The 233,627-nt window shown below is 38.3% G+C and overlaps 5 protein-coding genes across 13 annotated transcripts; 2 read left to right on the forward strand and 3 right to left on the reverse strand.

The window, feature by feature from the left end:
• Window positions 1-1,843: 1,843 nt before the first annotated feature.
• thbd (thrombomodulin) lies at window positions 1,844-4,741 on the reverse strand. Its single transcript, XM_063001191.1, has one exon. It carries the CDS (start codon window positions 4,562-4,564, stop codon window positions 2,945-2,947), a length of 1,620 nt encoding a protein of 539 aa, XP_062857261.1. The 5' UTR covers window positions 4,565-4,741; the 3' UTR covers window positions 1,844-2,944.
• Window positions 4,742-14,313: 9,572 nt separating this feature from the next.
• Window positions 14,314-61,855, forward strand: pum2 (pumilio RNA-binding family member 2). 4 transcript variants are annotated; one of them, XM_063001966.1, is made up of 22 exons: window positions 14,314-14,404; window positions 16,238-16,604; window positions 20,194-20,262; window positions 23,411-23,516; window positions 25,426-25,613; window positions 28,815-28,984; window positions 29,756-30,050; window positions 36,665-36,758; window positions 38,749-38,853; window positions 38,927-39,057; window positions 40,809-40,911; window positions 42,998-43,138; window positions 43,273-43,563; window positions 43,666-43,896; window positions 44,311-44,581; window positions 49,469-49,598; window positions 52,244-52,378; window positions 52,481-52,618; window positions 58,321-58,446; window positions 59,384-59,505; window positions 59,620-59,812; window positions 60,071-61,855. In XM_063001966.1, the coding sequence occupies exons 2-22, from the start codon at window positions 16,251-16,253 to the stop codon at window positions 60,200-60,202; spliced, it is 3,525 nt and encodes a 1,174-aa protein (XP_062858036.1). In that variant the 5' UTR covers window positions 14,314-14,404; window positions 16,238-16,250; the 3' UTR covers window positions 60,203-61,855. The 4 variants fall into 4 exon arrangements, with proteins under 4 accessions (XP_062858036.1, XP_062858039.1, XP_062858038.1 ...); XM_063001969.1 differs by having other exon boundaries at window positions 52,244-52,372; XM_063001968.1 differs by having other exon boundaries at window positions 43,276-43,563.
• Window positions 61,856-71,464: 9,609 nt separating this feature from the next.
• Window positions 71,465-137,769, reverse strand: cad (carbamoyl-phosphate synthetase 2, aspartate transcarbamylase, and dihydroorotase). 2 transcript variants are annotated; one of them, XM_063001970.1, is made up of 43 exons: window positions 137,511-137,769; window positions 132,149-132,288; window positions 131,925-132,054; window positions 131,607-131,749; window positions 131,378-131,519; window positions 130,214-130,385; window positions 125,913-126,098; window positions 125,716-125,825; window positions 125,482-125,624; window positions 125,067-125,198; window positions 124,315-124,548; window positions 123,938-124,159; window positions 123,665-123,853; window positions 123,291-123,415; window positions 122,947-123,080; window positions 121,579-121,691; window positions 121,154-121,404; window positions 120,803-121,049; window positions 120,587-120,685; window positions 115,382-115,606; window positions 109,951-110,133; window positions 109,568-109,786; window positions 109,278-109,445; window positions 103,819-104,001; window positions 103,608-103,712; window positions 103,289-103,531; window positions 103,070-103,151; window positions 102,746-102,912; window positions 102,416-102,580; window positions 102,142-102,273; window positions 101,797-101,998; window positions 99,060-99,250; window positions 97,698-97,838; window positions 97,521-97,607; window positions 97,279-97,414; window positions 94,509-94,675; window positions 93,834-93,908; window positions 92,356-92,568; window positions 90,546-90,671; window positions 90,145-90,300; window positions 88,381-88,482; window positions 88,205-88,299; window positions 71,465-71,904 (listed from the first exon to the last, which is right to left on the reverse strand). In XM_063001970.1, exons 1-43 carry the CDS (start codon window positions 137,602-137,604, stop codon window positions 71,805-71,807), a joined length of 6,669 nt encoding a protein of 2,222 aa, XP_062858040.1. In that variant the 5' UTR covers window positions 137,605-137,769; the 3' UTR covers window positions 71,465-71,804. The 2 variants fall into 2 exon arrangements, with proteins under 2 accessions (XP_062858040.1, XP_062858041.1); XM_063001971.1 differs by lacking the exons at window positions 71,465-71,904; window positions 88,205-88,299; window positions 88,381-88,482; window positions 90,145-90,300 and having other exon boundaries at window positions 90,552-90,671; window positions 92,442-92,568.
• Window positions 137,770-148,703: 10,934 nt separating this feature from the next.
• On the forward strand, window positions 148,704-184,638 carry snw1 (SNW domain containing 1). Of its 2 annotated transcripts, none has more exons than XM_063001973.1 (14): window positions 148,704-148,776; window positions 165,274-165,427; window positions 165,531-165,692; window positions 165,771-165,866; window positions 168,395-168,501; window positions 168,595-168,699; window positions 169,653-169,722; window positions 169,808-169,873; window positions 175,548-175,664; window positions 177,987-178,128; window positions 180,026-180,131; window positions 180,271-180,388; window positions 183,081-183,244; window positions 184,317-184,638. In XM_063001973.1, exons 1-14 carry the CDS (start codon window positions 148,763-148,765, stop codon window positions 184,507-184,509), a joined length of 1,614 nt encoding a protein of 537 aa, XP_062858043.1. In that variant the 5' UTR covers window positions 148,704-148,762; the 3' UTR covers window positions 184,510-184,638. The 2 variants fall into 2 exon arrangements, with proteins under 2 accessions (XP_062858043.1, XP_062858044.1); XM_063001974.1 differs by having other exon boundaries at window positions 180,029-180,131.
• A 15,100-nt stretch (window positions 184,639-199,738) lies between these two features.
• On the reverse strand, window positions 199,739-228,756 carry ccnk (cyclin K). 4 transcript variants are annotated; one of them, XM_063001976.1, is made up of 13 exons: window positions 228,742-228,756; window positions 228,446-228,520; window positions 224,413-224,653; window positions 224,200-224,281; window positions 223,031-223,138; window positions 220,766-220,897; window positions 215,875-215,980; window positions 215,736-215,793; window positions 208,788-208,957; window positions 206,993-207,195; window positions 206,820-206,853; window positions 202,794-202,862; window positions 199,739-200,916 (listed from the first exon to the last, which is right to left on the reverse strand). In XM_063001976.1, the coding sequence occupies exons 3-13, from the start codon at window positions 224,607-224,609 to the stop codon at window positions 200,333-200,335; spliced, it is 1,743 nt and encodes a 580-aa protein (XP_062858046.1). In that variant the 5' UTR covers window positions 224,610-224,653; window positions 228,446-228,520; window positions 228,742-228,756; the 3' UTR covers window positions 199,739-200,332. The 4 variants fall into 4 exon arrangements, with proteins under 4 accessions (XP_062858046.1, XP_062858045.1, XP_062858048.1 ...); XM_063001975.1 differs by lacking the exon at window positions 228,742-228,756 and having other exon boundaries at window positions 228,446-228,685; XM_063001978.1 differs by lacking the exons at window positions 223,031-223,138; window positions 228,742-228,756 and having other exon boundaries at window positions 228,446-228,683.
• Window positions 228,757-233,627: the final 4,871 nt, after the last annotated feature.

Here is a 233,627-nt window from a genome sequence, read left to right on the forward strand (position 1 = left end):
TCTGTTGCAAAATCTTTTTGTTTTACCTTCGGTAACGCCAAATCTCATTAATTTATAAGAACTTACAAAGTATCTGTTTAGAAAGACTTATCTAAATGCATCTTATGTGATTGCAAGTTGATTTCCGTGTCCTTCAGCTGTCACTGATGAAAACCATTCATGGGATGGTTTTAATGACCTGCTGTTTGTTTTAAATTCACCAGCAGCATAACACAAAAATGGAACTTGCCAAAATCCACAAAATAAATTAATTAATTACTTTCCAAAACCCAAATAGTACCCTAATTAGATTACACTTCAAAATCACATATAAATTTCATACAGATAATAATTCTGTATGCACGTTGTAGGCCTACTGAACATGTGTGCCAATGTAACCATAAGGTCCTGAAGGTTCCCAGTGCTCCAGTTGTGCAGCAATCTAACCTGCTAGCCCACTAATGCTGTGATCTTGAGCTTTCGAGTATGAATCCCAGCTGTGCTATCGGTAGTTGCAAGTAGGAGGGTGTGCGTGACACCCTTGACTTTCTTATTCAAGGTGAGAGTGGCCGCAGTGACAAGAAAAAGATTCTCCAATTAGACACAACCGGATTGTGTGGAAAAAATAATAAATGAATAAGCGGAAGATGGGAGGTGTTTTAGTCAATGTGTTTAATAAAGACATGAAAGAGCACATGTTGAAGAATCTATGTCAATTATTTTGACTAAAAACTAAGACCACATTATACTTAAAATAAATGAACTCTTTTAAGTTTTAAATAACCTAAAAATGTACAATTGTCTAGTTGGTCAGGGGTTCATTCTCCAACAAGGCAGTAACTTGAAATATATTTCCAGGTGATGTTATACCTTAAAAGACAAGAACACGATGGTAGGCTTTAAATCATGGGATGGCTAAAACAGACTTAAACCCCATCGGGCTGGTTTGTAAACAGAACTGAACCAGGTGAAAACAAAGCAACCTACAAGTGCAACACATCCGTGGATACTTCTGCAATATTGCTGTATAAGTGCAATAAGTGTTGCTTAACAAAATGATTGTTCTATGTTCTATAACTGGGGAAATGTCCTAAAACTTGTATTGTAGTGTATATCATACTTAATAAGTATAATTTGTCAACATAGTGAATATACAAAATTGTAATTAATGACTAATATTACTATTACATATCACCAACTAAGATATATTTAAAGATTAAACAAACATTTTACACAACATGCTAAAACTATTTAAATTAATGTATAAAATATAAAATAAAGTTCCTTCGTTAAGTTGTTTGAAGTAACTATGTCAGTAATAAATAAAAATTATCTGTCCTGTCAGGAAAAAAATTAACAGCTTTTTCATTATTAAAACTAAACTAAAATAAGTCATCCAGTATTTTTTGTCTTATAAAGGCTAATATGTTTTGCTGTGAAATGTGTCAGTGCATGATTAAACATGAAAGAAATATAAGCATTACCAGCCAAATAGTATAAATTCCAGTATGTTGCCAGAAATCATGTTTCTGCAACTTTCAACATCAATAGTAATCTTTAATATTTGCATTTCTGTGTGTTGGTTTTATTACAGCTGTCTATTTTCCAATAATTTTGCCCATAAAGCATCAAAAGTGTGCTTATATTTTCTTATAAGATGCTATTAGCCAAGCAGCATATTTAGCACACAATCCATTGTAGGATAGTGGTGGCTTAACAATTACTGGACTAGTAATAGAAGGATCACTGGTTTGGCTGGCACCAGGATGCACTGTAGGATCCACCTTGCGATGTACGTAACTCAAAGGACCTATTGGAAACGTCAAGTACCAGATACCACAGGAATCCTTCAGATGTCTTATAGAATTTGTGTATTAATGAGCCAGAGCTGTTTAACAGCAAATTAGATGGGTAATTTTAATGTATGGATGGATGGATGGATGGATGGATGGATGGATGGATGGATGGATGGATGGATGGATGGATGGATGGATGGATGGATGGATGGATAGATAGATAGATAGATAGATAGATAGATAGATAGATAGATAGATAGATAGATCACTTTATTACAACAGCTCAAGGTACAATAGAAAAAGTATTAAGTAAATAAAAGACTCAGTTAAAAATTATTAATTAAATAGGCTAAAGGTGTATAGGTAATATTAAGTAAGTATTGCAGTACAATGTTGATAGGAATAAATATATGCAATATGTAATATAATAGAAAAATTACAAAAGTGTCTTGGCATTAAATGTCCAGAGATGTGCAATGACATAAACAGAGTGACAGATCATGCTTCATGAGTCTGTCCTAATAGTCCTGGTATTAACTCAGTGAGCAATGATGTCCCGGCACAGTGGGGATGAGTTATACAGTGAGATCGCAGTGAGATAGCAACTTCCAACCACCCACCAGGGAGACATTTCTTAAAACTTTTACTTCTTCCAATAAAGACATAAAATAGTAACAATAATTAACAATAACCTCTAAAATGTTTCAATATTGTTAAACAAGAAACACTGATTATAATATGTTTTACTTTTCAGTATACATAATATCATAAGCCACTTAATACAAATAACAACATTAGTAAATTTGAGCTTGATTGTGTGGGTCTGGTAGTTGTGTGGTGGCTAACTTATGGAACTTTTTTTTGTTAGTTCATGCAATTCTATTCTTGCATTCTGCTAGGTGGCAGTCATGGATAGCGTTTTTTAGTGAGCTATTTTAGTGAGTTTTAAGTCCCTTTAAAAATTCCGCTAAGAGTATACGTATTGTCTCTAGTTGCACCTCTCAATGATTGTAGCAAAGTCATATTTGTTCCTAAATAACTAACACCTAATACTAACACTAATTACTAAACACAAATTGGAAAAAAGGTAACTTAAATCTAACCAATGTAGCAATATAATGTTATTATCCTAATGTGTTGTTGTTGAGCATGCAAAAAATTAAGTTTTATTATCTAAGATCTTTTTCTTTGTAATAAATGTTTGGAATTGACAGTTTTTTTGTGTATATTTCAGTGGTGACTTGCTGCAAAGCATGCATATCTTCGTTAATACTTTTGTGTGCACATCGCTTTATGTTGTGATGAACAAAACAGACAATCAGCAGAATTCCAATGACACTGCACACAGTTATTCCAAGAAGGCCTCCATCTGAGAGGAATGAAGCAGACTTTGTTGGGCGGGACCTGCTTGTAGGTGTAAACATGTTTGCATGTGTTGTGGTACTTGATTCCTTTACACATGTAGTGTCTGCAATAAAAGTAAATCCTTCATCACAAGAACAAATATAACTACCAGGAGTATTATTGCAGTGCTGGTCACAGTATGACATACTACACTCATCTATATCAATACAGACAGAATCTGGTAAATTTTCTTCCAAAATAAACCCAGGTGGGCATTCACATTGATATGGATTGTTAAAGTCACACTCAGCTTGGCATTTCCAGTATGGACAGTGAAGCACACATTTGTGTCTGTTTTCTAGGGACAATCTGTATCCTTCCGGACATTCACAATTATAACTGCCACTGGTGTTATTGCAGAAGTATTCACAGGGTGCAGACACACATTCATCAATATCTTTACAAGTGTTCTCTTCCTTTGTAAAGCCATTCTTACACTGGCACTCAAACCCACCAGCAGTGTTCACACAGTGGGAATTTTCATCTGGACATAATCTGTCATTTTTACAGTCATTAATATCCTGACAGGTCTTTCCATCCTCTCCAAGTTCAAATCCTTGGTGACAATGACAGTTATAATGTTTTCCTTCTGATAAACAGATATGTGAGCAACCTGCATGTATACATGGGTCATTGTGTACCTTGCTACAACTCACCGCATTGCTGTCAAGTTTGTAGCCAGATGGGCAGGTGCAAATAAATGTGTTATTAAGCTTGTAACAATTATGTTCACAACCACCTTTAAAAACTTCACAACTCCAAGGGGCTTGAACCCACTCTCCATCCAAACAAATAAATCTGGTTCCTAGGTTTTGGCTGGTGGCATTGCTGCTATAAGGCACTGCACCAAGGTCCTCTCTGGCAAAGCCTAAAGGAGTTTCATACAGAACTGCTGAAACAGATGTTAGCCGTTTGCACTTACCAGGGATTTTGTACTCGCACAAATATCCCTCAATAGCATCATTACAAAGTCGCTCTGTCCATTTTGAATCCTGTTTGGACAGTGATACACATTTTTGAGAGCAGACGTGTTTATGGCTTTTCCAGTTAGTAAAGTAAGTTGTATTGTCTCCATTAATCCATGTGTATCCTTTCAGATCAACCAAAGAGTCAGCGCAGAAATTGTTACTGTACCTTAAACCGATCCAGAACTCTCCAGTACATCCAGTTAACAGATCTGAAATGATATCCATTGCTTCCGTTGTTCGTACAGACATTAAGTAACCTCCTCTTTTCTGACAAGACTTTTGTGCTGAGTTAAAATCAGTGTTATGAGTATGGACAGTAAAGCAGAGATCACCAGCGCACTGCCCGTTGTACGGCTTTTCCCCCTCTAATCCTTTTACAAACGCAAGCGCCATGAGCACTCCTACCAAACGCTTCATCTCTGTGCGAAGAAAATGGTCTTGTTAATATCGACAGAGGATTAAACTCTCACGAGTCCACGTTTTACCTACTGTCTTCTCACGAACGGTTCCAGTGTTCTCGTTATAGCGATTGGCGTCTCGTGTCAAAAAGTGGAAGGAAGTTAAGTTGGTTTCACGGCTGGCGCGGCACCCGAATTGTCCTGCAGCTTCCTCCATGCTAGAGCGGTTTAGTCCCACAAGATTAATGTCGTCCAAAATTTAACACTGACGTTTACTTGAGAACATCATGACGCTATTATGTAACAGCTGTACTTTGTTTTTCTCTTTTCTTTTTTTTTCTTTTCCAACGAGAGCACAAAAAGACTTACAAATAAATAGGCTGATAGTCACTGCTTAAATTTTAGTATCGTGACGTGTATCGACACCGTACATTGGTGTATTAACTATACTTTATGAATTAGTGTTTTTATCTAGGACATTGCGTCGTGTGCACATTAACCATATCATTTAACGCACACTTGAAGCAACACAGTCAATCATACGTGTTTTTGTTGTTACTTGCTTGTTAAAGTTCCTTTACAGTGCTTCTTTATGATTGCTGTTGTTGCATTACCATACTGGGTAACTGCAGTTCGTTTTACATAAAACATAAAATTATACATTACAAACCTTGAAACAAAACCCATTTTCTAAAAACACCGAACATCCACATTACCCATAAAAAATGAAAGTTAATATATCTTTAAAGATACCATTACGGCTAACATCATGTATATGTTTAATTTAAAAAAATGGGCTCACACAATAAATTTGGCAAACTGGTATTACTGGAATTAACTACTCTAGTTAATGTGAAAAAAAGTTAGTCATTTTTGACCTGAGATAAACTGCTACCAAGTTCAGGTTATATACTGGTTAGGAGAGCCGGAGGGGTGGTAGGAATATAGTTGGAATCACTTGTAACTGTGACAGAGAAAAGGACTCTGTGCAAGGTGTTTTCCATCATGGACAATCATAACCATCCACTGCACACTACTTTTCTGAGACAGAGAAGTGTATTTAGTGGCAGACTACTGTCACAGAGCTGTTCTACAGACAGACTCAGAAAATCCTTCGTTCCCATAGCCATTAGGCTCTTTAACTATGTATGTGGGTGAGCACATGTGTGTGTGCACATTTGTGTGCACTCATGTGTGCACATGCACAGACAGGCACAGCGGCACCTTTTGTACATCAAGCTGCACATTTTCTTATATTTGCATTGTAGTTCACTTTATAATTTACTTTATAATTTATATTTTACAGCTGTTTCTTACAATCTATACCAGCCTTACGATGTAAACCAAAATAACACCTCCATATGTACCCTCAGGTCCTGTTGTTCTGGTGTGTTGTCTAAGTGTTGTTGTGATTATACAGATACTTCTTTGTATAATGTGAATCTCTGTAGTGTGTACTATTACTTATGCCTTTTGATTTATGTATCTTTCTGCCTTCTGAACCCTGAACAGGATAAAATGGTTAATGAATGAGCAAATAAAATAATAGTTATTTATACCCGACCATTTTATCCTAAGTATGATTGTGGTGTAGGTTTCAAGCATACCCCAGACACTGAATGCAAGGCATGAATATTCACAGGGGGTTAACAACGACTGCTACTAGTACTGTTGACCAGCAGCGTACTGGTGGAAACTATGCTACTGTTTGACCAAGGAGTAGGAGAGGGAAAGTGGAAAGGAATGTTTGCAAGACGAGGAGAGAGGCAAAGGGCTAGAAAAACACTATATGGACAAAAGTATTGGGACACCCCTTACAATTATTGAATTAATGCGTTTTCTTGTTCCAGCCTGCACAGTGCCCTGATTACATACCCATTGAACAGCTTTGGAATGGAAGGTGCACGGAGATGGACAATATCCTATGTGGAAGATGTTATTTGAAAGAAACTGGAGAGTGTAAGGTGGTGGCAGGAAAGAGTGTAATTAGACAGCATTGAAAGGTGGTTTCTAGGATGTGTTTGGAGGTGAAGAGAGGGACAATAGCAAGGGCAGAATCAAGGATCAGATGATGGAGGTTAAAGAAAGAAGACTGTGGTGTGAAATTCTAAAAAGAGGTAGACAGTCGCTGGGTGGTGGTGAAGGTGTGCTAGACAACAGGGCAGTGACCACAAAAGTGGTGAGGGAATCAGCTAGGAAGGTACTTGGTGTGACATCTGGCCAGAGATAAGATAGACTTTATTGTCATTGTAGTTATACAACAAAACTATGTTTGGTAGCTCTCAGTGAGACCAACAGCAATAATAAAATTAAAATAAGATTAAAATTTTTTTTAATATATTTTAATATATTTACATGGTGAAACAATATGGATATATACACATGGTTGAATAGTGCAAACAGAACAGTGTAAGCGGTATCTTATCACAATAGAGACAGATAATAATAATTATTATTATTATTATTATTGCACAAATAGTATATAATCTAACCCCGCTCTGTACCACGCAACCTCCGAGCCACTAGTCTATAGCATAGACATTCATCTATAGCATGTCTCCAAACCCAACACCCGAATGCCTTCATAGCCATTTCAGGTGACTTCAACCACGTCACTATGACGAAGGCACTACCACACTTTACTCAGTATGTGGACTGTTCCACCAGAGAGGAGCGAACACTGGATCTTCTGTACTGCAATGTTAAAGATGCATACAGCTGCTCCCCCCTCCCCCCTCTGGGTAGATCTGACCACAACCTGGTACATCTCAGCCCCTGTTATGTGCCCATTGTTAAGAGCCGACCTGTGACCACACGGACAGTGAGGAGATGGTCAGAGGGGACTCATGAGGTACTGCAGGACTGTTTTGAGACCACAGACTGGCAGGCACTCTGTGAGCCGCACGGAGAGGACATCGACGGGCTCAATGAGTGCATAACAGACTACATAAATTTCTGTGTGGACTCCATTGTCCCAACCAGGACTGTAAAGTGTTACCCAAACAACAAACCATGGGTAACGAAGGACATTAAATCCCTGCTTAACGACAAGAAGAGGGCATTTAGAACTGGAGACAAAGAGGAGGTGAGAACGATCCAGGGGAAGCTAAAGACCACAATCAGAGAGGGTAAAGACAATTACAAGAGAAAGCTGGAGTGTAAACTCCAGCAGAACAACATGAGAGAGGTTTGGAGTGGAATGAGGACCATCACTGGTTTCAGGTCCAACGACAGCAGAGAAGTAGAGGGCAATGAAGACAGGGCCAACGAACTAAATCTGTTCTTTAACAGGTTTGACACTGCAGGCCCTGCCCTCCCCCGTCCCGACTCCACTGCTATCTGTCCCCTGCAGCCCACCCCACTCACCCTCCCTCCAATCCTTGATTGTCTGCCCCCATCACAAATCTCCCCTACTGTGTACATCACTGCTGACCAGGTGAGGAGCCAGCTGAATAGACTCCACACAAACAAGGCTGCTGGCCCCGATGGGGTCCCCCCCAGGGTCCTTAAAGCCTGCGCCACCCAGCTGTGTGGAGTCCTGCAGTATGTCTTCAACATGAGCCTGAGTCTCCAGCGTGTCCCCGTGTTGTGGAAAACGTCCTGCATCGTTCCTATTCCGAAGACGCCGCGCCCTAGTGACGTCAAGGACTACAGACCAGTAGCACTGACGTCCCACATCATGAAGACCATGGAGAGGCTAGTCCTGGACCAGCTCCGACCAGTCCAGCCACTTCTAGACCCACTCCAGTTCGCCTACCTGCCACGTCTGGGAGTTGAGGACGCCATCATCTACCTGCTTGACCGAGTCTATACTCACCTGGACAAGCCAGCCAGCACGGTGAGGATCATGTTTTTTTACTTCTCCAGTGCATTCAACACAATTCATCCGGCTCTTCTGGGTGAGAAGCTGACAGCGATGCAGGTGGACACCCCCCTCGTGTCCTGGATTACAGACTACCTGACCGGCAGACCTCAGTACGTGCGCCTGCAGCACGGTGTGTCGGACAGAGTGATCAGCAACACCGGAGCACCACAGGGAACTGTTCTCTCTCCCTTCCTCTTCACCCTCTACACCACGGACTTCAGCTATCGGACTGAGACCTGCCACCTTCAGAAATTTTCTGATGACTCAGCGATAGTTGGATGTATCAGCAAGGGTGATGAGGACGAGTACAGGGCTACGGTGAAGGACTTTGTCACATGGTGTGAGCTGAACCATCTACAGCTTAATGTGACAAAGACAAAAGAGCTGGTTGTGGACATGAGAAGAAAAAAGGCACCGGTGACCCCTCTGTCCATCAATGGGGTCAGTGTGGACACTGTTGAGGACTACAAATACCTGGGAGTGTACATAGACAATAAACTGGACTGGAGTAAAAACACGGAAACCCTCTACAGGAAGGGCCAAAGTCGTCTCTACTTTTTGAGACGGCTAAGGTCTTTCAACATCTGCAGGACTATGCTAAAGATCTTTTATGAGTCTGTGGTGGCGAGTGCTATCCTTTATGCAGTTGCATGCTGGGGCAGCAGGCTGAAGGTGGCAGATGCCAACAGACTGAACAAACTGATCCGTAAGGCCAGTGATGTGGTGGGTGTGGAGCTGGACTCGCTGACAACAGTGTCAGAGAGGAGGATGCTGTCTAAGCTGAAGTCCATTATGGACAATACCTCTCACCCGCTGTACAACACACTGGAAAGACACAGAAGCACGTTCAGTCAAAGACTCATTCCACCCAAAAGCACCACGGAGCGCCACAGGAGGTCATTTCTACCTGTGGCCATCAAACTTTACAACTCCTCACTTAAGTAATAGACCTTACAATACGTGCAATATGATAGTTGTATCATAAATAGTGCAATATATGTCACCACTGCATCTGCCACTTTATTTTAAGAGCGTTTTAAGTGTATTTTAAGAGCGTTTTGCCACTTTATTTTAAGAGCGTTTTTACTTTACTTTACTTTTTAATATATTCTTACCTTTTAATATATTCTTAATACATATATACAATCTGAGCAACTGTAACATCTGAAATTTCCCCTCGGGGATCAATAAAGTATTCTGATTCTGATTCTGATTCTAGTCTCGCTCGACTTGAGCCTCCACCCAGGACTAAAGGAAGACAAGCATCAAGGCTCTTCTTTGTTCTAGCACCCAAGTGGTGGAATGAACTTCCTTTGTCTGTCCAAACATCTGAGTCTCTTGCTGTCTTTAAAAAAAGATTACATACCCACCTTTTTACTAAGCACTTAAGCTGACTTGTACTTATTTACTAACATTTTTTTTTCATTTCCAAAAAAATAAAAAAAATAAAAAAAACCACTTTGGTTCTAACAGGTTTCAGCAGATTTGTGTTCTTTGACTGTTGTTTACTAAAACTTGAGAAATGAAATGTTTACTATGGAAGCACTTCTGTAAGTCGCTCTTGATAAGAGCGTCTGCTAAATGCAGAAAATCTAAATGTAAAATGTATATATTTATGTACAGAATGTGAAGTGATCTGTGCATTAAATAGCAGCTTGGGGAGGGCAGGGTTCAAGTTTGGTTGGGTGTGTGCGTGTGTGTGTGAGGGGGACAAACAGTCTGTGACCTGGGTGGGCTGAGTCTTTGTTTCTAGCCCTCTTATGCAGGCGGCTAGTATAAACTGTGTCCAGATTTGGGAGCTTGGTACCTACAATCGTCTGTGCAGTCCAAGTCTCTCCTGTTCTCTGCCGTACAGCTGAAGGAAGGAAGAAAATTAGACTTATTAATAAGGAAGTGTAGGAAAGTTTAGAAAAAGTTTAAGAAGGAAGAGTTTGCCAAAAAAGAACTGGGATTAGAAAAGTAGACAGAAGTACAATGAGATACAGTGTAAGGTAAAGAGAGAAGTGGCAAAGAATAAGGACAAAGCATATAGCAAATTGTATTCAAGCTGGATTGTACCAAATGGCCAGACAGAGAAACATATTTACTTTTTTACTCAGCTAGGAGCAATTTTAGATCCAGTGTTTAATGTCCAGTCCCTATACTGGAATATAAAAAGTGGGTGGGAAAAGCACCTACTGTAGGTCTTTCCTAGAGCACCTTTCTTCCTTCTGCTGTCAGACTATATAACCAGCACTGCCCCAAACACAGACAATCACCATCACAATAATTATATGGTTTTTATATTTGCACTCATCGATGCAAATTTCCCCCTGTGGGATAGTAAAAACAGTACAGCCAAACCTCCACACATAATTAATTCTGGTAAAATTCAGAAAACATATATAAGATAAATATACAATATTATTAGTATATTATATTATTTGTAAGAAAAAAGCTGTTGCTATATTTTAGCTTAAACATTAATTTATTTATTTTTTTTAAAGGGAAAGGATGTTTTCGCTACTCAGTTTGTCAACTATGTTACGGACAAACTGCATGTCATTACAGATATTTGATTAAATCCTGCACTTTAAGTAAAATACAATTTTAAGGGCTCTTGAGTCTATTCTACCATATATAAAATAATGTTTTAAAAATAATTTTAAGAATTCATTAGAAGTCATTAAGGACAGGAATATTTTTCATTAAACTACCATATATTTTAATAAAACTACCATACAGGTCATTTTGATAGTTTTAAGAGATGTTGTGCAAAACTCCAAACAGTATAGATGTGCAGTATACTTTAAAAGGTATCAGAAGCACCATTTTAGTTATTTTAAATTTGAAAAAATGAGGTGTAACATAGTTGACAATGAAAGTCACCTCAGTTGTCGCAATTAACATAGTTGACTGGACACATTATTAACTAGAGATGCATGAGTACCGATACTGGTATCGGGTATTTGCCCGATACCGCGCTCATTAACTTGTACTCGTACTCGCAAACGAGGCTCCGATACTAAACATCCGATACCGTGTGCCTAGTGCACGTTGCTGCACGTTGCTGCATTATGCCTGGTTCACACTACACGTCTTTTGCCCTGATTTTCGCTCGGCGACTGGTCGGCGCTAGATTTGCCGGCTCGGGAGCAACTCGGCGTTCGCTCGGCGATCAAAACTCGGCTCTCGATCGCTAAGTGTGAACTACGCAACAACTCGATCCGACCGGCTTGCCGACCACTCAAGTTTTCTAGCACGTCAGATATCTGATCTCAGATGTGCGACTGGGAATGAGTGACATGTTGAACAGCCAATGAGAACGCAGGATACGGTGTGAGGGGAAACGCAGGAGAGGAGTGTAAACAGGTGGGACAGGGGGATAATATAGTTTATATCAGAATACACCGGCACACACACGTTTTACAGTATTTCTGACCTTTCTCTACAAAACATAACAACAAAACACCAACATTGCAAAAATATTTATTAACCTCCAACTCACTACAGAACAATCCATGCTATTCATGTTGCCAAATCCACTCAGATTCATTTATTTTTCCTCCTTGATTTCATCACATCAGCGCACAAACACTGTGATCACTCGCTACTTGTTGACGTGCATTTTTGGACGTGGTATCATTAAACTTCTCGTCACTTCTCACGTGTGTTTTTGTTTAAAAAAACGGTATTCTAAATAGGTATTGGTATCGGTATCGGCAAGTACAAAAATACATGTACTTGTACTCGTACTCGGTTGGGAAAAATTTTTATCGATGCATCCCTATTATTAACCATAAGCACTATGTTTATTTCAGGGCAGGAGTACAAAATTAAATAAATTAAATTAAAAAAAAATTTTAATCCAGAAACAGGGACATTTTTTAGCAATCGCCTTGTTTTTGATGCCGGGGATTCTGAGATCATGCAGCATCTTTTGAGTCTTTTGCATAGTTTGTCTGTTCTTCTTTTTTGTTTGTTGAGTAAATTTTTCAGTTTTTGAATTTCTCTGTATAATTTTGAGTTTTCTCTCCTGACCTTTTTTCTTTCAGCTTTTTTCTGTCTGAAATATTAAACTATAATTATATATTTAATTATACTGTATATTAAAATATAATTTACAGATAATGTAACTGTGTTTATAAGAATGGAGACCTTTTACTTTGTTACACAAATTTTCTGTTGAATACATAAACCTCTTTCTATCTTGCTATCATAAATCTCTACCTTGTTTCCTGTGGCTGATGGTCAGCTTGGCTTGGTGTAGCTAAGTTGTCAAGTCTGCACTTTCTTTCACTGCTTCTCCGCTGTGCTTTCCTCCAATAGGCCCTCTTGCTTCTTTTTTCTCTCTCACTCATCTCTGCCACTGTTTTCACCTTTTCTTGTGATCTGAGCTTGTGCCATGCCTCTCTTTGCTTCTCTAAATATGCTGCCCTGCTTGCAGGATCAGCATCCCGACAAGCCCTGTATCTCCGCTGTTTCTCAGCTGCTGACATCTGTTTAAAACTATTGGATTTTTAAAAAAATGTGTTGCCAAGGGAGAAAGTGAAAGTGTGCCAATAGGAAGAAGAAGATATACTTTATTTGTCATGTATACATATACAGGTGTACAGTACAATGAAATTCTTTCTTTGCATATCCCAGCTTGTTTTTGGAAGCTGGGGTCAGAGCGCAGGGTCAGCCATTGTACGGGGTCCCTGGAGCAGACAGGGTTAAGGGCCTTGCTCAAGGACCCAACAGTGGCTGCATAGCAGAGCCTGGATTTGAACCGCCACTCTTCCGGTTGATAGCCCAAAGCTCTACCCACTAGGCTACCACTGTCCTAGGCTATATGAATAACATGTTGTGACATATGTGGACTGATAATGGTAATGATGTGATAATAATAACTTTTGATGTAGACTACTAGGTAACTTAGTTGACAGGTGACATAGTTGACAATTTCCCTATTTTGACCCATTTTGACTTCAGTGGTAGACCTTGCCTGGCTGACCCCATGTCATTTCTTGAACAGATTAATGTCTAATTTGAACATACAATTGAATTAAAATAATTAAAAAATTTTAACCATAACAACGTATGTAACATAGTTGACGGTCAATTAATATACTCATTGACAATGTTCTATTATAGATAAAATATTGAAAAAAATAAAAGGACACTCACCACAGTGTGTTCAGTATGCCCGCCACAGAGAAAAATGATATCATGTAATGCTGGTCACATGGTTTTGGGACAAACAATTTTTGAGTTGCTGGGGGGAGTTCTGTTAGTAACACAGTTGACAGAACTTTTGCGGACATTAATAAATTAAGATATTTAAATTATTTAAAAGAGGAACTCAATTTAAAAATATTATTTTTCTTTAGTATTTAAACTTTTGAAATAAATGAAAAATAGATGTTGTTGCCCTTAATGATTTTATTCATTATTTTAAAAACCAAGGCACCCTCAACTGAAAAACGGACACAGCAAAAACTGTTCATTTAGGAACATCATGACAAATTTCAAGCTAAATAAAGCATAGGATGCACATAATGTTTTTGTGATATTACAACATGTTTTCCATTAATAGGTAAAATATGACATTTTTGAAGAAAATAGTTAAAATAAATATAATTATTATCATTGGACATGGAATGTACCCCAAATTATAGAATGACTCAATTACTATTAGTAATTATTTTAAATTATATTTTTTCATTTTCCTATATATGTATGTATATACTTACACTCAAAACATAGTTAATAAATAAATATGGCGAATCATAATATGCATAAATAGGGATAATCATAATATATTTAATTTCAAAATATTAAATAGCATAGCCTAGTTGCATGCACGTAAATTCAAGTATGCGCAAGAATCCATGATGCACTCTACTGGGAGAAAAGCGGTAGTTCAAACTCTTATGTTCAACCCCAAGAAGTAAAAACACCCACGGAAAACACTGTAACGTGCATGTGATAATATAATATTTAATCACTGGCATTAAACTTTACATGCAGCTCGTAAGTACATCAGCTGTCTTTTTATTGCTGAATAATAAAACATAACAGTAAAATGGAAATATTACGGTCGTTTAGTATTTCTTTTGTTTAACGGTAATGCCCACTCGATTGAGAACTTGGAATGAGTCCATGTTGTTAGCTAGTGAGTATCGAGTTACCATAAGCAATGGTGTTTTATTTGTTGTTACTCGTAACGTATTAAGCAATAGATCTCGTATGTCGTGAGGAGGATTTTTATTAAACAGAGCTTACGTTATTTCAAATTGACGACAATCCCCAATGTTTATTTAATCGTGAAGTTTGAAAGGTAAGGGGCCTATTTACCAATACAAAAAATATAAGCTACGCTAGTTACATGGCAGGCCTTTATAACCGAATGGTTACAAAGGCAACTCGCTGTGTAAGTATTTTGTTTTAATATTTTGCATTGTTATTTATGTTAAGGTTATTAAATGCTTACACTGTATTTGTTTCGGCTAAATGAGTTTGCTTGTGTCTAGCCATTTTAGCCAGCTAACTCATGGGCTATGCTAAATAGTTTGGATGGCTTAGCTAATCTTTCTTGCTACATGGTTTTAGAAATCACCAATGTTATTTGCTCTAAAACATATCTTAAATGTACGTTTACCCAATTATTTTTAGACATCTAATGAAAATTGCTGAATGTATATTTAGCTGTTTATGTTACGGTAGGAATTATCACAGGTTAGCTTGTTAGCTGAAGTTGAGTACTAGATGCTAATCGCATATTGCTACTAATGTTTGTAATAATTATATCTGTCTGTACTTTGAACTAGTGTTGTCAATTAATAGGGTGGCAACAACAGCCGAGCTTTTCCTTAAAAGCAAGATGTAGTCATCACTTAGGCAGTTAATTTAGCATCTGCTTGTATAGCAACAACAAACTAAGCACAGTGTGTAATTTACCTTTATAGCATTTAGCAGAGGGTATTTTTTTCAAGCGACCTGCAATTGTGAAAGAATACAATGCTGTTTATATTCAGTTTCATTCATAAATAAATATTACAATCAGGTATTATTAATTGTTTGGCTTATGTTTAACAGTCCATCCTTTTATCTCATGCAGTGTTTAACTGTTGGATAAAATAATGTAGATTTTCTGTATTGAACAGTTAAGCAAAACAGCTGGCTGATATTGCCTGCCAACCGACATATTGGGTGAACCCTTGTAAACACTGTGGTCTAAATTCATGAATTAAGCTGCCTACAATTACACAGAGCATTTTCTTAAACATAAGTAACCTATTAAAGTATCCTTATTGTATTCAGTTTTCTTGTTTGCATATACTAGGGATTCTAATTTGGGCCTTTTTCCATCCATTAAGGTATTGTTACTAGTGGTTAATCATTAATTGACAAGCACTTAGCCTCTTATTTAAAAAAAAATGCATCAGAAGTTCCATAAACAAGTGTACATGCTTTATTTAGAAAAACAGCCTAAAGAGTAAAGACAGCTTAACATGGTGAATAGGGCCGTATTAAAAGCAATAACATGAACATGAACACCATGAGCAGTACTAGTTCAGCATTCTGAATGGGAATTTCTTCACTGGCTGAATGGAGCACTCTCAGACCAGTATCGACCTACCTTAGAGAACTAAATCAATCTAGACAGAGTTTAGCACTTTCACTCTCAGCAGCTTGGCTCTCAAATCGAATAGGCTGTTAAATAAATTTATATGACATTTTTAATCAACAGCATTAATGGAACAATAACTTTTTTATTTAAAATTCTGGACTTTGTAAGCAGTGTTTTACTTTATACACTTATTACAAATAAAGTGTTTAAATTTTTGTATTCCTTTCTTCTAGGATTTTTCGTGGAATGAGCATCCCATGCAGCATCCTAGGTATGAATGAAGTGGCTTGGCAGGAAACACGAGGTGGGATGCTGCATTCAAATGGTGCACCAGAGACTGGAGGTGTTAGAGTTCATGCTGGAAGCTCCCTTGCCACAGTTGGGGAAATAGTACAAGGCCCTGGCAGAGCACCCCCTCTGTCAGTTATGGACAGAACTACAAACACAAATCACGGGACGCCACAGCCTCCTGTCAGTGGTCGCTCCCAAGATGATGCTACTGTGGCCTATTTTTTTCAGAGGCAACATGGGGAACAGTTAGGAGGCTGCATGCCAAGCAAACAGCGCTGGCCCACTGCTGAAGGAAGCCATGTTGACCAGGTAATATTTGCTATTAACTTCTGCAAATGTTTAGCTATCTGCCGTATTTCAACAGAAGTATTGTACATCACTTGCACGAGACACTTTGGAGCTGGTATTATGTGTCTTAAAACAGATTAATACCACAGAGTAGTGCAGCTGTTTTTTTGTGTCTATATGATGTAGTTATATTTATAAATGTAGTTATTATATATATATATATATATATATATATATATATATATATATATATATATATATATATATATATATATATATATATATATAAATAATATCACGATATTTCAGGTTATTTTTGCGATAATGATATTTTTGGCGATATAACAAAACACTGAAAAATATTTTATTTATTTTGAGAAAAAACTATTGCAAACAATTTTTTATTTAGAATTAATATAAGTTAACACATTGTAAACAAATTTTAGGAAGTATGTAAGAATTACACACACTTTTCTTTTTTTTGTCTTTCCAGTAAAAACAATGTAGTGGCGAAGTCAGACAATTTCCATAAAGGTGGCCAGACTGAGACCATTGCTCACACAGGGGTCGCACAGAAACTGATACCTTTTTTTTTTTATGTGGTCACTCACTCATTTACCTATACAGGCAGTGAGTGCCATGTAGAATTACATCACGAAGACCCGCATAATAATAATAAGCTTTTTTCTCTTTCTATTTTCCCAGACAAGTAAAAAAAAACCCCCAAATATAGCAACCTTAACATTATGAGAAAGAATTTCAAAGATATTCCTTTGCAATACTGTATCATTTGGCTGCCAACTTGTGTGTAATGATGACACTCAATTGAACCCCAGAACATGCTAGTGTGAATGCATGGAAAAATAATTTTCTTTCAACAATATGATACAGACTGACCAACACTATTAAGCCAAATCAGCATTGAAAATTGACTTTACTTTTAATATCCTTCTATGATGCTGGAGCTTTTTAAAACGGAATGTTTTCTTTTAAATAGAAGTGTTATTTAACTGCTATTAAATTGTTTGGCGGATAACCGCCCAACCTGGCAACACTGGAACGCACAGAGCCCGGTGGGCCTTTACTCGTAGCGCGCCACAATTACTACTAAGTACAGTAGTAGTATTAGTACTAAGTAATAGTAGTACTACATCTGTGTTGGTAGTGGACATTAATGTTGAGAGTATTCCTGCACTGTTTGGTGGAGGTGCGCTGTTGAATTGTGTCCCTGTGTAAACCTGCGTGCAGAAATACTTCCGCAAAAAAGTTGTTGGCAAAGCGGTGGTTGGGATTTGGGTTGCCAAAGATTAATTTATGGTGGACTTGGAGTTTTTGGAACGAGCTCCTCCATTCCGCCATACTCGTTACTGTACCCAAATGACCCACGTAACGAACGTACGCCATTTGCGTAGCTGTGTGACGTCATTACGTAAAGTACGCAGAATATCGCTTTTATTACGATATGGTACTTTTTGTATCGTTTGAAAAATTATACCGGTATTATCGTGAACGATACCCCCTAATATATATATACTGTATATATATATATATATATGTGTGTATGTATTTTTTTTGTATTACTGGGACTTTTTATATGTCTCTGGCTTATTCTACTGTCATAGGTACATGGAACATAAAAAGTTTTAAAATTACCATGTATATAATAAAGGTCTTGAGTACTATAAGGTTTGCTTGGCCCCACAAAATGGCATAATATTTCATGAAATCAGTACACGTGAAACTGTTGCAATAAATACAATTTTTATTGTTTATTTAGTATTTAAGTATTGTACAATTACCCTTTAAAATGACATTTGCAAACTCCACTGTACAACTTGACCACTGGTCTGTTGTAGAAAAGTGGACTTTATATATCTCTGCTTCCAGTTTGCTTATAACATGGGTTTAGCAACTGACCAGAAGTATTTTCAGTCCTTGGCGGTATTTGAAAAATCCATTCGGTATGAGGAATCAAAGATGTATACTCAATACGTCATACCGCCCAGCCCTAACTGGACCTATACCTATTTCTATGTTTAAGTGAAACACACTTCTTGTTTGTACATGTTAAGGATGTTAAACAAAAATAGTTCATTAAATTCACAGAATGTGAACAAATAATGGCCAAGGTGATTTGAGTTAGGTTTTTGGGCTTGGCTCTGCTTTTTCAATTGATCTTATATTAGAGGACCTTGTGGATTTTTACCTATTCATAGCAAACCAAAATCTGTTTAATTTTCTGTCATTTCAGTTTGTTTAGCAAGATACTTTCTTCAGTGTTGTGGTAATGCTGGAAAACAGGAAACTGCATAGGATCAAAACCAGATTATATTTCCAAAAAGTCAAACGTTTTCCTCTTTAACAGCAGATGGCAATATACAATTACAGCAATTGATGTCTCTTCAAGATTTGCAACTTTGTATTTGGGCAGTCTATCCTGTTTGTCCAATGTTTAATGGCGTTTAAGCATAGGGTTTTTGCTATGCCTCTTAATGTTATTCAGCTAAAGCCACTCCAGTGTTGTTTTGGCTGTATGCTGTGGGCCATTGTCATGCTGAAATGGGAACTCTCACCCCAATTTAAGTTTGTGTGTGCTCTGGAGAAATTTTTCTTTAAGGATGAATCCTGTATTAGGCTGCATTGATCCATCCCTCAATTCTTACCAGTCTCCCTGCCCCTGCTGCCGAGAAGCACCCCCTTAGCATGTAGTTAGCACTGTAGTGAAATTAACGAGGCGATGTGCAGTGCCTGTTTTTCACCAGAAATAGTGCTAACTGCTCAAAGAGTTGCAGTTTCATCTTCTCAGACAAGAGAATCTTTTCCCTCATTCCATTTTGGGCTGTCTGGCCACTCTATAAAGGCTTGATTTATGAACTGCTGCAGAGAAGGTTTTCTGTCCATGGGTTTTCCTGTCTCAGCACAGGAATTTTGGAGTTTTATTTAGGGTGACCTCCGGGTCAATTTTTACCTCCCTCATCGAGGCCCTTTTCCCCCTAACTGTAGAAAAGTTCAGTGCTTTGCCAAGCTTTTTCCTTTCTAGGATTTTTAGGGCCATTGTGGTCCTGGGAACACTTAAAAAAAAGGTTTTTAATTTCTGCCACAAACTGTTTGTGAAGATCCCTAGACAGTTTCCTGGTCTTCTCAGTCTCTGTCTATACATGTGTAAGAGCTGCACTCCAATTGTGTTTCAGGCACACCTCAAGGATAATTAAAGTAAACAGGCTTGACCACAGTTTGGGGAGCCACAGGGTCTAAATACATTTGTGGATAAGAGACTTTACTGTTTGATTAAAATGAACAGTAATAAAATGTTATATGCACATCTTTGTCTTAAATTCAAAATGGCTAAAGTTTATGTTTGTCTAGCAGCAAATTGTCTGATATATTTTGTTGTTTGCCATGTTGTTTAAATTGAATGTTAAAGAACATTAAGTGTATGAGTTAATTCATCTTTCTTTGTAAATGCTTAACTTCACATTTAAAAGTTGTATGTTGTGCGTTAGTGAAATATTCTTTGTTGCCTGGAATACATTTGATTAAATTGATTTTTTTTATTTAAATTTTTTACAATGTTATTGTAATACATACATCAAAAAACTTTTATGTGCAGGTACGCACCATGGATGAAATGAATTATGATTTTCAAGCACTTGCATTGGAGTCTCGTGGAATGGGTGAGGTATGACCCTGTCTTCTAATTAGATGTATATTTATTTTTTATTTCTAACAGGTTTAGTCAGTTTTTGGTGGCAATGTTTCTATGTAGAAAGTGGATATAAAAAGTGTACACACCCCTGTTAAAATGCCAGGTTTAGTAATGTAAAAAAATTATACCAAGATAAATCATTTCAGAACTTTTTCCACCTTTAATGTGACCTATACCCTGTACCTCTCAATTGAAAAACAAACTGAAATCTTTAGGGAGAAGAAGTAAAAAATAAAAAAATAAAATAATGTGGTTGCATAAGTGTGCACTAGGGTTGGGCGATATAACTCAAAAGTTAACTGCTTAGTTTATAGTTACAGATATTTCTTAAGTGTATGAACGTGTACGATTAGTTATGCCTGTAATCCAGAATTAAGTTCTATACCGTAACAAAAAATATGAATGTAAATGTTCATGTTGCGATGACGGTGATGTAAAATAATGTTAAAATAATTCAAAGTCCAAACATTTGAGTGGTTAACGAGAACGCTACTTTACATGTCACACAAGCTCAGTGCAAAACACGAGCACGGAAACGGTACAAATCCGATCTCTTCCCTACACGCCAGACAATATATTTTATAATTCACATTACACGACAGGTGAGACGTTCTTTTTTTCTTAATATAGCGCTTTTATTTAGGAAAAAATAGTTCTTACATAGGCAGGAAAATCTATGGCAGAACAGCGGATTGGGCGTAACGTTATTATTACTGTTTGCTCCTTTTTCTCAACACTTGTGCTCGATTTACACTGAAGATATATTTAGTAAATAAGTACATGTCCGCGCATGCATGCGCTTGTGTTCATTTCCGGTTGAACTGATAAAAAATGTTGATTTTGAAAAATTAAAAGACGAGCCGTTATTCAGTTTCTGCTTGTTAGCTCACAGCTAACGCTAGCCAGTGCGTCTCTCTGTGTTATCACCAGTGAGCACCCCACAGCCAATCAGCGAGCTCCAACCGCCTACCCCTCCCACCCCTCCCTTACTGTGGATGCGCGCATGTCCTAAGTCTCAGTTTTCAAGGTAAACCTGAAGCAGAAATTTGGCACTTCACATTTAAAAAATACCGTCACCATTTTTGAATACCGTCACCATTTTTGAATACCGCGGTATACGGTAATATCGTCATACCGCCCAACCCTAGTGTGCACACCCTCTTATGACTGGGGGTGTGGCTGTGTTCAGAATGAACCTATTACATTCAAACTCATGTTAAATAGGAATCAGTAGACACCTGCCATCATTTAAAGTGCCTCTGATTAACCCCAAATAAGTTCAGTTGTTCTAGTAGGCTTTTCCTGACATTTTCTTAGTCGCATCTTACAGCAAAAGCCATGGTCCGCAGAGAGCTCCCAAAGCATCAGAGGGATCTCATTGTCAAAAGGCATCAGTCTGGAGAAGGGTACAAAAGAATTTCCAAGGCATTAGATATACCATGGAACACAGTGAAGACAGTCATTACCAAGTGGAGAAAATATAGGACAACGGTGACATTGCCAAAAACAGGACGTCCCTCCAAAATTGATGAAAAGACAAGAAGAAAACTGGTCAGGGAGGCTACCAAGAGGCCTACAGCAACATTAAAGGAGTTGCAGGAATTTCTGACACGTACTGGCTGTGTACAACATATGACAACAATATCCCGTATTCTTCATATGTCTGGGCTATAGGGTAGGGTGGCAAGATGGAAGCCTCTTCTTATGAAGAAAAACATCCAAGCCCGGCAAAATTTTGCAAAAACGCATTTGAACTCTCCTAAAAGCACGTGGGAAAATGTGTTATGGTCTGAGGAAACCAAGGTTGAACTTTTCGGCCATAATTCCAAAAGGTATGTTTGGTGCAAAAACACTGCACATCACCAGAAGAACACCATACCCTCAGTGAAGCATGGTGGTGGCAGCATCATGCTGTGGGACTGTTTTTCTTCAGCTGGTACTGGAGCCTTAGTCAAGGTGGAGGGAATTATGAACAGTTCCAAATACCAGTCGATGTTGGCACAAAACCTTCAGGTTTCTGCTAGAAAGCTGAAGATGAAGATGAAGAGGAACTTCATCTTTCAGCATGACAACGACCCAAAGCATACATCCAAATCAACCAAAGAATGGCTTCACCAGAAGAAGATTAAAGTTTTGGAATGGCCCAGCCAGAGCCCAGATCTGAATCCGATTGAAAATCTGTGGGGTGATCTGAAGAGGGCTGTACACAGGAGATGCCCCCGCAATCTGACAGATTTGGAGCGTTTTTGCAAAGAAGAGTGGGCAAATATTGCTAAGTCAAGATGTGCCATGCTGATAGGCTCCTACCCAAAAAGACTGAGTGCTGTAATAACATCAAAGGGTGCTTCAACAAAGTATTAGTTTAAGGGTGTGCACACTTTATGCAACCACATTAGTTTATTTTTTTATTTTTTACTTCTTCTCCCTAAAGATTTCAGTTTGTTTTTCAATTGAGATGTACAGGGTATAGGTCACATTAAAGGTGGAAAAAGTTCTGAAATTATTTATCTTGGTCTCATTTTTTTACATTACTAAACCTGGCATTTTAACAGGGGTGTGTACACTTTTTATATCCACTGTATATATACAGTCAAATGTCAACATCTACATTTCAGTATTCCCCTGACAGCGGCAGGATGTGGTGAATAGTATGTATAGTAATAGTCAGATATCATCAGCATAGCTTACATACAAACTAGATACAAATGTATGTAAAAAATTGAATACCAAACACGTACAGTTTGCTTAAAGAATAAACTAAACTGAAAAATTCTGCTTATTATTATTTAAATTATGACATTTAATTTGTTGTTTGTTGTGATTTTTCCCTTTTTTATAAACCCAATTTATAGAAAAAGTTGGGACATAGTGTAAATTGCTACATAGACTATTCACTATATTATCCATGATAGATTGTAAAAGACATAAATTATGTAGTCTTGCTTTGAGAAATGTTATTTTAAAACTGAAAAGAAAGTTGCGATGTGGTCAAATGTGATGCGATTTTTATGGTCCGTGACGTGATTTTCATGGTCCATGAATTAGGTAAAGCCTTAGTCATATGTTATCAACTGTAAAACCTTTGATATTTGAAATGCATGCTTGTTTTTGTTTGTTGCAGCTTTTGCCAGCAAAAAAACTGTGGGAGTCAGATGAATTGGCAAGAGACGGACGCAAAGGGATTTTATTGGGAGAGGAGTGGAGAGAAAATGCTTGGGGGACTTCTCGTAAGTAGCTAGCAGACTTATCACGCCATGTTCTAAAATTAAATTAAATGTAAATTAAAGTGACAACAGGTCCACTGGAGAGGCAAAAACAAGACAGCCCCCCAAAAAAGAAATGCTTTTGTAGGCCAAACACAAGAAGGTTTGCTGTGTCTCCCAGCATAGTCTCAGGAGCATGGAGGAGATACCAGGACCGATGTCATAACAAAAGGAGAGCTGGACTGGGCTGTGCCTAATGTGCCCAGAGGTTTTCACTGACTGTTGTTTTGTCAATTAACAACAGTAACATTTGATTAGCTGTCAGTGAAATACGTATTCAAAGAACAAACACCCTAGGTGGTGTAAATAACAAAAAAATTATCGTGGTGTGAACCAAAGATGAACCCAAGATATTTAATGTTTTGTCTGATCAGTTACATTTTATTTGTTGATATACACCGATCAGCCATAACATTAAAACCACCTCCTTGTTTCTATACTCACTGTCCATTTTATCAGCTCCACTTACCATATAGAAGTAGTTCTGCAATTACTGACTGTAGTCCATCTGTTTCTCTGCTTCTCTGCATGCTTTGTTAGCCCCCTTTCATGCTGTTCTTTAATGGTCAGGACTCTCCCAGGACCACCACAGAGTAGGTATTATTTGGGTGGTGGATGATTCTCAGCACTGCAGTGACACTGACATGGTGGTGTGTGTTAGTGTGTGTTGTGCTGGTATGAGTAGATAAGACACAGCAATGCTGATGGAGTTTTTAAATACCTCACTGTCACTGCTGGACTGAGAATAGTCCACTAACCAAAAATATCCAGTCAACAGTGCCCTGTTGGCAAGTCCTGTGACCACTGATGAAGGTCTAGAAGATGACCAACTCAAACAGCAGCAATAGATGAGCGATCGTCTCTGACTTTACATCTACAAGGTGGACCAACTAGATAGGAGTGTCTAATAGAGTGGACAGTGAGTGGACACTGTATTTAAAAACTTCATCAGCACTACTGTGTCTGATCCACTCATACCAGCACAACACACATTAACACACCACCACCATGTCATTGTCACTGCAGTGTCATCCACCACCTCAATAATACCTGCTCTGTGGTGGTCCTGACCATTGAAGAACAGGGTGAAAGCAGGCTAAAAAAGTATGTAGAGAAATACAGTAGATGGACTACAGTCAATAATTGTAGAACTGTGAATTGTAGAAGTGCTTTTATATGGTAAGTGGAGCTGATAAAATGGACAGTGAGTGTAGAAACAAGGAGGTGGTTTTAATGTTATGGCTATCAGTGTACACCCATTCCTGCATTTTAGGCCTTGCTCTTTACACAGTGAAATTTCTCCAGATTTCTTAAATTGTTTAATAACATTATGCATTGTAGAAGGAAAAATATGCAAATCCCTTCCAATCTTCCATTGAGAAACATTGTTTTTAAACATTTTGATCATTTTTAATTATTATTATAATCAACTTGGTTTAAAAGAGCGCATCTACAGAACAACAGAAAAACAACACTAGACAAGGTTTGTAGACAAAGACTAAAATAAGAATTATCTACCCTTCCTGCAGTGAATATAACCACTGTGTAAGGACAGTGTAAAACATCTAAATAAATAAATATTGCAAACACCTGTTTGAAATCATAGCATTATTTATTATTTTATTATAGTCTGTTATTGCCTTGTCCTTTGATTTGTACCTGGTAGAAAGTTAGGCTGTCAGAAAGTCAAATTTCCTTCTATATTTTTGAAAAGCAACTTACGTTTAAAAACCAATTCATCTTTGGCAGCCTAACTGAAAAGACTGGATCTGTAGGCCAAGAGTCAAAATTAAATTTGCTTAATAGACACATATAGTTTTAAGTAAACAGCAGAAGGCATTACTTAAAAAGTAAAATTCTATGCTTTCTTTAGATCACTCAGTGTCACAGCCCATCATGGTGCAGAGGCGACCTGGCCAGAGTTATAATGGGAATGTAGATGCTAGCTCAGTGCTTTCTCCACGATCAGAAGGCGGGGGCCTGGGTGTAAGTATGGTGGAATATGTTCTCAGTTCCTCTCCTGGAGACAAGATGGATGGCCGCTACAAAAATGGAGGATTTGTGAGTAATTTTCTTTTGGTTTGGTTAATTATGTAACAAGAAATTAGTCACAACCAGCCAACACTATATAGTGAAAGATGGTATGTTTCTTCATATGTTTATACATAGCCATTAAGTATTTTTCACCTCCTGATAAACTTTATATAATAATCCGAAACAATTTAGTGTGACAGATGTGGAAAGATAAGATTAAAAGACAAACATTTGCAGTTATTTTATTAAAAGGTACAATACCACTTATACAATTAAGTAATTGCCCTCCAAACTTAATAACTGGTTGTTTCACCTTTAGCTGCATCAAATGCAAGCAAATTATTCTGATAACTACGGGAGCAATTCTTAACCTTAATGTGAAGTGGTTATGGTTTACTATTCTTTGTATAACTGCTTAAATTTGCCAACATCAATTGGCTTTTGAGCAGGGTTCAAGTCAGGAATTTAATTGGGCCAGTCCAAATCCCTCATTCTGTTTTATTTAAACCATTTGAAAGCAAACTTGAATTTGTGCTTCAAGATGTTGTCTTGCTGCTTAACCTATCTGTGGGGCGGCATGGTGGCTCAGTGGGTAGCACTGTCGCCTCACAACAAGAAGGTCCTGGGTTCGATCCCCAGGTGGGGCGGTCCGGGTCCTTTCTGTGTGGAGTTTGCATGTTCTCCCTGTGTCCGCGTGGGTTTTCTCTGGGTGCTCCGGTTTCCTCCCACAGTCCAATGACGTGCAAGTGAGGTGAATTGGAGACACTAAATTGTCCATGACTGTGTTTGATATAACCTTGTGTGACCTGATTAATCTTGTGTAATGAGTAACTACCGTTCCTGTCATGAATGTAACCGAAAGTGTAAAACATGACGTTAAAATCATAATAAACAAACAAACCTAACTGTGCTTGAGCTTTAGGTAGTGCTTTTAGAAGGGATATGTTTGCGATTTTTCTATTTCTTTGCCAATCTACTTGTTTTCAATTGCTTACTGCAGTGTCTCTGTTGAAAGCATTTTGGTAGCCAAGACACACTGTTCCAGAATGGGAAACACATACCAACAACAAACTATACAAGATCCACCCTACCATAAACGCTGGTAAAGCTCAATACCCCCAAGAAACGTTGGGAACAATGTTTATACACAATTTGCCGCACAGGACACACCAAACTAACCCATACACACCTGCTTAAAGGAGACCAGGCCCCCACTTGCCCCCTCTGTAAATCAAGAACTTCTATCAAACATATCCTCTACTCATGCCAACAAAAGAACATCATCAGAACACAATTCTACAGTTCAAATAACTACAAGGAAATACTCACATCAGTACCCCCCAAAAAACTGCGTAAATTCTTGGAATAACTTGCAATTACAAACCATTTAAGTTAGATCCTTACAGTCACACAAACACTCTTAACCCACCACCTTGACGTTTACATAGTCTATTAGTTAGCCATGATAATAGCCATTGCAGTAGGGTTGGGCGGTATGACGGTATTACGGTATTACGGTATACCGCGGTATTCAAAAATGGTGACGGTATTCAAAAATGGTGACGGTATTTTTTAAATGTGAAGCGCCAAATTTCTGCTTCAGGTTTACCTTGAAAACTGAGACTTTAGGACATGCGTGCATCCACAGTAAGGGAGGGGTGGGAGGGGTAGGCTGTTGGAGCTCGCTGATTGGCTGTGGGGTGCTCACTGTGTGATAACACAGAGAGACGAGTGAAAAGCCACACTGGCTAGCGTTAGCTGTGAGCTAACAAGCAGAAACTGAAAAACGGCTCGTCTTTTAATTTTTCAAAATCAAAATTTTTTATCAGTTCAACTGGAAATGAACACTAGCGCACGCATGCGCGGACATGTACTTATTTACTAAATATATCTTCAGTGTAAATCGAGCACAAGTGTTGAGAAAAAGGAGCAAACGGTAATAATAACGTTACGCCCAATCCGCTGTTCTGACTCTTGTCTGCCATAGATTTTCCTGCCTATGTAAGAACTATTTTTTCCTAAATAAAAGCGCTATATTAAGAAAAAAAGAATGTCTCACCTGTCGTGTAATGTGAATTATAAAATATATTGTCTGGCCCTTTAAGAATGTTAAGTGCACTATAGAGCGTAGGGAGCGAGTGTGTAGGGAAGAGAGCAGATTTGTACCGTTTCCGCTCTCGTGTTTTGCACGAAGCTTGTGTGACATTTAAAGTAGCGTTCTCGTTAACCACTCAAATGTTTGGACTTTGAATTATTTTACCATTACTTTACATCACCGTCATCGCAACATGAACATTTACAGTCATATTTTTTTGTTACGGTATAGAACTTAATTCTGTATTACAGGCATAACTAATCGTACACGTTCATACACTTTTAAGAAATATCTGTAACTATAAACTAAGCAGTTAACTTTTGAAATATATTGAAGTGTTTAGCCTGCTATTATTCAGTTTTGTGTGGGCAGAGAGAGATTACAATGCCAAAATGTTGTGTTAATGTTTGTGTTAAAGTGTAATTGATACACATGCATTTATACTTATGCGTATTTATTATAGATCAGATAAGATAAGCAATGTTTGACGTTCAGTTTGTTAAATCTTTTTAGAATAAAACATTGAAATATTGTAATTACACTCAAGTGTGTACACTGTAAAGTTTGTCCGCGACCCCCCCGCGGTAATACCATATACCGCGGTATTTCGTGAAGACGGTATGACGGTATGAAAATCGGCAATACCGCCCAACCCTACATTGCAGCTGATATGGCGTTTAGAATTAAACAAACAAACACACTGTTCCAAGGTATCTCTATTTGAAGGTAATGATTCTCCAATAGTTTTCTGGAATCCCAAAGCCCTAGAAATGGCTCATAACCTTCTTTAGACTTATATATTTTAATAACTTTTCTCATCTCTGTTTAAATTCTGTTGAGCATGGAATTGAGTGCTGTGTCAAGACCCTAGTCTTAGTATTGCTAGATTGCTAGGTTCTATTTAAAAGATGCTTACATTTAGCAGAACTCAATAAATAAAATGATTATTTAAAAACTGTATTTTGTGTTAACCCAGTTGTTTTTCTTATTACCTATGTTTGGATATCTGAATTAAATAATTGTTACAAGTATGCAAAAATAAAAATTCTGTCTTTACAGCACTGTACAGAACATTTTGCAAAAGAAGACATTCTAAAAGCAATTTGAGTTAATTACAGTACGTTTTGTTATAGGGTGGAGAAGCTGCAGAAAAAGATGCCAGGGAAAAGGTTGACTTAAAGGAAAAGGTTTCGCCCTTTGAAGAGGACAAAAGCACTGAAATGAACATTGGAGATGATGATGCTGCCAAAGCCAGTGCTCGGGGTCTACTTAATGGAATGGAACATGACTGCAAAGACTTTAAGTATGAAAATATTTAGAGTAGGGATGCAAATTGTTAATTTCTTTTAACTGATTGTTATTACTTGACAGTTAATCGATAACCTATAAGCTTAGAGCCTTCCATTAAAATATAAAACACATTAAACAATTTTATACCACTAAGACTTTGATTAAATGAAAGAGTAACATACTGAACATAGCAGTAATGTAGAAAAGTAGGATAAATGTAAACACCATGAACAGAATCAGTTTTGCATAGTCAGTAGGGAACCATTTACTACAAGTGCTAAATAAACATGATAAATAATACAGAGGCAGTCGATAAGTTAAAGCTTTTTATGACAACATTAGTGCTTTAATATTCATTCAGCTTTACCATATGTGATTTTAATGAGCAGTAGTTTATGATTTATGTAATAGCAATATATGGAAACGTTTCTTTTGTGTGATAGAGCTGCACATACACACTGAGGGAGGGTCTCAAATAAGCAGTCTGAACTCTTACATTAATCAAACAATTACTTTTTTGTTGGTTACGGGTTAACCAGTTAATAATTAAAATCTTAAGTCAGTGGAAAATAAACAGTAGTTTATTGTTGATTGGTAAAGTTATAGAATTTTATTACCAAAATTAAATTTTTAATAGTTAATTTAGAATCTGTGGGCTGTCAGCCTTTTCTCAAGATTGTGCTGTATAGAAAGTAGCACTTTGAAAAACACCTTTTTTATTGAGCTGTGCTGCTTTTTACCAGAATTTAATTCCTAATACTTGTTGTAATTGATTCAACCACAGCCCTACCCCAGGCAGTCGCCAGGAGTCCCCTACAGAGGCTGTCGAGCGCTTGGGCCCCAGTCAATCTGGACTGGAGATGATGGGACAGCACCACTTGCATGCTTTGCAGGTGGCCACCACCACTCCCAGTAAGCCCTCTACTGAGGTTTTTCAGATCCAGGAGGCACAGAGCATGGGTGGCATAGAGCAGCAGGCTGGCGTTGAGTCACTTCAGTTCGAATATGCTGGAAACCAAATTCAGATGGACTCTGCTGGAGCACCATTGGGCTTGTTTGACTACAATTCCCAGCAACAGGTGAAATTTTTAAAATCGAGTATTGCCAGTTAAAGTTTGTTAACTTACAAAAAGTTTCAAGAATTAGAATATTAATTACAGCATGAGGTAAGATTAACTTTGTTTAATTATCTTTAAAATATTGAAATTTGTTTTTGACTTGTACAAAAACAAGTATTTGTCAGTGGTAAATGTTTTGCAAAAGTGCTGAATGCTTGTTGCACCTCACTGCTTCACTGTTATATAAAAATATATTATTTTTGGGCAAGCAAGTAAGTTGCAGTTATGTACCTTATTCATAGTTTTTTGTTTTATTGAAATAAATATAATAACTTTATTGGTTATACAACCAATAATTTGGAGATATGAGGTAGATTGTGCTTAGAATAAGCACCTAATTTTGTAAAACTTTTATATGTTGTTTTAAGCAACTGTGTTGATTCAGCAAGATCTAAACTCTTAAGGTTAAATAAATTGAGACTTGCATTATGAAATGTACATTTATTTTATAAAATGTCATGAACATATTCAGATAAATTTGTAATGATTTAAACAGTGCTTTCAAACATATTTACATGTACTGACTTGCAACCCACAACATGATACTGACTCGATCATAGTGACTCCTCAGTACCCAGCTTGGCTGTATACTAAATGATTTTAAGTTACCTTGCAGTTATTTGACCTTTTAAAACTCAATCCATGAAGCTTTTAATTAACAGTTTCTTTTTGCTGATGTCTGTCTATTTTAATTGCTGCATGTTTAAGCAATTGGTCTCGGGTCACAGCATCCCATTTTTGTTTTGAGTCAGCACTTTCAGGAGTGGACTTTGATTTTTCATATTATTGTCTGTCTGCATAACCCAACTACACCTCAGACTGAGCTTACAGAGATACTTGATAATTTAGTGTGAAATTCTTCACACTACCGATAACAAAAAGTCTTCCAGGTCTTGGTGCAGTAAAGGTTGCCTAAACCATCATCATTGCCATGTTTGACTGCTGCATATTTTCTTTTGATTCTTTTGTTGTTGACACCCTTGAAACAGTTCAGAATTACTGAAAAACACCAGTTCCCACACAGCCTCATTTTATATATATCAGTTTTCATTCCATATATTTCAGTTTGATTTTATATATATATCGAGTTTCATTTTATATATATCAGTTTTCATTCCATATACAGTGTATCACAAAGGTGAGTACACCCCTCACATTTCTGCAGATATTTAAGTATATCTTTTCATGGGACAACACTGACAAAATGACACTTTGACACAATGAAAAGTAGTCTGTGTGCAGCTTATATAACAGTGTAAATTTATTCTTCCCTCAAAATAACTCAATATACAGCCATTAATGTCTAAACCACCGGCAACAAAAGTGAGTACACCCCTAAGAGACTACACCCCTAAATGTCCAAATTGAGCACTGCTTGTCATTTTCCCTCCAAAATGTCATGTGATTTGTTAGTGTTACTAGGTCTCAGGTGTGCATAGGGAGCAGGTGTGTTCAATTTAGTAGTACAGCTCTCACACTCTCTCATACTGGTCACTGAAAGTTCCAACATGGCACCTCATGGCAAAGAACTCTCTGAGGATCTTAAAAGACGAATTGTTGCGCTACATGAAGATGGCCAAGGCTACAAGAAGATTGCCAACACCCTGAAACTGAGCTGCAGCACAGTGGCCAAGATCATCCAGCGTTTTAAAAGATCAGGGTCCACTCAGAACAGACCTCGCGTTGGTCGTCCAAAGAAGCTGAGTGCACGTGCTCAGCGTCACATCCAACTGCTGTCTTTGAAAGATAGGCGCAGGAGTGCTGTCAGCATTGCTGCAGAGATTGAAAAGGTGGGGGGTCAGCCTGTCAGTGCTCAGACCATACGCCGCACACTACATCAAATTGGTCTGCATGGCTGTCACCCCAGAAGGAAGCCTCTTCTGAAGTCTCTACACAAGAAAGCCCGCAAACAGTTTGCTGAAGACATGTCAACAAAGGACATGGATTACTGGAACCATGTCCTATGGTCTGATGAGACCAAGATTAATTTGTTTGGTTCAGATGGTCTCAAGCATGTGTGGCGGCAATCAGGTGAGGAGTACAAAGATAAGTGTGTCATGCCTACAGTCAAGCATGGTGGTGGGAATGCCATGGTCTGGGGCTGCATGAGTGCAGCAGGTGTTGGGGAGTTACATTTCATTGAGGGACACATGAACTCCAATATGTACTGTGAAATACTGAGCAGAGCATGATCCCCTCCCTCCGGAAACTGGGTCGCAGGGCAGTGTTCCAGCATGATAATGACCCCTACACACCTCTAAGACGACCACTGCTTTATTGAGGAGGCTGAGGGTAAAGGTGATGGACTGGCCAAGCATGTCTCCAGACCTAAACCCAATAGAACATCTTTGGGGCATCCTCAAGCGGAAGGTGGAGGAGCGCAAAGTCTCGAATATCCGCCAGCTCCGTGATGTCGTCATGGAGGAGTGGAAAAGCATTCCAGTGGCAACCTGTGAAGCTCTGGTAAACTCCATGCCCAGAAGAGTTAAGGCAGTTCTGGGAAATAATGGTGGCCACACAAAATATTGACACTTCAGGAACTTTCACTAAGGGGTGTACTCACTTTTGTTGCCGGTGGTTTAGACATTAATGGCTGTATATTGAGTTATTTTGAGGGAAGAATAAATTTACACTGTTATATAAGCTGCACACAGACTACTTTTCATTGTGTCAAAGTGTCATTTTGTCAGTGTTGTCCCATGAAAAGATATACTTAAATATCTGCAGAAATGTGAGGGGTGTACTCACTTTTGTGACACACTGTATATCAAGTTTCAATTTTTATATATCAGTTTTCATTTTATATATATCGAGTTTCATTTAATATATATCAAGTTTTATTTTATATATATCAGTTTTCATTCCATATATATTGAGTTTCATTTTATATATGTTTTCATTCCATATATATCGAGTTTCATTTCATATATATCAAGTTTCATTTCATATATATTGAGTTTCATTTTATATATATCAGTTTTCATTCCATATATATCGAGTTTCATTTTATATATATCAAGTTTCATTTTATATATATCAGTTTTCATTCCATATATATCGAGTTTCATTTTATATACATCAGTTTTCATTTCATATATATCGAGTTTCATTTTATATATATATCAAGCTTCATTTTATATTTTCATTCCATATATATTGAGTTTCATTTTATATATATTGAGTTTCATTTTATATATATCAGTTTTCATTCCATATAAATCGAGTTTTATTACATATATAATTGTTCATTCCATATATATCAGTTTCATTTCATATATCTCGTTTTTCATTCCATATATACAGCTCTGGAAAAAAATAAGAGACCACTCCAGTTTTTTCTTAAATCAGCATCTCCACGTGTACAGCAGCCGTTATGAAGAGAATTCCTTCACAGACACACCTCATTCTACTTAATGAGATGCTGATTAGGTGAGAGATTGTGCGTTACTGCGATTTTATCATGGGGAAGGTTGTTTTGCCTAAAACCTCTTTCCCCGTGATAAAATCATAGCAGTAACGCACGGTCTCGAGTGGCTTATTGCTTTTATAAATGTGAGAGCAGTGTGCCCGTGTCCATGATGCCTCAATCATCCACGCTTCTTCTGTTGGAGCATGCTGGCAGTGAACTGCATGGCTTGATGATGCTGCTGCTCCAGCATGTCCATGTGCAAATCATCTAGGAAATAATTTCTGTCATCGAGCTGTATCTCTGGCCGGGCCACCAGCAGACATACGTTCTGGTACTTCTCACTCGTAAGCAGGGCCACCGCCTCCTCCCGGTTCTGTACATTTATACCATTAATCTGGATTATTCTGTCCCCCTCCCTAATTCGACCTCCTCTTGCTGCAATGCTGTTTGGATCAATCTCGCTTACGTAGATCCCGGTTTTATCTTCATCATCAGTCCTGTAGCACACAGTCAAACCCAACTTGTCCTGGATATTTGTCCTGTACAAATCCACCTCCTCATACTCAAGCTCCTCTCTTTCCATGTCCTGCTGCATGCCTTCTAGGAAATCATTAGTGTCGAAGTATTCATGCCCAGAAGAACATCCATCAGGTAGCAGATACTGATCCAGCGCTGGTGGTGTAGAGGCAGGCAGCTTGCTAAGAGCCATGATATGCTGAAAGGTGATGTCTGTCTGAGTGCTGATGTCCGTAAGCTGTGTGTCCCCATCAGGCCCTGCTGGTTTGGGCCCCGGCATCCTGCGCAATACCTGCACTTTGATTGGTTCCTTGGCTGTGCGGAAGGCCTCCACTGCCTGGTCATGGGTCGCCTTGGACAAGTCTTTGCCATTTACCTCCATTATTCTATCATGAAGCTGTAGACATCCTTCTTTATCAGCAGCTCCATTCTCCACAATCTTTGATACAAAAATGCCTTCATTTGAAGTCCCATCTTCATTTTCCGCACATGGTCTTCCTCCGACAACATTAAATCCCAAAGATCCAGATTCTCTGTAGAGTACAACCGTGACACTTTTGCTCTCACCACCCTTGACGGGTGGAGCGAGGCTCTTGTTGAGCGAGTCGATGCGCGCACTGTACTCGGTGAACTTTTTCTGATAGCGGAGAGCAGTTATTTGCAGCTCGTTGTGGACGGCAGAAAGTTGCGCCAGTAGGGATTTCTCCCTTTTGCTTGCGCGCATTGTTTGCTTTTTGCACTCCTTCTCCAGGTTCAGCACTTTGGCTTGCAGTGCACCGTTGTGCGCCTTGAGGGAGCGCACGCAGCAGTGCCCGTCCGTGTAGTGTTCCTGGTGGGTGAGAGGCAGCCCGCAGCCCTGCTCGCACATCCCGGCTGCCCGGTACTCGCAGGAGTTGCGCATTTGCGCCTGCACGTCTTTCAGATTGAGCACCTGGCTGCAGCCTGTGTTTCGGCAGCGCGCCAGGGCGAAGTCGCACTGCTCCGAATGCTCGGAGAGTTGTTGCAGTTTAACGATTTGGCGACAGCCCCATTCCTGGTGTTCACCGAATGTCCAGCTTGAACATGAGGCTCTTGAGCGGTGGCGCGTGGTGCAACTCCTGGGCAGACACGCGCCGGCGGTACACGCAAGCGGCACAAAAGACATGCCCGCACGGCGTAGTGAGCGGCTCTTCCAGCACTTTCTGGCACAGGTTGCACTTCAGGTCCAGGTCCACCGCACCGCTGAAACGATCCAACTCAAAGCCCATGCGGAGGTTTTAAAAGTTTAAGTCCAGGAAAGTTGAGAAAAGCACCATAAAATCAGCGCAGAGTTGTGGAATTCGGCATCGGGAGAGAGAGACCAGGTGCTTCTCACTGAACAAACTAATTGCAGCTCCAAAAGCGCTCCAGATCTTTTAAATTGAGGACATTGCCTGTGCACAGCCCTATTCAGGTCACCCCATAGATTTTTAATTGGATATAGATCTGGGCTCTTGCTTGGCCATTCAGAAACTTTGGTCTTTAAATAAACCCATTCTTTTGTTATGTGGAGGTGTTTTAGGTTTTTGTCATGCTGAAAGGAGAAATTTTTCTTCATTTTCAGCTTTTTGCCTGAAGTTTGAAGGTTTTGTGCCAAAAATGAGTAATATTTGGAACTGTTCATTATTGCCTCTATCTTGCCTAATGTCCCAGTTCTAACTAAAGCAAAACAGTCTCAATGCATAATGCTGTCACCGCCATGTTTCAGTGTGGGTATAGTGTTTTCCGGAATTATGGCAGACTTGGTTTGTCAGGCTTAATGTAGGTTTTTGCAAAATATAGCCAGTCTTGGATGTTTCTCTTTAAAAGAAAGGGATTCTGTCTTGCTACCATACCCCACAGCCCAGGTATATGAAGAATATGGTAGATGGATGTCACATGTTGTACACAAGCAGTACCTCATGGATCAGTTTTCTTCTTGCCTTTTCATCAGTTTTGGAGGGCCATCCAGCTCTTGGTGTTGTCTTTGTTGTGCCATATTTTATTGACTTCTTTTATGACATCTTCATCGTGTTTCGTGATATATGTGATGCCTTGGTATTTTTTGTTCTTTCTTTCCTGTCTGAAACCTTTCAAAAATAAGCTTTGTAAGCTCCTTGTAGATCCTGGCTTTTGTAAAACTCAACAAAGTAGATGAAGAAAATCCTACTAGCAAAGCTGTATATTGAGGTTAATCAGTCACTTTAATTGCTTTTTAACTTGAGTTTGAATGTGACTAGTTAATTTCAAACACAGCTGCATCTCCAATTGTAAGGGGGTGTGCACAGTTATGCAACCACATTATTTCAGTGTTTAATTTTTCTTTTCCCCCTAAATGAGTTTCTTTTGTTTTTCAGTTTAATTGTACAAATTGAAACAGGTGAAAAGGAGCATTTGGTGATTATGCATATTTCGGAAGGGAACATATGATAGTCTGTGGCTCTCCTTGTTCTGGGTGGAAGTCTGCAGCAGAGAAATGGGGAATGGGATATGACTAGATCGGGAGGAAAAGTGGAAAAATGCATAAATAAAATAAAGAAAATACGTACAATCTGCGAGTGTATTTTGATTATAATTTTGTACTATGGACAATACAGTGTTTCTTTTAGTACAGTATGTTTTCTAAAGTTGTGCTTGTCTTGTGCTTGTTTAGTTGTTCCAGAGGACAAGCCATCTGACTGTTCAGCAACTGACAGCTGCACAGCAACAACAATATGCTCTTGCTGCTGCCCAACAACAGCATCTTGGTAAGATCAGTTTTTACTTTCTTACTTAAAAATATTTAATTAATCTTAACAAACACCTTTAATATGAATCAGAACATAGGGAAGCTGAAGCTTATGCCTAGTTCACACTACACGATTTTTGCTCTGATTTTCGCTCGCCGACTGGTCGCAGCTAGATGTGCCGGCTCGGAGGCAACTCGGTGTTCGGTCCAGTATCGAAACTTGGCTCTCGATCGCTGTGTGTGAACTGTTCAATGACTCTATTCGAGCAGACTTAAGAAAAATATCTAACATGTTAAATATCTAGATAAGTCGGCAAGTCAAAATCCTGTGAAAGTAGTGGTGTGAAAGACGTTGCGAGCAAGTTGCGAGTGGCAACGAGTGCTATGTTGAACTACAGCCAATGAGAACGCAAGATATGGTGTGAGGGGAAACCCGGGGGAGGAGTTTTAAAAATGTGGGACTGGGGCATAATATAGTTTCTATCAGAATACATCAATACACGCACAAGCTTTACAGTATTTGTAATCTTATCGTTCACACCAAACCATAATACCAACGCTACATTGCAAAAAAAAAATTATTTACCTCCAACTCACTACAGAACAGACAATCCCTGCTGGTCGCGTAGCCCAATCCACTCAGATTCATTTGTTTTTCCTATTGCTTTTACGCTGCACGTTAGCACACAAACAAGTTTTTGGTGGGATTTGAAGAGCACATCCACAAAAAGCACATTTTTATGTAATGATCTGCAAGTTACTTGGAGAAAAACCAGATTGGAAGAAAATGCTTTTGGGCCACAGGGGTTATTTCATTAGTTGGGGGCTAATTTTTATTTCCTGAGGGAACCGTAGCTTTTTGAGGAATTAGATGCTCATTCCTTTTTTAGGCATGACCAGGTCATGGTCATTGTTTGAGAAATAACTATTAAGGATGTTTGCAATGTGGCGAGCTGATCTGTTTGCCACACCTTCTATGGTTTTATAAAGTTAGTGTGATTAAAGCTAGTTTTAGGAGTTTTGCATCCTCTGACATCCTCTTATTAGTGTATTTTAGACAAGACAGAATTTTCTGTCATTGCAATCATGTTTTTATTTTTTTCACATTAGCACTATAACACAACTATGTGTGAGCATGTCATGTGTGAGAAGTTTGGTTTACAGTAGTGGAATAAAATGTACATGGCCATCGAACAGTTTGTGTGGGTTTGGATAAATGTCTGAAAATTTGTCCTAAGGAGGCAGCCAATTTTTTATTTTCCATTTTTTGGTGCTTCTTGTAGTATATGATTCCACTTGTAACTGTATGATCTCATCAGATCATTAAAAATGTTTTATCAGTGTTGATATAGGAATATTTTTTTCAAATACACTTCCCTTTTTTCCTAACTTTTTTTGTTTTATTAATTTTGTTTGATTTATTGTACCCGATGGTTAGAAGAAGATGCTTTCTAATAAAACTCTTTCCAAATAGTTGATATTGAAATACAGGTGGCATTTAAATGTAGATGCTTTTCCAACCATGTTCCTTCTTTGTGTTTTTTTGTGTGCAAGTATTCTGCATTGGGGTTAAGGGTTGGGTTTGGCAATAATGTGTGTTTGTGTATCAGGTGCAGCAATGCTTTCTGTATCTTAACTACTAATTTGGTATTTTTTTTAAAATCCCATCAATATTGCTGTGCCTAATACACTTATCAGCACATTACCATTTTATAATCCAGCTAATGTAATTGTATTGTTGAGAATCATTAGCCACCCAAACAAAATCTGGTCAGTGGTAGTCCTTTGGTGTCCCTTTCAATTAGTGCATAAAGTAGAATGGGGTGGCAAGGTGTAAGGAGCAACAGATTAAGTCAACAATTGTATACCCAAACAGTACATCTGTATGGTAGGTGTAACTCTCACAGTGGCCAGTGAAAGTACATTCCAAATCAAGTGCTTGGTAAGTGTATGTATGTATTTGTGTTTAAGCTTGTCTTTGAACTTAATGTTTGCTTTGGCTTTATTAGGTCTTGCCCCTGCGTTTGTTCCAAACCCTTACATAATCAACGCTGCCCCTCCTGGAACAGACCCCTATACTGCTGCAGGCCTAGCAGCAGCAGCAACACTTGCAGGTACATGTTCACATTTTGAAACCTTTTAAAATGCTTAAAGAATATCAAGTCTTAAACAGTAATTTACTTTCAGGCCCGGTGGTGCCCCCTCAGTACTATGGAGTTCCATGGGGTGTATACCCTGCTAACTTTTTTCAGCAGCAGACTGCAACTGTTGCAAACCAGCAGGCTTCAAATCAGGGCCCAGGTCCTGGACAGCCACAGGTAGGCAGTCTGAAGTGTTCTATGTGAATATTTATGATTACACCTCCCGCTGCTAGGCTAGCTGCTCGAGAGACTTGTGACCATTTCGATATTTTATGGGTTGTCAGCAATATTTAAGTTACTTCACCTATGGTTGCCCAGTTCATAACAAAAAAAACTTGATATTACCCAGGCAAAGATGCACTGGTCTTACAAAAGAAAAAACAGTAAAAGAAAATAAGGCCAGTGTAAAAACAACATTGAATGACTTTAAAAATCATATTATTTAATCTGTTTTTTGGAAATATTGATGACCTTAGAACTAACTTACAGTGGATTCAGAAATTATGTAGACCCCTAAAACCTTTTGTGTATGTTATTCTTTTGTGGAATTGATTTTGAATTGATATTATTGACATTTTACTCATCAAGCAACATCTATAACGACAAAGTGAAGTCTTTCAAACATTAATTAAAAAAGAAAAATAAATCCTAACAGTTCTAATCTCTTATTTTGCTTGTTCATGATTCGCAGTGTTTGTTTTTCACAAGACATGGTGCCTGCTGTTCTGTTCAAAGAGTCACATTATTGTCAGACCATATTATTTTTCTCTATGTTGCCAGTGTTTACATGCAGTTTAGTGAACTTTAAGCTCAACAGTGGTCTTGCTGTACAAACCTTCAAAAACTCCTTAAATTTGGTATTAAGGTTTAAGATATTATAGTATTTATTTTTATTATACAGGGCTGGCTGAAATCAAATCTGGCTGTTTTCAGTTATCTAAATTGGCTAAACCAGTAAATCTGGTAAGATGCTTAATTTAACCAATAGGAAAAACATTTCTTAAATGAATCATTTTTTTGGTATTAGAAATTCATTGTAACAGTCGTGACACAATTGTGAATTGTGTGAAGTAAAGTTAAAATTTTTACACCACTCTATGTATGTGTAAAAAAGTCAGTTGCTTCACAGTTCATATTCAACTCCTATTAGAAGATCTACTGTTATCTAGTGAAAACATAAAAAATCTTTTGTTTGTTAATTTATAAGTTAAATAAACAATCAAGAGAATAACAATCACATTGCATTTTACAAATTTTTCCCTACAAAACTTTTTGAAAAATGGGTTAAAGACCTAAATAAGTTTTGAATAGCACTGTTAATATTGCATTTTTTAATGATCATTTTGGAAATAGTACTTGTCTTCAAAAAGTTTCTGTACTTTTATATTTTGGTTAAAAACCGTGAGGGCAGGAGGACGAGTAAGTGGTTGTATCTGAGACTGAGAGAGCTTATAGTCCGGATTTAGCGCCATCTGATTTACACCTTTTTGAACCACTCAGAGAAGCTTTAAGGGGAAGAAGATTTTCATGTGATGATGATGTGAAAGCAGCGGTGCATCAGTGGCAATTTGCTAGTGACTATGTAGAAAAGTGATGTCATTTGTTTTTAAAATTCTTAATAAATAGAGTTTAAAAGTGTGGAAATGTTTTAAACCCTCGTATTAACCAGAAGCCAGTATAGTTAGCTCTTATCATAGAAATTGTTTTCTTTTTCTGATCTACCACATTTTTCAGATTAATCAAGGCTAGACAGTAGTAGAATTCACTGTATGGCTATTGTTATGACTCCCTTAACCCTAATTACATTACATTTACATTAATGACATAAAATGACATTAAATACATTGATTCTAAAAGTGTCTAAGAATCTTTTAGATCTCAAAGATTTAATGTTAACATTTATGTCACTATGCTGTTTCTCTTTACAGGTGATGCGTTCAGGGACTAGCCAGCGACCATTAACTCCAGGGCAGAGTCAGCAGTCACAGCAGGAATCTCTTGCTGCAGCAAATTCCGGACTGGCTTTTACAGGTATGCCAAATATTTTTTTCACTCTGTCATATAGTCTGATTTGCAATTTTGCTGATTATATGCCACGCTTCTCTTACAGCGGAGGGAAACAAATGTTTAACAGCTTAGGATGATGATAAGAGTATTAAAAAAAGAGATGCTTGGGTGGTTCAGCAGTACAACATGCTAACCCACCAGTGCTGAGATCTTTTTTTTTTTCCCTATAGTTTTTAATGCATTTTTTTTCCATTTTCTTCCAATTTAGCATAGTCAATTTGTCTTCCGCTGCTGGGGATTTCCAATTTTTTGCAGTTGAGGAGGGTACATTGCTGCTCACGCCTCCTCCGACCTGCACGCAGCCCTTAACAGAGCCGTTTTACACCCATGCATTCTGCACAGCTGCCTCTATCTGCCAATCAGGGTCATCCCTCCCTGCAGGCACTGCCAATTATGCCCGCTAGATGGTGTCCAGCCGACCGGCGGCAGCATCGAGTTTCAAACCGAGGAGTTCAGAATCTCAGCACTGGTGTGGTAGCGCAATATCCCGCGCTAGTGCTGAGATCTTGAGCTGTAAGGGGTGGGACAATAACTGAACAGGGTTTCCTCATAACTTCTGCAATTACTTCTTCTGCCGGCTGATCAATGCTACCTGCACAATGAGAGGGGGATAATGAAGATCTGTGCGTGACTCTTCGTATGCAATACAGATCTTTATATAAACTGGGTCTTGTGCTGGTATAAATGAAGCAGTTGGTACTGCATACGTGTTGGAGAGGTTGTGCAATGGTTGGTCAGAAGTGGAGGTCCGCAGCAGTAGACGCAAATTATGACTGGGTAATTGTCCATGACTAGATTAGGAGGAAAATTGGGGGGAACTTGGGAACTTTAAGCCAGTTTTCCAAGAGAAGTAGTTTTGCACAGTTTTGTAGAAAAAGCCAGTTTTCTACAAATAGCTGAAGATACCATTTCAAAGACATTCCAGGAACTTGGAAAAAATGGTTAAATGATGAATGCAGATAGGCAATAAAGATGTGAAAAAGGGCAGTAAGAAATTTTACCCCAACACCTTAAAACAAAAACATAAGCTCAGACACACCAACGGACAAAGTATGGAACCTCACTGGGAAAATGAAAAACACAACCACAGATCCTTCAATGAGTAACCAGTACTGAACAATAAATATCAGAATCAAAGAGTGTTGTGGGAATTCAAAATAACCCTTAAAGTTTGACACAGACAACCGGGCTAATGATAAAAGCAAATAATCAATTTATTACTCAGCTGAGGGCCAATCTCAATGCAAACGCACACATGCCTTTACAGGAGAGAAAGGGCGACTCCGTCTGCCCTATCACAGTATTTATACCCCCCTTTACTGCCCCTTCAGGCTAACTCTTCTCAGCAACCCAGCTCAAGGTCAACCTTCCACACTAAACTTGTTTATCATCCTACAAGAATAGTCAGTTTGTTAGAAACATGGCGTACTTCCACAAGAATGCACCTCTATCAAAACCCCGCATGCACCCCCGCACACACAATCCTGACACCCATGCATTCCCACGGAAGCAAGATGCCCATGCCAAGGTCAACATATCTCTAGACCTAAGAAACCTTCCAAAAGTCTCTTCTACCTCTGCTAATTGAACTAAGAAAGCAGAAACTTATGAGTTTAATGCAAATAACTAACAAAATATAAAATTTCCATTCACAATAGAAATAAAAATAAACTGGCTAAAGCTTTTTTTTTAAATATCACCTAAAAAAGAACTATTCCAAAGCGTCCGAGTACTAAGGGAAAGAAATATAAGAGACTTCAGGTTGGACAATAAAGAGCTACTACCCCCAACAGCACTAACTCTGCTTTTAAGGATATACAATCACATATGGAAAACAGGACACATCCTAACGGCATGGAAAGACGCCATAATAATACCTTTCCCCAAACCTGCAAAACGCAAGAGAAAATGAACAATCACCTTGTCTGGTAAATAAAAGCCTCAGAGAGACCCAAAGCGCCTTCCAAAAAAGGTGCATCGTAGATAACTTAATCAGACTTGATTACACAAATTTATTTTAAAAATCCACAATCCTTATTTTTCTTTTCAGGGTATCAAGTCCTTACACCAGCTGCTTATTATGACCAGACTGGAGCATTGGTGATGGGCCCTGGAACTCGTACAGGACTGAGCGGGCCAGTTCGTCTTGTCCAGACATCACTTCTAATCAACCCTGCTGCAGCACAGACTGGTAAACAGAGTTGAATTTGATAGTTACACAGTTGGCTAATCATTTACTTGTGTAATTCATCTAACTATTGTAATTACAAATTAATGTATTGCTTTAAACGTGAGTGACATTGTTTTTTTTTTTTTATCTACCAGCAGCCGCATCAGGTACGGGCTCTGGTAGCAATATATCTGGTCCTGCCAATGGTCTGTACAGAACTATAGGCTGCCAGCAACCCCAGGCCCAGCAGCAACAACCACCCTCCAGTGGCTTGCTCTCCAGTTCCTTTTACGGTTCAGGCTCGATGGCTTCCAGCTCCCAGAGCTCCTCTTTGTTCTCTCAATCAAGTGCTGTGCAACCACCTAACTCCTCACTGGGCTTTAGCAGCACGGGGGCCTCTCTTGGTATAGGGATTGGATCAGCTCTTGGAGGTTTTGGCTCTTCAGGTGAGTATTTATATTAGGAAATAATTAAGCTAAGGTAAATAAAAAGAGTAAAGAAGGTGGTAGAAGTTTTTGGTGTTTTTTCACCCTGGATCTTTACTGTAGTTCCCAGCAACAGCAATAACAGTGCTTCTCGTCGGGACTCGCTGTTGGCCAGCTCGGACCTATATAAGCGTGGTGGTAGCGGCAATTTGACCCCAATTGGTCAGCCTTTTTTCAACAGCATAGGCTATGCCTCTTCCCCCAGCCCAATTGGCCTAACACCTGGGCACTCACCTCTTACTCCCCCACCATCACTGACGTCCTCTCATGGTTCCTCATCCAGTCTCCATCTGGGTAAGATTTTTTCCGTGCAGTTTCCGAGTTTAAAAATTGAAAATTACAATAACAAACAAATTAAAGTTTTTTTGAATGCATTACAATATCTTTCATTACATTCATTTACAAATAAATGTAGTGATATGAAATTATAGGCAGCATCCTGAAATGTAGCCGTTATGGAATATATTCCACATTCCTTTAAAAATACACAAATACAGCCATTGAATACATATATATTTACACATGTGTAAGGAATAGAAAGCTTTATCATTTGTTTTTTTAATATTCAATTTATTTAACTCTTTTCTTTATATTTAAATTACCTGCAAGTTATGTCTGAACTATCCAAAAGCAGTCGCTATTGTTTTGGCCGTTTGTGTGAAGTTAGGTAATACTGGCATTGGAAATTATTATTGTCACTCTCCACAGGGGGTCTACCAAATGGTGGTGGCCGTTATATTTCAGCTGCCCCAGGTGCTGAGGCAAAGTACAGAAGCACAGGTGGAACATCAAGCCTGTTCAGCTCCACAAGTCAGCTTTTCCCTCCACCACCACGTACACGCTATAGCCGCTCGGATGTCATGCCTTCAGGTCGCAGCCGCCTACTGGAGGACTTCCGCAACAATCGTTTCCCAAACCTACAGCTTCGTGACCTGCCTGGACACATGGTGGAGTTCTCTCAGGACCAGCATGGCTCTAGGTATATAACAGAACACATACACTAGACTTGTGTTTTAGTTATTGGCTTGTTAACAAACTCTGGTTTTACACTTGAAATTTCCTCTTTACATCTCTGTGTGCTTGGTGCTTTGTTTTTATGAAAACTATGCAGGCTGTTTGTTGTCTTAATAATACAGTTGCAAAAAACAAGTACACTTTTTGAAGTTACTTGGATTCCTGCAACAGTTACTTATATAAGAAAGAGACCTTGAGAGGAACCAGACTCAAGAGAGACCTATTTCTTATGCATGTCCTGGAGGATTTTTGGATAATTTAAGAGATTACAACACCAAATTATAAAGATGTTGGGACAGCATGAAAAATGCGAATGGAAAACAGTGTTTCTTACATGTGCTATGCCTTTTATTTCATTTCATTATGGCCTCAATAATATTTAATAATAACAAATTCCAAAAAAAAGTTGGGACGGTAAAACGGTAACGGTTAGCTCTTCGTAATGCCGCCATTTATTCTTACAACACTTGAAAGTTGTTTTGGCAATGAGGATATACAGTAGATGTTTGTTATTTTGTTTTGCATTCATTTTGCAAGCATGTCTTAAGGTGTGCAACAGTACAGGGTTGTCATTGTTGGATTTCTATTTTAATAGTCTCCACTAGAGATGTGTGAGTACCAATACTGGTATCGGGTATTTGCCGATACCGCGCTCATTAACTTGTACTCGTACTCGCAAACAAGGCTCCGATACTAAACATCCGATACCGTGTGCCTAGTGCATGTTGCTGCGTTATGCCTAGTTCACACTACATGACTTTTGCCCTAATTTGCGCTCGGTGACTGGTCGGCGCTAGATTTGCCGGCTCGTGAGCAACTCGGCGTTCACTCGGCGATCAAAACTTGGCTCTCGATCGCTAAGTGTGAACTATCCAACAACTCGATCCGACCGCTCGGCGACCGGTTCGAGTTTTCTAGCACGTCAGATATCTGATCTGAGATGTGCGACTGGGAATGAGTGACATGTCGAACAGCCAATGAGAACGCAGGATACGGTGTGAGGGGAAACACAGGAGAGGAGTGTAAACAGGTGGGACAGGGGGATAATATAGTTTATATCAGAATACACCGGCACACACACGTTTTACAGTATTTCTGACCTGATCGTTCTCTACAAAACATAACAACAAAACACAAACATTGCAAAAATATTTATTAACCTCCAACTCACTACAGAACAATCCATGCTATTCATGTTGCCAAATCCACTCAGATTCATTTATTTTTCCTCCTTGATTTCATCACATCAGCGCACAAACACTTTGATCACTCGCTACTTGTTGACGTGCGTTTTTGGACGTGGTATCATTAAACTTCTCGTCACTTCTCACGTGTGTTTTTGTGATTTTGTGTTTTTACCTATTCTAAATAGGTATCGGTATCTGCAAGTACAAAAATACATGTACTTGTACTCGTACTCGGTTGGGAAAAAATGGTATTGATGCATCCCTAGTCTCCACACATTCAGGACTGCAGGCAGGCCACTTTAGTACCCGCACCTGCAGGCAGGCCACTTTAGTCCATCCCAGATGCCGCTGAGCCCAGATATATTTATGCCACTTTTGGACATAGTTAACATAAGGTTTCTTTCTTGCACAGAAACGTTTTATTGGCATTTGTAATTGTAGCTCCATATTTTAATACTTGACAAAGGTTTGCTAAAGTAATCCCTTGCCCACAGTTATATCAGCTATTAATGAAGGACATTTCTTGGATGCACTGCCGACTGATCATGGGTGGAGATCATGGGTGTTCTGCTTAGGCTTGCACTCTCTACCTTTGCCAAAGTAAATGTAATAAACACTCCATTATGTCCCAACCTTTTTCTGATTTAGGATTGTATAACAAAAAGCATAATGAAAGTAATTTTACTGCAGATTCTTTTCACATACAGTAGTCCAGCAGTCCTTAACACCTACAGGCTTTAGCCTCAGTTAAAAATGTAATAATAAATTGTGCAGTATATTTTGGGACTTATGCACCCCTAATTATTACAGCATAACAAAAAGGGAGAACCAGAGGTTACCATGAGAGCTGTTTTGGAACATGTGCTCACCTTCCCACTGTCAAGAATTTTATGTGAGAGGCAGATACAGCAACCGAAACTTCCTGATCACTGCAAAACTTTATGACTATGAACGCTCAAACTTTATTGTCTAAGGCAGGGGTGAAAAGTCCTGGTTCTAAACCCAAGCACAGCCAGATGACCCAACATAACAGATAAAATTGGATCAGCAGGTGGGACAGATCATGAGAGCACCATCAGACAGGACAGAGCCCAGGACTGGAGCCACACACCCTTGTTTTACAAAGACTATTAAATAACTTGAGTATTTTGTAATTTTGTGGAATTTAATTGGCAGCCAGTTCAGAGACGATAATAAGTGAACGGGATATCACTGTGTGCCTCAAAGGACAGGTCTGAATCAGTTGTAATGCCCAATCTTTTCACATCTGATACACATACTGTATTTTCTAGCTTGCCCAGAAAAAATCTATAATATCATATGCTGTGTAAGATCTAATAGAACATGAAAAGAGACATATCCATTTCAGCAAGACATATCAGAGGACATTAATTGTTGATCTAAATCCTGAGTGAAATATTTTATAATATAAATATACACTGTATATAGTGTGTTCAGAATTATTATTGAAATTGAATTTAGCAAAAATGTCTAAGATATACACATGATCCCTGATTTAACAAAAAAATTAGCAAAGAAAGGGCTTAAAATACATGAAGACTAACCTCTCAAAGGTAATATTTTTGTGTCATGCAGTATTAAATCGACCAGTTGAAGGGGGTAGTGGCTGGGTTGTAAATGGCTGCACATGGATGGTGGGATCACTCCAGTGCAATTCCAACATCAACAAGGCGGTGGTGGTTTCGTTCTGGGCTGGTATAAGTGGTAATGAATTAATTGGCCCTTTTCGTGTGATGTCTCCTCCTCATGCAAGACGATGACCTGTCTCATGCTTCCGATATTGCTTGTGAATTTAAAAAAAAAAAAAAAAAAAAAAAAAAAAAGGGTTTGCTGATTACCAGATTATGGAGTGGCCTGCAATTCTGAAGCACCATGTTTATTCAGATAAATGTCAGTATCAGTTTACAGAGGCTCTCTCTGAATGGCAATTAGTGATGCTGCTAACAGTATTAGCAAAGTTCTGTAGATGAGAAACTTCTGACTTATTTAAATGAAATGAATTTACATAGTCAAATAGGCTGATCTATTTAAATATTATAAATTGGATTTCTGTAGTTGACGTTGTTTGTTATGCATAATTGTGAACATTTTCTTTTGGACTTAAGTTCTGTAAATTAAAATAGGACAACACTTAATGGTGACTGAACATAACAAAGGGATTGCTGTGACCAACAAAATGAACTTTCTGTATTCCACAGTATAAAACTGGCACTTGCCTACCCGAAAGTATTTGGACACCTGACCATAAACTTGTTGTATATCCTATTTAAAATGGTATTAAAATAAAGTGACCTCTATGTGATCTTTTTAGCTCTAACAGCCACTTTTTTGAGAATGCTTCTTACAAGGCTTTGGAATATGTTTGTGGGATATTGTGCCTATTCAGTCAAAAGAGCCTTTGTATAACTGTGTGCTGAAATTGGTCAGAAAAGCCTCAACCAGTTCATTCCAATTGATTCCAGTTAATTCTGCAGCTGTTCAATAGGGCTTGGAACAGGGCTCTGTGCCGGCATTGGAGTTTCTCTGAAACTTTTCTTCATGTCTTTGTTTTCCAGTGCACAAAGCAATGTCTATAGTCATAAACTGTTGATGCAAAGTTTGAAGCGTATAATTTTTTTATGTACTTCATTTATTACACCTGTTAGCAATTGTTGTGGCTTAATTAATTCAAAATTCACAAGGGGTATTTTTGTTCATATAGTGTACATTCTGCTTCGACTAGAACACAACAAACCTTAATTATTTATTATGTCTCAATTAACCAAATCAATTATTGATGGTACAGTCCTGAAAAAGGTATTTGTTTAAGTTTGTTTGTGAATTTTAGGTGGGTTGATGTGTTCTTGAAGGAATTTTGAAAGGCCTATGTATTTTAAAAAATATGTGCTACTGTTCCAGAGATAAAAAAAAAAGGTGCTAGTATGTTGGAGTATGCTTGTTTAGTTATTTAAGGGCATGTACACTACCGGTAATCATTTGTCAACGGTTAACAAACCAACAAGCATAAGGGTGTTCCATCAAAATATTAAACACATCAAGTCTTTATTAGCTAATTTTACCAATTTCTTTGAACCGATAACTGACCCTTATTAGCTGAGGATTAACTGATTAGCAATACGCTTTCACTGTTTGATTAAAATATAAAACACATCATTAAATTCAATATGACCAAGTCTTTAATTAAGAACAGTTAGATGAACATTATAAGCAGAGCCAGGTCAGCCTGAAACTGAAACTGTCCTTTTTGTGTATTTATAATTTTATAATTTTACAGAATTCAGTATGTATTATATCAGCTTGTTCTTAGTTATATTTAAAGTATTGGTAGGTAAGTGGAATAGGACTGTAAAATTACTTACATGCTTTAATTTTATTGATTCTAATGGTTACGTTTCTAGTCAAAATGTCATAAATAATTGTATTCTTATCACATTTCTATTTTGTGTGTTTCTGATGTAAACATTGGTCTCTGGCTCTTTTTTTAGTATTTTAGGGTTAACTGTCAAGGCCCTGTACAGCTCTTTTTTCTTTCTATCTTTTAGTTGATACATTAAACTGCCCATTTTTTTGTTTGTCAGTACAAGTCAGGAGTTTCTTAATTTTTTTTTGTAACTGATAAAAGTTTTGGTTTATAAAATGCATAGGTTTATTCAGCAAAAGTTGGAAAGAGCCACACCAGCAGAAAGACAAATGGTGTTTGGAGAGATCCTGCAGGCTGCTTACCAACTCATGACTGATGTTTTCGGCAACTATGTCATACAGAAGTTCTTCGAGGTGAGATGCAAACACAGTGTTCACATGTTTTGTAACTGTTTCTGCTATTGCATTTCTTGTAAAATGACAATTTTCAATCAAGCTTTTCAAACAGGAACTAATCTGAAAATGTGTACCTATCCTCTTTTGGGTGACAGTGGGTAAAGGATTTTGCTGTTGATGGGGTTTTGATTTGAATATACAGACCCTATTTTTGGAGAGGTTGGGACATTTTGTAATATTCAATAAAAGCAAGAATTTGTAATTTGTTAATTGTTCTGAACCTTAATTGAATTGACAAAAGTACAAAGTAAAGATGTTAAATGTTTTTGCTAATGAACAATTTTGTAATATAAACAATAACTTACAGTGCTACCATTTTGCACCTAAACATATAGCCTAATAAATGTGTTTTTGTTTTGCATACATGTGCCTAACTAGCCTAAATAGCCTATGATATAATTTTGATAGTTTAATGGAATTTTTGCAAATGCATTTTATACAGTAACTCTTTTCATGGTGATAAAAGTTGATGCATTGGCAGGGCTGTTATGATCATTGTATTCACATTATCATTTTTGACTGCAGTCTTCCACAGTACCCCTGAGTGAGTGTGGCTGCATTTATCACAGTAGCATGATGGTTTCTCATGTGATGCCATTAAACGTCATGCATACTGAACAGTGGTTTTCAGCCTGGCCCTACACAGACTTCTCAGGATTACCTGAGTCTTTTCAAAAATTTCTGTATAGTATATGGTAAAACACCTAAATTATCTTGCGTTGAGAAATGTTCTTTTTAAAAAATAATTGACAGTTCTTTCACAAAGCTTAGGAAAAGTGGTGTAAGACAACTTTTTTGGATATTAGAAGAGGATCACCGTACTTGCATGACTTTAGTTCAAATGTAATATCTCCATTTTTTATATAAGGATTACACCCTGGAGGACAAAAAAATTATTTTGGTCATTTTTAGTGAAAAGAATAAAACCTCAAACTGCAACTTTATTTTTCCTCTGCAGATATAGGATAGAACTTCTATTTGCTTAAAGAAATCATAAAAATAGTTTATTCAAAAGTTTGGACACCTACTTCTTAAGAGCAGGTTTAATGGACTTGTTTGGGAGGTCAAGAATTGTCAGCAGATGGCAATTACAAAGGTTATGCAAATCCTTTGACTCTTCAGATCTTAACACTCAAAATATGAATATAATATAAAACTAATAAAAAGCTTATTTAAACAGTACATTTTCTGTAAGCCTGTACACACTAGCCTTTCCTTACTGCTTTTAGCTGACAGGAGTAAACCTAATGTGATCATTTGTTGTTAGTCTGTTTTGAGATGGGTCTTGATTTGTAACTTTATGATACTGTGCAATTCACTGCCACATAATTTTATGAAATCTGAATTAATGTTACATAAACCTAGTCCTACCTAGTATTGGTTGGTAAGTGATGTTTGTGATGGAAACACTTAATGAAATATTTGGATTGGATTATGAGTAGAAAAGAGTTTTATTCTTGTCTGAAGAGAAGAATTACATAGAAACTCGGAGAGTGCGATAAGAAGGGGGAAAAAATAATCACCCTTTATACCCAATCAGTGATCTTGTAGGACAGTGGAAGATTCCATTGTTAACAGAGATTTCTTGGCCAGAACATAGGAACTGGTGTAAACCAGCTAGAACTGGCTTGTGGAGGTCATACAATATAACGCACTTCTTGTCACGTACACCACTTTCCAGTAACATTTTATTGTAACAGTATTCTTGGAATATGATTACTGGTAATCATGCCCTAAGCATATCTACACGTTCTAAGTAGTATTTGATTATGTATTAATAATTCGAGTGTAAATTATCAGTTTCTCCCACAGAGTAAAATGAGCTGAAGAAGAAAGTAATAAAACACAGACTGTTAGCATAGGTGCTGTATGAACACTCCTTGTAATTATTGAAAGCATGTGTTTCAGCCACAATTATTAGTTAGTACACAATTAGTATCAGTTATGTACTGTACAGTATATATATTAATTAAAAGTATTAATATATATTATACCCCAATTAACAGGTTTGGAATGAACTGCAACATCAATTGAGGCTTTCTTGACCACATACAAATGTGTCCGTCCATACCAATGCTCTTTTGACTATAAAAGATCACATAGAGATGAGGGAGAGAAGTGAGGGAGCTACGATTTTACAGTCATAGCTGAGATGGAACACCTCCTACTCATTAAATTTAAGCCAAAACAACTAATGAATTTATATATGACAATTTTTACCCTGTTAATCAATTGTTGTTTATTATAATTATTATCTTTTATATGCAAGCAGTATACCTTAAAACTTTAAATTAGTTCCAAACCTGCCAGTGAACTAGTTTTGAGGAAGCATTAGGCACACTTATTAAATATTCGTCTGAGATATTTGCAGGTCAGTGTTTACAGCATTGGCAGCCAGGTGGGTAGAGCTGTTGCCTCCCTGCAAGAAGATCCTGGTTTGATTCCCAGGTGTAGTGGTCTGGGTTTCTTTCTGTGTGGACCCCCGTGTCTGTGGGTTTCCTCCCACAGTCCAAAAACATGCAGTCTGGACCTGCTAAAAATTGCCCTTATTTTGTGATGAATTTGGCAATCACTTTTTGGGTTTGGTGTGTTGTTTTCTGTAGTTTGGTAGTGCTGATCAGAAGCTAGCCCTGGCATCTCGTGTCCGTGGCCATGTGCTGCCCCTAGCGTTGCAGATGTATGGTTGCAGAGTCATTCAGAAAGCACTGGAATCCATCTCTTCTGACCACCAGGTAATTGTAAGTCACCTTTTTTCACTGCCTGCTTCCAGTTTATTTTGGAAATATATTACTGTCAGAGACTAATTAAATGATTTACTGTCTGTTTCCTGCTTTTTACAGAGTGATATTGTGCGGGAGCTGGATGGCCATGTTCTGAAGTGTGTGAAGGATCAAAATGGGAACCATGTGGTACAGAAGTGCATTGAATGTGTCCAGCCCCAGGGCCTGCAATTCATCATTGATGCTTTTCAAGGCCAGGTAATTGCATAGTACTTTCCTTAACATAAAACTTCTGTTGTTTTCAAAGTATATTTTACTCATTTAATAGGCCAAGATTTGATTAACATCGCTATGGTTCTGTCCTTAGGCATTTTCTTTTACCTGTAATAAGGCAATGCTGTAACATGGATTAGTGTGCTAAAATGTGACCTAAAACACAAGGTTGCTCACATACTTTATTCATAGCCGTCTCCTATAAATAAATATCATTTCTTATTATAAAACATAAAATAGACAACAACTTAATGCAAAAGAATTAGTAACGTTTGAATGAACTGGGTGTTGGGTGCAACATTCATTCATTCATTGTCTGTTTTACCACTGCTTCATCCTATTAAGAGTCACAGTGGGCAAACATAAATACACATATTCACACACACTCATACCTAGGGTGAATTTAGTATCTCCAATTAACCTGACTGCATGTCTTTGGACTGTGGGGGAAAAAACGGAGCTCCTGGAAGAAACCCACACAGACATGAGAACATGCAAACTCCACACAGAAAGGACCTGGGCCGCTCCACCTGGGAATCAAATCCAGAACCTTCTTGCTACCCATTGTGCAAAACACAGTGCTCATTATTTTTTATATTGTCGCTGTCCAATGAAAAACACGTATCTCCAAAAACCCAACTTTTCAGGAAAAGGAAAAAACTTTTCCCCTGACAGTAACGGTGCAAACAAACCACAGAATTTAGATACAATTCAGCACAGAAATAAAAATCTATCTTTATCAGGTTGTCAGTTCGTCGGTTTCATATGTAAAATCGGTTCGATCCCCAGGTGGGGTGGTCCGGGTCCTTTCTGAGTGGATTTTGCATGTTCTCCCCATGTCTGCGTAGGTTTACTCCGGGTGCTCCGGTTTCCACCCACAGTCCAAAGACATGCAAGTGAGGTGAATTGAAGATACAAAATTGTATACGACTGTGTTCGATATATAACTTTGAGAAGTGATGAACCTTGTGTAATGAGTAACTACCGTTCCTGTCATGAATGTAACCAAAGTGTAAAACATGCATGGCTACCTTTGGAGTATTTCCTGGCAGGATCTCTCAATTTGGCTACATAACCATAAGACAAAAGAGAAAAAAAGACATTCATATTGAACAATCCTTAACATTTTGTTTAAGTTATCTGGCTAACTTTCCAAAATATTTTGATCTAATATTATGCATCAATAAAGCATTAAAACATAGATATGATTTTTTTTATAGATCTATTAAGAAAATCTTTTAATACTGTTGTGCAGAAACAAGGCTGGGAAATACTGTTTTAAATTACCATTTAAAAACCTATAAATACCTGAAACAATCAAGTTAGCAGACACTATATTTACTTTGTAAATCCAAATACAAACATCACAAATATTAATTACAGCCACGCAATTGAATAACCTGAATAAACTGTATAGATCAAACATTACGCAGCAAACAAGTTTTGCCTCTTTCTCAAACAGTACCGGAGGGAAAGGAGGAGAAGATACGTGGTTTTGATGGACAGGTTTAGCAGCCAATGGAGATACTTGTTAAAAAGATTGTGATTTTTCATCTTTTCATTGGTCATTTTGATATGGACAAACGGACATTTATAACCACAATTAACACGTAAAAAACCACTAAAAGTGGAAACACAACACAAACATATCTAATGTAAACACTAATATATACAATTAACAATTCAATTACAGTTAACAATTCTAGTTTTAATTTTGTACAGCATTGTATAAAGTATTTTCCCCTTACATGATTTCTATTTTTGCATATTTGTCATGCTAAATTGTTTTGTAAGTCTAATAATGTGAGCAAACACATTAAATTTTTTCCAGTGGCCATTAACAAAATGTATACTTTTTTATTTAGACTAGACACATGTACAGTAGTGTTCAAAAAAATAGCAGTGATTTTAAAAAAGTTAATAAAGCACAAAATCATTATAATAACTTTTATTTCCATAAATGCAAATGCACTGAAAATACTACACTTTTAATTCTAAATCAAAACATTAACAACATTTAGCCAGTTTGTGTTAATCCTTTACAGAAAGTTAAGAAAAATGAATATTAGGCTGTTCAAAAAAATAGCAGTGCCAGCATTTTTCTTTAAAAACTCAAAAAATGTATCTATAAACTGAAAATGTTTGAGGTTTTACTTTACTTTAAATTACTGAACTAAATGGCCGCTCAGGTGGCGCAGCGGTAAACAGAAACGCGCTGCAACCAGGGCTGGATTCTGAGAGCGTGGTATCGAATCCAGCCTTGCTTTACCGGTTCGAAGCTGAGTGGCTATATGAGCAACGATTGGCCGTTTGCTCATGTGGGGGGTGGGACAAAGAACCGGATGTGTGTCTCTCTCTGTCAGAATGCGATTGCGTTCTCTGCCGGCTGATTGGAGGCGCTTACACAGAGATGGGAGAGGGTGCCCTTAGGGTGTGTCTCTCCGCATGCAACGCTAGGTGGCGCCAAACTCGTCAATGTGTGGGTGGCAAAGATGCATCTGGCTGCTGCTCGTGTTTCGGAGGGGATACGGGTTAGCTTCAATCACCTCCGTCAGGGCAGGGTTCGGCATAGACAGAGAGGAAGCACGATGCTAATTGAACAATTGGATGCGCTAAAAGGGGAGAAAAAGGGGTAAAAATTTAAAAAAATAAAAAATTACTGAACTAATATTTAGTGGCATAACAATTGTTTCCGAGATCTGTGTTGCATGCAGTCGACCAACTTCTGGCACCTCTGAACAGGTATTCCAGTCCAGGATGATTAGACTACATTCCACAGTTCTTCTGCAATTTTGGGTTTTGCCTAAAAAAAAACACGTTTCAGATATCAGCCCACAAGTTCTCTATGGGATTGAAGTCAGGGGATTGGGCTGGTCACTCTATTACCTCAATCTTGTTTGTCTGTAACCAAGATGTTTTGGGTCATTGTCATGTTAAAACACCCATTTTAAGGGCATTTCTTCTTCGACATAGGGCAACATGATCTCCTCAAGTATTCTGATATATTTAAACTGATCCATGATCCCTCGTATGTGATAAATAGACATAACACCATGGTATGAAAAACATCATCATATCATAGTTTTGTACCACCATGCTTTACTGTCTTCACAGTGTACTGTGGCTCGAATTCAGTGCTTGAGGGTCCTCTGACATACTGTCTATGGCCACTTGACCCAAAAAGAACAATTTTGCTTTCACCAGTCCACAAAATGTTGAGCCATTTCTCTTTGGACCAGTCAATGTGTTCTTTGGGAAATTGGAACCCATTCAGGACATGTCTTTTTCTTAACAACGGGACTTTGCAAGGAGTTCTTGCTGGTAAATTGGCTTCACTTAATCATCTTCTGTACTCACTGGTAACTTCAGATGTTCCTTGATCTTTCTGGAGGTGATCACTGGCTGAACCTTTGCTATTCTGGCTATTCTTTGATCCATTCAAACAGTAGTTCCACGCTTCCTTCTGCATCTTTCAGGTTTTGGTTGTCACTTTAAGGCATTTGAGATCATTTTAGCTGAGCAGCCTATCATTTGCTGCACTTCTCTGTATGTTTTTTCCCTCTAAAATCAACTTTTTAATCAAAGTACGCTGTTCATCAGAACAATGTCTGGAACAACCCATTTTACCCAGTATTTCAGAAGGAAATGCGCTATGACCAACCTGTGCAACATTTGCCCCCCTCCTACCTTAAATAAGGGCCAAAATTGACACCCGTTCTTCTGCAGAATGAATGACTTCACCAATTGAACTCCTCACTGCTATTATTTTGAACAACCCCCTTTCAATCAATGCTTCGATTACTCAGAATGAACGGCATGCATGTCCTAATTGTTGGGTTTGTTTTGTTTTCAATACTCTACTACACTTTCAAAGAAATTTTTTTGCTATGTAGAAATAGCATTTCTACTAAAAACTTTGATTTATCAAGTTAATGGTGTTGGACTGCTATTTTTTTGAACACCACTGTATGCTTTATTGAACGACACTCAAAACCTTTCTAGGTATGTGAAGTGACTTTAAGGTCTATACTAGTGTCTTATTGTGCCGCGATCAAAAGAAAATGAAACAGATCAGTCTTGATAAACTAATACAAACTCATGTCTTAGGCCTGGGGACTTCAGCAAACCAACATGAGTATTATCTTAAAATAAAAAAGAACAGCAATCATCTTCTCAGAAGTGGCTGGCATACCAAAATATATAACCTTCATAACATGAAGGATTTGGCTTTTATTTTATAGTATGAAGAGTGCAAATAAAAAAAGAAATAAAAAAGTGTTTTTATATTAACTTTAACTTTTATTTTATTGCAGACAGTATGAACCCAAAACATTTCATGTTTTGTCTGGCCCACTTTGTTATTTGTTTATATATGTCCATTCTTGCATTTCAGACCTGCAACACATTCTAAAAATAGTTGGAATAGGGGCTAGTATTTAGTATTTAATTTAGGGCTAGTAATGAGGTAAATGTGATTTCAAACAGGTGATTGTAATCATTAGGAACAAAATCAGTATCCATGAACGTCATCTTTGAGGAGCAAAGATGAGCAGAGGATCTCGAGTTTGTCAACAAATGCATGGGGAAATTTTTTAAATGTTTAAAAATAATGTTCTTTAGGGAAATGTTGGAAATGATTTGCATATTTCTTCTTCTGAAAGGCATATCATTTAACAATTTAAAAAATCTGGGGACGTTTCATGGCGTGAAAAGAACAATGGTACAATCCTAAGCTGAACACCTGTAATCTCTGATCTCTCAGACGCCACTGCAGCAAGAACTGTAATTCATCAATAGCTTGATATAACCACATTGGCACATGGATTACTTTGGCAAACTCTTGTCAAGCACTACAACAGAGTTACATTCAAAAATTCCACCTAAAACTTTACTGTGCAAAAATAAAGCCTTGTGTTAACCATGTCCAAAAGTGGTGTGAAGTTCTCTGTGCTGTGAGGCATCTTGGACCATCCCACAGTGAAAACATGTATTGTGGTCAGTTAAATCAATATTCAAGCTATTTTTTTTAATAAATAGATGCGGTTTGCTTTGGACCAAAGACAAAAAGATCATCCAAACTGTTAACAGCAACAAGTTTAAAAGCCAGGGTCTGTCATGGTATGGGGCTGTGCCAGTGCCCTTGGCAAAGGTAATTTACACTTCTGTGATGGCATCATCAATGCTGAAATGTACATTGAGATTTTAGAACAACATATGCTGCCTTTAAGATGTCATCTTTTCCAGGGATGTCTATGTATTGTTCAACAAGACAATGCAAACCACTTGCTGCACATATTACAAAGGCATGGTTGTGGAAGAAGAGGGTACAGGTACAGGACTGGCCTGTCTGCAGTCCTGACCTGTCCCCAATAGAGAATGTGTGAAAGGAATGTGTTAAAAGAAATGGCAAGTGGTAAATGCTTTACCGTCCCAACTTTTTTGGAATTTGTTGTAGACCTGAAATGCAGGAATGGATGTAAATTATAAAGTTTACCAGACAAAACATGAAATATCTTGGATTCATACTGTCTGCAATGAAATAAGTCAGTGTAAGAAACATTGTGGGTTTTGTTGTGTTTAAATTTTTCATACTGCCCCAGCTTTTACTTACTTGGGGTTGTACTTCTAACTTGCTCTAAAAGACTTAAGCCTAAGGTGTTTGTTCTATCCTTTACCTTTATCTGTAGGTGTTTGTTCTATCCACTCACCCATATGGCTGCCGAGTTATACAGCGTATTCTAGAACACTGCACTCAGGAACAGACACTACCAATCCTGGATGAGCTTCATCAGCATTCGGAGCAGTTAGGCCAGGTAAAATATACTCAAATGCACTATTTACACTTGATAATCTTGCTAGTTGCTAGTGTTTTTGAACTAGATTCTAGATTCTGTTTGAAAACGAACACATCACCGTATGATGTCATCTGCATGTTTTATTTTTTATTAAATACATAGTTTAAAAACTAGGCCTTCTAATTAGTCAAACTAATGGATTATGGATGCCAAACTATCACCTCAACACCATTAAACCAAGTTTATTTTGTCTAGAAATGTCACTTGAAGGTTGCGTCAAGAAGGGCATCTGGCGTAAAAACTATAAAACAAATTATACAGACAAGATTGGCTGTGGCAACCCTGAAATAGGGGAGCGGTCGGAGGGGGCAGGGGAATTCTCTTTACTAGAAGTGTATACTACACAGGACCATGATAAAGCAATCTGAATATCTCTGGAGTAATGTAACCTTTCACATGTTTTATTGTCTTACTAAACGTGAATTCATATATTGATGCATAGTGAGGTAAAAGGGTGCAAATTCAAAACAGAGGGTGGCCCAGATCAGATATTTTTTGTAAGCATTTAATGAGCATAACCTTTCTGTCAGCTCAAAACTGCATTGTTTGCCATTCTGCCTCACCAACAAGGTATTTTTGCCTACAGATTGCAGCTAGCTGAATTTTACACCATTCTGTATAAACATTAAATACTTTTGTGCATAGTTTATTATCATAAGCTCCTCCACCCCCTGCTCCTGATTCATTTTTATATTATGTAGTAATTAGTCACTTTGACAATGTGCAACATTTTATTAGGCAGTTACCTTGGTTGCCCGAACACTCACTTTGGTCTCCTTTATTTAAAAACAAAAAGTAAAACTAGTTTGCTATAATTTTGCAATTTAATAACATTTGTTGGTTTGTGGACACTTAATAGCTATTAATACTTGGTTCCTGTTATTACTATTTACAGGATCAGTATGGTAATTATGTCATCCAGCATGTTCTGGAACATGGGCGGCCTGAAGACAAAAGCAAAATTGTGGGAGAGGTCAGGGGAAAGGTTCTGGCTTTAAGTCAGCATAAATTTGCAAGGTTGGTTCATACTGTTTTATTTAATTAAGTTAACGACACAATTATTTGGGTCTTCATTAGTATTTTATGGTATTGCAACATTGAATTATTTCTAATTCACTTCCTCTCCTTTAGTAATGTTGTAGAGAAATGTGTGATCCACTCATCCCGTGCGGAGAGAGCTCTTTTGATTGATGAGGTCTGCTGTCAAAAGGATGGCCCTCATGGTGCCCTTTACACTATGATGAAGGACCAGTATGCTAATTATGTGGTACAAAGGATGATTGACATGGCTGAGCCTTCTCAACGCAAAATCATAATGCACAAGGTAAAAGAAAAGACAAACAGTTATTCAGTTATAATTTTTGGTGTGCTTTTAGGAAGTGGCAACATGTCTATTCTAATTTAAATAGAGGAACATGGTTGGTTTCTATTCAAAACAAATAAATAATACAAAGTGCAAAAGTTGGATGGAAATATATCATTTTAAATTTATGATTATTGACGTTTTCAAAGAAAAAAAAACTACTTTTAATGTGTTGAAAGCACTTGAAAGCTAATTTATCTTTTTTGTTTTTGATTTCAGATCCGGCCACACATTGCCACGCTGCGAAAATATACTTATGGTAAACACATTTTGGCCAAGCTGGAAAAGTATTATATGAAAAGCGGATCAGAGCTGGGCCCAATTGGATGCCCCACCAATGGCCTCATTTAGTGAAAAAAGAGCCCTTAAACCGAGAATTTTAAAGCTGTAAGGGCAAGTCTGCTCCACCAAAAGTCTTTTTGTCATTTTTTACAAAATATTTGACGACTAGTCTAGTTGGTTATGTTAATGTTGGCCATGGTGTAATTACTTCATATTTCTAAACCGACTATACACCAACTTTTAAAAAAGGGCATGGAGATATGTAGACTTTAGATAATGCATGATCATTTGTAGATTCTTTCTGGGTAAAGCAATGTTTTATATGTATATTTTTTTTGTTTTCACCATTTATTTATTTCTGTAAAAAATTATGCGGATGCTAAAAATGTACTGTTTTGAAAATTCAAAAGCAATTGACTTTATAAGGCCAAAAGTGTTTGTGTCAATTTTTTTTGACCTGATAGGTATAAAACAATACAGGATAGGCAAAATAATCATGTGGCTCTTACAATCTCTTATTTCAAAAATTGTAAAAAGAAGCAATATAACTTAGGGATTTTATTCAAACATCTGTGACTAGTATGGATACAATCTCTTAAAGATTATAAATTGTAGTTGTAACCCCCATCAGATTGTCTTTTTTTGTTGCACTGTCCTTTTTTAATTTTTTTAACAGCTACACCATGGCTCAATCATAGCTTTAATATGTACTGTAATGATCCATAATGACTAATTTCGGTCAAGTAGTACAGGACACAACAGCTTCTGTTTTAATTTGAAAACTGAAAGTGTTGTTGATATGCATCTTTGCATTATACTAAAACGTTTATAAGCGTCATGGGGTTAAAAAAAGTAATTAGGGATGTGTAGAATAGCATCACCATGTTAAGTTTTTTCTTATCACTGCCCTGAAAACAATGTATTTTAATTATTTTGCATGTGCTTATGTTTTTAAGAACCACTTATGAATGTAACCCCAGTTAATTTTTTGTTGTAAGAGTTCCGAGTAGTTGATGCTGTTAATATTCAACTATTTAGTATTGCAAGTATATTACATTTTGTTTTTTATATAAATAAATGTAGAATACATGTAGTATATGTGCAGTAGGTTTATTAGTTAAGTAGAAAGAAGTAGAAATGCATTTAGTTGTGATAAAATATTAATGAATGCCTTTATATTGTCTGTACAGTTGTACATTTGTAAACATTCATGCTGTAAATTGGTTGGTTGTATTTCATAGGGTTAAAAAGCAACTTTTGCAATTGTATGTGCGGGTATCCATCACTCTCTCCCTTTACTGTATAAAGTTTTTTAATGTTATTTTAAAGAGAGAATTTATGGATTTACATTTTTGACATGGCTTTGTTTCTAAAATGTTTTTGAAAAGGGTCAACCTTTTTTCATGAATGGAGCAGTGTGTTGGTATGGTCTTTTTGACGTGACATTATAATTTTAATGTGATACCACAGTTACAGGGCCTACTAGCCCTATTTACAACCATGGAAATGTCATAGGATGCAACAAAAGATTGTACAGAAGACTTGTCGTTTTGCAACTGTAATCTTGTAAGTGAAATGTAAGATACTGTCAATTATATAAATATGAACATGTGTTGTTAGTCATGTACATTTTGAGGTGGCCTTATGTACATTTCCAAACAATAGATGATTTTTTTTAAATAAAAATTGTGTCTATGATTAAACAGTTCTTCTAACCTTTGATTATGGGTTCTTTTTTGTTTTCATTACTAACACACTGTTTACTCTGGGGAAGATTCTTTGGAAGTTAAAGTCAAAATAATTCCACTAAAGTGTCTAAAAGCATCTTTCTATATGTTGTTACAGTATGCATTGCATTTATGTAATAACTAGTGTTTTTTTTATTTTGTCACTCCAAGTTGCAGAACTTGGTGCCATGACTGAAGGTGGTGTAAGAAGTAAAAAAAAATCTGCTCTAACAAAAGTGATGACATCAGTTAGATGCCACCATTTTTATAAAAAGGATGGTTTAGCAATGTGAGATTGCAATGCTTTTAAACTAAATCTGAATGGCTGTCTGGTCAGGATTGATGTAAATATGAATGGCCCACTGTACAAAGCTACCAGATAAAAACCTGCTCCATCAGACAAAAAGCATACATTTGGTGGGAATTTTAAACATACTGCTAAACCAATCTCTTGATGCATGCTCAATAATCCAGGTACACAAATCCACAAAGTTGAATCAGTTCATCTGGACACAAGTTCATCCAAGTGACTTCTTCAGTCTGAGCTGGTGTTGAATACTCCAACCTTATATGCGGACGATTTGCATAACGACTGATCACCGCCCATTGTATAATGAACAGATGGTGAGAGATGGTACAACGCCGTGATAGGAGCTATACCCCAATCATATATGAAAGGCACATAATGGTTATTGTGATTTGCATATGGACCTGATCACCGGTTCCATTGTTATACAATGTGGGTGATTGGTCGTTATGCAAATCGTCTGCATATAAGGTTGGGGCAATCAACACTAGCTCAGACTGAAGCAGTCACTTGGATGAGTGACGAAACGTATCTCTACAACAAACTTGTGTCCAGATGAACTGATTCAACTTTGTGGGACTGTTAAACCAAGTTATTTAAAAATAAACATCAATGAAGTTTACAATTCATGAGTACAGATCCAGCATTGTTAACAAGATATACCTCAAACTGCTTTGGATCACAACTTCTCAATCAACTTGCAAAACGGAAGGAGTTTTGTAATAAGAAAGAAGTCTCAGTCTCTCTTTAATCATGACATGTTCGGTGAATTGGAAATAAAAAATTGCCTATAACAGTGGATACATTCTTGACATGATGTGTGATTCATTCAGTGTTTAACAGCTGTATTTTTACTTCTAGACAATTACATTATTGTGTGTATGTGTATATACAGGGGTTGGACAAAATAACTGAAACACCTGTCATTTTAATGTGGGAGGTTTCATGGCTAAATTGGACCAGTCTGGTGGCCAATCTTCATTAATTGCACATTGCACCAGTAAGAGCAGAGTGTGAAGGTTCAATTAGCAGCGTAAGAGCACAGTTTTGCTCAAAATATTGCAACGCACACAACATTATGGGTGACATACCAGAGTTCAAAAGAGGACAAATTGTTGGTGCACGTCTTGCTGGCGCATCTGTGACCAAGACAGCAAGTCTTTGTGATGTATCAAGAGCCACGGTATCCAGGGTAATGTCAGCATACCACCAAGAAGGACAAACCACATCCAACAGGATTAACTGTGGACGCAAGAGGAAGCTGTCTGAAAGGGATGTTCGGGTGCTAACCCGGATTGTATCCAAAAAACATAAAACCACGGCTGCCCAAATCACGGCAGAATTAAATGTGCACCTCGACTCTCCTGTTTCCACCAGAACTGTCCGTCGGGAGCTCCACAGGGTCAATATACACGGCCGGGCTGCTATAGCCAAACCTTTGGTCACTCGTGCCAATGCCAAACGTCGGTTTCAATGGTGCAAGGAGCGCAAATCTTGGGCTGTGGACAATGTGAAACATGTATTGTTCTCTGATGAGTCCACCTTTACTGTTTTCCCCACATCCGGGAGAGTTACGGTGTGGAGAAGCCCCAAAGAAGCGTACCACCCAGACTGTTGCATGCCCAGAGTGAAGCATGGGGGTGGATCAGTGATGGTTTGGGCTGCCATATCATGGCATTCCCTTGGCCCAATACTTGTGCTAGATGGGCGCGTCACTGCCAAGGACTACCGAACCATTCTGGAGGACCATGTGCATCCAATGGCGGTGCCGTGTATCAGGATGACAATGCACCAATACACACAGCAAGACTGGTGAAAGATTGGTTTGATGAACATGAAAGTGAAGTTGAACATCTCCCATGGCCTGCACAGTCACCAGATCTAAATATTATTGAGCCACTTTGGGGTGTTTTGGAGAAGCGAGTCAGGAAACGTTTTCCTCCACCAGCATCATGTAGTGACCTGGCCACTATCCTGCAAGAAGAATGGCTTAAAATCCCTCTGACCACTGTGCAGGACTTGTATATGTCATTTCCAAGACGAATTGACGCTGTATTGGCCGCAAAAGGAGGCCCTACACCATACTAATAAATTATTGTGGTCTAAAACCAGGTGTTTCAGTTATTTTGTCCATCCCCTGTATATATATATATATATATATATATATATACAGTGGTGTTCATAAAAATTGCAGTCCAACACCATTAACCTGATAAATCACTGTTTTTAGTTGCAAATAATTCACTTGAAAGTGTAGTAGAGTAATGAAAACAAAACAAACCCAACAATTAGGACATGCATGCTGCTCATTCTGAGTAATCGAAGCATTGATTGAAAGGGGTTTGTTCAAAATAATAGCAGTGAGGAGTTCAATTGGTGAAGTCACTCATTCTGCAGAAGAACAGGTGTCAATTTTGGCCCTTATTTAAGGTAGGAGGGTGGCAAATGTTGCACAGGTTGGTCATAGCGCATTTCCATTTGAAATACTGGGTAAAATGGGTTGTTCCAGATATTGTTCTGATGAACAGTGCACTTTGATTAAAAAGTTGATTGTAGAGGGATAAAACATACAGAGAATTGCAGCAAATTATTGGCTGCTCAGCTAAAATGATCTCAAATGCCTTAAAGTGACAACAAAAACCTGAAAGACGCAGAAGGAAGCGTGGAACTACTGTTCGTATGGATTGAAGAATAGCCAAAACAGCAAAGGCTCAGCCAGTGATCACCTCCAGAAAGATCAAGGAACATCTGAAGCTACCAGTGAGTACAGAAGATGATTAAATGAAGCCAATTTACCAGCAAGAACTCCTTGCAAAGTCCCGTTGTTAAGAAAAAGACATGTCCTGAATGGGTTAAAATTTGCCAAGGAACACATAGACTGGTCCAAAGAAAAATGGCTCAACATTTTGTGGACTGGTGAAAGCAAAATAGTTCTTTTTGGGTCTAGTGGCCATAGACAGTATGTCAGACGACCCCTGAGCACTGAATTCAAGCCAAAGTTCACTGTGAAGGTAGTAAAGCACGGTGGTACAAAATGATGATATGGGGATGTTTCTCACACCATGGTGTTATGTCTATTTATCAAATACAAGGGATCATGGATCAATTTAAATATATCAGAATACTTGAGCAGATCATGTTGCCCTATTTCGAAGAAGAAATGTTCTTAAAATGGGTGTTTCAACATGACAATGACCCTTGGTTACAGACAAACAAGATTGAGGTAATAGAGTGGCCAGCCCAATTCCCTGACTTCAATCCCATAGAGAACTTGTGGGCTGAAATCTGAAATGTTTTTTTTTAGGCAAAACCCAAAAATGCATTAGAACTGTGGAATGTAGTCTAATCATCCTGGACTGGAATACCTGTTCAAAGGTGCCAGAAGTTGGTCGACTCCATGCAACACAGATCTCGGAAACAATTGTTAAGCCACTAAATATTAGTTCAGTAATTTAAAGTAAAGTGAAACCTCAAACATTTTTTCAATTTATAGATACATTTTTTGAGTTTTTAAAGAAAAATGCTGGCACTGCTATTTTTTGGAACAGCCTAATATTCATTTTTCTTAACTTTCTGTAAAGGATAAACACAAACTGGCTACATTTTGTTAATGTTTTGATTTAGAATTGAAGGTGTAGTATTTTCAGTGCATTTGCATTTATGGAAATAAAAGTTATTATAATGATTTTGCGCTTTATTCACTTTTTTTAAATCACTGCTATTTTTTTGAACACCACTGTGTATATATACAGGGGTTGGACAAAATAACTGAAACACCTGGTTTTAGACCACAATAATTTATTAGTATGGTGTAGGGCCTCCTTTTGTGGCCAATACAGCGTCAATTCGTCTTGGAAATGACATATACAAGTCCTGCACAGTGGTCAGAGGGATTTTAAGCCATTCTTCTTGCAGGATAGTGGCCAGGTCACTACGTGATGCTGGTGGAGGAAAACGTTTCCTGACTCGCTTCTCCAAAACACCCCAAAGTGGCTCAATAATATTTAGATCTGGTGACTGTGCAGGCCATAGGAGATGTTCAACTTCACTTTCATGTTCATCAAACCAATCTTTCACCAGTCTTGCTGTGTGTATTGGTGCATTGTCATCCTGATACACGGCACCGCCTTCAGGATACAATGTTTGAACCATTGGATGCACATGGTCCTCCAGAATGGTTCGGTAGTCCTTGGCAGTGACGCGCCCATCTAGCACAAGTATTGGGCCAAGGGAATGCCATGATATGGCAGCCCAAACCATCACTGATCCACCCCCATGCTTCACTCTGGGCATGCAACAGTCTGGGTGGTACGCTTCTTTGGGGCTTCTCCACACCGTAACTCTCCCGGATGTGGGGAAAACAGTAAAGGTGGACTCATCAGTGAACAATACATGTTTCACATTGTCCACAGCCCAAGATTTGCGCTCCTTGCACCATTGAAACCGACGTTTGGCATTGGCACGAGTGACCAAAGGTTTGGCTATAGCAGCCCGGCCGTGTATATTGACCCTGTGGAGCTCCCGACGGACAGTTCTGGTGGAAACAGGAGAGTTGAGGTGCACATTTAATTCTGCCGTGATTTGGGCAGCCGTGGTTTTATGTTTTTTGGATACAATCCGGGTTAGCACCCGAACATCCCTTTCAGACAGCTTCCTCTTGCGTCCACAGTTAATCCTGTTGGATGTGGTTTGTCCTTCTTGGTGGTACGCTGACATTACCCTGGATACCGTGGCTCTTGATACATCACAAAGACTTGCTGTCTTGGTCACAGATGCGCCAGCAAGACGTGCACCAACAATTTGTCCTCTTATGAACTCTGGTATGTCACCCATAATGTTGTGTGCATTGCAATATTTTGAGCAAAACTGTGCTCTTACCCCGGGATATATATATATATATATATATATATATATACAGTGTATCACAAAAGTGAGTACACCCCTCACATTTCTGCAGATATTTAAGTATATTTTTTCATGGGACAACACTGACAGAATGACACTTTGGCACAATGAAAAGTAGTCTGTGTGCAGCTTATATAACAGTGTAAATTTATTCTTCCCTCAAAATAACTCAATATACAGCCATTAATGTCTAAACCACCGGCAACAAAAGTGAGTACACCCCTAAGAGACTACACCCCTAAATGTCCAAATTGAGCACTGCTTGTCATTTTCCCTCCAAAATGTCATGTGACTCGTTAGTGTTACTAGGTCTCAGGTGTGCATAGGGAGCAGGTGTGTTCAATTTAGTAGTACAGCTCTCACACTCTCTCATACTGGTCACTGAAAGTTCCAACATGGCACCTCATGGCAAAGAACTCTCTGAGGATCTTAAAAGACGAATTGTTGCGCTACATGAAGATGGCCAAGGCTACAAGAAGATTGCCAACACCCTGAAACTGAACTGCAGCACAGTGGCCAAGATCATCCAGCGTTTTAAAAGAGCAGGGTCCACTCAGAACAGACCTCGCGTTGGTCGTCCAAAGAAGCCGAGTGCACGTGCTCAGCGTCACATCCAACTGCTGTCTTTGAAAGATAGGCGCAGGAGTGCTGTTAGCATTGCTGCAGAGATTGAAAAGGTGGGGGGTCAGCCTGTCAGTGCTCAGACCATACGCCGCACACTACATCAAATTGGTCTGCATGGCTGTCACCCCAGAAGGAAGCCTCTTCTGAAGTCTCTACACAAGAAAGCCTGCAAACAGTTTGCTGAAGACATGTCAACAAAGGACATGGATTACTGGAACCATGTCCTATGGTCTGATGAGACCAAGATTAATTTGTTTGGTTCAGATGGTCTCAAGCATGTGTGGCGGCAATCAGGTGAGGAGTACAAAGATAAGTGTGTCATGCCTACAGTCAAGCATGGTGGTGGGAATGCCATGGTCTGGGGCTGCATGAGTGCAGCAGGTGTTGGGGAGTTACATTTCATTGAGGGACACATGAACTCCAATATGTACTGTGAAATACTGAAGCAGAGCATGATCCCCTCCCTCCGGAAACTGGGTCGCAGGGCAGTGTTCCAGCATGATAATGACCCCTACACACCTCTAAGACGACCACTGCTTTATTGAAGAGGCTGAGGGTAAAGGTGATGGACTGGCCAAGCATGTCTCCAGACCTAAACCCAATAGAACATCTTTGGGGCATCCTCAAGCGGAAGGTGGAGGAGCGCAAAGTCTCGAATATCCGCCAGCTCCGTGATGTCGTCATGCAGGAGTGGAAAAGCATTCCAGTGGCAACCTGTGAAGCTCTGGTAAACTCCATGCCCAGGAGAGTTAAGGCAGTTCTGGGAAATAATGGTGGCCACACAAAATATTGACACTTCAGGAACTTTCACTAAGGGGTGTACTCACTTTTGTTGCCGGTGGTTTAGACATTAATGGCTGTATATTGAGTTATTTTGAGGGAAGAATAAATTTACACTGTTATATAAGCTGCACACAGACTACTTTTCATTGTGTCAAAGTGTCATTCTGTCAGTGTTGTCCCATGAAAAGATATACTTAAATATCTGCAGAAATGTGAGGGGTGTACTCACTTTTGTGATACACTGTATATATATATATATATATATATATATATATATATATATATATATATATATATATATATATATACATATATATATACATATATATATATATATATATATATATATATACATATATATATATATATATATATATATATATATATACATATACATACATACATACATACATACATACATACATAGACATATACTGCTGCTGGTCATAAAATTAGAATATCATGAAAAAGTTTTATTTCAGTAATTCCATTCAAAAAGTGAAACTTGTATATTATATTCATTCATTACACACAGACTGATATATTTCAAATGTTTATTTCTTTTAATGTTGATTATAACTGACAACTAATGAAAACCCCAAATTCAGTATCTCCGAAAATTAGAATATTACTTAAGACCAATACAAAAAAAGGATTTTTAGAAATGTTGGCCAACTGAAAAGTACAGTAGTTCAAAATAATAGCAGTCAACACCATTAACCTGATAAATCACTGTTTTTAGTAGAAATGCTATTTCTACATAGCAAAAAATTGACTTGAAAGTGTAGTAGAGTATTGAAAACAAAACAAACCCAACAATTAGGACATGCATGCCGCTCATTCTGAGTAATCGAAGCATTGATTGAAAGGGGGTTGTTCAAAATAATAGCAGTGACGAGTTCAATTGGTGAAGTCATTCATTCTGCAGAAGAACAGGTGTCAGTTTTGGCCCTTATTTAAGGTAGGAGGGTGGCAAATGTTGCACAGGTTGGTCATAGCACATTTCCTTTTGAAATACTAGGGAAAATGAGTTGTTCCAGACATTGTTCTGATGAACAGCGTACTTTGATTAAAAAGTTGATTGTAGAGAGAAAAAACATACAGAGAAGTGCAGCAAATTATAGCCTGCTCAGCTAAAATGATCTCAAATGCCTTGAAGTGACAACCAAAACCTGAAAGATACAGAAGGAAGCGTGGAACTACTGTTCAATTGGATCGAAGATTAGCCAAAATAGCAAATACTCAGTCAATGATCACCTCCAGAAAGATCAAGGAACATCTAAATCTGCCAGTGAGTACAGAAGATGATTAAATGGAGCCAATTTACCAGCAAGAACTCCTTGCAAAGTCCCGTTGTTAAGAAAAAGACGCATCCTGAATGGGTTCAAATTTGCCAAGGAACACATTGACTGGTCCAATGAGAAATGGCTGAACATTTTGTGGACTGGTGAAGACAAAATTGTTCTATTTGGGTCTAGTGGCCGTAGACAGTATGTCAGACGACCCCCAAGCACTGAATTCAAGCCAAAGTTCACTGTGAAGACAGTAAAGCACGGTGGTACAAAATGATGATATGGGGATGTTTATCATACCATGGTGTTACGCCTATTTATCGCATACGAGGGATCATGGATCAGTTTAAATATATCAGAATACTTGAGCAGATCATGTTGCCCTATGTTGAAGAAGAAATGTCCTTAAAATGGGTGTTTCAACATGACAGTGACCCAAAACATCTTGGTTACAGACAAACAAGATTGAGGTAATAGAGTGGCCAGCCCAATCCACTGACTTCAATCTCATAGAGAACTTGTGGGCTGAAATCTGAAACGTGTTTTTTTTAGGCAAAACCCAAAATTGCAGAAGAACTGTGGAATGTAGTCTAATCATCCTGGACTGGAATACCTGTTCAGAGGTGCCAGAAGTTGGTTGACTCCATGCAACACAGATCTCGGAAACAATTGTTCTGCCACTAAATATTAGTTTAGTAATTTAAAGTAAAGTGAAACCTCAAACATTTTTTCATGTTATAGATACATTTTTTGAGTTTTTAAAGAAAAATGCTGGCACTGCTATTATTTTGAACAGCCTAATATTCATTTTTCTTAATTTTCTGTAAAGGATGAACACAAACTGACTAAATTTTGTTAATGTTTTGATTTAGAATTGAAAGTGTAGTATTTTCAGTGCATTTGCATTTATGGAAATAAAAGTTATTATAATGATTTTGTGCTTTATTCGCTTTTTTAAAATCACTGCTATTTTTTTTTAACACTACTGTATATACAGTATATACTGTATATGTATGGTGTAAATGCTTCTGGTGGATTTTGTTTGCACTTTTTTTTTTTACCTAAACCTTGTGTGAATCCTTCCAAAAAGACCACTCCTGGACTGTAGAAGAGTCCAGCATAAAGAAACCTTATCAAGTTTTCTGTATTTTTTCAGTCCTTTCCTTGGCCTCTGATGATTTTTAATGTCTTCTTAACAGTCTGAATACCACATTTTAAGTATCTAGTTTGTTCGCTGATTTTCCTTTGAATGTGGCCTTGCTGATGTGAATTTCTGTGATCCTTGGTATTTTGAATGGAATGATGTAATTAAAAGTTATAAACATAAGCTTAAATTAATTAAACTCTTACAACGTGTAATGTCAAGCATGTGTTGCACAAACCTGTGATAGTAAAGCTTTTTCTTGACAAATACAAGTGTTAGCAATGACACTTATTAGCGTTCCATTTCATTCAGGTTTAAGAGAGCCAGGTCCCTGCTAGTGCTAAAGTGTAAGTAAGGTCACACTAAACACATGACACTTTAACCTATACAGAACATTTTATATTTATTTAACCTATTGTGAATGCAAGAATCTTGTTAATTACACCTTTATCCTTTATTTGGAATAATAAAATTACCCAAGCTTAATTTCTCATAATAGTTATTTTTGCCATTATGCTTGGATATAAACAATGACAAAAAAAGCAATGATATTAATGAACAATTTATTAGTCAAATATATAAACCAGCTGTTGTTAATCAATCACATTGTCAAAGCAATAGACAAAATTCTTGTAAAAATGGTCATCATTGTACTTGTGTGCACAATGCACTAATTGCTAATTTAGATATTACTGGTTCACTACTGGACAAAAACTGGTTTATTTCTGGGCACGCTTATTTAATATTTGAAAAACAAGTATAAACGATTATTAATAAATGTTTTAACAGTCAGTCACATATGCAGTGTGACATGAAAGTTTTACCCATCAGAACGTAATAAATGTGTTGTATTAGCATTCTCTTTATCCACCTGGACCCAATAATTGCTTTATCGACATAGCACAGTGGCTAGCAGAGCCATCCGGACATACATGCCATTCTCAGCCTGTCGGAAGTAGGCAGCACGGGGGTCTGTGTCCACCTCCACACTATACATAAGACATACAAATATTTTGTAAACATTACAAATAAAATAATTTACTTGCACTGTACACTTTGTGAATACAATTTCTGCTATACAACACATTAAAAAAATTTATTTTGCAACTTTTTGTACACTTAACCTGGTATATCAGGTTCAGTACAGTTACTGTTCATGCACATATCAGTATTTACTATTAATGCACCTACAGTTTGATTGCTACTTTGATCAATATCCTTCTGGCCTTATTTGGAAGTGATGGCCTGTTCAATTCAAAAAGTGTTGATCACATTCAAGGTGCAATAACATACAAAAATATTTTAGAGGCTTCCCTCAGAAATATCTCTGAGTATGTCTGGGGAACGTGTGTGCTTTCCCACAACTTTTAGCTAGAGCCTAAAAAGGACTTTTTCAACCATGAAGTTAAGATTTTTGTCAAAGTATGATGACATATAAGGACTGTACGTAAAAATTATTACACACATGTACTCTCTCTTTCTAAACAGATAAGAGAGACATAAGATCAAATGACTCAGTAAATGTTTCATACATTCTAAAACACAATATAATGTGGCACAACGTGAAGAGGGTGCTGCACAGCTGCTGGTCCTATTCAACCACTTTGATGCATAAATCAGTGTTTAATTTATTCCAAAGGTTTATCTTATTAGAAACTTGATGTATGCAAAATGTAATAATAGTTTTGTTAATCAACAATTTCAACTGACATTGTGTACAACCTGATCTGGTCTCTGTAAATACAAGTAAAATACTATAAAAGCACTAACAAATGCTTAAATTACAATAGTATAATTGTTATTTCCAACATATTCATTTATTTATTATTAGTAACCACCCTCAATCTTATCAGGGTTGCATCTGGTCTGGCACCACCTGAAAATGCAACAAATGACTAAACACTGGACAGGGTACAACGTACCACATGGTATCAAACTCACCTACTTCCTTCCCATCACTTTTTTATGTAATAATTATTTTCCCACCCTGGAACTTACAGTAGCCAATCTATCCTTTGCATGTTTTGGGATGTAGGATGAATCTAGAGTACCTGGGCAAAATTTATGCAGACATGAGGAGAGCTTACAAAAACTCTCAACAGATCATGATGCTATGTGGCACTTAGAACACCAGATGCATCATGACCACATATATATGCATCAATTAATATGAATAATAATAATTAAAAACACCAATAAGTCATAATAACCAGGGCCAAGGTGGACACTGAGACTGGGAAAACACCCTGGATAGACAAGCAACACACATTCATGCATGGAGAAATATACAGGGTGGGCCATTTATATGGATACACCTAAATAAAATGGGAATGGTTGGTGATATTAACTTCCTGTTTGTGGCACATTAGTATATGGGAGGGGGGAAACTTTTCAAGATGGGTGGTGACCATGGCGGCCATTTTGAAGTCGGCCATTTTGGATCCAACTTTAGTTTTTTCAATGGGAAGAGGGTCATGTGACACATCAAACTTATTGAGAATTTCACAAGAAAAACAATGGTGTGCTTGGTTTTAACGTAACTTTATTCTTTCATGAGTTATTTACAAGCTTCTCTTTGTTTACAGCCATTGACATGTCGCAGAGGTTAACACGTGAGGAGCGGATAGAAATTGTGTTGATGTCTGGTGAACGCAGTACCCGGGTCATTGCAGCAGATTTCAATGCAAGACACCCTACGAGACCACCCATCTCCCATGCTACAGTTAGCAAACTGCTTGCCAAGTTTCGTGAAACTGGTTCAGTGTTGGATTTGCCAAAATGTGGACGCATGAAAACTGTCACTAATGAAGAAACATCAGTGGCTGTCCTAGCTTTATTCAGCAAGAGCCCACAGCGTAGCACTCGCCGCATGTCACTGGAGAGTGGCATCAGTCGAACATCCCTTCGGCGGATATTAGCTACTCACAAATGGCACCCTTACAAACTCCAGCTGCTGCAGCATCTCAGCGAGGATGACCCAGATCGGCGCACTGAATTTGCAGAATGGGCAAAACAAAAATTGGAACAGGACCCTCAGTTTACACAGAACATTTTGTTCAGTGATGAGGCAAACTTTTATGTGAATGATGAAGTTAACAAACAAAACCACCGCTATTGGTCTGACACTAACCCACATTGGATAGATCCCTCCAAGACTGTTGGAACACAAAAATTGATGGTATGGTGTGGTATATGGGGTACAAAGATAGTGGGGCCATTCTTCATCAATGGAAACCTCAAGGCCACTGGATATTTGAAATTGCTACATGATGATGTGTTTCCCTCTTTATGCACTGAAGCTGGCACGTTCCCTGAGTTTTTCCAGCAAGATGGTGCACCACCACATTATGGGTGTCAGGTCCGAGCATTCCTAGATGAACAGTTTCCTGGAAAGTGGATTGGTCGTCGTGGGCCAGTTGAATGGCCCCCAAGGTCTCCCGATGTGACCCCCTTAGACTTTCATCTTTGGGGTCATCTGAAGGCAATTGTCTATGCTGTGAAGATACGAGATGTGCAGCACCTGAAACTACGGATACTGGAAGCCTGTGCTAGCATTTCTTCTGCGGTGTTGCTATCAGTGTGTGAAGAGTGGGAGAAGAGGGTTGCATTGACAATCCAACACAATGGGCAGCACTTTGAACACATTTTATAAGTGGTCAGAAACTTGTAAATAACTCATGAAAGAATAAAGTTACGTTAAAACCAAGCACACCATTGTTTTTCTTGTGAAATTCTCAATAAGTTTGATGTGTCACATGACCCTCTTCCCATTGAAAAAACTAAAGTTGGATCCAAAATGGCCGACTTCAAAATGGCCGCCATGGTCACCACCCATCTTGAAAAGTTTCCCCCCTCCCATATACTAATGTGCCACAAACAGGAAGTTAATATCACCAACCATTCCCATTTTATTTAGGTGTATCCATATAAATGGCCCACCCTGTAGAATTAAAATTTAACAAAAAAAACAAAAACAACAACATATAAACAGATGAATGCAAGGGACAAGGCATGTAATAATGGAAGATTTAATAATGGGAAGTATTTTCTTAATGCTTTGCTTAAATTTGCTGACATTTTGGACATTGGTAATTCTTGGGATATTTTGTGTAGTTTATACAGATCTGTATGAATAAGGCCACATGTGATTGTAAATAAGAAATGAACTGGGCATGTTAAAGGCATATTTTACATTTACTTCGACTTACTGCATTTCAGGTCTGCAACACATTACAAAAGGTCGGCAGAGGGGCAATATAGGTCCACTAATGGATTTAAAAAAAAAAAAAGGTATAATAATAATGATGTCAACAAGGTAATGTCAACAGGCGATTGTAATCATGACTTGGAAATTTTGCAGTATCCACTGACTGCATCTTCAAGGAGCAAAGATGGACAAAGGATATTTAGTTAGATGACAAATGTGTAAAAAAAATTATTAAAATGTTTAAATGCAATGTACATCAAAGAAAGACTGAATATATTTGCATATTTCCCCCACTACAGTGCATAATATCATTAAATGGCTTTAGAAATTTAGAGGAATTTCAATGCATAATGGACAAGGGTATAAGCCTAATCTGAACACCTATGATCTCTGATCCCTCAAACAGCACTGAATCAAATCTGGAAAATAATTTACAAGTGTAGAACATTTAAAACAACTGCCAGCATGGCCAGGTCAGGCCGTCCTAGCAAGTTCAGCACAAGAGCAGACCGCAAGATGTGTAAAGAAGTCTCCAGTAATCCTACAATAATCCATCAATGTAGCTCTCGACTCAGCTGATAGCAAGGTATATGCATCTACCATCAGAAAGAGACTGCACAAGTTTGATTTTCATGGAAAGTGTGCAAGGAGGAAACTCTTGCTGTCAAAAAAAATCATCAGGGCAAGACTAAAATTTACCAGAGAACACCTAGACAAGGACCAGGACTTCTGGAACAATGTGCTTTGGACAGATGAATCCAAAGTTTAATTATTTGGGCACAGTAACAGAAGACATGTTTGGCACAAACCAAACACAGCATTTGAGCACAAGAACCTCATACCAACTGTAAAGCATGGAGGTGAAAATGTCATGGTTTGGGGCTGCTTTGCAGTAGCAGGGCCTGGCAAGCTCTCCATTATAGAATCCACAATGAATTCTTCACTTCATCAGCGGGTGCTTGAGGAAGATGTAAGACCATCTGTCCAAAAACTGAAGCTGAAGCAAAGGTGGACCATGCAACATGACAACAACCCAAAACATTCCAGTAAATCCACCAAAGAATGGCTCAAAAGAAAGAAATGGAGAGTTCTGGAATGGCCAAGTCAAAGCCCGGATCTTAACCCTACTGAGATGCTGTGAGGTGATTTGAAATGGGCTGTGCATGCAAGAAACCCCTCAAACCTCACACAGCTGAAGAAATTCTGCATGGAGGAGTGGGGAAAAACTTTCTCTCAGTCGATGACAGAGACTGGTAGATGGTTATAGGAAATGTCTAATTGAGGTTATTTCAGCCAAAGGGGGAAATACCAGCTATTAGGGCATAGGGTGTCCTAATTTTTTCCTCACAACAAATTTCCATTTTTTTTCATTACATTTTACAACTTTTTTTTTTTTTTTTAGTTTTATTTGTTTAATGATTTAAGCTCCATCTCTCAATACTGTCCAAATGAAGCTCAAATGTCCATATGTTTAAATATGTTCAAAAGACAAAGGTTCTCATGGGGTGTCCTAACTTGTTCACATGACTATGTCCCCAACAGAGAATAGAGAATGTGTGGAGGTTTGTCAACCCTGTACTGCTGCACACATTGCAGAAAGAATGGAACAAAATAACACCCAAAACACTTCAATATTGTCAGAAATATTGGTAACGTTACAAAGTGGTGAATGCTTATTGTCTTAACTTTTTTTTGTAATGTGTTGCAGGCATGAAATGCAGGAATGTACATTAAGATATAAAATGAAGTTGACCAGACAAAACATGAAATATCTTGGGTTTATATTGTCTGCAATGTATTAAAAGTCAAATTTTTTAAACCAAATTTGGGTTGCAATTATGCATGTAGCTAAACTGATTTAAGTCACTGCATCTGATTGTTTATAAAACATCAAAATGAGCAGAGTAGCTACAAAGAAGTTGCTCTTATTAGTGCTTGACTGAACACAATTTTGATGAATAAAGACCACTGAGTGCTCTCTAGCCCGTCATTCTCTAGTCCTCCACTAGTAATTTGCTTCTTACCATAGTATGCAGTTGGACATTTTGGGTTCCTAACTATTATAAAGCCAGCAGTGATGTTTAGGACTCTTCCTTACACCACACCACTACATGAAGAGTGTTCTCTGCTGTGCTGACCAAGATCCACCAGTCAAATGGTAAAAAATATTTGCTAAAATTAAATTAAGTACAAGGTATTGTACTTAATTCATTACAAAATAATGTGTACATACAGCTCGGGAGAAACTAAAACCACTGTGTAAATAAAATTTACATTTAGATTCATTATACGAACTACTGACATTTTTCCAAAATTCCAATTAAAATTATTTTCATTTAGAGTAATTATTTGCAGAAAATACTGGTCAAAATACAACCCCAAATCAGAAAGTTGGGAGAGTATGTAAAAAGGCAAAAAAAAAAAAAATGCAGTGTTCTTTACATTTACTTTTATTTGATTGCCGACCATTTGAACCCAAGATATTTCTTGCTTTGTCAGCTCAACTTCATTTCATTTGTTAATACACCACATTCCTGAATTTCAAACCTGCAACAAATTCCAAAAAAAATTGGAACAGGGGCAATTTAGGGCTAGCAAATGAGGTGAAAAAACTAAATAATGATGTGATTCCAAACAGGTGATTGTAATCATGGTTTGGTACAAAAGCAGCATCCAGGAAAGGATGAGTCTTTAATGAGCAAAGATGGACAGAGATCTCTACTTTGCAAATGCGTGAGAAATTTACTGAAATGTTTTAAAACAATGTTCCTCAAAGAAAGATGGGAAGGGATTTGCATATTTCTCTCTCTACAGTGCATAATATTATTAAACGATTTATGGAATCGGGAGGAATCTCAGTGTGTAAGGGCCAAGGGCACAAGCTTAAGCTGAATGCCCGTTATCTTTGATCCCTCAAATGGCACTGCATCGAGAACCGCCTCTCAGCAATCGCTGATATAACCACAAGGGCAAGGGATTACTTTGTATTGTAGTGCATGACAAAGGTTTGCCAGAGTTAATTGCACAAATGCCCCTTAAACTTTACTGTGCAAAAAAGAAGCCTTATGGTAACCATGTCTAAAAGCGACATCGACTTCTCTGGGCTCAGAGGCACCTAGGATGGACCATCACACCGTGGAAATGTGTATTGTGATCAGATGAGTTAGCATTCCAGGTCTTTTTTGGAAGAAATAGATGCCGTGTGCTCCGGACCAAAGACGAAAAGGACCATCCAAGACTGTTATCAGCAACAAGTCCAAAAGCCAGAGTCTGTCATGGTATGGGGCTGTGTCAGTGCCCTTGGAAAAGATAATTTACACTTCTGTGCTGGAAGCATTAATACAGAAAAGTACATTGAGATCTTAGAGCAACATATGCTACCTTCAAGACGTCATCATTTCCAGGGACGTCCATGCATTTTTCAACAAGACAATGCAAAACCACATGCTGCACACCTTACAATGACAATGCTGTGGAAGAAGAGGGTACAGGTACTGGACTGGCCTGCCTGCAGTCCTGGCCTGTTCCCAATAGAGAATGTGTGGAGAATTTTGAAACGAAAGATGCGACAACGACGACCCTGTACTTCTGCACATCTTAAGACGTGTTTGCAGGAAGAATGGGACAAAATAAAACCTGAAACACTAAATCGCTTGGTATCCTCGGTGCTAAAACATCTTTTAAGTGTGGTGAAAAGGAATGGCAACAGGAGTGGTAAATGCTTTACTGTCCCAACTTTTTGGAATGTGTTGCAGGCCTGAAATGCAAAAATGGATGTTTATTAATAAATGAAATGAAGTTGACCAAACAAAACAAGAAATATCTCAGGTTCAAATTGTCTGCAATTAAATAAAAGTCAAGGTAAATGTAATGTTTTTTTTTTTTTTTATTTGCATTTTCCATGCGATCCCAACTTTTTTTGATTTGGGGTTGTATAAAAAAGATGAAGTCTTTTCAGACCTTAAATAATGCAAAGAAAACAAGTTAATTTTCATTTAAAGAACATAATACTAATGTAATATTTGGAGGGTCTTTTGCCAACCTTAGCCTGGTTCTTCCTTGCTTATCACTAATGAAGGACTTTTATAGATATGCACGGCTTTAGCCTTTTTTGTCCTTGCCATGCACTTTATTCCAGCTGCCATTTTTAAGGATGAAAGCAACCTGAAACTAACTGTACCAGTAACGCCAAAATTAAACCCTTCTTTTCCTAAGTAAAATTTTTTCTTTTCCACTCTTTTGCCATGGTCAATATTTTTTTGATTACAGGTACTTTGGAGGTACTATATCTCATTAAGTAGTATGAAGTGTACAAGTGTTGGAATTCAACAGACACTGGAACAGAATGACAAGCTTTAAAATTTAAAATTAGTAGTGGGAGTGGTCTGCCTATGTCAGATCTGGTCATTGCTCTGGCTTTTGTATTACCATTCAAATGAAAAAGCTACCTCCTACAAATAAAAGAGCAATATGCGTTCTTCTTTCTTTCCAACACCATTATATATATATACACTGATCAGCCATGACATTAAAACCACCTCCTTGTTTCTACACTCACTGTCTATTTTATCACCTCCACTTACCATATAGAAGCACTTTTTATTACCATATAGAAGTAGTTCTACAATTACTGACTGTAGTCCATCTGTTTCTCTGCATGCTTTGTTAGCCCCCTTTCATTTTGTTCTTCAAATGGTCAGGACTCTCCCAGGACCACTACAGAGCATGTATTATTTGGGTGGTGGGTCATTCTCAGCACTGCAGTGACACTGACATGGTGGTGGTGTGTTAGTGTGTGTTGTGCTGGTATGAGTTATTAAACACCCCAGTCACTGCTGGACTGAGAATAGTCCACCAACCAAAAATATTCAGCCAACAACGCCCCGTGGTCAGCGTCCTGTGACCACTGATGAAGATCTAGAAGATGACCAACTCAAACAGCAGAGATAGATGAGCGATCTAATAGAGTGTCTAATAGAGTGGACAGTGAGTGGACACGGTATTTAAAAACTCCATCAGCATTGCTGTATTTTATCCACTCATACAGCACAACACATACTAACACACCACCACCATGTCATTGTCACTGCAGTGCTAAAAATGATCCACCATCTAAATAATAACTGCTCTGTAGTGTTCCTGTAGGGGTTCTGCCCATTGAAGAACAGAGTGAAAGAAGGCAAAAAAAAAAAAAGCATGCAGAGAAACAGATGGACTACAGTCAGTAAGTGTAGAACTTCAAAGTGCTGCTATATGGTAGGTGAAGCTGATAAAATGGACAGTGAGTGTAGAAACAAGGAGGTGGTTTTAATTTTATGGCTGAGCAGTGTATTTATTTTATATATTTATATATATATATATATATATATATATATATATATATATATATATATATATATATATATATATATATATATATATGTGTGTGTGTGTGTGTGTGTGTGTGTGTGTGTGTGTGTGTGTGTGTGTGTGTGTGTGTGTGTGTGTATGTGTGTATATGTGTGTGTATATATATATATATATATATACAGTGTATCACAAAAGTGAGTACACCCCTCACATTTTTGCAGATATTTAAGTATATCTTTTCATGGGACAACACTGACAAAATGACACTTTGACACAATGAAAAGTAGTCTGTGTGCAGCTTATATAACAGTGTAAATTTATTCTTCCCTCAAAATAACTCAATACACAGCCATTAATGTCTAAACCACCGGCAACAAAAGTGAGTACACCCCTTAGTGAAAGTTCCTGAAGTGTCAATATTTTGTGTGGCCACCATTATTTCCCAGAACTGCCTTAACTCTCCTGGGCATGGAGTTTACCAGAGCTTCACAGGTTGCCACTGGAATGCTTTTCCACTCCTCCATGACGACATCACGGAGCCGGCGGATATTCGAGACTTTGCGCTCCTCCAGCTTCCGCTTGAGGATGCCCCAAAGATGTTCTATTTGGTTTAGGTCTGGAAACATGCTTGGCCAGTCCATCACCTTTACCCTCAGCCTCTTCAATAAAGCAGTGGTCGTCTTAGAGGTGTGTTTGGGGTCATTATCATGCTGCGACCCAGTTTCCGGAGGGAGGGGATCATGCTCTGCTTCAGTATTTCACAGTACATATTGGAGTTCATGTGTCCCTCAATGAAATGTAACTCCCCAACACCTGCTGCATTCATGCAGCCCCAGACCATGGCATTCCCACCACCATGCTTGACTGTAGGCATGACACACTTATCTTTGTACTCCTCACCTGATTGCCGCCACACATGCTTGAGACCATCTGAACCAAACAAATTAATCTTGGTCTCATCAGACCATAGGACATGGTTCCAGTAATCCATGTCCTTTGTTGACATGTCTTCAGCAAACTGTTTGCGAGCTTTCTTGTGTAGAGACTTCAGAAGAGGCTTCCTTCTGGGGTGACAGCCATGCAGACCAATTTGATGTAGTGTGCGGCGTATGGTCTGAGCACTGACAGGCTGACCCCCCACCTTTTCAATCTCTGCAGCAATGCTGACAGCACTCCTGCGCCTATCTTTCAAAGGCAGCAGTTGGATGTGACGCTGAGCACGTGCACTCAGCTTCTTTGGACGACCAACACGAGGTCTGTTCTGAGTGGACCCTGCTCTTTTAAAACGCTGGATGATCTTGGCCACTGTGCTGCAGCTCAGTTTCAGGGTGTTGGCAATCTTCTTGTAGCCTTGGCCATCTTCATGTAGCGCAACAATTCGTCTTTTAAGATCCTCAGAGAGTTCTTTGCCATGAGGTGCCATGTTGGAACTTTCAGTGACCAGTATGAGAGAGTGTGAGAGCTGTACTACTAAATTGAACACACCTGCTCCCTATGCACACCTAAGACCTAGTAACACTAACAAGTCACATGACATTTTGGAGGGAAAATGACAAGCAGTGCTCAATTTGGACATTTAGGGGTGTAGTCTCTTAGGGGTGTACTCACTTTTGTTGCCGATGGTTTAGACATTAATGGCTGTATTTTGAGTTATTTTGAGGGAAGAATAAATTTACACTGTTATATAAGCTGCACACAGACTACTTTTCATTGTGTCAAAGTGTCATTTTGTCAGTGTTGTCCCATGAAAAGATATACTTAAATATCTGCAGAAATGTGAGGGGTGTACTCACTTTTGTGATACACTGTATATATATATATATACACACAGTGTATTACAAAAGTGAGTACACCCCTCACATTTCTGCAAATATTTCATTATATCTTTTAATGGGACAACACTATAGACATGAAACTTGGATATAACTTAGAGTAGTCAGTGTACAGCTTGTATAGCAGTGTAGATTTACTGTCTTCTGAAAATAACTCAACACACAGCCATTCATGTCTAAATAGCTGGCAACATAAGTGAGTACACCCCACAGTAAACATGTCCAAATTGTGCCCAAATGTGTCGTTGTCCCTCCCTGGTGTCATGTGTCAAGGTCCCAGGTGTAAATGGGGAGCAGGGCTGTTAAATTTGGTGTTTTGGGTACAATTCTCTCATACTGGCCACCTGGATATTCAACATGGCACCTCATGGCAAAGAACTCTCTGAGGATGTGAGAAATAGAATTGTTGCTCTCCACAAAGATGGCCTGGGCTATAAGAAGATTGCTAACACCCTGAAACTGAGCTACAGTACGGTGGCCAAGGTCATACAGCGGTTTTCCAGGACAAGTTCCACTCGGAACAGGCTTCGCCAGGGTCGACCAAAGAAGTTGAGTCCACGTGTTCGGCGTCATATCCAGAGGTTGGCTTTAAAAAATAGACACATGAGTGCTGCCAGCATTGCTGCAGAGGTTGAAGACGTGGGAGGTCAGCCTGTCAGTGCTCAGACCATACGCCGCACACTGCATCAACTCGGTCTGCATGGGCATCATCCCAGAAGGAAGCTGACGCACAAGAAAGCCTGCAAACAGTTTGCTGAAGACAAGCAGTCCAAGAACATGGATTACTGGAATGCCCTGTGGTCTGACGAGACCAAGATAAACTTGTTTGGCTCAGATGGTGTCCAGCATGTGTGGCGGCGCCCTGGTGAGAAGTACCAAGACAACTGTATCTTGCCTACAGTCAAGCATGGTGGTGGTAGCATCATGGTCTTGGGCTGCATGAGTGTTGCTGGCACTGGGGAGCTGCAGTTCATTGAGGGAAACATGAATTCCAACATGTACTGTGACATTCTGAAACAGAGCATGATCCCCTCCCTTCGAAAACTGGGCCTCATGGCAGTTTTCCAACAGGATAACGACCCCAAACACAACCTCCAAGATGACAACTGCCTTGCTGAGGAAGCTGAAGGTAAAGGCGATGGACTAAACCCAATTGAGCACCTGTGGCGCATCCTCAAGTGGAAGGTGGAGGAGTTCAAGGTGTCTAACATCCACCAGCTCTGTGATGTCATCATGGAGGAGTGGAAGAGGGTTCCAGTAGTAACCTGTGCAGCTCTGGTGAATTCCATGCCCAGGAGGGTTAAGGCAGTGCTGGATAATAATGGTGGTCACACAAAATATTGACACTTTGGGCACAATTTGGACATGTTCACTGTGGGGTGTACTCACTTATGTTGCCAGCCATTTAGACATTAATGGCTGTGTGTTGAGCTATTTTCAGAAGACAGTAAATCTACACTGCTATACAAGTTGTACACTGACTACTCTAAGTTATATCCAAGTTTCATGTCTATAGTGTTGTCCCATGAAAAGATATAATAAAATATTTGCAGAAATGTGAGGGGTGTACTCACTTTTGTGATACACTGTATATATATATATACATATACATATACATATATATACATATACATATACACACACACATACATATATATATATATATATATATATATATATATATATATATATATATATATATATATATATATATATATATATATATATATATATATATACAGTACAGGCCAAAAGTTTGGACACACCTTCTCATTCCTGTGGTTTTTCTTAATTTTTTTTAAATTTTCTACATTGTAGATTAATACTAAAGACATCCAAACTATGAAGGAACACATATGGAATTATGTAGTAAACAAAAAAGTGTTAAACAAACCAGAATATGTTTTATATTTTAGATTCTTCAAAGTAGCCATCTTTTGCTTTAATGACAGATTTGCACACTCTTTGAAATTTTCTCAACCAGCTTTATTAGGTTTCCACCTGGAATGGTTTTCTTTTTTTTTCTTCTTTTTTTTTTTTTTATAAATTTAGCACGTCCAATTTCGTCCCATCTATCATCCTCTCATTAGTGCGGATTCCTGCTCCTGATTGTCGGGCTGACGAGGCCGTTCCATGCCTCCTCCGAAACGTGCACAGCCAATCGACCATCTTATCACCCACACTTGACGAGTGCAGCAAGGCAGAGTACTGTGTACGGAGGATCACACACTCCGCCACACCCCCTCCCGTCTCCATACAGGCGCCAGCAGAGGGCGCAACCGCCCCGTTCCTGAGAGAGCATCCCCTACGGTCTCAAGTCCCGCCCCCCACCCGGACAACAGGCCAATCGTTGTCCATAGCCGCCCAGCCTCGACCGTGAAGGCAGAGCTGGATTCGAAACGACGCTCCTTCGAAATCCAGCCCTGGTTGCAGCGCGTGTCTTTTACCGCTGCGCCACCTGAGCGGCCTGGAATGGTTTTCAATGAATGTTTGTGCCTTGTCTAGAGTGAATTTTTGGAATTTGTTGCTTTTTTAATGTGTTTGAGACCATCAGTTGGGTTGTGCAGAGGTAGAGTTGGTAAAATATAAAACATATTCTGGTTTGTTTAACACTTTTTGGTTCACTACATAATTCTTCATAGTTTGGATGTCTTCAGTATTAATCTACAATGTAGAAAATAAAAATAATCAAGAAAAAACACTGAAGAGAAGGTGTGTCCAAACTTTTGGCCTGTACTGTATATACACATACATACACACACACACACACACACACTGGTGCTGGTCATAAAATAAGAATATCATGAAAAAGTTGATTTATTTCAGTAATTCCATTCAAAAAGTGAAACTTGTATATTATATTCATTCATTACACACAGACTGATATATTTCAAATGTTTATTTCTTTTAATGTTGATGATTATAACTGACAACTAATGAAAACCCCAAATTCAGTATCTCAGAAAATTTTAATATTACTTAAGACCAATACAAAAAAAGGATTTTTAGAAATGTTGGCCAACTGAAAAGTATGAACATGAAAAGTATGAGCATGTACAGCACTCAATACTTAGTTGGGGCTCCTTTTGCTTGGATTACTGCAGCAATGCGGCGTGGCATGAAGTTCATCAGTCTGTGGCACTGCTCAGGTGTTATGAGAGCCCAGGTTGCTCTGATAGTGGCCTTCAGCTCTTCTGAATTGTTGGGTCTGGCGTATCGCATCTTCCTCTTCACAATACCCCATAGATTTTCTATGGGGTTAAGGTCAGGCAAGTTTGCTGGCCAATTAAGAACATGGTCCTTAAACCTTAAACTGGTAGCTTTGGCAGTGTGTGCAGGTGCCAAGTCCTGTTGGAAAATGAAATCTGCATCTCCATAAAGTTGGTCAGCAGCAGGAAGCATGAAGTGCTCTAAAACTTCCTGGTAGACGGCTGCGTTGACCTTGGACCTCAGAAAACACAGTGGACCAACACCAGCAGATGACATGGCACTCCAAACCATCACTGACTGTGGAAACTTTACACTGGACCTCAAGCAACGTGGATTCTGTGCCTCTCCTCTCTTCCTCCAGACTCTGGGACCTTGATTTCCAAAGGTAATGCAAAATTTACTTTTATCAGAGAACATAACTTTGGACCACTCAGCAGTCCTTTTTGTCTTTAGCCCAGGCGAGACGCTTCTGACGCTGTCTCTTGTTCAAGAGTGGCTTGACACAAGGAATGCGACAGCTGAAACCCATGTCTTGCATACGTCTGTGCGTGGTGGTTCTTGAAGCACTGACTCCAGCTGCAGTCCACTCTTTGTGAATCTCCCCCACATTTTTGAAAAGGTTTTGTTTCACAATCCTCTCCAGGGTGCGGTTATCCCTATTGCTTGTACACTTTTTTCTACCACATCTTTTCCTTCCCTTCGCCTCTCTATTAATGTGCTTGGACACAGCTCTGTGAACAGCCAGCCTCTTTAGCAATGATCTTTTGTGTCTTGCCCTCCTTGTGCAAGGTGTCAATGGTCGTCTTTTGGACAACTGTCAAGTCAGCAGTCTTCCCCATGATTGTGTAGCCTACAGAACTAGACTGAGAGACCATTTAAAGGCCTTTGCAGGTGTTTTGAGTTAATTAGCTGATTAGAGTGTGGCACCAGGTGTCTTCAATATTGTACCTTGTCACAATATTCTAATTTTCTGAGATACTGAATTTGGGGTTTTAATTAGTTGTCAGTTATAATCATCAACATTAAAAGAAATAAACATTTGAAATATATCAGTCTGTGTGTAATGAATGAATATAATATACAAGTTTCACTCTTTGAATGAAATTACTGAAATAAATCAACTTTTTCATGATATTCTAATTTTATGACCAGCACCAATATATATATATATATATTTAAACATATGGACATTTGAGCTTCATTTGAACAGTATTAAGAGATGGAGCTTATATAACTAAACAAATAAAACTGAAAAAAAAATACTTTTAAACACAAGTTGTAAAATGTAATGAACAAAAATGGAAATTTATTGTGAGGAAAAAGTTAGGACACCCTATGTACTAATAGCTGGTATTTCTCCCTTTGGCTGAAATAACCTCAATTAGACGTTTCCTATAACCATCTACCAGTCTCTGACATCGACTGAGAGAAAGTTTTTACCACTCCTCCATGCAGAATTTCTTCAGATGTGTGAGGTTTGAGGGGTTTCTTGCATGCACAGCCTGTTTCAAATCACCCCACAGCATCTCAATAGGATTAAGATCCGGGCCATTCCAGAACTCTCCATTTCTTTCTTTTGAGCCATTCTTTGGTAGATTTACCGGAATGTTTTGGGTCGTTGTCATGTTGCATGGTCCATGTGAATTCTATATTGGAGAGCTTGCCAGGCCCTGCTACTGCAAAGCAGTCCCAAACCATGACATTTCCACCTCCATGCTTCACAGTTGGTATGATGCTCAAATGCTGTGTTTGGTTTGCGCCAAACATGTCTTCTGTTACTGTGCCCAAATAATTCAACTTTAGATTCTGTCCAAAGCACATTGTTTGGAAGTCCTGGTCTTTGTGTAGATGTTCACTGGGAAACTTTAGTCTTGCCCTGATGTTTTGACAGCAAGGGTTCTCCTTGCACACTTTCCATGAAAATCAAACTTGTGAAGTCTCTCTCTGATGGTATATGCATGTACCTTGACATAAACTGTGGCAAGAGCTACCTGTAGGTCCCATGATGACATTGTAGGATTATTGGAGACTTCTTTACACGTCTTACAGTCTGCTCTTGGGCTGAACTTGCTAGAATGGCCTGACCTGGTCATGTTGGCAGTTGTTTTAAATGTTCTTCACTTGTAAATTATTTTCCAGACAGTGGAATGGCTGATTTCTAATTGTTTTGAGATCTTTTGAAATCCCTTTCCAGACTCATGTGCATCTACACCCTTCTTTCTGAAGGCCTCAGAGAGCTCTCTATGTCACCATGGCGATAACACTCACTTCAACAATCAAGAGCAAATCAACTTAATGTCTAAGGTTTAAATAAAACTCCAATGTCCTCTAACGATTGTATAATCATTGCAGCTAATGTGGCGCACCTGATTCTAATTTTAGACATTTTAAGCAGTAATAAATGTGGTGGTATCCCAACTTTTTCCTCACAAAAACTTTTAATTTTTGTTCATTACATTTTGCAACTTGTGTTTAAATGTAATTTTTTTTTACATTTTTTTGTTTAGTTATATAAGCTCCATCTCTCAGTACTGTTCAAATGAAGCTCAAATGTTTATATGTTTAAACATGTTCAAAAAGGCAAAGGTTTTCATGGGGTGTCCTAACATACATACATACTACATACAGTATAAATGTGTGTGTGTGTGTATATAAATATTATTTTATTGTATATATTAATATATACTTTACCTAATTTCGTTAACTCTTGGAAGGGGATGCATGACGACCATTTTCCTCTTGGCTCCTGTCATTATGTGAGGGGTCAGGACAAACTGGCCAAAGCACTACAAGGAAAAGAAAGACACTTTTAACCAAACAATAAAAACATCATCCACTGCATAGAACTACTGATACAAAATACATACAGTTTTGTACTCCTCCTCAGAGGCAAAACGTTCCTTCTGAATACGTGTCATGTAAAGTACATCAGTTTCAGAAAGGGCCTCCTCAATACTGCTGAACTCCTCCTGTGGAAGCAACCCATATAATAAAGTTTACAGAATGAATTACAACCCCAAATCAGAAGATGCTGGGACAGTATGGAAAATGCAAATAATAAATAAATGCAGTGTTTCTTACATTTAGTTTGACTTTTATTTCATTGCAGACAGTATGAACCTGAGATATTTTATGTTTTGTCTGCTCAACTTTATTTCATTTATTAATAAACATCCATTCCTGCATTTCAGGCCTGCAACACATTCCAAAAAGTTGGGACAGTAAAGCATTTACCACTTTATAATGTTGCCATTCCTTTTCACCACACTTAAAAAGACGTTTTGGCACCGAGGATACCAAGGGATTTAGTGTTTCAGGTTTTATTTTGTCCCATTCTTCCTGCAAACACGTCTTAATATGTGCAACAGTACGGGGTCGTCGTTGTCACATTTTACGTTTCAAAATTCTCCACACATTCTATGTTGGGAACAGATCAGGACTGCAGACAGGGCAGTCCAGTACCCGTACCCTCTTCTTCCACAGCATTGTCGTTATAATGTGTGCAGCATGTGTGCAGACAATGCAAAACATGTACAATGTGTTTTGCATTGTCTTGTTGAAAAATGCATCAATGTCCCTGGGAAAGACAACGTCTTGAAAGCAGCATATGTTGCCCTAAGATCTCAATGTACTTTTTCTGCATTAATGCTGCCATCACAGAAGTGTAAATTACCTTTGACACAGCCCTATACCATGACAGACCCTGGCTATTAGACTTGCTGATAACTGTCTGGATGGTCCTTTTGGTCTTTGGTCCGGAACACACGTCGTCCATTTTTTCTAAAAAAAGACCTAGAATGCTGATTTATTTGACACCGCTTCTGAACATAGTTAACATAAGGCTTCTTTTTTGCACAGTAAAGTTTTAAGTGGTATTTGTGCACGTAACTCCATATTGTAGTGCTTGACAAAAGTTTGCCAAAGTAATCCCTTGCCCATGTGGTTATATCAGCTTTTGTTAAGTGGCGGTTCTTGGTGCAGTGCCATCTGAGGGATTAAAGATCACGAGCGTTCAGTTTAAGCTTGTGCCCTTAGCCTTTACACACTGAAATTTCTTCTGATTCCTTGAGTCATTTCATGATATTATGCATTTTAGAGGGAGAAATATGCAAATCCCTTCCCATATTTCTTTGAGGTACATAAACATTTTAAGAATTTTTTTCACACATTTGTTGACAAACTGGAGATGCTTTGGTCATCTTTGCTCATCAAAGACTCAGCTATTCCTGGATGCTGTTTTTGTACCAAACCACTATTACAATTACCTGTTGACATCTGCTGTTTGAAATAACATCATTATTTAGTTTTTTCATCTCATTACTAGCCTTAAATTGCCCCCATCCCAACTATTTTTGGAATGTGTTGCAGGTCAGAAATGCAGGAATGGAGGTATATTAACAAATGAAATGAAGTTGAGCAGATAAAACATGAACTATCTCAGGTTCATATTGTGTGCAATCAAATAAAAGTCAAAGTAAATGTAAGGAACACTGCATTTTTATTTTATTTGCATTTTCCTTACTGTTCCAACTTTTTCTGATTTGGGGTTGTAAATGTAACAGATAGTGTCATGACAATGCACAACTTGTTCTAATTATAGCTTTGTAGATCATGAGTTTGATCATAAGCACCTGCTTTATGCCTTTCGAAGCAACAAAATTAACAATCTCAGCAGGCATGCTGAGGTTTTTTGGGGAAACATAGCGTAGGTTAATACGGTACTGGGTCAGCAATCTGGCTAAAGAATGAACAGTTCTGCCATGCTTTAGATCGCCCACCATTGTGATCTGTGCAAAAGATACAAAATAGACTTAATTCAAACCACAAACTTACAAGACTTGATGATGTGTAGCTATACAAATAAATGTTAAAGATTTTATATTTACAGTCCAGTCACATACATTAACAACTAGACATTTGGAAAAATAAATATAGATGAACAGATGATATCTAGTATTTCATTTATACTCAGTAAAATTTTACCTAGTGTTTACTTTTTGTGAAAAAAATGTAATTCTTCATGTGAACTTACAGTCATGCCGTTGACAGTACCTAGTTCCTCACGAATGGTATAGATATCAAGCAGGGCCTGGGTGGGGTGCTCTCCAACACCATCACCAGCATTAATTACTGGTCTCCGACAATGCTTTGCTGCTTTCTAACATTGTGGAAAAGAAAAAAAAAAATCACCTATCTATCCATGTTCTCTGTTTTTTTATCTCAAGCAGACAGAGATCTTTTCCAAAAGTGTACAGCTGCAATCTGAAATATTTAACCCTCCTCATCATAAAAGGTATTATGGTGAAGTGTATACTGTAGAACTAAATGATAATGATAATTTTGATAAGTTGACAATTTAGAGTTTAAAAATATCTGGTGGCGCAGTGGTAAAACACGCTAGCACACCAGAGGTGACATTTGGAACTCATCGGTTTGAAACTCAGCTCTGCCATCCAGCTGGGCGGCTACATGAACAAGGTCGTTCATACAGGTGGGAAGCCGGATAGGGACCTTATAACTGATGCAATTACGACATCTGCTGGGTGAATAATGGCACCAGCACAGAGTCGAGAAATAATGGGTTGATCAGGGTGTGGCTCTCTGTACACAAAGCTAATTCGCGTATGAACTCGCCTCGTGCAGGTAAAAAGATGCAGTCAGCTACTGCACACGTGTCGGAGGGTGTGTGTGTGTCAGTCTCGCTCTCCTCAATCAGCAGTGGAGATCAGCATCAGTAAAGAGGAGGCATAATGCAATTGGGTAATTGGATACAACTAGATTGGGAAAAAATGCACACCAAAAAAAAAAAAAAAACCCACACAAAAAAAAAAACAATTAAAAATAATTATTAAACATAAATTCTTATAATTAGCAAAAACCCAAGCCAAAAGAATATTTATTAGGAAAGGGACAAGGAGGCTAATGAAGTCTGTATGGCTTATATTGGTTGATCTGTGCACAATTCTAATGCCTACCATGAAGCACAGTGATCAAACATTACATTATAGGGTGGTTTCTCTTCAGCAGAAATTGTGCAACTGGACGGAATTGCAATAAAAATAAAGGCTGCAAAATACATCTAAATTCTTGAGGAAAACATAAATCACTTTGCTAGAAGGCTGAAGATGGGCACAAGATTAACCTTACAGCACAACAATGAACCTAAACACTGTTAGAAAACAAAACAATGACTTAAGCATATAAAAGTGAATGTCATTAAGTGGCCAAGCCAGAGCGCTGACCTAAATTCTTTAAGAGAGCAGTGCATTGCTGCTCACCACAAAATTTGACAACTTTATCAATTCTGCCAGGAAGAATGGGCACATTTAAATGTGCAAAGCAGTTAGAGACACAGACTGACTGCAGCAATTAAAGCAGAGGTGGCACTAACATAGTACTAAATCAGGGGACAAGACACTATATAGCAAACCTGTCTAGTTTTTCATTTTTTAAAATAAATTTCAAAATAAAAATTTTTTTTGTTTGTGCGTTTTGATTTTAGGCTTTAAAATACCAAAAAAGTCACCAAAAACTGACTATTGCTAAAGGGTATGAAAATTTTCCATAGGCACTGTATATGGCTAAACAGCTCTCGCTTTTAACGAATGATTTGTTATTCTATAGAACTGTGTCTCAGAACTCTTTAGGCCTATAGAAAGTTGACCCTTCCTATGCTTCTCTGTCAAAAGTGGTTTGCATTGTGGAGCTAGATTTTCCTAGTTAAAAATAATTTATCAGGGGTTGAATATTTTCCAATTGCAACTGTATAATACATTTTTGAAAGAAAAACTGAAATAAAAGACAAGTAAAAAAAAAAAAAAAAAAACAGAAGTTGGACCCACTTCTACAGCTCCAGGAACTGGATGGCGAAGCACAATCACATCAGCATAGCAGCTCATAGTCTGCACAGAGTCAGACAGAGACTCGCCTTTTTGAGTGGAGGAGGTGCATTCACTGAAGTGCACCACAGAACCACCCAACCGCTGCATTGCCGCTGCAAAGGAGCTGCTGGTACGAGTGCTCACCTCATAGAACATGGAGGCCATTACCTTACCCTGGAAATAAGAAAAAAAAGATCTAAACAAAGATCAAGGATTGTTGATGTCTGTAAAATGTGGTAAAAACCTCCTTGTTTTTACACTCACTGTCCATGTTATCACCTCCACTTACCATATAGAAGCAATGTGTAGTTCTACAATTACTGACTGTAGTCCATCTGTTTCTCTGCATGCTTTGTTAGCCCCCTTTCATGCAGTTTTTTAATGGTCAGGACTCTCCCAGGACCACTACAGAGCAGGTATTATTTGGGTGGTGGGTCATTCTCAGCACTGCAGTGACACTGACATGGTGGTGGTGCGTTATTGTGTGCTGTACTGGTCTGAGTGGATAAGACACAGCAGTGCTGATGGAGTTTTCAAACACCTTACTGTTACTGCTGGACTGAGAATAGTCCACTAACCAAAAACATCCATCCAACAGTGCCCGTGGGCAGCGTCCTGTGACCACTGATGAAGGTCTAGAAGATGACCAACTCAAACAGCAGCAATAGATGAGCGATCGTCTCTGACTTTACATCTACAAGGTGGACCAACTAGGTAGGAGTGTCTAATACCAGCACAACACACACTAACACACCACCAACATGTCATTGTCACTGCAGTGCCAAGAATCATCCACTACTTAAATAATACCTGCTCTGTGGTGGTCCTGTGGGGGTCCTGACCATCGAGGAACAGGGTGAAAGCAGGCTGAAAAAATTATGTAGAGAAATAGATGGACTACAGTCAATAATAGAACTTGTAGTAGTTGTAGAACTTCAAAGTGCCTCTATTTGGTAAGTGGAGCTGATAAGATGGACATGAGTGTATAAACAAGGAGGTGGTTTTAATGTTATGGCTTATTGGTGTATGTTGAAATATTAGGTGTGCTGCAAGTACATTTGTGACAAAGCAAATTTTCAGAAAACCCACAAACTAAAAGTATGTTAGCACTGTAGCAATCCCAGCTTATTAATTAAAATATGGATAATAACTGGGTTATTATTCCACTATACTGAGTTTTGTTTTATGGCTAAGCCTTTTGAAATTACTTTCCTTTTAGAAAAACTGCTATAAATAGGATACATTTTAAATTAGGAATATAGATACATATCTATATATAGCTATATAGATAATAGCTATATAACTATACTGGTTGTAAACATTTGCATAATTACTAAAGTAAATTTAGTAAAGTTTCTCATCTAAAGGATTTGCAGAATATATATACAGTTCAGCTACTACAAAGAATGGGTGCATGGCTTTTTTTAAAGATTCCTTACCTTCAAGATGTCCAGGCTCCTCTCCTTCTGAACCATCAGGCGTAGTGTGTGAGCCACGTTGAATAAGTGGGACATCTTTTTTTTTTTTAAATTAAATAAAAAATAAAAAAGTCAGAATTACTACCACCAAGGTATCCTGTTCACCAGCCTATCCATCTACTAGCATGTTTTTGGGATAAAGGGATATACCTATCAAAAACTTTCACAGAAAGTGACCAGGGGTGAGAATCAAATCAACAATCAAATAACCCTGAGACTGTAAAGCATTGCACAGTAAACCTGGTAAACCACAGTAATCATGGTCATAAGCAGCATCCTAGTAACCAGGTGAAATACCGTAACCATAACCTGCGAACAACCTAGTTACAACCGTTCAAAATACCAACCACACAGCAACACCTTACCAAACTGTGACAGAATACGATGTAACCAATTTTCATTTGCATTTTTTATACTGTGCCGTTTTCAGATTTGGTGTTTTAGTTAAATTGCACTAACAATGATATTTTACAGGCAAAAAATGGTGCCATTCAAGAAGGTTTATGTAATAACAGTAATGCACAACTTAATGATTGTTACATGCCTTCCACTGTACCATAAGCCAAAAGCATTCCAAAATTTTGGCACCAATGTTCGCATGGATATGACATAATAAACATTAAACATTACATATACCTGCTCCTTGTTAAACTGACGCACAGACAGGATATGTTGTCCCACTAATGGGTGTAACAGAGGTGAAGTCTGGAGATGAGACACCACCTGAGGCTGGCCCGTTTGAGGAGATAACATTCTAGCAAATGGAGGTGGATGTGTGTACGCCTCTGTGGCAGGGACCACTTCTGTGAACAGCAAAAACAAAAACATATTTTGGAAAAAGAGAAGCCAACAGACATGCTCCTGTAATAAATAAAACCATACAAACTGTTTACTGACAAGTGGTTTCTAAAATATTTTTTTGAGCTCAAGACTACACTACACAATACAACTAGGACTATTCCAAATGCAATCAATGCAAAGTTCAATAGTCACACCATATATGTATGCACCATTAATTCTGAGAGATTTTTGGAGCAAATATTAAAATGGAGTATGCTTATCCAACTTTTCCACTATTAGCAAATAAGATTGTTATGTACAATTATGGAGTCATCATCAAAAATAGTAAGCACTCCCTTTTAACTGCAGACAGATGTGCATTTTTCAGGCTTGTTTTTGACTTTCAGCTATTTCCGTTAGGGGTCGCCAAAGCAAATCATTCGTCTCCGTCTTACCCTGTCCTGTCCTCTGTCACCCAAACCACTGCTGTAAAACAATTGACACCAAACTGGCAAAGTATTGCTTTTGTAATGTGTCACCTTTGTGGCAGGTTTTGCAACCAACAGATTGCTGTCCCATGCAGATGCTGGTATCGGCAATGACAAATGGGACACATCAGCCTGGATTCAGCTGCTCAACTCTGCAACCAACCAGGATGTCGGATCCGTGTGAGGAGACAGGAGCTAACCACTAAAATGTCGCAAACCAGCACTCATGCACAAAGAGCACAGTGGCCACCATCATTCATAAATGGAAGAAATTTGGAACCACCAAAAATCTTCCTAGACCTGGCCCCTGGCCAATCTGAGCGATCAGGGAAGACGAGCCCTGTCCAGGGAGGTGAGCAGGAACCTGAGGGTCACTCTGACAGAGCTCCAGCGTATCCTTGTGGAGATGGGAGAACCTATAAGAATATCAACCATCCAGGCAGCACTCCACAAATCACGCCTTTATGATAGAGTGGCCAGACGGAAGCCACTCCTTAGTAAAAGGCACATGACAGCACGCTTGGAGTTTGCCTAAAAGGCACCTAGAGGACTCTCAAACCAAATAAAGCGTCACGTCTGAAGGAAACCAGGCACCGCTTATCACCTGGCTAATGCCATCCCTACAGTGAAGCATGGCTATGGAAGCATCATGATGAGGGGATGTTTTTCAGCAGCGGGACCGGGGCGACTAGTCCTGATAGAGGGAAAGATAAATGCAGCTAAGTACACCAAGATCCTTGAAGAAAACCTGCCCCAGAGCACTCTAGACCTCAGACTGGGGCAAAGGTTTACCTTTCAACATGACAACGACCCAAAGCACACAGCCAAGAAAAAAAAAGGAGTGGCTTCGTAGAAGGTCTATGAATATCCTTGAGTGGCCCAGCCTGAATCCAATCGAACATCTGTGGAAGGAGGTGAAAATGGCTGTGTACCAACTCTCCGCATCCAACCTAACGGAGCTTGCAAGGATATGCCAAGAGGAATGGGCAAAAATGTCCAGAAACAAGTGTGCCAAGCTCATAGCTTCTTTCCCCAAGACGCCTTGAAGCTGTAATTGCTGCCAAAGGTGCATCAACCAAGTATTAGGCTAAGGGTGTGTACAGATATTTCACCCCTAAATAAAAGATTTTTGTCAGTAAAATAAAATTTCATATTTTCTAAACCATAACCGAAACGTGGAGAAGGTGAAAACTGACTTTCCGGCTTGACTGTATGCAGTTCCACGGGACCAAGGAACGCATTAACAGGTTTCCCCATACATCCTTATGGGAAAAAATACCTTTAAGGGAAAAATGTCTTTAAAACTCAACGCCAGTCCCAGAACCAATTGACATCGAGTTTCAAGGTACCAATGTATATGAATGCTGGCACATGATCTTATTCGATTTCCCATTTCAGAACCAAAGCAAGCAGCATGGAACTGGCCCTGTCTAACAGCTTACACTTTACAATATGATGGTACACAAAATAAACTCCTTATGATAACATTTTTATGTTGCTTATATTTCTGACACTGGCAGTGGTGATAGGAAAACAGAATAAAAAAAAACACACGTAACTGTTGTTCAACAAACAAAAGGGAACAAAATAGATTTACTTGATCATATGGTTAGTAAGGAAGGATTACATTATTGACTGTCAAGCAAGCTTACCAGAATTAAAAAATAAATATTTTTATTTAATTCATTTTTTTTAAGCAGGGCACTAAAGGCCGCCAAAGTATTTCACTAGTGCTACAGTGTCACAGGAAGGTCCTCCATTTGGTTGCAATGCCATGGTTATCTTTAGTTAAATAGTAAAGGCAGAGTAACCACTGTAGTGATTTGAACATAGCATAAAAATAAAAAAAATATGATTTATTTTATCATTTAAAAAGCCTGTTAATGTTTAGCCGTTTAATTCAATCACTTCAGAATCTGGTTAATGTTTTTAATGTTTTTAATATTTTTAAAAAATGCATTTATACTAATTATAGGCATTCTGATAACTTTACCAACAGCTTGCATGAGTTGAAATATTGATTTTAGTAAACTTGTAAAAAATTAATTTACACACAATGACACTAACAAGTTTGTTGAAAGCCTGTTTAATACATACCTGATGCAAGAGAATAAAGCAATTAAAGATCAAATTACTACCTGGTGGCAGACCAGGGTCGGAAGTGTGATGAACTCGAGGAGGAAGCATGAAACGGTCTCCTGCTGACCTGCGTGGGCTTAGAATTCGGGATCGAAGGGAGTCACAAGGTGTACCCTGTCTGGGTCTCTCAGGAGTCTTTACAGCACAAACAAAAATGTATCAGTGTGAGAGTAGTCTGTGTCAATTAGCACTTTACTTTTTGCATTAAAGCAATATTTAGGATGCATTATTAGATGGTCACCTTTTGAACATCGTTCGTTATTTCAGGAACATTTGGAGCTGATGACCATGTCTTCACATCCTGACCATAGCCAGGAGGAACAAGTACCTGAATGTATTAAAGAGGGAAATAGACATTTTTAAGGGACATGCAAAGGGTTGAAAAGGGTTGAAAGCCTAAATGTTAAAATAAGTTTACCTGTCCGTCAATGTAGGCAACCTCCCCTCTCAGTACCACTCGCATAACTTTACCCTTTACTTTCATGCCCTCAAATGGAGTCCACTTCGACTTTGTGAACTGCATGTGCTTTGGGATTGTCCACTCTTGCTCCAAGTCCACCTATGTAATGTATTTCATGATTACCAAAAAATAGTAAGACATTGGCCAAGAAGATTTTCAGTCCAACAATTAAAGTATAAATGCAGAATTACATATTCAGAATCACTAGATATTTCCCCTCCACGCAATTTACACAATTCAGTCTCAGTTCGCTTACTATCCCTCTCTTCAAATAACTTTCTCCACAATATCATCTGGCCTGTTATCATCTGTTTAAGGGTGGGAGGTGTGGGGTGAATAGCGGACAAGTCTCCCCCGAATTAATTCATTGGTTAAATCCATTCTCAAAATGTGACATTTAATTAGAATTGAGAGCAGAGCTTCATCTCTCTTAAACAAACAAAGTTAAATGCAGGGTGTTGAATTCTGGCTAACCCTCACCGACCCTCAGTATACACGTGCCTTTTCATTTACAGATGGAGAGAACTAGGTGCAGTTCTAAAACAAAAAGGCTAACTTTTGTAATTTTTATTACTGAAATTTACATTTACATTTACATTTTCAGCATTTAGCAGACGCTTTTATCCAAAGCGACTTACAGTTATGACTGAACGCAATTTTGAGCAATTGAGGGTTAAGGGCCTTGCTCAGGGTCCCAACAGTGGCAACTTGGCGGTGGTGGGGCTTGAACCGGCAACCTTTAGATTACTAGTCCAGTACCTTAACCACTGAGCTATCACTGCACACTGAAATAATGATAAACTGAACTACAGTATTTCTGCATTGAAAACACAATCAGAAATTTTGTGTCTGTATGGAATTTGCAAGTTGAACTGTCTGTAGAGTCAGCAAGATGCAGATATGAATCTGTGTTTTTTTTTTTTTTTTTACTTTACACAAAAATTATATGGATATTCGGCATCATGCAACAATAAAAAGGCAAAACCATTCTAAATATCGTATTCACACAAATGTCAGGAAGAGCCTAAGATACCAACTGCATCTTCAATTTTATAAGCATAATTAGTTAGCCCTTGTAATGAACTGTTTGCTGCTCTTAATGCTGAACTAACTGTCTAGTCATGTACTCACATTACTGTTTTTAAATAATAAAGCATAAACCATGTTAATATCAAACTTGGTTGTGTATTTTACATTTTGATTGGTCAGTGGAAAGCCTTCTACTAATGATGACTGACTAATGGTTAAAACATAGTCAAAATTTGCATCCCTAGATTCATAACAGGGTTGTGAAATGTTTGCCAATTATCGACTACAGACCTCCACATATGTATTCTCTTGAGCAGGAAGAGAGAAAATTCGAGATGGGTTCTCATAAAGACGTTTGATAATGTCATCGATGGTAAGACGGCCTTCGCTGACTGCAGTAAGCAGAAGAGGTAGCAATGTTTCAAGGCCCGGGTAGCCAGGTGGAGGCTTCTCAGAGTTCTTCTCCTCTAAAGAGTGAGGGGCTGCAGGTGGACATCATAAAGCACATACATATAAGTACATTTCTTTAATTTCCCAGCTCTAAAACAAGTAGCTGTTAACTGAGAGCTATAACTTTTAATGACAAATATATTATTTATGTGCTGTTATGAACTGGCAACCTGTCCGGGATGTTTCCTGCCTTTCGCATAATGAATCAGGCTCACTGAGACCCTGACCAGGATAAAGCAGTGGTAAAGCAGACAATTAATAAATATATTATATTAATGTATTTTTAAAAACTGTAAATGTTTATTTACCAATTATCAATAAATTGTGATTAAAAATAAAAAATAAATACTTAATGGGAAAGTTATTGTCTGCTAAGGCTTGCCTGAAGTAAGCACTTTGCTTTTTTAAAATATGGTACCCCATTGCCATGTTCAGCATTCAACCCTGGACTGTCACATATATGCAAGTCACTTGTACCATACTATAAAAGATTCTGGCTTTAGCACCTTTCGATGACAACAGTCCAGATAAGCTTTTTCATCTTTGACATGGCAAACCTATACTAGATTGGTATGTCTTATAAAGCATCTTGTATAAATTATTTGGTCCTTTTGGTTTGTGTTGGTCTTTCTTCAGTGAAGAGAAGGAGTGAAGCTTGTTGTTTATTACCTTTTCTGTTTAAACATAAATATTTTACTAATAGCCTACTTTAGACAGATGGCAATGATGGAATGTGGCATTTGGTGATTTCTATTTTGTTCGTGATTATACCCTTCCTATCTGCCCGCTCTTTTCTTGGATGTTCAGATATTCTAAGTATGGGCTTATCCATTATCTAAAGGTCTTTAAATGTTGGTATGTTGGGTTGGGCTGGGTTTTGTTTATTTGTTTTGAGTGCTAATTTCAGAGTGCTGACTGATATTTAGTGGTGGTTCATTTTCCTCCACATAAAGACTTAAAACTGGAAAGGTTTTGAAAGCACCCCAGGCTAGTCTTAATCTCTAGGGGTGGGAGGATTTTAACATAAAAGTATGACATCCATGCTGCATTACAGACAATGCTTTAACAGTCAAGGTGTTAGTGTATCAATGCTCTGTCCGATGCAGGACAGAACCAATGCAGTAGTATTGTGTAGTCCCCAACCTGTTTTCGCTAATGCTCTGATGATGTTTAGAATTGTTTGCCATCTGAGTTGCTTTATGTACAGTATGAAGGACAGTTGGCAGTTCATTATTAAGTTTGAAACCTTGTCTCTTTCTCTACCTTAATGCTGTCCTTATTAATGAAGTGCTTTGGTTCAGGGTTTAAAGTTTAGGGTTAGCAAAAGTGGTTGCATACCATTCCTGGATGTGATTTATGTTCAATTGCAGTTCCCTTTCAGTTGCTGGCATGCACTGAAGACTGCTATTGCATATTCTTGGTGAATGGTTTTGCACATAACAATGGTCAGGAAATGAAGAAGTAGTTATTCTGGTTGCTGAGGTCCTCTCTTGATTTTGGTATGGGGATAATAATTGCTTTTTTCATAGTTTTATACTGGAGTTTTATACGGTGTAAGTGTTGGGGGTAGTAGAGATAGCATGTGTGTTTTTAAGCAGTTGTTTTATCTGGTCCAGCAGTGTCATGTGACTTTTTTTTTAAATAAAGATTAGGTGCGTCTATTGTGAAAGGTTGTATGTTGTGTGGTTTGTTATTGTCCGAGTGAAACTGGTGGTTGCCATTGTTGTACTTCTCATATTCTTGCAAAAGCTGTAAAATAGTAATAAAAATAAATTTGTTTTATTAAGGTTTTAAAGGTGTCAAAGGCTTGTTAAATGACTTTCTTTGATCAGAGGGTTTTATTTACATTTTAATGTGTTGAATTTGTAATGTATTCCTCTTATCATGCTATGCAATATGTTTCTCACTGTCCTTGTTGATGTGTTTAGCTGGGCCTGATATTAATTTCATTCAGCTTTGTTTTTTTATTTTGTTTAATTTTCTGAATTCACTCTTTTATTGCAGCTTCTCAGTCATTGCTGAACCATGGATTACATTTCTTGTTCACTTAGAGGGCTGTTTTTGGATAGTTTTTTTTTCTGCTATTTGCTATTCAACCATCTTGGTTTTTAGTTTGTGTTTGTTGTGGTTCTGTTTCACCCTGGGTTGTCATTAGCAGGAAACGGTTGCTCCCACACAGTTGCTGTTAAGTAGACATAGATATCTTTTGTTAACTAGTTCTTTTACTGTCCTGACTTTTGATTGTATTATTTTGCTTTCCCATAGTAGGTTATGACTATTAAAGTCCGCTATAAGGATATATGAAAATGGTACTTGTGTTTATTTAGCTAGATCTTTCAAGGTCATTATGTTCTCTGGTGGTATATAGATTAATCAAAGTGTGACAGGTCCAATGCTTGAATGTTGATGTGTAGTGTGATCGGGATGTGGATACAATTATCAACTTTAAAAACAAAATGTACTTTTTGTTTGCTTTTTAAATGCACAAAATAATACAATGAATATAATACGTACAATGAAACAGTTTAGTAGGCTAAATACTTTACAAAGTCATTGTAAATTGAAAGTTAATCCTTACCATGATCAGTAGCAAAACAGTCAATGATGTCCAGATTCTCCCACAGTGCCTCCATGTCCTCTCGGGTGCCCAACATTGGCCGTACCTGAGCCCTGCCATTCCCTAGGACAGACAAATTATCTTCACATAGAAAAAGATGGTGAGGGGCCACCTCACATGTGACCTGGATGCCTTTCTGCTTGGCAGCTCGGATGATTAGAATCTAAAAAAAAAAAAAAAAAAAAAAAAAAAAAAAAAAAAAAAAAAAAAAAAGAAGACATGCTGGCATCAATTAAATCATTAAATTGTATTAAAAAATTACACAAAAGAAATTACAGTTGACTTTTATAAACATTTGCGTCATACCTCCTCCTTCTTCGCAACATGACAGATGTGAAGAGGTCTCTGGTACAGTTGTGCTACCATTAAAATAGCAGCCACTGTTTGTTTCTCTGCATGTGCCACTATGGGCAAATGCTTTGGCCACTTCTCAAAATGCTGTATTCAAGAAACAAAATTATCCCATATTGGTAGAAGGATACATGACCATTTTATTATTATCAACAACCTACTCTACCTAGCACAGTTAGTGTTCTATTACTACTAATTGCTAACCATTTATGTTGACAAATATTTTTACCTCCATCCACATAGAAACATTGTCCATCTTTAATGTTGAGTAAGTATCATTCAAGTACATTTTTAGGCCAGCTGTAGCATTTGCAATGGACGGGAGAATAGTGGCATTGTCTGAAGCTGCCCCCACGTACAGGGCGTAGTCGCAGCGGCATCCAGCCTTTGCCAGCTACACAAATATATAAGCAATATAGGGAGAATTAAAAAAAAAAAACAGAAGAAGAAGCTTGAGAAATAATATACAAACTCAAGTTGCATTCAGAACCATGAAAAGCCAGTAACAGACACCTCTTTAAAACATTGTTGTGTCTGTGCTGCTTAAGAATGACATTACCTTCTGGACAAAAACAAGAGAGCTGGGGTCTATGACAGCTGGATTGGTGTTAGGCATGGCACACACCATTGTAATGCCCCCTGCCAGGGCAGCGGCTGTGCCTGAGGAAAAGTCTTCCTTGTGGGTGGCACCGGGTTCTCGTAGGTGTACATGGACATCAATAAGGCCTTATAAAAAAGAGTCAAAGTTCACACAAATCATGTAAATATTTCTGATTATAGTCTTTGATTGTTTCTTTTCCTCCAAAAAAAAAGACAGTGACATTAAGAAACGCTGATCCACATTTGGCAAAATCACATTTTATTACTGTAAGCATGCATTTACCAGGTAATCGAATCAGTTTCTGAGAGGTCATGCTGTCAATGTGAGTCTTGATTGGAGGAGCTTGACCAATCTGTCTCAGTGCCTATTAAAGTCATGCAGTTTAGTAATCTTTCCTACAGCAACATATTAATTACCATCATAAAAGCAAAGTATTATACATCAAAGGGAAAAAAAAAAAAACTCTTCTCCTATTCATTTTGGATTCTTACAAATTCTTACCTCAACAAACAACTTGGTGCACTTGATATCTATGATAAGGGGGACGGAGTAGTCAACAGCCATGCGACGAGTACGATAGCCTTTAGTGACAAATGAAGACAGGCGTCGTCCACCTGCATTTCTCATGGACAGGTTGATCACCATGTCAAAGTGGTTCTCCTCCAAATAGTCAATAATATTCCTTTGCTTCTCCTTATTGGGACAGTCACTTTCATCTTCAAAAGGCCAATCCACGGCTTTTACCTAGACACAGAAATCATTAATTAAATAATACTAACAGGTGGCATACAAATTATGGGACAGAAACGGTGTTCCATACTTTAATGCCATGCTCAGAGTAAAAATCAGCAGTGCCAAGACTGGCATACAGGTTATACCCTAGACTCTCCAATGTTCTAACTGTCGACAGCAGCTCACTTTTATTCTAAACAAATAATAAAACACAAAAAAGGGCGATTAGCAAATGTTTTCAGGGTAGACAAGAATGTGGATGGTTACAAAAAGAGAGAGAGAACGTCAAGCACAAATACCTTGTAGCTGCCAATGGAAAGGAGGATGTTCTTTTTGGGGATTTTGAATCCTGTGCTGAGCATGGCTTTTAGGTACGCCTCATAACGGTTTTCTCCAAAGCAGGCCACCTCACCAGTGCTGGTCATCTCCACCCCCAACACTACATCAGCCCCAGCCAGTCGAGAGAAAGAAAACTGTGGAACCTACAGGATGCACAGTGAGAATGCACCACACATATCCACTTAGGCTTCATAAACAATGTACATAGCAATTTTTTCCTAATGATTACCTAATAATGCAATCATTAATTACTTAATTAAATAACTTAATTAAAATAATCTGAATTATGACAAACATTAGGTTTAACAGTCATATGTTTCTAGCTAGTAAACGTAACTTCATATAAATTTCTGCAATACAAATTTTAATCATAATTCTTAAGACTACGCTCAATGGGGTGACCCCATGCAGTGGATTTTATTTTCAGTTACAATGTAAATGCACTAAATACTGTGGTCTATACCGATCTGAAACAGACATCCTGAAACTAGCTATCAATAATCAAGTTAAGACAAACATCAAAAATAAGGATCGTAGTGTGTATTTAAATACTTTGGGTCTTAATTAAAGTAAAAAAGATAATTAAAATTAAAGTGAAAGATTAAAGTAAAAAGATAACATTCTTTTTAAGTAATTGTAAAAGGCCTATGTCTACAAAAAGTTGAAACAGTATATAAAATGCTTTGCTGCCTCTGGCATAAGTTTAGTTTCTAGTACAAAGTGGTGAGTCACAACTCATCACTTCTTGAAAGAATTGTAAATCAGTTCAAAAAGAACATCTCTGAAATAGATGAAATAGAAAAATAGAAAAAAAAAAACTTTTTAACATAAAAGTATGACATCCATTTATTTGCATTATTACATTCAAAGCTAAGTATCTCAGTATTAGAGTATTAGAGATTTCAGTATTAGAGCGGTGCATTTAGGCTTTAGAACAGACTAGTAATAGTGAGAAGTGCTTAGAAACAGCGTTAGCAGTCGTATGCTCTGGCACCTTACCAATTTGGCGCAGTGGCGAAACCTACAGCAGGTTATTGTTGCTGAACTGCTGGATATCTAAATGATGCTCAGAAAACACCACTGCTTTTTTATAACTGGTCTACTTTTAAGGGAAGGCCCAGTCTTTTGAAGTGGGATGGCACCAGTGATGGCATAGTTACCTTTAAAAAGTAACTTAGTTACTTTATTGATTACTTGATTTTAAAAGTAACTTAGTTACTTTATTGATTACTTGATTTTAAAAGTAACTAAGTTAGATTACAAGTTACTTTATTAGTTACATTCTAAGTCCTCTGTTCACAAGTGTAAATAAGATAAATAAAATAAAATTTTTAGAGACAAATAAATAACAAAAAGACGATAAATATCCAAAATTTTGGCGAGTGGGGTTTGTAATGAGTCTGTAACTATGGTGATATTACGTCATCACGTCCCCACGTGTAGTACATAGCGGTGTTGTTTGCATACTGCACACTTCTGTACTGAAAGTATGTACTTCTTTACCGGCCGAGTAGTGCATACTTCCTCCAATCTAGTGCATACTCTGTAAGTATGCGATTCCGGACGCAGCTCGTGACTTAATTGTCGCATAGGCCAGTCGTCACTCTCCGAGACGCAAAAATAGTAACGCACAGTAACTTGGATAAGTAACTTTAATCTGATTACGGGATTGGAAATAGTAACGCGTTAGATTACTTGTTACTGAAAAATGTGGTCAGATTAAAGTAACGCGTTACTGACATCAGTGGATGGCACCCCTAGGTATCTAGGTTTAAATGAAGCAGCTCCTCTGGCATACAGTTATGTACATAGGCCAATGCCTTAATGGTCATTGAGGAGTAGCCACAATTTATGACACAGACATAGGACTCAATGTAAAAGCAACTCATATAACCAACTTTTTTAAAGTCCTTGTTGCTGATATAGCCAAAAAAATCTTCAATAATATTCATTTACTATGAATATTAATATTAATTATGAAAATAAGCATGATCCACGTTTTATTCTATTTTAAAATCTATAGGTATTACCCAAAATGTATTAGGACCCACTCACCACTGCAAACATACCTTAGGCCTAATATTAACTTGTGGTATTGACATTGACAACCTGGTTGTTTTGCAACAAAATGACTCTCTCAGATCACTCCCTCTTAATACACCGATCAAGCATAACATTATGACCACCTCCTTGTTTCTACACTCACTGTCCATTTTATCAGCTCCACTTACCATATAAAAGCACTTTGCAGTTCTACAATTACTGTAGTCCATCTATTTCTCTACATACTTTTCTAGCCTGCTTTCACCCTGTTCTTCAATGGTCAGGACTCTCCCAGGACCACTACAGAGTAGGTATTATTTGGGTGTGGGTCATTCTCAGCACTGCAGTAACACTGACATGGTGGTGGTGTGTTGTGCTGGTATGAGTGGATAAGACACAGCAAAGATGACGTTTTTTCACAGTCACTGCTGGCCTGAGAATAGTCCACCAACCACAAACATCCAGCCAACAGCGGCCCATGGGCAGCGTCCTGTAACCACTGATGAAGGTCTAGAAGACCAACTCAAACAACAGCAATAGATGAGCGATCGTCTCTGACTTTACATTTACAAGGTGGACCAACTAGGTAGGAGTGTCTAATAGAGTGGACAGTGAGTGGACACGTTATTTAAAAACTCCAGCAGCGCTGACGTGTCTGATCCACTCATACCAGCGCAACACACACTAAAACACCACCACCATGTCATTGTCACTGCAGTGCTGAGAATGATCCACCACCTAAATAATACCTGTTCTGTGGTGGTCCTGACCATTGAAGAACAGGGTGAAAGCAGGCTAAAAAGGTATGTAGAGAAACAGATGGACTACAGTCAGTAATTGTAGAACTCGAAAGTGCTTCTATATGGTAAGTGGAGCTGATAAAATGGACAGTGACAGCCTTTCCCAAAACGTTCCCTACTCACTAACATACCACTACAGAGTGACACTCCATATGAAGTCACACTCTATGCTGTGAAGGGTGCTTTCAATTAAGGGGAGGGTCTAAATTCTGGAGTCAACTTTGGGACGCCCTCTGCTGTCACCATGGCTACAGATAGACGCTTTTCTCGCCTTGCTGTCAAGTCTTGTGCTACATTATCATTTCAGCATCTCTAAGCGGGAATACAAGTTCAGAAGACGCAAGCACCTGCTATTTTATAACTAGTACAAATGTATAGTTATGTTTTATCTCCAAAAAAAATTTGTTAACAATGATAATGTTAGTGATAGTATTGTTGGGGTAAAATTATTTAGCCATTTATGAAGTTTAAGTTGACCAATCACACATTCCATTACTTTCTTTAAAAGACTGAAGAAGACTGTGCCTAAATTTGCCCTAACACCTTATGAGGATAACCTAATATAATATTTTACTGAAAATGATGTTGGAACCTATATTTGTAAGATGTTTCCTCCATTCTCCTTTCCTAGCTGCACTTCCGTGGAGTGTCGTGGTTGAGTGTGCTCTTGTGTTCACTCGCTGTTGGAGGGTTGTATAATCCACTCCCCCTCAGTCCTAATTACTTTGGGACAGCCCTTAGTGTGGCGAGCACTCCACGTGAACGCGCAAACGGAGGCGGAGTGGAGAGGCGGAGTGAGTATGGAGTGGATTGAGATTGGGGGTGAGTGTAGAAACAAGGGGGTGGTTTTAATGTTATGGCTGATCGGTGTATATGACGGGTCCTTATCTAATGATGTACAGCTACCACATGATGTACAGCTTTTAAATCTAAGTGCACTATCATGTCTGCACTTGCAGCACAGCCTTAAATAGTGTAGCACCATTTAAAACTAAATTGATTAGGGAGAAAAAAGCTTGCTCCATGGTACAATGACCACACACATGCTCTAAAACAAGCAGCACGGAAATTAAAGAACAAGTGGCGACACACTACACTGGAAGTGTATAAGATTGCATGGAAAGATGCCCTGAGTATAAACATGCACTTATAAAAGCCAAATCTTTATATTATTCTTCCTTAATAGAGAATAATAAGAATGTGTCCAAACTAACTAAAATGTCACTGAAACCGAATCTAATAACATCAGACTGTACCAGTGACTAGAAAAAATATGACTTCAAAGTCAGATTGTGTCACTTGTCAATATTAAGCATAAATTCAGTTTGAGCAGCATGGGTGATAAATGACTTATCCAACAAGGATATCCAACTTAAATCCTTTAATCCAATCACCCAAACTAAACTAACCGACTTGATTACATCATCGCCATATATACTTGACCCTGTTCCAACTCGTTTACTTAAAGATTTGCTCCCTGCCGTTGTAGAGCCCCTGCTTACTTTAATAATGCATCCCTTAGCCTTGGATATGTATCCAAATTGTTAAAATGTGCCATCATTAAACCCCTGATTAAAATTTAGATGTATAAACCAATCAGAGCTTCTGAATTCAGATTTTGGGCGGAATTTCAATCTCTCTCTTCAGTGGTTGTAGACACATAACTGATAGTTTAGTGAACGAATTACCAGTTTTAGCTTTTTACCTCGAAAGCTGAGAGAATAAATGATCTAAAACGGTTTTCATTAGTTAGGTGGATAAACACAGTTGGATATGGATTTATATATTCTGGAACCATACAAGATGGTCTCCAAGAAGAAAAAAAGTGTATTATATCCCTAATGGAACAACACATGAATATAGATCTCAGTTTGAAGAAGAGAAGCTCAGGTAAGCAGCGGTTATGATTTTATGCTTCTGTGTGGTTCATCTGGGTCACGGTGCTGCTGTTAATAATAGCAAAGCATGATCAAATTTTGAACTTTTTTGGGATTTTTTGATGCTCATTTATTCTAAGTAAATTGGACAGCATAAATGTGATTGTGAGATTCTGCTGGTTTGTTTAATATTGTCAATATGAATACAAATACAGCCTTATAATAATACAAAACATAAACACTGTAATTCTGTCAGAATGTATCAGAACTACAGTGTTTTGTGTTTTTAAGATAACTTATAAACAAAATAAGCTAAAATACGGGCAGTGACCTGCCATTGTACTTAACATTATATCGTATCGTATTGTAAATCGCCACTTCTCGAAAGCATATCGAGATATGACTTTTTTAGTCAAATCGCACAGCCCTCTTTTCCATTACTTAATTCAGATAAAACAGAGGTATTACTTGTTGGATCAAAGGCTGCGAGACACAAGTTGTCCCTGAAAAACAAGACAATGCAAAACCACATTTTGAACACATTACAAAGGCATGATTTCAGAAGAGGGTACGGGTACTGGACAGCCTGTCAGAGAAAAAATTTGACAATAACAACCCATACTGTTGCACACTTTAGGATGCGTTTGCAGGATAAGAAACTCTGCTTATTAAAAAAATGTACAAAGTGACAAGCTTTACCTTAACTCCTACAATGCCGTTGCCCCTCATGAGTCCCACAGCTTCAACCTCCTGTCCCATAATGACCTGTGTTGCCAGTGCCACAAGGTCAACACCCAACGTTTTTGACACAAAAGGAAAGGAACGCGAGACTCGCACATTGCACTCAATCACCTTTAACTGGTCATCCTAGATTAACACAGACAAGTGAGTGGGCATAGGGGAAAAAAAATTACTGCTATTTCAAGACGACACTTAGGACCTAAGAGCAAGTTAACTCAGTTGCATATCTGGGTTAAAGATAACATTACCTTGGCAATAAGCTGGAGGTTAAAAGGTCCTGTTACTTGCAGCTCTTGCCCAATAGCATGTACGATTAATTTAATGCGCTCCATGGTTTTCTGATTGATGTCCTGAGGTGGAGTGACTAGAGTAGCATCCCCAGAGTGGACTCCAGCATTTTCCACATGCTCTGAGATGGCAATAGCAATGACCATTCCATCACAGGCTATAGCATCTACATCAATCTCCTGCAACATAGAGCCATTTAGGTGCACTAGTGCTAACAGAAATTACAGTATTAATTTACAGGATTTCTAAATGATAAATAACCTAACACCACTTTTACTTTTAATACTGTACTGTACTGTAAAACTACTACAGAATGTTGGTGACTGAAAAAAATGTGACTAACCTTCGCTTCCTGAATGAATTTGGAGATGACAACAGGATGCTCTTTAGACACAGCCACAGCACTACTTAAGTATTTCTCAAGATCACTATGTGAGTAGGCCACATTCATGGCAGCTCCACTAAGCACATAAGATGGCCTCACCAGGCATGGGTAGCCCACAGTCTCACAAAATTGCATGGCTGACTACAAATGGAAAAACAAAATACAAAAAAAAGATGCTCAATGAAGTAGGTTCACTTTTGTCAAAAAAAAAAGCAGTCATTTCTTAATGGCTAGCCCTAATTTATATTTACAGCAGGCACTTTTATCCAAAATGACTAACAAAACTGCTCCCTTGGTAAACATTTCTTTACTGAAGAACTAGTAGACAACTGTCTGATTCCCATTCCATTACATGATACCACACAGGAAAAATACGGTATGCATCTAAATCCAGAATTATCCATACTGCACATAATGTACTAGTGCACATTTCCAACTGCATTTGAGAACCCGTAAAAGTAGGAGGGGTTTGCTAAAGGTGAGGCTGTGATGTCAATCACAAAACACTGAGAACTAATACACCATGGTTAGTGTAAACAATAGCAGTAGCAAAAACAGTACAATTTTTGGTTTGCCTTGAAAGGCTGGATTTAAAATAAGATGCTTGTATTGTGTCACTCTAGTGATTAGACAGTGATTTTGTGACCACTGCATTTGACCGTTCTGTGGTCTGCACTGTTTTTTTCATCCACTTATACAGCCCATTTTGCTCAACCTGGTCCCTGGTAAAGAAATGTAACCAAATTTACCAGAGGTAATTAGTTACAGTACAGTTTACTTAAAGTACAGCTACATTTGAAATTTAGAAGGATTTGTTTGTTTGTTTATTAGGATTTTAATGTCATGTTTTACACTTTGGTTACATTCATGACAGGAACGGTAGTTACTCATTACACAAGGTTCATTAGTTCACAAGATTATATTGAACACAGGCTTGGACAATTTTGTATCTCCAATTTACCTCACTTGCATGTCTTTGGACTGTGGGAAAAAAGAGGAAGCACCCGGAGGAAACCCACACAGACACGGGGAGAACATGCAAACTCCACACAGAAGGGACCCAGACCGCCCCACCTGGGGATAAAACCCAGGACCTTTTGCTCTGAGGTGAGTGCTACCCACTTAGCCACCGTGCCACCCGAAATTTAGAATGAAGTTACTATATGAACTGACTACGATCAGCATAGGGATGGTAAGAGAAGCCATGGGAGGACACAATTTTACCAAGAGAGTGTAAGTATAAGGAAAAAAGAAGAGGACCAATACAGAACCCTGAGGGGTGTCTGTACTTAAGAAGGAAAATAATCTGTCTTTCTAAAAGTTGTATGGACAATAGCAAATGTCAAGCAGTTGTTGGTGACAGGTATGTATGGTCTGTGGTGACCAGTTTGGGTTTCTTAAGAAGGGGGATAACATGTGCCTTCTTAAAAGTTCTTAAAAGGGACAGTACTTGATGGCGAGCAAAAATCCATCGGATATGTTGACAAGTGAGAGTTCGTAGAAACTCTTTTGTGGAATAAGGAGATAAGCAGGAATTAAGCTATGGGGTTGTCAGGAGAAGAATTGGTAACTGGAAAAAAAATATTGGTTGATTTTATTAATATTTTACTATGAATATGCCTTTCTTAAAAGATTACAGTATTTCAACATTTTCTTTCAGCAGTAAGGGAGGTGGAGGAAGGAGGCATCAGGAGTAAAGAAAAGATGGCGTGAAGCTTGCACAAACACCTGCTTTGCTTATGATATAATGATCTATTTAGCCAGTCATGTGGAAGCAGGATAACGCATACAGACAGACAGAAGAAACCTGTCTGCTGGAATAAAGAGGGCAAAAGCCACATATGCTCTTAAGATTCAGGGTCATTTCAGATCAAACGACCCAAGGAGCATGTGGAAGGGCATTAGGTGCATCACAGACTACAAGAGGGGGGGCACACAGTGCCCTGAGGACCCAGCTCTCCCCGACACCCTCAACACCTATTATGCACGCTTTGAGGTCTCCAACACCACCTCCCCCTCCCGGCTCGCACCCTCCTTGGACAATCTCCCAGCCATCAGCGTAACAATAGCAGAGGTGAGAAGAACACTGCTGAAAGTAAACCCCCGAAAGGCCCCCGGCCCTGATGGAATTTCAGGTAGAGTTCTGAGGGACTGTGCATATCAACTGTCTGAGGTTCTGACGGATATATTTAACATCTCACTGTCCCAGGCCAGAGTTCCAGTATGTCTCAGTCTCAAGACATCCACAATCATCCCTGTACCAAAGTCCTCTTCAGCGGCGTGTCTGAACGATTACCGCCCTATTGCACTCACTCCTGTCACCATGAAGTGCTTCGAGAGGTTGGTGATGAGGCACCTGAAACAGACCATCAACGTAGCAGAGGACGTACACCAGTTTGCATATAGGCAGAACCGGTCCACAGCTGACGCCATCGCTACCCTGACCCACCAGGCCCTCACCCACCTGGAAAACAAGGACTCCTACGTGAGACTGTTGTTTCTGGACTTCAGTTCTGCATTTAATACCATCATCCCGCAGAAACTGGTGTCCAAGCTGGACTCACTGGGAACCTCTTCTTCCCTGTGTAACTGGGTCCTGGATTTCCTGACCTGCAGGCCTCAAAATGTCAGGATAAACAACATTACATCCTCCACCATCATCCTGAACACCGGCTCCCCCCAGGGCTGTGTGCTCAGCCCACTACTGTACACACTCATGACCTACGACTGCAGAGCACACCACAAGAACAACCTCGTGGTCAAGTTCGCGGATGATACAGTGGTGGTCGGACTCATCACCCACGGAGATGAGTCGGCGTACAGGAAGGAGGTGGAGGACCTAACATGGTGGTGCAGAGACAACAACCTCATCCTCAATGTTCAGAAGACCAAGGAGATGGTTGTGGATTTCCGCAGGACTGGTACAACCCCTCCTCCTCTACTCATTGATGGATTAGCTGTGGAGATGGTCCCCTCCGTCAAGTACCTTGGGGTACACCTGACTGACACGTTCACCTGGCGTACCAACACCACGGCTGTCGTAAAGAAGGCCAACCAACGCCTGTATTTCCTGAGGAAGCTGAAGAGGGCAGGTCTTCACACAGACATCCTCAGGTCATTCTACAGCTGTGTGGTGGAGAGCACCTGCCTCACTGTGTGGTATGCTGGCTGCACTGTGGCAGAGAAGGAGGCGCCACAGAGAGTGGTAAAGTCTGCACAGAGGACCATCGGATGCAGCTTACCACCCATCAGGGACATGTACACTACCAGGTGTAAGGAAAGAGCCAACCCCCAACTTCCACGACCCCACCCACCCTGCACATGGACTTTTCACCCTCCTTCCCTCTGGTAGGAGGCTGCGCTGCATCCGAGCAAAAACAACAAGACTGAAAAACAGCTTCTTTCTGGATGCAGTCAGACTGCTAAATTGCTCCACCCCTCATGTACTGTCTATGCACCAGTTACCTTAAACACCTGTGACCTGGTGCTGCCTTTTTCTGCTGCTATACTTTGAATCGTGCATTTTAGATCCACATAAAGCTGCTGTAGTTCCTGTGCAATACTTGTGCAATACTTGAATGTATATGTAAATATTAAAAATTCCTATCTTAGTTATTTCTTCTAGTTTTTTTAAGTCTAAGTTTTATTTTTACTTAACATAGTTTTTTGCTTTTTATATTTTATTATGTTTACACACACCGAGACTTAAGTAACTGCATTTCGTTCTAATCATGTACATGGTTTTGAATGACAATAAAGCTAAAGCTGAGTCTGAGGTAACGAGCTTCAGTTAATGTTTACCTTAGTCATTATAATAAAAAAAAGTAATTTTGAGAGATCATGCAGTGATTGTAGGGGCCAAACTGGCAAAAATATCAAAGTACTTTTAAAGGTCATCCCAGTCACAAGATTCAAATTTGGGTGCAAAGAGTGTCTTAGGGATGTGGTAAAATAGATGATAAGCAGCATAAGTGTAAAGCAACATGGATACAACTCTTAAAGAAAATGTTAAAACCTTTTGGAATCCATGCCACAAAGAATAAAGGCTATTCTGAGCACAAAATGAGGTTCTTGTATTGGTATAATTCATTTTAACTGCTAACTAATCACCATTAGTTATTATTTAACAGTTAACTGACAAGAACGTAGTGTCCCATTAAGTCTTCATCCTTCATTTAATAAAAAAAAGTATTGTAGCTAATGTGGCAGTAATGTAGAACAGTGACAATGTTAAACATACACTCAGACGCCATACCAATGAAAAACAGCTTCTGATTTTCTTATGCTAAACCATCAAAAAGCAGTTTGTGTACACCATCAGCTAATCTTGTTTTTAGCAGTCCCAAAACTGGCTCTGCAGTACTTAAGCAGGAAAAATGTTTTCTTAACCAAAAGGCCAAAACTACCTTGTGTGCTGTGCTGAACTGATAAGTAAGCCCTTTAAAATAGAGGTAATTATAACGAACTATAACTAAACCAAAGTACCGGCATATACATTTTTACGCAACTTTTGTATGCATGGAAATATCACACATTTTAAGTACTCCATGTACTAATCTTATGGAATGTTAAGATAAGAACAGAGTAAATACTTTCATCATGAATGTTCTTCATAAGTTGTGTCTCAATGACAAGGTTCTTTATTTTAAAGAGAAACTAACAGCTTCACAAGAGCTATTTAATCTATAAAGATAAATTACAAATAAATAAAACAGCTTATTTTGTAAGCACCAGGTAAACAAATGATTGATTCATCTAAATGTCTTAAAGTCAGTATTAAGAAGCAAACAACCAAGTTGCTGATGCAAAAGCAGTGCTCTTATGGTGAGCATGCTCACTTAACCATTTTAAATACTTGGTCTATTGCCAAAAATAGCAACAACAAAAAAGAGAGAAAAGTAATTATTTGAAATCTACCACAAAGTTAAATCAGTTCACCTAGGCATTAAGGTTGATGTGGAGCTATGTTTTGTCACTAATCCAAATGACTTTCAGTCTGAGCTGGTGGTAAATACCCAAAACTTATATGCAGAACATTAGCATGATGACCAATCGGGAGTCACTTGGATGAGTGATGCAATGTATCTCCACAACAAGTTTTGTGTCCAGATAAACCAGTTTAACTTTAGGGACTATTTAAAAACATTTCAAGTAATTATTTTTCAACTTTGGGATTGTGTACCTGGATCACTGAGCATGCTAAAATACTTTTAGTAGACATTTGAACAAAAACATTTAAACCTAAATTTGACTGCTTGCTACACACACAGGTTTTTGCCACAGTGTAACTTTTGTGTGCTTGTCAGGAAACTGTCAGAAAACTTAGACGCTACCACCACACCACATGTAATAAAATAAAAGTAAGCTAGCATGGATTGATTTTGATTACCTCTGTATCAGACAATTCTTTCCAACGTGGCTGGCTGATTCCAATAGTATCTAACATCCTGGAGAATTTGAAACGATTTTCTGCAGAGTCAATGAACTCTGGTAAAGTGCCCAGAATGCGACACTGCTGCCTGTGCAGAGACATGGCAATGTTGTTGGGGAGCTGACCACCCATGGAAAGAATAATTCCTTCTGGGTTCTCCATCTCATAGATATCCATCACCACCTAAAAGACACAGTTTTAAAATTAACTTATAAAGAAGCAAACAATTTAACCGTTGCCAAACAAATGCACTATATCTACGATGTTTTCAGAATTATTATGCATTCATGTATTTTTTATGTTTTATATTTCATGTATAAGGTGTCATTATTAAGTTTAATTAATTAGCAGGTTCTATTTTGCCATTCTAGCTACTGTTCACAATTATTAAGCTTAAAAAGCTTAAAATGGGCAACAACAAAAAAAACAGTAGAGTTAAAGAAAAATATAGTGAAAGCTGTACCTAAAAACACCTCAACTCTGGAAACATCTACATTAATTCAACATAAATGTCACACAGTAAAGATTTTTCTGCAGAAAAGTAAAAGTGGTCAAAAGAAACAAGAGAAAAGCAGATTTTGTGAGCTCAGGATTTTAGAAGAATCAGAAGACAACATGTAAAAACACCTGTCAACCAGCAAGAAAATATTTGTCTGTGTAGTGAGAAATAAAGAAAACAGCTTGCTGTAAAGTTTTAAACAATATAGTAAAAGCTATCACATTGAAAACAAGGTCTCCAACAAAACAAATTAATGAGGATTAAATAAATCAGATGAATGTGCAATAGGCAGGGCCTTGGAAGGCCATTTTGCTCCAAGCGACTCTGGTGTCAACGAAGCAGTGGTGGCGTCATATTCTGAGCCGGTATCATCAATAATAAACATACTGGCTCTTTTTTGTGCAAGATGGACTGAAATTTACCTCAAAGGGGTACTGTACTTTCTTGGAGAATCTTGGAGAAACAGTTCTTTCATGGTGGAGGTTTTGAGTAAGGAAAACACTTACGTTCAAGTAAGACAACACCCCATCTCATACTCCCGCTATTACTATTTAAGTAATAAGGGATATTACTATCCCACTATTTAAGAATGGTTCAATATTTAAAAATGGTTTGCTGATGACCAGATTATGGATTAGCCAGCTTCATCACTCAATTTGAACCCTATTAAAAATGTATGGCCAATTATAAGAATACACTAAAAGGTGACAACTAAAAAAATCAATATATACATATAACATATATACTACTTAAAAACCTTAGTGGCTCATCCTCTTTCCTTTTGTTTTTCTTTAGAGCTGTGGTGGATTTTCATTAATATATTATGATACATATCAAATTCTGTATATGTCTAGAATATGCTTACTTCACCCAATTTCTTAATTGGTTTGACTGATTAAAGGTGCAGAGGAATTTCATACTCTGAGGTGAAGAGAAGACCTACCAGCCGCAGAAGAATTTTTGCCCTCTAGTAAATGTCTGCCTAAGGGGGCATCTGTTTGTGTATCCCTTGCCAGCTTTGTCGAAAAATAGCTTTACATCTACAACCCCAAATCAGAAAAAGTTGGGACAGTATGGAAAATGCTAATAAAATAAAAATGGAGTGTTCCTTACATTTACTTTTATTTGATTGCAGACAGTTTGAACCCAAGATATTTCATGTTTTGTCTGCTCAACTTCATTTCATTCATTAATAAACATTCATTCCGGCATTTCAGACCTGCAACACATTCCAAAAAAAGTTGTGACGGGGGCAATTTAGGGCTAGTAATGAGGTGAAAAAACTAAATAATTATGTGATTCCAAACAGGTGATGTCAACAAGTGATTGTAATCATGGTTTGGTACATAAGCAGCATCCAGGAAAGGATGCTTTGATGAGCAAAGATGGCCAGAGGATCTCCAGTTTGTCAACCAATGTGTGAGAAAATTATTGAAATGTTTAAAAACAATGTACCTCAAAGAAAGATTGTAAGGGATTTGCATATTTCTCCCTCTACAGTGCATAATATCATTAAACGATTCAAGGAATCGGGAGGAATTTCAGTGCATAAAGGCCAAAGGCGCAAGCTTAAGCTGAACGCCCGTGATCTTCTATCCCTCAGACGGCACTGCATCAAGAACCGCCACTCAACAATAGCTGGTATAACTACATGGGCAAGGGATTTGGCAAGCCTTTGTCAAGCACTACAATACGAAGTTACACGCACAAATGCCACTTTACTGTGCAAAAAAAAAGCCTTATGTTAACCATGTCCAGAAGCGGAGTCGACTTCTCTGGGCTCGGAGGCATCTAGGATTGACCATCACACAGTGGAAATGGGTATTGTGGTCAGAAAAATAAGCTTTCCAGGTCTTTTTAAAAAAAAAAAAAATGGACAGCGTGTGCTCCGGACCAAAGACGAAAGGGACCATTCAGACTGTTATTAGCAACAAGTCCAAAAGTCAGGGTCTGTCATGGTATAGGGCTGTGTCAGTGCCATTGGCAAAGGTCATTTACACTTGTGATGGCAGCATTAATGCAAAAAAGTACATTGAGATCTTAGAGCAACATATGCTGCCTTCAAAACGTCATCTTTTCCAGGGACGTCCACGCATTTTTCAAGAAGACAATGCAAAACCGCAGGAATGGAAATGCAGGAATGGATGTTTATTAATAAATGAAATGAAGTTGACCAGACAAAACATGAAATATCTCAGGTTCATACTGTCTGCAATGAAATAAAAGTCAAAGTAAATGTAAGAAACTGTGTTTTTTTATTATTTGCATTTTCCATGCTGTCCTAACTTTTTCTGATCTGGGGTTGTAAAAATGTCTCTTTTCTTGTTCTATTGATACGGTCGATCATAACATTTTACTGGAGAGGCTAGAAAATACAGCATTCTGATGGAAACCTGTTTACCCGCCGAGGTTAAGGATTAAAGTCGAGACTGCCGTGACAACTATGCTGCTCCTGCCGGATGTGACGGGTCTGGAGTAATTGCACCAAGAATGACAAGAACTTACTACAGACTTTATCGAAGACTAGAGCGGATAACAACTCTATTATTATTTATTTATCTATTTATTACCAGTTATAACTTTTAGATCATTTAATTCTGTGTTTGTATGCTTTGTGTAAATCGTGTATTTATTTAAAGTATCCTCCAGACCACCCAAGAAGGATGGGCCCTGCTGAGTCTGGTTCCTCTCAAGGTTTCTTCCTGTAATTTTCAGGGAGTTTTTCCTTGCCACAGTCGCCCTCGGCTTGCTCAACAAGGGTTTTTGTATCTGTTGGTCCTGGATTTTGTAAAGTTGCTTTGAGACAATGTCTATTGTAAAAAGCGCTATATAAATAAAGTTGACTTGAAAAAAACTCTCCATATTAAATAAATTAACATTCTTCTGTTTTAACAGACGAATAGCATTAACAATAATACTAAATACTACTATTGCCATTTCTATAATACAGTGGGGCCAAAAAGTATTTAGTCAGCCACTGATTGTGCAAGTTCTCCTACTTAGAAAGATGAGAGAGGTCTGTAATTTTCATCATAGGTACACTTCAACTATGAGAGACAAAATGAGAAAAAAAAAAAAAAAAAAAACAGGAAATCACATTGTAGGATTTTAAAAGAATTTATTTGTAAATTATGGTGGAAAATAAGTATTTGGTCACCCACAAACAAGCAAGATTTCTGGCTCTCACAGGCCTGTAACTTCTTCTTTAAGAAGCTCTTCTGTCCTCCACTCGTTACCTGTAATAATGGCACCTGTTTGACCTTGTTATCTGTATAAAAGACACCTGTCTACAGCCTCAAACAGTCAGACTCCAAACTCAACCATGGCCAAGACCAAAGAAAATTGTAGACCTGCACCAGGTTGGGAAGAGTGAATATACAATAGGCAAGCAGGTTGGTGTGAATAAATCAACTGTGGGAGCAATTGTAAGAAAATGGAAGACATACAAGACCATTGATAATCTCCCTCGATCTGGGGCTCATCCCGTGGGGTCAAAATGATCATGAGAACGGTGAGCAAAAATGCCAGAACTACACGGAGGGACCTGATGAATGACCTGCAGAGAGCTGGGACCAAAGTAAAAAGGCTACCATCAGTAACACACTACGCCGAGAGGGACTCAAATCCTGCAGTGCCAGGCGTGTCCCCCTGCTTAAGCCAGTACATGTCCAGGCCCGTCTGAAGTTTGCCAGAGAGCATATGGATGATCCAGAAGAGGATTGGGAGAATATCATGTGGTCAGATGAAACCAAAATGGAACTTTTTGGTAAAAACTCAATTCGTCGTGTTTGGAGGAAGCAGAATGCTGAGTTGCACCATATCTACTGTGAAGCATGGGGGTGGAAACATCATGCTTTGGGGCTGTTTTTCTGCAAAGGGGACAGGACGACTGATCCGTGTTAAGGGAAGAATGAACGGGGCCATGTATCGTGAGATTTTAAGCCAAAACCTCCTTCCATCAGTGAGAGCATTGAAGATGGAACGTGGCTGGGTCTTCCAGCATGACAATGATCCCAAACACACCGCTCGGGCAACAAAGGAGTGGCTCCGTAAAAAGCATTTCAAGGTCCTGGAGTGGCCTAGCCAGTCTCCAGACCTCAACCCCATAGAAAATTTGTGGAGGGAGTTGAAAGTCTGTTTTGCCCCAAAACATCACTGCTCTACAGGAGATCTGCATGGAGGAATGGGCCAAAATACCAGCTACAGTGTGTGCAAACCTGGTGAAGACTTACAGGAAACGTTTGACCTCTGTCATTGCCAACAAAGGTTATGTTACAAAGTATTGAGTTTAACTTTTGTTATTGACCAAATACTTATTTTTTATTTACAAATAAATTCTTTAAAAATCCTACAATGTGATTTCCTGGATTTTTTTTTTCTCATTTTGTCTCTCATAGTTGAAGTGTACCTATGATGAAAATTACAGACCTCTCTTATCTTTCTAAGTAGGAGAACCTGCACAATCAGTGGCTGACTAAATACTTTTTGGCCCCACTGTATAAGCGTTATTCTGTTAAGATTGACGATGTAGAAAAATAATACTTCTGGAACTTTCTCACTTGTGCAGCCCAAGTAGCCAAGGTTAGCTAGTCTTGGAATCTTCAATTACAAGGAAACTATTTGACAAATCAGATTATTAAGTGATGAAAGAACATATGTCTAACCTCAAATGAGATTTCATCAAAGTAGAGTCTGTTGCACATATCATAGTCTGTGCTGACAGTTTCAGGATTATAGTTTACCATTATTGTCTTGTAACCCATCTGAAAAAGAAAAATGCGACAAAAATAGTTAATTTAATATGGTAACAGTAAACAACATTTTACAGATAAAGACCGAAAATACACCTAGAGAATATGTTTACCTAGCAAAAGACTCACCTTCCTAAGCTCCATGATGCAGCCAACAGCACACCAGTCAAATTCCACACTGCTTCCGATGCGGTACACACCAGAGCCAATTACCATGACATGAGATTCATCAAAGGTAACATCACTCTCCACTCCATGGTAGGTCAGGTACAAGTAGTTGGTGTATGCAGGCCATTCAGCAGCCACTGTGTCAATCTGCTTTACCACAGGCAAAATCTTCCAATTATGCCTCAGTTTTCTTACTGCCAACTCGGTGCTAAAACAATGAAAGGGATTAAAATGAATAGCATAGCAAAAATACTCTTTCAGTTTTTGTTTAAGCTTTTTTTTATCGATTGTAGAAAGACATTGACTTGATACCTTTGCACAGCAAGAGCAATCTGCTTGTCTGAAAAGCCCAGCTGCTTAGCCTTCCTCATCACTTCAGGTGGCATTGCACTTTCATCCTGATTAAATGATTTTAGGAGCTTACCATGATCTGTGATATTTTTCATTTTGTAAAGAAACCAGCGGTCGATTTTGGTTAGTTCATACAGACGGTCTATGCTGTAGCCGTCGTAGAGAGCAGCTGCAAGCACAAATATTCTTTTGTCTGTAGGGATCTGAAGCTCCTGGGAATTCCAAAGAAAAATATATTTTACTTTATATTAAAATTTTTAGTACTTCAGTTCAACCACCCACTTACAATCAGGTAGAACTTACAGTAGTCAAAACACATGCAAACATGTTGTTAATACCGTGTGTCCAGTAAAACATGTTCTTAACCAAAAATTCTTAAAACTAACCTGCTCTGATACTGGATTAAGAGTGTGGTCAAACCCAACAGAGTTCTCATCCACCATCCTGAGTGCTTTTTGGAAAGCTTCCTCAAAGCTGCGTCCGATGGCCATCACTTCTCCTGATTAAATAACAGGGCATTATCTTTAGGCATCTTACACTAAAACTAAAAGTTTAATATTTTTATAAAAACAAAAAACTTAAGGGGATATAATATTAAGGGGTAAATAATATTTCCTTTGATAACAGCCAACTAAGCATTACAATTTGAAATTTTTTTCAATAATGTTGAGTATTACCTTTTTACATTTCAGCACGACAATGACTCAAAGCATACCTTCACATCAACAAAAGAACGGCTTTGCCAGAAAAAGGTTAAAATTTTGGAATGGTGGGGCGGGAGCTGGGCAGGAGCTGCCCTTACCATTAGACAGAGTGCTTTTGCAATGAGCAACGATTGTTAGGTCAAACGTGCCATGCTAATAGATTCCTACATAATTTTTACCCTTGCTTCATACCCTAGGCAACATTAAATAGACAACAATAAACATTTTAAAATTGGACAAAGATAAATATTTTCAGAGATATTTTTTCCAACACAAAAACCTGGCATTTTAACAGAATGTGTAGACTTTTTATATCCACTGTATATGATAATGATACCTTATTAGCTCTAGGTTCCTTGTAATATGTAAGTATTATAAGTATTATTTCCTTGCCACCGTTACCCACTTGCTCATAAGGGATTTTTGTTTTTAGAATCTGTAAAGTTGCTTTGAGATAATGAGCACTACATTTAAAATACAATGAAGCTTAATCTAGCATACATACTACCTTAATTAAAACTGCAGAACTACAAAAATGTTGGTAGAGAAGGCTCTTTGTGCTAAATTACTCTTCTCTGCACCAGAGATGTTAAACTCACTCATATTTATATTTACATGATACACCTTATCCTGATTAGTTAGTTAAAAAGAACTTGTTTTGTTCTTTTAGAAAAAGTAATTACATAAAGAAGCTATTCCAGTTTTTTCTCCCCACAATATTTATACCAGTAGACTACCAGAAATCAGAACTTAAAGATGGAAGTGTTTTTTTTTTTTAAATACAAAAATTCTAGTTTTGTTTACCTAAAGTAAGAGTTACCTAGAGTAGAGAACTGTCTGGACTTCATGAATTTTTCATTTGGTCAAAAAAAATTATGGTCATTTTTAAGACCAGTTAGCACACAGGCTATAGTTTAATAACACATTGTTTACTCAACAAGATTGGTGCCATACAATTACTCTGTAGTACATCAAATTGAAAAATAAATCTTCAAAGAAATGAAAACCTCTGAAAACTTTAAGCACTGAATAGACAAAACACAAGCCTACCGACACTCTTCATGGAGCTGCCAATTTTGGTACTAACTCTAAGAAACTTGCTTAAGTCCCAGCGGGGAACCTTGACCACACAGTAATCAAGACTGGGCTCAAAGTTGGCAGTCGTGGAGTTGGTCACCAAGTTCCTAGAAAAGAGCAACTTATTAAAAACATTACCATATATGTATACTTTTCTTGTAACTGAATCTATAGCATTTTACACAGTTACACAAATACAATACATTAGGCCCAAATTGGCAACCTGGCAGTGGTAGGGCTAGAACCAGCAGCCGTCTAATTACTAGTACAGTATCTTAACCACTAAGCTACAAATGCCCTACTGTTACACAACTTACTTTAAAGCTGGGAGAGGAATTCCTAGGCCAAGCTTAGCTGCCACATAAGCCAAAGGGTATCCTGTGGCCTTACTAGCAAGAGCAGAGCTCCGGGAAAGACGGGCATTAACCTCAATGATGTAGTACTGTTAAAAGAAACATTAACTTAAGTCAAAGTTAAAAGTCATAAAAGTTATTTGTGTGGGTTATATAATGAATGGCATCTGTCATTTTCTAGACAGTTTACAAAATGCCCCATTAAAATTAGGACAGTTAATAAAATAGTGATAGTTTGTGTATTGTGTATTTATTTATGTACCCTAATTAACATGATATGCCGATTATTCAGCCTGCATACTGAAGCCAGTCAATTATTACACATGCATTAAGATTACCTGCTCTGATTCTGGATTGAGTGCATATTGAATGTTGCACTCGCCAACAATCCTGAGGTGCCGAATAACCTTGATGGCGGTATTTCTCAGCATGTTGTACTCGTAATCGTTCAGCGTCTGACTAGGAGCCACAACAATAGACTCTCCTGTGTGAATTCCTAAAGGGTCTATGTTCTCCATGTTACAAACCTGGAATTATAAAGTTGTCACTAAGTTTAACTAGCTACAGCCAAAATCTACAAGTTAGAGCTTTTGATCTAAGAAGCATCCTACCGTGATACAGTTGTCATAGGCATCTCGCACAACTTCATACTCAATTTCCTTCCAGCCCTTGAGAGACTTGTCCACCAGCACTTGAGATGTGTGGGCAAAGGCCTGCGTGACCAGCATAATCAACTCCTCTTTAGTGTTAGCAAATCCTGAGCCCAGTCCACCTAATGCAAATGCTGAACGGATCAGCACTGGATAACCAAGTCTCTCAGCAGCAGCCACTGCCTACACAAGTGAAAGGAAAAACAAAAATTAAAATTAAAGTTTAATTATGTAAAAATGGGGTCCAACTAAGGTTTTACAAACAGCAAACAATCAAATGTCTTGGTAAGCTTAAAAATAGATGCAAAGTAAAACAAATGTTAATGATCATTTCTGACCTGTTCCACAGACATTGCTGCCTCACTTGGTGCCACGTGCTCACTGATCTCCTCCATTTTCTCAACAAATATCTTTCTGTCCTCAGTCATCTCAATTGATGCCACTGGGGTTCCCAACACTCTAACATTGTACTTCTCCAGCACACCCTGCTTGGTTAGTTCCACTCCACAGTTTAGAGCTGTCTGGCCACCAAAAGTTAACAGCACTCCATCGGGACGCTCATTTTTTATCACCTGAAGTTTATTGATGAATTAATGATGCATTATAACTTGTATACACAAATTGTTAACACATTGGTACACTATATACATAGAGAACAGAGACAAAGTTACATAAGAAGTAATACACTTACTACCACAAGTAGGACAAGTAGAATTCTCTAGGAGAGTTATCATCTAACTATTTGAAATAAAAACCTAGTAGATTCTAATGTATGTAACTTTTTTGGATTTGGATGGATGCATGCTTTCCATCCTGAATTGGTGGCCTACATGTGGAAAAAGTAAAATTAAGCATGTATACTAATACATGCTTTAGAATAATACATGCTTCAGTATAAAGTTACATGTGATTAAAGACTAGAGACAAAATCTAAATTTAAAATTTAAATTTATTAAAGGTCAGAACCAGATTACGAATGGCTGCTTTCTGTTTTATAAACACCTACAACCTTTTTTGTAATCAAGGTTTGTAATAACTAACATGACCATGAATATTGTGGGACCATTCAGTGACACTGCTTCATTTATACCTGTGTGACATAATCTGGTGTGATTGGTAGAAAGTACACTTTGTCAGCAAGGCCTTTGGATGTCTGCACTGTGGCAATGTTGGGGTTGATGAGAACAGTCTGGATATTTTCCTCTTTAAGAGCTTTAATAGCCTGAAAGATAAGAATGTCAGTGACAGCTTCTGTAAGAAAATAAACACGTTTGGCTTTTAAACATGGGTGTGTTTGTAAGTATCTTGGATAAGCACCAGAATGTCTTGCTTAAATGAACACCTAATACAAATGCAAGATGTATTTAAGGATCACTTTGCACAGCACAATGTAAAACAAATACAAAGTCTGAGCATATCACATTTCAACTCACATTTAATCTTAATACATAAATGGTTTCAAAATGTTATATAAATGTATCTTAAAATTTTTTTCATTGACTTACTTGAGAGCCAGAGTAATCAAATTCTCCAGCCTGTCCAATGGAGAGCCCACCAGAACCCAAAATCAGCACTTTGCGGGGCTTAACAAACTCATCTTGCTTAGGAGATCCAGGAAAGGTGAGAAGATCCGTTAGCCTTTCTTTCACTATACAGATAAAAATTATGCAGAAATTAAGAGATCAGAAATAAGAGTTCTACAAGACAAAGTCACACGTCAAAAATAGCAATATTTTAACCTGTCTTGTCAACTTTGCCATCTTTAGCATATCTGACAGAGTCCAGAAAGACATCAAAAAGGGTGACCATATCAGTGGGCCCAGCCATGTGCTCAGGATGGAACTGTACACTACAAAAAAAAAAAAACACACAATGACAACTTATCCCCTAAATTACATATGTAAAAAAAAAAAAAAAAAAAAAAAAGACTGATTACCTGAAAAAAGGTTTATAATTGTGCACAATGCCCTCGTTAGTGTGGTCATTGGCATTGGTAAATAAAACATCCCAGTTATCTGGTAGGGTCTTGGGGTCCACTGCAAAACCATGGTTCTGAGAGGTGATGAAACAACGGTCTGTATCATTATGGATGCAAGGCTGGTTGTGGCCACGATTACCATACCTAAACCATGCGCACACACAAACACACACACAGAATGTGTTCATGTACACACAAGATCTACAATACTGTAAAAAATTTTTACAAGTAAAAAGGATTTGTATATAATTGCTGTTTTTATTAACATTTTTCTCGACTGTGAAATGGCACGTATGGTGTACGTCTCATGGTGTGCTATATGTTTTTTGAGTAAACGGAAAAGCTTATTGGCGTTGCCGTAGACTTGTAATTAAGAACCAAAAGTTTAATCAAACACTGCAGAAATGACTACAGCTCAACTTTTCTATTATGTTTGAAGTTACTAAGACACAATATACAGTATAATTGGGGGGGTGTACTGGATGTGAAGAAGTTTTAAAGTTGGAATGGTGGAATGGTGTGAATATCTCAAAAAATTTAAAAGAGGAAAGCCAGAAAAAATGGGCTAAATAACAATAACAAGAATAATTCAACAATAATAATTGGAACTGCCAACTGCAATCACACTAACTAGAGAGGAACAAAAGTGTGATCGCACCTTAGCTCCTCCCTAGTTAGTGCCATACAAGTAAGAATCTTGGGACTAGTACTGACACGCATCAGAATAAACCAGCTGCTTCAGAACTGCCCGTAAATGAACATCAAAATCAGATTTAGATTTATTGCTAAGTATGTTTTAGACATACAAGAGATTTGAATGGGTGTACTGCTGCCCGCCATAGAGAAGATAAAAACTAGTAATAAAATGTTCTGTAGGAGAAAATGTGTCCAGTGCACTATGTGCAGTGCAAATGAATTAAATGCATTTATAACCTGTGATGTAACAGTGATATACATTTTTATGGAAAGATGTGCAGATGTTTTTCATTAATATGGTGTCTATGAGGTGGACAAAGAGGGGGTCCCAGGCCTTGTTAATGAGGCCAGTTACAGTGGGGAAGATGCTGTTTTCGTGGTGGGAGGTTTTGATCAGGAAACACCTCAGCCTTTTGCCAGAGGAAAGTGGTAGAAAGAGTGTGTGTCCAGGGTGGAAGTGACTAGCCATGGTCTTTCCTGTTCACCTCAGTGTTCTGGAGGCATGTACATCCAGGAGAGATGGCAGATTGCAGCCAATCACCTTCTAAGCAGAGTAGAAGAGTGCTGTAGTTTGACCTTGTCCTTTGCAGTGGCAGCAGAGTACCAGATGGTGATGGAGGTGCAGAGAATGGACTCAAGGATAAGTGCACCATCAATGCCTTTGGTTAGATGAACTTCTTCAAAAAGTACATTCTTTTCTGTGCTTTTCTGATGAGGGAGCTAATGTTCTGTTTTCACTTGAGATCATGCATAATGATGGTGCCCAGGAGGCGGAAAGATTCCACAGTGCTAAATGGGGAGCCGCGCAGGTTGATTAGGGCAAGTGGGGCCAAGTCCTCTCTAAAATTCACAAACATCTCAACTGTCTGTTGAGTGTTTAGCTCCAGGTGTTTTCCCCCACACCATGAAATCAAATGGTCAATCTTCCACCTGTAAGCAGACTCATCTCCATCAGAGATGAGCCTAATAAGGGTGATGTTATCTGCAAACTTTAAGAACTTGACAGACTGGTGACTGGGGGAGCAGCTGCTCATGTATAGGTAAAAAACTAGTGGGGAATGGACACAGCCTTGAGGGGAACCGGAGCTGATGGTCCATTGGTCAGTGTTTTCCCAGCTCCACATGCTGCCTTCTTTTAAACAGAAAGTCAATGATCCCCTTGCAGGTGGAGTCAGACACATGCAGCTGAGAAAGCTTTTCATGCAGTAGAGCCAGGATGATTGTATTGAATGCGGAGCTATGTTTACTGCATTGTCTATTGGCCCTGGTCTGTGATAGATTTGAGGTGGGAAAGAACAAGGCACTCAAATAACTTCATGAGAACAGATGTCAAGGTGATGGGACTGTAGTCATTGAGATCTTTGGTGGTAGTTTTGGGGATGATAAAAGATTTAAAGCAGGCTGGAACATGTTATGTTTCCAGTGAGATGTTAAGGATGCCTGTGAACACTGGAGAAAGCTGGTCAGCACAATGTGTTAGAGTGGAGGGAGAGACAGAATCTGGCCCTGCTGCTTTGCAGGGGTTCTATCTCTTGACAAGCTTTTTAATGAACCCTTCGAGGATGGAGAGAGTCATTGTTTTGGTTTGGAGGGAGGAAGGGGGCTCCAACGACGGCTGTGTATCAACCTGGCCCACAGCTGATGTGGTGGAGCTGGAAATGAAGGCTGAAGTGGAGGGTGTCAGGATTGCCCCTTTGTTTTTCCAGTTGACAGTAAAGCTCATTCAGGCTATTGGCTTGGTGTGAGTAGTAAGTGGAGTTAGGGGCTTATGATTTGAAATTGGTTATATGTCTAAGGCCCTACCAGACACAGGCAGAGTTGTTTTCTGAGAGCTACTGTTCAAGTTCCTCAGAAAATGGCTGTATAGCATTTCTCACCATTTTGCTAAACCTTTTTAAAACTGGTCTCTGTCCACACTTTTTATGTGTTTTTCTTTTTAATTTTTCAGTCTGAGTTTAGCTGTGAACCGGGGTTGTTGTGGTTGTAACTAATCCTAGTGTGTGATGGTATACAGCTGTCCTCACAAAAGCTGATATTTGATGTTAACGTCTGTTTACTCATCCAGACTGTTGGTAGCATTTACAAACACATCCCAGTCAGTACAGTCCAAACATGCTTGGAGCTTCTCAATCACTACATTGGTCAACTTGTTGGTTCTTCCTACAACAGGTTTAGAAAGTTTTAAATTTCTGGCTGTATGTACAAATCAGGTGGATGATGGCATGGTCAGTGACCCAATGCATCACGGTAAACAGCATGATATGCACTGTTCACTGTAGTGTAATAGTGATCTAGAGTGTTATCTGCTCTGGTTGGTAGCGGTATTTAGGACGTTTGTTGCTAAGGTTTACTCTTTTAAAGTCGCCAGTCGACGACTTTTATAAATAGGTCTGGCTATCTATCCATCCCAAGTATCAGGACAGCAAGCATTTGATGTGCTTAATGCATGTCCACTTGCAATATAATGTAATCACTGACAAGAATGAATGAAGCAAACTCACAGGGGGAGTAAAAGCGTTTACAGTTAATGATCGTAGTTTCCAGAAACTGATTATAATTGTTTTCCTTAGTTCTGCACTACATCCCTTTCACCATGGCAAAAACTGTTACTCCAACAAAGTGCAGTACCCCGTCCGAGTTCAATTTCACTCCGCGTTGCACACAAAAAGTAAAAATAATGATACTGGGACAGAACGACACCAAAGTCAACAGCAACTCTGTTGACACTGTAGTCGCAATGGAGCAAAATGGCCATTCACAACCCAGCCACCAACCCATCCATCTGGTCCATAATGCGATCCCGAGCTTTAAGTTTCTAAAACTTGAATTTCACACATTTCACACCACTCATTCCGATGCTTTTTCCTGATGATAAAAAGCTTGCATGCATCTGTATTTCCATGAAATCCATTACTGTTCTGGTAAGATTGCTAAATTTCGGCTTTTCTCCCATAGCCAAGCAGATTTGCTGCTGCTTCATACATTTGGAACGTAGACAATTTTCCAAATGGTGTCAATATGAATGTTCAAGATCTTGGAAATCTTATAGCCAGTGGCCTTTGGAACAATGAAATGGCCTTCTCTCAGCTTGTGACAAGCTTTTTAATTTTCACCATAGTTGCAACACACAAACACATCTCTACTGCAGAAGCAAATTTAGCACCACTGCTGAGTTTCTAATGGTTTAATTAGGTTGCAACCCAACTTTAGTTCACACAGACTAGCAGACCTTCAGATCAGCAATATTATGTAGGGTTTGGATAATTGTGACATGGCAGTATTAACAAAATATCGTGTTACTCTAAAATTCTATATAATTTATTTTCATTGTTGATTGGCTACATTATTCAACTGCTAGACTTAATTTAAAGCAATATTTTACTCTATAAAAATGGCTTACAAATTTATGATTGCAACTGTGTATACAGACAAGTACAAAATAACCCAGTGACTCAAATCAATAGCAGACTGGAAATTAAATTGGTCTCAAGTCACCATAAAATGACAACATTTTCCATGACCATTTTTGGTTATTAATGCAGAAGAAAAAAAAGCAAACTTACTTCATTTTGTATGTTCTTGCCCCAATGACAAGAGACAGCAACTGATGGCCCAGACAAATTCCAAACACTGGTTTGGGGTTCTCCACACACACAACCTTTCTTAGATTTTCTATAGTCTCCTTGCAATGGTAAGGATCACCAGGACCATTACTGATAAACAGCCCATCAAATTCTGGTAAAAAAAAATACATAATAAAGAAAAATTTAAAAACAGTAACAATAAAAGTACAATAATATATAGTTAAACCAACTACAAATATCTTGATTTTAATTCATGAATGTATAAAAAAATGAAAAACACATTATGCCAAGTTCACACTACACGACTTTCCAAGTCGTCAGGTCACTGTACAGTTCACACTACACAACTGGATCTCTTGTATTCGGGAGTCTTTCAAGTTGGTGTGGCGTCACACTACATGACTGATCGGCAATATGGGGTTTCACACTACACGATCTATCACCAACTGGAAATGCAGGCAAGCTTCTTTGGTCTCCCAAACTACATTTTGCCACGAAAACAAACGCAAGAAGTGACGAAAGATGATACCACGTCCAAAAATGCACGTCAACAAGTAGCGAGCGATCAAAGATCTAAATCCAGATATCTGACATGCTAGATATCTCTCTCCACAGGTGCCGAGTGCTCGGCGAGCAGTTGGCGAGCCGCTCGGATCAAGTTGTTGAGTAGTTCACACATAGCAATTGAGAGCCGAGTTTCGATCGCCGAGTGAACACCGAGTTGCTCCTGAGCCGGCAAATCTAGTGCCAACCAGTCAGCGAGCGAAAATCAGGCCAAATATTGTGTAGTGTGAACTAGGCATTAAGCTTCAATGCCCAACACAGACAACCTCAGACAACCGGACTCAAATATCTGCATGTTTCTGTTATTCACAATTATGCAAAAAATTAAAGATTCAACAGCATCAGACTTTGGGACAAATTTTCTTGCTCACAAGCAAGATCAGAGTAATCACACTGATGCAGCATAAAAGTAGTGGATCAACATTTTAAAATTAACCCTGTAAATTCAATGTTTTAGCATAGGATCAGTGCATCATCAATGGTAAAGGCTGCTAAAAAATGTACTTTAAGACCAGGCTAACAAACCATGTGATCATAGTATATTTAAATTCTAGCTTTCACTGATTGTTTTTCGCTTACCACCAAGGTTCAGAGGATGATTCCAAGGCACCAAAGTAACCTGTGCACCTCTTTGGCACAAACAGCGAATTTGATTGTACTTTATCCCACAATCCACTGCAAGGATTCTCAAACTACCACTTGTATTAAAGATCGTGGGCTCCTACAAAAAAAAAAAAAAAAATATTGAAATATAAATTGAAAGAAATAATTTATATTAAAAAGACAAATATTTATTTTGTTTTCATACTTTGAGGGACACTTCTTTCACCAAGTTCCTACTGTCAGGATTGTCAAAATGTATACTGTCTGCTGGGGTTTCTTCTACCACAAGCTTCCCCAGCATGCTTCCCTTTTCCCTGATCTTCTTGGTTAAGGAACGTGTGTCCACCCCTGTTTTTTATGCAAAATATTTGTTTTTAACCACTGAACACATAAGCAAATATTTCTTTTTGTAAAAATTCACACAGCTAGGCACTGGTGCATTTGATCTGTATAATAGACTTACGATTCAGCCTACATTACATCATTATGTTAAACTGTCATGGGAGAAAAAAACTCAACCAACCCTGTAGTCCAGGGACACCTTGTTCTTTAAGCCACTGATCCAGAGACTTGGTCGAGTTCCAGTGGCTAGGATTCTGAGAAAGCTCCCCAACAATGAGAGCAACAGCATAGATCCTTGAAGATTCAAACCACTGCAAAACAACATAAAAATGCAACAATCAAATAGGCAAGCATATTATCTCAGTCTTGATATTCCCACAATGCGTTTTTATTTAAAAAACTTACCCTGCTGAGTCCAAATTCGCCAACCTCATCATTGGGCACACCATAGTTCCCAATCAGTGGGTAAGTTAAAGTCAGTATCTGTGCTTTATAAGAAGGATCAGTCAGAGCCTCTGGATACCCCACCATTCCAGTCTGAAAAACTAGGAATAAAGAAATGATTATGCAAAACATATGAACATGACATATGAAAAACGTGTTCTCATGATTTTGGTTAGACAGAAGAGCATTTTTGTTACAAAGTAACCTAACGAATTTTGCCAATACTGTAACTGTAAACACCTTTACTATGGAAATACATTAGTTGGTTCCAAGTGTCTATCATTCTTGCCTTTATGAACATATTCTGAAGCTGGACAATGCTAAATAAGATGAACCATTCTCTGTGGCTAAAAATGTTTTAGGAATTCATTAAAATCACTCAAAATGTTTAATAGAAATGTTGTTTGTAAAAGAAAATGACTTATACTTATATATGACAATATATTTTTTTTATTTGTATTTAATACAAAGAAACCTAAATGTTAGTCTTCATATTATTGTGAGCTTGTGTGGCATAATGGAAAAAGTAACAGTGCTAAAATTGATAGTGCCTGAATTCCAGTGTCTGAATTCAAATTCCAGGGCTGGGCTTACAAATACAGAAGGTGCATGGCTTTCTACATTTTTTTTATAAGAGTAAACCATCTGGTAGGCATAGAAATTACATTTACACCATGTAGCAGATGCTCATATCCAATACAATTTGAGATTGCTTCTAAAGATCTTAGAAATCTTAGAAACCTATTGTCTTTTTGGTGCAATGACATAACATTGTGGTTTCACTCAAGGTTTCTTCCTTAGAATGTGTAGTAAGTTTTTCCTTGCTTCTGACGTTGTAGGCTTGCTCAGCAGATGTTTTGGTTCTGGAGTCTGTAAAGTTGCTTTGAGACAATGTCCATTGTAAAAAACACCAAACAAATAAATTTGACTTGAGACAGCTCCTTAGTTTTCACCATGGTTGCAACACACATTAACCACATCTCTGAATGGTGTTTATATAACATCACAGCTGAGGCAACCCAACCTTAGGTCGTACAGACTAGCAGTAGGTTTTAAGATCAGCAGTATTAGGTAGATGCTGAATGACATGGAAGTATTAACAAATTATCCTGTGACTTTAAAACGCTACATCATTCTTTTGTTTTTGTTCAATTGCTGCATCGTTCAATTTAAACTTAATTTAAAGCAAAAAAAGCTCTGATCGTGTTTGAGCTGGTAATTCTTATTAGAGGGGTTTAATATTTTCAATTACAACACCATCCATCCGATACATTTTATTTAATCCATGAATAGAGCTGATAGCCTGACAAATGTTTGATGATCACTAAAATAGGCAGTTATGATCAACCTCAAAAAACAAATGATTTCAGTAGTCTTTTAAATCTGTCACGCTACAACAAGATATCAATTTGTTAGCATCTCTGGTGGCCATTGTAAGAAGGCTCAGACTAACCTTTGGATACTGATATGAACATTTGTGAACTATTAAGTTTGTATTTTAAATTGCTGCTTGTTTAAAAAAGATTTTGTATAACAAAGTTACGTCATCCAATGAGTTTTAGACTAGCCTCGTAGCAGTGGTCACACAGAATTTGACCTAGGGCTGGGCGATATATCGAGATTTTACAATATATCGATATATTTTCATACGCGATATAAGATAAGACAATATCGCATATATCGATATAGATGTTGCGTTCCAATTAGATCCGACAGTTCGTCTTTCTCTTCTCCCAGTTTGTCTCTGCACATGTTCACCTGCCCCACCCCTCTCCCTCACTGAACACAACTCGCCCCTTCCCACCGCTTCCTGCAGGCAGCGATAGCATGGAGACGCATAAAGACATGACAGAAGCTATCGAAGAGGAGCTGGTTAGTAAAAAGAATAATAATGGCTCAATTATTTGGAGATGGTTCGGATTCAAAGTGTCAGATAAGCAGCAGAATAATGTATTCTGTAGAGAAAGCCGAAAACAAGTCCAGACAAAATCTTCGAGCTCCGTGTACCATTCGTTTTTCACTTCAAATCCCAAAGTTGAAAAACAAGAAAAAGAGTCGAAAATATTAATGTAAATGTTAATGTTAATGTTGTGGCGACTGATGTAAAACAATGTACTGTATAAAGTCCAAACATGTGGGGGGGGGGGGGGGGGGGGGTAACGAGAACACTACTTTCAATGTCATACAAGCTCAGTGCAAAACACACAAGCTCACACAAGCACAGCCGGAAACGGCCAATTTCTGTTATCTTCCCTACACACTCGCTCCCTGCGCCATATAGTACACTAAACATTCTTAAAGGGCCAGACAATATATTTGTAATTCACATTACACGACAGGTGAGACGTTAGAAAACAACAAACATTTTCTTACAATAGTTATTTTTTTTCTTAAGGAAAAATAGTTATTGTGTAAATCTTCCCCAGCATGAATATTAATAAAAGTGCCTGTAAAAAATTTGGAACATGTAGCTTTGTCTTAGAAGTGTCTTTTTGTTATTACCTTATGGGATGAAAAAATATCGAGATATACAGTGTATCACAAAAGTGAGTACACCCCTCACATTTCTGCAGATATTTAAGTATATCTTTTCATGGGACAACACTGACAAAATGATACTTTGACACAATGAAAAGTAGTCTGTGTGCAGCTTATATAACAGTGTAAATTTATTCTTCCCTCAAAATAACTCAATATACAGCCATTAATGTCTAAACCACCAGCAACAAAAGTGAGTACACCCCTTAGTGAAAGTTCCTGAAGTGTCAATATTTTGTGTGGCCACCATTATTTCCCAGAACTGCCTTAACTCTCCTGGGCATGGAGTTTACCAGAGCTTCACAGGTTGCCACTGGAATGCTTTTCCACTCCTCCATGACGACATCATGGAGCTGGCGGATATTCGAGACTTTGCGCTCCTCCACCTTCCGCTTGAGGATGCCCCAAAGATGTTCTATTGGGTTTAGGTCTGGAGACATGCTTGGCCAGTCCATCACCTTTACCCTCAGCCTCTTCAATAAAGCAGTGGTTGTCTTAGAGGTGTGTTTGGGGTCATTATCATGCTGGAACACTGCCCTGCGACCCAGTTTCCGGAGGGAGGGGATCATGCTCTGCTTCAGTATTTCACAGTACATATTGTTCATGTGTCCCTCAATGAAATGTAACTCCCCAACACCTGCTGCACTCATGCAGCCCCAGACCATGGCATTCCCACCACCATGCTTGACTGTAGGCATGACACACTTATCTTTGTACTCCTCACCTGATTGCCGCCACACATGCTTGAGACCATCTGAACCAAACAAATGAATCTTGGTCTCATCAGACCATAGGACATGGTTCCAGTAATCCATGTCCTTTGTTGACATGTCTTCAGCAAACTGTTTGCGGGCTTTCTTGTGTAGAGACTTCAGAAGAGGCTTCCTTCTGGGGTGACAGCCATGCAGACCAATTTGATGTAGTGTGCGGCGTATGGTCTGAGCACTGACAGGCTGACCCCCCACCTTTTCAATCTCTGCAGCAATGCTGACAGCACTCCTGCGCCTATCTTTCAAAGACAGCAGTTGGATGTGACGCTGAGCACGTGCACTCAGCTTCTTTGGACGACCAACGCGAGTCTGTTCTGAGTGGACCCTGCTCTTTTAAAACGCTGGATGATTTTGGCCACTGTGCTGCAGCTCAGTTTCAGGGTGTTGGCAATCTTCTTGTAGCCTTGGCCATCTTCATGTAGCACAACAATTCGTCTTTTAAGATCCTCAGAGAGTTCTTTGCCATGAGGTGCCATGTTGGAACTTTCAGTGACCAGTATGAGAGAGTGTGAGAGCTGTACTACTAAATTGAACACACCTGCTCCCTATGCACACCTGAGACCTAGTAAGACTAACAAATCACATGACATTTTGGAGGGAAAATGACAAGCAGTGCTCAATTTGGACATTTAGGGGTGTAGTCTCTTAGGGGTGTACTCACTTTTGTTGCCGGTGGTTTAGACATTAATGGCTGTATATTGAGTTATTTTGAGGGAAGAATAAATTTACACTGTTATATAAGCTGCACACAGACTACTTTTCATTGTGTCAAAGTGTCATTTTGTCAGTGTTGTCCCATGAAAAGATATACTTAAATATCTGCAGAAATGTGAGGGGTGTACTCACTTTTGTGATACACTGTATATCGTATATCGCCATTCAGCTAAAAAATATCGAGATATAATTTTTGATCCATATCACCCAGCCCTAATTTGACCCAAAATATCTGACAGTGTCAGAACTTTTTGTAGTTTGTGTTTGCAGGAACAGCACTAAATCGACTGATCGCGATAATGTCACATTGTGTTTCAAGACCTCCGAACCTTACTCATGATCAAAGAAAATCTTTCACAATAAGTGATACTATCTGTCTGTCACTGCAAACAAGTTTCAGTAGTGTACAGGGTTGCCAGGTCCACCAAAAATCCAAAGTCCAGCTAAAACCCACCCTTCAGAAGCTGAAACTAGCCCAAAATCTAAGGCGTCACAAACTACCAGTGTACTGCTACTTTCACCCGCGACTGCACTTTCAAACAAGTCCAGTGAAACTACAGCTTAGTTTACTTACGTGCATAATACAGATGTTTCTCTAAAGGGGCGCTGTTACCATTTTGTGGGAGAGCTTTTGAGGTCTCGCCCAAAGATGAACTTTCACCTAACACTATTGAAGTAAGGAAGCTACAACAGTCTACTACACACCATCAACCTATACCATCATTTTTTACAATTAAGAAACAACATTTTCACTGGCCAATGGTAAAATAATGTGAGTACTGCCCAATGACAAGTCTTTGCAAAGAATTATGACAAAGGTATTTTACTTAAAAACACAAGTGCGTTAATAGTATCGATAACATTAACTGATATGTCTCACGAACTGATAACAGAATATTTGATCAATTTTCTGCTAGCTTTGTAATATCACGCTTTATCAGGCTATCACAAACAAGACACTATGTTGTTCAAAAGTGATGGTATAGACCAATTTTAACTTCAGGGGTAAATATTTTAAATATATTTAAACTTGATTAGGCGGCACAAAGTGCGTGTGTATATGTATGTATAAATATGAGTAAAACTAGGGGGTCAGTTGGCTACGCTTCAAATTATCTAGCGCGAAAGCAGACACGTGGAGGGTAGTGATTTATAGAGCAGTTAGCGTGTTGATAGTCACACTCATTCATGTAAATACTAAAAAAAATAACATGTAAGATTATTCTTATTATTATCATTACTATATTTAATAACTGTCTTTCTTTTGGTTAACTAATTTTAAATCGTAAGTAATTACTTACCAACTTCGCCAGATACTGATGCAGTCGCCCCGAAAAGTCGGCCTTTAAATGTTGTCCCGTCCTCTAGAATCAAAGATGCTATTTTCCCAGTCATGTTTAAGTTAACCGAACCCTATGTAGAAATTAGCACGTTAGAGATGTAAATCCTGTTCTAGTTTGACCACAATGTGTGACGACTGATGCTAGAGCCCACGAAAAGAGCAGTAATGACTACAGTTGCGCAAAGAAAACGCGACCTGAAAAATGATTAATTCCACACTGCTCTGCACGGAAGCCAAATCGGTGTGGAACCCCAAACGTACAGCGCGTCAGTACGTTTAGTGGGGAGGAGACTAGTAATGTGTCGTTTGCGATCGAGTCGGCTCTTACAGCCGGTTAATGGATCAACTGGGGATATGTGCGTGCTAATTTGTCTTTTTCTCCTTTCCTGTAGGTGACAGCTACCGTGGTAAAGAAAGGTTTATATTGGACATTTGCCTGACATTCGAGTTTCTTGTAAATAATCATGTACAAATCTTAAAATAAATACATTGTAATATAAAAGTTGTACTAGTTACCTGGTGGCATGTACCACTTGTTACAGAATAAAAGTCCTACACCATGAGCACTACTTACACCTATTTTACATTATTTAAAATCCTACAGTATGAGTACAGTAATAAATTATATTTTAAAAAATGCTAGACAACAAATTACTTTTGATTCTTTACGATAATGAAAGTCCCTTTGATGGACTGAGGGGGTGGTGACTGCCTCGTGACAGTTTCACCAGGTGTAATCATGCACCTGAGATATCAAAACTTGAATCTTATAGAAGGAAATTTAACTAAGAAACAATAGAAAGGAAATTCAGCCAAACAAAAACAGCCAAACAAAGTAATACAACTCAAGAGGTTAATAAAACAACACTAAACCATAATATAGAAATATAAAAAGATGGGTGACTGCACTACAGGAGCAGAAGGTATTGCCAGGAGACACAGGAAACAACAGACAGACTTGAGAGTAAACAAAAGAGTGCTTGGGTGTAATTAAGCCAGATACTCAGTCCACTGACGCTGAACAGAGAAACAAGCCAGCAGAAGTCACCATCTCAGTAGCAATGAGGGATCGTTCTCGACCAACAGTCATAGGCAAGCAATCATCTCAAGTTTTAACTAAAAATTATACCCCAAGTGTTGTTCAAATATATCTAGCGCAGATAATTAATAAGAAAAAAAGATTTTAGCAATAAATGGGACATTATTTAAAAATATGGAAGTTTGGTGAATTATTACAAAAGTTATATTTAACGTTTTTGATAGTATTTTTACTTGCTATTCTTTTAGTAAGCTTCCATGTCACACAATTAATCCTGTTAGTCTCTGTGTCAGTTCTGCAGTGTTTTAAACATAATTACAAATGCAATACAATGAAAAAGCATTGTTCCTTTCTAAGACCGCTATTTTTGCATATTTGTTGTCACTGTAATTGAATTTAGATTCTTATACAAAAGTATTAAACAGGGAGATGTAAATAAATATTTACTTTATTTACTTTTTTTGCATGTTATCTATAAAATTTGGTTTTGTCATTTTTAGTGGATTCATTTACATTTTACATTTTCGGCATTTAGCAGACGCTCTTATCCAGAGTGACTTAAGAAGTGCTTCCATAGTAAACATTTCATTACTCTAGTCCAGGGGTCATCAAACTACGGCCCGATGCTTTAGTTTGACCGGCCCCTTTAACCACAGCAGCAATACATGTTGTCTGGCCACTGTTCATCTTCGAACTCACAGTATTATAACGGGAAAAAAATAACAGAGGAAACAAAAATTGGCCACCCGGAGTCTCAGTAGATTATACGGCAGCAATCCAACGGGTGGCGCTCCAAGCATGAGGGGAGTGATTGGCGCATCAATAGAGAGATGAGTGACCGCAGCCACTGAACTGTGTTGCAAAGCAGTTAAGTGGGATTTCGTTATGAAAATCCTCGTGTCCTGTGTTAATTTCATTAAAGCTAATGCTCTTAACTACAGGCAGTTTCAGGAATTCTTGTCTGAGCTGAAGATGTGCTTTACTGAGATCCGCTGGCTGAGTCGGGGCGAGTTTTGAAATGTTTTAACGACCTGCTCCCGGAGATCACCGCATTTATTCATCCAAAATCAAAACTCAAGCACATTGTTTAATTTTTATGCTTCTCTTTCCATTGCTCCCCGATCTCAATAAAACATGCACTCAAAGTAACTACCGTTTTCGGGAGCATCTACTTCTGTGTGCAGACTTTTTCGAAGTTGAAACACCTTAAATCTCCAACCAGATCCAGACTCACTGATCAACATTTATTAGCTATTATGACTGGCAGTAACAAATATGGAACCTGACGCTTACTGTCATCAGGCAAAAGCAGGCTCACAGTTCACACTGATTTTTTAAGGAAACACTGTAGGATAAAGGAAATTATTAAAATAAATAAAATTTCTGCATTATCATTATGAATTACAATTATACAAAGCACAGACAATACATCCAGTATACATAGTAAATAGCTTTTTTGGGTGTGTTTACTATTTCACCCGTGGTCCGGCCCCCCGAAACACTGAAGAACAGTAATCTGGCCCTTCGGTTAAAAAGTTTGAGGACCCCTGCTCTAGTCTAAGTCAGGAGATTTCAACCTTTTTGGACATGCGCCCCCCTTCGTGTGCCAACCGCGAACTTGCAACCCCCCCCCCCCCCCCCCCCCCCCACAACCATCGCACAGAAACCATTGCGAAAGCTCTTGACACCCCTAAAATAACATAATTAACGTTGTGCACATCATGTACGATGCAAACTGAAAATATGCTGACTGATTACTTCAAAAAGATAATACAGCCCGATCCCATCTGAGCCGATTCTATGAGCACATTATATAAATTTGTGGTTCACTTTTGTAAATTGTAAGCGGTTCTTGCTTTTGATGTAGATATTAAAAGAAAATGTTACAGAGCCAAGCAAAGGCAAAAAGTGCATCAGTTACTAAGTTGGGTAGTTCAGGATCATCTGCTCTGACTGATAGATAACTTTTAGCTCCACAGGCAGAACGAGTCTGACTCGGTTACCGCTCTGTGGTAGTACTCAGTTCAATTAAGCCTGAGCTTTTTAAGGTAAGAGAGTCACACAGAATGTTCTGTAGTAGCTGGTGTTTATTTAAAACCTCAACATTCATTAATAACAGTAAAAACGGAGAGATAACTGAGAAAAGAAACTTACGCTTTTCTTTATATGAATCGACTCCTGAATCACTTATATCGATACTGTGAACAGAGCGTCTCTCTTAAAGACACACACACGTCCTATAACAGCAGTCGTTGCTTTTGTCACCGGCTTATCTTCACTGTGAGCCCTATTTTAAGTGTTTTTTCAGACTGAACTGGATAACATTAAATGTGCGTGGTCAGCGAGACTGATTAAATATGTCTCCTGTGGATGAAAAATGAATTGCTTCAGTTTTAGAAGTAAAAAAAATCTCGTAATGTCACGCCCTCTGGTCAGGCACTTGCGCGCCACAGGTTGAAAACCGCTGGTCTAAGTTTGTTTGTTTGTTTATTAGGATTTAACATCATGTTTTTACACTTTTTGGTTACATTCATGACAGGAACGGTAGTTATTCATTACACAAGGTTCATCAATTCACAAGTTTATATCAAGCACAGTCTTGGACAATTTAGTATCTTCAATTCACCTCACTTGCATGTCTTTGGACTGTGGGAGGAAACCGGAGTACCCGGAGTAAACCCACGAAGACACGGGGAGAACATGCAAACTCCACACAGAAAGGACCCAGACCGCCCCACCTGGGGTTCGAACCCGGGACCTTCTTGCTGTGAGGTGACAGTGCTACCCACTAAGCCACCGTGCCGCCCCCCCGGGTTTAAGTAAACAACAGTCCAAGAACACAAATCTGCTAAAACCTGTTAGAACCAAAGTGTTTTTTGTTTTTTTTTTAAATGAAAAAGAAATGAATAAGAGTGTTAGTAAGTAAGTAAGTACAAGTCAGCTTAAGTGCTTAGTAAATAGGTAGGTTTTTAATCGTTTTTTAAAGACAGCAAAAGATTCAGATGTTCGAACAGACAGAGGAAGTTCATTCCACCATTTGGGTGCCAGTACAGAGAAGAGCCTTGATGCTTGTCTTCCTCGAGTTCTGGGTGGAGGATCAAGTCGAGCGAGACTAGTGGCTCGGAGGTTGCGCGGTACAGCGAGGGGTTTGATTAGACCTCGAAGGTAGCTTGGGGCTGGTCTATTTTTGGCTTTGTAGGCGAGCATCAGTGTTTTAAACTGAATGCCTGCAGCTACAGGAAGCCAGTGAAGAGAATGCAGCAGTGGGGTGATGTGGCAGTGTTTGGGTTGGTTAAAAACCAGACGGGCAGCTGCATTTTGAATGAGCTGCAAGGGGTTTAATAGTGGACATGAGCACCTGCCAGCAGGGAGTTGCAGTAGTCCAACCGTGAGATTACAAGTGACTGGACCAGAATCTGGGTAGCTTCCATGGAGAGAAATGGCCGAATCTTCCTGATGTTATAAAGGAGGAACCGGCACGATCTTGTCACGTTGGCTACACATGGAGGGAAGGTCAGCTGGTTATCCAGGACGACACCGAGTCTTCTTACATCATCAGATGGTCTGATCTGGGAGTCGCCAAGAGAGATGACTAGGTCCTGGGTTGGAGATTGATCTCCAGGAATGAGTAATAGCTCTGTCTTGCTGGGATTGAGTTTTAGATGATGAGCTGAAATCCATTGTGAGATATCTCGCAGACATGCTGAGATGCGAGCTGAGACTTGTGTGTCTGAAGGAGGAAATGACAGAATGAGCTGAGTATCATCTGCATAGGAGTGGTAAGAGAAGCCGTGGGAGGCTATGACCTTACCCAGAGAGCGGGTGTAGATAGAGAAAAGAAGTGGGCCAAGTACAGAGCCCTGAGGAACACCGGTTGAGATAGTGCATGGTGGGGATATGGATCCACTCCATGAAACCTGGTAGGAGCGCCCTTCCAGATAGAAGGCCATCCATTGCCATGCCGAACCGGTTACTCCAAGTTTGGAGAGAGTAGACAGGAGAATGCTGTGATTCACTGTGTCGAAGGCTGCAGAGAGGTCAAGAAGAATGAGAACCGATAACAGTTTGGCTGCATGAAGCTTCTCAGTAACTGCTACAAGAGCTGTTTCTGTAGAATGTGCTGCCTTGAAGCCAGACTGGTACGGATCGTGAAGGTCATTCTGAGTGAGAAAAACAGATAGTTGGTTATAGACAGCACGTACAAGAATTTTGGATAGAAAAGAGAGTACTGAGACAGGTCTGTAGTTGTTAATGTTTGTGGTGTGTAGCAGTGGTGATTTCTCTAAGACTTCAAGGAAAGCTCAGCTTCCCCTAAAATGTCAAAAATTAAATGGTCAAATATGTACAGTTGTGTTAACATTTCATTGACTACAAATGAGTTAGAACACGTTCATCTCAAAGACGAGTTCGTTCAGAATCAGCTACTTATCACAAATCGACTGACTCAATTTTGTTAACTTCTCATACATTCCCGTAGCGTCAATGCATTTGCCCGTAGAAGCTGAGCGTCTATTCACTTCAACGGGACTGCATGGAACGTTTGTTTTCATTGCTTCGAAACTTGCCGGTCATTGGATAAATGCCACGATTTTGGATACCACGGTCTGGACGCGGAGCTTCTGCAAGATGATTGGAGGATCAGTTGAAAGGCTGAATCTCGTTTTGATTGACAGCTATTTTGAGATCTACACCGTCACTTAATCACTGGGAGCTTCAGTCCCATCGTGGATTTTGAGAGTGAAGTCGAAAGACAAACTGCAACCCATTTCTTCGATAGGATCACAGGCCATTTTCTTGAAAAGGAACGGAGGGCAGAATTTATGTATAAATAAATTTACACATTTTATGATGTAAGCCGACAATGAGCTTCCCCTCTTTGAAAGACCAGCAGCCGCCACTGGTGTCTAGTGTAGGTTTCTTAAGAAGGTGAATGACCTGAGCCTTCTTAAAAGCAGTAGGGACAACACCTGATGTCAGGAAGTTGTTGATGATGGGTGTGATGAAGGGAATTATGTCCTGTGAGATGTCTTTGAGGATGGTGGATGGTATAGGGTCAAGTGTGCATGTGGTGGGATTGCTGGATGAGAGAAGCTGTGCAACCTCATCCATGGTGAGTGGGGTGACACTGGTGAGTCTGTTGGTGGGTTTAGGGTCAGTTGAAAGTGTGCCAGTTGAAGAGAAGGATTGATAGCTCTCTAGTACTTTCCTTGTTTTTGTCTATTGTTTGTGTTTTTTGTAACCCAAACCCGATCAGTTACACCAGAGACAAACTGCTGAACTTAAGACAGTTCACTTCATATGGTTTTTCACCCATTTTTACTGATTCTGTGAGTTTTTTGGAGATCCTTGTTGGTGGAGTAGCGGCTCTGTTGGGAACACGGAGGAGACGCAGGAGAGGGACTCGCGCCGGCAGAGATGTGAAGCTCCGACAGTGGGGATTTCGCACCACGCTCCCATCGATTAATCTCGCGAACCTCCGCTCTCTGCCTAACAAAATGGACGAGATGCTTCTACTTAACGGGATAAACAAAAACTTTACACGCTCCGCAGCACTTTGCTTCACTGGGGGTTGTTTGTGCCTTGCCATGCCATTGATGCCCCTTTTGCCCAATGTCTTTCTTACTGTTGAATCTTGTACATTGACCCTAACTGAGGCAGGTGAGCCCTAAAGTTCTCGTCTGGATTCTTTTTTGTGAGTTGTCAGTCAAGTCAAGTCAAGTCAACTTTATTTATATAGCGCTTTTTACAATATACATTGTCTCAAAGCAACTTTACAAAATCCAGGACCAACAGATACAAAAACCCCTGTTGAGCAAGCCGAGGGCGACTGTGGCAAGGAAAAACTCCCTGAAAATTACAGGAAGAAACCTTGAGAGGAACCAGACTCAGCAGGGCCCATCCTTCTTGGGTGGCCTGGAGGATACTTTAAATAAATACACGATTTACACAAATCATACAAACACAGAATTAAATGATCTAAAAGTCATAACTGGTAATAAATAGATAAATAAACAATTAAATAATAATAGAGTTGTTATCCGCTCTAGTCTTCAATAAAGTCTGTAGTGATTTCTTGTCGTTGCAATTACTCCAGACCCGTCACATCTGACAGGAGCAGCATCGTTGTCCCGGCAGTCTCGACTTTAATCCTTAGCCTCGGCGGGTAAACAGGTTTCCATCAGAATGCCCTCGGGGTATGTATAAAATGTAGTTAATAATGTACAATGCTAGTTGACAAACAGTTTTACAGAGAGTAAACGCTCTTCCACCAGCCATGATCTTTTTAATTCTAGGAACTATAATTAACCCTGCATCTTGTGAACGAAGTGGACGTGCTGGGTTGTAGTAATTAATAAACTCACTCAGATACTGTGGAGCCAGACCATGTAGCGCTTTATAAGTTAGTAAAAGTATTTTGTAATCAATGCGAAATTTAACTGGCAGCCAGTGTAGAGACGATAGAACAGGAGTAATATGGTCAAATTTTTTAGTTCTAGTTAGCACTCGAGCTGCTGCATTTTGAACTAACTGGAGTTTGTTTAAGGATCTACCAGAGCATCCAGTTAGAAGAGCATTACAATAATCTAACCGAGAAGTTATAAACGCATGGATCAGTTTTTCGGCGTCATTAACAGATAGTATATTTCTTATTTTAGAAATGTTACGCAAATGATAGAAAGCAACTCTAGTAATATTATTAACGTGTGTATCAAATGAGAGATCTGAATCTATCGTGACACCCAAGTTTTTTACATCTGGGCTGGGAGTAACAGAGAACGTGTTTAAGTTTAGCACCAGGTTAGACAACTTGTCTCTTGCAGCTTTAGAGCCAACAAGTAAAACCTCAGTTTTATCTGAATTAAGTAAAAGAAAATTACACGACATCCAGTTTTTTATGTCGTTTACACAATCTTCTATCTTACTGATTGTGTCAGTATCATTTGGTTTGGCTGATATATACAGCTGTGTGTCATCTGCATAGCAGTGAAAGTTTATGCCATATTTATGAATAATTTCACCTAGTGGAAGCATATAGAGTGTAAATAATAGCGGTCCCAGTACCGACCCCTGTGGAACACCATACTTTACTTTTGTAGTTTCCGAGCATTTATTATTTACATAAACGAATTGAGAGCGGTCAGTCAAATATGATTTGAACCAAGAGAGTGCGAGTCCTTTAACACCTACTGTATTTTCTAGCCTCTCCAGTAAAATGTTATGATCGACCGTATCAAACGCTGCACTAAGATCTAATAGAACAAGAAAAGAGACACATCCATTATCAGAAGACATTAACAACTCGTTAACTACTCTAATTAATGCGGTTTCGGTACTATGGTTGGGTCTAAATCCTGATTGAAATTTTTCATGAATACAATTTTCATTCAAATAAGAACATAGCTGTTTGGAAACGACTTTTTCTAATATCTTTGAGACAAAAGGAAGGTTTGAAATTGGCCTATAATTAGATAAAACATGTGGATCAAGATTAGGTTTTTTAATCAGGGGTTTAATAACAGCACTTTTAAACAATTTAGGTACATATCCAAGGCTAAGGGATGCATTGATTAATGTAAGCAGGGGCTCTACAATAGCTGGGAGTAAATCTTTAAGTAAACGAGTTGGAACAGGATCGAGTATACACGATGATGACTTCGATGATTTAATCAACACAGTTAGTTCATTTTGGGAGATTGGATTAAAGGAATTTAGTTGGATTAACTCGTTACTGTTATCATCACTGTTATCACCAATGCTGCTCAGAGTGAGCCCATACTTAACATTGGCAGGTGACACACTCTGACTCTGAAGTCGTATTTTTTCTATCTTGTCATTAAAGAATTTTAAAAAATCATCGCTGGTACAGTCAGGCGGTATATTAGATTGTTTCATTGGCGTTTTTAGTTAATTTGGACACTGTCTCAAAAAGGAATCTGGGATTGTTTTTATTTTTCTCTATTAGGGACGAATAATATAAAGAATTAGCTTTTATAAGTGCATGTTTATACTCAAGTTAGAGCATCTTTCCAAGCAATCTTATACACTTCCAGTGTAGTGTGACGCCACTTGCGTTCTAATTTCCGTGCTGCTTGTTTAAGTGCGCATGTGTGGTCATTGTACCAAGGAGCAAGTTTTTTCTCCCTAATCAGTTTAGTTTTAAGTGGGGCTACGTTATCTAAGGTTGCGCGCAATACAGTCTCTAGGTTTTGAGTTGCCTGATCTAGTTCTTTAGGTTCCGATGCTGATATATTTGGTAATTCTGGTAGGCAGTTTATGAACGCTGCTGCAGTTGCAGATGTAATAGTGCGCTTATATTTAAAACGATTTGGTTGCTGTACCTTATTGGACAGGGACACTTCATAAATTAGTAGAGAGTGATCAGAGATTAAGTCATTCTGTGGCACGATTACCAGGTTGTCTATGTTTATACCATAAGTAAGTATTAAATCTAAGGTATGTTTACAGCGGTGAGTGGGTCCTGTTACATTTTGGGTGATGCCTAAAGATTCTAAAATAGAGTCAAACGCAGTTTTGAGTGGATTACACTTATCCTCATAATGGATATTAAAGTCACCAACAATTAAAGCTTTCTTAGTTGATAAAACTAATTTAGAAAGAAAATCGGCAAATTCGTTAAGAAATTCTGAGTAAGGACCAGGGGGTCGATAAACAGTAACCAGTTTAAACATACTAGTTTTATCAGATGAACTATGTCAGAGGGTTCATAATACAATTTTGTTTAGCTGGCCACAAGTTTAACATTGTACCAGCTTTTTTTCTATTTGTAGATAATTGCTTTCATATTTGATATTTGAGTCCCAGAAATGGTTTTGTATCTATTTCCAGGTATTTCAGTAACTTTGTGTCACATTTGCATAACATGGCATGTGCCACTTTTTGAGACCTTGTCTCAAATGCTTCACATTGCCAGACAACTTCTAAGTGGCATTTAGATTAAACAGGTCTGGCAGCTATCATGCCTGTGTGTGGCTAGTAAAATTGAAACAAGTTATTTGGTTAACTGATTAATTCAGTAATTGGGGGGCAATTACATTTTGCACAGGATCAGATAAGACTGTACAGCATATTCTTTCAGTAACCAAAATCATTTAAAAATGCATTTTGTGTTTACTTGGGTTAACTTTGCCTAATATTCAATCTAGTTTGATGGACTGAAAATATGTGCCATGCAAACATGTAAGAAAGTGGAAACACTTTTTCACAATACTGTACACAGCTATATCCATAAAGAGTTGCTTCATTTAAAGCCAAATACTCATTAGTCAAGGTGTCAGTTGGACAAAGAGCATTTCGATTTTTATCTGTAATAATTTAAGAGGGATCATGAACAGTTTTGAATGATGACTACCATAATCATGCAGCTGACTTTTAAAGGTGACTTGCAGACTCTCAGTTTAGCCTGCTGCCTGGTCTCTACACTGGGTAGTTTTTTTTACCACTATCTGCGACTACACTATGGGCAGCACAGTGGTGCAGTGTGTAGCACAAAGGGCCTTCATATGATTTCCCAGCCAGGCGTCCAAGGTCCTTTCTTTGTGGAGTTTGCACGTCCTCCCTGTGTCCATGTGGGTTTTCTCCCAATGCTCCAGTTTCCTCCCACAATTCCAAAGACAGTCAGGCCAATTAGAACTACAAAAAATTGTGAGTGTGTGTGTGTGGTAGTGTGTGTGTGCCCTATGATGGACTACTGATCTATCTGCAGTGTTTCTTGCCTTTCGTCTAATGAAAAAGATCTACCGCAACCCTGACCAGGATAAAAGCAGTGTTAAGAGTGATAAATGGATGAATAACTTAAGTTACACTGACTCAAGCCTACCAAATAATTAGAGCTGCTCCCTCCCACAAAGGGTGGGCACATTATCAGCAGAGTTTATCAGTATCCACGTTAACAAGAATAATGAGTGGGTCCTAAAAATCAAGGCAAGATGAAGGCAAGAACACCACAAAGAATAAAACACCAAGGTCTGTTGGTATTTTCATCGGGTCACATGAAGAAATGGACGGAATTAAGGCAATACATATCCAGTTGGTGGCGGTAACGAGTTATTGAAGTGGTTTGCCAACCACTGTAAAACAACAAAAGAACAAGAAGAAGGACAAAGCAGCAACAGAAGCAGCATCAGAAAAATACGAAAACGCAAGGAAAGAAAATGTCCTTAACAAGGTAGGTTGTTTAGTGAGATTTGCAAAATTCCTTATCTTACAATTGCGTTGACCTTATGTAGACGTCTTATAAATTGAATACCACCCTTTAAATAATTTGTTCTCAGCTTAAGTTATTTCAGACGTTCGACGTAGTAAAGGCCTAACTAGCCTGTTTTCGCTAACTAGCCATTTTAACAACGATGTTGTAACTTAACGTTCGTCAGGTTTTAAAGGCTAGTTAAAATGTTCACAGTGATGGTATAATACCCTATTTTTAGTTTACTTTGGCTAACTGCAGTAAAGTGATTCTATATATATATACTTAAACAATCGTTATTATTTAATCTTACCCAAATTATACGTGAATAAATAAAGCGAAGGTCAAATACTATAATCCGCCACCGTTTACTCGTTTAAAGTATGCAAATACGAAGTAAGCAGGAAGAGATTTTTTAGGGATCCAAAGATTTGTATCAGTCAACAGATTGAAGTAAATTAAATAATATAGCCTTCATGTTTGGTTTAGTCAACTTAATTTCATTTGTTAATATACATTTATTCTTGCATTTCAGTTTTTTTTTAGATGTTCTTTATTTCATACTGTCCCAACTTTTTCTGATTTAAGGTTGTATATTATAGTGCATTATAGTGCAAGAGATATAAATCTTTATTTGCTTGGCAGGTTAAAATTTCCTACTGCAACTTTGTAACAGTATTGGAAAAAAATATTGTATTGTGAGCTGAGGGATTTCGGTGCAGGAAAATAAATGATAGCAAGAGAAAAGGATTTTGCTAAATTCTTTAAGAAAATGTTCTAAGAGAGAATTTAAATTAGGTGTCGGCTGTAGTTTTTTTTTCTGACAGTGAATTGGACAATAACTTTGTTGGTTACCAATTAATCATGAACATCTCTAGGAGAAACATATGCCAAATTACACTTAAACAGCATGATTTGTCTTTGTGCTGTTGTCTCAAATCTCAACTTCTCAAATACAGTTAAAAAATTGATTTACTCAAACTTACCTTACCAATAACTAACTGACCGCACAGAATTAGCATTAGCTTATTGTATAAACTATTCAGTTTAAATGTTTATAAAAAATTACTGACATTCAGAATTTTGAACTAGTTCAGCTCACAGTGTTTGATAATCGTACTCATCAACATTATGGTTTACTACTTTACAGGGCTCTAGAGTGCGACCAATGGTGCGACTAAAAAAAATCTCAGGTCGCACCGGTGCGACCAGCAGTTCAAGGAGAAAAAAGTCTCCGCTACTCTGAAAGTCTCCCTGTGGTACAACAACAGACACACATTAGGCTCATATCATGGTCTAAACCAATCAGAGACAGTGAAGGGCGGGACAATATTGTATCGGTGATATGTGAGCGACATTCAGCTCAACCAATCAGAATGCAGCACCGGACGTTCAGTTAGTTTAGTTTTGTATATGAGACTCGCCGGACGGCCAAAGTATAAAAGTTCGGTTTCTGGAGCTAGGCAGTTTAAAGTGTTGTAACGCTTACTGAAGTCCTGACTAAACCGTTACAGTGAAGTCTACCTTGTCGTGTGCTTTTATTCCCACACATTCATCACCACACAGCAAGAGACCCGTAACAGTGGTGAGCCGACCCTCTAGTAGCAATAGGCTAATGCTAGCGGTTAAGTGCGACGATAGCGAAAGTAAAAACACAATAATATTTTCGTTAAGTAAAATGTAAAAATAACTAAAAGACAGTGAAGTGTTAGAGTACATGTAATCAAAATACACAGTGAGTGCACCGCAATCGATTTTGGGAATCTGTGTAAAAGATCCAGTAAAGCCGATAATATAATGCACTTTATTTAAGATTACACTCTAACACTAGAGCCCCATACACACACACACACACACACAAAAATATATATATACATACATACATACATGAATAGATATACTCTATTATTATTGTTATAATTTTTATAATAGTGTACTATAATGAGATTATAATACTATAATTAACTGTAAAGAGCATGGGAAAACCATGGCCGTCAAAATTGTATTTGTGACTGGTTCTAATACATTTTGAATTGAAAGGATGAAAAGCACAATGCATCTATAAAACACATTACATGCCGCAGTAAATGCACTGCCCATGGGTCCCCTCTCCCCACTGCCTTTCAGCGGCAGACAGCAACAAACATCAACAGACGAGGCCATGTTGACCAGACTGTTATTTAATCATTTACAAGTCAATATTGCCTATATGGACAGCGAAAAAACAAGTGAACCTGTAAAACTAAGGTGTTAAATGCGATGCAGTTGAAAATTAGGGTGCACCTAACTTTTGTGCTGGTGCACCTAAGAAAAAAAGTTAGGCGCACCAGTGCAACCAGTGCAAAAAGTTAGTCTAGAGCCCTGTTTTACATTTTTTTAATTAGTAAAACATTTGTCACTTGTAAACATGGAGGTCTGCTCATATTTTAATGGGATGCAATAAAACCGTTGGCAAGAGATTTTTGTTTGTTTTAAATAAATTGGCAAAATTTGCAGCCCTAATTTGTGGATTGGGTTGAATATGACAAGGATTTGATCTGGTGGACCTCCAACCATACCTTGGTTGTGTGACATGGAGCACTAACCTGTTGGAATAAACAATCTTTATATTTGGAGAACACTGTCAAACATGTTGGAAACAAGTTTTCTTCCACGATAACCTTAAAAGGATTCATCCATTCTTTACAAGGACAAATCTGACCAATTTATAGCCTTGCTAAAACAAGCAGGTCTCTTTTTTGTCTAACCATTAAATGTTAACCATTAAATGTTGACCAAGTGTTGGGTCAAGCTAAAAAAATTTGATGACCTTACTCCTCTATGTCCTTTATGGTCCAATCCTTGATCTTCTGGAAACTTCAACTTGGTTTTTCTTTGCTTCTCCTTGATGACATTTGAATGAAGTGTCGTTCATCCTGGTCAGTGGAGAGATGTTTTGCCTTTTTGCCGGTTTTTGTTGTCTCCAATGTTTGCTGCTTGACTTCTTTCAAATTGCTGTATTTAAAATTTGGATTTAAAATAAGAATTGATTTGACCTTACACTTACCGTAACCCTCTGATGGAACTGAACCTTTTTATTTTTCATCAAAACCTTTTTTATATTTTTTTGTCATTGTCTGTGGTTATTGTTTGATTCAAGTTGTTTTTGTGGTACTGTTATACCCCTTACCCCTTTTCCACCGACATGGCACGGAGCCCGTTCCGGTTCCTGAACTTGACTTTGAACCGGTTCCGCGTGTTTCCACCGGAAAAAATACGTTCCAGACAGCGAACTAGCGGGCCAATCTGGCACCACAGAATACTTGGTTTTTCAGGCCGAACCGTGACGTCCATCTGTGGGCGCGTCATGTTGTACAGCATAGCGACAGCAACAATGGCGTCAGCTGGGGTCTCGTATGGAGCTTAATGCTGCATTTTTATCTTTTAAAGTTCACCTGATTACATTTTGAGCCAGTTTTCCGCTGATATTTTCAAAGCGCCTTTAAAATGGTGAATTGTGTGATATAACGTGGTAAACGTGACCTGGACAGAACGAAAAACGCTTAACGTGAAAAATAAAGCGTGAAGCTTTTTCAACTCCCCGAGCTGCATAAACACCACACGTGAAGTAAATCCAGCTAAACACAGATACATGTTGTATTTTAGAGTAGATTTGATGGTTATTTCACACAGATGGAAGTTCGTGTTGTGGAACTTTGGTGATCTTTCACCGCTCGAGTCGAGTGCTGAGTAAACCGGCTATTTGAGCCGAGAGTCGCGGTGAAACCGAAGCGCAAAACGCTTCTCACTTCAATGAACTAAAGAAAACAACAACTGAGACAAACATGTCTACGTCTTCTTATCACCGATTGTTAGATCGATGCTGTTTACATAAAAACAAACATCTGTAACAGCAGCACAAATGCTCGCATATAATCTACACACTCCGCTATTATATCACTACTCTTAACTTTCGTTAAGTAACGCCCAGCGATGATGACGCTGCTTGGTTCTCAAAAACTGGTGGAAGCGTGCGTTGGTTCTTTACAGAACACCAAGGTTCAGAGAAACCTGAACAGAACCGGTTCAAGAACCATGGTTTTTTTGGTGGAAAAGGGGTACCAGTTGCAACATGTGAAACATGCCATACCATCTTAACAATAAAGCACATCATTATCTAATGTCACAAGTACAGTAGGGCTGCAACTAACGATTATTTTAGTAGTCGACTAATCTGACGATTATTATTTTTATTTTTTTTTCAATTAGTCGACTAGTCAACGATTATTTATGTCATACCCTCCATCTCTGCCTTAACATAACAAAACCCTATTATGTTAAGTTCCAATATCAAATTAAAATAATGACCCATGAAACATGAATATGAAACTTAAGCTTGATAGTTTAATTAAATATATTTGAAACATTAATACACAATCAAAATAAAAAAATTCTATTAAATATGAAAGCTTTGGACAGCATTAGAAACTGTTATGTTTCAGAAGTTATCACTCTGGAAGTCAAAAACATATATAACATGTGGTTGAGAAACATGTGAATGCTGTCTGTGAAGACCTCAGACATTTGAGGGGTGCATGAACCTCTTCTCATCACATCCACACTCCATTGCTTAGTGCTATTAAAAGAAAGAGTGAAAGAGAAAGCTGTATTAATTATCACAAACTGAAGGCTATGTATCATAGTTTATTACAAATAGTGTACTGGCTATGCCAACTAAACCATAACAGGTTAAATATCTTAACTGAATTATCTGCTGAGCTAACTAGCTATCATTAAGTGGAGGAGGCTTATTATTTAGAATGAATGCTCTTATTAACGAGAGCAAAAAATATGGAAGACGAGACAGGGTAACGTTAGGCTATAATGTTAAGTTATATAACGTTACTCATATAAATGACTGATTAACTATTGCACTTAATGAGTTAGCTAGCAAACAAACCTGAAAAATAGCGAACTCTTAGATAGTTTTCCGACAAGTACTCTAGCATTAACAAACATTAACTACGTTGGTTAAAGAACAAAGCGTGTAAAAACTTACCGGAATAACGCTGGTCATCATGGCTGCAAGGCGTTTCACCGTAGTGCTGGCGTGAAACCATAACTCTGCTCTGTAGTGTCTGCGTCCAGCTCGTTTCTTTGGGTTGTTTTGGCTGAAATACTTTAGAAAGTTTCAGTCTCTTCATCTTTGCCTCTCTGTCTTCATAAACTCCCCGCTGCGCCGTGGAAGCGATGTTGCGCCCCCTGCAGTCCCTTTAGTGCATTGCAATAATAACGACGCATCGACAATGAAATTCCACGTCGACGAATTTTTATAGTCGACGTTACGATATATAGATTACGTCGACTAATCGTTGCAGCCCTAAAGTACAGTACAATAAGTAATCAGTTAATAATCTGATAGAAATTTTCAACTCTAAACACTATAAAAAAAGTAATAAAATTTCTTGCAATAACTGAACTAATCACAAAAATGTGAAAACATCAAAAATCTAACGAAGCACCTCTCAGTCACAATTATTAATTACATGAAGACATGATGTTAAACCCCTTAATCAACAAATCACAAAAAAAAAAAAAAAAAACCTTGAGAACTTACATATGAAGACAAATAAAACTAAGATAAAACAAGAAAGATTAAGACTTGGAAAATAAATAAATAAAACTTAAATGATCCTGCCATGAATGTGACCAACGTGTTAACATGGTGTTAAACCATAAAATAAACAAGCAAACAAACCACCCAGTTGCAAGAGGATAATGGCCATGGCAGTGATCATTAACTTGGTGTACCATTAATGAGGTGTGCCTGTGTTTGTGGCCTCTTAATTTTTTTCCACAGCTGTATAAAACTCCCTCACATACACATCCAAGACACTTACATTTAAGGTATTGCACCAGAACTGGAATGCATTTAAAAAGCCCTTATAAAACACCAAAAACGTCATTTGTTTGAATGCTTGTCTTTTCTTTGTTTATTCCATTGTCATTTAGTACATTGAATCTTCCATTACCTATGCAGCTCCCAGGACATAAACTTTCTCTAAAGTTTCAGAACTTCTTAAGGGGTCTTCAATACCTGTGGCTGATTGGAGTTAAGTAAGTCTGCTTGATCAGAAGTGTAGCATAGATTTTTTTAGTCTACGAGACATATATACATATAGAAGCTATGATATTATTGTGGATTGCTAGCATCATCTCAGATGTAAGGACAACTGTGTCTTCTGAAAAGTTCCATCTGAGTCAAGTAAGTAGTCTACGAGACATATATACATATAGAAGCTATGATATTATTGTGGATTGCTAGCATCATCTCAGATGTAAGGACAACTGTGTCTTCTGAAAAGTTCCATCTGAGTCAAGTAAGTCCATGGAATGTTGTTTTGCAAAGTTTAGGGTTAGGGATGTCCGTGATTAACTAGTTCATCGATTACTGACGACTAATTGATATATGATATGATATACTTTATTTGTCATATATACATACAAAGGTGTACAGTACAATGAAATTCTTTCTTTGCATATCCCAGCTTATTTGGAAGCTGGGGTCAGAGCGCAGGGTCAGCCATCGTACGGCGCCCGTGGAGCAGACAGGGTTAAGGGCCTTGCTCAAGGACCCAACAGTGGCTGATAGCAGAGCCTGGATTTGAACCCCAATCTTCCGGTTGATAGCCCAAAGCTCTACCCACTAGGCTACCACTGAATTAATTGTTTAGTTAATGCTTTTGCTTAAAAGTTAAATAAAATTATTATTCACAGATGTTTTGCCAAGACCTTGGCAAAATGTATGTCTGTATTGTGAAGGCTTATTGAGTGGACCCACAGTCTAGTGGGTCTTTGTTTTTTAATATCAAAGAGATATTGACATGTCTGTGGGACAGGAGCAGAAAGCCTTTACTCAATGATTTGTCTAGCATAGCTAAGTGGGTGGGTATATTTTTGATTTTGGGATATTTTAATCACCCCACACCACAAAGCTTTGTATGATATAGAGAAATCACTGATGCAAAAACGTTTTACCTTGCGGAAGATATGATACCAGTTAACAGTTACCAAAGAGGTTTTAAAAACATAATCCAGTCACTTAAAATACATGTGTGATGGCATTACGAACCACTTATCAAGTTGCCATCTCAGAATTGTATGAGAAATGCAAAGCACAAGTTAAAACAGAGCTGTTGTTAGTGGAGCATTATGCAGCTACAATTTGAAAATATAAAACTGGACAAATACAGCTGGACAATGGCCTCCTGATCGTCAGCATTGCGCATGAACTATCGCTAGCATAGAATCTAATTGGTATATTTAAAAGAGAGTTAATAAAAAATAAAAAGAATAGATAAAGAAAACATCTGGACTTCTGGTCTGACACAGCATGGACTAGATGTGTTGGTGGTTTCTGTGGAGATAAGTTATATTTTAATGTTTTAATGCTTCTTTAATTTCATTTATCCATGTGTCTCTTATTTTACTTGGCTAATTCTCTCTTATTGATTGCTTGCATCAAATTGCATAAACTGAATAATATGTTTAGTCACCGTTTCATCTGGCCTGTTGCACAAGCTACATTCTCGTCACCGCTCCTTCAGCAGAGGCGTGCACTACAATGGCTTTCACGCTAGTGGTGTTGTGGTGTTGAAATCCAAGCTTGTTCCGGCTGTCCTGGCTAAACTCCAAGCAGTTTTAGGAAATCATTATTCCAAGTTAAAATGGAGCTCCAAAATATGAAAGCTGAATTGACTTGAGACTTAGTTTTTAATACTGGTGAACTCTGATCTCAATGTTGCACAGTTTTTTAAAATTACCTGTCAGCATGTTCGGACAAGACAGCCATTCTAAAGTTGAGTCCCTGACTGACTACGCCAATAAGCTTGAAGCTAAAAGACTTGGAAGTCAGATCTCACTGCCAGAATCTTCTGACTGGGAATTCTAGAAGGTGAGCCTTTTTGGCTGACCACACCTAGTGTATCCAAGTTCTCCTTGGACAAATCTTCTGACTGGTGGATAGAGTTGACTACCTCATGGAACCCAGACCAAGGCCCAGTGAGTTGCACCGCCCCATTAAAGCGAGGCTACAGTACTATAAAGACTGTGTTAATGTCTTTGTGAAAGTTAATGTCAACATCAGGTTACTGTTTCAAATGTTGCACTCTGTCTTCCCCGATTTCACTACCAAGATGGTGTGAGTTCAAGCTGTTTTTATTGAAGTTCGTAAACAGCTCTGTGCTACCAAAGGTTAAGTTAAATATGGCACTTTCTACCTAATGTGTCTTGCTATTAGACAAAAGGACTGTTGTGCTTTATTGTTTCCTGGACCATTTTTTTTTTTATAACTGGTGAACCACATTTTTCACCGAATGTTGAATGTTTCAAGTCTGACTGTTTACTAACAGACTACAAAAACTGTCCGATTCTGTAGACATTATACCATTTGTATTATTCCTTTTGTTTTAAGATCTTTTAGATTTTCGTGTACTGCTGTTAGTACTCAATGTAACAGTAGATCTACAGTATTATATAAATGTTGCTTACCTTATTCCGTTTGATAGAGGTGCACACTATCGTGCTTGTGTGTGCATGTATGCATAGCTCTGCCAGTTCGACATGTTGAACCTTGTGTGTAGTCGGGGTGTTGGCTGTTCATGTAGGGCTGGCTTCTGGTTGAGCCTAAACAGTCCTTGTGTTCGGGTAGATGGAGGACACCTGGTGGGTTTATTTATTTATGTGTGTATTGTTGTATGCCCTGCTCCTCCACAGCCATCTCTATCTTGCCATTTAATTTTTCATAATAAGATGACTGAATCCAATCTACATAATGCAAATGAAGTGGCTTGTGTTAGATTTGTGAGCTGTAATGTCAAAGGTTTGAACAGTCTAGTTAAACATCTAAAGCTATTTGCCCACTTGAAATGTTTAAATAGTGATGATTTTTTACTAGAAACACAACTTTTTGAAAGTGACCATTCTAGACTACAGTATTTTTCCAAAACCAGAGGAGTAGCCATTAGGGGTGGGCGATATGGCCTTTAAATAGTATCACGATATTTTGGGATATTTTTGCGATAACGATATTCTCTCGCGATATATAAGAACACTTTTTAAAAGGTGTTTATTTTAAGTTTATTTTAAAAACAGCCACTCAGGAAATCTAAGGTACAAATGTTACTAAATGTACATTAAATTAAGCATCATTTCCAGTAGGGCTGTGCACTATGGCTAAAAAAACTTTATATCTCCATATGCTTTTGAGAAGTGGTGATATACGATACGGTACAGTATAATGTAAACTTAAAGTACAATGGCAACCCACTGCCCGTATTTTACCTTATATTGTTTATAAGTTCTCTTAAAAACACAAAACATTGTAGTTCTGATCAATTCTGACTCATTACAGTGTTTATATTTTGTATTATTACAGGCTGTATTTGTATTAATATTGACAATATTTATATTAAACTAACCAGCAGAATCTCACAATCACATTTATACTGTCCGTTTTACTTCAAATAAATGAGCATGAAAAAATCCTGAAAATGTTTAATATTTGATCATGATTTGCTATAATTTAATAATGAAAGCGTGTCTGTCAATTATACAACAACCAATGAAGAGAGAGCTAAATTCGAAGTTCTGATTGGTTCATACATCTGAATCTCTGAATCAGAGTTGTCGTTTCTGACTCATTGACTCCATGCTCATATGTGAAGGAAAGCGTTCCGCTTAGCGCTTTTGTGTTTTAAACGTTCTCAGATGGTAACCTGTGTATTCTGTGTTCGTTCACTGACACAGTTTTTGTTCTCACATCATTCTCTGACTCACGCAGTGACCGACACTCCTCGTACTCAAGCGGGTGCTTTTGCTTTACGTGCTGAAATAAATGTGATGTTGCCACTGTTTGTCGTCAGTATTTTTGTACGTTTTGCAAATTACAGTCGTTTGGAGTCTGACCTTCTGTATCCGAAAACCTTCCACACTAGTGATGTAGCTCCGCTTTTAGGGACTAGTTCATCCTCAGTGCTAACTCCGGTACTACTCTCTGCACTGGTCGCCATTATTTCACTGTTACGCACTTGAGAGCGAGTGACGCACGTTTGCTAACAATATCGCGATATGGCAAAAATCATTTCGAGTTTACAACTATACCGGTAGTATCGTGAACGATATTATATCGCCCACCCCTAGTAGCCATTTTAATTAAAAGAGGGATCCAGTTTACCACGGATTTAGTTACTTTGTTCTATTCCCTCTTTAAATACTAATCTTATATTAATCTGGTGGATAGGGATCTGAACTGTTGTATGGACTAGGGTTGGGCGGTATGACGGTATTACGGTATACCGCGTTATTTAAAAATGATGACGGTATTCAAAAATGGTGACTGTATTTTTTAAATGTGAAGCACCAAAATTTCTGCTTCAGGTTTACCTTAAAAACTGAGACTTTAGGACATGCGCGCATCCACAGTGTGGGAGGGGTAGGCGGTTGGAGCTCGCTGATTGGCTGTAAGGTGTGTAAGGTGATAACACAGAGAGACGAGTGAAGAGCCACACTGGCTAGCGTTAGCTGTGAGCTAACAAGCAGAAACTGAATAACGGCTCGTCTTTTAATTTTTCAAAATAAAATTTTTTTTTATCAGTTCAACCGGAAATGAACACAAGCGCATGCATGCGCGGACATGTACTTATTTACTAAATATATCTTCAGTGTAAATCGAGCACAAGTGTTGAGAAAAAGGAGCAAACAGTAATAAAAATGTTACGCTCAATCTGCTGTTCTGACTCTTGTCTGCCATAGATTTTCCTGCCTATGTAAGAACTATTTTTTCCTAAATAAAAGCGCTATATTAAGAAAAAAGAATGTCTCACCTGTCGTGTAATGTGAATTATAAAATATATTGTCTGGCCCTTTAAGAAAGTTAAGTGCTTTATAGAGCGTAGGGAGCGAGTGTGTAGGGAAGAGGTCGGATTTGTACCGTTTCCGTGTTCTGCACTGAGCTTGTGTGACATAGCAGCGTTCTCGTTAACCACTCAAATGTTTGGACTTTGAATTATTTTAACTTTATTTTACATCACAGTTATTGCAACATGAACATTTACATTCATATTTTTGTTACGGTATAGAATTTAATTCTGGATTACAGGCATAACTAATCATACACGTTCATACACTTTTAAGAAATAGCTGTAACTATAAACTAAGCAGTTAACTTTTGAAATATATTGAAGTGTTTAGCCTGCTATTATTCTGTTTTGTGTGGGCAGAGAGAGATTACAATGCCAAAATGTTATGTGTTAATGTTTGTGTTAAAGTGTAATTGATACACATGCATTTATACTTATGCGTATTTATTATAGATCAGATAAGAAAAGCAATGTTTGACGTTCCGATTGTTAAATCTTTTTATAATAAAACATTGAAATATTGTAATTACACTCGTGTGTACACTGTACAGTTTGTCCGCGACTCTGGCCCAACAGTGGCTGCATGAAAGAGCTGGGATTCGAGCTCTCAATCTTTCAATTAATAGCCCAAAGCTCTACCCACTAGGCTACTGCTGTGCCACTAGCACAATGCCTGCTTGAAATTTTAACTTGAATCACAAACTGAATTTAATCTTAACAACCGATGCAGAACTACTGTTGTTGCATAGCAATTATTATGAGCATGGTGATAGGCCATCCAGACTTTTGGCTCTTCAATTAAAGTGACAGGCTGCATTTTGTTTAATTCCTCAAATTAGGGTTTAACAGAAGTGCTGTGTTCAGATCCATTGTCAGTTCACTGTTGTGAAAATTCACAAAACCACTTTCAAGGCTCCAAGAGGTTTTGTATCTGAGAGGATTAGATTCAGTTTGAAAGGTAGTGCTGCTGTGTTTTAATCCAAAAGGAATCATTTCTTAAATTTGCTTTAAGCAATGGTGCTTGACCAACACCCCATTTTTTTCCTGTCTGTGTGTGAATGTGAGTTATGTTTGGAGTTGCTAAGAGGGTTCAAATAAAAATTATTTGAGTAGGTTTGTAATTTAGGAGTACATGAATTAAAAAAAAAAATCTAACCCTACCATTATAATTGAAAATCCATGTACTAACAGTCTTGCTGTTCACCAATAATGCTTGCTGAACTATTATTCTGGTGAGTGCTCTGAAATTGTTAGTAAGACAGTTGTTAGTAGGACAGTGTTATTCAGAGTCGGTAGTGGTCAACATTGCATTTTTGGTAGTGCAGGGCGAATCACATCTTAGAAGTAAGAGGTCAGCTGGACAGCAGGGTATTTGATTCTAAATGGGAGTGGCCTTATGGATTTGCTACTTTAGCAGCTTGTAATTTTTTTTCTCTGTATAGTACAGAAGCTGTGCGAGCATGTGTCTGGGAGGAGAACCTGCCCTAATTCTGGACTCATGGTTTTGGCACAGGGGACTGTGTGCTCATTCCTTCTTGAGGGTAGTTTAAGGTCTCTCAACTACTCCAATAGGAGCAAAGATATAAAAATGTTAGTTTGTATACCTTTGGCTCCCTCTGGTATGCCGATTATGTGTAGATTGCTACAGTTTGACTGGTTTTCAAGACCTTCTATTTTTTCTCAAGTTTATTTTCAGCTATGAACTCTGTTTTAGGTAAAGAAATCTAGAAACATGTTAACAGTTAAGTTTTAACCTAGAAATTTTAATCTAGAAATTTAAGTAAAATCACAGAGTGGTTGCTGACAACTTATTTGTCTGAGTGCATACTATTATGCTATTGTAAATAAGACGTGATGATGGGATTGCAGTATGCTTGTCTTATCAGTGAACTGATTAACAGATCAGTTAACTGATCTGGTGAAAAAAATAGAGAAAGATTTGTCAGGGTTAATCAAGGTGTCTGTGTGCAAACATGAGCCTTTGTTACTCTTGGTTAGTAGTTATTTTTACTTGTACAGAAGGTGCATGGCATAATGGGAACCTAGCTATTAGGTGTACACATCAGGGTGCCCTGAGTGCCGGTCCCAAGCTTGGATAAATAGCAGGGTTCTGTCACGAAGGGCACCTGGAATAAAAACTGTGCTAAACTAAATATGCAGACAAATGATCCGCTGTTTCGACTCCTAATGGTAGCAGCTACTGTAAAAAGAATAATCACCACCTCTCCTGTTTAACATTTTGCCCAGTGCCATTAATTTACTTTATTATAATCAGCCAAACTTAAAACAGTGAATAGCAGTAGTATATGCTGAAGCCAGACTGACACTGAAAGTTTAAAAATCTTGTTGCTCGGAAATTACACGCGTCATTTAACAGACTGCTCTTTTATAATGTTACAGAAAAAGTCTTGACTAGTGATTTACATGTTTACACTTTAATTAGATTGACAAGCCTTGATTTTCGTGTGTGCATTGTTCAATTAACATCACTGTTACACCCCAACTGAGTAGCAACTAGAAAATTGTACAGCACTGCTTAGTGGTGACATACTGTAACTTTAACCATGAAAACAAAACCAGTAATAAAAGGGAATTAATAATACTAAGTAATAGGCATTATATTTTTAATTAGTTGGTCTATTAAAGTTAACATTGCTGTTTTGTCATTTAATGTAGGCCAAAAATGTTGGAAAATGGTCTAAAGGTGCTAGTGAGACCAAAACAAAGCTTTTAGATTTAGCCCAGTAAATAAGTCCCAGTGACAAGCTTAGCTAATTAAATTAATTTCAATTAAAAAAAATTAATCTAGGCAGCCTAACAACCGGTTTGTGGCTTGTCCCTGCTCAGACCACTGTTGGTGCGTAATCACTACAGCTGCCTCCGAGCACCCTTTACTTGTTTGGAGATACTAAACTCAGCCGTCTGGCCATAGCAATTTGACACAAATCAAAGTGACTCGGGTATTTATTTTGGCTTATATCTGCTGGATTTAACATTTGTATTATTAGTAGGGGTGTAACGATACATCGTTTCGCGATGCAAAAATGTAGCGATGTGCATCGTGGACATCTGTGCGATTGTACGAGTGCACGTGCGTTCTGTAATTTATTAATGATGGGTTGGTGGCGAACAATCCGGCTCTAAGAGTCGGCTCTTTAAAATGAACGGCAGGATCCGGAGCCGATTCGGTTTTTTTACGGGTTTTTTTTTTCCGTTAAAGCCGCACGTGATTGGTCAAGATGCGTGGTGACGTTTGTGTGTTTACACTGAGCAGGAGGGGGGGGTTACATACACACACACACACACGGACAGCGTGCACATGAACAGGAGGGAGTGTGAGAGACAGAAAGAAAGAGAGCACTTGATGAAGTTTTACATTGCGCTTTACGTAGCCAGACATTACACGCTGGAAAGGTGAGGAAAATGAGTGACAGGAAACAGTAAAGTTTGGACACGGAACCACTTTAACAGAGAAGTTCAGACCCACTGAGGCCCACATCTTATACATGTCACTGTGTATTGTAGCAACATCTGTCCCCTCAGAGAGAATCTTTTCCAAAACAGGGCAGATCATAACAGAAAGGAGAAACAGGATCAACCCCTCAAAGATGAGCTCGGTTTTTCTGAATGCCAATCTTCACTAAATACTTACAAATACTGTCACCTGGATGCTGCCTTTGATGCTTTGTTGATGTGTTCTTTCACTCTAGATGCAAATTTACAAGTAATATACACAATCAGACCTTTTGGTCTAATTGAGATGGGTCTTTGTTTTTGTATTTTATAATTTATTGTTGTAGCACTCTGTTCCAGGTTGAGTATATAAATAAAGCCATTTAAATAATAAACATTTGATACAATGTTTTTTTTTACATTAGTAATTCATTTTACATGTAATTTGTTAATACATTAGTTCAAGCAACAAAGAAAATTAGTTTAAAGGCTCAGCTCAATGAGCTTGTTTGATTACTTTGATTTTCAATTTAAGATGGCAATAAGTAACTTAAATTTGGTAAACCTGTTAGGTTACAGTAAAGTACTCTGTTCTTGGTAATTACCTTTAATTGCAAGGGGCTGAAGTTTTTTTTTTTTTGTTTAAAAAATGTACAAGAAAATGTGCATTGTTTTGCACTGTTTACACTTCAAAAAAAATTCATGAAAAAATTGAATCGTGAACTCAGTATCGCGAATCGAATCGTGAGCAGAGTGTATCGTTACACCCCTAATTATTAGTAACTACAGCCCAACATTTGATATTTCCCTGGCCATGACATGCAGAATTGTTAAATAATAGGCATTGCCCTGCCCATTTTTGGTGGTGTTCCTAATAAACTGTGGTCTTAACATTCTAATGATCTAACATGATCTGTACAGAAAAGTTCCTGTAAATGTGATTGTAAATTGTAAATCATTATTGCAAGGAGAGTTTTGTACTCATTCATCGTAGTACTCAACTTGTCTAATGTTTGGATGTTCTATTTAACTAAAAAAAGTTAGATTTAAACTTGTTGGTCAGGATTAGAGATGCATGAGTACCGATACTAGTATCGGGTATTAGCCCGATACCGCGCTCATTAACTCGTACTCGCACTCGCAAACGAGGCTCCGATACTAAACATCCGATACCTTGTGCACGTTGCTGCGTTAACGCAGGGATTTTCAACCTGTGGGGCGCGAGTGCCTGACCGGGGGGCGTGACATTACGAGATTTTTTACTTCTAAAACTAAAGCAATTCATTTTTCACCCACGGGAGACAGATTGAATTATTCTCACTGACCACGCTCACACGCACGTTTAATGTTATTTAGTTCCGTTTGAAAAAAAAAAAAAAACTTCAAAATGGAGCTAACAGCGAAGATAACCGGTTACAAAAGCAGCGACCGCTGTTATAGGACGTGTTTGTGTTCAATACTCTGTTCACAGTGTCGATACAAGTGATTCAGGAGTCAACTCATTTTAAGCTTCTTTTCTCAGTCATCTCTCCGTGTTTACTGTTATAATGAATGATGCGGTTGTAAATAAACACCAACTACTATAGAACATTTTGTGTGACTCGCTTACATTATAAAGCTCAGGCTTAATTATACTGGTTATTACCACAGAGCGGGAGCCGACTCAGAGTCGTTTACGATTTACCGAGGTGAACCACGAATGTATGTGCTGATAGAATCGGCTCAGATGGGATCGGACTGTATTATCCTTTTAAAGTAAATATTTCAATCAGCAGAATCGCATCGCATGTATGATGTGCACAACGTTAATTACGTGCGTTTATTAATGAACGTTAACGTTAGCTTGTCAGAAGCTTTCTCAATGATGTCTGTGCGGTGTTTTTTTATTTTTATTTTTATTTTTTTACAATTAGTGATGGCAACCCAAGCAACTGTTCCACTGCACTATTTTACACTAAAACTACACTATTCCATAATGCTCCAGATTGCATCATTCTAAATAGGTATCGGTATCGGCGAGTACTAAAATACATGTACTTGTACTCGTACTCGGTTGGGAAAAAATGGTATTGATGCATCCCTAGTCAGGGATCATTAATAAAAATGTTCCATGTTTTTTCTTATGCAGCTTTTTGCCTGCTCCCACTCAACTTTCTCAAGATCAGCTTGAGGCAGAAGAGAGAGCCAGAGCACAAGTGTCCAGCTCCACAGCATTGGTTTCCACTCTAAGAGTGCCACCTCCATATTGCTCTCGCAAAGGTTGGGTGCCTCGCACTCTTGAGGTACTGTTACTGTGATGCTTTTTATACTTATTTCTAGTGTGTTTATAATTTTAGTTATGTTTAAAATGTTTCCCGCATGCTTGTCTTGTTTATTGCTTTAAAGGACTTTGGTGATGGAGGGGCATTCCCAGAAATCCATGTGGCCCAGTATCCACTTGAAATGGGCAGGAAGAAAAAGACCTCAAACGCCCTTTCCTTACAGGTGGATGGAGAAGGCAAAATTAAATATGATGCTATTGCCCGTCAAGGTCAAGGGAATGACAAGGTGTGTGTAATTAAGTAGCATACAGTTATTTTAGAAATGTTAACAAACTTACACAATTTGCACTTGTCTTTTATACAGGTCATATTCAGTAAGTATACAGACTTGTATCCAAAGGAAGTGCTGAATGATGATGCCCCAGAACTGCAGAGACCTGACGAGGAGGCTGTTCAAGAGGTAGGCTTTTTTAATTTTTTAATTTTTAATTTTTTTTTATTAAGAAGTACGTTTGCAAAGGTTTGTTATAGTATGCTATGAGAACTGTTTCACTCTGTTTAGCCCATCAACAGGCCTGCTCTATTTAAAATCTTTCTAGTGTTGTCATTTTACCTGACTGACACAATGGGTCTGTCCGAAAACCTAGTGAGAATGAGAATTCAATGAGAATTTATTTACATTTGAAAAGAACTCTGTTTTTCCACATCCATCTTCCATATTAGTAATTTGTTGTGAGAAAAGTTGAGCTGCACTGAATGCTAAGGAACCTTTGGATGCTCCCTTATTCAGTCAGTTTATAGCTTTGAAATAAGGCACCTAAGTTGGCAGCATTTTAAGGTATCTTAAGAATTCAGACAGCCTTCTTCTTGGAAGTGCTCGTAGGATGACTAGAGAGCTCCATAGGTTTTCGGACAGACCCAATATGTTATTTGAAACCTTAAGGTCTCCTTTTCGCATCATTCATGTTTATTTTTTTATTTTTATTTTTATATTTAAAATAGTATTGTTAATTTTTTTTACTAAATGAAAAAACAAAAATAATTATTATTCCATGTAAAGTACAGCCAAAGGTCTCTGTGAGTAAAATTCTACCTGTCCATGCAATCTTTCCCACAACTGCTGTTTTTATTACTTTAGAGTTTATTACTTAATGAAACATATGCTGGAAAATGAATGAATACTTAATGGGGATCATAACTATTCAAATGAGCCAAACACAGTTTTGTGCAACGTATGTACCTTGAAATATTCCTCATAAAATGTATACATTATCCTAGCTTTATGTATGCGGCAGCTTTCTGGTTTTATAACACCACTAAAATGTGATTTGATAGGTGAGAAAATAAGCTTTCTGCGAAAAGGTAGATGTCCAGAGATGGTCATTTTAATGAACATGCAGATTTGTATGTAATGGGTTATGTTGTTAAATTCTGGCAGGGTGTTTGTAGATAAGTAAAATAAAACGAGAACATTTTAAACATATGAATAACTATAAAATGGGGGGACCATGGTGCCAAATTAAATACCTTTTGATTCATTTAAAACATTACTTCAAACTTTGTACAGTTACAGATAACCACTACAAATCAACTTAAATGAGCTAATTCATATACTTCATAAAGAATATGATAAACAATTAAAATTTGGAAAATTTGCTGGGTGCCTGTATTTTTGTAGTGATTATCAACATTTTATGTGTCACAAAACATGACGTTAACCATGAATAAAAGTAGTTAAAAAGTAGTTAGTTGGCCGCTCAGGTGGCGTATCTGTAAAATACGCTAGCACACTAGATCTGGGATTTCGAATACATCATATTGAATCTTAGCTCTGCTATCTGGCTGGGCTGTGAGGCCACATTAACAATGATTGACTGTTGTTCAGGGTGGGATGAGCCGGACAAGGGTTCCTCATAACTGGTGCATTTACTACATCTGCTAGCTGATTGATGGCGCTTGCGCAGAGTTGAGGAATAATGCTAATCAGGGTGTGACTCTCTGTGCACAGGGCTGATCCGCATATGAACTCGCCTCGTGCAGGTGAAAAGATGCAGTCGGTACTGCGTACGTGTTGGAGGGGGCATGTGTCAGTTGTGAAGCTCCTTGGTCAGCAGTGAATGGTTGTATTGGTAGTGGTGAAGCGTAACGCAGCCAGGGTAATTGGATACAACTAGATTAGGGTAGAAAATTGGGAGTAGTAAAAAAATTGGAGTAGTAGTTAGTTAAAACAAAGACATTAACCTATTACCCACTAAGGTGTAAATTGAGGAAATCCCGCTCAATGAAGGTTCATTTTTCTAAAAGTGTTACAGCTGTTACAAGTTAATGTCAAAGAAACTAAATTTAGAATTTCACTAAAACAATAAAAATAAATTAAGACTTTTTTATAGGTGATGGTGCCCTGCATGGTCCAGTCTACCTCAGTCTAACCAGCCTCATAACCCTGGGGATAAATAAACGGAAATTGTTTGTAGCACTGTGTATTCTGCACAAGAACCCCTACCTGAATGAAGCATGCCATCTTTTTCCGGAAAATAATCATGGCCTCAGACTTAAAGGCCATATAAGTATAGTGTTTCTAACAAAGTGCTCGGTGGATGTAAAAGTTAACAAAGGTTAAAGGCCAGTTGCCATTCTCTAACTAGATTTGTAATAAAGTGATTTCCTGGTTGCGTCCCAAACCACAGTATCATGTGATTTGGGACATAGCTCTCTTTGGCTAATTTTGGCTTAAAGGTGAGTGCCTTATAAATATTTCTTGTCTTGAAGACATTGTTTTCAAACACACCTCATAAAGCTCAAAGTCTCTTACGAACAGTTCTTCAGACTTAAGTGTGTTGTATTTAGCTTTTTAAAGAGTTCTTTTGAATGTTAAACTGGAAAGATTAATAGCAAACATGTTCTGCATCACATCAAAAGCAATAGCAAAAAAACAACTACTATTTTATCTATTCATTAACATGCATATATGCCTTTGTACACTTTTAGCTTACAGAAAAGACCAGAGCTGCTCTGGAGAAACAGGTGTCCCAAAAGATTGCTGCTGCCATGCCTGTTCGTGCAGCAGATAAACAGGCCCCAGCTCAGTACATTCGGTAAGACAAGCATTGTTTATTTTTGTCCATATATATAATAAAAGTGCAAATGGCCTTTCCTTCCAATTAAGTCAGAGCATATTTTTGTAACAGGTATACACCCTCTCAGCAAGGAGTGGCATTTAACTCTGGTGCCAAGCAAAGGGTCATCCGTATGGTTGAGATGCAGAAAGACCCAATGGAGCCACCACGGTTTAAGTAGGTCACATTTAAAGTTTTATGTTTTTTAAGGAATTTGGTTATATTAACAGTAGAAGTGCACATGTTTACACAAATAGATGCTGAGCTAAGATGCAGTACCAGACAATTGAACACAACACCCACAAACATTTCCATGCTCACACAATTCTAAAAGCTCTAAAAGTTCTTTGTGACATTCCATCCCTAAAAGGTTTTTTGTTTAAAAACTGTTGTGAAAAACTAGTTGCCCATTTAAAATGTTACTATAAAATTCCAAGCCAGGACTTGAATTCGTTTTTTATCAGCTGGTGTATAATTTTTTTACATTGTCCTCATTTGAACATTCTAATCCTCTACATGGACGCTAAAAAGCCCCTGGTGCCCAAGGCCATGAGACCCAAGGCTTCAGTACTTTTTCATTACAGATCTAACTATATCATAAAACCGTTTTTAGACTTTTCTCTTAAAACACGTCTTTTTATTAAAAGCCTTTTTTTCTCAATGTATATCACTCCCCTTGGGCTTTTGTTGCAGAAAAGCTCTGCTTTGGCTTGTCAAAGGAATCAAAGACAATTCCCGAATGTACCATCATACCGCCCAGCCCCAGCTGAACTTGACACTAAAAAGTTATCAAAATATACATACCAGGTTTGGTGAACTGGTTGATGGCAGTTTAGGCAGTCTCTGTGTCTCTTTGCATTTGATCTTGTCATATGGCAGTAAATTTTAGGTGTTTTCACCCATTTTAAATGTTGTCCTCTACAGAAAGTCACTGGTCTAAAAACAAAAAAACACACCCACCTTTAAAATTTTAAAAAAACCTTATTCTATACCTTAAACCTGTTGAGCCACAAGTCTGGCATGACTTAACCCACAACCCTCAGTACTTAGGAATGACAATCTGTTCAATCTGATTGTAGATTAAATACAGTATATCAACTAGTTGTTGCATGTAAATTTATATTTAATAGAATTAATAAGAAGATTCCTCGTGGCCCTCCTTCTCCGCCTGCTCCAGTTATGCACTCCCCAAGTAGAAAGGTATGACTCAGTTGACCACATGATCATCTTTCTTGGATTGCTGATAAATGTATTTACCTAAATTATTTTTCTTTTTTCTTTTTAGATGACTGTAAAAGAACAGCAAGAGTGGAAGATTCCACCCTGCATTTCAAACTGGAAGAATGCAAAGGTTCCATTATTAATTTATTTTCTTTTAAGCAAGACTTTCACATCTTATTAGTTAATCAGTTGTGTCCCTCTTTGGTTGGTTAGTAAATTTGTGTCAGTAATTTTCAACTATTCTGCTTGGGTGGAAAAAATTAATATAGTGTTTTTATTCACAAACAGGATATTTGTAGTATTTAACTGATTTCTGCTTTTAGTATAATGTAGTTGTGACCAGTCATTTTGGAATTGATTTGCAGCTTAGTCCATTGGCAGAAAATAGACACTAGCACAAACCATTAAGAAAAGCCTCTAGCTATTGTTACTACTTGGCATGTAAACACCCAGTACAGGGATGGTTATGGAACATCTTATAATGACTTTAATGTAACAATAAATATGCTGTTTTTGTTGTTGAAGTGTCTGACATACATGAATAAAGAGCCCTGACCACAACCCTACCCAACACCTTAGAAGTAAATTGGAATGCCAGCTGTGATCTAGATCTTATTACCCAACCTCAGTGCCTGACCTCACTAACGTTTTTTAGCGGAATCGAAGTGTGTTTGTACAACTATGTTGCATAATTTAAAGAAAATGATTTGTATCACATTGTAGCTTGCACTGTGTTCATATATACAGTATATATATATATATATATATATATATATATATATATATATATATATATACACACACACACACAACTATGAGAGACAAAATGAGAAAAAAAATCCAGGAAATCACATTGTAGGATTTGTAAATTATGGTGGAAAATAAGTATTTGGTCAATAACAAACAAGCAAGATTTCTGGCTCTCACAGACCTGTAACTTCTTCTTTAAGAAGCTCTTCTGTCTTCCACTCGTTACCTGTATTAATGGCACCTGTTTGACCTCGTTATCTGTATAAAAGACACCTGTCCACAGCCTCAAACAGTCAGACTCCAAACTCAACCATGGCCAAGACCAAAGAGCTGTCGAAGGACACCAGGAAGAAAATTGTAGACCTGCACCAGGCTGGGAAGAGTGAATCTACAATAGGCAAGCAGGTTGGTGTGAATAAATCAACTGTGGAAGCAATTGTAAGAAAATGGAAGACATACAAGACCATTGATAATCTTCCTTGGGGTCAAGATCTCATCCCATGGGGTGAAAATGATCATGAGAACGGAGAGCAAAAATCCCAGAACTACACGGAGGGACCTGATGAATGACCTGCAGAGAGCTGGGACCAAAGTACAAAGGCTACCATCAGTAACACACTACGCAGAGAGGGACTCAAGTCCTGCAGTGCCAGGCGTGTCCCCCTGCTTAAGCCAGTACATGTCCAGGCCCGTCTGAAGTTTGTCAGAGAGCATATGGATGATCCAGAAGAGGATTGGGAGAATATCATGTGGTCAGATGAAACCAAAATGGAACTTTTTGGTAAAAACTCAACTCGTCGAGTTTGGAGGCTGAGTTGCATCCCAAGAACACCATACCTACTGTGAAGCATGGGGGTGGAAACATCATGCTTTGGGGCTGTTTTTCTGCAAAGGGGACAGGACGACTGATCCGTGTTAAGGGAAGAATGAACGGGGCCATGTATCGTGAGATTTTAAGCCAAAACCTCCTTCCATCAGTGAGAGCATTGAAGATGGAACGTGGCTGGGTCTTCCAGCATGACAATGATCCCAAACACACCGCTCGGGCAACGAAGGAGTGGCTCCGTAAAAAGCATTTCAAGGTCCTGGAGTGGCCTAGCCACAAATTTGTGGAGTCAGTGTTGCCCAGCGACAGCCCTAAAACATCACTGCTCTAGAGGAGATCTGCATGGAGGAATGGGCCAAAATACCAGCAACAGTGTGTGCAAACCTGGTGAAGACTTACAGGAAACGTTTGACCTCTGTCATTGCCAACAAAGGTTATGTTACAAAGTATTGAGTTGAACTTTTGTTATTGACCAAATACTTATTTTCCACCATAATTAACAAATAAATTCTTTAAAAAATCCTACAATGTGACTTTCTGTATTTTTTTTTTCTCATTTTGTCTCTCATAGTTGAAGTGTACCTATGATGAAAATTACAGACCTCTCTCGTCTTTCTAAGTAGGAGAACTTGCACAATCAGTGGCTGACCAAATATTTTTTGACCCCACTGTGTGTAAATATGTAAATATATATATATATATATATATATATATACAGTGCCTTGCAAAAGTATTCAGCCCCCTTGAACTTTTCAACCTTTTGCCACATTTCAGGCTTCAAACATAACGATATGAAATTTTAATTTTTTGTGAAGAATCAACAACAAGTGGGACACAATCGTGAAGTAGAACGAAATTTATTGGATATTTTAAACTTTTTTTAGAAATAAAAAACTAAAAAGTGGGGCGTGCAATATTATTCAGCCCCTTTACTTTCAGTGCAGCAAACTCACTCCAGAAGTTCAGTGAGGATCTCTGAATGATCCAATGTTGACCTAAATGACTGATGGTGATAAATAGAATCCACCTGTGTGTAATCAAGTCTCCGTATAAATGCACCTGCTCTGTGACAGTCTCAGAGTTCTGTTTAAAGCGCAGAGAGCATCATGAAGACCAAGGAACACACCAGGCAGGTCCGAGATACTGTTGTGGAGAAGTTTAAAGCCGGATTTGGATACAAAAAGATTTCCCAAGCTTTAAACATCTCAAGGAGCACTGTGCAAGCGATCATATTGAAATGGAAGGAGTATCAGACCACTGCAAATCTACCAAGACCCGGCCATCCCTCTAAACTTTCAGCTCAAACAAGCAGAAGACTGATCAGAGATGCAGCCAAGAGGCCCATGATCACTCTGAATGAACTGCAGAGATCTACAGCTGAGGTGGGAGACTCTGTCCATTGGACACAATCAGTCGTACACTGCACAAATCTGGCCTTTATGGAAGAGTGGCAAGAAGAAAGCCATTTCTCAAAGATATCTATAAAAAGTCACCTGGGAGACACACCAAACATGTGGAAGAAGGTGATCTGGTCAGATGAAACCAAAATCGAACTTTTTGGCCACAATGCAAAACGTTATGTTTGGCGTAAAAGCAACACAGCTCATCACCCTGAACACACCATCCCCACTGTCAAACATGGTGGTGGCAGCATCATGGTTTGGGCCTGCTTTTCTTCAGCAGGGACAGGGAAGATGGTTAAAATTGATGGGAAGATGGATGGAGCCAAATACAGGACCATTCTGGAAGAAAACCTGTTGCAGTCTGCAAAAGACCTGAGACTGGGACGGAGATTTATCTTCCAACAAGACAATGATCCAAAACATAAAGCAAAATCTACAATGGAATGGTTCACAAATAAACATATCCAGGTGTTAGAATGGCCAAGTCAAAGTCTAGACCTGAATCCCATCGAGAATCTGTGGAAAGAGCTGAAAACTGCTGTTCACAAACGCTCTCCATCCAACCTCACTGAGCTCGAGCTGTTTTGCAAGAAAGAATGGGCAAAAATTTCTGTCTCTCGATGTGCAAAACTGATAGAGACATACCCCAAGCGACTTGCAGCTGTAATCGCAGCAAAAGGTGGCGCTACAAAGTATTAACGCAAGGGGGCTGAATAATATTGCACGCCCCACTTTTCAGTTTTTTATTTCTAAAAAAAGTTTAAAATATCCAATAAATTTCAAAAAATTGTTGTTGATTCTTCACAAAAAATTACAATTTCATATCGTTATGTTTGAAGCCTGAAATGTGGCAAAAGGTTGAAAAGTTCAAGGGGGCTGAATACTTTTGCAAGGCACTGTGTGTGTGTATATATATATATATATATATATATATATATATATATATATATATATATATATATATATATATATATATATACATGCATACATACAGTGGGGGAAATAATTATTTGATCCCCTGCTGATTTTGTAAGTTTACCCCCTTACAAAGACTTGAACAGTCTATAATTTATATGGAAGGTTTATTTTAACAGAGAGAGACAGAATATCAACAAAATATCCAGAAAAAAAAACATTAAATAAAAATTATACATTAATCCCCTACCAACCAGCAAGAATTCTGACCCCCACAGACCGGTTATGTGCACAAAAGGCACACAAATTAGTCCTGTCCCTGTATAAAAGACTCCTGTCACAGAATCAGTTTCTTCCGTTCAAATCTCTCGACCACCATGGGCAAGACCAAAGAGCTATCAAAGGACGTCAGGGACAAGATTGTAGACCTGCTCAAGGCTGGAATGGGCTACAAGACCATCAGCAAGAAGCTTGGTGAGAAAGAGACCACTGTTGGCACGATAATTCAAAAATGGAAGAAATACAAGATCACAGTCAATCACCCTCGCTCTGGAGCTCCATGCAAGATCTCACCTCGTGGGGTAAGAATGATTCTGAGAAAGGTGAGGTCAGTCCAGAATTACACGGGAGGAGCTTGTCAATGATCTCAAGGGAGCTGAAAATACATAAGTAAAACGTTTGATGCTAGTCTGTCTCTCTCCTTGGCCATTGTGTGGGTATTGCACTGGGCAGAGAGGGTATTACAAATAGGAGAGATGGGGGAAAAGAAGCATTTTTAAAGTAATGCATGTAGCTCATGTGATGGATTGGACCACACGGGCCAGCCTTCACTCCCCACATGCATCAATGAGCCTTGGCTGTCCATGATCCTGACTCTGGTTTACCACTGTTCCCTTCTTTGACTACTTTTGATAGATACTGACCACTGCAGACCGGGAACACCCCACAAGAGCTGCAGTTTTGGAGATGCCCTGACCCAGTTGTCTAACCATCACAATTTGGCCCTTGTCAAACTCGCTCAAATCCTTACGCTTGCCTGTTTTTCCTGCTTCTAACACATCAAGTTTGAGGATAAAAAGTTCACTTGCTTACCCTCATGCTCCCATTACTCTGGAACAGGGTAAATCTGGACTCATCAGACCACATGACCTCCTTCCATTGCTCCAGTATCCAATCTTTACGCTCCCTAGTAAATTGAAGCCGTTTTTGCCGGTTAGCCTCACTGACAAGTGTTTTTCTTAAGGCTACACAGCTAATTAGTCCCAATCTTTTGAGTTCCCTTCGCATTGTGCGTGTGGAAATGCTCTTACTTTCACTATTAAACATATCCCTGAGTTCTACTGTAGTTTTTCTACCATTTTATTTCACCAAACGTTTAAGTGATCAAGTCAGGATCATTCAAGATTTTTTTCCGACCACATTCCTTCCTCGAAGGTGATGTTTCCCCACTGTCCTTCCACTTTTTAATAATGCGTTTGACAGTTCTTAACCCGATTTTAGTAGTTTCAGCAATCTCCTTAGATGTTTTCTTTGCTTGATGCATGCCAATAATTTGACCCTTCTGAAACAGATTAACATCTTTTCCATGACCACAGGATGTGTCTTTCGACATGGTTGTTTTACAAATGAGAAGCTACTCACTGCATCACTTAGGGTTAAATAACTTGTTGCCAGCTGAAACAAAATCACCCATGCAGCAATTATCCAATGGGAGGCTCTTACCTTTTTTGGCCAGGCAGTGTATATTGAAATAAATAAGTATAGTCTTAAAAATTTCAGGCATAAGCAAAGAAAAAGCTGAGAATAGGAATAAATGATTTATAGAAATGAATAATGTTTAGAACTTGATTTTACCCTTACTTTGTTTATGCATTTGAATTTTTTTGTGCTTTTAAATATGTTTTTTATAGGGTTACACAATCCCACTTGACAAGCGTCTGGCTGCTGATGGGAGAGGTCTTCAGACAGTTCACATTAACGAGAATTTTGCCAAGTTAGCTGAGGCTCTCTACATTGCAGACAGAAAGGTATACTTTTAGTCTTTGTAGGCCAGAATCAGAAGGTGATTCTAAGTGAGAAACTGCAATACTTGTACATTTTATTTCCAATTAATTAAGTAATTTATTTGGACTTAGTTGGCATATATTTATAAGCTTTGTTTAAAAAAATATATATTTTATGCATTTTTCTTCCAATTTAGCAGTCAATTTGTCTTTTGCTGCTGGGGATCCCTGATATTTTTCAGTTGAGGAGGGTATACCTCATGCCTCCTCCAACCCCCACGCAGCCCTTAACGGAATCGTTTTTATACAGTGCTTTGAAGACCCCGCCCACATAGTCTGGTCATTCCTCCCTGCAGGCACTGTCAATTATGCTCGCCAGATGGTGCCCAGCCAACTGGTGGCGACGCCGAGGAGTTCAGAATCTCTGTGCTGGTGTGCTAGCGGAATATTCCGCTGTGCCACGTGGGCGCCCCTGGCTGTATGTAAATTTTAAAATAGCATTATGTTGTTGACTAACGGTTAGGGCTGTCGTGCTAACTGCAATTTTGAAATACCGCGGTATAGACCAGCCAACCGCAGGGCACACCAAGCAATCGCAACATGTTCACGTTTTTTCTTTTTTTTTTTTCTTCTTGTTGCAGGGTCCATCTTGTTTTTCGTTTACATTCGGGCGTAATAAATGTTAAATAAATTCATAATGAAAATGAGCTAAGAGCGTCATTTTCCTGCCGTCTGTGCGCATGCGTTGCTGCTGAGTGTCAGGCTTTGTGTTTTAAGATGGAAACAATGGCAACTTTAATTATAGGCAAGTTAATGATCAAATTGAGTTCACACTCAATAAAATACTTGTAATTTAGACTATATTCAAACCTTAAAAAAGCCTTGGCGTACTAAAACACTTAATGACGGTTAATATGGCATTGCAGCCTGCAAATATTCTCTTGCTGGCTTGCTGGAATGATTTAAATGTATTTTTTCGTTGAATAAAAATTGAAACGAATAATAACTTGAAATGTAGTATATATTGTTATGTTAATTATACCTACAAAATAGATAGTTAATGGTGGCGTGACAACCAGGCTAGATTTCCTCTGCTCTTTAAAGTCACATGTAAGTACAGTACGTGTGTATTTGTGCATCGAGCACCATCAGAGAGAGTTTTAGTGCCGTGGGGAACATCGATACCCCACTCAGATCCTCTCTAAACCACATCAGGTGAACATGTTGGTTTTCTAGCGCGTATGATAATGCAGGTTTAAGGTCTTACAGACTTTATTCTTAATTCTAAACGAAAGCTTTCCTTTTATTTTATTTCTTTTACCATATTTTGATTAGATGTGCTATTTTTAAACCCTATTTTTTTCGTTTCATAGTGTATATCTAGCCTAGGCTAGAAGCTTAATTTAAACCTTTTTTTTAATAGGGAAAAGACGCGCATCCCTGCTCTGTTCTGTATTTAACAATAAACACGCATTTGATTTTTCTTAAAGCTGTCTCATTTTTGTCATTATAAAGCAATAATATACCGAATCATAGCCTAACAATAAAGCAATAAGCCACGAGAGAAGCCACGAGAGACCATGCGTTACTGTGATTTTATCATGGGGAAGGTTGTTTTGGCACAACACAAAGTGGAGTGCCTAAAACATCTTTCACCGTGATAAAATCATAGCAGTAGCGCACGGTCTCGAGTGGCTTATTGCTTTTATAAAACGGCGGTCAACATAAAATATAATAAAATACAACAATGTTCAATAAACAAATGTTTTTATTTACAAAAGCACTTACAAAAAGCATTCTTCCGCGACCCCAGGTAGTCCGTTAACAGTGTTGCTAGGCAACATGAGGGCGAACATAACATTCACTTTTTCTTTTCAGTGGCGTATTAATATGGAATGATGGTGGTCATAGGTGTGCGTTTATCGGGGATTTTACAACCGGAACTATCCGTTTTATAATAAAGCTTGTTTATATAGCTCTAAAATCCAGATAAATTAAGTAATTTTCAAAAACAAAAAAAATGGCGATATTATCGCATACCACGGTGTTGAACCACGCTAAATACCGCAAGGGGAAATTCTTTCACCTCAACAGCCCTACTAACAGTTTAAATCAGAATGAAGAAGACCACATTTCAGTGGGAATATTGGTCATGTAGAGCAGAGAGAAATGGCATATATTAATATAATCATGTACACTGCTGATTTGCACCAGGTGTTCTATTCTGTGTCTTCTGTTTTAACTGTTTTTTGGGAAAACAAAACCATGGCAGAAGTTATGGATAGCTAATAACTGAATTTAACATATGTTATTTTTACCTTGTTCATCTTTACTTTATGTTGCCAGGCCAGAGAAGCAGTAGAGATGCGAGCACAAGTGGAAAAAAAGATGGCACAAAAGGAAAAGGAAAAAAAGGAAGAAAAGCTTAGAGAACTGGCAAAGATGGCACGAGACAAAAGAGCAGGAATTAAAAGCCATGGAGAGAAATGTACGGCTATTGGTGAAGTTTATTTATACCATTTGTTTGCATCTAGTTTGCATCACTTCTCTTTTCATATTATTTTCTTTCTATATTGCAATTTCTCTGCTGCAAGCATCACCCCACGAGCTGGCACAAGAGTGTGGCATACAAGCACCGGCTCTCTTTGCCAAATATGCAGTTGCCAGCTGCTTTTCTTTTTATTAGTGAGCAAAGAATTCTCAGTCAGACTTTTTGCTCATGAACACTATGCCCTATGTGAATTTTCTACTGCTTGTGACAGCACGTTAATCATATGGATTTTGCTGCGACAATGAGGAGAAACTTCATCCAACTTTCCCTTTCTCAGACATAACCAATAGTCTGTTGCACTACTTGCCAGTTCAGTAGCACTGTAAAGATTAAATTTTGAGAGTTGGTGAGCTAGCCTGTTAAAAAGATGTGCTAACTGAGCACCCCATATTGTTCTTGACTGGGTGGTGGTGCATGGGCCCCCAGTTACATTTTATTTTTGTTCCTCATCATTCTTTTACAGGTAGGATCTAAAGAGTATGGCAAGTAAAATCCACATTAAACACTATTGGTCAAATTTTAGAACACTCCCATTTTTAGTTATTATTTTCTAGTTATATATCTACTTATTATATCTTATTAATAGTCGTGTAAAAGATTTTAAAAAAGCGATTTAAAACAGAAGTTAAACCTTTTAATTTAGGCTATAAAACTGAAAAAGGCACTGTGGGATATAGTATATTGGTATTGTAATGGTGAAATAAGGCAATTGACAGTTGTTAGAAAAAAATAGTTTCTTAATCCATGATAGGGCACAGCAAATCTGACAGCAAGATGTCTGGTAAATATAAATGTACAACAGTATTAGTACAATTTCTCAACGACAACAACTTCAAGCACAGTTTAACTGTAAAAAGAACACTTCGAGCTGCAGGTTTCATAGGGTGAGTGGCAGTAAGTAAGCCATTGCTAAGAAATAAACTACAAAGCAGCATATAAGTCCATAAATATAAATAAAATGTATTTCACTTTTTAAACAATATTACATTTCTTTTGTAAAAAGAATACTTTGTGTGTAAAAATGAAAAAATCTAATAGTTTTAAACTATTTTACTTCACTGCTAATTTTAATAGATGGGTGGGCCTTCAAATAATTCAATTCAAATAATAACATTATTTAAAAAAAGATTTTGTATAAGCATGCATAAAATCCATAAATTTAAGAAATATCTGAAGATATCCAATGTTTTGTGCAGCTTTTGTGTAAAAGTGTGTTTCTTGTTACAGAAATTAATTGCATATAAAAGATTTAAACCATGTATTTTCATTTGCTACATCCCCATGCCATCACTGACCCACCTCCTTAGTTGACCGTATAGATGGTTTTCTTTTGCTTAAAAGCCTTGTCAAGCTTGCACCTGATAAACAGCTGATCTTCAATATTAGGAAAACTAGAATTTGTGTAAATAATCCAGTAGCCTGATAACAAACAGAACAGCCATCTGAGAATCTCAGCATTTTGCCAGTGGTAATTTAACAAATAATTAAGCAATTAAATGGACTTAATATATATAATCAAATTATGCTTATTTTAAAACCATATGGTAATAAAATGAATGCTCCTCTCTTATTTTTTTTATGGCAACGTCATTACCTGCACCACAATAGAATCTCACCTCCACTTTCCACCTCTTGTCTCATCAGAAAATTCCCTCATGTAATACATTACATGGGTGCATTTTCTGATTTATACTGTAACTGTAATATGAATGTCCATTGCACAAGGATCAAGACTATATTGGTTATATGAGGTAAAACACAAGGGATAGGTGTAGGCCAGGTGTTTGATAAATTGTATAATTAAATCTTTTCTATTTATTACTGCCTTTTTCAGCAGTTGGAGAGGACAGTGAGGTTAGGGAGCGTGATGAAATCCGTCATGACAGAAGGAAGGAGAGACAGCATGACAGGAATATCTCCAGAGCTGCCCCTGACAAAAGGTTTTCTGCACTTTAAACTGTTGCATTTATGCCTGCAAGCCCTGGCACTTTTTTACTAAATGTTTGTTTATTAAGACTGGACTTTATGGTAAAGTGTTGGTGCTGACATCAGTGTTAAATATTTAAATCTCCTCCCCAGGTCAAAACTTCAGAGGGACCAAGATAGAGACATCAGTGAGCTGATTGCCCTTGGCCAGCCAAATCCTCGCATTTCCAATGAGGCACAGTATGATCAACGACTCTTCAATCAAAGCAGGGTAATCAATGTTCCTTTGCTGTTGCATGCAGAAGCAATTCCCATTTTTTGAGAAATGTGCATGTAAAGATCAATAATATATTAGATATTGGGCTAATAGTAGTTACTCATAGTAAATATATTTATTGAATGCAGCAGATATGGGCAGGCATAACAACCTGATTGAGTTTGATAAGGGCCAAATTGTTATGCAACATTTTTCAAAAAAGTTGAGACAGTAAAGCATTGTTGTCTTAAGGGCTGCTCTGTATTGCTCTAATATCTCAATGTACTTTTATGCATTAAGTCTATACATTCACAAATACCACTTAACTTCAGCCTGTTATGAATACTGCTTTCGTAACCAAATCATGATTACGATAATCTCTGTTTCAAATCACATTATTATTTAGCTCTAAACTGCCTCTGTCCCAAGTTCTTTTGGAATGTGTTGCAGACCTGAAATTTTTTATTAACTAAATAAAGTTGACCAGACAAAACTTGAAAAATCCTGGATTCTGAGCTACTCAAATGCAGATGGAAAGAGACAATCAGTTTTCAGTCTGAAGGCTCTGAACAATGCAACATTAATTTTACCCTAGAAAAACTTCAGCTATCACTACAAAAAGCCCATAACACTGCTACTGGTCTTCATGAAATCCACTACTAAATAACACTTACCACGTCGTTAAAACCCCACTATTGTGAATTGACATTCAGATATGGAGCTCTGGAAAAGTCTCTCGGGGGTGGAAAAAAGCGACTAATCCCTATCCCTAAGCTGGAGAAAGACCCAAGCAACTATAGACCAGTAGCATTAACAGACCATCTGTGTAAAACAATGAAGAGGGTGGTCAACGACAGACTTATGTGGCAATTAGAAAACGATCACATTTAAATGAAACCCAAAGCGGCTTTCGAGAAGGAAGAAGCGCACAGTAGATAATCTAATCAGATTAGAATCCTTCATCTTTGAAGCTTTCTTCCAGACAAGAGCACACAGTAATAGTATAATAGCATACTAAAAGACCTGCACCAAGCTGGGCTTAGGGGTCGGCCCCCAATCTTTATAGCTTTTATATTTCGCGCTAGCACACCAGCACTGATATTCTAAACTTCTCTGTTCGGAACTCTGCATTGCCACCGGTCGGCTGGGCGCCATCTTGCGGGCATAGCAGTGCCTGCAGCAAACACAGTTCTGCTAAAGCGGGATGACCAGACTGTGTGGGTGGGGTGTTCAAATGCTAAGGACCCTGATTGGCAGATAGAGAGGCGCCTGGGCAAAGGAGGCGTGAGCAGCAATATACCCACCTCGATTGCAATCAGGGGTTTTCCCCAGCAGTGGAAGACAAATTGATGATGCTAGATTGGGAGAAAAACAGAAGAAAATGCATAAATAAAATAGAAAATAAATATATCTAACTTTCTAGAAAACAGACCTTTTAGAGAAACAATTAACACATACTCTGACTAGCACATGCAAGAGATGGGAGCATCCTCTTAGTCACCCTTTTCAACCTCAAAATAAATAGTGTAACCAGCCTCTATGTGGATGATACCCACATTGGATATAGAGGGAAACATATGCCAATCATAAAGCACCAGATGCAGCTTAGCATTAACAATCCATCACAGGTCAATTGCCAACGGCTTTAGATTTTATAAAAGCAAAAAAAAAAAAAAAAAAAAAAAAGTTTTGCACTTCTGCCGAAGATGAACACTCCATCTTGAACCAGAACTTCTGTTAGACAGACCCCTTATTAAAATTACATCTTAACTTCTAGGACTAACATTAAACAATAAATTACCCTTTATTTCACACATCAAAGCACTGAAAAATGCTTTATAAAACTGGACATAATAAAAATACTAGCCAGCCAGCAAGAGGGGTGCAAAATTCGTCTCGTCAGTGCTATTCAGAAATGCCTCTAAATCCACGAACCAAGAAGCAGGAGCGATAGTAGCCGGCAGACATAAAAACAAAACAACCCTCTCTACAGCTCAGTCTACACAGTGGAGACCAAGCCCTGCTAATGGCACTGAACCACATTGACATGAGCTCTTTTTCAGGGCACTGATATGTGCTTACTCCAAGTTTTGCTTAAAGGCAATGGATAACTGCTAAATACCTATTTATATCAAACATATTCTGACTGACTGACTGACCAGAAATTTCTCATAGTCTTAGGTATTGCTACAGATGCACAAAATACTCATGCTAACTCCTGTCCACTGTCAACAGTGCCTACAGTGGGTATGCAAATTGGAGCAGTGAAAGAAGGTTGACCATATTAAATAAATCCTGTTTCTTCTGTGATAATGTGGACAACTGGGCATGTGTGCAATATTTACCCACGGTAGAAATTGCTCTAGGATTCACTGTAGGACAGCTGGCAATATAGATATTATATGTTTTCGTGAAGTCTGTGTCTTGGTGGTTCAAAGCTGTTTCAAAAGCGTATTGGGTGGGAGGTTCTAATGTTTTGGCTCATTGGTATATAGTATATTTTTCACAGACATATCCATATATGCCATATCTTGAATAATATTTTCAGAAGAAAAGTTTTAAATATTTGTGTAATGTTATTTTCTATTGTAATTTATATTTTCTATTTGACTATTCAGTTGTGTAATGCTAAATTTTTATAAAACAATGCTTTAAGGTCATGTTTACCCCTGATGCAGATTTGTGAGGGTTTTTTTCCCTCTTCTAGGGTATGGACAGTGGATTTGCTGGTGGTGAGGATGAGATATATAATGTCTATGATCAGGCTTTTGGGAGAGGCAGGGACATGGCACAAAACATCTACAGGCCCAGCAAGAACACGGACAAGGATGTTTATGGAGATGACCTGGATGCTCTTATGCAAAGCAATAGGTAGCCTACTACATTTCCCAATATCATCACACTGTTGGAAAGCGGAGAAAAATGACGTACTTTTCTTAATTGAAAAACATGCTTTTCTTGTTCAAACGACATCAGTATGTTGTTCAGCTGAGAAAAGAATGTCATTTGAACAGCGAGTGCTGTAGATAGTCACAGCTGTGTTGTTATTCCCGATAATGCACAACCTTGAGCGTTCTGTTGCCTTTATACAACAAGTATTTTTGCTATTTTATTTTATGCATTTTTTTCCCAATTTGGCCAATTTGTCTTCAGCTGCTGGAGTCCCCGATCGCATCCAAGGAGGGTATACTTGCCTGATGCACACTCCCTCAGACAAAAAACTTCGCTCACACTGGTCTGCAGACAGGCCAGTGGTGATCAGACAAAGCAGCAAAGTCTTTTGTTAAATATAAATAGACAAAAATTCCACTTCAGTAGCATCTAATCCAACCAAGTATCCAAACAATAAATATTGGATATAGGAGAGATTATATACTTCAGTGGTAAACATGCTTTTTTCTTTTTCACATAATTTTACAAAACTACTTTAAATTTGGCCAGTGACAACACTGAAAAGCGTTTTTTGTTCTTTTGTAAGTTTCAAGAAAAAAAATCACATTTTTGTTTTTTATTGCATCAAAAAAGGGTCTTTTGTGTTTATATAATTTTGTGTGTATATAAGTTTATTTAAGGAGTTCTGTGTGGGATTTTATTGGATTTGACTTCATTGTTTTTTTCAATACAAACAAAATAATAAAAAAAAACATATAAATACTGTATGTATACATACAGCCCCCTCTATAATTATTGGATAAAGTCGTAATCTCAAAATCAGAAAATTTCCGCAAGGAAAAAAAGCAAGGATAAATGGGCTTAAAATGGGTTCAAGCCACTGTAAGTATGTTCATATCTGTTTAAATTTGATAGATTTTAGTAAAGAGTACCAAGGTAACTGAGCAATTCTTCAATGCTGGTCTGTTTTAATCATTTTAACCACATTTGGATGTCTAAAGTAGTAGTAATGTATTATGCACTAACCATGTATCAACTGGTCTCTGTTTAGGTTTGTGCCTGATAGAGAGTTTTCTGGTACAGACCATGGCCCACGTAGAGATGGACCTGTACAGTTTGAGGAAGATCCTTTTGGTCTGGACAAGTTCTTGGAGGAGGCTAAGCAGCATGGAGGTTCCAAAAGGCCATCCACTAGTGGGCGCTCAAGGGATTATGACCATGAGAAGAAACGTAGAAAGGAATAAAACAGACCTTTTAAAAAAAAATATTTTTGTTACCATTTTCATTTTTAAGATCAAGCTAAATGGAAAGCTTTTATCATTTACTAATATTATTGTAAGACAATAAAAATCTGTACCATGGTCTTTGATAAATGTGTTCTTTACTTTTATTTTTTTTAAATTCTATTATATTTTTTCATAATTCCACAAACTTGCCCACTTTTTTTAATTGTGTTGCATTTGCATTTACATTTTCAGCATTTAGGTGCTTTTATCCAAAGCGACCTACAGAGCAATTGAGGGTTAAGGGCCTGCTCAAAGGTCCAGCAGTGGCAACCTGGCAGTGGTGGGGCTTGAACCAGCGACCTTTCGATTACTAGTCCAGTACCTTAACCACTAGGCTACTACTGCCCTTGATGTTGCAGACATCAAACTAGGAATTAGCTTAAAAAGCTCTAGTTCACTTTTCTCAAATTAGCATTTTCAGATCTAAGCCATTCCATTGCAGTCTTTGTTGAATTCTGAGGCACCTGAACCAAATCTTAAGGAAAAGTATTTAAACCACTGCTGCGGGATAAGCCGCTAGCACACCAGCGCTGAGATTCTGAACTCCTTGATTCGAAATTTGCCTTTGCCACTGGTTGGCTGGGTGCCATCTAGTGGGCATAATTGGCAGTGCCTGCAGCAGACATTAATTGGCCACCGTGTCTGCTAGGGGGCAGGCGCACGTGTAGGAGGAGGCGTGAACAGAAGCATACCCTCCTCGAATGCAATCAGGGATCCCTCAGCAGCGGAAGACAAATTGACTAAGCTAAATCGGGAGAAAATGCATAAATAAATAGAAAAAAAAACCACTGCTGCGGTCATTGACATCCTTTTGAAATAGGGTGGCAAAAACATTTCTAGCAGTACCTCAAAATAAATTAAAATAAAAAAATTTTGATAGAGTGGAAAAGAAAATATTTTAGTGAGTTGCTTCCATAAAGTTTCAAAGATGGCAAGTTCATAAGAACAAGGTCAAGCAGGAGGCATTGGGGACAACAAAGGTGCGAACCAACAGTGGGCAAAACAGCTCTCCACTAGCTCCAAAGCTAGAAAAAGCCCCTAATCAATAAAAAGCAAAGAAGATGGAGTAGGTCATGATGAGTCCAGTTTTAGCTTGACCCAAAACCTAGTCATCTTTTAGATTATGACTTGGAGAGACCTGTAAGCCACATTTTCGTGCATCCACTTTTAATTTGGTGGTGGATATGTGAATGTAGCTTTGAACTAGGTTATCCTAAAAGAAAACTTGGTTCCTTCTGCTCTAATAATGTTTTTAACTCTGATTTGCCTGCTCTGCTTAAAAAAAATTCAATCTAGTGTGAATGGAGATCACAACCTTGTCATGGCCTGCCCAGTTTCCAGATCTGAATCACATTGAAAGCCTCTGAAATGTAATCAGGAAAAAAGATAAATTTTTTGTGCCAGGTGTGGCATAGTCACTCAGCAGCAATGTGAAACAACGCATGAAAGCTGTAGTTAAAAGGCAAGGTCATCCCTCAAAATATCAGTTTCAGATCTTTCTTTGCATTATTCAGAAAAGACTGAATCATTTGTTTTGATCGAAAATGTTATCATTGAATTTTTTTTTACTCAATTACATGCCTACAAACAGTTAAACCAGATAAACCGATATTTGTGCAGTCTCTTAATTCGTTTTAGTGCTGGTATCAATAAAGCTGGACTTTATTATCAAGAAAGGATCACTGCTAATTGCATTTTACCCACTGCTCTAGCTTTTTTCAATTAGGTTTATACATGCAAATACTTATGGGTTATAAAATTTTGTTCCAAGGTAGAGAAAAATGGAAAAATGCAGAGGTAAATTTTATCCAGTTTACTGCTTACACAACATGAATGGAGTGGCTCACAGTTATGGCAGCATTTACAGTTAATATTCGAATTAACTGTAAATGCTGCCATAACTGTGCTGCGCCACATTACAGCATTGTACAGAAAACGTTTGGATGCAACAGCAAACTTGTGGTTTGTTAGCTCATCACTTTGATTTAGCATGGTCATGAACCTCATTTAAATAAAGCAAACTTAGTGCTCAACAAAATTGACCGATTGTAAAAAAGGACATTTTAGAAAATATTAAAAGAATAGAGGAGAGAGTTTTTGTGTAATAAATATAAGTATTGGAATATTGTTTGTAGGAAATTCCTTTTTTTTCTTTTATTTAAAGTATTCACAACACATTTATATAATAACAAAAACAATGTTTAATAAAAAAATTATGGAAAAATATTTTTCTTAAACCAATGTGCTGAAATTGTTGGCAACCCTTTATTTAATAGTTTGTGCTACCTTGCTTTGAGCTTAGTCTTCTATACTGTTAAATAAAACTGGGGGGTGGCACGGTGGGTAGCACTGTTGCCTCACAGCAAGATGGTCCTGGGTTCGATCCCCAGGTGGTGCGGTCCGGATCCTTTCTGTGTGGAGTTTGCATGTTCTCCCCGTGTCCACGTGGGTTTCCTCCGGGTGCGCCGGTTTCCTCCCAAAGTCCAAAGACATGCAAGTGAGGTGAATTGGAGACACTAAGTTGTCCAAGACTGTCTTTGATATTAAACTTGTGAACTGATGAATCTTGTGTAATGAGTAACGACCGTTCCTGTCATGAATGTAATCAAAGTGTAAAACATGACGTTAAAATCCTAATAAACAAACAAACAAATGAAACTGGAGAACACATGGCAGGAGATGGAAGACCATTTTCTTATAACTCTCCAGATTTTGAGATCCGTGGTTGGCACAGTTAAAGCTTTCTGATTAAGATTGTATGGTTTTGTTTTATTTTCTTTTGGTACTAGATTAGGTCCATATAACCAAGCAAGCTGTCAATAACCTTTTGAGGAAAAAACATTCCCACAACAACACATCCACCACCATGTGTCACAAAAGGAATAAGGTATGCCACCTGCATAACCGGAAATTGTTTGGGATTGCTGCTTGAAGAAAAAGCTTCTCAGTCACTAAACGAACTCCAAAAGTCCTGGCATGTGGCCATATAAGTTAAATACAACTGTAGTTTGTTTCTCTGCATCTATTTCTCTACATACTTTTTTAATGGTCAGGACCCCCACAGGACCACCACAGAGCAGGTAATATTTAGGTGGTGGATCATTCTCAGCACTGCAGTGACAATTACATGGTGGTGGTGTGTTAGTGTGTGTTGTGCTGGTATGAGTGGATCAGACAGAAGCGCTGCTGGAGTTTTTAAACACCTCACTGTCACTGCTGGACTGAGACCCACTAACCAAAACAACCCAAATCCCAACCTTTTTTTCCCAGTTGTGTCTAATTCCCTGATAGTAGCTTCCTTTGCTGCTTGCCCCCAACCCTTGCTCTAAACAAAGAGAGCCGCAGACTACCACAGACCCCCTCCAACATGGATGCAGTCACCCGTCACTTCTTTTCACCTGCTGCTGACCCATTCCTAAAGGAAATTTGCAGTGTGTCAGGGTTATTCTCCTTTTGAAAGAAGCAACTGCCACTAGGGAACTAAATGTATTCTGGTCTGCAACAATATTTAAGTTGATGGAATGTGTCCACATAAACGTTTATAGAATATTGAGGTTACAGTAGTTTGAAACATTCCACAATAAGTACTGTACAATAATCACCACTTTGTTTCTCACCAAACCAATTTAAATTCAATAATTGCAATCGCAAATAATTTAGGTGTTTGACCATCTACTGTACATCTATATGCTAAAAGCTTCAAAAAATCGGGAGAAATCTCAGGCCATGTAGGGCGAGGCTAGAAATCACTGTTGAATATGCGTGACTTTTGAGCCCTAAAATGGCGTTGCATGAGAAACTGTCATGCTGTGATAAATATAGTCACGTGGATTTGGGAGTTGTCACAAGTCCACTGTTTATTTATTTATTAGGATTTTAACATCATGTTTTGCACACTTTGGTTACATTTATGACAGGACAGGTGATTACTGGTTACACAAGATTCATCAGTTCAAGTCTTGATTGTCAAACACAGTCATGGACAATTTTATATCTCCAATTTACCTCACTTGCATGTCTTTGGACTGTGGGAGGAAACTGGAGCCCCGAAAGGAAACCCTTTGCAGACATGGGGAGAACATGCAAAATCCACACAAAAAGGACCCAGGCCGCTCCATTTGGGGATCAAACCCAGGACCTTCTTGAGGCGACAGTGCTACCCACAGTGCTACCCACTGTGCTGTCCTTACAAGTCCCCTGCTTCATCAAGAAATGCATCCTGAGTATTACGCGTAGAGAAAGCCAACACCAGTTCAGAAATGCCACCAAGTTATTGAGCCCAAGCTCATCTCAGATGGACCAAAATACAGTGAAAACATGCTCTGTGGTCAGACGAGTCCACGTTTCACTTTGTTTTGGGTACATTTGGGTACATCATAAAAAGAACAGTGAACACAAACTGTTGAGCAGCCAAAGTCTTGTATCATTAAAAAATAGGGAAAAATTACATTTGCATCACATTTGCATACATAGTCATACCAGTGGCGGCTCCTGCCAAGTCTCTCAGGGCGGGCAATTGTTACGATGATGGCCAAGGTGACCCGTTCAATGGGTAAATTAAAGCTTAAATAATTAACATCTTAAGTCATCTGTCAGTTTGCCCTCACAAATAACTTTGAACATGGAGACAGACCAGCTTTACCATTAATTATAAAATTAAGTAAAGCCTTCACACTAAGACTGAATTAAATTGTTAATCAGATAGCATTTTATTTTAGGTGCAGCAGATCCAGAATAAAGATTGGCATCGGGACTGATGTGCAATAAATAAAGAAGTACAATTAAACAATTGGGGAAATACAAAAAGTGCAATCACAATTCACAATTTAAATTACTTATCACTTACTTGTAATTTACTTGTAACTTATATGATCCCCCCCCCCCCTTTGTAGATACTTGATGTTTAAATTTGGTCTGGGTGGCCCTAATTCTTTAGTTGCTAATTTATCCTGATTACTACGATGACTGAACGGCATTTCCCTTAATGATGTTAATGGAGTTTCTCCGAACAGAGGTAATGGTAGTCATGGTGACGAAATCGCTAGCTGCTACACCAGGTTATGTGTGACGCAAGCACGTAAGTGCGAGATTGTATTGCAGTGCCTACAGTTCGAAAAAAGTGCCTTAACATGAGAGTCTATCAGAGCAATCCGGGCAATTTTCAATCACACTAAAATAGCCCCAAAAGGGGCGGTACTGTACGGAACACAACTCGACGCTGATTGGACTATGAGGCAAGACAGACTGTCCAGAACATTCACAGCTAGTTTAACACTGGTTGAATGTGATAGAAATATTTCTTCCCTTTCGCCCTTTGGTGGTGCGTAGCCCGATCGCCCTAAGGAACGAGCCGCCCATGAGTCATACACAGTACAACTGGCAGTGAAATGCTTTTGTGATTGCTTGGCCACATTAGTAGTTGAACAAATATTACATAAATATAAAAAAAAATTAGAACATTTAAAATAGAGATTTAAATTAATGGAAGACAGAAATACAGTATGCAAAATGGCAAAGAAGAATTGTGCAAGAACTACACTATATTGCCAAAAGTATTTGCTCATCTGCCTTCACATGCATATGAACTTGAGTGACATCTAATTCTCAATTTATAGGGTTTAATATGATGTCAGCCCACCCTTTGCAGCTATAACAGCTGGGAAGGCTTTCCACAAGGTTTAGGAGTGTGTTTGTGGGAATTTTTGACCATTCTTCCAGAAGCGCATTTGTGAATAGAAGAATTCACTGATGTTGGACGAGAAGGCCTGGCAGTCTCCGCTCTAATTCATCCCAAAGGTGTTCTATCGGGTTAAGGTGCAGGCCAGTCAAGTTCTTGCACACCAAACTCGCTCATCTATGTCTTTATGGACCTTGCTTTGTGCACTGTTGCGCAGTCATGTTGAAACAGGAAGCGGCCATCCCCAAACTGCTCTCACAAAGTGGGGAGCATGAAATTGTCCAAAATCTCTTGGTATGCTGAAGCATTAAGAGTTCCTTTCCCTGGAACTAAGGGGCAGAGCCCAACTCCTGCAAAACAACCCCCCCTCCACCAAACTTTACACTTGGCACAATGCAGTCAGACAAGTACCGTTCTCTTGACAACTACCAAACCCAGACTCGTCCATCAGATTGCCAGACGGAGAAGTGTGATTCGTCACTCCAGAGAACACGTCTCCACTGCTCTAGAGTCCAGTGGTGGCGTGCTTTACACCACTGCATCCGACGCTTTGCATTGCGTTTGGTGATGTAAGGCTTGGATGCAGCTGCTCGGCCATGGAAACCCATTCCATGAAGCTCTCTACGCACCGTTCTTAAGCTAATCTGAAGGCCACATGAACTTTGGAGGTCTGTAGCAATTGACTCTGCAGAAAGTTGGCAACCTCTGCGTATTATGCGCCTCAACATTCGCTGACCCCCGCTCTGTCATTTTACCTGGCCTACCACTGTGGCTGAGTTGCTGTCGTTCCCAATCGCTTCCACTTTGTTATAATATCACTGACAGTTGACTGTGGAATATTAAGTAGCAAAGAAATTTCATGACTGGACTTGTTTGCACAGGTGGCATCCTATCACGGTTTTACGCTGGAATTCACTGAGCTCCTGAGAGCGACCCATTCTTTCACAAATGTTTGTTGAAGCAGTCTGCATGCCTAGGTGCTTGGTTTTATACACCTGTGGCCATGGAAGTAACTGGAACACCTGAATTCAATCATTTGGATGGGTGAGTGAATACTTTTGGCAATATGGTGTATGCCTCAAAGTCTGTCTGTGGGAATTTGTGCCCATTCAGTCAAAATAGCATTTCTATGACTCATGTTGGTTAAGAAATGCCTCAACTGATGTTCCAGTTCATTTCAAGATTGTGGTCAACCACTGACCTCAAGGTCAGTGTAGACCAAAATTGTAAAATGTAAAATTGGAAGCATATACAGTAATTTCCTTCAGATAATTAATTTATTACACCTTTTAGCAATTGTTGTGGCTAATGCAGATAAATATAATAATTAAAAGGAATGTCCTAATACTTTTGTCCATATTGTGTGTTTGCAGCAGAGTGAAATACAGTAATTAAAGTTGAATTCAGCATCTTCTACCAAGTCCAGTGGGTGCAGTAGGATCTAGTAGGTAAATATAATGCTGCAGCTCTAAAACAGTAATTCATGGGCTCGGCTGGTGCAGCAGTAAAACACGCTAGACCATCATTGCTGACATTTTGAGCTTGTAAGTTCGAAATTCAGCTTTGCTAACAGCCAGCTGGGCATGCAGACATGATTGGCTAATGTCTGCCAGATGGGATTTCTCATCACTGCTGCAACTGCGGCTTCTGTTAGCTGGTCAATAGCCCATGCAAAAAGATGTGGGACAATGGAGATCATTGTGTGACTCTGTGTGACTCTTACTGATGCCTGTGTGAATAGAAGAAGTTGGCAACTGCACACATATCAGAGGTAGCATGTTTGGTACATATACAATTGGGTAATTGGATATGATTAGATCGGGAGAAAAATGTATTTAATTACACAGGCATCAGTAAGAGTCACACAGTCACACAATGATCTCCATTGTCCCACATCTTTTTGCATGGGCTATTGACCAGCTAACAGAAGCCGCAGTTGCAGCAGTGATGAGGAATAGAATAGAATTAGAATAAATATTTTACAGAGGTAAGACAGAGGGCACTGGAAAAAGCTGACCCACCTGTGCAGCCAACCATTGCAAAGCAATGATACCACAGCAACGTGACATTTTTTTAAATTCAAAATGTTATCATACTGTGCTTGGGCTTATTATTGGGATTATTATTACAATTAATACTGAGCTTTACATTACTCAGAACAGAAAAGCAGTACTTTGTACACTCTCTGTGTTTGCCACATTTTGCACTTTATAATGCACCACATTTTCCATTATAGACAGGTCTAAAGTGCAGGTAGGACAGTGTAGAACCCATACTTTTTGATTGCACAGCCATGCTGTTTTAACATGCAGAATAGGTATTTTTGTTGTCATGTTGAAATAAACTACCTGTCCAGATGACATTATTTACAAGTGCAGAAAAAGTAAATGAAAAGTGACCATGAGACTGTAAAGGAGGAGAGGGCAACTCTCAGAATAGTGGGCTGGAATTCAGTGTTTCTTGGGACAGGCAGCCAAACCCCTTTTAAATTACATTTTTTCTTTTCTTTTTTTTAGAAAACAAAAATGTAAAAAGCTATGGAAGAAATGGGGAGAAAGTGTGTGTGAGGATTTATCCTCAGAGTGGAGAAGAGAATGATGGGTTAATACATTTGGCAGTAAACTAGGATGTGGGAGAAGTGTTAGCCGTGTCCTTTTCTCCCAAACGTCAATCTTCTTTCATAACATGCCAGTGGTAGCTCAGTGGTTAAGGTACTGGACTAGTAAACAGAAGGTTGCTGGTTCAAGCCCCGCCACCACCAAGTTGCCACTGTTGGGTCCCTGAGCAAGGCCCTTAACCCTCAATTGCTCATCGTGTACCGCTCATTGTGTAAGTCGCTTTGGATAAAAGCGTCTGCTAAATGGTGAAAATGTAAATGTAAATAACATCATTTTATGAGTGCAGGCCTCAACTTTAACTATGAATGAAAAGTGATTATGAGTAGAGTGGAATTCTGAGAATATTGGGCTGGAATTCAGGGTGGCTGCTTCTTTGTTTTGGGCAGCCAAACCCCCAAAACTTCCAATAGATTAGAATTAGCTGTTTGCTGTACCTTTCTTCTGCCCCAAAAAAGGCAACAATAGAAGTGGCAAAAATCTTCTACTGTGACTGTTGGTCTAAATCAGGGGTGTCAAACTCACGGCCCGCAGGCCAGATCCGGCCCGCCACGTCATTTTATGTGGCCCGCGAGAGCTTAAACGACTGTACAATTGTTGTGATGGTTCGAGTCGTTACAGAGACGCGCTTATAATTTAATGGGACACCTGCGCCTTTAAGAGACAACCGTGACATCGTAGTCATGGCAACTAACTTTAACCTTCGCTAAGAAGCCATGTGACTTTTACGGCAAAGAGAACGCGAAGTAGCGTAGTCAGTAATGTAAACAATAATAAATAAATACAAATAATTATCTTTCAGTATAATACCAAAGCATCGTCTGTAAGTAGTAGCGTTTATATTCTCAGTTGTTTGTAAATGTTTAGTGAGTATATCACAGCATTTTAGTTACAAATTTACCGTAATTAAATACTGTTGTTACGTTACTATAGCAATTAGTATCTTTACACAAAATTTTAACTCGTTAGCGCTATTTTACGTTTGGTTAAATCTCATATTGTACCAGATGTAACACTTGACTACAGCTGTGTGCTTGTACTGTATTAAGTTCTTTATTGTTTTTATTGTTTTTATTTTTACTTAATTTTGATGCACACAGTGTATCACACAGCTGGCGAGCAAATAAACCGACTGTATTCTGAAGGGAGCTGTCTGTCTGTCTAGCTGGGAAAGGGGGATAAACTATTAGTGAGGGCAGAATGATTGTCTTAAAAATACACTGTAAAATCCTAAACAAACTGCATCTTTCAAAATGCATGCTGATTTTGTGACCTGCAAAGTGACACAGCCCGCCAGTAGATGATGTTACACATATTTACACATGATCCTAAAATGTACAAGAAGATAAGTAAGAAAATTAAGCATAAGGAGGAAATGTAATGAAAGTGAAAACAAGTTTGTGCTTTAGGAAGAGAAACCGGTGCATCTCGTGTTATGAGGCCATGTCTGTGGTAAAGTAGGACAATATAAATGCAGAATTCGGACTCCAAGAAAAACAACAGACTGCAGGATCACAGCAGGATACATTACAATCGGCCCTTTGAGGGCCACCATAATGCTGATGTGGCCCTCGGTGAAAATGAGTTTGACACCCCTGGTCTAAATCATTCTTTAGCTAGCTATATGGAGCTTTGTGGGCTGTGGTGATCAGAATCTTGTCTGTGGATGGGTGGACTAGTTGGAATTGTGTTTGTTGGGTTTAATTTAGGTCAATTAATTAATGATGCCTAAAGCAACAGATGTCTTGAATGACCTATTAACAAATAATGTTAGTTGAACTGTTTGTGAATCACAGCAGTAGGGTTTTTGGTAGTGTAGTTTTGGAATGTCTATGTGAAATTGTAGTATCACTTTTGGTCTCTTGTAGGCTGTGGTTGTTAATGGTAAAGAATAATGATGGTGCTTCATCTGATCCAAATGTGGCACGAGAGTACTGTGAGATATAGTTTTATGTTTTCATTTGGTAGATTTAAATTATAAGTTATTGCACATAACCAAGATGGTGGGCTCGGCTGGTGCAGCGGTAAAACACGCTAGATGGTGGGTGGCACATTGGTGTGTAAAGAGTCTGTGGTGTTTGGTTCAAAGAAACTTGATTTTGCTAAAGCAGAACCAATCATAAAAATAAGGACATACGCTTGAGTGGGTTAAAGATCAAGTATTGGCAAATATTGGTTAAAGTATTGTAGCCAGGTGAAGCTGTTTAAGTTAATTGTAGGTATATACAGTCAAGCTGGAAAGTCTGCACACCCCTTTTACCTTCTCCACATTTTACAGTTTTTCTCAGTCGATTTGGTTCATTTCTCAGATCAGAATTGAAATTCTCAAAACTGTTCATTCAATCTCCACATCTCCTTGTCACTTGTGCACATCATAATAGCATTTCTCATTGTGTTTCACATTTTGCAAATGCTTTTGTACATTCATGCAAATCATGTACAATTGATTAAATTGTTCTCAGGTGAATCTTGGCTTTCAGTTAAGAAGAGGAATTTGTGAAGGTTTAGATCAACCAATGGTCAAACAGCTCACAACCATAGGTCAGAGGTGCATCTCATGAACCTTCAATTGACAAACATATATAGACACAAAACATTGCAGTCACAAAGTCTCACAATGGAAAGACAAGGGTGAACAGCCAAGAAGAGGGGTAAAGCTGCGTGGTGGAAGGCTGAGGGGACAAAACAGAGGAAGAGGTAGGAGAGTCCATGTTCATAGGTTTGTCCCAGATGAAATAAGGGCAACAATTGTGGACCATGTTTTAAATCATGGTCTTACAATGGCTGAAGCTGGTTGCTGGGTACAGCCGAATATTGGAAGAACAACTGTCTTCAATCGTTCAAACGTTTTGTAGAGAAAACATTTCTGAATTCAGAAATGTGCACTCTGCTGTAATGCTGCACATTGACATAAATTCTGAAATGTTATTCAATCTTATGTTTTGCATTCTTATACCATATAGGACTGCAAGACTAGCTCATAGGGGTGGCAGAGGTCCCATTTTCACACCTCAACAAGAGGAGGCTATATGTGCTATGGTCATAGCAAATAATGCCATTAATGTCATTTGGAATAATGTGAGTTTTCACCACTCTAACATCATCAGGCAATGGTTTGCCATTCATCATAGAATGCTGATGGAATTCCTCCCACCCTACTTCCCATTCCTGAACCCAATTGAGGAATTCTTCTCAGCCTGGAGATGGAAGGTGTACGATTACCAGCCGCACACCCAGATGAAACTGCTGACTGCCATGGATGCAGCTTGTGAGGATATCACAGCAGATGCCTGCAGAGGCTGGATTAGGCACTCCAGGAGATTCATTCCATGCTGCATTGCAAGGGAAGATATCCAGTGTGGCGTGGATGAAAACATGTGGCCCAACAGAGAGGAGTGTCAGGATGTATAGAAAAGAAAGCACTATAATTCCTTAAGTTGTTGTCTCGGGTTGTTTTGAATGTTTAGAGTAAGTTTCTAATTTTGTAGTTTTTCCTTTGTGTTATATATAGAGTGCTGCCAAACAGTTGTCTGTCTTTCCTGAATTTCTATCTGATTTTTTTGTCAACAAATTGCAGTGCGAACAATACAGAAAAAGAATATTACAGTATAAATTTGATTCCAGTCCAATTTCTTGCTGTCAGTTTCCCACATAGTCATGTGTAACTTTGTGTTCTGTGTAAGTTTGTATTTTGTGTGTAACACGTACCGTTTCAATTAATATGCCACAGAATGTGCAGTGTTCTTGTAATCAAAAGCTTAGCTAGTTTCCATCAGAATATACTTACAGTGTACACTGTTGCACTGACAACATGACTAAGTATTTTGATTGCCTTGTTCATAGGCAATGACACAGACTAGACATTCTGATGGCACTGACAAGTGATTGACATAAATATTTGCTTTTGAGGCAAAAACAAAGAATTCTGAGCGAGGTACGTGCTTTTGCAGGTATTTCATTGAGTTTTGCTGTTTGCACTAACTGTTTTGAGAAATGCACTTGTGATGCCAATGTAAATCATGATGTGAGAAATGTACCAAATCGACTGAGAAAAACTGTATTACATTACAGACTCATTCTATAATAGATTGAGTTCATTTTTTGTCACAAAATTCTACACAAAATAGCCCACAATGACAAAGTAACAGCATGTTTTTAGACATTTGTGCTAATTTATTAATAATCAAAATGTTAAATATCATATGTACACAAGTCTGCACACTTTGAGATGGGCTCCCCTATTGCCATTTCAGAGGTACTGGAGGCTATTAGGTCGGGGCCGGATGGCTTTACAACAGAATTTTATAAAGAATTCTCTTCTCTCCCCAATTTTGGTTGGCTTTACAATGAATCCTTTCTCACATGCTCCTTACCCACTTTAATGTCGAATGCTACTATTTCTCTTTTGCTGAAAAAGGATAAAGACCCTATACTTTGTGGTAGCTACAGACTGATATCACTTCTTAATGTGGATTTAAAGACCTTGGCCAAGGTCCTTGCTAGTCGTCTTCAACTAGCACTCCCAGACTTAATAGACCTAGACCACGCTGGGCTTAATCTCCAAAAAAGAGTGAGCTTTTCCCTGTTAACAAGGCAGCATTGTCCCTCCTTTCCTTTTATATTGGAAAATATGAAGTTTAAATACCTGGATATCACTTTTACCAATGCATTTACAGCTTTATTCGAAGAAAATTTCGCTTCCCTGCTTGATACAGTTGTATCTTACTTAGATAAATGGGCCTCCCTCCCCCTGTCTCTTATTGGATGCATTAATTTGATTAAAATGAAACTACTACCTAAATTTTTGTATGTTTCAACACATCCCAATCCAGTTAAATAAAGCTTTTTTCAACAAATTGAACAGCAAACTCACTATTTGGAGTAATAAACCTCCACACTTGAAAAGAACATCTCAAAAGTCTTATGGTGGATTGGCCCTACCAAATTTCGCCATTACTACTGGGCTTGTAATATTAAAAAACGTATTTACTGGACCAGGGGTTACTCATCCAGTGATGGCCTGCCATGTTCCCAACTCAACCTGGCCTACTCTTTCCCCACTAACCCAGTGGTTCGGGACTCTATCCAGATCTGGCTCCAGTTCAGGAACCATTTTGGTCTCAGCGGGGGTGCAGTCTGTGCCCCTATTGTGGGCAATCGCCAGTTTTTGCCATCTTGCACAGATCAAGCCTTTTGGATGTGGTCTGAGAAGGGCATTGCAACCATTAGTGACCTGTACTCAGGAGTTTATTTTGTCGTTCCCGGATCTGATGGTGAAGTTTGATCTACCTAACAGCCATTTATTCCGCTTTTTCCAAATTAGACACTTTGTACAGCATCTTTTCCCCCACTTTCTCAATCGCCCACCTGAATCTAAAATTGATCATTTGCTTGCTCTTGACCCAATTCAAGCGAAGCTAATTTCAACCATTTATAACATAATTGGCTCTTTGAATAGTGGCCCTATTAACTCCTCAATAAACTCTTGGAAACGGGATCTAGGCGTATCCATCACTGAAGGTCAGTGGGCTCTTATTTTAAAAAGGGTACACTCGCCGCTCAGGTGGCGCAGCGGTAAAAAGACACGCTGAAACCAGAGCTGGATTCTGAGTACATCGTTTCGAAGCCAGCTCTGCCTCCCCGGTTCGAGGCTGGGCGGCTGTATGAGCAACGATTGGCCAATTTCTCAGTTGGGGGGTGGGACAAAGAACCGGATGTGGGTCTCTCTCTGTCAGAATGCGATTGCGACCTCTGCCGGCTGATTGGAGGCACCTGCACAAAAGATGAGGAATGAGTGCCCTTAGGGTGTGTCTCTCCGCATGCAATGCTAGGTGGCGCCAAACTCATCAATGTGCGGGTGGCATCCGGCTGATGCTCATGTTTCGGAGGGGATATGGGGTAGCTTCGATCTCCTCGGTCAGAGCAGGGTTCGGCATAGACAGAGGGGGAAGCACGATGCAAAATTTAACGATTCGATGCGCTAAAAGGGGAGAAAAAAAAAAAAAAAAAAAAAAGGGTACACTCATCATCCATCTGTGCTAGACACTGCCTATTACAATTTAAAGTGGTACACAGACTGCATCTCACTAATGCCAGGCTGGCAAGAATGTTCCCGGGTAGGTCTGATGCATGTCCCAGATGCAACCACTCAACAGCTGATCATTCACACGTTTTTGTCCTGCTCCAACTGATCGTCCTTTTGGTCTAAAATGTTTTAAATGCTTAGCCGAGCCCTAGAGATTACTTTAGACCTGTGTCCTGTTGTGGCACTGTTCAGGGTTTCTCTGGATCGTCAGTTTCCAGCTACAAAACAGCGGGTAATAGCTTTTAGCATCCTACTGGCCAGACGTGCCATTCTTCTGAGGTGGAAGCTCCCCTCTCCGCCTACACACAACTGGTGGCTCCAGGAGCTTTTGGGCAACATCAAACTGGAGAAGCTGCGTGCTTACAGGTTGGGATCACTACAAACTTTTCATAAAACTTGATCGCCTGTCCTTAATACTGTTGCGGATTACTGCATCAGCCCAGATTAGAGGAGAGAGGTTGGGTTGTCCTTATTATAAAAATTTTTTTTAATATATATTTTTTATATGGGGTTGTATTACTTTCTTACAGTCTCTGTTGTTAAATGAACCTATTGTCAATCTGTCTTTTATCTCTTGAAATGTACTGTATGTTTTGGTTTGACAAAAAAAATCTCAATAAAGAAAATTAAAAAAAAAAAAAAAAAAAAGATTTTAAAAAAATGCCATATGTGGTGGATAACGATAGTTTTATCTAAATGAGAAGTTCAAGATAATTCTTAACAAAAATTACTCTAGTTTCTGAACAACTGCTAAAAAATAAAAAGCTAGGACACAAATTCAACAGATCAAATAATAAAGACAAGCAAACAAACATTTATGCCACATTTTAAAGTAATGTACATTCTGACATCACATGAGCTACAGCTTGTAAAACAGTGGTGGGTGGATTTCCCAGATTGTGTGATGTAAAATTAGTCAAAGAAAACTGACAAACTTTTGTGTAAATTGGGGAAAAATGTGGTAAAGAAAAGTGTGTGTAATTCGTTAGTTTAATTAATAAATTGCAATACCATACTGCTGATGTGTACAATGGTCCCTAGTGACAATAACTAAAATTTTGTTGATACTGTACCCAGGTAAGCAAAAAAAAGAAGACATTTTTAAACACAAGAGGCCAACACCATTAGGGCATACAGTTGCCAAAGGTGTACTTTATATTTCCAGACAATTATAATCATTACACTAAACTTCAGACTAACCAAAGTCCAGTCTGTTCACAAAATAAATTGAGGCTTTAAAAAAAATCAAATATTTACTGTACATCATGGCACTCTACATTTTGTACAAAAACCTGATAATATTTAATATCTAACACAAACTTTTAACAGCTTGTACCATTCCAATATAGAGAACCTGCTATTCAACATCATCTAACTCTCCACACATTCATTTATGCTTTTTCTTCATCTCATCCAGGCTCCTCGGTTGATGCTACCCACAGGTGGCATGCCAGGTGGCATAGGTACTTGTGGCTGACCTGGAGGCACAGGTGGAGGTGGGTATCCAGCAGGCGGTAAAACTATACCTGGAGGTGGGACAGCATGACCAGGTGGCATGCGTGAAGGTGGGGGAGGAGGAGGAGGGGGATAACTGTGGTTGTAGCCTGGTGGTGGGTAAGTTGGTGTTGGAGGAGGAAGATTGGGAGGAGGGTAAGATGAAGGTGGAGGAGGGCCTGGGGGAGGGGCATTAGGAGGTGGATAAACATGTGGAGGAAACGGCATTCCATAAGAGGGGGGAATAGGTGCATAAGATGGTGCATCAGTCTTCATCATAGACTGCAGGCTTTGATATCCCTCGCCTGACATGTACGAGCTAGACGTGGACATGCCGACAATGTAGCTGGATGTTGGTGGAGGGGGTGGACGATGAGGCAAAGGAGGTGGAGCTCCATGGGGAAGAGGTGGGACCTTGGTTGTGTCAGAATCAGCTGACTGTGCTGGCTCTGCCTCTGTAAGCAAAACTGGAGCTGACGTTGGGAGTTTGCAATCTAAATAAACAAGTATGAAGTCATTAGTCTGAATGGGAGGAAATACATACAAAATAAACTAAATATTGTTAATTGTTAGTTGCAATAAAAAAAAAATGTATCCTCCAAAAATATATAGATTTATAGGGTAGAATTTTCTGCAGAGCTAGATTTTTCTTTAAAGTCTCGTTTAAATGATACAGTAAATAAACACAAATAAAGTAATAGTTTAGAGTAGCAGAATATTTTGTTAATACTTCCATGTCACAATTATTCAACCACTACATAATAATGTTGATTTTAAAACCTACTGCAAGTTTATATGACCTAAAGGTGGGTTAAAACATAATAAAACTATTGGACCCCTAATTTGCTTCAGCTATAATCCCTATAAAACACCACCCAGAGATGTGCTCACAGTGTGTTGAAACCATGGTGAATCACAGAAAAGACTTGCTGAATGATCTTATGAAAAAAAATCACAAGGACACACTATGAGCCCAGGGAAGTCTGGTTCCTTTGCCTACTACAAGTTGCTACTAACACTGACTGTGGACAGACTAAAATTCACTGCCATCCGACTACCCCCATTCTGAGTGGAACCCACCAACCAAGCTAACATCTCCATTGTACTTCTAGACAGAGAGGGTGGTATGCTTTTATACTAGTGTGGAATGCATACCAAAGCCATTATTAGGGTCTATCCCACCACACCATAACAGATCAGCAAATAATCTATAGCACTGATATAGCTCCTTAAGGATAAAAAAAACAAAAAACGTTCAAAGCACATAGAATTAGAGCATATACAATAAAAAAAAGACAAAACACCTGGAATATTGGACTGGCTTACTGGTTTTATATTTTTTGATGATTTGGCTACTACACATGTATAGCTGTTTGGTAGCAACTTTGAAAAGTGTCAGATTCCAAATATTATTTTACTGTCTTCAATAAACAGATTTTATGTTTTCATGGCAGTTAAAAACTATCCAGACAAAGCTTTAAATTTTCTACAGAACATACAAAGTGATAAAAAATACTAAATAACACATTTGACAGTGAGGGCTATATATTGTAAATGGGCAATAAACTGTTGAGGTAAGTATGCTAATTTTTTTTAGGATGGATATGAAAGCATAAGGCAGTTATTAGGCAGATCTGTTTCACTGGATTTATATGGATAACATTAAAAAAATAATAATAAGAACTTGCCCTGGCATTTCAATATTATTATGTTTTTCATAAAAAATAATATAAATAATACATGATTTATCACCACATATCAAGGAGCATTTGGCTGTGGAAGGTCTACATCAGGGCTCTTAATTTTCCAAAGGGCCACATAAGAAACTGGGACAAATACAAGGGCTGGACCAATACAATGAACTTAACCCAGCCCAATATTACTTTATTCTTCATAATAGGCAGTCAATTGTATGGTGTTGTGTGTTATAAAAAGCGCTACACAAAATTTAAAATTTGAGCATTATAATCACTATTTAATCAACAATCACAAAAACAATTGTGAATAAATTGTAGGTTGTAAGATCAACATTACATTAACTTTATACAAATTGCTATTGCTATTTTGTTTGTAGTCTAATAATGCTTGCCATTTAGCATGGAAATCTATGTAACAAAGAAGGCCTGAATAGGCTACCTGCTTCACAAAGTAATAACTTTATTTATATTTAGCAAGAAAACAAGCTCTATGAAAAGGCTGCACAGATGTGCTTGGGTAGCTGCAAAGGTCTTATATGCTAGCTCACCACTGTGTAACATTCAAGTTCGAAACTCGGCAGTGCTTCCAACATAGTTGAGCATCACCAGAAAAAACTAGTCAGAAAGGATACAGTCATAGCAGTTCAGAATGTAATGAATAGAATATTTCTTACCAGGAGGCTGGGTAACTGGTAGGGACGGCATTGGGCTCTCGAGCCGCGGTATTTTAGAACCGACTTGTTCTGGGAAAATAGTACATTTTCGGCATTTAGCATTTATAGAAGTGCTTCCATAGTAGACATTACCTTACTCTAGTTTAAGTAGACAACAGTTCAAGAACACAAATCTGCTAAGACCCTGTTAGAACCAGTGTTTTTTTTTTTTTTTTTTTTTTGCAAGAAATGAATTAGAGAGAAGTCAGCTTAAGTGCTTAGTAAAGAGGTGGGTTTATATATATATATATATATATATATATATATATATATATATATATATATACATATATATATACAGGGGTTGGACAAAATAACTGAAACACCTGTCATTTTAGTGTGGGAGGTTTCATGGCTAAATTGGACCAGTCTGGTGGCCAATCTTCATTAATTGCACATTGCACCAGTAAGAGCAGAGTGTGAAGGTTCAATTAGCAGGGTAAGAGCACAGTTTTGCTCAAAATATTGCAATGCACACAACATTATGGGTGGCATACCAGAGTTCAAAAGAGGACAAATTGTTGGTGCACGTCTTGCTGGCGCATCTGTGACCAAGACAGCAAGTCTTTGTGATGTATCAAGAGCCACGGTATCCAGGGTAATGTCAGCATACCACCAAGAAGGACAAACCACATCCAACAGGATTAACTGTGGACGCAAGACGAAGGGATGTTCGGGTGCTAACCCGGATTGTATCCAAAAAACATAAAACCACGGCTGCCCAAATCACGGCAGAATTAAATGTGCACCTCAACTCTCCTGTTTCCACCAGAACTGTCCGTCGGGAGCTCCACAGGGTCAATATACACGGCCGGGCTGCTATAGCCAAACCTTTGGTCACTCGTGCCAATGCCAAACGTCGGTTTCAATGGTGCAAGGAGTGCAAATCTTGGGCTGTGGACAATGTGAAACATGTATTGTTCTCTGATGAGTCCACCTTTACTGTTTTCCCCACATCCGGGAGAGTTACGGTGTGGAGAAGCCCCAAAGAAGCGTACCACCCAGACTGTTGCATGCCCAGAGTGAAGCATGGGGGTGGATCAGTGATGGTTTGGGCTGCCATATCATGGCATTCCCTTGGCCCAATACTTGTGCTAGATGGGCGCGTCACTGCCAAGGACTACCGAACCATTCTGGAGGACCATGTGCATCCAATGGCGGTGCCGTGTATCAGAATGACAATGCACCAATACACACAGCAAGACTGGTGAAAGATTGGTTTGATGAACATGAAAGTGAAGTTGAACATCTCCCATGGCCTGCACAGTCACCAGATCTAAATATTATTGAGCCACTTTGGGGTGTTTTGGAGAAGCGAGTCAGGAAACGTTTTCCTCCACCAGCATCACGTAGTGACCTGGCCACTATCCTGCAAGAAGAATGGCTTAAAATCCCTCTGACCACTGTGCAGGACTTGTATATGTCATTTCCAAGACGAATTGACGCTGTATTGGCCGCAAAAGGAGGCCCTACACCATACTAATAAATTATTGTGGTCTAAAACCAGGTGTTTCAGTTATTTTGTCCAACCCCTGTATATATATATATATATATATATATATATATATATATATATATATATATATATATATATATATATATATATATATATATTAGGGCTGGGCGATATGGATAAAAAAATAATATCTCGATATTTTTTCGCTGAACGGCGATATACGATATATATCTCGATTTTTTTTCATCCCATAAGGTAATAACAAAAAGACTAGGGCTGTCACACGATTAAAATTTTTAATCGAGATTAATCACGATTAAAGAACAAAATTAATTGCGATTAATCTCAATTAATCGCAAACTAATAATTAAGCAAAATTTTAACAGTTATGCACATTGTTACTGCAAGAACATGTTTACCAATAAAACATTCATAAAATATGATAAAATTATTAAATCTAAATTCATTGTAGAAAGCACATTACAAACAAGTGAGGTTATTTTCCTGTTCATGACCCGGACACTGAAAACAGGTGCACCAACCATAAGGTTTTGATCTAATATAAGGCATCAATAAAGCATCAAAACACAGATATGATCATTTCATAGATCTATTAAGAAAACCCTTTAATACTATGTTTGTGCAGAAAGAATACTGGGAAATACTGTTCTAAATTACCATTTAAACATCTATAAATACCTGAAAGTCAAGTTAGCAGACATTATCTATAAGTAATTGACTGTAGCTATATAAAAGAAAGTGTTAATTAAAACAGTCCATGTAAACGCTTAGTCCATATAAATATCAGATACAAATGTGTTTTTAGAAAACTACAAACATCACAAATATAAATCATGTTTATAACCATGTGATAGAATAACCTGAATAAACTGTAGAGATGAAACATCACGCAGAGTTTCACTTCTCACCGGAGGGGGAGGAGGCGGAGCTACGCGGTTTTGATGGACAGCTCTAGCAGCCAATGGAGATACTCGTTACAAAGCTTGCGTGGTTTCATTCATCTTTTCATCAACACGTAAAAACAGTGAAAACCGCTAAAAGTAGTTTTTCATCGGACAGTTCATGTGCTTTACACCCTAATTCATCTGAAATAGTTATTACCACAGAGACACACATGTATGTGGCACAAACAGCCAAATAAAAATAGTTAGATTAAAAATTTTAATCTCGATTAATTTTTTTAATTGCGATTAAAATTTTAACGTGTTAATTAGCGTTAATTAACGCGATTAACGACAGCCCTAAAAAAGACACTTCTGAGACAAAGCTACATGTTCCAAATTTTTTACAGGCACTTTTATTAATATTCATGCTGGGGACGCTTCACACAAGAACTATTTTTCCTTAAAAAAAAAGTACTATTCTAAGAAAAAGTTTGTTGTTTTCTAACGTCTCACCTGTCGTGTAATGTGAATTACAAATATATTGTCTGGCCCTGTAAGAATGTTAAGTGCACTATAGGGCGCAGGGAGCGAGTGTGTAGGCAAGATAACAGAAATTGCTCGTTTCCGGCTGTGCTTCTGTTGTTTTGCACTGAGCTTGTATGACATTAAAAGTAGCGTTCTCATTAAACCCCCCTTCACATGTTTGGGCTTTATACATTATTTTACATCAGTCGCCACAACATTAACATTTGCATTATTTTTTTTTTTTTTACCTTATAGAACTCAGTTCTATAACTAATCGTTCCTGTTACTGTGTAACTATTACAACATCTAATGCATTTTAATCAGCGTTCTGCTTAATGCACTTCATTATTATTGAACAGCTTTATTTGTTGTTTAATTGCTGTTTGCTCCTTGTTTACTGCAGAGTTAGTTCATGCAATTTTATTAATTTTTGGATGTTTATTGGCTGAGAAAAAGAAATACTATAATAGAATATAAATAAATAAATGACGTCTCGGACGTCAGGCAATCATCCAGTATAAACTAACACAACCACGTACAACATCCAGTACAGAAATCACTCCCCATGATGTTTGTTTTTTACAAATAGAGCAAATACATGCATTTGGGATTTGAAGTGAAAACGAATGACCAAAGGTACACGGAGCTGGAACCTTTTGTCTGGACTTGTTTTCGGCATTCTCTACAGAATACATTATTCTGCTGCTCATCTGACACTTTGAATCAGAACCATCTCCAAATAATTGAGCCATTATTATTCTTTTTAGTAACCAGCTCCTCTTTGATAGCTTCTGTCATGTCTTTATCCATCTCCATGCTATCGCCACCTGCAGGACTGGTGAAGCGGTGGGGATATATACAGTATATACTGTATATATACAGTATATATACTGTATATATACAGTATATATACTGTATATATACAGTGTATCACAAAAGTGAGTACACCCCTCACATTTCTGCAAATATTTCATTATATCTTTTCATGTCTACACTATAGACATGAAACTTGGATATAACTTAGAGTAGTCAGTGTACAGCTTGTATAGCAGTGTAGATTTACTGTCTTCTGAAAATAACTCAACTCAACAAAATAACTACCTGTGGTCAGCTTCTGCTCTTCTTTGGGAGAAACCTAAGAAATAATAAAAAAACATTACAAACTGCAGCATTTCAGCAAACAAAGAGAAACAAATTGTGGATATTAACTTAGATCTCCATCTCTTACACACTTATTTCACCCGCTATCTGACAGACAAAACAAAGCTGCTTACATGTTGCCGTTTTAACTGCCGTGGTGGGCTGGCTTGGGGTGAATTTTTCTTGGTTGGAGGCAGTGTTGTAGAATTTTGTCCTGCTGATTGACTAGGTTGGCCTGCAGAAAGAGGGAGTGGTTTGTCTTTCTCCTGCGTTTGAGGCTGCTGTGGGATTGGTTGCTTGCCCTGGGAGTACAGGTCCAAGATTTGATGGCAGATGTCTAAAAAGCAAAGTAGGCCCAGGGATTATTTGCACCCATGCCCCCCCATTTTTCCAGTACACTCTGGGAAACCATGCCAGACATATAAGCAGCAAGCATGTGATACACTGTTAATGCCAAAAGCATAAATTGATAAATTCCATTCAAACACAGCAGATAGTTTAGGTCATGATTTGTTTTATGCATATGTGTAAGCCATAACTGTGCAGTAACACTGTAACTACAAGTTCTGTGAGGAGAGAGGAGGCAAAATTTATTTGGAATTCAGAACACACCCCCATTTACTATCTTAAATGCAATTAAAGTTAAATATTATCTGACTTTTTGAGAAAATGCACCACTTAAAGGTCGATGTAAATGGATTGTTAGGACTCAAAAAGACAAAGGTTGACTAGCAAGTTTGATGTCAATTGACGGTCAGGTTTGTGTATTTTATAGAAGAACTGTCAGCTGGAATTAAGGCTCAAGTAATGCCAAGTTCACACTACGCAACTTTCGGAGTTGTCAGATTGTTGTACAGTTCACACTACACAACTGGATCTTTTACAATAGGGAGTCTTTTAAATCGTTGTGGGTTTCACACTACACGACTGATTGGCGATATGGGTTCACACACTACACGATCTACCATCAGGAGGAATTGCAGTTGAGTCTATCTGGTCTCCCAAACTACGTGTCATGAAAACACACACAAGAAGTGACGAGGGGTTTAATAATACCATGTCCAAAAATGCATGTCAACAATATGTGAGTGATCAAAGTTGTTTGTGTGCTGATGTGCAGCATTTTTGTTTATTTTGTTGATTTGATGGTTATCGCCATGTTAACACATTGATTACATTCATGGCAGAATGATGTGCAGCGTAAAAAGCAAGTAGGAAAAATAAATGAATCAGAGTGGATTGGGCTATGCAGCCAGCAGGGATTGTTCTGTAGTGAGTTAGATGTTAATAAATATTTTTTGCAATGCAACGTTGGTATTATGGTTTGGCGTGGACGATCAGATTACAAATACTGTAAAGCTTGTGTGTGTGCCAATGTGCTCTGATATAAACTATATTACGCCCGTTTTTACAACTCCTCCTCCGGGTTTCTCCTCACCCCATATCTTGCGTTCTCATTGGCTGTAGTTTGACATGGCACTCGCTGCCACTCGCAACCTGCTCACAACAACTTTTACACTACTGGATTTTGCTGATTGGTCCAGATATTTAACATGCTAGATATTTTTCTTGAGTCTGCGAGCGCTTGGCGAGCCGCTCAAATGGAGTAATTGAACAGTTCACACACAGCAATTGAGAGCCAAGATTTGATCCCAGAGTGAATGCCGAGTTGCCTCTGAGCTGCCACATCTAGAGGCGACCTGTCGGCAAGCGAAAATCAGGGCAAAAATCATGTAGTGTGAACTAGGCATAAATCTCACAGATGATGCCTTTGGTATTTCTGCTTCTCAGTTGTCATTTAGATCTAAGTACCTATGTTACTAAGCATTTAAGAATAAAAAACACTGGCAAATGCAAACTCATGGTCCTTAGGTCCTGCTGACAGTCCTGTAACTCTAAAACTTAAAAAAAAAAAATTCTGGCTCATACCCTCCAACAGCTCAACAGGGACATCTTGCACAAACTGCTCCCACCAGCGGCGGGATGACTGCTTGGATGTCCACTCCTGGATATCAAACTTACACAGACGACCAGCCAAGTACACAACTGCAACAGCTATGATCTCTGGCTCCCACTGAAGGGACAGCATTGTGCAGAGACTGAAAAAGCACACCAATGTTTTATGTTAAATTTGTCAAGGCATTTGTTAACATTACCTTTTAACAGTAATGCTAACAATTAAACGGTTAACTGATAACTGACAAAGTAATTGTTCCATTAATGCTTTTTGTTAAAAATGTCATTTAAATTAATTTCCAACAGCTATTGCTATTGCTAAGTGTGAAAGCTCAGAGTGCTTATTTAAGACTTACCCACCCTCAGCGAGCATATGGTAGCTCAGTGTAAAGCTTCCATTTTAAACCTAACTGAAAAATGTATGTATTTAAATTATTTAAATCATGAATGACAGAACTATTGAGCATTAAATAATAAATGGAAGCTATTTCGTGTCAGAGTCAAACTGCAAGTTAAACTCTGCACATGTGGATCTGTATATAATGTAATTTGTTTAGAGAAAAACCCAACTGCTAAATAACCAAAACTAAATAGCCAAATAAATAAATAAATAGCCAAAACTACCTGACAGCCCCTCAACAACCACCCCATCAGCCAAATTGCCCACAGTGACTACCCCATTAGCCTAATAGCCTTCAACCAAAAATACCAACAGCTAAATAGCCCCACAACCCTAATTACCCCAACAGCTAAATAACCCCTCAACCACAACTACCACAGCCAATTACCCTTTAATGTTAATAAGCCCAAGAGCTACAAAACCCTCAGCCACAACTACACCATTAGCCTAAGTCTTCAACCAAAACTACCCCAAAAGCTAAATAACCCCTCAGCCTCAACCACCCCACAGCCAATTACCCCTTAACCCGAATTACCCTTGTCGCTAAATTCCCCTCAATTATCCCATTAGCTTCAATCAAAACTAAATTTGCACCCTCACCAAATGCATGCTTGCACACATAAAATCACCTGTCCTAGCAAAAGTATTTGCATCCCGACCAAATACGTGCTTGTACACACAACTACATATCTGAGCCAAATTATTCACAACCTTCCCCCCACATGCATACACCCAAACAACCATGTAGAAAATCTTAGCAACTACCAGAAAAACATTTTAGCAGTCACTTAGTAACCTTGCACCTTGGCAAGCACCTAGATACACCTTAGCAACTGCCTAACTACATCTTAGCATTTAACCTGTATCACAGCAACCTTAACAATAACCCCCTTCTATCCTGTGACCCACGTAGCAACATCTTAGCAACCACTTGGAATATCTTGCCAATTGCATAGCAACACCTTAACAACCACCTTGCAACAGCATAGCAACATCTATACACCTTGGCAACTAAGCAGCAAAACTTTAGCAACCACCCAGCAACACTTTAGTCCACTACCATAGCAACAACATACAACACCTTAGTTACTAAGATGATGCCAAACGATTGCTGTCTAGCAACTCTTTAAAAACCTGATACTATAGCAACCTTCTCTTCAAATCTTAGCAAACACCCAAGAAAACCGATACAACCAACTAGTACACCTTAGCAACATATTACATTTGCCAAGTATGCCTGTACACACATTTTTTTGAGTAAATGTATTCACACCCCCATCAAATACATGCTTGCACAATTAGTACACATTGGCAACAACATCGCTACATTTTAGCAATCAATAAACTACATCTTAGCAATCAACCCATTACCACAGCCACAACCTGGGAACTGTTTTTCAGGATTTAAATTTTTCAAGATTTAATTTTGTTTAAACAGTATTATTCATCATTCACAGCATCAGTGTTAAAACGACATATTCTTTATATTTGTTTTTAGTTGCTTTGTCAAGCCAACATAGTTTGTTCATGAGCTTAACAATTTGTTATTTTTATTCTCCGTTAGTCGTATTATTGTTCTCTGTTAGTGTTCTTCTTGTTTTTCTTTTTCTTATTCCATCCACTTTTTTGTCCGTCCTTTTTTTTCCTCAATTTGACATACTGCCACCGTTCCAACTCGAAAACGTCAATCCCATTGATGATAGAATGGCATGTATACAGCCTTTGCATCCACACATTTGTTCACCAGCCACACTCATTTTTATTCCCCTTTTCCATTCACTCCCTTCCTTTTTTGAAAGGCACATTGATCTACTGTAATTCTGCTTGATAGATAGACACTGTTTTGCATACAGTATTTCAGGGCAGGACCACCACTACCACAGATTTAAAATGGTTTTGATCTGCAATCCTGCATTCATCCTAGCAACCACTGAAAATACACACAAAATCACATGCATTTTCTTTAGGAAATGCACCTTTCTAGTTATGAATAACATGTTAAGACAGCTTGTTACAACTTCAGCATTCAGAATGTATATTCTAAGCTGTCTCAAATAGCTAGACTAGTTTTGCATAATGTGTATGGTCAGCATAATGTTTTACAAGATTGCCATGTTTACTACCTTACACTGTTTTTTAAATTAAATATACAGAATGTGTTGAATTGGTGACTTAATGACATGTTTTATGTTTTGATGGTATGCTATAAGCATGTTGGTCAATAATTGGTTACTGCACCACAGCTACCATTACTGTATTTCCTGTGTCTGCTTTCAAATATGTAGTTAGGTAATTCTTTGGGAGCATTTTTACTAAATACACTACTGAAAATTGAATGTCACATTTTCTTTTCTACCATTAAAGTGGGCAAAGCGATGTCTATTTTAATAATTTATCATATCCTTGTCTGCACTTTGTAAAGAGGATAGGGTGTGTTAGGTGTGTGCTCCCAGGGCTCTAGACTAACTTTTTGCACTGGTTGCACTGGTGCGCCTAACTTTTTTTCTTAGGTGCACCAGCACAAAAGTTAGGTGCACCCTAATTTTCAACTGCATCGCATTTAACACCTTAGTTTTACAGGTTCACTTGTTTTTTCGCTGTCCATATAGGCAATATTGACTTGTAAATGATTAAATAACAGTCTGGTCAACATGGCCTCGTCTGTTGATGTTTGTTGCTGTCTGCCGCTGAAAGGCAGTGGGGAGAGGGGACCCATGGGCAGTGCATTTACTGCGGCATGTAATGTGTTTTATAGATGCATTGTGCTTTTCATCCTTTCAATTCAAAATGTATTAGAACCAGTCACAAATACAATTTTGACGGCCATGGTTTTCCCATGCTCTTTACAGTTAATTATAGTATTATAATCTCATTATAGTACACTAATCTAAAAATTATAACAATAATAATAGAGTATATCTATTCATGTATGTATGTATGTATATATATATTTTTGTGTGTGTGTGTGTGTATGGGGCTCTAGTGTTAAGAGTGTAATCTTAAATAAAGTGCATTATATTATCGGCTTTACTGGATCTTTTACAGATTCCCAAAATCGATTGCGGTGCACTCACTGTGTATTTTGATTACATGTACTCTAACACTTCACTGTCTTTTAGTTATTTTTATATTTTACTTAACGAAAATATTATTGTGTTTTTACTTTCGCTATCGTCGCACTTAACCGCTAGCATTAGCCTATTGCTACTAGAGGGTCGGCTCACCACTGTTACGGGTCTCTTGCTGTGTGGTGATGAATGTGTGGGAATAAAAGCACACGACAAGGTAGACTTCACTGTAACGGTTTAGTCAGGACTTCAGTAAGCGTTACAACACTTTAAACTGCCTAGCTCCAGAAACCGAACTTTTATACTTTGGCCGTCCGGCGAGTCTCATATACAAAACTAAACTAACTGAACGTCCGGTGCTGCATTCTGATTGGTTGAGTTGAATGTCGCTCACATATCACCGATACAATATTGTCCCGCCCTTCACTGTCTCTGATTGGTTTAGACCATGATATGAGCCTAATGTGTGTCTGTTGTTGTACCACAGGGAGACTTTCAGAGTAGCGGAGACTTTCTTCTCCTTGAACTGCTGGTCGCACCGGTGCGACCTGAGATTTTTTTTAGTCGCACCATTGAGAAATTAGGTCGCATGTGCGACCAAATTGGTCGCACTCTAGAGCCCTGGCTCCAGTTAATTCTGTTTCCTTCTAAAAACATCAAAGAATAAAAACACCGAGAATTAAGAATAAAAAGACCAATTGCTATAATACCAGGAAAATACTGGTTTTTATGCTAGGAGTGAATCAGACAACTATTTAAATGATAAATGATTGGAACAGACCATTTCCTTATACAAGGACTTGGTAGTCCTTGTATTACTAATTACTAAGTCAAATTACTAATACTTTAAATTTCAGTTGTTCCACAGAATATCAGCACATAATTACTTAAATACCCTAATAAAATGTGCACAACACAGAAATAAATCACATTCAACTTTACTTCAAACTAAGACCAACATTTTTAATTTTATACAGTACCAGCCAAAAGTTTGAACACACCGGACAATGTTTGTTTCTCATGATTGAAACATTTGATTTCAATATTCAATTTGAGGCCTATGTATTCTTACAAAACTTACAATTTAATATTTCATACACACATTAGGGGTGATAGCAATTTGTCAACAAGTCAAGGAAAAGTCAAGGAGAGTCAAGGAGAGTCAAGAAAAAGCAGGCAAAAAGAGCTGAGCACACACTGGATCTTTAAAACAGCTTGAAAGCCATCCACTGTGAACACCTTATAAAGTTAATTGAGAAAATGCCAAAGCTGTTATCAATAATTCTAAAATATAAGATAGTTTTAAATTTGTTTTCCCTGTACACCCTTCTGAAAACCCTTCCATTAGTAAGTGTTTTGAAACCTTTGACTGGTACTGTACATATCATCCAACATGTGCCAGGGCACGGTATCAGAAAACAGTTTTCTGAAAGTTAGCTTGCGTGATGAGCAACTCACAGGACAAGAACTTCATGAATAGCTTAACAATGGCAAAGTAAGCAAATAATTTTTTTACTGTGAAGAGTAGACTTCAAGCTGCAGGTTTGACTAATCAGTTGAAAGATGTCAAAATAAAAAAGAGGCTTGTCTGGTCCATGCAGTAAAGTCAGAGGACTACGAACAACTGAAAGGTCTTAGGGACAGCAGTTTAAACATTTAGTTCATCACACAGGATTTTTGTATGACCATGAGTGGGTAAATACCTTTCTTATTTATTCAGATGTTTTTCACCTTTAAAATTAATCCATATTGCTGTATGTCTGACTGTATAATTGTAAGCAAAAACTATTTATGTTAATAACAAGGGTAAAAAAACCATTGTGAGGCAGTTAAACACAAAGTAGGACTGTAGAAACTTGAGACAGGGAATCTAAATACAGTGTATCACAAAAGTGAGTACACCCCTCACATTTCTGCAAATATTTCATTATATCTTTTCATGGGACAACACTATAGACATGAAACTTGGATATAACTTAGAGTAGTCAGTGTACAGCTTGTATAGCAGTGTAGATTTACTGTCTTCTGAAAATAACTCAACACACAGCCATTAATGTCTAAATAGCTGGCAACATAAGTGAGTACACCCCACAGTGAACATGTCCAAATTGTGCCCAAATGTGTCGTTGTCCCTCCCTGGTGTCATGTGTCAAGGTCCCAGGTGTAAATGGGGAGCAGGGCTGTTAAATTTGGTGTTTTGGGTACAATTCTCTCATACTGGCCACCTGGATATTCAACATGGCACCTCATGGCAAAGAACTCTCTGAGGATGTGAGAAATAGAATTGTTGCTCTCCACAAAGATGGCCTGGGCTATAAGAAGATTGCTAACACCCTGAAACTGAGCTACAGCATGGTGGCCAAGGCCATACAGCGGTTTTCCAGGACAGGTTCCACTCGGAACAGGCTTCGCCAGGGTCGACCAAAGAAGTTGAGTCCACGTGTTCGGCGTCATATCCAGAGGTTGGCTTTAAAAAATAGACACATGAGTGCTGCCAGCATTGCTGCAGAGGTTGAAGACGTGGGAGGTCAGCCTGTCAGTGCTCAGACCATACGCCGCACACTGCATCAACTCGGTCTGCATGGTCGTCATCCCAGAAGGAAGCTGACGCACAAGAAAGCCAGCAAACAGTTTGCTGAAGACAAGCAGTCCAAGAACATGGATTACTGGAATGCCCTGTGGTCTGACGAGACCAAGATAAACTTGTTTGGCTCAGATGGTGTCCAGCATGTGTGGCGGCGCCCTGGTGAGAAGTACCAAGACAACTGTATCTTGCCTACAGTCAAGCATGGTGGTGGTAGCATCATGGTCTAGGGCTGCATGAGTGTTGCTGGCACTGGGGAGCTGCAGTTCATTGAGGGAAACATGAATTCCAACATGTACTGTGACATTCTGAAACAGAGCATGATCCCCTCCCTTCGAAAACTGGGCCTCATGGCAGTTTTCCAACAGGATAACGACCCCAAACACAACCTCCAAGATGACAACTGCCTTGCTGAGGAAGCTGAAGGTAAAGGTGATGGACTAAACCCAATTGAGCACCTGTGGCGCATCCTCAAGTGGAAGGTGGAGGAGTTCAAGGTGTCTAACATCCACCAGCTCTGTGATGTCATCATGGAGGAGTGGAAGAGGATTCCAGTAGCAACCTGTGCAGCTCTGGTGAATTCCATGCCCAGGAGGGTTAAGGCAGTGCTGGATAATAATGGTGGTCACACAAAATATTGAAATTGAAATCTACACTGCTATACAAGTTGTACACTGACTACTCTAAGTTATATCCAAGTTTTATTTCTATAGTGTTGTCCCATGAAAAGATATAATAAAATATTTGCAGAAATGTGAGGGGTGTACTCAGTTTTGTGATACACTGTAACTTTTTTTTTTTTTTTTTTTTTTTTACTTTCATAAGCATAAGTATTTACTTAACTAGTGTGCAAGATGATAAATGCTTACCTGTCATTCACAAAGGTCCAGGCCATCTGCACTAATTTTTGTACTTTATTCTTGTCACCTGCAATGTAGGTTAATGTGAACTCATTACAGCAACACCATACATTTAAACACCTTTAAAAAAAAAAAAAATTCACCATACCTTTTAGCTGTTTTGCATAGCGCAAGAGAAACTGATATGGATGCTCCACTTGCAGATCAAACTTGATTGTCTGCAGCAATATTCTCTCTAAAACCATAACTTCTTCCTGTTTTAAACATTATAAAAACAGTAAACCAAGTATATTTCAGACATTATTTACAGCACTATTATTAGCAGTTGCTCTGCAAAATAAAAAAAAAACCTTATTCCTAAAAGAATGATTCAGTTGACTGACTTACTTGTCAGTTCAAACAGGCATTTGAACAAATTAGAAGCCCACATGAAAACCTTTTCATAACATTTGTTTTGAACTTCCAACTATACTGAGATAGATATGACCTATATGAAAAATGAAATGTCTTTTAAAATTAATTTGTAAAACGTAATTAATTAATTGAAATGAGTTAGGACATCCACCACATTTATAATTACTTAAATTGCCTAAAATTACTATTGAGTGCACCAAATCAGCTGTAAAAGGATAACATAGTTAGAAGAGATTTTGGAGACGCTCGTCTTATTTTAACCACAGACATTAAATTTGGTTTGCTCTTGATTGTTTAAGTGAGTGGTATCACCATGGCAAGATCCATGAGCCCACTGAGGCCTTCAGAACAAGGGTTGTAGATGCATACGAGTCTGAAAAAGGAGTCAAAAAGATTTCAAAAACAATTACAAATGAGATGTACAAATGGCAAATACTTTATAAGGGGAAAACATTTAACACTACTACCAACATTGATGTCCAAGCAAGTTCAGCCCAAGAGTAAATTTTGCCCATGGTTCTGACCGTGTACTGCAGTGCCAGATTTATTCTGAGATCAAGTTATGGTGCTTGCGCTCCTGTGTAGAGGCTTTGGATGATGGGATTAAACACCTGTAGTCTGGTTGTGCTCTGATTAGTGTCCTATATATGAGCATCAGTATGGGCAGTTTAGCTTCCCATTTACAGCCAGCTATGATATTAAAGATTTTTAGTTTTTTAAGACAAGGTTAGACCTAGGTATCTGGTAGTTTTTGTTGTTTTGATGAGCTCTCCACATAGAGTTCAGGGTCTGGATACAAAAATTGTTTAGGCAAAAGTGAATACATGTCTTGTTTTCTGGAGTTTTTAAACACCTCACTGTCACTGCTGGACTGAGAATTGTCCACTAACCAAAAATACCCAGCCAACAGCGCCCCGTGGGCAGCGTCCTGTGACCACTGATGAAGGTCTAGAAGATGACCAACTCAAACAGCAGCAATAGATGAGCAATCTCTGACTTTACATCTACAAGGTGGACCAACAAGCTTGGAGTGTCTAATAGAGTGAACAGTGAGTGGACATGGTATTTAAAAACTCCAGCAGCGCTTCTATACGGTAAGTGGAGCTGATAAAATGGACAATGGGTGTGTTCGAAAACCTAGGGAGCTGCATTGCTGTCTTACTGCCTACATAGGCAGAAGCCTCAGTAAAGAGGATTCCAATAAGTCAATGAATTATAAGTCAGGTTTTTCAAACGCGCTACTTAGACAGCGATTCCATCGGGTTTCCAAACCAATGGGATGGGGTGGCACAGCGTGCTAGCATGTCAACTAACATCTCCCATTGTTTACTAAAAACGGTTAAATTCGCTGACAAGCACGAACTTGCAAATAAATGACACTTGTGCAAGTTTATACAAGTTAAAAATCAATAATAATTTATTTATGTTTGAAAATAACTATTTGTTTCTTCGCACAGCCAGCCATGTTTTTTTTTTTTCTGTGAGAGAAGAGCTGCCGCACTGAATGCTGGGATAGCCTTGATCACTAAGGACACTTTCGATGCTCACTCGTTCGAGTCAAAATAACATTGAAATTTTAAGATGCCTAACTAGACAGCATATTAAGGCGTCTAGGATTTTGAACAGCCTCATAGGATGAATAGCGCGCATAGGATGACGTAAAATGCTGTCTATGTAGAGAGCTCCCTAGCTTTTCAAACACACCCAATGGGTGTAATGTTATGACTGATTGGTGTATGTATATGTATATAAACAAGCTGGATTCTCAAGATGTGGCATTCAGGTTGTTATAAAGAAATTTAAAGAATCAGGAGAGGTCAAAGATAAAATCTGAAAAGCTTCTCAGTTTCTTCATTGGTTACATTGAGTCCAGCAAGGACCTGTCTCAGTATCTGGCAGAAGTAGCAAACAGTATGCAAAGTTGACCTTCAACAGTCCAGAGAAGCTTGATCAGGAATAACAGGGTGAAAAGGCTAAAAAAAAATGCTAAAGCTCACAAAGATTGGAATAAAGATCAGTGAGAGAGATGGAAGAATGAGTGTTTTCAGCCGTCAGTGAAACATGAAGAAGGGTCTGTCCTTGTTTTAGGCTGCATTTCTTTTAATTGATAGGATCCTAAATGCTGAAAGTAGACATGTTTTAATTAGGGCTGTCGAAGTTAACGCGATAATAACGCATTAACGCGATCTCAATTTAATGCGATTAAAAAAAGTGCCATTAACGCAAATTCTATACAGGAAAAATTTACCTATACAGGCAGTGAGTGCCATGTAGAATTACATCACGAAGACCCGCATTGTTATGTTTTGTACTTAACCACGAAATACAAATGACACTAGTTATGTGGAGAACGAGTTGTCTTTATTGCTTAATCCACAACTTGGAGCATCACACTTAAACATAACACGCCATTACCCGCTGGTCACCTGATACACATATCAGCTCAGTGACGTACAACACACAGTGGTAACGTGATACGCAGATCACGTAAATTATATACGTATATCACACGCATGATAATAATAAGCTTTTTTCTCTCTTAATTTTCCCTAACAAGTGAAAAACCAAAATATAGCAACCTTAACATTATGAGGAAGAATTTCAAAGACATTCCTTTGCAATACTTCATCATTTCAAGAATATGATACAGACTGACCAACACTATTAAGCCAAATCAGCATTGAAAATTGACATTACTTTTAATAGCCTTCTACAATGCTGGTGCTTCTTAAAACTGAATATTTTCCTACAAAATCCACCCAATTTGGCAGATAACCGCCCAATCTGGCAACACTGGAACGCGTTATTATTATCGCATTAACTTTGACAGCCCTAATAAAAATGTATTCTGATATCCAGTTAGCAGCGTAGGGTTTATATAGCAGCAGGTAGAATAAGGTGAGAATAAGGTGCAAAAACAATGCAATATTGTGCAAAGATGCAAGTAATATAGTCACTAGTATGAGTTGTCAGAACCCAGGGAACAAGACTGTGTTGATTGTGAATGAGTTTTTGTGTATGTTAGTGTATGTACACCAATCAGCCATAACATTAAAACCACCTTCTTTTAAAAAAAATAAAATAAAATGCGATTAACTATATGAAATTCTGAGATTAATGACGATTAAAAATTTTAATCGTTTGACAGCCCTAGTTTTAATTCATCATGCCATCCTTCTGGAAAGTGCCTGACTGGGAATGGTTTTATTTTCTCAAGCACATTGCTAATGCAGTGAAACAATATCTGAAGAAAAAAAAAGCTGAAAACACTGACAGTCATAGACTAGACTTCACAGAGTCCAGACCAGAATAATAAAGAGGCAGTATTGAATCACCTACACAAAGAAAAAAATCAAAGATAGTCTAAATCTAAAGAAGAACTCTGGGAAGTGCTAGAAGAAGCCTGGTATAATATACCAAAAGATTACTTCAGAAAACTTCCTAACTCTATTCATTCACAAAAAAGGATTGCCTATAGACTGATTTTTGCCTATAGCAGTCTTTTAGTTTAATTTTTTTATTTGGTGTACATAATTCCTGTATTTTCCATTTGTATCTTAACAAAGAGACCAAAAATAAATATGAATGGCCAATAAAACCTTGGTAAAATGTGTGTAAAATGTACACACACAAACCATACGGTACTATAAGTATTTGGACACACTTCTAAATCATTGGCTGCATCCGAAATCGCATACTAACATACTGAACAGTATGCGAAAGCAGTACATAAAAGAAGTTAGTATGTCCAAATACGTAGTAACAAATCAGTATGCGAAAAGTACTACTGCCTGGGCAGCCAATAATCTATCCCATAATGAAACTGGATCTGCAAAGGCAATCATAGCAAATAAGAAAGATAGCAAAAAGCGGAGTAAGACAAACATTAAAATGTTATGATTAAGTACAACCCTGAATAACATTATGAGTAGCTTTGTGGAGAACAACAGAATTACTTTTGTACAATTTTAAAAGTTATAACTGGCGATGCTACGTCATGCATCACGTGACGTTGGTAAGATGGCAGACGTAGTACGTCTGAGGTTGCGTACATACTGCACACTTACGTACTCAAAAAGCATACTTTACTGGCCAAGCAGTGCGCACTGCCTCCAATTTAGTACGTACTGTTTAAGTATGTGATTTCGGACACAGCCATTGATTTTATACACCTGCAATGGGACTGAATGAAACACCTGAATTCAATCACTTAGCCATGGAGTCTGTAAACAGACATTTGTGAAAAAATGGGTTGTTCTAAAGAGCTTACTAAATTTAAGCATGGTAATGTAACAGGGTGCTACCATTGCAACAAGTCAGTTCATTTAATTTCTTTCCTTCTGGATATTCCACAATCAATAACCTGCTTCTCCCAGGCTAGTAATTAGTTTAGCTCTGATAACAAGCATAAAGTGAAGACAGCTATTTTGCAGGGCCTTAAGGGCCTATCAACGATATGCATGTAATAATGTCTATAAATCATGGACTTAACAGAATATGCAAGCATTACAGCTATTACATTTGTCAATTACCACTTTGTGGTAATACAATAGGCAAATTTCCATGGTTTTATGAAAATGTTTTGCTTTGAAGAGCTACAATTAAACCACTGCCCAAATACTTACCTTTGGATCATCCCCAAACTGGGCAAACTGCACATCATTAAGCAGGCTTCGAGCTGTTTTGATAATGTCTTTACACTTCTTTGGAGTCTCCTCAACTTTCCCAGCCAAGAAAAGGCAACATGCCCCAGTAACCTAGAAAATAAAAAGGGCAAATTAAGTAAATCAAATTAAATAATCCAGTCATTGCAAATCTTTTGTTTTCTTATCCACTACAGAAATTATGTGCTTATGTGTAAAACTGCATTTTATGCATTTCTTTTTATGGTAAGCCCACCTGTACAAGTGTTTTTAACATACACCCAGCCAAAAGTTTGTGGACATCTCCCATGTGCCTGTTGAAAATTATATTCCAAAACCATGAGCATTCATATGGATTTGACCCCTCCTTTGCAGCTACAACAGCCTCCATTACTTTAAAAAAAGCTTTTCACAATATTAAAAGGTGGGAATTTGTGCCCATTAGGTCAAAAAGGCATTCAACACTAAATCCGAAAAGGCTCAGAGGGTTTAGGACATGGCTCTTTGCAGGCCACTGGAGTTTCTTAACAACAATTTAGTCAATGTTTTTATGTATCTTGCTTTAGGCATGTCATACTGGAACACACAAGGGCCTTCCAAACTTAAAACAATCTTAAAACAAAGCTAACTGTTAACTGACCTTAAAAGTTTGCTTTGAAAACAAAGTGTCACATTTAAACTCAAAACATCTACTTGACAGTTATGATTGTGGTAGCTTCATGCTAGCACGAGTGCTTTGCAAAAAGTGGGCAGGTTTAAGTCAAATCAAATTCATTTGTATAGTGCTTTACAATGAACATTGAAAGCAACCCCGCATTTTAATAGAAGCAAGATCCCCCATGCACTTTTTAGTATAACTTAAGTCATTAGTCAGATGGATGAATACTAGATAAATTGTTATACAACAAATTGCAAGGGTGCTAAAACAGAGCATACATTTCAGAACAGGACTGCAAGAACTGCACAGTAAATACTACATGCAGAATAGTTATAATTTGGGACAGGTATTACATATGAATACACACAGGTCAAGCAATTTAGTCAGCTTTCAAATTTACACATTTACACATTTCAGCTTTCAAATTTACACATTTCATTTACAGTGGCTATAAAAAAAAAAGGTCCACACACCCCTGTTTAAAAATTTTTAAATTGTAAAAAAAAAAACAGACCAAAATGAATTTACATACTTTAATGTGACATTTAATCTGTACAATCTAACTTAAAAACAAACAAAAAATCGTTTAAAGGGGCAAAATAAAAACACTAAAACAATGTGGTTGTATAGTAAGCACACCCTCTTATCGTGTGCACAGCAAAAGCCATAGAACTAATGTAGGATCTGCAGACACCCTAAGCACTGCAGTTTTCCACTGAGTGCTTTGGCCATATTTCTGCAGGTGTCTGAAATACCAGCTATATTCTTTATTGGAATAGTTACTCTTCTGCTTGCTAGTAACATAATTGTTGTGGTGCTAACATACATGTCATCACACTTACAGTGCTCAACTGTCACTGATCTGGATTCTGTAATAGTTACTGTAAATAAAATAAAAAGTACAATGCCCTTAACCAATTTACTTATACAGCAGGATAAACCACTGAAACCTTTACCATTATCCCATCATAAACACAGAGTAACTACTTGTTAATGACTTCAGCCAAAGACAAAAATTATTGCAAACAGAAAAATAGTTAGGATAAACAACATAAATGAAAGCTATTAAACTGTCTCTCACTGATAAAGCATAATTTATTAATGATGCAATCACCAATAAATATCTGGGCATGCACTGGCTAACATAAACCTGGCAAATACCCAATGTCTTTTTGCATCTGAACTTGTATCTTTTTGAGGTCCTGTCCTAAAAATAGAGATGGGGGGGGGGGGGGGCTTGCCTGCTGTATGGCACGATAACCTGCTCAAGTATTGCTAAAGTACACTGCTCAAAAAAAGGTAGTCCAACTCCTCCAGGATGGCACACCCATACGTGTTGTCGCAAGAAGGTGCTGTGTCTCCCAGCAGTCTCAAAAGCATGGAAGACATACCAGGACACAGGCCATTACACAGGGAGAGCAGGACAGGGCTGCAGAAGGGCATTAACCCAGCAGCAGGACCGGTATCTGCTCCTTTGTGCGAGGAGGAATATACATTGGTACCTTGCAACTTGACGTCCCCTAAACTTGAAATCTTTAAAACTCGACGGCTTTCACCGAGAATTCTGTACTCTAAAACTTGGCGTTTACCTTAAACTCTGTGTGTGCGACTGCCGTTTTGTTCAGCGCTTGGCTTAAGCGGTAAAACGTCTTCAAGGTGCAAATATGCATTTGTGTGGAATAACCGTCATATTCACTCTGAAAGCATACACATGTATCAGTGTTTAGCTAAACTTTCCTCCTCTTTCACTTTTAAACTTTTGCTATAGCTCAGGGTGCTGAGAAATTGTAAGAACACTAAACCTCTTAATTATTACTGCTCATAAAGTCTCTCCACTAATGAAATTCCTCACTCGTTGTTTTAGTACAATGTGTCCCGGTAAGCTTTGTGCACCGCCACACTCCATAGGAAATAACGGCTCAGCCAGTGTAAAAGCTATTTTGCCACTTCTCATGTGAATGTGGCTTTACTGAATGGAATACGGTATTCCAAGATCAAGCATCTCCATGATTAGGCATAAGGTAACAATAAAGAAGTAAAGGTAAGGAGCAGTTTTTATTGCATTTAACTGTTTTTTAATTTAATTTTTATATTATATGTGTGTTATTTTCAGTGTGCAAGTGTCAAAAACAAACCCATTATTTAACATTAGCCTAAAGCTCATTAGCAGAACAAAGCCTTCTGTGAAGGCACAGACTTGTGTGCAGTGCGCGCTTTTTCCCCCCAGAATGTACCAAACTGTTGATTTGGCCACTCCTAACATTTCCACTATCTCTCTGATAGATTTCTTGTTTTTTTCAGCCTAACAATGGTCTGATTTAATTCCAATGAGATCTCTTTTGACCGCATGTTGTGGGTTCAGAGCAACAGCTTCCAAATGCAAATGCCACACCTGGAATCAACTTCAGACCTTTTACCTGCTTAATTGATGATGGATTAACGAGGGAATAGCCCATGCAGCCCATGAAATAGCTTTTGAGATAATTGTCCAATTACCTTTGGTGCCTTGAAAAAGAGGCAGCTACAAAATAGAGCTGTAATTCCTAAACCCTTCCCCCAATTAGGATGTGAATACCATCAAATTAAAGCTGAGAGTCTGCACTTTAAGACCATATGCAGAACATATTCTAGAACATATTTTAGAACATATAACTGTATCTTATATATTTTGGTAAACAGCTAAAATGCCAAAACTTGTGTCACTGTCCAAATATTTCTGGCCCTAACTGTATGTATTATTTAAACCAGTTATACTTACGTATCTTGGAAATTGCTTAAAAGAGTGAAACATGTAGAAGCGGTGGAAATAGGTAATCCCAGTTGCCAAGGTATCATAGTGTCTAATAAGAAACATGTCAGGAAACAAAACAATGAGAAATATTCCCAAATAAAACAGTTTAAGGTCAACTGCATCTAATGAAATAGGGTTACACACAAAGTAAGGTAAAACGTCGTTAATGTGAAAGGATACAGTCCCAATCGAGTTCCTACATCGAAAATAAACCTGGCCCCTTCTCTGCGGTATCGAGCCTCGGTGGCCGGATCAAGCCCTTCGGACTGAGATGGAGTATGCGCCAGGTCCTTCTTATCCCAGTACCAACAAGGCTTTATGTGGTCCAGCGTGCTCGTGCAGATACCAGGAGTGGCATTCTCTTTGTTTTCTTTCATTTAGCTTAATGTTAAAGTAAGGCTTAGCTTGACGACAGGACTCACTAGGGCAAAGATAGCAACATAATATTATTACAATAACTGCTAAAAGCTGAATCAAACAAACATAAATATGTTAATACTTAGTTGGATGCAATGAACCTCTCTAAAACTAATGTATCACATCATGTGGTTTACAATATCTGAAAATTCAGTTAAATTTAAGTGGAAAAAGCACTAGCAAGTTTAATACGTAATAACTAGCTAATTTACTTTAACCCTGTGATGCATACTGGTCACTACAATGGACAGCTATTCAAAAGCTTTTTTTTTTTTTTTTTTTTTTTTTTTACAAGCACGTTTCCATGCATATTATCAACCTTTACAGTGGACATTTCAGCATCATTTTATAGGGTTCTACCCAGTGGTCAGTAGTTGTTACTGCAACTAGAATTCATTTAAACTAAAATGGTCGATGAAATGCCAAACAAGTGTCACATGGCAGGAATATCTCGCCAATCTTTCTAATCTAAAAGGTCCTTGCAGGTTAAAAAAAAATATTACGACATAATGTAACATTTAAGGAATAATATAATTGTTTTATTGTTCAAATATTGATTTCACATAAGAAGTAACTTCTGAATAACCATGTGTCCACTAAACTGGACATAATGCATCTGCAGCTATATTTCAGCCATACTATTCCTATCCAGTCTTAATATTCCTTCAGCTTGGCTGTTTTGAAAATACTTTATTTTTAGTGACTTCTTGTTGTCAGTCAGTTTATCTACATGCAAGTACACCCCTGTGCAATATCACTTAAATGGCAAATAATTCATAATTGTATCACCTAGAGATGGGACGATCGATCGGCTATGAATCGGTATCGGCCGATTTTTAATCAAAATATGCTATCGGCCGATATTTCCTAAAAGTAGCCGATCCGATCGTGTGATATATAAAGACCATGTTAAGTTAACAGCTCAGTGGATTGATCCAGACTTTGAGCTACGAAGCGCCAACCATCACATCACCATTCATCAACCATCGTACAGAAACCACAGTGAAAGCTCTTCATGACCTAAAATAACATCATTAACGTTGTGCATCATACATACGATGTAATTTTGCTGATTGTAATATTTACTTTAAAAAGATAATTCAATCCGGTCACATCTGAGTCGATTCCATCAGCACGTTATATAAACTCGTGGTTCACTTTGGTAAATCGTAAGCGGTTCTTACTTGTGATGTACTAGATGAGAACAGAAGACGTTACAGAGCCAATCCGAGGCAAAAGTTTATTCATTAGCAAATTCGTTAGTTCAGGATCATCTGCTGAACTTTTAGCTCCTTAGACGGAGCGAGTAGATTAATTAAGCTTTTTAATTAAGCTTTTTAATGTAAGAGAGTCACACAGAATGTTCTGTAGTAGCTGGTGTTTATTTAAAACCACGACATTTAATTAATAACAGTAAACACGGAGAGATAACTGAGAAGAGAAACTTACGCTTCGCGAAAAATGAATCGACTCGTGAATCAATTAATCACTTATAGCGATACTGTGAACAAAGCGTCTCTTCTAAAGGCACACACACACACACGCGCTGCTCCGTTTTATCTTCACTGTGAGGCTCTTTTTAAGTTTATTTATTTTATTTACTAAACTAAATAAAATAAATTTAGCCGATCGGAATCGGCTATCGGCCGATGTCCCTGAAAGGAGATCGGAGATCGGAATCGGTGCCAAAAACCCCGATCGGTACATCTCTAGTATCACCTCTTAATAATTGCATTGCTTCTAAGTTGACAAGTAGAGTATTTCCTCATATAAACAACCAAAATAAATACTTTAGAAAGACTATGTTGAAAATACAGGCTTCAAGTAGATAATCAATACAACAAATGTAAATACATAGAGGATTAAATACATATAGGAGTTTCTGTGACAGCTCAGAAAGTGGGAAGGGCATTGCATAACATCAACCTCTATGGATGGCATCCAGAACAAAACTCATTTTAATTGAGTCCATCATTAAAATTAAAGGTAGACACACTAAATATTAAAAATTTACATCTTAGTAATGAAAGGTGTACTGACATTTGTTGTATTGAGTTCCCACTGTGGGGCCTGTATTTTTAATATAGTAAATCTAAACCGTTAGTTTTTCATTTTACGTAAAAGCAAATACCCTACTGTTCAACTTAGAAGTAATGCAATTACTGTAAGGTGGTACAATTTTGAATCATTTGACATTTAAGTAATACTCAACAAGGGTGTACTCCACTGATGGTCTGTAACACGTTACTCTAATCTGACCACATTTTTCAGTAACGAGTAATCTAACGCGTTACTATTTCCAATCCAGTAATCAGATTAAAGTTACTTATCCAAATTACTGTGCGTTACTATTTTTGTCATTTTCCTTAGTGAAAAGATATTTTTGCTTTCTTCTTGGCAGGGGCGGAGCCAGGGGGTGGCCAGTGGTTGCCATGGCCACCATAAAGTAATCTTCGGCCACCCCTCTGCCGGCAATTTTTTTGCGGAAGCATTTCTGCACGCAGGAGCAGCGCACCTCAGATGAGTAGTTCTTCACCAAAACAGTGCAGTAATACACTCAACATAAATGTCAACCACCAACACAATTACAGAAGTAGTACTATTTAGTAGTATTCGTGGCACGCTACAAGTAAAAGCGCCAGCTGGCTCTGCGCATTCCAGTGTTGCCAGATTGGGCGATTATCCGCCAAATTGGGCGGATTTTGTTGGAAAACAATTTAATAGCAGGTAAATAACACTTCTATTTAAAAGAAAATCTTCCGTTTTAAGAAGCTCCAGCATTGTAGAAGGCTATTAAAAGTAAAGTCAATTTTCAATGCTGATTTAGCGTAATAGTGTTGGTCAGTCTGTATCATATTCTTGAAAGAAAATTTAAATTTGTTTTCCATGCATTCACACTAGCATGTTCTGGGATTCAATTGAGTCTCATCAGTACACACAAGTTGGCAGCCAAATGATAAAGTATTGCAAAGGAATATCTTTGAAATATTCCGCATTATATAACTAATAAAGTAACTTGTAATCTAACTTAGTTACTTTTAAAATCAAGTAATCCATAAAGTAACTAAGTTACTTTTTAAAGGAGTAATCAGTAATCAGATTACTTTTTCAAGGTAACTATGCCATCACTGGTGTACTCACGTATTGTTGTATACTGTATATACGTCCAGTGGTGTATACTGTATGTATCTGTATGCAGTGCTGTGTGGCCGTGTGCCCTGGGTACTTCGCAAACTTTTAGAGCATGTAGATATTCATATTTTCCAAATTATTTATTAGTCTGTTGAATACATGTTGCTTTAGGTTCAAATTTCAGTGATGCATGCAGTTCACTAGAGTGGACGTATAAATAACTTCATGAAAAAATGTTTGTTGAAAAAATATAAAACATAAAATAATTATAATTGCTTTTTTCATGCCTTGCTAAAAATAAAAACACATAGGAAAAAAAATCCTGACTCAGGCTATCATAATTCATGCGCCATAGGGGTAAATTTGTATATCGGGGTATGCAGTATATTCAGCCATTCGTGTCGCAACATCCCATGCAAACATAATGATTAATTAAGGTTTATATGTGGAATTCAGAAGTTTATACTAACTGGGTCATATACCCACAGACGACATAATTTTTACTTCTTACTGCCGTTCCAAACGGAGCAAATTAGCTAGCTCGTTAGCCCCAACCTAACCAATTCGAATGTGTATGTATGTATGTATATACATATATATATATATATATCGTAAGAAATAAATCTGCATTTAAAGAGTGTAAAGCTAGGTTCAAAGCTCCTACCTTTTCTGCTCAAATTTAGTGTGGATTTAACATGCGCGTTAAGAAGGGCAAGGCCTGGCACACAATAGCTGGGTTCTATGAGGGACAAACAGGTTCAAAAATATGCCGCGTTCGACTAAAGTTCCAAACCCGCATTTAGAGACCTCCGAATAGGATAACTACGAAAACGCCCTATAATCTATAGGCGTTTTCGCATCTATAACTAATTAATTTTTCCACTTAGTTCTGTTGTTTTAACGAGTTCTACACTTTTCACATAGGAACATCCAAGAGTATCAAAATGCGTCACAACGAACCACGTGAGAACGTTCATTTCGCTTATTCGTCAGATGGGTCCGGGTACCTTGGTCGTTCGTTTTCATTTCAAACACTAACATTAAAAACGGGAACGTGTTTCTGTTTCAAGATCAAAAAATCAAATAACAGACATAAATTGAATAACGGATCATATTGTAATTTTCGGAATTCAATATTTACTATTACTTCAACCGTAAATAAACCTACAAACCGCCAATTCACCCTTTTCACAGAGCCCGATGACGTATTTCCGGTTTCATTTAGCAGGGTAAACAAAGCGCCGCTGTAATGGAGTTCACTGCGTCTCTGCATAATTTGTTTGTTGAAATATTGAATTTTACCTTAAAAAATGTACATAAACCAGCACTGAGAATATATTTAGACATTTGTTTGTAGTAATTTGTTTTTGTTAAGTGCACAAAAAGAAACATTTTACCCTTAAATGCACTTCAAAAATAAACATGTTCACTGAGACAATATTAATATTGTGTTCTAAAGAATGCATTAGTTTTAATAACCGTAACTGAATTGACAAACAAACAAAAGGCACAGTAAAAGAAGGTTAAAATGTATTTGATTTATTATATTAGTAAATATTTATAAAAGTATGCAAACTTGAATTACTTAAATTCATTAAAATGATCATCTTAATTCATGAAACATTTTTCCATATCCAGTGTTGTTTCAACAAAAGCAACATCAACATACAAAAACATCCTCTAGACAATAACCATAACACCTGAACAACTAACCATAGAGAAACCATATTTGCTTGAGGGAGAGTCAAGTCAAGTCACCTTTATTTCTATAGCACATTTAAAAGACAACATGTGTCAACCAAAGTGCTGTACATTAAAATCAAGTATAAATAACACTCAATTATGCATATAACATTTAACAAATCATTAACATACATACAAAATAACATACATACGCACCAACATATAAATCAAATAAAACCACTAAAACAAAGATGGCTATGACAACCCAAAAAATATTAAAAACTTATTCATTAAGAAGACTCAAATGCCAAAGAAAACAAATAAGTTTTTTAATTTGACTTAAAGGCATCTATTGTGTGGGACTCCTTTATGAAAAGTGGAAGACTATTCCAGAGTCTTGGGGCAGCTACAGAAAAGGCCCTGTCACCCTTAAACCTCATTTGAGAACATGGAATAGCTAAGAGCAGTTGGTTAGAGGATCGTAGAGCTCATGGAGTGGAGTAAGCACAGAGAAGGTCAACGATATAGCTCGGAGCCAAGCCATGTAAAGCCTTAAAAACAAATAATAGAACTTTAAATTCTATCCTATATTTGACTGACACAAAAGAAGAAGAAGAAGAAATAAACCTACAAGCGCTGACGTGCATATACGTATTTTTACGTACTTTTTAAAGACGAAAATAACATGACGACGCATCCCTTGTTGTTCTGACGTTCATTTTGTGTTTGTATATGTTTGCTTAATCTGCAAACATTAAACAATATGGGGAAGGGATTGCCGTACTAGACTCTGGTGTACTGGACACCGTCCACTGCCGTGGTCAGTTAGTTTTATACTGAATTATTTGCCTGACGTTCGAGGTTCTTTCTTCTTGTTCTCGGCCAATAAACATCTATATATGGCTATTTCTTAAATGCGAGGTTCATCTGCATTGAATATCTAAGGGAGCGCCTAAAAAGTGCATGAAGTTGAAAACTTAAAAATACATTAATGGTTGTAATACACCACCTGGATTTAACGAAGCAAAAAGGCAAGAGCCTCCCATTGGATAATTACTGCATGGGTGATTATGTTTCAGCTGGCAACAAGTTATTTAACCCTAACTGATGCAGTGAGTAGCTTCTCATTTGTTAAACAATCATGTCAAAAGACACATGTTGTGGTCGTGGAAAAGATGTTAATCTGTTTCAGAAGGGTCAGATTATTGGCATGCATCAAGCAGAGAAAACATCCAAGGAGATTGCTGAAACTACTAAAATTGGGTTAAGAACTGTCCAACGCATTATTAAAAAGTGGAAGGACAGTGGGGAAACATCATCTTCGAGGAAGGAATGTGCTCGGAAAAAATCAAATGACCCTGATCGGCGATCACTTAAACGTTTGGTGAAATCAAATGGTAGAAAAACTACAGTAGAACTCAGGGATATGTTTAATAGTGAAAGTAAGAGCATTTCCACATGCACAATGTGAGGGGGAACTCGAGGGATTGGGACTAAACAGCTGTGTAGCCTTAAGAAAACCAATGGCTTCAATTTGCTAGGGAGCATAAAGATTGGACTCTGGAGCAATGGAAGAAGGTCATGTGATCTGATGAGTCCAGATTTACCCTGTTCCAGAGTGATGGGTGCATCAGGGTAAAAACAGAGGCGGCTGAAGTGATGCACCCATCATGCCTAGTGCCTACCGTACAAGCCTGTGGGGGCAGTGCTATGATCTGGGGTTGTTGCAGTTGGTCAGGTCTAGGTTCAGCAACGTTATGTGCCCAAAGAATGAGGTCAGCTGACTACCTGAATATACTGAACGACCAGGTTATTCCATCTATTCCATTTTCTTCCCTGATGGCACGGGCATATTCCAAGATGACAATGTCAGGATTTATCAGGCTCAAATTGTGAAAGAGTGGTTCAGGGAGCATGAGACATAATTTTTGCACATTTTTACACATTGGCCACCACAGAGTCCAGACCTGAACCCCACTGAGAATCTTTGGGATGTGCTGGAGAAGACTTTGCGCAGTGGTCCAAATCTCCCATCATCAATACAAGATCTTGGGGAAAAAATTAATGCAACGCTGGACAGAAATAAATGTTGTAACATTGCAGAAGCTTGTGGAAATTATGCCACAGCGAATGCATTCCGTAATCAAAGCTAAAGGTGGTCCAACAAAATATTAGAGTGTGTGACCTTTTTTTTTTTGGCCAGGCAGTGTAGTTATACGCTGACATGTCATGTCTATACCTGTATTACAGAATATATAACCAAAGATACACTCGGACTCAGATAGGTCTGAGGCGGGAGCAAGATTAGTAATTAAAGGGACATATTCCAGAAAGCGGGTTTAGCAGTTAACTAAGTTATATTGACTCAGAGTTCACTAAAACTCAAGATTTTTCGGAGAGTGGGTGTCAGTTACTATAGCCACTTGTGCTCTAAAGCTAAACGGCTTTCAAACAGGTATACTTAACGCTAACCCTAGGATAAAACCTTGTTAATCATCCAAACATGGCATTTCCTTTCCTCAAGAATCCAGTGAACATTAAAACCCAAATTATTCGTAGAGCTGTTTGTCAGGAACGTGTGATTAGACATCCTGTCATTTCCCAATGAATATCTCCGTAAACATTACAATTTTTTAAAAATATATACATAAACAACATTCTTAATCCACACATTTTAAATGTCAGATATCATGGATCACCCTCAATTATTAGCAAATTGCATGCATCACTCCACTGGAAGTTTTCTGTACAATAGGGGACACTGAACATCGGTCAGTCCATAAAGTACTAGCATTAAAACACTTTGTGGTGTTTTCTGGGCACAAGCCTGTAATGAACATTTAAAAGGAATTTCATGTAATTGCAGGTTTGTGTTTATTAACAAATAATAAAACAAATGAAAAGAAATAGACAAAAATACTTCCACACCTTTTATCTTTCGGGACATTCATTGGCTGCATGGATGGAACCCACATTCCCATTACAGCACCATCAAAAAAAAATCCTTTCATGGTATTAAAGTACAAGTAGTGACCATTAAAACCTTCAGTAAAAATTAACATACAATAATGTACTACGGCTCACTGTTCTCCTTCATCAAGATCATATGTGAGGACATGACGTCCTTGTAGCTTACTTTAGAGATGGTTGAGTTGTTAGTGACACAATTTGCAATTACATATTTCTCTGATTAACTGCTACATCCTGCACTGTCAACCTATAACAAGCTCATTTCATTGGTTTTTGATCCGTTTAATTAATGAAAAACGGCAATGAGTTAATTTTCTTGGCATTATTTTTCAGTAAGATTTTATTCATTTTTATACACCCAGAGCACCTAAACCCACTTTAAGTTATACTTAAGCAACTACATTTCAGCCATGTCTTTGTAAATTGTAGCTCTATGTGATCCATCTGAAGATCACACTTTTCAATTGTTCGGCAAATGAACCTTTACAGGCAGCTTGAAAGAGACAGACAGAATGTTATGGTCAAATAAACAGCATTCCCTGTTGGAAATATGTCATATTTGGTGAGACACATGAGCATGCTGAGCTCTGGAGGTGGATGGTCCCTCATTTTTTTTTAAAATTACTAGTCAGAAAAAGATAGAAAGGTGGCTCTAGGAAAAGCAAATAAAAAGTTCAGAGGAGGCATCTACAAGTGGGTCTGTTTCACCACATGCATCCTCATGTATTGTTCTGCATAAAACCGATAAGAATATAAAAAAAACCTTCAAGTAAGCATTGCCGTTATCAGAAAGAATATATAAGATACAGCTTCACATCAAGTCAGACATGAAAAAGAGCACACACAATGTGACAAATTAGAGCTTAAAACAGTAAAAATTAAGAGGCATCTTGAAATGAGATCCTAATCAAGGTTAAAAAAAAGTTTGTTTAGTGAAGGAAACTGAACTTGTTGTGCAAAGACCATTATACATGGGCAAGCTACCCACCAAAGCCCTATCAGCTTAATCTCAAGTGTCACACAATCGGCGAAACCATCAACCTTCCCAATGCAACTGCAACGACAAGCGTGATGCACGGCAATAAGATAGCAAGTGTGCAAAAGTTTGTGTGTGCTTTCCCTACATTATTCTGATGTAACATTCTGGGACTGCTGTCTATCGTGGACCCTAAAGGATGCAGTATATCATAGAA

This window comes from Trichomycterus rosablanca, chromosome 9, assembly GCF_030014385.1.
Source record: "Trichomycterus rosablanca isolate fTriRos1 chromosome 9, fTriRos1.hap1, whole genome shotgun sequence".
In the NCBI taxonomy this organism is placed as follows: Eukaryota; Metazoa; Chordata; class Actinopteri; order Siluriformes; family Trichomycteridae; genus Trichomycterus; species Trichomycterus rosablanca.

Coding starts and splice junctions, on each gene's coding strand:
- thbd (XM_063001191.1), bottom strand. CDS start 4,564: ATGAAGCGTTTGGTAGGAGTGCTCATGGCGCTTGCGTTTGTAAAAGGA.
- pum2 (XM_063001966.1), top strand. CDS start 16,251: ATGAGCATCCCATGCAGCATCCTAGGTATGAATGAAGTGGCTTGGCAG. Junction 30,051..36,664: donor ACTACAATTCCCAGCAACAG/GTGAAATTTTTA, acceptor GTGCTTGTTTAG/TTGTTCCAGAGGACAAGCCA. Junction 43,897..44,310: donor CTCATCCAGTCTCCATCTGG/GTAAGATTTTTT, acceptor CACTCTCCACAG/GGGGTCTACCAAATGGTGGT.
- cad (XM_063001970.1), bottom strand. CDS start 137,604: ATGACTGGGAAAATAGCATCTTTGATTCTAGAGGACGGGACAACATTT. Junction 101,999..102,141: donor ATGTTGCGAAGAAGGAGGAG/GTATGACGCAAA, acceptor TTTTTTTTTTAG/ATTCTAATCATCCGAGCTGC. Junction 90,301..90,545: donor GTACTGTCAACGGCATGACT/GTAAGTTCACAT, acceptor TCTTTTGCACAG/ATCACAATGGTGGGCGATCT.
- snw1 (XM_063001973.1), top strand. Junction 165,693..165,770: donor AAGGTCAAGGGAATGACAAG/GTGTGTGTAATT, acceptor TCTTTTATACAG/GTCATATTCAGTAAGTATAC. Junction 169,874..175,547: donor CAAACTGGAAGAATGCAAAG/GTTCCATTATTA, acceptor TGTTTTTTATAG/GGTTACACAATCCCACTTGA.
- ccnk (XM_063001976.1), bottom strand. CDS start 224,609: ATGAAAGAAAACAAAGAGAATGCCACTCCTGGTATCTGCACGAGCACG. Junction 215,794..215,874: donor CTATGCAAAACAGCTAAAAG/GTATGGTGAATT, acceptor CCTACATTGCAG/GTGACAAGAATAAAGTACAA. Junction 200,917..202,793: donor ACCAGTTACCCAGCCTCCTG/GTAAGAAATATT, acceptor TTGTTTATTTAG/ATTGCAAACTCCCAACGTCA.